The sequence below is a fragment of the Chroicocephalus ridibundus genome, chromosome 2 (assembly GCF_963924245.1).
Source record: "Chroicocephalus ridibundus chromosome 2, bChrRid1.1, whole genome shotgun sequence".
Taxonomy (NCBI): Eukaryota; Metazoa; Chordata; class Aves; order Charadriiformes; family Laridae; genus Chroicocephalus; species Chroicocephalus ridibundus.
In genome coordinates, this window is record NC_086285.1 from 2,198,606 (window position 1) to 2,486,963 (window position 288,358).

Genomic DNA, 288,358 nt, shown 5'->3' on the forward strand with positions numbered 1-288,358 from the left:
AATTTCTTTAATCCAAATTTAGCTGTTTACAGTGTAGATATCTGTGTCTGAATTCATCTTCCCAGGCTCCCTTCTTATTTGATAGCAAAGGCATTTTTAGCTGAATTCACTTGAACTACTAAACTTCAGTATCAGAGAGATTGCATCCTCGGTCCCACTGACTTCGCTGGCTGGATCATCACTGATGTCCATTTGATGACTGAATGATCATCTGAGATGAAGGTGTCAGAGAAATCAGTGCTTCATTTCTGAAATATGTGCATAACCACCTTACTCTAAATGACTGGAGCAGTAAGTAGAAAATCTAACCCAAATTCTTTAGATACAGTATTGTCTGATTTGTTCCTCCTTTTTCTACTTCTCACTCTCTCTCTCAGCATTGAATTTATTCCTCTAAAATACTTGCTGGTGTCATTTAATTAATTGCAATCATCCTTTCTAAGAGAAATTGAAGTTTGATTATATGAAAATGAACTGTTTGTTCCTTTCTGTAGTAATCACATTTTTTTTGTTCCGTAACAGAATCTAAGTAATGATATTTGCTCTTTTTCCTTTAGCTGACTATTCATTAATTAATGTCTTTTGCTTTTTCAATAATAGCATTATGTTTTTAGAATGGTTACTATTCTTCTTGATATGTTCAGCATGGGAAACCCACTGTGAATAAACTTGGTAACAATTAAAGATTAATTAGCTAGAAAATGAGAAGAAACCTCAAAAGACACACAGAATTTGAATGAACATTTGGACATTTTAGTTACTCATTGCCTTCCTTGTTTATGAACTTTGTTGAGAGACAGGAGTATGCAGAGATGGATGACTTTCGGGCAGGACTAGAAAAGTACCAAAATTTTCAAGGAAGAGCCTGAAAACCTGACCTAGAGTTTCCATGCTGGTAGATCAAAGGCTTCTGGATAAGCATCTGGATTCTTGGGTTTTTCCATCTGAGTCAAACTCTCCTTCTAGTCCTTTTGAGATTCTCCTGTGAGTTGTAAGAATGTCTGCATAAAACCCAGTTTCGTTTCCTCCTCTCTCGCTTTCCTCCCCCACTGAATAAATACAAAGAAAAAGAGGCCTACGGATCCAGCTGCACCTATTTTCAGCTTGGATCAGTGCCGGGGAACTCATCACAACTGGAGCTTGGCAAAAGAGCTCCTAGCTGGCGGACCAAGCATTTGGCAGCTAACACAGCAAGTGAATGACTATGGCTGCCAGCTTTCCTTGGATGGCTGAACCGTCCAGCAGTATAACGTGAACATGGGAAGCAGAAGGTCAGATCACTTTGGACTGTTATTGCCTTGGAGGAGAGTCCATGATCTCGATGATTTGTCAGCCTAAGAGGCTTCACCCATTGCCACTTGCCTTTAGAGGTGTGGACATTAGCTTAGAAGGGAAAAATGACTTTAGGAACCAGGACAGGATGAGCAACATGGATCAGATAACAAGAAAAATAATACAGAAATCTGAAAAATGTTAAGGACATTAGCTTATTAATGGCACAGTTATTACGGCACTAAGCAAGCACCCTTTCTGACCTCCAGCTCTGATGGCTGCATCCCAAAATGCTGAGGAGAGAGCCTGGATTAAGTCAGCAAAATAATTAATTCTGTACGGGGAAACAAAACAATTCAACTTTTTACTTATGTTTGAGACCTTGACAAGAGAAAGGGCATATAGTCATGCCAACAGACATACCCGGTACCATTGCGCACCATGCCAAGATAACAGGCTCTGTACAAGGAGAAGCATTTGTATTCCTGATAAACAAAAGCTTACACATCCACTTGGAGACAATACCAGCAGCCTACAGAAGAACTGCCAAGAATAGCATCCCACCATAGACAGTCAAGATTCTTCTCCTAGAATGACATCTAATCAATTACTTTTAATGATACAACATTTTGTTCTGTGGCAACGTCTACGAGTTTTTGCTCTTATTAATTTTAAATGTGTCTGTCCATCTTTTCATGACATTCAAAATATTATGAACTCTTTGGTGATGTGTGGAGTCTTCTGGGAAGATTGGGAGTTGCCTAAATATAGGCAAAAAATCCTTGCTGCAAATAAAATTAGATGCACTGACAAATCTTCAACCGATACTTGAACGTATATCTGTTCCTCTCACTGTTGTCATTCCTGTATATCTTTTTTCTCGCAGATCAGAAGCAAAAAGTACTGGTGAATATGGAAAGCATGGAGAAATGCATCTCCTTTAATTCTTGCCCAGGCAGTAACTGAAAGAACATTTGGAAATGGACACCTGGGTGTTAAGCTTACATCAACCTTGTAAATTCGTTAAAAGAATAAAAATGCCTTGACTTAGCTGCAAGGCTAATTAGGTAATAACTACAAAATTAACCTTATTAAGGTTTCCTTAGGTATGATACTTCTTTAAACTTTCTGTGCTGCCACTTTATCTCTTTGATACAAGCTATTACAGTGCCTCGTGTTACAGAATAAGCTACCTGAGGCCCTCAGTGAAGATGATTTAATTACCTGGAAATCACTGAATTTTCTAAATCATGGGGTAGCGTCGGTGGCATGTTTTTTCTCCAGCCTCTATTGTACGTCTAGTAACATCCTCTGGGAACAAAATTAAGTCAGGTCCTCTCTTGCTATTGGTCCTACTGTTGTTTCATTCAGGTTAGGATTTGTAGCTTGTCTGCAAATGAGGCAGTGCAAGAGCTGATCTATGCATCCATGGGAACTCTCCAGAACAAAGTTGGAGTGCAAATCCGGGCATAGAACTGCCTTCGTATAAACACTCTGTAGCAGAGGCCCCATTGGTCTTCCACCCGCTCAGCAGAGGAGCAGCTTTCATGGGATGCTGAGTAAAGAATGAGTGAGGTTTTCTAGAGGTCTGGTGGAGCATGAAACTCTTCCCTCTTCCAGAACGTCCCCTGGAGCCAAGGCTGTAGGTCATCCTTCGCTTCCAGGACACTCATTATGGCTTTAGAATAGTGCTCTCCAGATGCCTCCAACAGTTTCCTGACCTCAGCACCCTTTTATAAGGAACATTAAGCAATTTGGCCTGCTTTGCCCCTAAGCACCTGGTCCCGAAGTATGTTCCAAACTGCAAACTCTGGTTAACAGCACTTAGGGGAACGACTGCTTCATGGGAGTGACTAAGATGCACCACTGCATATACTTACTAGGATATAGAGATGCTGAGAAGGGCTGGAATAAGGGAAAGAGACTTCATTGAATGCTTCCACCTTTCCATCCAGCTCCCTGCGATGTGCTACACCAGGTCTCTAGGAACACACAACTTCAAGGGCACAGAGCAGCTCTAACAGTGGTGCAAACCCAGAGTGACAATATTGAAATTGAGCCTTCTGTGAGAATCAACAGACTGACTCACTGTTTCCTCAGACATCACAGAGGTCTTAATTTGTAGCTGTACCTACAAAATGCTCTCCTGAATACACAACCTGTTCCTCATTTCTTTTGGCAGCATGATTCTAATTACCTTCTTCTCAGCCACTAATTTGAGGCTATCATTAGTGCAACAGACTCCAAGTTTGCTTTGAGGCAGGGAAGCTGATGAGTAATTACACACTTCAGCTCATCTTTAGAGAGGAAAAAAAATGATTGCTTGAGGAAAGTGTCTGTGCAATGGTTTGGTTTGTTAAGCACACGCTTCAGCTAGCCTGGTGAGAAAACAGTACTGGGGGAACAATCTCAGCTGCATCCCACCAAACCAGCAACATGGGTATTTCACTCCAATTAGGTGTGGTCTGAGACTTCAGTTTTGTTTATTAATTATGAATTTTATGTGCACCCCCAAGATTGGTAATTTAGGAACGGCAACGGATAATGCATGGCCAGAGAAATAGCCCTCTGGTTTATTATCCTCTTTTGAAATTGCTGATATCAGCTACTTTAGAGGATGGTCCCAGAAATCCTTTAGTTTAACAGCATCCCGCAATTTTAGTGAACAGCCTATTTTGGAGAAAAGCACTTTCCTATTCCCAATCCTTTCACAGAGGAAAGTTTATACGTCTTGAGGAATGGGGATTTACTTGGCCTTCAAAACCAGTTTGTTTTTAATTTACTGTTTTAACTTGACACCTCTCCTCTGTAGACTCAATCATCTTCTGCCTCGTATTGTGGTAGCATTCTACAGCTTAATTTAACATTAAACTGCTTTTTCCCAGCAAATCCACAGGTTAACTATTCACTGTGGGCATTTTATTTTTTCTCATTTCTCATTTTGCTCCTTATTCTGCACTTGTTTCCCTTAACCTTTTTTCTTTTTCTCTCCCTGCACATTCCAACATGTGTATCTCTTGGCTTAAGCAAAAAAGAAAATAAATACATTAGTTAAGTGAGAGAGGAAACTTTTGTGATGCTAATCTCCTAATGACCAGCATGTCATGATGCCAAATCTAAGTAGTAGTGGTGATATTTGAAATAAAATTTAGCTCACGGATGAACACTTAAGTTTGGTGTCTATGTTGGTGCTAGGTGTCCCAGCTTTCACTGCAATAAATGCAGAGCTAGTCATCACAGTCAACAGAATCACAGAATCATAGAATGGGTCGGGTTGGAAGGGACCTTAAAGATCATCTAGTTCCAACGCCCAACGCAGACTGCAATGCAGTTCTTCCTAAAAAAGACAATTATAGGGGTATTCAGTTGACCATATCTAGGCATCTAGTGTCCATATGAGATGCCCTAGGGAATCTAATTTGCCTTCCAGCTGGCACTGCAGGAAAGCGTGGGTCCTCACTTAGCTCATGTATAACATTTAGCAGCCCTGTGTGCATATTGCACATATCCTGAGGTGTTTCAAATACTCCTAGATTTCTAAATTTAGGAAAGTGACTCTCATTCACACTATTTCGTCTTGTTGAATCACCCTCTAAATGCTGTTAACTCAGCTTTCCACTGATGATAGTGTGAACTTGTGCTCCTAACTCATACGCGGACCTCTCCATGTAGCTGCCTCCATTTAGTTATCTTTCTTTATAAGTTGTCTGCTACTCCCTAAGCCAAAAGGCAAACATTCCTTCTATCCTGAAGTGGTGGTTCTCAAATGTGTAACATCGCAAAATCGGAATGGATGAACTCAAGAGCTAGAAATTTCCCCTCTTTTGGGTAAAGAAATCTGGACACCCATTGACGCAAAGCCTGAGATGTGTACTGGGTCTGATCTCTGCTCCGAAAAAGGCTGTGTATGTGTGAGACCTGTCACCTTTGCCATATATGTAGAAGAGGTGTAAGTATTTGATATTCCTACCATAAACGGCTATTCTGTAGTTGTTTCAGGGCTGTCTATGGGCCAAGAAGTTTTGGGATCCCAAATCTGTCTGCATTCCTGCGAGTAGATATGACCTTAGTTCTGCTTCTTCCATTGGGTATTGTCCAGCCAAATAATTTTGCTCTTTGGAATAAGGGTTGTCTCTAAGATTTTATTTGTAAAGCACCCAGCATGTTGGGCTCTGATCTTGGCTGGGGAGTTTAACTGTGGTTTCGTTGAAGTCATCACTATTATTTCATAAACTAAAATATCTGTAGAGGAAAACAGAAGAATTATGATACATCGTTTCTAGCTCTTACTCTCATTGCTTTCTCTCATGGATATTTACATGTATCTATAAATAAATAAATAAGCATCTGTGCTCTTCTACATATTGCATTTATTCCATTTCAATATGAGCACTAAACCAGAGAAAATTTGGAAGAGATGCAATTAGACTCATATTAATGGAAATACAGTAGGATTTTTTGAATTATCCTTTTTTGTAGTGGAAAAGGAGAAGTAAGGAGGGATGATTCAATTACAGACCCCAAATGGTAACATTGTATTAAAAAAAAGAGGGAGGACACACAACCAGGACTGAAACTATTTGTTAAAGTCTGCTGCTCTATGCCTTCTTCCTTAAACAGTTATTGCATGTTGAATTTTTGAGACATGCAAACACTGAACCTGCTGCATGAGATTTTAATGACTATATTATTATATTTTTTTTGTATTAAATTAAAAATTCACTATCAGCTCCACTCTTCATTATGCAGGATTAGTTCAATATTTGGATAATAGCAAGCATGTCATAGAGTAAACAGTATTTGAGCATAATCACTTCCAAATAAGCTTCCTGGATGCATGCCAAAAAAAAGTGCAAGAAAAGCCAGACAACAGAACACAGATTAACTAGCCCTTATGCGTTTTTCTATTGTCCAGATGATTACTTAATTATTCAACAAATTTTGCATGCAAACTGCAGGAGCAGGCCAGAGCGAGGAGTCTAGGGATCAGAATATTCCTGCTGAGAGTCCTAACCTCTTGGATATTGTCCTCTCCTCCTTCCTTGCTCTCCTTCTAGACCTAGGAAAATCTTGTGTGCCTTTGCAGTTAAAGGCACAGCTTCAGCAAGGTGCTGTGTGACTTGTAGCTGTGAAACCCTCTCAGGCAAAGACGGGCACCTAGAAAATATTAAGTAGTAGCAGAGTGAATTAAGTACTTAGTATTGACCTGAATCCTCTTTTGGGTACTTATACGAGCATTTTCCTAATGCACTTCTTAATGGCTTCCTGAGAAAATGAGGTAGGTGTCTATAAACACTACATCTTTCTGCAAATCTGCACCTTTCCTCTCCCTTTCCCAGTTGATCCCACAGGCTAGTTTAGGTCAGCACCCAACTGGGAGGCAAACAGAACCACTTATTCACACCGTATTAGACAACTAATATGATCAGTGATGACCCACACACCCTTCAGATACCGTGCTCTCTCTCTGATGCACACAGCTCTGATGAGATCTGAGAAATGAACCTTAATCCAAGACTTTTCTTTCTCCCAACCGAGCAGGTAGAAATGCTGCTTTATTTTCCACTCTGGTGTTTTGTGCTCCTTTTTAGAAGGGAAGATGGTATTTCAGAGAAGTTTAATGATGAAAAATACCCGGTTACCTGCAATTCCCTCAGACGAAAATGAGAAATCTGGTGTGTCCCCTGACAGCTACTCTTCAGATCAATTTCTTATACTGTTTTCTGTAACAGTTCTCCAAAACAAAAATGACCACTGCAGATTGGATTTATTATCAAAACAGAAGAGCAAAGGATGAGTGACAGATTTCCTCCATTATTTACTGCTGCCATGAAAAGCTATATAAGGACCAGAGAATTTTAGCATGGCACAAGCACCACCTTTTTATGATGGAAATGTGGACCTCTCATAGTGTGTCTATTATGAAGTATATAAGATATTGACAAGTTAACCACCCCCCCCCCCAAAAATACCCCCCAAAAAAAGCAAAAAACAAAGTCCAACAACTGTATATTAAGTCTGTTATTAAATCTTGCAGTTGTTAGCTTCCTTTGTCACTCTCTGTTAAATTTATACCAGAATTGATACCAGAAAAGAAATTCCATTTTTCAGAATGCTGGAAGCACTGGAGAGCTACACGGTTGTCAAGGAGGGGGAAAAAAAGAGAAAGAGCTCTGTTTCAGGTCAGTTGTAGTTAGAAATCATTGCCAGCTGAAGGCTTTTTCCATGGCACAAGTGAAGAGTGACCACAGACGTGTTTCTAGTTCTCAGGTGATCTCCATACAACATTGATCATGAGGTTATGTCAGGCCAACTTGCAGGCCAGCTCAATGAAGACCACTCAGCAGTTGAAGTTGACCTCTTCTTGAAATTAAACCTTGGCACTGCTCACCCCCTTCCCCCTTTGTATGTGAAGCTTTCCCTTCTGGGCTTTCCAAAAATGTGTTCTCCATACATAATTTATTCTCTGCTTGTGCAGTGGGGAAGACAGACTAATGAGTTAGCAATAAGGCTGGACTGTGTGAGATCCGCATACCTCTTCCCACTTTCTCCTCAGACACATCATGTGACTCTGCCAACTCACTTTGGGTGGGATTCATCTCACCCAACTTTGTATGTCTGCAATGCAGACATCTATGGCTTCACTAGTCACACTTGGCTGCTTCCACAGTCAATGGAGACAAATCACATTTTTGAAGTATGGTTCATCTGGCTTGTTTTTGCCATCTACTTTAGGATGATGCCTACAGTTGTCCAGTTAAATTCCACTGCTAAGTCTCATCTCTCTTTAAAATAGGTGCAATATTGTGGCTCTACCCTTCATAGTGTCCCTTCAGAGTGTTAAGGGACACTATGAAAGCTTGGATACTGTATAAGGTGCCATGTGTAGGTAGGGCACATCCCAAAATCTATTGCTTCAGTTCCTAAACTTGGAATGATACACACTGTAGTAATATGTTCTGTACACCCTGGGATAATTGTCCCATTGAACTCTGGCAATTATAAAGTTCCTAGACAGAGGCACTGAAATTTGGAAAAATCAGAGTACTGGCGCCCAGCTGGCAGCTCTTGAGTTTCACCAGTAGCATAAGAAGTTCGAATCCGGTAATAGCTAGGGCCCAGCTGGCACAGGGTACACAAATCCCTGGTTGTGGGGGAAAGAAGCCAGCAAAAGCTGTCATCACTGGGCCATCCTGAAACTTAGTTTCATACCTCACCCTGCTCCACTCCACAAAATACTGGTGCAGACCTGGAGAAGAAGGACCATCTCCCACCTGTGAGAGACTATGCGTGGTTGCCCTCAGTTCAGCTCTCCAGGATGTGTGGCAGAGGTTGAGTGGTTCTTGGCAAATACAGCCTTTAGGCTTATACTGTTGGATTGGCTTTGTACCCAGACCATCCAGGATCAGGGGAAGGTCAGAAAGGACATCTACACCCCTTCCACCCTCATCCATTCTGAGCACTTCTGGAAAGCCCTGAAGATGGTCCAACACGTACATTTTCAAAAGAAAGTTGCCAAGCCAAACAAAACACTCATACCCACATAAATGAATTCCACATGCTTTTTGGAGTGCTACTTTAGGATCCATCCACAGATGGTGTAAATCAGAAGAATACTGCTGATTTTGAAGGAAAAGCATCAGCTGACCTCTGTGAAGGAAATGCCAGATCTACTTGTTGCAGCATAGTTGGCAAAATGCATTTTGCACCAAAACTTTTTTCTTTTTTTTTTTTATTTTTCCTAACAGAGAAGAGAAAAAAGATCTATATAAATAACTATACTGTACTGCTCTGTCTAAAAAGTCAAGGAACATTTTACAAGCTGGACTCCTAGCCAGAATTTGTGACCTGTGTTTTTCAAATGCATCTGCAGATGGAAGCCCTTTATGCAGTAGTTAAAAAATGTGGGAAAATAATAAAATGAGGAATGTCTCAGCTTGGGGAAGGAAAAAAAAAAAAAAAGCAATCCAAACCCTCCAGTTTGTATTCCTGGTTTTTAATGAATTAAGTACAGGGGAAGCATTCTTTAATTTGTGTGTGTTTGGAAGGGAGGGGGGAGGTTCTAAAGCTACCGGAAGGATTTGAGGATTTAATTAAAAGCAGTTGAAAATAATAAAATTGAAAATAAGGTTAAAAAAAAAAGTTAGGTTGAAATACTATCACTATTATTACATTTTGTAACAATCTTTTTCTGCTTGGGATGCAGAATGATGTGTAAACTCTCTTGTCACCATGACCTAGTTCAGAGTGAAGTTGTCAGAAAGAACTTGGTGGGTCTCCGTATTGAACATTGTACAAAGAACTTCTACTCTTGAGCCTGACTTGATTCTTTATGGAGATGGGAGAAATGCACAGTTTTGGATGGGTCAGGTCTTTCAGTGTGAGATTGCAGAAGGCGGCTTGCATCACCTGAGAATGATTTTGGAGCAGCTGTCTTCCCACGAAGTCCATATAAATAACTTGATTCATATCAGGGACACCAAGAGCAGAAACTGTTGCAGTATGTCCACAAAACCAATCAGTCTGCCATATGAAAATATCCCATTTTCTTATCCAAGATTCCCTTTATCTTTAGATCTTTATCTCTCCTACCAGTGATCTGGAGCAGATGTGCAGAGTCTCTGTGTGTCTAGTGTTTGCGTAGTGTGACTCTTTTCAAGGCCAAGGGCTTCCAGCAATCAAGGGTTTGGAGACTTCCACAAATGCAGGTCATGTGCATCCTGTCCAACAGCCAGCAAACTCTATTTCTCCCATGAATATTTCCAATCAATCTTTTAGGACCATATTATATTTTATTCCCCAATGTCCTATGCTAACAGAAGCAATAACTGAATTATTCTTTATATGAAAAGAATTATGTTCTTCACTTGTTTTTAAACAAAATATTTGATAATTTCACAGATGTGATGTCTCCTCACCCTGCATTTCTAATGTAAAGGAGAAAGCAATATGTGCCCTATCCAGCTTCTCAGTACAATTTATGATCTCTTAAATGTCTATTATAACCCATTTCAGTTATATTTCCCCACATTGAAGTGCTGTTGTCAGTTTAGTCTTTGGATGAAAACTGTCCCACCTGTCTCGTCACCTTTTTCTTCCTGAACACTTCATATAATTAGAGGACATTTAGAACTCTTCCTGAATCACTGATACTGTGGAAATATACTTGTCTACTCCAGCTAAGAAAGGTCCCTCTTTTCCTCATTGGAATGGTCCTAATTTATGAGAGCCAAACATCTGTTGTCAAATGCAAGAATGATAGCGTTGTTCATGCTTTGGAGGTATGGTGCTAACCTGAATCTTTTCTTCTTGTGACCATACCTTCTTCCTCCCTCTGTTATTTTCCATGACTGCAACTGATCTATGTCACTCCAATATTTTGTCCTTGGGGACTTCAATTTATTTTTTTTTCCTACTAGCAGCTGGGTTTCAGGCCTACCTAGGCCATAAAAATGCTTCTAATAGCCCTGATCTCTGGATAGGATGGGCTTAATTGATCTGCCTGATCCAGTGACATCCAGCCTGCAGGTCAGAGAAATGTTTTTAGGTGAATTTTTATTGACTGGAATGAAATACATGATTTTACTTTCTTTTGAGGAGGCAGGGTGCTTCCTTCACTATTTATATTTTTAGAATTGGGCAGGAAATGGCTTTCTGGTTCAGTCCTGCAAAAATGTTTTGACGTTTAAAAGAATAATTCTTTGCTGTGAAGTGGGAGTAAACAAAAACTGTGTATTTTAATGGAAAGAAAATGGAACTCAGAATAAATTGCTGAGACTTCCCCAGTTGCCATGGTGACTGGAGTACTCAGTCAGAAGGTTTCATAATTTTGCAGTGTGTAAGCTTTTCCTTAGTTATAGACACAAACACATTTTGCAGTGGAGTTGCAATCCCTGACACAGAGAGTTTAAGTTTATTGACAATGTGCTTGCTTTTTATGGCCTCTTAGAAGTAGCCCCTATATCTCAACAGCTTCATAGAAAAGCCTCCAAGCTAAGTCTAGCTCTTCCTAAGCTGCTTTCCTCAATCTGAGAAAATAGGGCATCTGCTTTCAGTCTCTTCTACTGAAAGTATTCTGTCTTATTGAAAGGACAAAATTATTTGAGTGAGGATTTATAAGTGATTCACTTACAAACTTGAGGAATGTTCTTGCCGTCAACTTACAATCATCTCTCTAAGGCTTTGATTTCATCATGCGAGATAGAAGTAAGGTATTATTAGCAATGAATATTTAGAAGTCTTAAATAATCAATTTATTTTCAAGAAAGTCCCCTTCCAAAGAAACCAACAAATAAAAAAGAAGCAGCTTCTGTCCCAAAGTTCCCTCAGTCTCGAAATGTTCTTACTGAAGGCAGAGCTTCTAATGAAATGAAGATATGGAATGAGCCATACAGTCATATCTTTCTTGATAGTATTATTGTTGTATTGTACCAAATCCAGAGGCCAGAGCCCTGAAACTAATGTGTGTAGAAAACAAAGTCAATGTTGAAGGACTACTTAGTATTCTTTAGGACTTACTGGAGCAATTTCATGTCCTGTGATTGCTTCTGGGCACAAATCAAAATTTAACAAGGTGCAAGGCTGAGAAAAAGGAGTAAATTGAGGTGACATGTACAATACTGGGATTTTTTACTGCTGTTTGGAAAATTAGTTGGGTAATAAAACTTTGAGCTATTTCATAAACGTGTCATGGCAAGATAACATCCTTAGAGCAACAATCAATCTGCAAGCCTGTCAAAATGAAGTTTTCAAAAAGGAGTCCTTTTCCTTTCCAAGCAAACAGCAAAGAGACAAGATTTCCACTCAGGCCAGCAACAAATCATGCGGTTCACTACTCACTTTGGCCTGAGGTTCATAGTCCTGTTGAGCTGTTCAGTGTCTGAGGAGGAAATAGGGTGGCAGCTGTGGTAAAAAAAAGGCAGTGTAGTCTATGAAAGTAAAACTTTCCCTAAAGGCTTGAAAACCCTGCATTTCATTCATGGTTTTCCTTGATTGAGTCACTTCCTTTATTCCAACTTCCCTATCTTTGAAATATTATGATAACCTGTTCCCTGTAAAATTTCCCATTCTCATTAAAAATGTTGATTAAAAGCCTAAATACAGCTTGAACTCAGTTTCATTAAGTTGATCTTTTTGACTTTCTGAAAGCTAGTCAAAACCTAGGAGATCATGTTCTGGTTTCTTTCTTTCTGAGTCCTGGAAAGACATCATCTCTAGACTCTGAAATTAACAAACCTACTTTCCTGAGTATGCATTTGAGATCAAAGGTTCTTTGCAGTTGATAAAAATTGTCAGATAAACTTAGTCTCCAACGTCGAATCTATTCTCTAAATAAACAAGAGAGACCATAGAGTGACAGCCACAAAAGACGCCAAAAGACTTGTCTGAATTGTAGAGGAAATCTGCAGTAAGACCCAGGTCGTCTCCATCACTATATCCTTAGGCATCTCTATATTTTTCTCTCTTTAGGAGAGCTGTAAATATATATACATATATATTTTTTTTTTGGTAAAATCTATCTACAAGTGTATACAAAGAATGAAAGAATTCCTCTGCACAAAGGGCCTTGAGATGATCCCTCCATCAGCCTTTCAACTCATGCCCTTGACCAAAAATGTTCAGTTCCCCAAAACATTAACCTTAGATTTTCTCTTGAGGTGAAGCCTGTTGGGTATGTAGCAGGTGGGAAATAGTTTGCTCATTATGTTATTCTGAAGTTCAAGGAGCCAGCATTTTGGCTGAACACCACAAGGAATTTCTCAGGAAAATTCTCTGCAGAAAATCCCAAAGAGTACATTGCTTATTGAAAGGATGATGCCCTTAGTCATATGGTTTAGTTTTAGGTAGTCCTGTGAGGAGCAGGGAGTTGGACTTGATGACCCCTATGGGACCCTTCCAATTTGAGATATTCTATGATTCTATATACTTTCACAGACTTTGTTGGATTGACACCATCATATAGCTTTGCCCTTCAACGTTATCTGTTGCCAAGGAAATTGAATTCCAAAAATTCACCCCATGACGTCATTCCACAGCAAACAGTTTCACCAGTCTCTTGAGACTCCTGAATGACTTGATTAAACCTTACTAGAACATCTCACCAACACAACAGCTTGAAGCAGATGTGTCCTTTCCTTCTTTTGTAAACATGTTCTGTGGGCGATAGGTATGCTTGTCATTGCGGTCATTTACATTTAGATGCACAGGTAATTACAGCCCAGGGTGCAGTTATCAGAGAGATGGCATAGGCATGCCTGTGGTCTCTTTATTGGTGGGGAATGGTCAGACAAATAAGGTATTTCATTTGTGTAAGTTGTTTAGTGGAGAGATTTTGGCCTGTGATCAGTCTTCATTTATAGCCATAAAGCATCTCAGGGAAAGGGAGCTATTAAAGAGCATCGCTGGCAGCTATGTGTTTGCTAATGAGGGAATCTTTATGGAGCTCCCCGCTGAGTGAACGGGAAAAGGCTGGGTTTTATTTCTCTGTGTAGCCTGCGTTTGGCAGCTACAGCTGAAATTATGACAGTGAGGCAGAAAGATTAGGCATCGTCAGCAAATTGGACGCTGCAGACCATAGAGAGCCAGGAATTTGATGGGAGAGGAAGGGAAAGTGGGGGAATACAGGGGTTCTGGGGAGAGAGGTGAGCCTCAATTCTCTCCAAAAGTTATCAGCAATCCATGTTTCACTTTTTGTCTCTGCTGTGGAGATTTCGGTCTAAAGACCTGAAAACAGTGAGAAAGAAGTTAAAATAGTTACAATATTGTAACCAATAGCTAAAGAAGTTACTTTATCTAAGTGTTAGGGAAAGGCTAGTGGGTGGATAGAAGTAATTTAGGTATAGCTGGATTGTTTTATTATAATTCAGTCAATTGGCTGAGGGGAAGAAAAGCATTTTGGCTGGAGCTTTCAATTTTGACATTTTTTGAAGTGGCACTTTTGATGTTTCTGTTTAAAATAGATTTTTTATAAAGAGTCATATTGGGTTTGCATGGCAAGGTTTTGGTTTGGTTTTTTTTTTGGGGGGGGGGGCAGTGCTACAGAGGTGGCTACTGTAAGAAGCTGCTAGAAGCTTCCGCCATGTCCAATACAGCCAATACTAGCTGGCTCCAAGACACACCTACTGCTGGCCAAGGACGAGCCCATCAGCGATGGTGGTAGCACCTCTGGGATAACATTGTAAAGAAGGGGAAAAAAAACCATGCAACAGCAATTGAAGCAGGAGAGAGGAGTGAGAATTTGGGAGAGCAACAAGACACCCGGGTCAGTGAAGAAGGAGGAGAAGGAGGAGGAGGAGGAGGAGGTGCTCCAGGTGCTGGTGTAGAGATTCCGCTGCAGCCCATGGTGAAGACAATAGTGAAGCAAGCTGTTGCCCTGCAGCCTATGGAGGGCCACGGTGGAGCAGATATTCATCTGCAGTCTGTGGAGGACCCCGCACTGGAGCAGGTGGATGCCTGAAAGAGGCTGTGACCGCGTAGAGAGCCCACACTGGATCAGGCTCCTGGCAGGATCTGTGGCCCTGTGGAGAGAGGACCCCATGCTGGAGTGGGTTTGCTGGCAGGCCTTGTGACCCTGTGGGGGACCCACACTGGAGCAGTCTGTTCCTGAAGGACTGCACCCCATGGAAGGAACCCACACTGGAGCAGTTTGTGAAGAATGGCAGTCCATGGGAAGGAGTCACATTGGAGAGGTTCATGGAGGACTGTCTGCCCTGGGAGGGACACCATGCTGGAGCAGGGGAAGAGTGTGAGGAGTCCTCCCCCTGAGGAGGAAGGAGCGGCAGAGACAATGTGAGACAAACTGACCACAACCCTCATTCCCCATCCCCCTGCACAGTTCAGGGGGAGGAAGTAGAGAAATCAGGAGTGAAGCTGAGCCCAGGAAGAAGGGAGGGGTGGGGGGAAGGTGTTTTAAAATTTTGTTTTATTTCTCATTATCCTACCCTGATTGTATTGGTAATAAATTAAACTAATTTCCCCAAGTCAAGTCTGTTTTGCCTGTAGTGGTAATTGCTGAGTGATTTCCCTGTCCTTATTTTGACCCATGAGCCTTTCGTCATATTTTCTCTCCCCTGTCCAGCTGTCGAGGAGTGTGGTAAAGTGGTTTTGGTGGGTGTCTGGCATCCAGCCAGGGTCAACTCAACACAAGATTTTATTTTTAGAAGCTAAAAGGATAACAAACTGTGTCTTGTAAACACCTGTTATCAGCTTGGCCCAAATCAGCTTTTTGACCTTCTCCTTTTATTTTGCCAAAGTGTCATAGAATCATAGAATTGTTGAGGTTGGAAGGGACCTTTAAGATCATCGAGTCCAACCTTTAGCCTACCCTGACAAGAGCCACTTCTAAACCATGTCCCTCAGTGCCCCATCTACCCTTTTTTTAAACACCTCCAGAGATGGTGAATCCACCACCTCCCTGGGCAGCCTATTCCAATGTTTAATAACCCTTTCAGTGAAAAAATGTTTCCTAATATCTAATCTAAACCTCCCCTGACGTAACTTGAACCCGTTTCCCCTCGTCCTATCACTTGTCACCAGGGAGAAGAGGTCAGCCCCCATCTCTCTACAACCTCCTTTCAGGTAGTTGTAGAGGGTGATAAGGTCTCCCCTCAGCCTCCTCTTCTCCAGACTAAACAAGCCCAGCTCCCTCAGTCATTCTTCATAAAGTTTGTCCTCCAGACCCCTCACCAGCTTTGTAGCCCTTCTCTGGACACGCTCCAACACCTCAATGTCTCTCCTGTAGCGAGGGGCCCAAAACTGAACGCAGTACTCGAGGTGGGGCCTCACCAGTGCCGAGTACAGGGGGATGATCACTTCCCTAGTCCGGCTCACCACACTATTCCTGATACAGGCCAGGATGCTCTTGGCCTTCTTGGCCACCTGGGCACACTGCTGGCTCATATTCAGCCGGCTATCAACCAACACCCCCAGGTCCTTTTGTGCCGGGCTGCGTTCGAGCCACTCCGCCCCAATCCTGTAGCGCTGCATGGGGTTGTTGTGACCCAAGTGCAGGACCCGGCACTTGGCCTTGTTGAACCTCATACCACTGGTCTCAGCCCATCGGTCCAGCCTGTCCAGATCCCTCTGCAGAGCCAACCTACCCTCAAGCAGATCAACACGCACGCCCAGTTTAGCGTCATCTGCGAACTTACTGAGGGTGCATTCGATCCCTTCATCCAGATCATTGATAAAGATATTAAAGAGAACTGGCCCCAGCACCGAGCCCTGGGGGACACCACTTGTGACCGGACACCAACTGGATTTAACTCCATTTACCACCACTCTCTGCGCACGGCCATCCAGCCAGTTTTTTACCCAGCGAAGAGTACACCTGTCCAGTCCATGAGCAGCCAGTTTCTCCAGGAGAATGCTGTGGGAAACAGTGTCAAAAGCCTTGCAAAAATCCAAGTAGATAACATCCACAGCTTTTCCCTCATCCACTAAGTGGGTCACCTTATCATAGAAGGATATTAGGTTTGATAGGCATGACCTGCCCTTCACAAACCCATGCTGACTGGGCCTGATCACCCTGTTCTCCTGCATGTGCCGTGTAATGGCACTGAGGAGGATCTGTTCCATGACCTTCCCAGGCACCGAGGTCAGACTGACTGGCCTGTAGCTCCCCGGATCCTCCTTCCGGCCCTTCTTGTGGATGGGTGTCACATTTGCTAACCTCCAGTCAGCTGGGACCTCCCCGGTTGTCCAGGACTGCTCATAAATGATACCAAGTGGCCTGGCGAGCACCTCCGCCAGCTCTTTCAATACCCTTGAGTGGATCCCATCTGGCCCCATAGATTTGTGCACCTCCAGGTGCTGAAGCAGGTCCCTCACCGTTTCCCTTTGGATTACGGGGGCTTCATTCTGCTCCCCATCCCTGTCTTCTAGTTCAGGGGTCTGGGTGCTCAGGGAACAACTGGTCCTACTGCTGAAGGCTGAGGCAAAGACTTCATTAAGTACCTCAGCCTTTTCCTCATCCTTGGTCACTATGTTGCCGGCCCTATCTACTAGAGGACAGAGATAATCCTTAGTCCTCTTCTTATTGCTAATATATTTATAGAAACTTTTTTTGTTGTCCTTGACAACAGAAGCCAGGTTTAGCTCTAGCTGGGCTTTGGCCCTCCTGATTTTTTCCCTACATAGCTTCACTACCTCCTTGTAGTCCTCTTGAGTGGCCTGCCCTTCCTTCCAGAGGCCATAGATCCTCTTTTTTTCCTTAAGTTGCAACACTAGCTCCCTGTTTAGCCAGGCCGGCCTTTTTCCCCGACGGCTTGTCTTCTGGCACATGGGGACAGCCTGCTCCTGCGCCTTTAAGACTTCCTTCTTGAAAATCATCCAGGCTTCCTGGGCTCCTTTGCCCTGGAGGACTGCCTCCCAGGGGACTTTGTCAACCAGGCTCCTGGAAAGCCCGAAGTCCGCCCTCCGGAAGTCCAAGGTAGCAGTTCTGCTGACCCCTCTCCTTGCTTCTCGCAGAATTGAAAACTCTATCATTTCATGGTCACTGTTCCCAAGACAGCCTCCAACCTTCACATCCCCCACAAGACCTTCCCTATTTACAAACAACAGATCCAGCAGGGCACCTTCCCTAGTTGGCTCTCTCACTAGCTGTGTCAGGAAGTTATCCCCAGTACATTCCAGGAACCTTCTAGACTGTTCCCTCCCTGCTGTATTGTATTCACAGCAGATGTCCAGCAAATTGAAGTCCCCCACGAGGACAAGAGCTCGCGATCTTGAGACTTCCCCCAGCCGTTTATAGAATATTTCATCTGCCTCCTCATCCTGATTGGGTGGTCTATAACAGACTCCTACTACGATATCTGCCTTGTTAGCCCTGCCCCTGATTCTTACCCATAAGACTGTCCATGTAAGACTCTGTTTTGTTTCAACCCAGAACACAGTTCCCTGCTAAAGTTTTGGTTCATGATTCAAACCAAAAAAATAAACTATTATTTACCTGTGTCTAATTTGGAAGAAGATTTTATAAAAATGACATAAATGAGTAATGGAGTAGAATCAGGATAAGAAAAAAATGAAGTAGAATTTCAGTACTAGACCCTTAAAGTTGAGGTTGATTGTTATTAATCTCCCAAGATGAGATACCTATGAAAGGACTAATAAAACAAACTGAGAAACATCACTGATATGAAAATAATAGGAAGAACAATCTAAATCCATCAGTCATCTTTGCTTTCTGCAGATAATATCAAATAAGTTGTGTCATTCTGAGTGTCAAAGGGGTATTATTTGTTAATTTATGGCATAGGTGCAATGCTAGCCTAGCCAATAGGTGACCTTTAATGGTCCCTTACAACCCAAAATATTCTATGATTCTGTGATTCTCTAAGAAACAACAGGTTGAAGGACATGATCCAACAATGCTTTACACTTAATAGATTTACTGAAGCATTTGTCCTCAAATGAGAGCCTCATAGAAAAGCTTATTCTATCTTCTCCATATTGAGCTAGGAATGCCTCTTGGGAGGTTCTGTTTATGTTTTGGTTTTTTCTTTGGTATCCATGGAAAGGTTTCCATGCTGAGTACTCAGTCTGACAGAATAGTTCAGTGCGACTGTTCTTTGACCGCAGTGACATTCAGAAATGATAATAGCTTCAAGGAAGCATCCATGCACTGATGCAGGGTGGCAGCCAACCTCTTCTGCACAAGGGACTCTGCCATTGCTAACTGCCACATCAAATCATTTGTGTGCACAAAACCGAATGCCGACGAGTTTGTTTCACTCTGGAGACTTTGAATACCTGAAGCATCTCCACTGTGACAGCACAGAGATGCCAAACTATGCCTTATAGCCAGATACAGTTTTGTTGAGAACAAACTGCAAGGTAAACCATACCTGAATTTAATCTACCATAAAGGATTATCAAGCAGGTTACAGAAATCTTGCCTTTGGTGGTTTTGGACAGTTTTATACCAGACACAGAAAAATTTGCTGCAGCTGAAAAATTTGATCTCTTTATATATTACCATAAGTCTTTACTTGGTGCAATAAAAGAGATCAATTCATCAAAGAAGGTAATGGCCTGGTCCCTCTAAATCCATTATATGTGGCTTGAAGATTCTTTTTCAGACTCAATTTAGTTTGGTGTCTGGACTAAACGTAACCACCACTCATGTAGTATGAAGATGGCTTAAGGATTAATAACTTGTTCAGACACTTCAGATGGAGGAGATCTCTGTAAGTTGTCAGGTATAAATTCCCCACTCATAGAAGAATCAGCTTAGATCAGGTTGCTGAACTTGGTCTAGTTAAGTTTTTACTATGGCCAGGGATGGAGATTCCCTAACCCAACTTGGTCTGTCTTCCAGTATCCAACTGTCATAGTTTAACTAGGCTGGCCATTAAACAAACAACAGATGCTCTCTTTAACATCTCTCTCCCTTCCCAGAAGAGAAGGCAGAGAAGAATAAGGGAGAGAGACTTATGGGTTGAAAAAAAATGAAACTACTTTAATGAAATATTAATAATAAAAAGAAAATATAATAATATTTAAAAAAATAATTAAATATATATAATATATAGAAAACTGTATCGAGCTCCCAGAATGATGATCACATCACCGGCAGGCATGGGCAAAATCCCAGACTGGACCCAGCAATGGACGGAAGCTGGATTCTGGATCTGGATTCAGGAATGTACATATCGGGATCAAAGGCAGACAAACAGACATAGTGTTCCTCAGATACTAGCCATTGAAAAAAGAAACGCTGTCCCTTTGATCCCTCAGATTTTATACAGAGCATGAGGCGGATGGGATGGAATACCCAGTTGGTCAGTTTGGGGTCCCCTGTCCTGTCTTTTCCTCCCCACAGGTGCAACCCCTCTACGCTTTTCCACTCCTGACCCTCCAACACGGCAAATAACTAAGTTAGCTGCCCTTGGCTGTTAGAGCAATAAGTATAAGCAAGAGCCTCTCTGAATACCATTCCTTGGTACAAACTATAAACAATCAGATCTTATCACTCTGGAAGGAGGCAGTGTCTGAAAAATATGCCGCTAATTTCAGTCATTTAGAAGACGCTTAACTGAAAAATTAATGAACAGAAAATTGGTTCTGTTCTACCTCAAACCAGGACAATGACCATCCTTAGAATTAATTATTTCTTTCACAATATGTAAAGGGCATTTTCCTTCTTTCAACTGGAATCTGTTGCCTTTACCCCTATCACTGTGCACACTCAAGAAGAGCCTGTCTACATCTTCCCCTCACTCCTATTAGGTAGTTGAAGTCAGCAATCATATCTCCCTTTAGGCTTCTCTACTTCTCGCCACGAGTCTTAGGGAGCATATGTTGGGCACTTGCAGTAGAGCTGCCCCTTTGATTTCTTCCCAAAGGATCGCAGTTTGCACACTCCAAGACATCGTACTAAATGAACGAATGGACAATTAATGAGGTGACTTTGGGGTTCAGTACCAAAGTGCACTTCTACTGCAAAACAAAACATTGTGTATACAGTGAATACAGTGTTCAGCCCTGGTCCCAAGCAGAGCTCTCCAGTCCCAGATGTGTCCTGATGCTCTCAAGCAAGCAAAGTATGGTAGCCAGAAACTAAGTTCTTCTATTATTTTTTAGACTAAACATTTTGTGGTTGCAAAATGAAGCATTTTATCCTAAACCGTTTTTGAAGAGAAAAAGGTATATTTTGAGAAGAAGATTTTTTTCGGTGATTTGCTGGTTTACTTTTTATTTTGTTCAAAGCCACTAGTATCTTTTGGATTTCAGTTGCCAGCATCCATTGGCTATAAAACGAAAATGCAAACTGTTGGCCGCCAAAAGCCAGAGATTCTTTTTTAAATCCTCTAATCCTCTTTTTTTTTTCATCCCCCCCCCGGCCCCACCCCTGCATTTTTACATTCTTTTTTTAATGAAAGCCAGAAATTTACTTCAGGGGGGACAGCAGGGAGAAATTTTCTATCCATTCCATTTAATATTTCTACAAATACATACTTTTGCTTGCTAATAACAGAAGGTGTATCTTCCAGTGTCTCTAGCACTGCTAGGAAAGGCTGTTTAATTAGTGCAGAAGGATTTAGTGAGAGTAGAGTACTCAGTCATCTTGAGGTGGAGATTGTAGGAGGAAGGGATGTGATGTTTTCACACTGAAAGTGAGGAAAAATTAACTTGCATCGTTTTTCATTATTTATTTTAAGCATCACCATCTGGCTTGTAAATCTTCCTCTTGGCTGTTAGGGAATGGAGCCTTTCTTGCTAGAGATTTAAAAGCGGTGGGAGGAGAAATATAGCTAAGAATGTAATTTGAATCCAAATACAGATGTCTATTGAATCTAAATACACTCTCAGCTCTCCAGAGGAATTGTCTGGATGTTTCCGCAGACCTTTTGCTCTAATGAAACTTGTGAATCATTTGTGCTGAGGGCCTGGATTAACATTAGGGTTAGCATAACAGTGGTGGCCAAGATGCAGCTTGACATCAATAGGTGACTTTGCTTTGACTAGCGTGAAGCAAGAGACCAAAAACACATGCCTTGTAAATGGCTTCCAGCACAAAACTGATTCATTCATAAATTAACCGACATCTTTTCCACTGGCCTGGGATCAGAAAATGAAGCTTTTTATTCACTCTTCCTGCTTCTTATTTGATCTCCATTTTTAAAGACTGTCCCCTTGAAGTTTAGTTGGCAAAAGATGTGGTGACATGAAGGATGGAGGACAGCATCCAGCTGATCATCCCATCACTGCTTGGTGTGGGGGAAGCAGCAGTGACATACAAGGGAGGTGGAGATGCCAGTTTTCCTAGAACTTCTTTGCTGAATGGTATTGTATTTTGAGGGTAAATGTTGCCTTTGCTTATAACGAGGGAAACCTTGTAGACTTCACTGATAGGAGACATTTTAGGCCCAAAAAACCCCAAAGTTTTTTAATAACTTAAAAAATCAGAAGAAATTTCAGGATAACTCCAGAGATTTTGCTGTTATCTCTGGAGCACAGGAAATAATAATAAGGCACAACTTTATAAAAGCAGCAGGTGCCTAACCAAATTCAGGCACTGACACAGTGAGCAGGCAGCTGGGCACTTAGAATAAGAGGCAGAAATGTGGACACACAAGAAAGAAATGGTTTCCCTTTAAACAGCAAAAAAGTTTGGTCATGCTAGCCCCATAAGAAACTATTCAAGTTCTCTTTTTCCCACAGAACCTGTACTTTCTGCTATGTATTTGCTGATCTCTCTTCTTAATTTTTTACACTCACAAAAATACACTTGGGCTGAATTTAGTCCTATTTTGAAAATCAGATTGTATTTACTGGGGAAGAGTTTAAAAAGGGGGTTACATGACTAGTTTATCTTAGTCAGGTGCAGAGCCCCTGCTGTATACTGTGATGGAAAAGCAGCCCCCTTTCCATATAGACCCTGCCCTAGCTGCTAAGGCAACCTTAAGCTATAATGTTAATAAAAGTCTAGATCTCCTATTCTTTGCAGCAAGAGGTGTGGGGGGAGCTACTGTTTTGAGTTACTTGTGCTTTTCATTTACTTTCCATGAGTATAAATGGGTAGATTAAGTTCAGATACATGTGGACTCAATTTTATTTTTTTTTTAATAATAGAATAACCAGATTAAAATGATTACAGTAGATATAAAATATCTGGTCTATACAGCATGTAAGACTATGTCTCATGAAGTCATTCTTGCCACATAAATTAAAATCAGACTCTCTGTGAGCAGATGCATAGCCCGATCATTAACTGAAATGCTGAAAACAAAGAACAGAGGGCAGTGAATCATGCCTAATATTACATGGCATTGCGGGGAAGCAGTTTAGTCGAATATCCACGTGGATCAGTGTTAGTTAACATCCTCATTCATGATCTGGCAGAGAAAGGAACACAAGCATGAATGAAATCCACAGATCTTACTCAAGTGGGAAGTGCCAAGAACATCCAGGAGGACAGAGGATTTGTGGTAAGGGGCCAAAAGAGGTAAGGAGTATGGGCAGCCAGTAGCAATCCAAAATGATGATCAGTGAAAAAGAGAGCTGGGAATTGCCCATGCCAAAAGAGATGTAAGGGAGATCAAATTAAATGGAGCTACAAAGTGTGAAAATGTCTGTGTAGATGTACAGTGGAAAAGAAAAGCAACAGCACTTTTGTGGCTCTATTTCAGCTTAAAAGGTGAAAAGAATCCCTAGAATTTAAATATATATGGGACACACAAAGGTGGCTATAGAGTCTATTCAGCAGCTGTGTGTAGAAGGGATTCCTAGCATTTTCCATCCCAAAAGGCGAGTAAAACACTGGGAAGTGTGTCATAAATATATGAAAAAATCAAGACATCGTAAGTTACACATTTGGAGGGAGAAAAAATGAAGTGCTGCCTGATGAGAGAGTCTGAAAGGTCTTTGACAGCCATTGCATAGGGTAAGCATGGGTCTGAATGCCACTGGGGTCATCCTGTCCTCGTCTGCAGGCAGAAAGTCTTCTGTGAGTGCTAGTGGACACTTCTGTTCAATGATACACAGGCTCCTGAATTTATTGCTCCTGGAAAGCTGCCATCAAAGTTAGAGGAAGATAAGAAAGAGGAAACAGCATGCTGGAAGGTTGAACAGAGAAACAGGAGGATTATTAATAACAATTTCCATGAAATCCCCTTGGGACTTGGTGCTGGCTCCTAAGTGGAAGCTACTCATCAGCAAGGAAATGAAAAAAAATAGACCAGGTTTTGTCAACCAAAGGGCCGCTTTCCACCCTCCAATTCCCTGGCAACTCACCACGTGTTAATATCGTGTAGAAATGTGCCAATAAAGGTGTACTGTTCGGTTCTTACTCTCCCAGACTTATCAACTCATTAATTACAGTAAGCAATCAATGAGTTTGACACATAGAGGGCAGCAGGAATAGACCAAGGAGAAGGCAAAGGGCTGGAAAGAAAAGACTAAAGAAGTTGGATAAAAGGGATGGACTGAGAGAGGAAGTGGAGCATTGCTCATTTTGGTATTTTCTTAGACTAACTTTTAAGAGCAATGTTCTCATTAACGAGTTTAGACAAGCACAATAAAAAGTCAATCTTGCTGGACAACCGTTAAGGCTGGCTTTCAATACTGTAATGCCAGAAAATTAAAAAGAAAACATATTTATCCCTTGGTTTGGTGCAGTCTGTGGAGACTAGCTCTTCATGCTTTGATCCTTTGGCTCTGAAAGAACAAATGAGCACAGAAGCATATTAACAATAAAAGGTGGCAGAGACAAACAGAAAGTTTCCCGTCTGTGACAGATTTGCAAGAGAATACTGCATTGAGACGTGGGGCATAAATCTGGCTTTAAAATTCAAGATTTTTTATGCTTGAAGTAAGATCAGAGCCTGGCCTGGCTTCTGCAAAGATTTTGATTTGGGGCAGGGAAGGAAAGCATTTCCAAAGAAATGGGTGATTTGGAGGGAGAAAAGCAGTTTTTGGAGCCCAGACTTAAATAGCTTTTAGTAATGCATAGGTTTGGCTTTTTCGAAATCAGATTTCTTTTAGTATAATTCAAGCAGAGCTAAAGCAAAGTCACCCCAAATCACTATCATTAACGTCAGCTCTCCATGCTCAGAGATCACAAATATGGGTCTTTCTTCATAAGACATGGTTCAGTCTCAGGCCTCCCTCTACAATAACTTTGTCTAAGAGGGGCATTACACCTGACTTTTATGACATTACGTTCTTAAAATCACTCCTGAACACACATGTGAAAATTATCTTTTCCCCGGCTGCTTGCATAGTCTTCCTAGGGGTAAGCAGACACTTAGCCTTACTTTGTCTCCCATGTCCAGCTCAGCTCTCTGCCTGCCCCTCCGCTTCTCAGTGCTTCAGTACTTGGTGTCTTCTCCTTAGTTACTTCTTACCAACTTCATAGAAGATACAGGTTGAATGAAAACTGTGGCAGAGTTTCCTGATCGCCCCAACTTCACCTCTTCTTGCAGCGCAGCAATCCAAGTGAGTCAAAATGGCATTGAGATCTGGTTCTGAAAACAAGCACAACCACCAAAAAAAAGTTATCAAAGCTCTCATTTGGCTGAAATTTTCCAACATTACTGTTTTCCAATGCAAAATTTAATTTTTGATTAAATGTTCTGTTTTGTAGAAAAATGCAGTTTCCTGGTGTGTGAATATTTCTATGTACATGGATTTTAGCAGTCATTTCCTTGCCAAGAGATAATATAGAGAAATAGATAGATACAGATAGAGATCTATTAATGACCGTAGTGTTGTTGTCAATGCTTGTGGGAAGAGAAAGTAGAACAAGTTTTTTCACACAGTGTAACCTAAATTTCTTTCCACTAGATAAAGGCTGCCTTAGCCATGCTAAGCTGTGCTTAATGTAGCCACTCTGTTTCCTTGGCAGTCTGTCACATTGAGTTTACCTCAGATCCCAAGTCTCCTGCTCCAAATTCTCTCATTATGAAAATGATAGGGTACATCTTGGCCTTCTTTGCCCAACCTGAATGGATGTTATTCCCTTCCTCAAACACCCAGTTATGAAATACCCTCCTCCCTTAACACATACACTCACACACACATATTACTCGACAAGACTCTATTTTAAATGCTAATAAATGTCTATGGCTAATTTTGTTTGCTTTTCTGGTTAACCATCTTTACTACTCCACCTCATCATCTCTTTTTCCAGGAAGAATGTTCCATGTTGACCCCACAATTAAATTCCAGACAGCCAGTGAATTCAGCACTAGGGGAGTTCTTGGGAGATTTCAGCTATTATGAAAGATAGACGAAAAAATAACAACCATTGGTCGCTTCCAAGGTGCACAAACTATATTTGACCACCCAAACACAGGGCAATGTTCCTTCCAGTTATAGGAAAAAATACAAAAATAAAAAAAAACAGCTCAGACACTGTGGGAGTCTCTTTTTTTGGAAAGGCAAAGGCTTTTAGTACAAACCAAAACCAGAGGAGTTCAACCCAAACTATGAATGCAAGAAAAGAAGCATATGTGGTTTGTTACTTTTAAAAAGCTCCCACCTGATCCCAAAAGACTTGTTTATATTTTAACTACATATGGGACATAGGATCTCTATCACAGAACAGTAATTTGCAAATTAGGACATCTACTTTGAGGAAATTAAAACTGGATTTAGCTGAAGCATAATCATGCCACTGTCTTTTCTCAAGGCCTTCTTTATTCTTCATTGGACTCACCTCCACAGTCCACTGCTAAGCCAAAGTATCATTTTGAAACTCCAGATGGGGGTAGGACAGCAACGCTGAAATTACCTTCCACCTTAATGTCCTTTCATTTAGAGCTACTGTACCAGAATTGCTTGCTTGAAAGTATGGGGCAAAGGGACTTTCACTTTGTTGGGAGACCAAAGTTAGGACAGTCCTGTCATAGGAAGAAGCCCCACCAGGGTGGAGAGTTATGAGGAAAGGAGACAGAAGTCAAAAGCATCTGCATTTTGGACAAGCTGCCCCAGCTGCCTGAGCAGATTCCTCACTTTGACTCAGCACAGATACAGTCCTACCATTGCAAATCCCAACAGCAGCACCTTTGGTCCATGAGGCTTCATTAGGAAAAAAAAGGGGTTGATAGTGCGTCTGTAATGTTGCAATCAGCTGACAGGCCAACGTGTTTTGGTCCTGAATTTCTTGATCATTTGGTCCAACACCCTGGCTCAGAACAAGGTCATCAAAAGCAGTGTGCCCAGGGTCATGTCCAGCTGGGTTTTGAATTTCTCCAGAGATGGAGACTCCATAAATTCTCTGGGCAATCACTTCCAAGTTTTGTCTACCTCACAGTAAAGAAATTTTTTCCTCTGTTGAAGCAGAATATTCTGTATTTAATTTTTTTTTCACATTGCTTCTTGCCCTGTCACTGGGCACCACTGAGAGGAGTCTGTCTCATTCTTCTTCACTCCCCCCATCAGGTAATTCTACAAATGCACCTTCTACAAATGGACCTTCTTTTCTTCAGGCTGAACAGTCATGGCTCTCTGAGCCTTTCCTCATAGGAGACATATTCAAGTCCCTTAAACAAACTTTCTGGCCCTTCACTGGATTTACTCCAATAGGTCCCTGTGTCTCTTATACTGAGGAGCCCAACACTGGACCACCTGGTGAGATGTGTCTCACCAGTGCTGAGCAGAGGGGAAAGATCAACTCCCTCACCTGGCTGGCAACACTCTGCCTAATGCAGACCATGATGCTGTTGGCCTTCTCTGCCATAATGGCACATTGTTGGTTAATAGAATCTTAGAATCATAGAATGGTTTGGATTGGAAGGGACCTTAAAGATCATCTAGTTCCAACCCCCTGCCCTGGTCAGGGACACCTCCCACCAGACCAGGTTGCTCAAAGCCCCGTCCCGCCTGGCCTTGAACACCTCCAGGGATGGGGCAGCCACAGCTTCTCTGGGCAACCTGGGCCAGTGTCTCACCACCTTCACATCAAAGAATTTCTTCTTAATAACTAATCTAAATCTCTCCTCTTTCAGTTTAAAACCATTCCCCTCATCCTATTGCTATAGTCCCTGATCAACAATCTATCAGGTCTCCCTGGAGCCTTCTCTTCTCCAGGCTGAACAACTCCAACTCTCTCAGCCTGCCTTCATAGCAGAGGTGCTCCAGCCCTCTGATCATCTTCATGGCCTCCTCTGGACTCACTCCAACAGGTCCACGTCCTTCTTATGTTGAGGGCCCCAAAGCTGAGCTTAGCATTCCCAGTGGGATCTCACAAGAGCAATCTCACATGGACCTGCTGGCCATGCTTCTTTTGATGCAGCCCAGGATCCAGTTGGCTTTCTCGTCTGCGAGCGCACATTGCCAGCTCTTGTCCAGCTCCTCCCCACCAGTACCCTCAAGTCCTTCTCGGCAGGACTGCTCTCAGTCCCTTTATCCCCCAGCCTGTATTGATACTGGGGTTTGCCCAGACCCAGGTGCAGGACCCTGCTTTTGGTGTTCTTGAACCTCATGAGGTTCTCATGGGCCCACTTCTTGAACTTATCCGTGTCGCTCTGGATGGCATCCCATCCCTCAGGCATGTCAACCGTACCGCTCAGCTTGGTGCAGACTGGAAGAGACTAGTATTTGGAAGATGAACATCCTCAGATATGAAAGTGATGGGCATACTTATCAAAGAGATAGGTAGGTAGGTAAGTAGGTAGAAAGAAAGAAAGAAAGAAAGAAAGAAAGAAAGAAAGAAAGAAAGAAAGAAAGAAAGAAAGAAAGAAAGAAAGAAAGAAAGAAAGAAAGAAAGAAGAGAGAGAGAGAGAAAGAAAGAGAAGGATGAAAAAAGAAATACAAACTTTTGTTCTAGTCTGACTAGATATCCTACAAGTATAGTGCTGAAGATTGTCATAATTTCCACACCACCATCTGATCGGAACCAGGAAGACCAGCATCACAGAGAAGACTAAAACCAAACTGACTTTTAAAAGCAGGGAAATATTAGCTCCACTTCATTTAAAACTTCAAAAGAGGACATTACAAGTTTAGGCTAAAAACTTGGCAAGGATTCAGCTTGTGCCGTATGCTGTCCAAATGTATTCAACCCTCCTCGACCCTGAGTGTGCAAGACAGCTGGAAGGAGAGCAGTCACAGCATGGAAGGAATAAGAATCTCATGGTTAAGCCATTAGACAACGCCCCAGGAGATCTGTTCTCATTTTTCAGTTTGTCCACAGACTCCCCACATGAATGTAGGCAAGTGGTTTAATCTCTCTGGGCCTCCCTTCACTTCTGTGATGAAAACATACCAGTGATCCAAATAGCTCGAAGCCAAAAGGAGCTGACACGAGTGGCCACTGAGTCCAGTTCTGCTCAATGCAAACACTAACTCTTTTATTAAACTCAGCCTCTTTCTTGCCTTGCCTATTAAGAACAGTCTTCTCCATGGCAGGGCTTTCTCTTACTGCTCATACATAAAAGCCCAGAATCATCCATTTGGCTGTAGGCACTAAAATGACATGTCTAAATTAGGACCTTACACAGTCAAGACTCTTTCTGGTTATTGGAGAAAGTCAGTCAGGGAGTAAGTCAGACCTCCAAAGGGCTGAACCATCTTCAGGAGCTACCTGTTATTCTCCAAAGCCTAGAGAGAGAGTCTGTGGTGATTGCACTCCAAACACACAAATCTTGGTTGAATGTGGAATACATCCAGGATGACGTGTCTAGCATACTGCAACCTTGATGTTTCTGTAGTACAAACATTGATGTACACAGACATTATATATGCAATCCATGGAGACAGACAGAAGTTGCAAAATTTGGATGAAGTTACAGTACATCATGAAGTCAATAGACATCTTTGGATCTAGGATTTCTTTTCCACCACGAACGAAAGTAGAAGAATATGTGGTAAATTCAGAGTGTGATATATCAAATTAATACATATTTTTAATCAAGTTTTAAATTATTTATCTTGACTGTGAATAGGTGAGAGCTGTACTAAGCCCATAGCCTGTGGAGCTCGCTCTCTCTGTGAATCTCTAATTAGAGCGCACCAGTAAGGTCTTTGTCATTATGAGGTCTTTAGGCAGGGGCCATGTATTGCATAATCATACAATTAAGTCCTGCTGGACAATTAAGTCCCATGGCTAGAGCTGATAGGCACAACTGCTTCAGGCAGACTACTTGGGCACCTGGATTTATGAAAGGGAAAAGGAATGGCGGTCTCCAACTCCAAAGCTCTGAGAACTGATTGCACCATTGGGTAGGGCAGCAAAGACTCACTCAATCCCATCTTGGGACTTGGAAACCCATCTGTTTCCAAAATAACACAGTCTATTCACAAATTCTATAGCAAACACATGGCAGAAGATTTCTTAACAGGGCCCTATGGAAAAAATGACTAACAATGTTGACTATTATGGGAGCTTTTAAAGTCGTATCTTCAGCAACAATAGATGAAAAAGCACACTTTCCTTTAGCTTGTCTTTCATCTCCAGACTCTAAGCCCTCTCCACACTGAAGAAAATATTTGCCAAGGCCGTGGCATTTGGTTACAGTGGCTTTTTTACTCGCTTCTAGCTCTAAGAACTGCCACATTTTAGTATAAAAAGGCAGATTTCTCAAAGAGGACCTGTAGCAGTTTTGCAGTGGACACAAAGTGGTATGTGCAGCCCATTGGGACCAGAAGGTAACATGTCTACACTGATGTCCTCCATCACTGTAATTGCTCTCTGCTAATGACCTCCGGCTGATTCCAGGGTGTTTCTTTTTGATAAGTTATCAGGCTTCCGGCTTTCTTTAAACATGTAAACAGGCTGAAGTTTGCTCTCTTATTCTCTGAGTGACAAAGCAGCCATCCTAAGTCTTCATGCTGTTCAAGGAGAGGAAGAGGTAATGTTATTAAGTGGAAAATGCACCAAGTGTTCCCCTACCCATGGCAAAAGTCAGCTCTCAGTATTCCCTTGCTGATGGCAGGTTAAAACACTGGTTCTCCCCTAACCACAGAAATGTCAGGCAGGAACACAGTGGAAATAGTGAGTTTATTGCTCTGCTCCAAGTTGCACTGATCAGATGCAGAATTTCTGCTGCACAGGGACTGCTAAACAGCCCTGTTCCCATGATTTGCTTCACACCACACTATATTCCCTTTTTTACCCTTTTCTCCTCTAAAGTTTTCCCATTATAATCTCCAAGCCTTCCTGTATGAACAGTACTCCTTTGTTTGCATCTTCCCTGTTGTCTCTGCCTTTGTTAAATTTATATCTTTATTTAGTATTTATTATACTGTTCTGCTGTTAAATTTGCTCTTTTTCGTCAATTCTGTTAAACGAGTATTTCCCTCCCGTTTTTCATTTCTATCTATAGGATACAGATAGAGATATATAGATATAGATAGAATCATAGAATCATTGAATCTTAGAATCATAGAATCATAGAATGTTTCGGGTTGGAAGAGACCTTAAAGATCATCCAGTTCCAGCCCCCCTGGCTTGGGCAGGGATACCTCTCACTAGACCAGGTTGCTCAAAGCCCCATCCAGCCTGGTCTTGAATATATATATTTTTTCTATCTTCTTTCTATCACCCTGCATACATCAGGGTGAGCCATCTGCATATATATGACTGTTCTTTTGTTATTTGTTACATCCTGAAATTTCCTTAAGGTGTTGCCTTGTTAACTGCCCCCTTGGTCAGGATTTGACATCTGCATTCCCTAATTACACTTCAGGCAAGAACAAGCTAACCAGTTGCAGCTTCACCTTGTGTCCTCACACACAGAGGTCAAAGCTGATGCTCCTCTTTGACCATGCGGTCCAGAAGCAGCTTGTCAGCTCAAGATGTGCTTTGTTAGCTGGGTCTTGCAGAGATGAAGGTGATACGGTGGAGGAGAAGTCATGGAGCAGTGGTGCAAATGAGCAGTGAGTCACCTAGGAAGATTGTGCTCTCAGAGGACCCAGCCAGGATTTCTCCCAGGTTCATTCTTTTGCCATAACAGACTTGAAAAGACACAATAAGTGTTCCAATGTGTCTGTTCTGCTTTCATACAACTGACATCCTGGACACAGCATCCCTGCCGCATGGAGCTTTGCAAATATAGGAATGAAGATGCTTCTGAGGCCTGGTAAAGAGGAGTGACATTGGTTGTCACACAGATATTGCTACAGAAGGACAAAAAAAGCATAGAAAAATATACGCTTTTCTGTTGACAAATCCTGAAAGAAAAAGGTAAATACTCCAGAGCAGCACTGCTGGGGCAGGTTCAGGGAAACCTTTCTTTTCGTTGGCTTTCGCTAGGTGACAGACTGGGACAGGGAAGGGTTGAGTCACTGGAAGTGCGGGAAGCCGTCGCTGGCTGGATGAAAGAAAACACAGGGCTGCCATCAGCGGAAACAGAAGGTGCACAGTGGTGGTTAGGAGCATAGATGTATGGTTGTCATGGCAATCAGTCCTCCTCTTTTATTAAATGTTTGCCTGCATAGGAATAGTCCCAACATAGATAATGCTTCATGACCCTTTTATTGTACACAACTCATTTCAGTCTCTTTATGCTGATATTGACACTGAACAGTCTGCACAGAAAGAACCTATGAAGGGGTTTAGCTTCTTTATTTAAATAGAAAAAGTGAACTTGATCCAGCAATTTCCACAAATAAGGTAAGGGAAAATATTTCACTTTGCCCAAGTTTGAAAAAAAAGAGAAAAAAAAAAAGAAAAATTGGAATTTGGAGTCATGTCTCTTTCTAAAATAAAATTCACACACATTTGGCAGAAATAGAAGCCTTTGAAAATCATCGTTTGCATGAGAGGTTTGCAACTACCATGTAACTCCTTCATTTCTACTCAGCACTCTATATCCTTACCAGACACTTTCGTGGTCAGCCATCTGTGGAATCCATCTTCACAAGATATGTTTGCAGCCTCATGGTGACTTTTTGGGAAACTTGGTGCGTCTTATAGGCTGGGGGCTAAATGAATACATCTGAACCTTCTTTCTTTCATTCACCTGTGCTGCTATGCACTGAGCATGGTTTCAGAAGACTTTCCCTCTGTTTTGCTCCTTTGAGATCACAGAGACACCCAGCTGTGGGAGGAATGGGAAGGAAATCTTTCAGTGACTGGATGGTATACCTAGGTGAGCTGGAGGAGAAGAGCACCAAACCTCAGAGATTAGGACAAATGTCAAGGGAAGAGAAGGTGGCAGGGAAAAGCTGTGGAGGGAGGCAAAGCAGTAGGATGAAGAGCCCAATCAAGATGAAGATCAAGACCAGATCACATCAAAAACACATCTTTGATATAGGAAACTACTATGAGGAGTAGTCATCCAAGCAAATGTACAAATTAGGCTTCTGTGTCTGGTCTCCCTTTATGGTTTATGAGTACTCAAGAGGGGAATTCATCTCCTCTTCTCCCCTTGTAGTTATGCAGATTTTCCTTTTCTTTTGGAGATACCTTATACACTAAAAGCAGCAGGGAAGAAAGCGGGTTAATCTCTGCTGGCTTAACTAGTGTTGAACTGCACATCTCCATTGGGAATGTCTACACCTACACATTCCTGTTAGGCTATTTGTGGAGCAGCTGGTCATTCAAATCATGACTTTTTATTACCTCTACAGTTTTCTGTGGGGTATTGACCTGGTTAGACAACACCTGACAGGCTGCTTCCAGTGGATGCTTCAGCCAGAGGGATCACTGAATAAATTTGGCTGGTGCTTGCAGCTCCAGTCAGGCTGGTCTGATCATAGAGTTGTTGATAAGGTTCAGTGAATATTCACTGAAAAGGGAGTAGGATTCACCTTCTCCTACAGCAGACATTTAAAGTAGGGCTGATGTAAGATACCCCCAAAATGTCTCTTTCTCAACATTGATTGCAAAGAAGAGACTAATGAACTCAGCTGGAGACATCTACATTATCAACAGCAAAAGCTAGCTGAGATGATGCTTGCTTTTGACAAGACCTTCTGCAGTTTGCTTACCGCCTGATCATAAGCGCATTCACATTTCATTCCTTTTCCCTGGGACAAACTTCTGAAATGCCAGAAATGTAACCTTTTCTGACATTGCCCTTTGAAAACCCCCAATATATCTGCTTGAAGCAACACCAAGAGCTTGCCGGTGGTGTTTTCTCTGTAGATTTACTTCCCTCTGTTAAGTCCAAGACAGGGTCAACCAGTTAATAATATTAACAAGGGTGAGATTTGCAGTGGCTGTTTAACACGAAAGACATAAGTGTCACGCAAGCAGGGACGAGACCCTAGGACTCAGGTCAATACTCCCATTGCCTGAGCTGGTGAACCAGCACAATTTTGCCCCTTTGCTCACCGTTTCCATTGGGTTCACATTCCTGGTCAGCAAGCGGGGCAGCTCTGGCAGGAACCAAGGGAACAAGGCAGTCCGTAGCACGGTGCCTTGCCAGGTGGGGTGTAGTGAATGTGTTTAGCAATTGCTAGAGGCAGTTCAGGCAGAAATCAACACATTCCCTCTTTCTTTTGAAAAACTTTTTGCAGACATGAATTTGCATGGCAATTTTTCTTTTTCCCTTGAAGCAACCTATCTTTTAACCAGTACTAATTTGGCCTAAGCTCTTTTTAATTACTATATAAAGGCTCCCAAAGCCCTATGGCATGAAATTATTAGAGACCAGCTGTGACTAATTACATTTTTCAACTTCACAGGACACAGCTCCAGTAAGACTGTTTATTGTTACTCTCTTTGTTTTTTAAAGCCAAGTTGAATTTCAATCTGGCCTTGGAAGAGGTCAACTCTCTTACTTTTCCCATGTCAGAAAAGTGAATCCCATACTTTTCTTTCCAAATAAAAGCTTAGTTTTAGTCATACTGCCTTCCTCTAAACTCCGTGCTACAGAATGATACAGAAACTTTCCAATATTTCGCCAGTAAAACATCTTTTCCTGTCAATGGATTGGCCTGGGCTCCAAAACCCACAGCATTTGACTACCTGGACAAGCCTTTCCAGGATGGTGTACTCAGGTAAAGGGGTTTTGCACTGTTTTCCCCGACTTGTCCCCAGCTGGTAACTGGTAATACTATTCACATCCTCATAAGTGCTGGGAGTAGAGCAGGAAAATCACATTGTTGCCTCCCACTGATCTCCATTTCATGTGATTACGTCTCATTGCTCTTTGTTGCAGTGTGATCTGGTTCTAACAGCGCAAGAGTTATTTTCACCAGTCTATCATGATCCAGCTGTGACTTTAGCTCTCTGTGTGACAGATGTATCTGGTAGTCCTGTTCTGAAGAAAATTCACTTATGTTACTTGTTGATGGGGTACTTGAGGGGAAGAGATGGTAAAAAGAGTACCGCTCACTCAAAATGATGCTAATTAGCCAGTCTAGCATCACTGCCCAGTACATCATACAACTTCCTTTACATCCTCCAGGGCACAGGACACACGATGGTAAAATCATAAGCATTGGTCCCCCATACAAAATGATTTATTGACAGTTGATAACTGTTAATCATATGGTTATGATTAACAGTATATCATATGATCCACATGCTAGCATTCCAGTGGCTCAAAATTTCTGGGTTTTACCACTTTCTGTATTGATGTGTTGCTATCTCGCTGGGTCTGGACATTTGATATCAACAGTTGGAACCGACTGGTGAGCACTGAAATTCTCTCTTTTTCCCCTAAAAAGTGACACTGAAGGGGTTAATCAAGCCAGGCAGATGGAGCAGACATGCTACTAACTTGTTCCCTTTAATTACTTTGCAGGGCATGGGGGAAGAAATATTGCCTCTAGGACTAGAGCGCTTTATGGCAGGGCAAGTGGAATAAAGCAGGAAAGCGGCATCACTAATTAACTTGCAGTGAGCTGCAGCACAACCCGTGACTTTGTGAGGAGGAACTAAAATAGCTGCTGAATTGCTCTCATGACCTTGTTTTCTGGTGCTACAGCACCAATGGAGGACATGGGAAAAGGAAAAGCTGCTCCAATGTGAGCAAAACAACAGATCAACCATGGCACCATTAATCTGCATGGGCTTTCAAACATAGTTTTCACATATTTTGTATAACACCTCAAATAAACAGGACTCGGTTTTACTTACAGTGCAGACCATTCAAGGAGAAAGTTATCTAGGTAACGATCAGTGGTGGGTATCAATTAGCGGCCCAGTAGAACAGTGTATAAACTGATTTGGGTCCCTGAACAGATGAGCAGTCTAAGTAAACATGCCCATGCAGAGCTCCATGTTATGGGAGCTAACTGGCTCCTGCAACCTCAGTTAGTTTACAGTAAGATGGTATGGGTATGGGTACCCGGGTGGAATTCATCCCAGCCAGCTTAGATGTTTTCCGCTGAGCTGTTGCCTAGGCCCCTTTTGTACCCCTGAAGACAAATAGGAACTTACAAGGCAAAATTAATTTGCCCCATTTTACTTATATTCTTTTTGATGGGATGAATCAAAATGTCAACATCTTGAATGAAATTTAGTTGCCCAGATATAAACACTTGGTACCACTTCAAATATCAGATGAAACCCTCAGAGGTCTGGCTTCCAGCTGCTGAAAGTCCTCTGTTACATCTGCCAGCCCTGTATGGATGTCTCAGTTCCCTCTAACATCTAAAATGGCATTAAGAAACTGAACCCTGCCTTCTCCATTTAGATAACAGGTCGTGACCCATCACTATGTAGATTCAGCTGTTTTCCTGTGATAGGAGCTCGTGTAACCATATCTGAGCTAGCTTCAAAACAGCTACCACAAAACCTGCCAACCAGATAGCCCTGAGTTTGTGGAACATCTTTCTCTTTATTCAGATGGGTTTTGCTTCCTTCCAGAGTTACATCAACAACAGGGCTTGATCTAGATGAGTTAAAATATTTGAGTGTGCCTGCCTGATGAAGTGTTACAATTCTGATGTCAAGGTAGACCTCCTCTGTTATAGAAAGGGTTAATTTGTTAGTCCTAACTCTACACGACAAGCAGCATGTAAATGGGCTGAGGTAGGCATTTTGAGCTGGCTTGGACTGAGAAAGAGAACACCCATGTGGGGATCTTATATATATAAGAGGGTGTTTGAAGAAGAAAGGAATAATCTGTTCTCCAAGACCCATGGAGAACAGAATAGGAAGTAAAGTTCTTAACTTGAGTAAAGAAATTAAGATTAGGCTTTAAGAAGCCTCCCATCTCTAATAGAGTGAAAAATGAAGCACTGGAAACAAGTGTGTGGGTATGAGTGGGGAATCTCCCTTACCAAATATCTTTAACAGTAGCTTTGACAAACATCTGTCAGAAATCATGTCACTAGGAAGAAGGGACTAACTAGTCATCTGGAGGGTTTTCTTCAGTTCTGTGGTTCTGCGATTCTGCTCTGGAAAAGGGCCAAGAACACAACAAATCCCAAAGTGGGTATTTAGGTGGATAGCAAGAGTATTCATCATAATCATATTTAATGCTACTCTGAATTCTGGAAGGATTATTAAGCCTTCTGATTCAGGATTTACTTTTACTGGGCTGGTTTACAGCTAGATCTCAGTTGCGGACAGATTATTTTACATATACTGAACGTGAATATTACAGAGCTTAATATAAGATTTTTAATGAAGTGCTGGAAACCAGTCCAAAGAAAACTTTCTTATTGCTTGAGCTCTGCCCTACAGAGAAAGAGGGAAGCCGAGGTCATAAGATCAACCTAGCTTCAAAGATGAACTCTTCTCCTAACAGAAGATTTCTGTATAGCTGGGAGTACTGAAGAAAAGAGAATAGAGGCGGAGGAAGTAAGGAAGTTAAACTTTATGTAACCATAGATGGTTCTTTCATCCTTGCCATGGGCAAGCTATGTTTGCTTGACAGACCTCTGCTTTTTCTTGCCTTGATGTTCCATGTCTGCCTATCTGTGGCTCAGAAAAAGTGAAGCATTTTGCTACGTGTGACAATGCTATTAATAGTGTGCAGGAGCTGAATATTTATTTAGAAGGAGATCTAAGTGGTTTCGCTCATAGCTTATTTTGAATATTCTGCATCCCAACAGTCTTTGACTTCATTGCAATTAACTAGCGCTACCTATGCTTATGTTCAGAATTGGTTGAGGCAATAACGTGCTTAAGCTGGCATATTACAGAGCCACTGTAATTTCTACTACCATTTCGGTGAACCAATAAAAGCTGCAACAAGGTACTTACTTTGTTAAGACCACAATTAAGAATGATTCAGTAGATCAATGCAATTGAAACAGTCAAAGTAACACAGTAGATAATGAATTCCAATTATGAGACTAAAACGAGTGCCATGCTGGATCATAGAAGATTTTGAAAGGGTATGTAGTGCATGTCTATGTCCTTAGGCAGGAACAACACTATAAGCCATCCTTGCCTGACACCTACCCTATCCTTAAAGATGACCAGTGGAGGCAACTGCTGCTTCAAGCAATCAATTTTATTGCACTACTACCCTTTCCGTTATAACATTTGTCCTAATCACTAATCTGAACCTCTTTTTGGTAATTTATGTCCAAGGCTCCCTGACCTAGCCACGATGGACACAGGGAACAGACTGTTGTCTTCCACTATGAAGTAATTTCTGAGACACTCCAAATCTCTATCTCTCCTGGCCTTTCTTCTCCAAACTAGGAAAACCCAAATTCTTTCAGCCTGTTCCCTTATATCCTGTCTTGTATTGGGACAATTAAAAGAGCAACCTGTTTCCTGTCAGCTAAAAGGCTTGGGCATTGTCATTAACATTACTATAGGAGTATTCGTTCTTATATACAATAGCAGAGCAGGCACTTCTCATTCCTTCTCAGCATTTACTAATTAGACACAAGAAGTGACAAGGCCACAGTCCCTCCCATAAGGCAATCCTTGTGCTCTAGGTGAAGGTGAAAATGCATAATAAAATTAAGTCTTACATCTAATCTTCTGGACCACAATCTGTACCTCACAAAGCGGAAGAAAAAAAAAAAAAAACAACAAACCAAAACCAGATTCTTCAAGGTCTGAGCTTGGAGTCAAATTTAGTGTTTTGGATGAGGGAATGGGCTTATAACCACATCCATCAGGTCATATTGTTTATACAAATATGCAATAAACCAGCCAATATTATCTGGCCTCTCTTATCACATACTTACTAAGACAATTGTTTCTGCCTTCTTATTGCTTATCAAAACACCCTGCGTTTTGTACTGACAAAGGGATAGAGAACTCGGATGAAGTCATAACTGCCCTTTTATCTCTTGACCAGTGTAATTCTTTTTCTTTTTACATTTTTATCACAACACATACTACCCACAATGAACCAATTTGATTTTTACTAGAACTTGTTAAATCTAAGCTTGTGCATATCACAAGAAATAGTTTTCAATTTGGAATTAATTTGAAAATCTGTTCTCTGTGTGATTTTAAAGTCAAATTTCTAGTCCTATAGAGTTTTCCAGACTTCCTCTTCAGGCATTGCAATGACAGTTGCATCTCCAGAAACTAGTGGAAGGTGTCCCTGGCAATGGCAGGGGAGTTGGAACTAGATGATCTCTAAGGTCCCTTCTAACCCAAATCATTCTATGCTTCTACTGAGTGGGAGATGTCTAAGAAAGGCAGTGAGAATCACACTTGGAAACCAATATCTCTCCATGGTCTTCAGAGTCTCGCTTACTTGCTTCAACTACTTGGTTCCCTTTTGACTATGGTGACTTTCACCTCTATAGAGGTGAATACATGTGTCAGGATGAGCTCAAGTGTGTGCTAATCATTACTCCACCGACTACAAGGAGTGTCTAGACTCATTATCTTGAGCGTTTTTCTGCACAGCAGTTAGGTAATCTTAGATAAAAATAGTCCCATGGTAAGTATTTATCTGCATGTTCATTGTTTCATATGATGGATCCCCATCTCCACATTATTTCCTAGCAAGGATAACAGAGATGGAAGTAGGTTTTGTACCAAGGTAGAGTCTGTCTCTTTTTCTCTCAGCTTCTCTGTCATCCAAGCCTAGAAGTGTTCAAGGCCAGGTTGGATGGGGCTTTGAGCAACCTGGTCTGGTGGAAGGTGTCCCTGTCCATGGCAGGGGGTTGGAACTGGATGATCTTAAAGGTGCCTTCCAACTCTAACTGTTCTATGATTCTGTGATGCAAGTTCTGTTTGAGAGATAACAATCGCAGATAGCAGGCAAGGGTAAAGTGCTGGAGGCATGAATATCTTCAAATACTATATCTAGGTTTGCCATAGTTAATCTCCTAAAGTCCACACTTGTTTTGTTTTAAACTTGCCACCCACTAGTTTTTATGCTATTTCTAGTGTTTCTTATTCTTGTATTGAGAGAAACAGTAAACAAGAGTATCGTACTCACTTTCTGTGGTCAATTCATGCCTTCTGTCACATCCTCCACTGTCATTTCTTTTCCAGGAAAGAGTGATTCAGTATGTTTGAGCGTTTCTTATGCAAAAGCAGTTTGACAACTTTACTCATTCTTCTCACCCATCCTTGCAGGCAGCCCTGGCTACAGTTTTCCTTAGCCTCTGTCAGCAGGAAAGTTACCTTATGGATAAAAGAAATGTTTTATCCAAGAGTAGAGACTGTGAGGGTGAGAAAGGGGTCAGTTTTCTGGAGGAAGATTGTCAAATATACTTGAAGCATATGACAAGTGTCTTACAAGTTAGCCTCAGTCTCTCATCAGCCATTGTTTTTTAACCCCCTGCTATTGTAGTAGTACTTATTCACTCTGGTTTTGATCGGAGATCGCAGCCTCTACTTGAGAAGAGACTTGCTGCAGCTGGGAAGGTGCAATGAAAAATTTCCATTTTGAGCTATCAGCCCTTCTGGATGAAAAAAAACCAAAGAATAAAAACCCCACCCATCCAACCAAAAAAACCAAAAACTCAACTGAAAACAAAACAAGTCATCACAGCAGCAACCTGCCTGCTCACCTCGAGCCCTGTAGTCAGCCTTTGGGGACAATGATAAATGCAATCCCTCCCATACTTGGAAAGGGCTTCCTGAGCTTTTGCAGGGTTTTGATGAGATCATGCTAAATGTGATCTCTACTGTGGTTTTGATAATGGGCTGTAAAAAAGAGCAGGAGGAGGGAGGAAAAAAAAACCAACCCAAACACCACAACCGGCTGGCTTCCACAAACAAACACTGCCCATGACATTTGTAAATACTCAGAGGTGAAGTGAGGCAGAGAACAAACTTCATAATTTCCTGAGCACTTGTCAGAAGCAATCTTGGCTCGGAGCAGATGAGCAGGACGGGGCTGATGGTCTAACTAGTCTGAGATCCGGCCTCCAGATACTCTACGTGAAGGGAAGAGATGCCCCCTAATGGGTGATCATAGAATAATCTTGTTTCTGAAATGCCCTTTTCCCCAATCTTAAAGGCTTATGTGTTCACTAAAAGGTAAGTCTATGTTTCTCAATACCCCTCTTTGGGGTCTAGTAAGGAAAAAACAACCACAGGGTATCATTGCTCAGTCAGACCTTCTTCCAATTTTCTGGGCTCAGGTTCCCCTTCCCTTTTCCTTTCTACCTCTCTTCTGGGAAAATTGGTCAAAGCTTCTTTTGAAGGAAAAATAAGAGAAAGATTGGTTCTGTGGAATAATCAACCTCTTGTGAGACACAGGAAAAATCATTTCCCTTTAATATGCCTGACAGATGAGTGTGGATGCATATCGAGGCATGTGATGGAGAGGAGTCATGGTATGAAGCTGCAGCAGGTGTCTGATTTTTCAGGAGGGGCTATCGTCGTGTGGGTTCCCCCCATAGCAGACATGGCTCGCCAGCTCTTCCCAAATTTGGTACAACTGATAATGGTGACATAAGAAAGAGCCTTTGCATGTGGATGTCAGAAATGGGAGGTGTGAACCTGCTTATGGATACTTGAGATTTGAGAAGCCTTTCTGGGACATCCTCAAAAAGAAGAGATTTCTATAGCTTTAATATTTTGCATTACAAGGAAATATGAAGGTGATTCATGGTCTGACAGGGTTTGGCCTTAAAAAAAAAGTCTTTGGATCTGTGCATTCACACAGAATTATTACAGTACCTGCATTCTGGCCTTCACTGAATATCAAGCCAACACTCCAGACTACCTAGCAAGGATTCAGACACTTAACAGAAGCCTTTCCTGATCTTGCATTCAACTGAAAATTGATTTTTTTTTCCCTAATTTTTTTCCTCCAAGTTGCCCTGTTGTTTTCACATTGTTGAATACTATTAAACATTTTCCATTACATGCTTTTCTGATTTTCTCTTCTTTCCTGTTGTTGTCTCACAATGCTTTATGGTGCTTAAGCAAGGAAGCTAGAGTTTATGTTTTTATCTAAATAATCTAGTGAAAACTGTGCTTTTGACCTCTTCTGAGCAGGACCTGCACACCTGCCTGCTGCCTTACTCTAACTGCCTCTACTAGTACTGTTTAATACAGAAAAACAGAAGCAAACAGACTCTTATAGTCTCACTGAATCCGTACAATATGTCTGATGGCATACACGTTAATATGCTTCTGATAATTTCTTTTTAAGGTTATGCTTTCCATAATCATCAACACAAACAAACAAAGGCAGATTAGATGAGCCAGGTAGATTTGTCTCTGTTTCAAGAGAAACTGTACAGGAAAAACTAATTGGCTATGATTTTTATTTTTTTTTAACTGCACTGTGGGCAGATATCCCAAGTGAGATAGTCCTTCCCTTCCCTTTCCCTTCTTTCCGTTCCTTTAATGCTCAGAAGCATGAAAAATTTGAAAGAGGAAAATTATGAACAGACAAGTCTTTTAGGTTTTGTCACATCTCAAGGACATATCTCTAAGACATTTAGTATCAACGCAGGGAAAAGGATTACAGGTTTTAGTCTTGCATATCATGCCTTATCATGCGCTGAGTTAATCCAGACAGCAGGCACCGTGACTCTGTGCACAAATTAAGTAATCAAAGTGTAGGTAATTGTTTCTGTGCATTTTGGGCATCCAGTCTCCACTACAATCAATGGAGATGCAAAGGTGAGCTGAGATGCCCATGCATGAGGCTAAGACTGTTTGAGTTGATCTCATGCACTCATTCTGGCCTTCAGTTGTCAGCGCAGGACGCAAAGGCGTTCATAGGTCCTGTGCCATATTCGATGGTTCCCTATGAAAATCTCACCCTACGGTGTCTAAAATGTCACCAGAGCAACAGACTCATAGTTCCTATTTCATAAACCATGGAGCCTAGAGAGCAGTTTAGCATTTAATTGGCTGAGTTGCTCTACAGGCTTCATTGACCATTTCAAGCCAAACTCTATTGACTATAATGGGAACTGACCGACCCAGCGCATGTGGTAACACCAATGTTTAGACATGTATCTTAATTTGTGAGCTGATGCCCACGTTAGGTGACATGATAACATCAAACATATATTTTCCATCTCCCTTTCTAGCCTCACAGGAAATTTCTGACAGATTTTTCCCAATGGTCTCCTCCAAACAGAGAACAAATATATGCAAAGTATCTGAAAATCACAACTCATAGGGGCTTGTGTTTGGGTGTCAGTGCAGGCCAGAGAACATTCCCAATAGGCAATTTGGACATGGACACCTCATTTGGGAGGATAAGAGAATTTACACATGTGGATGTGACCAGGTCCTGCCTCCTGGCATTAGGACAAGACAATGTGACCTGACCCTGTTTAGTTTATTATCATAGGTGTCACCATTTTGTTCAGATGACAGTGGCAACAATGTCTGCAACATCCTTCCAGAGTCTGAGCTTGGGTGGTGTGAAATTTTATAGTTGGCAAGGACTTGCACTGTGCTGGCTCTGGGGTCAGAAAGAAAGGCAGGGCACAAGGAAATGCTATTTATTCTGAGACAGCGTAGCTCAATGCCTGTGAGAAATACATGGTAGTGGCTCTTTGCCATGCTAACTTTCACTTGAAAACACTACCAAGAGTGACGCACCCCTATTTAGGAGTTGAGCCCAGGATGTGGCTGTGTCTATACCAACAAATTAAATCATGCCAGGTCATGTTACACAGCCTTGATCACTTATATTTTAAAATTCTTAACATTGGTGCATGGCATGCTTTTGACCTCTGCCAAGTAGCGCTCACCTTGGCAATTTCTGGGCTTGGTTTGGGTGTCAGTGCAGGCCAGAGAGCATTCCCAATAGGTAATTTGGACATGGACACCTCACTTCAGACGATAAGAGAATTTAAACATGTGGATGTGGCCAGGTCCTGCCTCTTGACATTAGGACAAGACAATGTGACCTGACTCTGTTTAGTTTGTTATTATAGATGTCACCATTTTGTTCAGATGACATAAGGAGGATGCCGAGACTGGTTTTGAGTGGTTGCCCAACCTTCCTGAAGGACTGGAAATCAAGCGCTGGATTCTGCTTTAGAAGAACTGGAGAATTTCTCTGCATGGGCAAAAGGCAGGGTTCAAGAGCAGATGATGCTTTTGAAAAGACAGAGCTTTTACTGCTCTGCCTCCACAAGCCTACTGGTTCCTCACATTGTTTCTTCACACCAGTCAAAGAGTGACCTTTGTGAATTCCTGAGATATTACTTCGGGGTAATAGTTGGGTACCAGCAGTGATTTGAGCAATATAGAAGGTTTGCAAACTTTCTTTTACCTGGATCAGTTTTTCAGAGGCTCCATGTTGGAGAGAAGTAGATATTTGTAGCGTCCTTGTATTATTTCACCAGAGTGAAATCACCAGAGTGAAATAATTTCACTTAAAGAGTGTCTCTAATTTTGTGCTGCATTTAGGGACCCTGGAAAATAATATAGGACTTGTGTAGGCATCAGATCTCTTGAGCAATCTGTGATTATGGGCTTGATAATAATCCATGCATTTTATATCTGTCTAATAATAGGGTACATTCGGAAGGAAGATTATATGTAATTTTGTTGGAGTTATTCTTATTTTTCTCCTAAATTTAGGATATCAAGAATGATCAGAGAGGAAGACCACACTCAGTCATCAGAGGAACTAATCCAGATTCACATTGAAGGAAGAAAGAGCGATGCCAAAAAAAGCTAACATTTTGCATCTCACTTTGTTTGTCTCTGAAGTTAGAACATTCCTCATCCATTTGTCACTCTGTGGCCACTATTTCTGTTTACATAAGAAGTCAATTCAATTTTCTGATCCACAACAAAAACAGCCTCAAAGGTGTTCATCCATAGAAGTGGAGTCATGACACATCTTCAGGGTTTTCTCCTTGTTTTCCTCCTGTTGAACTGAAAGAAATAAAGATATATTAAAAAAATAAAAAATAAAAAAAAAAGAAAAGACACAGAGTAACCAATCAATTTTCTCTAAGTAATGTTATCCAGGAGATGCTATTAACTTACTGTTAGGTAGTTTTCACAATAACTCATGAGAATAAGCCATATGTTCTGTCTCACAGAACTGGAGATTATAAAGGTATGGACCCCACAAGGAACCCCTCAAGAGGGTTCCTGTGGCATGGATGACACCAGGAAGGAGACAAACCATGGCTAAACCTCAAACTGCTTCTCAGTTGGGTGTGCAACTTGTTCTGGTGTGTTCCAGTCCTCCAGCTTCCCATCCTTACTCTTCTCTTCTGTTTCTGGTTTCCTGATTTTTGACCTGCCTTCTGGTCATGATCCCAGTCTTTGCTCCTTAGTCTATATATTTTATCACACTTCCACTTGGAAATCTAAACTGTAAGGGAAAATGATCATTTTGATCATCATTGAATCGAGCTCCATTTATTTAAAGCTCTTCATTTTCCTTAGATAAAAGAAACTCCAGGAAAGGCTGGCCCAAGATCCAGTGAGTTTTGCAAGCCAGTTGGGATTGAATCAGAAGAGAAAGTTGGTTTGTCAAATCTACCACAAGTCAGCTACGGGAAAAAAAAAGACGTGGCATTTTCCCAACTATCTGAAAGGATATTTTCCACAAAATGTTAGTCTGTCAGCATTCAAGCTCTGTAGCAGTGGTTTGATGTATGCATAGGAGCAGATCTTGGACTTAAAGCTAACCTTGTGTAGAACATGTAGAATGACGTTGCCAGTGAATGTCACAGCAACTTCTATCCCATAGAAAATATGGCCAAAATTTTCATTCTCTGGGGAAGGAGAAGGGAATGAAACCAAAATATTTTCTTGATCAGCAAAACCCCCTTGAATTTGCTGTCTCTCCTACAAGCCTTTAATTGGGCAGGTTTTTATTTTTGCAAAGTCTCTCCTTATTTTCCCCTAAAGGTGGCAAATTTTGGAGAAACCTCCATCTCTGAATATTTGTTCTTCTTGGCTTTGCACGTCTGGTTAGAAGACAGCAGTGGAGTCCGGATACTGATGAAGCCAGGAAAACAAAGAGAGCTGTGATAGATATCCATGAAACCTGTCAGGAAATAAGTGAGGAGCAAAGGTACCAGGCCCTCGTCCACTGTGGAAACAAGGCAATAGTTTCATACCATCCCTTCTGCCTGGAGAGCTGGAAAGTTGGCAGCCTGAACCTTGGGTTGGACATTACATAGGTCTCTGTGATGCCAGAACGCCTGGGAAGGTGGGCTGGCAGGAGACCAGCAGACTAACCTGATTGCCTGCTTTCCACTGACAGTCTTGAAGAGGTCATCACATTCCTGCAGAACATCGCAGCACTGCACAGACAGCATTTTCCAATGGAAAACTCCTGCCTGAGAAACTTGGATCAACTCTACAACAGTGAGAGCAGACTAAATTCTTGTAGGGCTGGTACTGTATTGAGTTTGAAGTCTTAGCACTTGCCTGTGTAACTGTGTAGTGTCAAGAAAACACTAGCCAAAGGCTTCTGATAACTTGTATGGGAAGGGAAGAAGGTGGCTAGCTGTAGAAGAGACAAAAGCTACGGAGAGAAGTGGAAAGAGAGGGAAGTGAAGGATGAATAAACACTAGGTACAAAGGTATGGCTGGAAAGGTTCTCCATTTATCATCTGAAATGGAGGTAGACAGAAATGCCAGTGAGCGCAGGGTTAGTTGTCCTTGCAGAGGACTATCTTTTCCATGCCCTGCCCAAGCGATGCCCTCTCCTGCACATCATGGGAAAAGGCTGAGCAGCTCCATTGACACTAGGACTCCTGCATCAAGTGCTAAATGCAAACCAACCTTTAAGTCTGAGGTCTGAGTATTTTTATTCTGACCTACAGTGAAGGAAGGAGACAGATAAAATTACCTGGCCTAGCAGGTAACACCAGGTCATCCAGCAGCTCAGATGTATGAGCCAGTTAGTAGGTTTTGGTGGACCATCTGCCACCTGCACTCCATGTTGCTATTCCTGTGCAGAATTGTTGAAGCACTTAACAACCTGAGTGGTATTCTTCAATTAGAGCTTCTGGAAGGCAGCGACTTGTAAAGGTGGGATTCATCAGTTGGTGGGAAATGCTCTGGTGTGCAGCTGTATTTTATAGCACCACCTTATAATATTTACATTGTTTAAGGTGCATTCTGGACAGTGCCAAATTAAGCTTCCAGCTGTGATTGTAGCTAATTCCTCATGTGTTTGTGGCTTAGACACTGAACGGAAGAGAGGGTTCTAACAACTTTCTACTTAAAGAGAAAGTTTGAATTGTAGCATGATATTAAACAGATGAATGTTACAAGAAAAACAATGTTGCTTTTATGTATAGTTCAACAAAAACAAGTCCAAAATTTAGCTAGGGTGAAAATAACAGATCAGGAGACTGACATAATAAGAGTGAAGTGAATTTAATGGCTTGCTTTCTTTTAGCTAAAAAGTGCTTTTGTGATGCTGTTGGTACTAACATATACAAATTTGGATTACCCACTTATCCATTGCTTCATCAAAATATCTCTTTTACAAATGAAAACTTTTTGTCAAGAACAGATGCTGACAGTGCTGAACACTGTTCAACTGTATGAAGTGCAGTATTTGAGCTCTGCTTTGTGTGCCGATTTCCTGATCCCACACCAGAGAGGCAGTTGGCCTGACCAAGCAATGGTCAAGCTGACCAGGTGAACAGAGAGGATGAATCGTATTGCAAGGAAGACCACACCTCTGTGCAGCTCGCACATAATACAGTGCTTTTAAATGCTTAAATGGTAAGATGCATGGCAACGCAAAGTTAAGAAACAAGTGTGTGTCTTATATGAAATGCTTTTTTGGTGTTTAGCTGAAGAGGTGGGTAAAAGGCTCCTGTTCCTATCAACTAATATAGATGGCATGCTGGCCTTAGTCGAAGGGTTTGGTACGGGAGCAGCATTAAAAGGCCTTCATTTGAAATCTGCTTGAACAATCACTCTGGAAGCTGTTATGTTCTCAGAACAATGTGGTTTTGTCTGTAGCTGCTCAAAACAGGAAGCAGAATGAGGCAACTTAGAAAACGTGATAAAGGTCGTCTCTGCCTTTGGTCTCACCATACAAGCTGGGGATGGGCGGTGGGCGGAATAGCTTTTTCCGCCTTCCCATGCAGAAATGTAAGCATCTTAAGATGAGTGCATCTGATAGCTGCTGCCGCTGACCACATCCTTCACGTTCCCTGCATCATCACCTACAGACTGCACTTGGGGTTTCCTGTGCCACTGCTGACAAGCCAGCAGAGAGGCAACCAGCCGCCTGCCCTGCTGCTCCCCTGCACAAGGATGCTACAGACACACTTGGTGGGGCCAACACGTTAGTGGGGTGCCCCTGATACCTACTAGGTCCACATAGCAAAGAAAAAACAGCAGCCTTCAACTGTTACAGCAAGTGCAGTGTGAATCTTACAATGCCAGATTTATAATGTATTTGACAGAGGTTTATCTGGGGTTTAAGCAAAGGAGGAGTTGTAAGACAGAGTATCAGCCCTGTGGTCCCATGAGCCCTGAATACTGCATCTGACAATAGTGGTTACACAAAAATCATAGAATCATAGAATCACCCAGGTTGGAAAGGACCTTTAAAATCATCAAGTCCAACCATTAACCTAACTCTGCCAAGTCTATCACTAAACCATGTCCCTCAGCACCATGTCTACACGTTTCGTTCAATACCTCCAGGGATGGTGTTTCTACCACCTCCCCGGGCAGCCTATTCCAATGTTTAATAACACTTTCTGTGAAGAAATCTTTCCTAATATCCATCCTCTCCTGGTGCAACTTAAGGCCATTTCCTCTTTCCTATCACTTGTTACTTGGGAGAAGAGACCAACCCCCACCTCGCTACAACCTCCTTTCGGGTAGTTATAGATGACAATTATTAAAGTAGGCAGCAGAGATACAGCGCGGAATCCCCCCAAAACCTTGCATCCAGTATTTACTTTTAGCATTGGTCTTTGGAAGACCTATTACTTTACAAATGACGGAAAGGATCCAGACATGGTTAAGGCTCTGGGTTGGAGTGAGGTCTCTGAGGTCTCTCATCAGCCTGAAGCCAATGGTGAAGAGTCCCTTGATCAGGCCTTGGCATTATGGAGATGTCAGAGGACTCTCTCACACATTATCTTAAAATGAATGACTTCACACTTTTGACCTTGGCCACCTCAGTTTTTGGGTTTCCAATTTTAGGTTTTTCTGTGCCTTGCAGGAATCCCACAAGATACCCCAGCATCAGTTTCTGTCCTTCTGAGCTTCTTAATGAGCAAGAAGCTCTGAATGGCTATGGACAGGAACGTTTCCACAGTTAACTCATAAAAAAGACGATGTTTACCAACGCTCTTCAATGCACCTTTCTTGTCCAGACTTGAGTTAAAATTAATCTTAGAAGAAATATCACCTGTTAATTGTTTTTTGGAAACAGCCCATACAACTCATTTCCCAGGACTGGCCTTGCTGAGCTGACTTGAAATAAAAAAATGATATATTGGTGAGAGTACGATCAATACAGCATGGCTGGAGGCAAAAGTACAGATTGGATACTTTCCTTCCCACATAATATATGCATAGCATTATCAGAAATAGCATATTTCCCAGCTGACTGCAAAGGGTGTGAAGAGGAGATAATTTTCTCTGGGGGCACTATTTCCTTGGTAGTATCTATCAACTGCTACTGCATAGGAAATAGCCAATTAACTGGCAGGTGTAAATAGCTCTCAAATATCTTGCCTGTCAGTGTTTTTTGACTTATGCTAAATTCAGTGACTCAGTTTTCAGCCTTGAAGAACATAAAGACGGCAGTATGGAGGGAAGGTGTTCTGGAAAGTAGACCATGTCTCTTCCACTCTTCAGTAAGCAATGACTACTGATCACCTAAACATCTAAGTCTGGGATCAACAAGTCTGAGTTCACCGGGAAGGAACTAAGAGGGATGAAAATAACTTAAGTAGTTGTGGATAGAGCAAAACCAGAGCATAGCGCCTGCTATCCCACAATTTGGGAAACCTAGCTAACTGGCTGAAGCTGGAAATCAAAAATCAATTCAGCATCAAAGACGTTCTCTGAAGGTGCTTGGCCAAACCTTGACCACGAGAAAGAACTAGGGTTTTTATTGGTCTTTTTTTGTCTTGCATAAGATGAGGCATGCTGAGGTGCTGGCTCACCTTGACCTGGAAGGTAAGAGGTATCGAAAGTCAAGAAGGAAAGGGAAGTAGTTTAAAAGGTTAGTAAGCACCAAGATAGGTTACTTAAAGACTGTTTCTAGAGATGGTATCATCCTGAAAAAAAGCAGTGTTAAGAGTCACAATGAATCACCAAGAATCACAAACGTCATCTGCTATGCAGATTTCAATCCCAGGACCTTTGGTAAGTGAAAGAATGGTTTGGGTATTTTTACACTTTAGATAGTCAGATCTCTTTGGAAGACATAGAACAAAACCTTACTGCAAAGGGAAAAGGAGAAAACTTCTTTGGCTAGGAGGTTGCTGTAAAGCCTTTTTTTTTTTACATTATATAATGTTTATTCCCTTCTAGAACACTTGTCTTCTGTTCTTCTTGTGTTTAAGAAAAACACTCGGACTTTTTTTCTCCAGGGAATTATCTTTCTGACCTATCCAGGACATAACACATTAAAAAACAAAGCAAAAGGAACGGTTTTTTTAGCATTTCAAAATATGCTGCATCACACAAGAGAATACTCAAGCAGCCCCGTTGACACTACGTGCTTGAAATAGTATGGTTAAGCTGAAGATATCGGTGAAGTCATCATACCATGCTTACATGTGTTTTAAGACTACTATACATATTCAGTGTCCCTGGATTCAGTGCCATTGATTTACACTGTTTTTGCAGGCACAGTGATTACCTGGCCTTGGAAAGCACACAAGCTGGAGAAAACATAGCACAGGAAGAGAAAAATGCGCAGAACTGGAGAGGGAAACATAGAGCAAGGAAGATGCCGCAGGAAATGAAGACAAATATTGCTACTTGTTTGAAATGAGCTGGTTATCTGAAGGTTTCACAAAGATTGTGTTTGGGGATCAGAAAGACATCACATGCCAGAGATGATGGAGTATCTACATTGAATCCTGCTCACCCAGGAGAAATCCCAGGTCTGGTGTTGCCCCTGGAATTGGAAATGCATCTGCCAACATGGACCTACAGCCCTGTAAGATTTTTCTTGCAGTTATCTCAGTTGCTCTGTCACCAACCCTCATCACTGCTGAGACCCTGTGTGCCCCCAGTACAACATGCTGTCAAGATGTTCCAGTCCTGCCAGTGCTGCCTGAAGACCCTGTCTTCTGCTATGGTCCCATGTGCCCTTACTATCCATATCAGTGTGGTTATCTCCAGAAAAGCATGAAGAGGTCATAGAATCATAGAATGGTTAGAGTTGGAAAGGACCTTAAAGACCATCTAGTTCCAACCCCCAGCCCTGGGCAGGGACACCTCCCACTAGACCTTGTTGCTCAAAGCCCCATCCAACCTGGCCTTGAATACCTCCAGGGATGGGGCATCCACAACTTCTCTGGGCAACCTGTTCCTGTACCTCACCACCCTCATAGTGAAAAATTTCTTCCTCAAATCTAATCTAAACCTACCCTCTTCCAGTAGTACCGGTAGTGCTCTTTTGCAGTATTCCCAGTCTGAACTTTTGTCCTTTGGTCCCATCATGCCTCCCTTTCCAAAAGGAGGTAGGATCCAGGCAAACAATTTGATTTTTGTCTTTCTGGTGTCACAGCCCACAGTGTTCCCATTAACTGACTTGTCTTATCATCAGGAGGGCCAGTCAACTACTTTTATTAACAGGAAAAATAGTGGAGACTTTCCCCCTCATCATTCAGCCATTCATCTATTCAAGAAGTGGAACAGGCTGCCCAGGGAAGTGGTTGAGTCGCCATCCCTGAAGGTATTTAAAAGATGTGTACTTGTAGTGCTGAGGGACATGGTTTAGTAGTAACTTGGCAGTGCTGGGTTAATGGTTGGACTTGATGATCTTAAAGGTGTCTTCCAACCATAACAATTCTATGATTCTATGATTCTATGATTCTGTGATTCAGATCCAAGAGCAAGGACCGTAAGGAGAGCCCTGATACCACAATACCTTCTTCCCTCAGGGTTGAATTAAGACGCTCAGCTTTTCTTTTTCCCTTTTCAATCTTTCCTGCCATTTTTAATCAGAGACTTGATTTTTCATGCATTGCCCTTAACCTCAAGTGGCCATGCAACAGCTCCTTCATGTGCAGCCTGATGAGCATAGGAAGTCTGTCTAACTCCACATTATTATTCATGAGGATTGTGAACTAAGGCAGCACTAAAAGGCTCATCTGCTTATGGAAAAGACAAATGACTCTCCAAGGCTGGAGAGGTGGAAGCTCCAGAGCATCGTTCAGAACTGGTGAGCAATATCTGAAAGATTCATTTATGTCAAGCAAAGATTAGATGTCTCTTGCTGTTTACTTCTTGCAAGTGAATCCTGCTAATCTCTCTTGAGATAGCATATTTGTGCCAGAAAATGGATAACTGATTAACATCTGTAGAAAGTGGGCCCTGGAGAGAGCAAAAAGTCTTCACTATTAATCTTTCCATCAGCTGTAAAAGCTGGAGGATTGTCCAGAACCCTTGCAGTTAAAGATGAAGCAGAGCAGTAGGACATGAGTCCAGGTCGGTGATGACCATACAGGCTTTTTTAAGAGGAACACCTCTCCTACATTCACAGCACCATCTGTCACAGGAGATAGTTGGTTGTTGAGGACTGAGGTCTCTGCCTCCTGTACCAGGGAGCTCTGAGCCTCCTGTTGTGGTGCTGCAGGAAGAAAATGTTGGTAAGTTATACTCAGACAGACTACTTAGTCTTCAATTAAATCCACCTCAAGAAATTTTTGAAAGAGTTTTCTCAAATATTCTAGTGATTTTTTCCCATTTCTCAGTTCACCCATCCAAATGCTTCTTGGGAATTTGTGAGTAATTCACTCCCTAGATGGGCTACTATCCTCAGAGAAGCAATTCTCACACATATTCTGACTGAGGTCATCTTCAGCACCAAAAAGGAGGACAATGAATCACGTTACCTTGATCAGTTTTCAATGCAGATTTTGGTTTACTATTACAGTTTTATACAGTACTATAAAGCAATGACACCCATCTCCCATGGTGCCCAGAGCTTTAATGATTCTGTATGACCTTGTCCTACTTGCCACAAAGACAAGGAAGTTTTGGCTACCAGGCTGTCTGTCTGTCAGAATTGCCTGTCTTTTCAAAACCACTGTGAGTTGATTTCAAACCTCAGAGGAAGACCTAGAAATCAGTGGTCCCTAATTCTGTTGTTTAGGGGAGCATTGGAAAACTTTGATTCTCTGCTCAGGGCTCTGAGAGATGATGAGGGAATTCTGGTGGTTTAGGACTATCTTAGGAAACCAGCTGTGAGGAGCATTGATGGTGTAATTGGTGCTAGCTGAAGGGAGAGAAATAGAGTGGATGACTGCCAAGGTCCCTTCAAACCCTCTTCTTCAAGCCCTTGCTGTGTGAGCATAAGATGTGTTCAACCCTGGTGACTGTAAACCCTGCAGGCTGTGTACGGTCTGTACCAGCACTTAGAAAGCTCTTTAAGTATTCTTTCTTTACAGACACCTTGTATTAAATTTTTAAATTTTTGTAAATTGGCTAATTAACAAGTGTTTTGTATCTGATCCAAATTCCATTAAAGTCAGGGGAAAACTTTCCTCTCAACTTCAGTGAGCTTTCAAACGGTCTTTCTATGTTTTCCTGTGATAAATATACCGACAGCATATGCCTGACGCTAGCAAAATTGCAATGTTCCAGTCTCTTTGTGGAAAAACTACAAATGTTTCCTTTATAAATATGATACAGAATCAGCTTTTCTAACTCATTACAGCACTAATGATTTGTGTATGGATAGTCACTTCTGTGTTCTTTTTTCTTGCCTTCCAGAATTCACTTAGCGTGGCTTTCATCGTTGTGATTGCAGATTATTCCTAACCACCTTCAAGCCATAAAAAGAAACAAATCATTAAAACACTTTGTGTGAGTGTAACAAGAAGCCAAGTGGGAAATGTTCTGCCTCTTACAAGTGCAGGACCCAAAGGAAGATGTTTTAAAGCAGTGAAGCCTCTCATAACAACAAGAACAACAGAAAATGTGAAATCTTGTGTGATACAGAGCAAAGCTATCGATTCCAAACCTCCTGGCACGTCAAGGAGGTCTGATCAGCATGGAAAATACAAAACCTGAGGGGAAAAAGATTAGAGGGAATTCTTGGATACCAGACTATGGTTTAAAATCAGCTGCAAAACCAAGTCTGGGCATATTTCCCATTTGAGCTAACAGTGATAGGTGTGAGTCAACCTGAACACCACCCCCAGCCGCCTTCTGAGGTCATTGTCTTACTCCGATTCACCCACACACAGGAAAATGCTTAAGGTTATGTAAAAGCATGCTCTTCCATAGGAGATGAGGCTGCAAGTCATTTCTGCCCTGCTTGTTTTAGCTTTCTGCTCCATCTGACATGCGGGGATCATGCATGGATCAGCCAAGCTTTGTCTTTCGGAGTGATAAAGACATCTTTGTTCTCTTTTGGCGCAGGACTCTTGCGCAGGAGTCAATAAACAAGTGGATAAACTCACTTGTTTGGTATTCCAGGCCCACCACATGGAGCTGTAAACCACCAGTTGCCCAAATTAGAAGAGGATAAACTTTGTTTGCCTCCGTTCACCCTTGGCTACACTTCTGGAGACAGATAAATCCTCAGCGGGTGCCAAGCATTACAGCTTCCTGAATTGTAATGAAACAAGATGTAAAGCCTCTGTAATCAGTTATGCCTCCTGAGAATCAGCCTTTCAGAGGCATATTTGCTTTGAAAGAAAGACTGTAAAGCTATTTACTCTGGCTTTTCATAGGGCAGAAGCAGAGTCAGAACATCTGTGCGCTCTTCTGCCTGAGGGACTTATCCGCACTGAGGTAGGCCACTGGAGGAATTCCTTGCTCAAGGTGAAAATAGAAATATCCATCCTACTTTTGGAGAGCCTCTGATTGATGACCCTGTGTGATGAATCTCCTTCGCTCCACGCTGTGGCACACATGCATGAAAATGCATCAAGGAGTAACACTGAATGGGGTAGAAAACACCGTTTGTTGCAATTGTGTCTTTCTTTTTATTTTTTTTTTTTCATAAGAAATGTTCTGTAAGTCATGCAGTTAACTGGCCACTACTGCAATTAATAGAATTTAGATATCTAAATCAATCAATACCAAGAAAAAACAAAAAATAGAAACAGTCCTGCCCCCCCTCCCAAACCTTGATAGTCCTTTAAAGTTACAGTAGAGTTCTGAACTCCTGCAAACAACAGAGATTGGAGGAACTCAAAACAACCAAAATTAATCTCAATTTAATAATCCACATTGTATACAAATTTATCTAAAAATAAAGAGTTGAAGTTAAAACCAAAAGAATATTTTCAGTAAATATTACCAGCTATTCCCAGTTTGTGCAAAGAAGGTGAAGCTACAAAAGAGAAGATGGTTTGGGCATTTTTAAAGTTGTTTTTTTTTCAGCCAAGAGAACAGTATTCTGTATTCTATCTTGCCATTAGCAAATTCCTCTTTCCTTGCATCACTTAGAATCAGCAAGAACCAGTCCTAGCAAGCGATTCTTCCCATCTATCACACACTGTATCCCTTGGACGAAATTACTGTCTGAGACATGATACCTACAGCTAAGATGATTCCTAGCCCATTTTAGCTCATATTTGTGACTACGAGTTCTCATGATTCTGTGCTTTTGATTAGTTTCTTAAACACCAATTAAACCTTTACAATCCTCATGAAAAAAAAAAAAAAAACAAAGCCAAAACACCTAAACGAACAGAAGTCTGAAATATCTTTGTACATGTGTTTGTCATTTATCAGTACAACTGGTATTTTACAATCAAAGTTTAAGGTCCATAAGAATATGTTGATGCACGATTTAATTATACATCTATAACTCCCAGCAAAATAAGCAGAGGCTTGCCGGTTGGCTTGTTGGTTTTTTTTTCCTTAAATTTGCTATTTTTGTTGCTGTAATGATGGCAACAGTCTTCTCTGGGTAATTATGCCTATGCTGCGGAATGCTGTTTCTCATTCACAGTTCATGCCCAGCCACTAGGTTTGTGCTGCTACCTGCTATTACTGCAAAACTTTGCAAAACCACGTAGATGTTCCATTTCCCATGATTACTCATTAAAACAAGGAAAAACTTTGACATTTGTCAGAAAGGGAACTGTATGTTGGCTCCAAGTTTTGTGAGGAGTTTGTGAAATTTGCTCTTAGTCAATTTTTTTTTGGTAACAAGAAAAACAAGCAACTGATCGAAATGTCATTATCTGGGTTTGAGAGGGGATAAGTTTGTAGGGAGGAATAGAATTTTAGGCTAGCGGCAATTGCAGATTAAGACTGACTTCATCCCTCTCTATCATATTCTTTCCTCCCTTTGTGTGGAAACACCAAGTTCTGTATTTCTGCAGGGATTTTTACTCATACAAGTGCAGGACGGGGAATGTCTGGTTAAGGTCTAGAGGGCAACACGGACCCCAAGCTCCCCAGATATCTGCAATGTCACAGATGCACAAAATTTGATGTTGCACTAAGACACTTTTTAGATCTCTTAGGCATAAGGAATATCTGTAAGACCCATGGCAGTGTCCTTCAATTCTGCTCAGCGCTGGGTATGGCCCCAGGTGTGGGGCCAAAAGATGCAGCAGCAGGAAAAGTTACATAGACATCTGAAAGCACAACCAGGAAGTGGGGTGGCTCAGTGTAGAGATACAACCCTGAAAATACAAGGGTGCATGCCCCCAGTGGCAGTCAGATAAATCACTACTAGTGTTAATGAATCTGAGAAACCTCCAGTCCCAGGAATCCTGCATCATTCCTTGGTCTTTATCTTAGACCTCCTCCTCTCCAATGATTAGGAATTTAAATCTAAAATCTGAAATACTTTTACCTGCAATTTTAGCATCTTCCATGATAATTCTCTTTAAATGAACAAAAGGTGATTCTTCTTAGTGATGGAAACATCTCAATTCTATATCCCAAAGAATGAAGATGGATTTTTTCTCCAGCTTTCTCAGGTTTCAAGAAAATGTTACTTCTTTTTTTTCTTTTTTTTTTTAAGACTACAATATCTCTTCTTTTAGCCCATAGTGCAATCAGTCAAGCCCTAAAAGTGCTCACAATATAAAAGACAAAGGTTTTGGGGAAAAAATATGTTTCTAGAGGAAGAAAGTAAAAGCTCCTCAGAGTTTTAGGTGACCAGGCATCATTCTTTGTGCCACTGAATTAATATACTTTACTAATTTATATTAGGAAAAATTTCTTCACTGAATGGGTTGTCAAGCATTGGAACAGGCTGCCCAGGGAAGTGGTGGAGTCATCATCCCTGGAGGTATTTAAAAGATGTGTAGATGTGATCCTGAAGGACATGGTTAAGTGGTGGACTTGGCAGTCCTGGGTTAGTGGTTGGACTTGCTGATCTTAAAGGTCTTTTCAAACCTAAACTATTCTATGATTCTAATTTTAAGATGTAACTTCTCTTTCACTGAAAGTTTATATCTGGCAGCTTTGGAAGAAAACACTACTGTCTCTAAGAATGTTTTAAAACAGTGGCACAGAGAAATTAAGAGTGGGAACCATCATGTAAACTAGGACACCTAATTTATACAATGGAATGTGTTTTGAGTAATTAATCTGCCATTAGAATTGATGAAGGATTGATCAATCTGGGAAAAGATCTGATTGCTCATTTGAAGGCATATAATGCCATTGGAATTGCTCAAGAGGATCACTTCTGATCACTGGTTGCTGGTTGAAGAGGGTACAAACCACTGATGTTTAGCTAATTGAATAAAACCATCTGTGTCTATAGGAAAATGCAGCTCTTCCGAGCTGTGAAGGCAGCTTGTCATTGCTGTACCATCCCAAGGCTCCACCCCATTTCCTCTCTAAATGACCCGGTCCTGGCAAAGATTTTCTGTTGCTCACTTTCAGGCACAAAAAGTTGCTAATGCATCACCCTCCTGTGCTTTAAATGTATATAATCTATTAATTTCTCTAGCTCCCTTTCTTATTAGACCCATGTTGTTACTGATTCTTTGTGCAAACAAAAATGCAGATGTACTTGTTTTAATTTATGTTCCCCATCCTGGGTAGCTCTTGTCTTTATGATTTAATGGCTTTTTTAAATGAACCCACTTTGCATTGGGGCTGAAAGGTAATGTACATCCAACAGGCGCTGTGCATGGCTATGTAATGAGATTACGAGATTCATTTCAAGCACCTCGTGTGCTGTGCATTAACTGAAATGGCTCCAGTGGATTCATAAAATCAAGACTGCCCGTGTAAGTAACTTCTCAGCAATTTGTATGGCATTTTGCATATTAAACTCTGGGCCTTGTTTTACTGGCACTGCTGGTATGCTCATACTGATACCACAGGTGGTGGAACATGTTTTGTGGTGGGTATTCAGCTCACAACTTGCAAAGACAAAAGCACAAACTGATCTTGAACTATGCCTATGTTTTGCACTAGACAACTGTTAACACCCAAAATCTCTGAAAACATCCCAGCAGGGATCACCCATCAGTCTTCGCTGAGCTACAAATGCCTCTTAATTTCTCTTTCTCAAAGATCTATTGCATTCGTAAGAGAAGATTCAACAGGAAAGACAAAGGGTCCCTTTGATCAAAGCATTTTCTGTCCTGCTAGTTAGGAGGTGGATTTGACAAAGCCTAGATTTCTAGGTTCCCTGCACTGGGAAGTGCTTTCACCTGGAAGCTCTTAAAGAGCAAGAGGACAGTCCCCCCTCTTCGGCCTGGGTTTTGATCTGAGCTCCATGCCCTCTGGGCTTTCCCAGAGTGAATAAGGTCTCCAAGGTGAAAATGAGCGTGAACTCCTCTGAGTGGCTTTGATGAGAAATAGCCAGAAATAGTCATTTAGCTGTGTCAGTTCAGCCAAGACTGCAGACCTCAAGAGCATGCACAGGGCAGAACATGAGGTACGTAAAAATGTGCCAGGAACAGGATATACCCATGTACATTTAGATGTTTAAAGTGGTTGTCGGGTTTGCCTTCTTCCACAAAAGCCTCAAATTCTCTACTCCTGACTGTGAGGCACGAGGAGCATTTGGGGTCTCAGATGTGTACCTGCTTTCCTCTTTTCATGGCCAAGAATCACAGTAACACCAACAGATGTGATATATGGCTATTTTTCACAGATCTTTCTTGCTCTCTATCCAGTTTTTATTGCAAAGAACTATTCTGGCAAGCAAAGACAAGAGATGCATTCATTAAAAAAAGGCAGACATTTCACTTAAGACATCTGAAAAGTTTCCCATGTAAAAGCAAACTTAAAAGCTTAAACTCTAAGTCTTGCCTGTCAGAATAATCTCCCCAAGTTTTAACAGCTATCAGACCCCATTCATTCAATGCTTTCAAAACAGCAGTCACACGCCCTGCCTTTCTTAAACCTTTTAGATACTGGTGTTATTTTTATTGAACAAACAACAAATGAGTATCAGAAGTGAGATAAAGTAGCTCATTAATAAAAGAGCTTTAAGCTTTTATATAAATTTTCATGCGTGAACCTCATAGAAAACTCTGAACATCTGTTAACTAGGTGTCAATACATCTCACTAGCTTCCTTAGGACAAATGTCGTCCAGCTCCAGCCATGTTTTGGTATCTCAGGATCCTCGGATGACTTAAAAGCTACTAAAGCCAATGGCAATCTTTCTCTTGCCCCTTCCAGACTTTGGATCAGGATGTGTATTCAATACTATCTTGTAGCTGTGATGATTTAAAGATATAAAAAAGACCACTTTTACTTAGTATGAGGATGGCTGCTTCTATTTCAGTCCTGAAGAAGGCGTTCAGTTTCTGGAAGCTCCTTTGTTATTTCCAGTTGTATCAGCTGGTCTAAAAAAAAATATCAGCCCTTACTACAAAATCTGTTTTCTGTAGACCAAGCAGACAGATTTTTTATATGTCCTGAGAGATAACTAAGGCTACAAAGCTCTTCTGAGGGGGCAGTTCCTTTCTGGTTGTGTTCTCAGAGCAAAACAGAGATAAGATTAGGCATTGACATAGTAGCCTCCGTGCAATGCAGAGAACAAGAGGAATGGAGTGAGATAGCAGCAGGAGTTCAGAAAGGCTCCAAAAGGACTCAGAGCTCCTCAAGAGTTTAAGCATGCACTCAGGAACAGACCCTGAGAGATGGCCAGTGGCTTGGCTCACTTGTTGCAGCCAGTGCTGTAGAGAACTGCTTTTAGCAGGCACTGCAGTGTCTGTCACCTTTGCCAGCTCTGTCTAGATATATCCATATCTAGATATATCCATAAAGGCAACATCTTTCCTGGGTGGAAGAGGCAACTGAGACAAGCCTTATAAGGAGCGGCTGAGGGAGCTGGGATTGTTTAGCCTACAGAAAAGGAGGCTGAGGGGAGACCTTCTCGCTCTCTCCTACTCCCTGAAAGAAGGTTGGTGAGAGGTGGGGGTTGGTCCCTTCTCCCAGGTAACAGGCGATAGAACAAGATCAAGTTGCACCAGGGGAGGTTTAGGATGGATATTAGGAAAAATTTTTACACTGAAAGGGTTATGAAGCATTGAAACAGGCTGCCGAGGGAAGTGGTTGAGGCACCATCCTGGAGGTTTTTAAAAGATGGGTAGACTTTGTGCTTAGAGATATGGATTAGTGATGGGTTTTGTCAATGTTAGCTTGATGGTTGGACTAGACGATTTGAAAGGTCCCTTCCAACCTAGGCAATTATATGATTCTATGATTCTATGATCTCTATCCTCCACACACACAGCCTCACACATTGTCCCAGGGAGCAGTCGAGATCTGCTTGAAGGACCATGCTGCAAATCCTTCTGTGGAAACTATGTGCATTGAAAATAACTTTCCAAGGTGAAGAACAAAGGTTTCATAAAAGCCCAGATCCTCTCCCTCACTACGTTATAATAGTACTTATAAGGCTGGCATTCCACAAAACACTAAATCAGCATTTCTCTGTTTGAAAATAATTGGATTATTTATTTTACTCTTTTTAAACACCTACCCAATCACAGGAAGGATCAGCTTTCTGAATCTGATTCTAGGGGGTGCCTCAAGTGACCTGCCCAGAGTTAGATTTCTGGCACCTAGATGACTACCATTAGCCAAGAAAAACCTCGTATGTATTGTCAGACACGTGATTTGTCAAGCTGTAGCAGAATTCTGTTTGAAAGGGCATCACAAAGTGTTAACATTCTTATTGCACAGAGGACTTAAGAATGAAAAGGAATGAACAGGAAAAAGAATTTTTTTTTTTAATCTCCTGAAATAAAAGTGGACTTGTGAAACAATGAGTTGTCTCATAAAGGCATTTGAACAGTTTAAGCAGCTGCCAGGCAAGCAAGAGAGAGGAAGATTTCCAGCTATCAGCAGAATGGTAATGGGATTTTTTTTTTTTAAAGATAATTCTTCATTTTTGAATCCAGACAGGCAAAATGCATGTTTCATTTTAACTCAGTCAGACCACTTTGCCTAGCAACTCAGGCTCTCTGTTCATTGCTGTTTCATCAATTTTGGAATGACCTCCAGGATTTCAAATTGTGAAGATTCTACCACAGGTATTCCTAGAAAAATCAGATAGCTGCAGGGAAGCACGAAGAGCCAAGCCTGGATTTAAACAACACATGACAAGATAGAGAGGAAGGTCTCTAAGCAAATTTAAAGAAATAAACATATATATCTGCTCACAACATAGGGATGTCTTTTTCTATGTCACCTCCCAATGCTCATTTTCCATTTCCCAAAACTGAGCGTGCAGCTTCAGTAGGAAGAAGTTACCTTCAGTCAGACTCTCCATGGCTGTTGTCCATGGAGAAGTTCTTAAAAGGCAGTGGTTCAAGGAAATTCAAGGTACCTATTCCAACAGAAAAGACGACTATGGTTCCTCATAGAGTGTTCAGTACCCTGGTGGGTTACAATACAGGGTGGAAAGCTGTGGAACAAGGGACAGATCTCCAAAGTGAGTGGCCCAACGACTCATTTTAATTTTTTTAAACTTCTCGCAATCTGGCTAGTAGCACAGATTCCTGAACAGTGAGCTGTTTCTTCATGAGACTTCAACATGATTGAAGAGCTACCCTTCAAGTGCCTTGAAAAATGTTGTGCAAGACACTGGAATACATGAATATGTGTTGCATAGAATAGCACAAACAATCTAAAACAAGCAAAAGTGTATAATTAGTCTTTTTCACTTCTGTGTCAACTTGTAAAACACTCAAAATTTAATAAAGTTAAGAAAGTTCATAAGGATTTTTTTTTCAGGGATTTATCCTTTCAACCTTAATTTGTCTCACAGAAAAGATACAGCATGATTCTTGTTGCTCAGTGCCCAGATGAGTTGCCCTATATTGAGTCGTGAGTTTAGACCCCAAAGAAATCTCATCAGTCTTGTGCACTCACTCCTAAGGAGATGCCTGTGGATTGAAAAGAGTTACGTTATTTTGCCTTACATATTTCATTACAATACAGTTCCTTATGCTTCAAATGGAAAAGGAACTGAAACAGTACTGTGAGGAAGATCCTTCTCATAACAGTGGCAGCTGGAGGAGAAATAGGAGGCACTAAAGTAGGAAGATCTGAACATCAGAGGTTCAGACCCAAGTGATTGGGTCTATCATCTTTTGGCTGCCCAACAAACAGCTACTTTATTGCTGGTGTCCTGAAGACAACAAAAGTAGAACTGTTGGTTATGAGAACAAGTCTGTTTCTACATTTCCTATTGGTGAATACACTTAGCCAAGCCAAAAATCACTATAGACTGCCCTAAAAGGCAATGCATAGAGAAAGAGTGGAAGAGTGGAATGTAGAGAGTGATCCTGTGTCTGGAATAATTTCCCAGGATCTGAAACTGCAAAGCTCAGAAGTTTCCTGAGCTGGAAGTTGAATCCAGACCCTTGAATTTAATAATCCCACGAGATTGATCCTCCACGGTTTTGTCTTTATTTTATGAGCCTATCTATATATTTGGATTCCAAGGCTTCCTGTGACAATGCGTTAGAGGATATGAGTTTGGCAAAAAAAGGCTTCCTCTCATTTATGTTTTTGAAGTGTGCTACTCCAAAAATTCATTGTGTGCTCCATTTAATTGGTGTAGATCCCTGTTCACTTTCTCCCACCTCATCACCCTTCAGGAATTGACAGACCTATTTCACAAGCCAAAGAGCAGGGGGTCTTTTTTCCAATGTGGCCATTTCCATTTCGTTGTCTCTGTCACCCTTCTCTGAACCTTTTCTGGTCCCAATGTGTCCTTTCCTGGGAGGAGGGGAGGAGAAGTAAAATTGCCATCAGCATTCAAGATGTGGGTGCACTATTTAGTTCTGTGATGTTTTTGTCTTCTTGTAACACAGAGATATTTCTGTTGTCTTCTCTTCCACTCAATGTTTTTATAGTCATTGCTAATATTTATTATCTCCTTGAGCACCGAGCTCATTTACAGAGGACTCAACACAAAGATCACTTAACCTCTGTGCCTCAGCCTATTTAAAAATAAAATAAAAAAATCCCTTGCCCTGTAAAATGTGCTGAGTTAATAAGAGAAAAGAAATTCAAGAGCAATTTGACTGAAGCAAATGGTATTACACAGAGCATAATTCAGCTCAGAATCTTATATTAACAGTGCTATCAGGGTTCATATCTCCAAAAGATGTATTAATTCAGAAAAAGAGTCATTAAAGCAAGTAAAGTGAACTTCCTACTACATGACCCTGAAGCTGCTGGGGGGCAAGTGGCCATGGGTTCAGCTGGCACTGATGCAAAAGCATTAAAGACGAAGGAATTTACTAATTAAAATGCATTACATCAATAATAAAGATAAAGTCTGGGACTGAAGATGATGGGGACAGGTCTGCAAGCCTGAACCAGAGAAAAAAACAGCTTTTCAGTTCAGCTGGGGCTCTGAAAAGAGACTTGAAGCCCAAGAGAGATTGAATGAAGAAAGTAGTTCCAAGCTACACATCTGCCTTTGGGTTACCCTCTCTACTGAAAATAAATGCACACACACTTTACCTTGATTTCCTCTGGAACTCCACAGCTTCTGCAGTGCAAGGTCTGCTGGCTCACATCCCCCGTGCAAAATGGGAAGAGGGTATGGATACAGAACAGAGGGTTGCATTAGACTTACAGTCTAAATGACTCTGGTGTCCCATCTCTAACAATGAACCGCAGAAACTGTTTCACAAGAAAGTGAGAGAACTCTGTACAAGAGAGCTAGGGCATCATCCACCCTAGACATGACTTGTTTTGGGCACTTGCTACTTCAATATGACTACTAGTAACTGCTCGGCCCTAAATTCTCAAAGTGTTTCAAGCTAGTGAGCCAGTTTGGCTCACATGTTTTGTAGGTTTAGCTCCATCACTCTCTGTATCTGGCTTTGTTCGACAAGTTGACTTGCTCCAGATAAGAGCCAATGAAGAAGACCATCAGGAAGAGCAGGACTATAAACTTGTTCCACACACACACCCCAATATAGACACACTAATATAATCATAGACAATTGACCAACTAAAACAGAAAGCACGACCCTCAGGATCCATGCCCAGATTTTCTCATTTAACAATAACGACCTTACGTAGTCAGGGTAGGAGTAAACACAGCCAACTTATTTAATTTAAGCTCTAGGACTAAAAAACTTCTTGCCCTTGTCCTCAGTCCTGAACGTCCTAAATACAGAGGTCATGAAAAAGTTCTGTAATTACTGAGTAATAAATTGGGGTTATTCCACGTTACTGTAGCTATCTAAGAATTAAGTATCTTGTCTAATCAGTGATGCCTGACATTTTCTCTACAATTAACAGAGAGAGAGAACAATACTGCTGGTTTTCTTTTTATTTTTTTTCCTATGGCAATCAAGGCAAATTCACAAATACTTTGACTGAAACATGACCTGCCCTAAATATCCCGTCCACCAGTTTTATATAAGTTGCTTGAATAAACTTTTTCCTATCCCAAGGTAAACTCTTTCCTTGTGTGTGCACTGCACAGACAATTAATGGAAAATTTGGGATAAAACTCAGGGGTATATCCAACCACCAGACTCTGTGTTGCATTAATGTCCATATTACTTGCAAAAGCGCTTTTACCCCTGAGCTGCTTCATGTTTCCAAGTGAGGGAATTTGCAGAAAGTCCAGTATGAAATAGTCTGAAAAATGGCAATCACTGATAAAGTTATAGCACTGCAGATAATCTTATAGCCAAGCCAGCTGTTAGACAGCACCAAAATGTTGCACTAGGCATGTTTATACTGTCATTGAAAACTAGGCATGTTTATACTGTCATTGAAACCCAAATGAGATTCCACTCTTAAGACCAGACCTATCACAAACCCACTTTGTAAACCTTCAAGACTGTTTCAGGTCCATAGCGAAAGCTTTTAAGGAGGAGACCCTCTACTTGAGGCAAGTATTTGAATTCTGCTGGGGCTGAACGTGTTGCATGTTAATGCAGCCCAATGCATATCTTAAATTCATCTCTTTTGAACACATTTGGGTGCTTCCAATGTAGCCAACAGTAAGGCTACATCCCACAGAAGAGGGACTTCTCTGCCCTGTCCACCACTCATCTCTGAACACAGACCCAATCCCTACAGATGTGCACTTGAAAGTGAAGATGTCTTTATCAGGGAGTGGAGCAATAGGATGAGGGGTAATGGTTTTAAACTGAAAGAGGGGAGGTTTAGATTAGATATTAGGAATAAATTCTTTCTTGTGAGGCTGGTGAGGCACTGGAAGAGGTTGCCTAGAGAAGTTGTGGATGCCTCGTCCCTGGAAGTGTTCAAGACCAGGCTGGATGGGGCTTTGAGCAACCTGTTCTAGTGGGAGGTGTCACTGGTCACGGCAGGGGGATTGGAACTAGATGATCTTTAACGTCTGTTCTAACCCAAACCATTCTATGATTCCATGTTTCCTGTCTGCCTATTTATTTTTTTTGCCATCCTGTTTAGATTTGTAGCTACTCAGGGCAGAATCTAATTGTTAGTAAAAGTTTATGCAACATCACATTGTAGGTCCCAGATCCTGTTGGAGGCCCCTACATGTTGCTGTGGTACACATTCTTATTTTTATTTGCTACATGAAGTTACTGCATGATAAATGAGTCTGGAGTAGACTCAAACGCCAAAGCGTGCACACACACACACACACAGATAAAAGGAAATTGTTTGGATTAGCTCTGCAAAACTCACTGAGTAAGTGTCATTGCTGCTCTTCAGCCAAAAACTGCTGGATGCTTAAACTTTTTACAATGGTTTTCAAAACATAATTTCGATTATCTGCAATTTGCCCTTTTTAAACGAAAAATAAGGAGGTGGTGTCAGAATAGGGGGCACATTATCACTGTAGTCACATATGAAAGAAGTGATGTCTCAGACAATTTCTTGTCATCCCTTTGGACACTGCAAATATTAACATCTAGATGTGTCTCTACAGTAATGTAGCCCACTAATGCACTTAGAAACATTAAGAAGCTAAACACCAATTCTGCACTCTACTGCACTCTGATCCTTCTGGAATAGCATGACTCACTTGCCAGTGAAGTGGATACAACCAGAGATGCAGTGATCACATACCAGGTTTTGAGTATAGGTTTTTGGTGAAAACATTCCCCATGCCACCACTGAGAGGAAATCATGTTGCAGCCAAGCTCGCCACAAAGGACCCTGAAAGAGAACAATCACGTAGAGACATCTTTCCCACCTCTTCCTAATTACCCAATGGATCTGTGATGAGATTGAACTTTTACAAGCACTGGAGGAACAGCAAGGGGCAAGCTGCTGCCTCAAGGTCAGGAAAGGGCCTCTTGTATCACCACCTTCTCCGTTGCAGATCTCCATGTCCAAGCAATATGAATGTCCTCCTTAGTGTATAATTCCTTTTAAAGCAGGGTAGAAATACACCAAGGGAAGAATAAGAAGGTGGTGGCAGCCTCTTTGATAAGCACCACCAAATACAGCAACCATTTTGCAAAAAGCAATAGACAGCAACTACAAAACTATTCCTCAATTCTGGGTGGCTGACAGTTCCCTAAACCTCCAGCCTCACCTAAGTCTTCAGTAGTCCATACCTTTAACCACACTGGCTAACACACACTCAGAATATATTTTTTCTTCCAATAGAGAAACAGTCTTCTGTCCTTCCACTCTCTCAATGGAGGCAAGGACTTACAAAAATTCAAACCATGCCCCAACCCTGATTGTTTTTAATTTTTTTTTTTAATTTGCATTTTAGTCGGGATCAACATTTTCTGTAGAGAAAAAAAAAATCTTGTTGACAGAATACTCGGTTGCCTGCTCCAAGTCTTCAAAGGCCTTTTGGAGGTCTGAACCTTTGGACTCTTGACTGTCTGTAATAAGATACATAAGATTTTTGTATACAGCTTTGAGAGCTGGTATGGTTATAGTTAGGAAAGTGATTCTCTAGGAACATAAGCCTCTTTCCCCAAAGATCTGTTTCATTGTGTCTTTGAGTCATAGTGGATTCTTTAGCAAGCAAAACTAATATTTTACTCCTGTCGGTTCTGCAGAGCCAAAGCCGTTAATGGAAAAATCATCTCCATTTGGTTCCAGCTCATGCATCATCAACAAAATGGTTGGCCAAATTCCAGTGGCAGGACTTTTGGGGAGGGCTTAAGAGGCACACACAAAAGGTTTTCATCCAAAACTGAATTTGTGTCCCTGGTAATTAGGGGAGGGGGGAGCACGTCTTTCATTTTGTAAATCAAATGGTTGCAATCTGGAAGCCATTGAGCAAAACCAGAGAGGGGGAGAGAATTTCAAATTTCACCATTTTTATCAAGCTGATTTTCTGATGAATGGCTAGACTTTCATGTGAATGTTTTTTTGTTCTGGCCTGTGAAAGGCTGCTGGATGTGGAATGAAGGATGTGGAAATGCATCTGTGCCCAGAGATCGATGATATTCATGGCTATTTTCATTTTGTTAAGGTTGCAGAATGGTGACATTAAAGAACACAGCTGGGCCACTTAAAGTTTAAAGGTTGGATATAAAAGCCTGGTGTTTCACTTAAATGAAAAGGCAATGCTTGTTTTTTTGGAAAAGAATACAGTCTATATCGTTCTTCAAAGGCTTGCGTTAAAAGCCATCCCCCACAGCAAAAGTTGTGATTCTTTTTGTGGTGCATAAAGTTTATGAAGTACTCACAAGTTCTGGGTCCTTTGAGGTTGTTTCCTTCTCAGACCAAGCCAGAGCCAGAGAAGAACACAGGAAGGTCTGTAAGTCCATTAATTCCCTTGTTAAACCCTTTCTAGGGCAGGGAAAGTCCCATGTTCTCTAAACAGGCAGTCAGGGTTTTAGAGGGAGGCGAGTTCTCAATGGACTCTTTGGATCACCATGTCATCGATGACTGAGAATGCAACCCTGGCAACTTGATGGTGGAGGTTTTCTTCTATTTTCCTTTCTTTCTCACATCATTGTCTTTTAGCAATGGGTGTTTTATCACCAACCCCTCAGGTTTAAAACCCATTTTATGTTTCCCAGCTTTTCCTCACAGCTTTCTAGGACGTCTCAGGGAGGACCACAGTTCCAGGATTCCCTGTATTGTTGCTATCCAAATGTGTAACGCTGAGATGAGCATCTCAGAGCTCTGCGGCATCTCAGAGCATCAGGGCTTTCTGCTGTGCCAGACCTTGCCACCCTTCTCTGCTCTGCAGTAGAACACCATGTGGAAAGAGAAACCACAAATGCCTTTAGATGTCTACAGAGCACCATACACCTCTGGTCTAGTGACCCTGGGCTCCTTTTGTAGTCAATAGAAAGAACTAGTGCCTTTTAGGGAGCAATTATTTTGATCTAGTGTCTACTTTAGAATGAGAGGAGCAGTGCCTGAGGAGCATTTATTTCTTTTAGCAAGCTATAAAAGAAGCCTGGGCCGCCTTCACCAGCAGTAGACATCGGCAACTCCAATGTCTGCACTTAGTTACAGAACTCCTGTTCTTCTGTCACAGTGTAGGCAGCACCAGGAATCCAGAGACCCTAGAAAGCAATGGAAACTCAATCAGTGCGTTTTTTTTCTGTCTCAAAATTGAATTGATTACAAGAGCCAGCTTCACTCAGAACAAAGCATTTGTATAGCTGGCACTCCTGCTAATGAGGTTGAGAGCAGCACCAGGTTAATGTTGGTTGATGTGCTTGAAAGTTCTGGAATATTTGTCCATTGGTTTCAGTAGTCTCATCGTTACCAACAGTTTTCCAGACATGTGCATCACATTGATTTAAATCCAGGCAAGATTTAATGTTGCCTTCCAAAAAGCTGAAATTCTCCTTAAAATGCATTATTTACTTATTATAGAGGCCTTACCTTATACTCTACAGAACAGCTTTCTCCTTATCTACTTAGAGTGTTTACTTACCAGGTTCTGAGGTGTTCAAGGCATCCCCATGATGTTGGCAGACCATATGGGAGACTCAAAAGTACCTTATGACACAGTTGCTCTTTCGTGGTCCTCTTCTTCGATCTCTCCTACTTGCCTTTTTTCCCATTAGCCTCTCTCCATAGTGTGCCCTGGGATGAAATCCCATATCTGAGAAAGCTATGTATGTTTTCCCAGAAAAGAAATGTCAAATGCCTTTTGCAAAATCCTGCTGAAAGAGAAAAGAGAAAAAGAAACCTAGGAACAATGGCAACAATCAAAACACCCTGCACCTCTTGAAAAAAAAGAGGTTTTTAAAAAGAGTGAAAAGTAGATAGGAGAGGTAAATGGACACCACTGCAGATGGACTGGGGTTGGTAGCAGCTTTAAATCACTTTGATGTCAGTCTCCACTTGAGGTTAAATTCTCTAACAAGTGACGCTGTATTTCATCATTCTTATTTTGCCAGCATTTTATCCTTGAATCAGACAGTTTCACAAAGCATACATGTCAACTGTATCTTCTAAGGTTTCCTGATTCACTTGGCAACTTCCTTCGATGTTGCTTTAATAAGTAGTGTCTCCGTTAAAGGTCTTAAGAGATCTATTCAGTGCCTAGTCAACTCTAACAGAGCATTTCCACTTTATACTTGCCTTTGAATTTCAAGGTTATGCAAAAAAACTCCCCTTCTCCCTGACTCTGTTGTGTAGTAGTCTTCAGAATATCTGTTTCCAAGATAGTGAGTTTAGTGTCTGACATATACAACATATCTGACGTTTGTAAAACATTTATCACTGTGTTGTTTGTGTGCCTAGTATCAATGATTAATTTGGAAGAACAAAAGTCTGACAGCAATAAAATAAAACCTTCTACATATATTAAAAGAATGGGAACCACTAAATTATGCTGAGTCTATAAATATTGGATCTGGCTTGTTCCTTGGAAGCACTCCAATGGTTTCATGGGCTGTATCTACACTCATAAAACAAAAAGGAAGTTGGAGAGTGAGCCAAGGCAGGAGACTTCCATGTTCTCCATTCACATTCTTTGGTATGAACCTGACTCTGGATATAGATACATCTGAATCCATGAGTAAAATGGGTCAGGGTCTTTCCGTTAATCCTGAGGCCAACTGGCACAGCACAGCCTACAACCCTGCAGCTGACTTCTTCTACTACTTTTAGGTCATGACAACCTGAAACAGGATATCTTCATGTACTGCATATTAGAAATAGTCCTTGGCCTGTGCAAACCTCAAAAAAGGGCCAGGCAATTGCTGGAAGGATGCTAATTGGTATTGACCAGGGTCAAAAGAAATTAACTATATGAATGACACAGTTCTTACACTGGGAGAAGTTCCTTGATATTCTTTAACTTATTTGAAACAAACCCTTTGGAAGGAGGGAGAAGTTCTTGGTTTATTCTTTTAGAAATTCCACGTGTTTCTATACAGTAAAGGTGAGTTTCTTGGCTACCTGATTGGCTTTAGGTTTTCTTATTTAGCAAAGTATGTCACTCACAACAAATACACCTTTTCAGGACTCTACAGGAAGAACTTCTAGAGCTCCCTTGCTGCTATTACAACTATGCCAAGAGCCTGCTTTAAAGTGTCTTATGTCCTCAGGTATTCTGCCCCTACCTCAAGGATGATACTGTGCTTGAGCAGTGACCATGGTTGAGGGAGTAGAGTGATGATGCAGCTGGGTTGGGTGAAGGATGGGCATGGAGGGAACAGTGATTCTGAAGAAGCCTGTCTGGGAGCTTTCAAAGGTTTGAGGAGTCCTTCAGTTTCCCTGGGGACACCCTGGGAAAAGCTGGTCTAGGAAGGAGGACTCTTACCCTTGTCAGGGGGAGTCCAACCCATAGATGTAAAAAAATGGGTACACAGGATATACGTGCATAAGTCCATTTACCCTTATGTTTTTAAAGATACCTCTTGGTTATAGGCCAGGCTGGTCAGGTGTTGAGTTCTAGCTCTTTTTTTTTTTTTTTATCTCTTAGCTTTGCAACATGGGACATCCTAAACCAGCCTCTAACAGGTGGCGATGAAGAGGGTTGGGAAATGATTCAACAAGAACACAATATTTATGGCTATAAAGGCAAAATGAATTCTGGGAAGCAGGAGAATGTGAATTATTTTTAGGAAAGAAAGGACAATGAAGTCTTGTCTATGCTGTGAATTTTCCTTAGCTTCCAAGCTGGCCTGGAAGCTGTCTGAAGTCACTGTGTAAACAAATTCCCAGCTGCCAGAATCAATGTTGCCGCCCCTTTAATTTTAAACAGATTTCATGGGTTTACCAGCTCTGTTTGTCAACAAGACTGCACCCCTGAGTTGTAATGCATCGCTCCTCACAAACAGCCTCTTGAAATAGGGCAGAGCTCTTTCTTTCCCCTCTACAGAGTTCGCAGTCACAACATAGAGAAGAGAAATTAATTATTTAAGGCCAAACATGAAGCACATGACAGAACAGGGTCTCAATCCCAAGATTTGAGCTAACCCTCTATTGCACTACCTTGTTCTAACTGTGCCTCAGATCTTTGAAAAACTACTGAATTTTTGGAAGGATAGATCACTTGTATAAAGAAGATATTTTTCTCCACAAAGACGACGACTTGTAGATTTCAAATCAACTTCGAAAGCATTATTTTTCCTTTTTTTTTTTTTGTATTGGAAGAACAAGGCCTGGAAATATGGAGTAAGAAGCTCTGAAAGCAGAAAGTCCTAGGATAAAAGGGCATCCCCAAACCCATATTTTTTAAAAAATATCTAAACAATTCTTAAGACTTCTAGTCTGAACTGGAAATATGGCACATCTTCTATGTACAAAACTACCACCTTTCTATTCAAGACATTGTCCAGCTCCATGTCACAGCCCCAATAATGAATCATCTCCACCTAAACCAACCATGATAAAATAGGCAAGCTGATAAAATATGGGTATGTTGGCCTGACAATTCAGTGGATAAAGAACTGGCTTGACGGCCGCACCCGAAGAGTGGCTGTCAATGGGCCCATGTCCAAGCGGAGGCCAGTGACAAGTGGAGTCCCTCAAGGATGAGTACTGGGACCGGTCTTGTTTAACATCTTTGTCAGTGACATGGACAGTGGCATAGAGTGCACCCTCAGCAAGTTTGCTGACGACACCAAGCTGTGTGGGGCGGCTGACATGCTGGAGGGAAGGGATGCCATCCAGAGGGACCTTGACAGGCTGGAGAGGTGGCCCCATGCCAACCTCATGAAGTTCAACAAGACCCAGTGCAAGGTCCTCCATCTGGGTTGGGGCAATCCCAAGCACCGATATGGGCTGGGCAGCGACTGGCTTGAGAGCAGCCCTGAAGAAAACGACTTGGGGGTGCTGGTAGACGAGAGGCTCAACATGAGCCATCAGTGTGCACTAGCAGCCCAGAAAGCCAATCGTCTCCTGGGCTGCATCAGGAGAAGCGTGGCCAGCAGGTCGAGGGAGGAGATTCTCCCCCTCTACTCCACTCTCGTGACACCCCACCTGGAGTACTGCGTCCAATTCTGGAGTCATAGAATCATAGAATCATTTAGGTTGGAAAAGACCCTTGGGATCATCGAGTCCAACCATCAACTCCACTCTACAAAGTTCTTACACCATATCCCTTAACACCACATCTAAACGAGTCTTAAACACATCCAGGGATGGTGACTCCACCACCTCCCTGGGCAGCCTATTCCAGTGTCTGACCACTTTCTGTGAAGAATTTTTTCCTAACGTCCAGCCTAAACTTACCCTGCTGCAGCTTGAACCCATTCCCTCTTGTTCTATCGCTAATTACCTGTGAGAAGAGACCAGCACCAACCTCTCTACAATGTCCTTTCAAGCAGTTGTAGAAAGTGATGAGGTCTCCCCTCAGCCTCCTCTTCCTCAAACTAAACAGTCCCAGCTCCTTCAATCGCTCCTCATCAGATTTATTCTGCAGGCCCTTCACCAGCTTCATTGCCCTCCTCTGCACTCACTCCAGCACCTCAATATCTCTCTCATTGAGGTGCCCAGAACTGGACACAATACTCAAGGTGTGGCCTCACCAGTGCTGAGAGTCCCTACTACAAGAAAGATATGGACATACAACGTGTCCAGAGAAGGGCCACGAAGATGATCAGAGGGCTGGAGCACCTCTCCTATGAGGACAGACTGAGAGAGTTGGGGTTGTTCAGTCTGGAGAAGAGAAGGCTCCAAGGAGACCTTATAGTGGCCTACCAGTATCTTAAGGGGGCCTACAAGAAAGCTGGTGAGGGACTTTTTAGGATGTCGGGTCATGGTAGGACTAGAGGGAATGGATTAAAACTAGAGATGGGTCGATTCAGACTGAACGTTAGGAAGAAGTTCTTCACCATGAGGGTGGTGAGGCACTGGAACAGGTTGCCCAGAGGGGTGGTGGAAGACCCATCCCTGGAAGTTTTTAAGGCCAGGCTGGATGGGGCTCTGAGCAACCTGATCTAGTGGGAGATGTCCCTGCCCATGGCAGGGGGGTTGGAACCAGGTGATCTTTAAGGTCCCTTGCAACTGTAACAATTCTATGATTCTATGATTCTATGATTTACATCTAACCTGTTCTTAAAATCCTAAAATTAAGGTGGTGTGCCAGCAACTAGGACCACATAGCCGCTCGTTCACTATCCTTCCCCTCCCTCTGGTAGGGTAGAGAGAATAGGGAGAAAAGGAATGGGAAAAAGACTCAGTAGTTGAAATAAAGACAGGTTAATTAACCCTCATTTACATGCTGAGCATGACGTCTATGGTATGGAATACCCCTTTGGCCAGCTTGTTCTGTCTATGTTCCCACTCAGGTTTTATGGGAAACTGCAAAAGTCTTTGGCTAATGTAAACGTCACTTAGCAACAACTAAAACAATACGTGTTATCAGCATTATTCACTACTCATTCCAAAACACAGCAGCTACTAGAAAGAAAATTAAGTCTATCCCAGCTGAAACAGGACAGAAGGAGGTTTTGATACTTCATTACTCTCATCATTTGGAGTCTGTTCTTCACCGGCCCTATATATCTATTTCCATAATTAAGTTCATTTTCACTTGTTCTGTCCACAGTAGACCAGGAAAACACAATATTTCTTTGATCTAGTTAGTGATCTTTGAGGTTTTTGAAAACTATTTCCAGGCATTTCCTTGGCATTCTCAGCATTCTCTACAGTAAAAAATTTGTTTCAGTTTTTTTGCAGACCATTATTACCGCTTCTCTGATGCTTCTTCTCACCTCGGTCTGGACCACTTTGACCTTCACTATGGTCTCCAAATGCAGTGTAGGACATAGCAACCTTCTTAGTTATTCACAGTATTTTTTTCTGTGTTTCATCATTCATTAAACCCTTTCCCATCATTTTCCTTATTTTCCACTCTTTTACAACAAAGGCATTCAGCCACTCCTTTCCTATTCACAAATGTGTGAATGTTGAAACAGTGTTTGGAAAAGTGTGTTTCAGTTGAACTGAAGGAAAAGAACCAAATAAAATAAAGGTTTAATTTTCTTCAAATCTTCTTTAGTCCCTCTTAGCCATTAGCTTCCTGCGCCACTGAAATGCTTTTCTGAAAGTCCTCAGATTGAACTGTTGTGTATGCGCTCAGTAAGTAGAATAAAATGGACTCTTCTTTCTGTTTGTGTCTCTCCAGTACATAACAGGATAAAATATTCAGTTTGGGGAATTTGTCTGAAAAGGTTTGGCAGCCTTCTGAGATTTTTTTTGCCAGTGGGACAATCTGATTTGGCAAACTAGCTAAGAAGTTGTTGAAAGAATTAAACTGTATTATTGGATCAGACGTGATATGGCTGTTTTGCCAGAACTGTGTTTTGGAAGTCTCATTTCCACTGGTGGGTATTTTTCAAATTATACAGGCAAGGTGGCTTTCTTATACATGTGTAGTTAAGAACGTCCTCGGATCCCCCACACAATAAATATGTTAGTCTGAAATGAAAACAAAATCATTTTTAAGCATTCTTTTCTTTTCTCAGAAGTTCATACTCGGTCTCGAAGTCATTGGATGCCTAAGTCATTAGGCCTAAATACTATTGTAAATTTACAGTTTATTTTATGGGTAAAACCCCAGCAGACAGCAGGCCAGTGCTTACATAAGTCGCATGTCCTTTATTCTTGCCAGTTCTTGTGCTTGGTTGAGTTTTTCAAATCTGCAGAGAATTGTTGCTGTTTGAAAGGCTCAGATCAGATACTTTCACTTACCCCTTTTTCACGGACAGAAAACTGCTTCTCCTTGAGGATTTTCCATGAGGAATGTGTCCCTCAAATCACTTTCATGCTTGCGAGAGTCCTAACTGAAAAAAAAAAAAAAGAGAGAGTGCTGTTCGGAAAATGTAGGGCATCAATTGCAGCTTATATTGGACAACAAAGCCACACTGAGACTTTTACAGGCAGCAGGGGGACAGTGAGTTCTTTAAGAAAATCTGAAGTCCACCTTCTGAAAGGTTGTTCTGGTAACCTGGCATTGAACCTATTGTCATAGAATCATAGAATCATAGAATCATAGAATCATAGAATCATGGAATTGTTGAGGTTGGAAGGGACCTTTAAGATCATCAAGTCCAACCTTTAACCTACCCTGACAAAAGCCACTTCTAAACCATGTCCCTAAGTGCCCCATCTACCCTTTTTTTAAACACCTCCAGGGATGGTGAATCCACCACCTCCCTGGGCAGCCTATTCCAGTGTTTAATAACCCTTTCAGTGAAAAAATGTTTCCTAATATCCAATCTAAACCTCCCCTGACGTAACTTGAACCCTTTTCCTCTCGTCCTATCACTTGTCACCAGGGAGAAGAGGTCAGCCCCCATCTCTCTACAACCTCCTTTCAGGTAGTTATAGAGGGTGATGAGGTCTCCCCTCAGCCTCCTCTTCTCCAGACTAAACAAGCCCAGCTCCCTCAGTCATTCTTCATAAAGTTTGTCCTCCAGACCCCTCACCAGCTTTGTAGCCCTTCTCTGGACACGCTCCAACACCTCAATGTCCCTCTTGTAGCGAGGGGCCCAAAACTGAACGCAGTACTCGAGGTGGGGCCTCACCAGTGCCGAGTACAGGGGGATGATCACTTCCCTAGTCCGGCTCACCACACTATTCCTGATACAGGCCAGGATGCTCTTGGCCTTCTTGGCCACCTGGGCACACTGCTGGCTCATATTCAGCCGGCTGTCAACCAACACTCCCAAGTCCTTTTCTGTCGGGCTGCTTTCGAGCCACTCCGCCCCAATCCTGTAGCGCTGCATGGGGTTGTTGTGACCCAAGTGCAGGACCCGGCACTTGGCCTTGTTGAACCTCATACCACTGGTCTCAGCCCATCGGTCCAGCCTGTCCAGATCCCTCTGCAGAGCCAACCTACCCTCAAGCAGATCAACACGCACGCCCAGTTTAGCGTCATCTGCGAACTTACTGAGGGTGCATTCGATCCCTTCATCCAGATCATTGATAAAGATATTAAAGAGAACCGGCCCCAGCACCGAGCCCTGGGGGACACCACTTGTGACTGGACACCAACTGGATTTAACTCCATTTACCACCACTCTCTGGGCACGGCCATCCAGCCAGTTTTTTACCCAGCGAAGAGTACACCTGTCCAGGCCATGAGCAGCCAGTTTCTCCAGGAGAATGCTGTGGGAAACAGTGTCAAAAGCCTTGCAAAAATCCAAGTAGATAACATCCACAGCTTTTCCCTCATCCACTAAGTGGGTCACCTTATCATAGAAGGATATTAGGTTTGATAGGCATGACCTGCCCTTCACAAACCCATGCTGACTGGGCCTGATCACCCTGTTCTCCTGCATGTGCCGCGTAATGGCACTGAGGAGGATCTGTTCCATGACCTTCCCAGGCACCGAGGTCAGACTGACTGGCCTGTAGTTCCCCGGACCCTTCCTCTGGCCCTTCTTGTGGACGGGTGTCACATTTGCTAACCTCACCGTTTCCTTTTGCATTACAGGGGCTTCATTCTGCTCCCCATCCCTGTCTTCTAGCTCAGGGGTCTGGGTACTCAGGGAACAACTGGTCCTACTGCTGAAGACTGAGGCAAAGACTGCATTAAGTACCTCAGCCTTTTCCTCATCCTTGGTCACTATGTTGCGGGCCCCATCTACTAGTTAAATATCGAAGATATTTGTCTTCGATAAATGCAGGAGCTCTCACGTACTAGCTAAAATGTTCAGAGATTATTGCTCTTTTAATTCAGGTCTGAACACCCCAAGAAGAGAAAAGGCCACCTTTTATCCCAATATGGTTGCATCACATTCAGCCTTGGTTTCTATTTAGTCTTTGAGCTAATGCTTCATCTTTAATTAACATCCAGGTTTCATATGTGCCAGAATTACCTAAGAACATACATTCACAGAAAATCCAGTGGTTTTATATATCTTTTTTTGTTAGTTAGCCCTGTTTAACAAGATTAACCTGGAAATGTATGTAAAGGCCACCTGTGATAGGTGGGTATTACCACAGATGTGCCACCAATCCAGTCTTCCATTCACTAGTCCACTGGCTGATTTCTGGCAAATTTATCTCTTTTGCTTTCGATTATGCAGCCTTGGAAATGGGTTATCACCTGCCCCACCGTTTCATATCACTAGAAATGAGAAGAGTGAAATGTGGCCGACCTTCTGCATCATTCTGATGATCTCCCAAATATTAGGTGTAAAACCAAACCTTAGAAATGCACGGTCATTGCAACACCAGTGCCATGGACCTGGTTCATCTCAGTGGCATGCTAAATATCCCAGCAGAGCCGATTCTGAGTGTCCTCTTTCTACAGATCTTCCTTGTGCATTGAACTATGCCCCTTGAAAACTGGTAAACCAAAATATAGGTCATCTTCTTATATCTTCCCTGAATGCCCTGCAATTACCCAGCTTTGTTGCCCCGGGGATTGTACCTGAGGCTGGTGCCCAAAAACCCTCCTCAAATCTGTGTGCAGGGATGAGAAACACAGCAATTTATTCAAGCTCCACTGTCTTAACCATCTCTTTCACATCAAAGAAAGAAGAACCGCAGCAGCCTTTTCTTTCCTCTATAACAAAGCTAATAATACTCTGAAAGTGAAAATAAAGCTTTTCAACACAGGAACAGATCGAGAAATGCCTTAGATAGGCAATTTTTTTAATATCCAAAGGTGGTACATGACAATTCTGTGGCAATCAAGGAAATTAATGAGTCACTATCTCCAATAACTAGAGGACGTGAGGTCTCAGAATCTCTTGAGTTTCTTTCCAATCAGATATTGACAAATCATTCCATTGAAATAACTTCCCACTTGTCCTCAAAAAACCCAAAATGTATTGCTGTTGAGAAGATATTTCTTTTTTTTCCAATTGTTTAGAAAAAAATCTGGATGGAAATTTTAAATTAAATAGAATCCCCTTCTTTACCTTGAGGTTCTGTTTTACAGTTGCTTGTCTCAGGATGCCACCACTGGCCTGTCAGGATCGACCTTATGGGCAACAGAAATCACCCATAGGGCACTTGGACACAGAGATGAGTAAAAATTGGGAATTAAACCCAGGATGCTTCTGTGAAGAAAGGAAAAGGAGGAGAGGAAAGCAAGGCAGTTGATTTATACTTGAAAGGCAGAAATTTGTAGCGTGGGCATATCTCTGAAAGGTGGTGGGGAACCTTAACAGAGCTAAGGCAGAATTGACGTTACATTGCTCTGCGGGAAATGGTGTAAAGCACTGTACAAAAAGCAAAGGTTTTGTCCCAAACTATCAGGGAACAGCATACCTAACAAGCCCACAAAAGAAGAGACAACCCCACGTATGTGGGGTCTGCCATCAACTGCAACTTCCATCAGCAGTTGCTGGAACTATTATTATTTACTGTCTTTATACCAGCAACTCAACAAGATCAGGAGGTGGGCCAAACATTTTTCTAATACCACCTATGCTGTTAATTTTTTACCTCAGTGTCTAGCATGGTTTTGGCCCAGGTTAAATAATATATTCCAAAAAAATTCCTGGGTATTGTCCAGGCATTATCACAAGCCAGGAATCCTTCCAACTGCGCAACTGGGATGCAACCAGACCGTTTCAGATTTCAGCTATGTGGATGGACGCCCTGGTGGGGCAGAAGGCTTCCGGGGCAGGGAATGGGTGCTGGTCTCATTTCTTTACCAGAGTAGGTGCATCCTCTGAGTGCAATGAGAACAGGATTTGTGCCTGGAGCTGACAAGTGTCTACCGTAAACTGGACTGCATTCATTGTGTTATGGCCATAACAGCTGGACTGTGAGAACCAAGCTGTTGGATGTGTACATCCATGCTTCTACTATTACCATATGTCTGGGTCTTTTTTTTTTTTTGCCTAGAAATTTTTTCCATATGTATATGTCAGGCTGCTTACTATCTCCTTCCTTGGATCAGTTGACTTCTTTGCCCTTTCAGAGCTGTCTGGCGTAGTGCACACTGTTGCTTTTGAAGACAAAGCTGCAGGTCCGCTCCCTCTAGTTCTGTATTTCTAGCTTTTTCCCTACTGTCTAGCTCTGAATTTCTAGCTTTTTCCCTATTGCTGTCCAGTTCTGTGGGAGGTTTTTTTTCCCCTGCAGCTACACAGCTGTCTCACCTGCTGTCCCTTCTCCACTCTACACACCTCAGGAAAGAGCCAGGCTAAGACAACTAGGATCGAAAACAAGATTTAGAGGTGCATACTCTCATCTGAGCACAGTTTTGGGCTCCTTGCTACAGGAAAGACATTGAGGTGCTGGAGCGTGTCCAGAGAAGGGCATGAAGCTGGTGGAGGGTCTGGAGCAAAAGCCTAATGAGGAGCAGCTGAGGGAGCTGGGGTTGTTCAGTCTGGAGAAAAGGAGGCTGAAGGGGAGACCTTATTGCTCTCTACAGCTACCTGAAAGGAGGTTGTAGCAAGGTGGGGGGGGGGGGTCAGTCTCTTCTCCCAGGTAGCAAGTGATAGGACAAGAGAAAATGGCCTCAAGTTGCACCAGGGAAAAATTCTTCACAGAAAAGGTTGTCATCAACCTTGGAACAGGCTGGCCAGGGAAGTGGATGAGTCACCATCCCTGGAGGTATGTAACAGACACATAGGATGTGGCACTTAAGGTCATGGTTTAGTGATGGACTTGCAGTGTTTTGTTAATGGTTAGACTTGATGATCTTAAAGGTCTTTTCCAACCTAAATTATTCTATGATTCTATGAAAAGCAAATATAACTGTTTAACAAAATGAAAAAGCTTTATTTGCCCTTCTTGATCGCATCACACCTAAACTTGATCAAATCAGGGCTCTGAACTCTTCCTCCCTGTCCCTCATACCCTCCCTCAGTAAATCAGGCTCTGTCCCATGCTTCTCACCCATTCACGAGCTCCCCTCCCCATGAAACCAAAGTCCTACCCCCTTCCCCATGTCATATCCACTGTGGACATCTCCCTTCTAGTGTTTTCAGGTGCAGAATCCAGCACAGCCACCACAAACTGCTGGTTTGTTGTTAGGAATGGAAGCTTGGATGGGTCACGTCTTTCCAGCCCTGCAAATTATAGGGCCCCAGACAATTGCTTGTACCTAAAGCAAGTTCTGGCCCAGGTCCTGGTGGTTCAGGGAACCCTCTCCGGAAGGCGGCTTGTTTGCAGGCTGGACTCCTACGCTCCACATCTGCCTTTGGGAATCTGCATTCACAGCCTCCTCATCCAGCTCATTTCCTCACAGCCGGCTGTTAAAACAACCCCTCATGGGCTGATAAGGACCATTCTTGCGAAGAGGTCAGCTTGCTTCTACCCCTGCAGTGTCCATACTGACTTGTGTCTGTTCCTTCCTCTCCTGCCCCTTGGAGCTCAAAGGCTACATGGCCTGAAACTCACTTATCCATCATGCAATTCATCCTGCTCAGGGAAGATGCGATTTCAGAAGGACCTCGGGGTGTACACCTAGAGGTGTGGGAGAACTTGTGATTCAGGCCTGGTATGGATGGCAGGCAGTAGAAAGCTTGTAAGACTCTGGTGTTTATCACAACAGAGACAGCATTAAAAAACTATTCTTTTGGACTCTATCTTTCAACCTTATGTCTTCAGTGTGGTAATGGATAGCAACAAATGCCTGCTATATTTCTAAACATGCATCTGAGATGGTTGGTTTTGATCCCCCCAAAAAAGGTCTGGGACAACCACATCCATGCCTGTTTCTTGCACACAATGAAGATGTTCCCATGGAGAACACAGATCTCCTGGAAAGTGTTTCATGCAGCTGAAGGGCTTATACTCCTCAGATTCTGTTTGCTGTTGCCTTATGGTCTGTATTCCCCAGGAGAGAGGTTCCCCAGGTTTCCCAACAACACTGCCATGGACAGCATCTGCCTGGTATCTCTCCTTCTCAATGACATGCCACCACCCAGTGGGTCATCTCAGCCCAGCTTTCCACCCCTCTGACTAAAAGAGAAAATGAAAAGGGGAAATGTGTGTTAAGCCCTTTCATTAATAACCAGAAACATACAACACAAGTGACCCTCAGTGAACGTGTCCTCCCCCTTGTCCATGTATCTGCCGTCCCCAACAGCTCGCCCCTGACTGCACATTCCAGCCAGGATAGGACTTATGCCCTACACAGCAGTTCTGTCCCTCTCCCAGCTCGGCGACTCATCAGACAGAAAGCCACAGAAATTAAACGATTAGTCTTTATTTCTGTACACATGGGGCATTGATCCCAGGGTCTGTTTTATGGGCTGGGGAGGGGGGAAATGGGATGGGGACAGGGTGGGGGAGAGCATGAGTGTGTTTCATTTATAAAGTCAAGCCCTGTTCTAGTGAAAATCGAAGTTCCTGTTTCTTTCCCTCTGTATTAGACTCCCTGTCCTCTTACAGGAAGTCTTAATAAAGTCTCCAGGGATGTTTAAAAGGAATTTTAAAAAATCATAATCCCCATATGGAAGCATTGGCATCAGTAAGATACACCACTGTGTGATAGCATGGAGCCAGGGAATATTTGAAAGCCTGTAAAATAAACTCATTAAATTGGTATTCTGAATGCATTGCCTATGAAGAAAGCCCCCCATAAGCTACTTTCTATCTCTTGAGCAAAGAAAAAGATGTGACTGAGTTTCAGGGCTGAGCAGTTTGAGGCTGGAGTGGAGGGAGAGCAGCACTGCATTACATAGGAGGGACAAATAGCAAGGGACAGACCCTTACTACAGAGCACAGAGTTGACTTTCTGCTTCAAGGAGTTTTGTTTCAAAGCCATCCCTCTTCACACCAAGGCACAAACAGTCCGGAGCTCCTATGGTCAGCCACAGACAGACTTTTTGTATGCAAGGGGATGGCAAGAAGTCTTTGAATGCTAGAAATGGAATCAGGTAGAGCTCACCACAATGGGTTTCAGTTTTTTAGAGACAGGAAGGCAGGACCAACCACCAAAGTGCTTGGAAGTGATGGCCCCAAATGGCTGCAGACCCCAGGCAGCAAACAAGACACACTACAGAGGATCATAAGAACAGCCTATCTATCCAAAGGCCACCAAAATCCGGTATCCCATCAGCATTAGACTAGCCAAAGATCCCTGCAGCCCTGCCTCTTGTCCTGGATGGTAGCGCAAAAATGCCCAGAAAAGAAAAAAAGAACAAATCAAGTATGGACTGAAGATTTTCTGGAGGACTCTCCCTGTCTAGAGGTAAAGGAGACTTTCTTCTCTAGAATCACAGACTCAAGAGAGCTGTGAGTAAGACCCCAAGGAAAGGCAAATTACCAAAGTCTTTGTGTCTTGTTTTCCTTTTTCCCTTCACTCTTCTCAAAGCAAAATGAGTTCCTCCAGTGCATTGTATCACCTCTTCAGTTTCTCTACAGCAGATTTTGAAAGTGAACATGCAGTTCTATTGTGTCTTGAATAGGAGAATTTCTATTGTGTCCTATGACCTCCCTGCAAATAACTTTGCTTTGACAGGCAGTTTTATGGTAAGAGAAGATAGTGAAGTTCAGGGAGGCTTCACCACTATTATTTTAGATCAAATCCCTGGAGCATCTTAAGAAGGAAATATGCACAAAGCCCTCTTTCACAAGATCAGTGCTCAGGTCTCATCTATTGTCCCCTATTTTGTTTCTGACATTAAGCAGATTGCTTTTTGTGTCCCAGTTACCCTGCATGACACTTCTCAGTCTGCAGGAGTCCAGACTTAGGGACTCAGTTCATCATGGACTCAGCAAACCAGAAAAGATTAGGACCATAAAAGTGTTTTGGGTCTATGTGTAAAAATGAGGGGAGTGCCATGCAAAATGCCATGTGAAATTAGGAACAGTAGAGAGCCAGAGTTGTCTCACAGTTGTCTGATACATCTCTGTGATACCTTAGGGAGTTATACTTCATGAGAGCGTTTAGCTGGCTGGTGTTTTTGCAGAAACATGCTCGAAGGACCCCACTTTCTCCCTCCACTCTCCTCCCCCACAAAAAAAAAAAAAAAAAAAAAAAAGAAAGGAAAATTTTCACAGCTCTTTATTTCTGAAAAGTACCCTTTTATTTAAGCCTACAAAACCCTAACTCTTTGAAAATGGCCATCCATGTCAGTAACATAAAGACCAGCCTCACCTACAGATTAAAAGCTTCATCTCCAGTCCTGGAAATATTTGGGGGTTGATCCTTCTCTTTTTTTGGCCACTGGAAGGCAAAACCCCATGGTTTTAACAGCTCTGCCTCATGTTGGGACTCCACACGTCACCTGGTGGAACGGGGAATCTCCCAGTCCCAGTGAAGACTTCGTTTGTTCTCCATGGGTCTAACCAGGTGATCAGGACAGCACAGGTGATCTATATTTCTTCTTTGCTGCCTCTCAAAAGGGAGATGGGTATAAGGAGTTTACTTTCTGAAGGCAGAGCCAAGACACTTCTAATATTCAGATCTGTGTAATGAAATCAATAAGAGACAGCAGTTCTTATTCAGAGTCCCACTGTGTAAGAAAGTACACAGATAGAGATCAAAAAGACTTTTTTTTTTTTTTTCCTTGAGAGCCTCTGGGACAGCTGTAATTACTCCGGAGGATTTAATCCTTTGGAGAAAGCTACAATTTAATGGTGAAAAGGTATCATGAAATTTCCTAGCAATAGATGCACCTAGTATGTGGTATCTCCTGGCGGATCAGGTCAGAACCTATAGAACCTATGCTTAGTTTTTCACTGCTTTTCATTAACACTAAAAGCAAAACCAACAAGGAAAAGTCAGCAGGAGGAAAATAATGAGGACAACTTTTCCATGGGCTTCTTTCCCAAAGAAACCAGGAATTAAATTAAAAAACTTCAGCTTCCCCTCTGCTCTATCAACCTGCCCGTCCAGATTTATGATCCTCACCTCAGTCCCAGGGGACACCTAGCCAGGGGGACTTAAGTTTTATCCACCAAAGTCGATGATTATTTTCTTGATGTCTCTTACATCAACCGTGTCCTTGGGGTATTAAGCTACCGTCAGCTGAACTCTTACCTCTATTAACCAGTGGAAGAACAATACTGGAAGAAGATATGATGGCCCAGGTAGATAAACCAATGCCATGAAAGTCTTCTTTAGACCAAGGAAGAGATGCTACTAAAGCCAAGCTTGATTTAACACCAGAAATAAGGCAAAACATATCCAGAACAAATTACCTTTAAAACTGTCTCCAGATATTACAGAGCAAGTACAAGGTCCCCTCTAGTGGAAAGCTACGGAATACGTCAAGAAGGAGATCGTGCAAGTCCTTCCTCATCCTGGCTCTGTAGTATCTCGGTTTGTTTTCTCCACACCACCCTTGCCATACACAAACCATCAGGCTAATCTAATGACAACAGAGCTACTGTCATTACTACCTGGCTTTCTGAGCCTTGGGTCTTAAATTGTGCTTTTGGCCTCTGGGATTTGTTGTCTCACTTATGTTTTTGGAGAAATCAGCGTATCTCCAATCTTGTCATTAATGATTCATTTTACAAAGCTCCAGCAGCTGTGGATATAATTTTTCAAATACAATTTCTCCATCTGGTGGTGTAAAAAGCAGCTCCCAAGTGCTGGTGGTCAGTGTGCTCCGCTCCAGCAGCACAATTTTACACCCACCGTGGCTTCCAAATTCCACCTGACCACTGTAACATGAACTAGGGGAAAACACGCACCAGTTTTGGACCATGCCTGTAAATTTACTTCCTCCCATGCCCACTTCAGACATCATAAGTTTTGTTAGGCAGAACGTCTCCCTGAAAGTCACAGCCCCCGGTAATGTATTCCCTTTATCCCATCTGTGCACCGTCACTCTGACAATGTAGAAACAACTTGATAAATCCCCTCAGATGACCCAGGGCTGGTCCTTCTCAGAGGAGATACATTGTTTTTTTTTAACAAAACATAATTTTTTTCAGTAAGACATGACTACAAACTATTGTGATCTGATACATAAGAATTTGAATGTATTTGCTGCCTGATCTTGGCAGAAACATATTAAGATGAATTGCAAAGGCTGTGGCAGTCCTGATGCAGTGGTTTTTATTCGATTTTTTCTTTTGGTGTGAGAGAGTGAGTGGTTGTATTGAGGAGGAGGGGGTTAAGGAAAGAGCTATTTTACTCTGTGACAGTGAGCTTAATGACAAAGTGAAGGGGCATATTTTATTCATTGAAACTTTTGGATCAGGAATAGATCTCCTCCTCTTCCTTCTCACCAAATAGGTACAGGCTGAGTCAGTATCCTCATTCTGCACATCCTAAAGAGCATTAAAAGCAGGATTAACGCAACCACACCCTGTTTCCAGCTGCAGGACAGGGCTAGAGTCTTTTCTGCCCAAATCACAGCTGCATCCCATCCCACAGATGCTTTACCCATGAACTGAAGTTTAGAAGACATGAGCATCCATTCAGGCCCCATATAATACACAGTGAGCTCATGCAACCTTGTGCAGGTCCCAAGGAGTGACATCTCTGCACACAGGCAAAGAATATGGCCTGAATGCAATTTTAAAAGTCTTTCTTACTTTATTTTCTTTGTGGCTCCTTAAGAAAGAAATCAATTAAACTGGGAGAGAACAGCAGAAAGCAGGTAATTGGAATATAGCGATTGACACCCATCATGTTTCTGTGTGTTGGAATCAATGTGCTTCCATTAACTCTGGCACTAGGAGCCTCTGCAGGTCCCTGAGTGAAGGCGTGTTAATATGAACTGATCCCTCATCAGGTGATGCACATGAATGTACATACACAGACTAGATTACAGACCTGTGCTCCTGCAGGGTAGCCTCCTCCCCACCTGGCTGTATGACTCTTAGATTCCCTTTTCTTCCATCTGAAAAAGTGGTTAAAAATCCTTTTCCTGCTCTTACTTGCAGCCCAGTAGCTGTCCTGAACCATAAACTTGGACAGCTGAGACCTCTCAGCTGAGAAGGGAATCGAAACCAGGTCCTCTGCTCCTGCGTGGAAGTGACAATCCCCACACATCTTCAGCCTTTGAAAAATTAGGGGTGGGACTGAGATTCAGACTTAAACACAGATGTCTATTACGTACCTATCCACACCCATCATTGGATATCATTGCAGCAGATAGAGATTAAGGGCTCCAACCACTTGTCTGCATACATGGGGCAGAATTTCTGACCCTGACTTCTCTCTATACTCCTCTAGCACTGCAGATCACACCTGGAGGCAGTGAACTGTCACCGTTCATGGTCTTAGTAAATATTTCTGTGGTTGTAGACATCTATCCCATCTTTGCTCCTCTAGTCTTACACCAATTCAGTTGCTCTGGTCTTTTTATGAGCTGACTGACCTCGTTAACACAGCAGAACATGCTCTTCTTTTTGCTGGGTTCATTTTCTACCAGGATGGGTTGGGGAGGAGAGGAGAGAGGGGGAAAAGAAAGGGGGGAGAAATGAGAAATGTCTTTACAGTGATAGATCAACTCTCTGTGTTGAAAACTCAGGGTAAATAGAAAGCAGTTGGATTAGTGTAAGTCTAACTCATGGGGCCTCAGTTGAATAAATTACTGGAGATCATAGAATCATAGAATCATAGGGTTGGAAGGGACCTCTGGAGATCATCTAGTCCAACCCCCCTGCCAGAGCAGGGTCACCTAGAGCAGGTTACACAGGAACACGTCCAGGTGGGTTTTGAATGTCTCCAGAGATGGAGACTCCACCACCTCTCTGGGCAGCCTGTTCCAGTGCTCTGCCACCCTCAGGGTAAAGAAGTTCCTCCTCATGTTTAGGTGGAACTTCCTATGTTCCAGTTTGTGCCCATTGCCTCTTGTCCTGTCCCCGGGCACCACTGAAAAGAGCCTGGCCCCATCCTCCTGACACCCACCCTTTAAGTATTTATAAGCGTTGATAAGGTCACCCCTCAGTCGTCTTTTTTCCAGACTGAAGAGACCCAAATCCCTCAGCCTTTCCTCATAAGAGAGGTGTTCCAGTCCCCTAATCATCCTCGTAGCCCTCCGCTGCACCCTTTCCAGCAGTTCCCTGTCCCTCTTGAACCGGGGAGCCCAGAACTGGACACAGTACTCCAGGTGCGGTCTCACCAAGGCAGAGTAGAGGGGGAGGATGACCTCCCTTGACCTGCTGGCCATAACTCCCTCCTTGCCCCATGGAGTAGACAAATCCATGCCAGTGTATATACTCAGCGTTGGTGTATCCAGCAGGGACAATAGGTAGAGCTTTAGTCATCAGAATAGCTTGCAAACTATCCCCCATTTAGCTTTTTAGCTAAATACCCTATGGCTGTTAATCTTAAGGCATAAATTGCTGAGATATTTACAAAACACACTAGGATAAAAGCTGCTCCTGATAAAACTACTTTCCAAGATATTTCCAGGTGAGATAAACAGCAGCCACATGAAAATATTGCGAAATCCCTGTTTTCAAAACTGCTTAGGGAGAGAGCAAAGACATGAATGCATTCAGCCCTGCTCCCCTGAGACCCCGAGTTTCTGCTGCAACATGCTGAGCATCTCCAGTCCCCGTCATCCCAGTGGGCTCTTGTCATCTTCTGCCTTTCCTGAAGAGATGATGAACTGAGGACAGCTACTGCCTACGGCAGCACAGATGCAGTCTGCTTTTTTTTTATTCTGTGCACATCTTCCTACAGCCTGATTTATATGTCTTTCATCAGAAAAGAGGAAAAGGTGGATAAATCTTCTGGGAGATACACAGTTCTTTGTGTTTTCTTCAGCAGCCCAGAGAAAGAGGCATCTGAGAAGGAAGGAAAGCTTTCTCCCATGTGCCCAAGCCACGTCTCAGAAAATACGTGAGCTACAGTGTTGAAAACTCCATTCTTTGGGTTTCAGCATTCAGAATTTACTTAATCCCTAAAATTACACACATGCAAATCCCATTTAGGAGGAGTACAAACTCCTTAAGGTCCTCAAGAAGAACAAATTTTAAATTAATCATGTCCTCATGTCTTCATCTCTGCATTGCCATGTATATTCAAAGCCCTGATCCTCACTCCAGGTTGCAGTTTGATTCCAGTTGTTGTTATCATGTAGCTCTGCACCATGCATTTTATTTACAAGATACTGTGTATCCAAATGGCCAGGTTTTCGTTTGGTGGACAAAAAAAAACCCAGTGGCTTGGTCTTAAAGAGGTAATAAATCTGTACATTCAGTGGCACTCAACAGCCTGAGTATATGGAGACAACACATCCTGTCTGCTCCCAGAGCTCTACCCACAGCAATTTGACAGTGTCCTCCCTGACAGCCAGCCAGCACTGTCTTTCAGCAAGGTCACTTCTTCTTTGCTGGGGCTTTGGCATTCCCACCAGCCTTGCCATTAGTTTTGCTGCTTCCTCCTGATTTTACTGCTTCACCTTCTTTTTCACCTTTCTTCCCACCACCTTGTTTCTTGTCAGTAGTGTCCTTTCCTCCCTTTTCTCCCTTCTCTCCTTTTTCTCCCTTTTCTCCTTCTTTCTTTTTCACCCCATCCTTCCCTTCTTTCTTGGATCCTTCCTTCTGGTCCTTTTCACCATCCTTCTTCTTGGAGTCTTTGGATCCATCTTTCTTACCCTGAGCCTTGTCCACTTTTCCAGATACAGTGGGAACTTCTTCTTTTTTTTCTTCTGCAACCTGAGCTGTATGCAAGGACAGAAAAAGAAAACAGGAAAGCAGTTAACTGGGGTTGACACTAACCAGGAAGAGGGCAAAAATCCTGCTCTCTGCTGGCAAATCTTGGACAAAGGGAAAATACTTCTGCTGGGGCTTTGTCCATACAACTGTTTTCCTCACTGACTACCAGCTTTTCATATCTTTGTTTTGAGAAGACAGACAAAGAGGGTAAAGCAGAACTAGTAATTTCAAGAGCTGAGTTGTGGATCTATTGGAGGAAATGGCCTCTGTTGGTAGGAGCTGATCCATGAACATTATAAGCATGGATCATAAGCATTTCCAAATAGACATTCATGTGGAGTTGTCTCCTTCTACAAGAAGCAACAGAAACAGTTCTCATACAATTCAGTACAGACCTGGCTTGGTTTCGGTTTTTTTGTTGTTTGTTTGTTTGTTTGTTTGTTTGGGGTTTTTTGTTGTTGTTGTTGGTTGGCTTTTCTAATTCTTGGCTTTCCTTTATGGGGTATGTTTCCTGCAGCTTGAGAGTGGAGAGTAGGGATTCTGCTGGGGATGCTTACTCTCAGAGTCAGACAAGCAGAAGATGGCTTGCTCAGCACAGGACTACAAATCATAGAATCGTAGAATGTGTTGAGTTGTAAGGGACCCTTAAAGGTCATCTAGTCCAACCTCCCTGCAGTAAGCAGGGACATCTTTAACCAGATCAGATTGCTCAGAGCCTCATCAAAAGTAGGCTTAGCTTATGTCCTGTCCACATCCAGTTACCATGAGACTGGTTTCCTACCTGCACCACTATAATTAATGGCAGAAATATACCACAGGCGTATAGCAATTAGCTTGAGTGCATACTAAGCTCTGTTTTGGTATGTTTTAGCACACAAGCCATATTAGTTATAGGAAGCTTATAATATCTTTACTTATGAAATATTATTACTTAAGAATATCTTGGATTCAGTGTCCACATTTCAGGTAAGAAGACTTAACCATTGTGTCTACAGACTTTTAGTTATTCTGACACAGAATTTGGTAGCAGAAAACTTTTCCTCATCTTTCTTGTTTTTCTTCTACTAGAAGTGGTTAATTTTCTCAAAAGTATTTCTGACCTCAGACCTTGATGCACTGAACTCTCACCTCAAGATGCAACTTGACGCTTTAACACAGATCATATTTCTTATATTTCTTATGGAAAGTTTTTCCTTTGCTCAAGACCGGTAGAGTACAAAGTTTTGCAAAAACAAGTAAAAATGTATTAAGTTTCCCATTACTTCCTCTGAAAATCCCCAGTAGGACTCAGAAATGTAAGTAGATAACCATGTTAACACAACTTAATAACTAAAATTGGTCAAGATGTAGCAATCACCTGGGAGTGACCTCAGCAAATGGAAGATGATTGGTCACTGTTTGGCTTTCTTCAGCTGGCACCTAGGTTAAGTCAAATTATTTCATGTTTTTCACAGGGAGTGACTTAGGAGGTAATTTGGCATGAGCCTTTGGTGAGATGTCTCAACCCTTACCTGGCCATTGGATTCCAATCTGTTTAAGTAGGCTCAAATGTCCCATTGCTATGGATGTCTCTAGTCTCACTTCCAAATTGCAGCAATGAATTACAGGTGCAAATCAAACCTGGATTTGTTACTTTTACCTAAAATATTGCTTCGGCATGCACACTGAAATAAAATATCATCCTTTGTCCTCGGGAACTGGCAATTTATTTGTACATACAAATGGGAGTAGAACAATACAGACTCTTACATCAGGGGAAGTCCTGACATTTCATAAAAAAAAAAAAAAAAAAAAAAGGAGAGGGAAGAATTAAAAAAAAAAAACAACCACATTGTCTGCTTCCTGGACAAATATGGCAGGAACCAGGTGAACTCTGAAAAACGTCAGCTGGACCAGAATACTTGAAGATCTCCCAGGCCATGGACCCAGACAGGACATCTCCACCTAGAGCAAAGGCCAAGTCCTGCTTGTACTTATCCCACAGACTGGGAGACAGAGCACAAATGACTCAATTTGTATATAACATTTTATACACTGAACCCTAAAGTCCATTTTATTTATGTGCAATAAAAGGGCTTGCCATATATGATACTCAAAAAAGTACATGGAGAACCATTTGGCAGTAAGAATATTCCATCAAAGTAAATGTGAAGTTGGGTAAAACAATGCCAAGAAAGGAGAGCATTTAAGCATTGTAATATATTCATGATTAATAGCATTTGGCACTTACAGAAATTTTTAAAGCATTTAATGGCCACTCAGTAACTGAAATCACTCAAGTCATCTCTCTGGCCTTGACTGGGTCTACCAGGGATTGTCACAGTAGAAGTATATAAATAGTTGTCAAACACATACATTATATTTCATGACTGCATAAATCAAGGTGGGTTGCCAAATGTCAGGGGCAGAGCATCACACTCTGTACAGATGAAACTAACAGCACAGAGATGAAGCCCAAAGCTTTGCATACTTTCCATTGTAATGCCTAAATCATGTAGTGAAACTTTTTTTGGGGACAGGATGCACAGTAATCTCAGAAGGAGGACAAGCCAGGGGGTTTGGTCACACAGTTTTTGCTTCTAACACTTCAGGCACTGACAGCTGAGTCAGTCCTTTTGGGTTCCCAAGACTGGAGACATACAGGCATTTTTAAGGCACAATTTACCTCTTCCAGTTTAGCACCCCCCACCCTACCATGAAAGGAATCACATCCTTTTTATTTTCCACTGTGGATAAAGGGATAAATTTGGGACAACTATTGCTGATGTAGGTTTCTCCGTAGATGTGGATAATCTACTTGTGGTTAGATGACTCCCACCCCAGTACCAGGTCCTTCAGGTCAACGTGGGCAGATGTGTATCTGACCTTAGAGGACCTGGAGCTTCAGAGCACACGGATTCATAAACCATTACCAGACATCAGCAGCCACTCAGCAATATGTTATCCACCAGCCTCCTGCCCTGCACCTTGTCAGGACCGTAATTCTGGGATTCTCAAAAGGTCAAAGGTTGGTCAACTATTCAACTTACACATTTAGCTGAATTAAAGTTTGGGTAGTCTTTATGGCGCAGCTGACTTCCCATAAATAGCTTTCTTGAGGAGATTTATTCATGAGTTCATGCTGCATTTAGCATGGTCTGATTAAATCTACCCCAAAACAGCCAGCCTTTGGATGGAGCACAAGTACATGTTTGTGGGTTGTAAAGTTGCTTACAGGAGATGAAAATTTATTTGCATTGCCCAAATACCCTCCATCTCTTCTGGATATTCTCATCCTTATTTTATTGGTTTTCCAGAAGTAACAGCTGGGCAGGAAGAAGATGCAGAAGTAAAAGAGTGAATTTGGCTTTCTGCTCTCTACAGGCATGATCCTTCACACCCTCTGGGATCTACTGATAGCTGGTCCTTAGAGAGCCCGGAAATTGAAGGATACAACACTAAGCACTTCCATGTGTGATTGCTCATAAATGCAAGTGCATTAACTAGACTTTCGGATGACTTCTGACTTTAAATTAGGTTAAGAGAATTTAAGTGTGTGGACAAGGGCTTATCCATGCCTATTGGGTTCAGCTCCAGAGTGTGATCTCAGCATCCTCTGTTTATAGTGTAGGCATAGTCAGAAGTCTGAACACCTCTGAAATACTGAGGTATGTGCAAGTTCCTACTGTTAAGCACTTAGTTCTGTATTTTGCTGATGTAGGACTACATTTCTACAATTATGTTATCTTGTTATCTGCCTCTTTCACCAGTTTAGTGGGCTGGAGCATCACATTTTGAGTCAAGGAAATTCTCAGTTTCTATGAAGCTACAGACCACAGTGCTTGCAGAGACACAAGAAAGAGGAAAAAAAAAATCATAAAAAGATATTGAGAAAACAGAGGCAGAATGCAGAAAGGGAACTGAGAAGCAGGGAGTCCAAGGTATGATGGATCTCATCAGAAAAGAGAAGCCATAGACAGACAAACAGGAAGGCAGTCCCCTAATTTCCTTGCAGGGCCATTTCATCTTCTTCTTTCACCACAGGCAGAGAGTTGAGTGGTCTGGACTGGACATGACCAGAGAGAGTAAGGAGAGTTTCAGTAGAGCCTAGGGTACAGAATCAGGAAAGATGAGTGAGAGGAGAGGAGAGCAGTGACAGAAATACTCTTGGCCATCCAAATGGGGCAAGAGATTTATGGGTAATGTGAAACTCTAACAACTCTTTTTTTTTCCTACTGACACCATCACCACACCCCAACCCAGGAACTGGTCCTTAAAATGAATCAGACTCTGGAAATTTTAAACCCGAACTTCAAAGGAATGACCCTGACTTGTACCATTGGAGAAACTGTCCCTTTCATCTAAATGACCATGCCTGCTTCCACAAATGCTGTAGGTTTAGTACATGCAAATGGGAGGTGTTTACCATGTCATGGCAATATCTTAATGGTTGTGCCCAAGGAGCCACACTGATTTACACTAAGGGAGGACCTATCCCTTTGCATTCATGCATATAGAAAACCACCCCAATAAAAGAGATGGGTCTCATGTGTAGGGGTAGGTATGGGAAGTACCTCCAGGAATCTCTGTCAGCTCGTTGAGTGGTGGCACAGTGTCCAGTTTATCTGCGTATGTCTTGGCTGCTTGTCGTTGAGCATACCGTGCCTCAATCTCTTTCTTTGTCCGGGGAATCCGGCACTTGAAGATACAGCACAGTGTGATAACTGAGAAAGGAGAGAGGGAAACAAGAGCATTCAGTTTAGTCAGCAGATCTCTTTCTAGTACAGGCTGACCCATTTGCAGTAGGGAGACAGCAGGAAGAAAAATTAATTTCAGAAGAGCTTCTTCCAGTAGGAACCCGTAGCCATTTACATCAGTGGAAGTACCTGCCTGAGGGATATGGTCACACAGTCTAAAACAATTGAATTGCCTGAAAATAAAGAATTACCACTCTTCAACTGAGCACGTCCTTCCTACTAACGGAAAACCGTTACCTTAAACCATATACACCAATGGTTGTTATCTCTACCAATTCTTTGGAAATGACAGCAGCAATTAAGATGTACTGTCACCCTTCAACACCGTGTTATTGCTAGAGGTTCCTGACAATGAGTCTTAGCAATTCTTTTTTTGTGGTAGGTAGATACTGGGGCTGTGGACTTCCCGCTGAAGAAAGCAATGAGAAGTTTGTCATGGAACCCTTCAAAATAGATCCAGAACAAGAGCTCAATACATGCCTTAATTGACTTTCATCCAAATCCATTTAGGGCAGGCTAAGAATTGAACCCAGATCTCCTAAATCCCCCCATCATGCACTTATTATTCCATCATGCTTCTTCCTATGAGCTAGGCTTCTTTACATGACTTAAGGATGCAGATGATGCTTTTACTCCTAGTAAGATATATATTCCCTTCATGCTTAAACCTATACGTTACTTCAGAATTTCCATCTGAAAATCTAATCATGATTCAGACAATTCACTGTAATGAAATCACTGCTGGTTGGTTTGCTACATTAGAAATTCACAGACTTGATTAGATCATCCATGTACTACCTCTGACAACAACAAAGCAACTTAAGGGAAAAGGTCAGTGAGACACAGAAACTGATAATTGTAAAATTAGTTGGCCCACAGGCCATAAACACAAGTCAAGAAGCATGAGATCTCATGGTGTCTATGAACTTTTGAGTTGCTTTTTTGTGGGCATCCTTAAAATAGTTTGAGGGATTCTTCTATTCTAAATAAAAGCTCAACATTCCAGCCTACCTAAATTCTTAACCTTGTTTATATACATTATGGAAAAGGGTTCTGCAGGCAGGCAGAGCCTTGTGTTTGGAAAATTGTTGTTTTGCAAGCTCTGTCTCCTATTTTAACTGGAGCTGCCCAGTCACCATGAGCAACGTATTAGACCTTTGAGACTAACCCAAGGAAATGAGAGAAATATTCTGTATGTTTGGTTCCAAGTGTGAGTATTTCTCATTCACCAGGAGTAAAAAAAAAATTTTGCAAACTGCATTCACAGCACCAGCACATAGAGCATTTGCTGGTGTAAATTTTACTGCCTAAAAGTTTGTCCTGTACCTGTCCATCCTCTCCTAAGTAAAAAGTGATCACGTTAACCAAGAACAAGCTCTGCATGACCTCTTTGTATAACGAAAGAGAAAAAGAAAGTAGTAAAATACCTTTCTCAGCATTTTGAGGTTGGTGTAAAGTTACCAAGCAAAGTGTAGCAGCTCCTCTACCCCTTTGCTGAATTTTGCTGCCAAAAATATCACTCCCCTTAAAGAGTTTGCTGCAGAGGTGTTGTAGTGGAATCACACTCAGGGCCATCTAAATGTCACAACAGGACAAAACAACTGAAGCTGAACTGAATTGCCTAAAACACCATGAAATTGTAATAACCTGTAATTGGGGAAGCAATCAAGATGCTTTTATCCTTGCTCTTCCACGAGGGTCAGCACAAGCTGAGGGTAATTGAGCTTTTCCTTATCTTACAAAAGGAAAACAAGGCACCCATGTGGTGTTGTTGGCAGCACAACACGGGCAGCTTGCAGGTGTGTAATGTACCACATCTGGAAAGCACACAGCTGGGTCTGTGCCGGTGTTCGCGGCAGCAGAATTTCACCATGCACCTGCCCACAGAACCTGCTACAGCTACACCACAACCAATGGATGGCACAGACCTTTTCAGGCTAGCAGACAAAAAAATACCCAGTATCTGGGTGAGGACTCAAGGCAAGGTCAGACTAGATATAAATATGCATTTTTAACAGTGATGGCAACCATAGAGATAATTTACTGGGGGGAATGGGGTACGTGTTTTTTCTCTAACCACTTTTAAATCAAGATCTATTGTTTTCCTAAAAGCACTCTGGAATTCAGCTAAGCCAGGAATCCTCTACTCATATTACAGAAAAATTTGCCAGGAAAATTAGCACCTGGAGATTGATAAACGATAAGACTGTCGGCTTTCGAGTAAAGCACAAAGAGATTGGTCAATGCCCTTGAAAGTCAAGGATAAAATGCCTGTCAATATCACAGTAGCTGGCTTAGCCCTACAGGAAGGAGTAGGGGTTGTTGTATCTCTCACAGTTCCACTTCTTTACAATTACTGAGGACAAAAATGGTAGTTGCTACATGACAATCATGAGCTGGGCTCTCTGTTTAACTTTCTAATGGAGAAGAAGTGTTACACTGAGGTACGTGTTGTCTTGGGATGTGAAATGATTCATAACCAGCCACTGGAGCAAGAGATTTATGTGAAAATAATGCAACACTATTCCTAATCTACATCCCCCTTGTAAATTGTGCTTAGTCATGCAGGGAGCTAAGTATTGAAGTAAACGCCATTATATCTTTAAAAGGACAGGCCAGCAAATAAGATTTTAGCACAGGGGCCTTAGGAAACTGAAACTGATGCCAGGAATGATCCTTTTATTGCTAGTGGGAAGTTATTGCCTGCTTGATATCTTTACTTTTCCCTCCAGGTCAGACACGGGAGAGAGTTGGTGGAATTCATCTGCTCTGGTTTGTGTGTCCCAAAGGAAGGGATTACAGTCTCAGACAGTCACTCCAGGCTCCCTTTATCACTGATGGAGAGAAAGAAGCATCTCTACAGGGTGATTAATCTCATCTTAAGACAGAAATTTAGGGTATGCCAAATAAATTGTTCTCTGCAGCTGCCTTCTCTCCATTAACCACAAAAAGAGCTTGGAGTGACCCAGGACCCTGGAAGAGCTGTGACACCCCCTGTAGTGATAGTCAAAGGCTAGACAAAGTGCCTGAGAGCTTCCCAAACAGTGTCAGAGATCTACATTTAGGCATGTGAATTGTTCCCTCAGAAGTGGATCTCATACTTTGGAAGTTAATAGTGAAACGTTTGTCGCGTATTAGAAGTCTGGAGCTATCTTAGCATCCTTTCTGTTGTGCTTGGTAGATATTTGAAGTTTTGTCATGCTTCAAAACAGTGAGATTATATTTGCTCCACTGACAATTTATCCATCAAGTAAACCCAAAACAATATAACCTGTAATATTTCTTGGTCTTTTGTTGATGCCAAGATTAACATTATTTTCCACTGGAAAAGCAGAAATTTTTTCATTCTGAAGACAACCTGGGAAACTGAACTTGCCTGTAAGGGGCCTGAGAACATCCTCATCACCATTACCCTTCCTGGGGTTTGACTGCCTAGGTTCAGAGCCAGATGACGAGTAATCATAGAATCATAGAATGGTCAGAGTTGGAAAGGACCTTAAAGATCATATAGTTCCAACCCCTCTGCCATGGGCAGGGACACTTCCCATTGGACCTGGTTGCTCAAAGCCCTGTCCAACCTGGCCTTGAACACCTCCAGGGATGAGGCAGCCACAACTTCTCTGGGCAACCTGTTCCAATGCCTCACCACCCTCACAGTAAAGAATTTCTTCCTGATATCCAATCTAAATCTACCCTCTTTCAGTTTGAATCCGTTACCCCGTGTCCTATCATTGCACTGCCTGCTAAAGAGTCCCTTTCCACCTTTTTAATGCAGCTGGTGACCTTCAAAGGAAGAGTTAGAAGAAGCCTGAGTGGAGGCTCCCCTTTTCTTCACTTGGAATGACTCTTAAGCTGATGTTTTCATGCTTGGCCCACCCCAGAGATCCGCTGCAGTGGATGTTGTAGAGTTGCCTGTGCCTGGTCATGTGTCCTATTGATGCAGACTCTGACTCATGGACATGACTTTCTGTCTTCACCTCAGACCTCGTCATCACTACCAATTTGGCTGTGTCTGACGCCAGTTACAATTAGCCATCATGTGAAGATGGTTGGTAATGAGGATTGCTGTTTAAAAATAGCCATTCGTATACAATATCAGATCAAGAATTGGACTGTAGTCTCTTCCATGAGAGTTAAACATCAAAGCAAGACTCTTACAAAAGCTTAGTATGTGACATGGCATCAGCTGAGCACAATAACTGATAGGCCCATGTTCTCAGGGTAGAAGAATTGCAACATAAAAAAAACCCCAACATTAAAAACCTGCATGAGGGTCATATGTACAAAGAAAGTAGCTGAATCTAAAAGTATTTGTTTGGGATATGAATATATGCAGGAATATTAATTGCAACTCCGTTGACTAGTAATAACTTGATCACTTTCGATTCTGGGTCCATAGGATGAAGTATTTGGGGAACCATTTAGCTTGGATCTAACTTGAGAATTTGTTATTATGCTTTTCTTCTAGCTGGCAGATGACCTGATTTCAAGCCTTGAATGCCTGTTTTATGTTAAACATTCACCAATTCTCTTATTCCCCAGGAGAGTGCTCTAATCACACTGTTATCAAACAATGTTCCCTCTCATTCTTTCATGTTGTGTCTCTCCTTTTCCTTTCCAGGATTTCAGCTTTCATTTTAATTGTTGAGAAGGCTTCCAAAATGCAGCCTGAGTAAACTATTACCTTAATGCCTGGTGAGCTTGAAGCAATCTCCCTAAGATGTATCAGTGCCCCATTAACACCATAGAAGGTCTATGAAAATATCAAGGTTTGAAATGGTGACATTATTTAATGGTTTCTCCGCTATCAAACTACATAAAGCAGAAGAACAGACACTTTGCATGGCAAAACGTGGTGTCATAATTTTCATTTCTCTCCCTTTTCTCAGCTTTTCTGTGTTAATTATATATAGCCTTGTGATGCTGTGATAATCAGCATCTTCTGTGACCTGCACAATTAAAATCCAGGCTTTTTCCTTTTCGATAACGTGCTGTGGATCACTTTGTTGTTTGGCTTCAAAAAATCATTTTCTCACCTATGTTTTTTTTTTTCCTTGTCAGCTACCTGATGTACATGGTTGAATTCAGCCACCTATTCTGAAAGAACATTTCTGTTTTAAATTGAAAAGTCAGGCCTGATCCTGCACATGGTGTTCTCTTTCCACACTGAAGATTCAAGCTGACGATGTATCAGATAATTTTTCATTGTTTCTGCCAGGCTGAGCATGTGAAATGTAATTTTTCAAGAAGGAAACAAATACTTGGTGGTCCGTTATGAAATGGGTATTTTAAAGGAGTCAACTTTTTGCTATCTATCATGACAAGAGGTATTATAAGTGATGTATTTTCATTCTTCAGCATATACTAAAAAACCCTGACTTGGAAATAATAAAGGACTCTGAAACTTGTTCCTTTCTGGATTTTTAGCATGTTTTCATTATTTTCACAGGAGGCAATGTTTTCCTTTTATTCATATCCAATACTATTCAGGTTGGAGGAGCTGAGAAATGGCCCCCAAAAAACCGTCATCTGAAGTACAGTCATGGAGCAAAGGTTAAACGCATAATTTCCACCATAAACAATTAGATGCTTGTGACAAAATAACGGCTGTGTGTTTACTCCCACTGGCTTAAACTAAAATATTTTGTTTCATAATTGAAGCATGCTAAGAGCATACAAAAGCCTGTGAAGGGAGCTGTGTTGGCTTAAACTAAATATCTGTGTTGTGTGGCCGAGTTACCCTGCTCATGGTCTCTTTTTTGTTTTCACTTAAGTGAATTTAGCTCATCAACAGTAACATAGTTGCTTCTAGTTTAGCTGGGCAGTATATTAAAAAAAAAAAAAAAAAGAACAAACCAAACGAAAAACTTAAAAAGAGAAAGAAACAATTTGGTTCTCCTAGGAGCTGGGAAAGATGTAAATTAAATATCTCCTCCAGAGACTGCTTGGTGTAATATTTCAGCAGAGCTATGATTGAGAACTGAACAGTTTCATAAATTGCATGGAAATTGGCTGCAATACACAGTAGGTTTGCTCCCTTTGAAGCTGAAAAAATACAGTCTGCCAATGAAGCATTTAATTAACATTTAGCAAAGTAGCCTGTGCTGCTCTGAGTTAATTAGGCAGCCATTCCATTGTTAATAGTGCAAGCAATTAATGCAGATGTATTCAATGGCAAGTTAACTGCAGCACTTGTGTTTAAATGCTCTTTGAGAAGCCTGGAAAGTTGCCTACTATATGACTACAATGATGCTTTAAGGAACGAGGTAGCATATTTTGGCTGTTCAAGCTACTCATGGCAATGTTAATTACTGGCTAATTGTGATAATGCAATGATCAGTGAGGGCAACTAAAGGCTTAAGAAAATTAGTTAGTGGTTGGGTCGCTTTTCATAGGACTGGTCCACCCTGAGTGTTCAGGTGACGCTGCTGGTGCCTGAACCATCTCATTTAAAGGTGCCACAGCTGCTACTAGAGCTATAGCTGAGATACTAGAGCCTCAGAAGACATCCCTGGACTGGGCTTCAGAAGAAAGGGGCTTTACCTCTAAAGGGTGTGCAACCACCTACAGGGCATGTAACTACATCCTGGCTATGGCTCAGACTGTGGCAATGGGGACTCAGGATCTGCTTTCTTCTGGAAAAGAGAGACACATGGATGGTAAAAATATCAAATTTAAAGTACGGGTTGAATATTGATTGAATGCTACCTCAAAACCTTTCTTATCCCTGTATTTTATCCTACTCTATGCCTGTTCCTTCATGGAAAATCTAGTGCTTGGATTAACGTACTACTTTCCTAGCAGGCAAAAATAGGAGCCAAAGAATTAAGAGATCTAGATTGCAGTCCCAGTAGCTGTGCCATTATGACTTCAAGAAAAATGTGTTTTTAAATATATCCCCCTTTGTACAGCACCTTAAGGATATGCTGAAAGAACTGCTGCAAGGGGTCAGGGCTGCTCCAATATTTGCTCAGCCATTGAGCTTAACTACTCCTTCACATGTGATATTTTCCTGGTGTCTGGAATTGAGGGTCTGTCCACACCATTAGATCACATCATCTGACCTCCCTGCACATCACAGGTTATTAAGTTTAATTACTGCCTGAGTGAAACAACTTGAGTTGGATTGAATCCCACCTTACTCTAGGGAGAGGTGTTAAGGGGTGGAGAGTGCAGCAATGTTTAATCACCCTCCCTGCCACATTTATTTCTCAAATTCTTATTTGAGTTGACCTGGTTTTAATTTCCAGACTCTGCGCTTGCCTCTATCCACTAGACTAAAAAGATCTTAATACCTTTTTTTTTCTTTTCTTTCTGAAGTCCTTCAATGCTGCAATCAAGTGGCCTTTTTGATCTTCTTTCCAACAAGCTAAACCAAGTGAGTTCAGTGAGACTCTTGTTTGAAGACCCTTCTCCAGGCATGGAACAGAGTTTAGGATTTTGGGGCTTTTAGTTCCTGCAAGCCTTTGCTTTTTCAGCATTTGTTTTCATACATAAGCCCAAGCATCTCACCAAGACAGCATACAGAGTGAGAGGTAGGAAGGTTTTTTGACCTAACCCACACTAGTAACATTCAAATAACTCCTTACTGTAGCATTACCCTGAGCTGTGTTGCTCAACTGATTAATTTGCTCTGATAATATTTACTAAATTTTATTAATTATCATTGAGTCACTGAATACTTGCTTATTCTGTAGATGATGTCTATATTTTTTTCTCCCAACCTGCTTCTACTGTCATTCACTGCATTTTGCTTGAACAAATTTAACCAACTCCCTGCATTGCTCCTTCTACCTCTTTTTTTTTTTTTTTTTTTTTTTTTTTAAATTATTATTCTTCTGTCTACTGGTAAGGAGGACAGCTTTAACAGCAACTGTTTTGTATTTATTCTGAGCTCACCAGTGAAAAACACGCTTTAGGGTTGGACCTGTCACCACACCAAGTGTTTCCTTAGGAAATTTTGACCTAAGCAAAGTTGGATTTCTGAGCTAGGATACATTGTGTGGGACAAAAAGGAGTAGGTAGTCAGTGGGAGCTCCCTGGAGATCCAGACAAGGTAGCCAGGGCACTTGAGGACACAGGTCATCTCATGCTTAGGTAGATATCTAAAGCAAACAGATTAATTATTCCCACTTGTTCTCTCACCTGGTCACCTCTAGATGTCTACCCTGGAAGCATCGCTAGATAGGTGAGATGAACCGTAGTGACAAAGTCCATATTAAAGGTTTAGGCTGGAATTTTGAGCTATTAATTAACACAAGCCCTAATTTAAAAAAAAAAAACAAACCCTCCTAATTGCTTATGCTTTCTGTCTCTTTCTTGGGGTCTTTTATGCCTGGTGCAATATCTCCTGAAGCTAGGGTGGAGCTCTCTAACCTTCTTTCCTCATGATCCCATCTTAAAGGCTGGGAGCAGGGGTGGGATTTATCAACCCAGGGTTGAGAGATTTGGGCCTGAACCTTCTCCATTGCCTCCATGCAAGGAGAGGAGCTGTCACAAGGAGGAGCCAACACCACAGCTATGAGAGGCAAGATCTAAGGGTGATTGTTTAATAACAAGGAAAAATACCTCTTATCAGGCAATTATTCAAAAAATAGTCAATAAGCTGGGCTTGTCTTTTCTATCAAACTAGAGCTAGCAATGAAATCCAGGATCCCAACACCCACATTTAAAACTGTGATTTAGGAAGATCAAAACCAGATTTGGACCTAATCTGTGCTGTCACAGAATCATAGAATGGTCTAGGTTGGAAGGGACCTTTAAGGTCATCGAGTCCAACCATTAAACTAATACTGACAAAACCACCACTAAACGATGTTCCTCAGCACCATGTCTACCCATCTTTTAAATACCTCCAGGGATGGTGATTCAGCCACATCCCTGGACATCCTGTTCCAATGCATGACAAGCCGTTTGGTGAAGAACTTTTTCCTAATATCCAAGCTAAACCTCTCCTGGTGCAACTTGAGGTGTAGCCTCTCCTCTCAGCTCCCACCTCTGATGCCAGAGTCCACCTGTGCACAAATCTGCACTCCATCTTCCCTTTTCCTTGACCATGAATGGTCACTGAGTGAGAAGGTGTCAAAAGGGAAGATGAAGATGCAGGTTAGGCATCCATCTGGTGAGGACACCCACAGAGGAGCTGTTTTGGAGCCCCACTATGATCCCACACCCCAGTTCTTCCCCTTGCAGACTCCAGACACAGCCCCCTATATGTGACCTGATAGCTGTCACATTTAACAGAAGCCAGCCTCAGATAACAGCATCTCCAATGCTTTTTAGCTGATAGGGGTCACAACTACTTTTGCAGTAGTCTTGGGTGTGTGTGCCTTTGTGTACATCACGCATAACAATGGAAGTTTAAGATAAGAGTATTGTATAAAACAAGAACAGCACAGGTTATTTGTCATCAGACTAAGTGGCAAGAAAGAATAGCTACTTGTTATTAATTGGAGTACATAAAAAATGGTCCTTCTATTGTAAAAGACACTTATCTTTCTCTTTAGCACCCCTTCTTGTGCACAGCTTGAGCTACTTATGCTGGTGCCAATAAATTTGGGGGTTTGTAGACACACAAGTGCAGGACAGCTCTAAAATGGAAGGAAATATCTGACTTGTGGTAAGAGGTTTCCATGTGAGAACTTGGGCTAAGGGCAAAAGAGGGGCTTACCCTATTGTCCCCATGTAAGAGCCATCATCAGCCGTCATAGAATCATAGAATGGTTCAGGTTGGAAGGGACCTTAAAGATCATCTGGTTCCAACACCCTGCCCTGGGCAGGGACACCTCCCGCTAAACCAGGTTGCTCAAAGCCCCTTCCAACCTGGCCTTGAACACCTCCGGGGATGGGACAGCCACAGCTTCTCTGGGCAACCTGGGCCAGTGTCTCACCACCATCACCGCAAAGAATTTCTTCCTGAGATCTCATCTAAATCTCCCCTCTTCCAGTTTAAAATCATTCCCTCTCGTCCTATCGCTCCACTCCCTGATCAAGAGTCCCCCCCCCCAGCTTTCCTGTAGGTCCTCTTTAGGTACTGGAAGCCTGCTGTAGGGTCTCCCTGGAGCCTTCTCTTCTCCAGGCTGAACACACCCAACTCTCAGCCTGTCCTCATAGCATAGGTGCTCCAGGCCTCTGATCATCTTTGTGGCCCTCTGCTGGACGTGTTCCTTCTTGTGCTGAGGACTCCAGAGCTGCACGCAGTCCCAAGTGATGTTCTCTGTGATAGAGGACAGTACTCGCCTGGCTTGATCCATCTCTGCATATATTATTCTGTGCACCCTGCTGAGTGTTTCTCATACACTGGGCTGCTGGTGATGCAGTGTTTGAAGACAGACGGCTAAAGCCTCTGTCAGAAAGGACCATGTGAAGCATCCCTGAGCCAGCCTAAATTATCCGTGCCTCACTGGAAATCCTTCACATTAATGGAAACATCTGTGTAGTTTTGCCATCCAAAAAGTAATGGTTATTTAATAGTGTAAATCTTTTGCCTGGCATTTATACTTCAACACCCGCAGCAAGTTGGTAAATAAAACCTCTAACACTTCAAATTAAACTGTGCTCAGTTAATTGCATTCAAGATGTTTAACAGTTTTGTTGGTGCTCATTAAATAATACTTGATTCCTGGGAACATGTTTATTCAGTGTGAACCTCCCTCCTTTGTACTCTCACACTATTTTGTACTCCTCTTGAACCTTTGACAGATTCAAGGGAAAGACTCCCAGTTTATGCAGGCAGATAAGCAAAAGCTTTGCATTTGTGACTCCCAAGCATCCCATGACAGACCTGCTTCTTCAAGATTTTTTCTTGAAGTGACTTGAAGATAAGTCTGTGGCTATGGGCCAGGTGAGAAATTACTGATGCTCGTGTCTGGGGCTACATGTTACCATTTGACTGGCATGGGTGGGAATGGGAAAGCATCTCTGGTAGGTCTTGCAGAAGGGCACAAAGATAGGCATTGTGTTTTAACCCCAGCCAGCAATTAGGACCACACAGCTGTTTATTGAATCCCATCCCCTGTGCCTCCTCCAAGTAGGGTAGGGAGAAGGGGGGATAGGGAGAAGTGGGGGGGAGGGGGAAACCTCGTGGGTTGAGATAAAGAGAGTCTAATAGAAAAGTAACAGAAGAGGAAAATAATAACAATGGTAAAAGAATATACAAAATAATATAATAGGACACAAGTCACTCTCACGACCCTATGGTTGGTTGCCCAGTCCATCCCAAACAGCGATCATGGGTTGGTGCCCCCCAGCCAACCCCCATTTATATGCTGAGCATGATGTTTGTGATATAGAATATCCCTTTGGCCAGCTTGTTCTGTCTATGCTCCCTCTCAGCTTCTATGGGAAGCTGAAAAATTCCTTGACTAATGTAAACATCACTTAGCAACAACTAAAACAATATATGTTAACAACATTATTCTTATACTAAATCCAAAACACAGCAGCTACTATAAAGAAAATTAACTCTAACCCAGCTGAAACCAGGACAATAGGGAAAAAGAGATCAGAACTGAACCTCCTACTTTTGCAATCAGCTTCTGCTTTAGCCCACCACTTTGCCACTCCTCATTCAGGTAAGCCCTATTTCCCAGTAGTACTAGACCTTGTGTGAACTACACATAAGGATGTACAGTGAGAAAACCTGTTTCCATGGTCCCCGAGCTGTTCTGGTGCTGCTAAAATACCAGCGCTGAATAATATCAACGAATTAAAGGTCTGCCACTCATGGACACAAGGAGGTCTAAAGTCCACCACCAGCTTAGGCAGTTCCCTGGCATGAAAACTGGGTACCATCCAAAGCCAGCTTGGTCTTCAGTTTGAGTTGAACAGAAGGCATGAGGTCATGTCTGGAACACAGCAGTGGGATGCAGTAACAGATCTGCTGCCACCCCACCCGATGTGGGAACCTTCTGCTACAGTTCCACCCTACCTTTTTCATTCAACGGAGTACAGACTCAAATCAGGATGATAAGGAAAGGGGTGTCTCCCTGCCTGTGGTACCTGAAATATGGCTGATTGATGCTCTATATTGAGCTGCCATGGTACAGAACGCGATGGGTTCTGAGCACAAGATGAGAGGCATTGCTTCCTTTTCACAGCACTGTCCTTGCTTCTATCACCCTCTTCATACCCTCTTCCCTCTATTTGTGTCTTTCATTCCAGAGGGGTACACCTCCAAAGGTATTTTACCCTGCACCCAGCCCCAATTGTTGGATTGCCTCTGCAGAAATCAGTGGGGCATTACTCGAAGAGCTGCTGCCTGCATCCTCCCTGGTGGGCTGCTGTCACCAGACCTGGGAGTGTACGTAAACAAGGAAACCAGCAGACCTTGAAACCCAAAGTAACATCCAGAGAGAAAATTAAACAGCTTAAAAATGTTGATGGTGTTTGTGATGCCAAAGGAAAGGATGAGTCAATGGAGAGCACACTGGGCAAGCCTTGGCCTTGGGCTAGCTGCTGGCTCTCCCAAGGACAGATCAGGACCACCCCTTCCTCCATCAAAGCACTGAAGTTTGCAAAGGACAATGCTTTTCGTGCAAAGTCCTTCTTCTTTGTGGATGAAACAGGCTGTGCAAGATTCCAAGGTTATGACTCAATCCCATCCTATCAGGGCAATAGTGTTGGGCCTCAGATCCCCATTTATAGCTTTCACAGGACCAAAAAAAAAAAAAAAAATGGCAAGACCAAGAAAGCAGATAGCAGTGCTCCTGAGTGAATCAAATCCCCCTGGCAGCTAATCTCATTTTAGCTGTCTGTTGTTGTCTCATCAAAGTCTCCTCAAGAAAGAGAGAGGCAGCTGAAACCGTTGTCTCTGCTCCTGCCTGCAAGGTGTCTCTTTTCTTATCAACCAGCACTCAGAGGAGCAATCCAGAGCAGCTGAATTATACTGGGTGCTGAGAGGTAGCCCTGATAAGGATTTAAAGGCACACTGTCAGGACAGTCACCAGCCTGCCTCGTTCTACCTGATTCAAATATCCAAAAGGGAAGATTTCCTTTAACCAAGGACAAAATGACTGAGCTAAAATCTTGGGGGCAGAGGAGCGACAGTAAGTTGACCTGCTGTGTGTGGTACCCAAGAAACTTTCTTTTTCATCCCTTTCTTTACATTTTTTTTTCCCTGTAGAGGTTGTGTTTGCTTTAAAAATGAGCTCTCATGTGCCTTCTCCAGTTGTAGCAAAAAGATTTGACATTCATGATATTTTAGTAGATGAATAATACACATATCCACATGAGTTTGCCTCTAGCATGAGCTAAGTGATTCTCTGCATGTTCTACAAAGTTGTATTTTCTTTTGTGGGCTGGTTTACTTCCCAAAGTTTTGTTTTTCTTGTGACTTATCCTATCACAGAGCAGAAACAAAGGAAAAAGATAAAGATGGATAGGTCTGACAGAGACTTGCTTTCATAGGTATCTGAGAAAGGGGGCTATCAGTTGCTGCGGGAGAGGCAGAAATGCCTTCTGCTCACGGGTGTGCAAACTTTTCATCTTTTCTGGTCTCTGCTGAGTAGAGTTGGGAGGAATCTCATTTGGTTTGTAACCCACCCAAAAAACCTTTTTATGAGTTTGAAGATCTCCCCAGAGACTTTTTGCCCATTTCAGGGGTGTGTGTTTGTATATAAGATTTCTTTATGTGTGGTTTTGCTTTGTTTTGTTTTGTTGTTTTTTTTTTTTAATCTCTTCGTTAAATAAGGAAATGTAAGAGTTTCGATTTGGCCATTTTTTCTGCCTTTTATTATGCGATGATGCCATCTTGTGGAAGTCGCTAAGAGCAAGAGTTGGAAACCACACCTAGAACATATATATATTTGCAAGTCCTGTCACTCAGCAGGAGCAGGTTTGTCGGGTGGAAGAACCTGGAGGATCTGCCATCTACACTCACTGTGTTTCAGAAGTGCTCTAGTTTGGTCCTGTGGCTGCCCTTAGCAATTATCCTGCATATCTGAGACCATACCTTTACTGGAACAACTATCTCCTATTTCCATTTCAGCTGAGAGGAATCCAGTTCAAGTGCTCCTCAATCACCCACAGGGAAGTAACTGGAGGCATTAACTTTAAAAACATCTCAATTCCTCTCCTCATCCTCGTTTAGTCCTCACCTAGATTCACATGACAAAGTAGGCACACCCTTAAAGCCTTGATAAGAAGGTGAGATAGCAAGCCAATGGGATTTTGTGGAGGCTCTGAGAAACTCTGGAAAGGATGCTCTTCTCTTGGTTAGTGTTGTTAGAGGATTGTGCTGCCCTCTTGTTCTGACTGGCAAGCTCCTCCTGGAGCCAGGAACAGGAAGCCACATTAAAGTTTTTCTCCATCTCTTGTCCCATTAGAAAAGTAGAACATTGCCTAGTTTACTAGACTGATACCAAGGCAGCCTCCAAGAGCTCGCTCACAGAAAAACCTGTGTCTGGTCCTGAGAGTTGAAACAAGGCTGATAAAGCTGGGGAACCGCCAGTGCTTTGGAGATCACAAAGCAAAAGAGGAGGAAGATGTTGCTGGAGCAAGATACAAGAAATGGGTGAGAATTGAATGCATGATTCAGTTATTCTAATGTTGTTAAGATTGAACCTATCCTGTTTTGACTTGGATCACAGACTTGGTTAATAGTTGCTGCTTCCCCAAATACTTGTTTTCGTAAAAAAAATGATTAAGCTGGTTCAGTAGCTTTCAAATGCCTTCTGCTCACTGAAAGAATACCTCTTCAAACGAAAAGGCTGTAATAGAGCAGTAAAGCCCTAAACTGACCCCATTTTATGTCGTTATGTACTGAATTTATTTATTACTCTGAGATTCAGCAAGCCAAAACCTTGTGATCTCCTAGTAAATACTATCCTACTCTTCTATTAATATATATCTGAGCAGGTCGACATATTAGTCTGATTTTGTTGAACTGCCTGTGTTTTTTAGTGGGAACTCAAACCTTAAAGCAAGATGTTACTTTATTGAATTGCACACAACCTATTTGCTTGTCTAAACAAAGATGCTTAAAAGTATTTTAGGTTCTCATCATTCACTGCTTTCAGCACTTTCAATACCTAGGCAGTAAATTCGTCTGTTGTTTTCTATAACATGTTTCACTTCTGGCCTGTCACTAGGTGAGTAAACTTTCATGGGTGTTTGCTTCTTGCTACTAATATTTTTAGGTAACAAAAAAACCCTTAGTTTCTTTTCTGCAAGCAGTGCATGGTCCGATGTGTTGATTTGCTAACATGGGAGATTTTCTGTGCTTCTAACCCTAAATAACCTGGTGATGCCAAAGGCAATTTTTAACAAACAACAAAACAATCAGACTTACTGGACAAAAATTTCTTTATGGTTTGATTCCCTCGAACCAAGAAAAATAGCTAAATAAACTCCTTTACCTGGCTACTTGCATTCTAAAACTCCTGCTGTTAATTTTGATGCGTGTTTCACGTGGTGTGTGGAGTCACTAGAGTTAACTTTGCCCTGTGGAGTTTCTTGTGATTGTTGGCAAAGGGTGTTGCGGCATGTGAGGATTTAGCATAAGCTTCATTGATTGAGATCAGACAAGTTGTGGGAGTAGTTATCTCTCAGACTTTGGGTGTAGGCTGTGGTGTTTGACCAGAAAGGGCAATGAGGGGGAAAGAAAAGAAGAAAAATGCTTGTACTTGCTTTCAAAATGTAAATATCTAGTTTAAACAGAGTATGGGAATGTAACAGGAAGGTTATCAGGGAAGGACTGATACAGGCTACCTACAGCAGCCAAAGAGGCTACTGCGGCAACAAGAAGTGGCTTGATTTACCCAATACCAGTAGAGTCAACACACAGACTGCTATGCTCTTTGATTAGATTAGGGCTGTGTCTAGATGCAAGTTCTAGCAGCAAATGGAAAAGTAACAGGGAGTGGTAGAAATAATTTGTCTGCAATACAATGGTTTTACAGCTGGCCCAGCAAACCCATATTCTCCTAAACAGGTTGCTTCTAGGTCAGGGTTGGCATTGCCTGTGGCTGTTCCCCACCAGGAGCTTGCATGTGGTCACTCTGTTTTGGAGAGTGCTCATCGCTTATGAGGAATGAGAGCAGTGATGAGAATGTGATGCAGAAAGCTAAGGCACTCAAAACCTTCCTTCAGTCACTTTAAAATGCTTCATTGTTCCACTTACGAAACTTAATTTAACAAGCAATTAGGGCCACAAGCCAGAATGAGAAGAGAATGGTAAAAAATGCCTGGAAGATGTAAATGTATCTCGGTCCGTAAGGCTGGATGTTGTCCTTCCTGGAGTGGGTAAGGATTTGAGGTGATCTCTGAGTTCATGGGATTTACCTTAATGGACTGGGGACAGGCTCTGTCCCTCTGCTCACTGGTCCCTAACAGGAAAAGAAGGAGGTTCAAGGGGATTGTAGATGAGTCAGTGTAACTTTGTTTGCTGGAAGAAATGAATTTGCTATATACTTTGCAAAAGTCTAGAGAGTAAGAAGATGGGAAAGAAACAGATTTATCATGTTTGACTTGTATCAAACTGATCTATTTTTTCTGTATGAAGTTATAGTTGACTGAAGGAGAGAGCAGAAGATCCTTCACTTGAATTTTGATGGGGTTATGATGGTGTCCTAAGTGATACTCTTATAAAGGAAGCTCATGATCATAGTCTGCAATGTACAGTGAAGCTGGCTTACACTCCTCACAGAGTTTGAGTTGCAAGGGGGTGAAGCTGGATGGAGAAACTCAGGTGGGGAATCAGCCATACCCAGACAGGCCCTTAAAGTGTGCTGTGTGAGTGTCTGATCCCATCTCACTGCAGTCACGAGGTCTGAACCAGTGGCTTCTTAGTGCTTGGGTAACAAAAAAAAAAAAAAAAAGTGGGGGGTAGATCCTGAAAGCCCTGCTAAAATCAAATTGAAAGTCTTGGCACCCGGAATTGGAGTTAGGGACCTTAATGCCAGAACTGGTTGTGACTGCAGACCTCTTGAGTTTTCTTATCTCTAGTGTGGGACAGCACCACAAGGGGTCACGTGTGGTTTGTATGGTTATATGACAGGGCAGGACCATGGCTATAATGTGTTTGGGCCTGAATGTGGTACTGCAGCTGAAAACAGTCCCAGCTGTGGCACAGCTCTATACTCTCTCATCTGCTCTGTGGTGCTACCAGCTAGGACCTGTTGATAAGTATGTTGCAGATGAAGCCATGGTGGCCCACCTGTTATTCCTTCAAAGACCCCCACCTGCCTCTCCTTGCCTCAAAAACCCCTTGGTGTGTAACCCTGTGATGCCAGAGACCAAAAAGCCTCAGCCTGCAACCTCCATGGCCAACTGGTCTGTAGTCCTCCAGGAACAAGTCCTACTTGGGGTGGTGCTGTGGTTGGTGCAAGGCAGAGAATTACCACTTACTGACTGCCAGGACAAAGATGGCAAAGATACCAATCACCTGCCAGAGGCGCAGCCCCCAGATCACCACCGTCTCCGAAGTGACAGGGTCCGGTTTCTTTTTTGGGGGTTCTGTGGTGGCCTGGGAAAGAGGGAGAACAAAAAGAGAAAAACGTGGTTTAGGATTTTCAAGGCTCTCTAAAACAGTCAGAAGGATGCCAGTAGCATAGGAGATGGTGGACCCCAGTTTACTGGCCCCGCAGTTTGAAAATCTTTGAGGAATACAGACTTCACTGAAGAGCTTATATCTAAAGCTTTTTCTATTTTGAAATTTATCTGAAATATTGCCAGTTTTCATGTCTACAAAGCAAATCTTTTTGCTGTTATTTCTTAAAGTCTCAACTTTTTAGAAAAAGTCCATCACCTGGGGTCAAGAGGAAACTTCTTAAATTTTGCTTTCCTATCTTTAAAATGTATTTATAAGACTCAGCTGCAAAGTTAAACATGGCTTTTTTTTTTTTTTCTTTTTTGAAGAGACTTCTCCACAGGTTTCATTGCAGTGCTATCTGCTCTGCTAGGGCTAGATAAGATGGGAAGGAGGCAAAGAGTTAAATGTTGGGGTGCAGTGAGAGCCAGCTGCTCTCTAAAATTGGGGACCTGAGGGGGACAACAAACAGCAGGGCAGGGGTCTCACCAGCAAGACCCCATCCCACCATGCCCAAACAAGGGGAGAGGGACAAGCCCAGGGTAGCAGTCAGGGTGAGCAGAGAGCCCAGGTCACCAGACATGCCCATAGTGATGGGGCAGGTTCAAGGGTCAGCAGAGCCCACGGCCAGACTGTAGTTCAGGCAGGGGGCAATCCCTGGAGCCTTGGCTTAATGCAGCTTCCACTGGACAGGGGTCAGCCCTTGTCTCACAGTTGGCCCCAGCAGCTCAACCTCCAGGAGAGTGATTTTCTGCCTTTCTCCTGAACCCTTGAGAAACATTGCAGAACAACTGCTAGATCAAACAGGACAGAAGTTCCTGCGTGTGAGACAGCAGTCAATGCTGACCTTTAAGGTTGGTCATTTCTTTTGATTTTTTTCATCATTCTATATTATGAACCTGCCAGTGGAACAGGGGAGCTGCTTCCCTGGATCAGGCTGGGATTTTGGTGTTGAAAGATACTGGGTCTGTTCCCCTTCTTGGTGCACATTCCCTTCCTGACCCCACACGGGTCCCTTTCTCTCTGCTTAAACTTCACAGGGTCTGAGAGGAGGGCTAGTGCATAGTTTGCACTTGGTTCCTTCTCTACCCGCCTTCTTTAAACGTGTGGTAACTGCCACAGCCTACAGCTACCCCACTGTCTGAAGAAGCCATGCAGGAAGGGACCAGATAACTTGTCTACTCTGTCTTGGCCCCACTATAGCAGTTATATGGGTAAAGGACTTGTCTGTTGGGCAGAGATAGCCCTGGACAACACCTGTCCTGCAGGCAGGGATGACTCTGGGTCTGCTACCAAAAAAGATGTGGATCTTATCTCCAGCTGTCCTGCTGTGGAGCTCCTCCAGGCATGTACCTCTCTATGGCCTCGTGTTCAAGCTCTGAACATCCTTAACTTCCCTTTCTGCAGAGGCAATGCTCCTCTGGAGGGGGGAGGACTTCTAAAATTGAGTAATATGCAGTTCTGTAGTGGTGTTTCTTGTTCCTTGGCTTTAAAGATGTGAGTGGGGGTAGGATTCAACCTTTTAAATGCAGGCATCTAGTCTTGTCTGAGGTGCTGTGGAGTATCCTTCATCTACCTACCCAGCAGGGCACAGATCTTGCATTGTGTCATATGTGCCAGGTCCCATACCCGTGTCGGATATTGTAGGACATGTCAAGTGGCACTAGACTTCATAGAAATTTCATAGCAGTGTCCTCATCACCTATAGGTATGAGAAAAAAATCAGGAAATCTCATATCTACACCTTGCACTGTGTAGAGCGCCCAGTGTCTCAGTTTCCCAACTGGTAGCACAGGAACATTGCCGCTTCTTTACTTTTGCCTTGAGATATTTTGAAGGGAAATACCATGTGGATTTGATACAGGGACAGATACAGGGGCCTGTAAGGTCAAAAAGGACACTTGATTTAAGTCCCGTTGTCACCAGGGAATGAGGAGTTGATGGACCCTAGCACAATATGCAGGTAGTAATTCCCAAACAACATATTTGCTAGTTGTCAAAACAGCAAAGATGAATTTGAGATGGCTATTTAAATTGCATTTAAGCACTGGGGATTCAATCCCATTGCTTTAACTCTGTAAAGTCAGTGTCACAAAGCACACATGGCAGATTTCATGAAATACAAGGAAAAATGGTTCAAAATGGGTCACTCTGGTCTAGAGGCTCCAATTTTGTAGCCAGAGCTCTGATTCCTACAGCTCCAACAGTATGAGAGATTCAGAGCAGAAAGCAGAATATACTGTAGGGAGGCTAAACAATGCAGACAACATCAATGAGTTGAAATGAAAGCTTAGACCAGGGATCTGATTGGTTTTTTTATATATATATATATATAAAAATAACAGTAATGACCAAACAGATCTTTGCAATAAAGAATTTGGGTAACCTGTATTTCCTGAGAGCCCTTGTGTTCCTTGAGAACACATTAAATGCATAGAGACAATCCAGTTGTGCTGGGAGTCCAGGAGGAAAGTCCTGGCTTTTCTCACTTTTGCCTTCACAAGAATAAACCACAAGGCTGCCTGCCATTTCATTTCTTTTTATGTTGTACCTTGCAAGGTCCTTTTGTATTTTCATGCATATATGCATACATCTATAGTGAACTCGAAAATAATTTAAGTAGGAGACATGATGCCAAATGCTTATGTTCCTTAAAATACCCTTATTTTTACAGTTAAGTGCACTTTTCCTAGCTATAAGTGTACTTTTTCTTTCAATTTGTATTTGGTTTGGGGAAGTAAATTTTTTTAGTGGTGTTCTCCATTAAACAGAAGTCTTGAAATTAATTAGTAAGTAATTGAAATGAAAAATAAAAAAAGAACTGAGAGAGTTCTGGTATTTTTCTTCATTTGCTAATAGTACCTTTTCTAAGCAGTCTTGCTTCTGTATTTTGAGTCACTAATGACAAGTTTGACTAAAGAAACCTGCTCTTAAATTCTTTTGTAGAGGTTGTATTAAGCCTGACTGTCATGCAGGATAACTTAACTTAATCAGTTAAGTTATTCAGGCTAGCAAGAAGGTCTTTGAATTAAATTCTGTGGCTTGTACTGTACCAAAGGTCAGAAAAGATGTGATAATGTCCTGTGTAGTGCATGCCTACAAATAAAGTGGATTCGGGTAAAGAGGGGAGTGTGTCTCATGAACACAAACAGCGCTCTCGTTTCCAGATCCTGAGAAGGTTCAAAAAAAGAAGCGTAAGGGGGGGATTAGAAAACAGGTGAAAAAATTGAATAATAATGATGAGAGCCTTATCTTGTGAAGATGACGTGAGCATTCCTTATGTGGTTTAGCGGTGATTTGGTGACTACTACAATGAGGTGAATTGTAACCTCAACTCCTTTGGCTATTGAGTAGATCTTCAATATCTATGGCAGAGTCTGGATCAAATAGCCTTATAGATACCTGCCTTTGGTAGAAGTAACTTCTCTGGAGTGACCATTTAGATGGAAACAGGACAAGGACCTCATGGCTAAATGTTGGACAAATAAGGAACCTAAGTCTCGTTGTGGAGTCAGTCCTTAGTTCTTGTTCACCTCAGTTCCCCATCTCTGAAATGGGGTTGAACATGTTTCACAGGTGTTTTAGGAGGACAAACATTAGTCATGAAACAGGTTGTCTGGACCAACTCCTATGGCCCCAGTGCAGTGACAATATGGTAGGGTCATATACACCAACAAGCAGCATTTATTCTCTTGGCTTATGGCTTAGAAAATTAGAGGTTAACAATCCCTCACTGCTAATGAACTTCACATTATGATGGGTTGTGGTGCAGAAAATCAGAGTTAAAACCTGTCAGTGACCTTTCAGAAGGACTGTTAGCAAAACATCTTCATTGCCTTGTATCTGAATGTAGGACCTGATCTGCATTGGCAATAGCCTTTTGATAGAAGCTGAATACACTTCATTTCTAAAAGAAATATCTCCTAAACAGGCACATATGATTCCCTGCAGTGCCTTTCCCTTCTCAGCCCATGAAAGTGCTGTTAAAACCCAGCTGTAATGGATACCAAAGAGTGAATTGGAGCTGGAGCTGCTTTCCAATTACTTGCCTATTTGTGCAATACAAACCATATTTTAGTCTCTTCCTAATGAAGGATGCTTCCCGCCGTGTCTGGAGTGCTTTGTCTCCCAGGGGCACCCTATTCAGAATCCATCTGTGGTGAATAGCATCGTTGTCTGAGTTGGTTGCTTCCAATGTGTCTTGGCTACTCAGTACCACCCGGCCACAGCTCATTGCAATTTGTGATGGCCACCTTTCTCCCCTAGAGCAGGGACTGGCCATGGGGCACCCAGTGCTCAAACCCCAGAATTGCTACAGGTGAACTAAGGGAGAAAGAAAGTCTGGTCAGAGTGGTGCGGTCTTGTGGAGGCATCTGGGACAATCAAAGAGGTACGAATCTGTGACACTGCACCAAAAGATCTCCCTTTTCTACTCCTTACGAAGCATCCATTGACAAAGAAAAGAAATTGAAGAAGCTGCAGTAGACAGCAGCCCTACTGTCAGGGGAGGCATCAGGGCACCGTTTTAAGTTCAGAAAACTTTGTCTAGTTAGAGGTGCTGACCCCAGAATTCTAAGTTTACTTCCTGCCTTGGATTCAGCTTTCTTTCCTTGCTACCTATACTGGAGTTAACTTCTAGGGTATCTCAATCTGATTCACAGGAGACACTTCATTTGCAGTAGTTGGCAAGACTTTACCATTTTGTGAAGCTCAGCTTTACAAAGGATGAATCTTTTCCTCCAGACTTGCCTCTGATGGGCAACAAAGAAAGGGAGACAAATATAAAGATGAAAACTGGCGAGAAAAGGAAATTGTGGGGCTTCTGCTGGGACTCTGCATATCTGGGTAAGCCTTAAGTGCACAAGAAGAAGGGAAAAGAGATGAACAGGGACATGATTGGTATTAGTCCTGCTATGGTTATATCGGATGGAAGTAGAGGTGAAGGGTTAGCTCTGTAGATGGCTGGAGGTTTAAGGCTGACTGTAGCTGTTGCTCTAGATTGTTTTAGAAGGAAGTCCTCAAAGGACCTAATGATGTGCAGGGAAGGGAGTTGCATCTCTGGAGGTTATCATGCATGTACAGCCTGCTCAGCTGAGCCTTGCACATTGCCAATGGTTGGTCCTTCCATCTGCCTCACTGCAGCATTTGCAGGCCTGTGTTGCACACAGCAACACAACACTCCATGCTTTCTTGACTATGGTGGGACACTCGGCCTCAGTGGTGGTCTGCTGCAAAAAGTCCCAAGACAAGAGAGGGGCTGTAGCATTACTTTACATCCAAGAAGTGTGTTTTCTCATGTGCTCAGAAGAGACACGTGCTTGTGGGCATATTGCCCATCTACAGCTGTGGAGAGAAACCCCTTGTGGGTCGTGTAACCTGGTTCCCTGTCTCATGACTAGCTCATGCACCAGAACCTGATGATCTTCAGCAGGTTGTTTTACGTTACCATTAATAACTAATCAGCAATAATCATAAATAACATCCTCAAAGAATCCAGAATAAAATAAAGTAAAAGAGAATGCAAATTGCAGATATGAAGGTGAGGGAAAAAGAACCCACCTTCGGATGGTTGGAAGTGATGCTACTGGTTTTCTACAGCACACGCAGAGTTACCAGAGATCCTTGCTGCTTTTGCCTGCTGAAATTTCCAGTGTTAGTCTCTTTGCTCTGGGGATCTCAAAGCACTTGATGCATCATCTTTGTTCAACAGAAGTAATATTCCCAGTACAGAGTGGAGTAGTTGAGAAGAGCAATTAAAAAATATTCTCAAGATCACAGCATTCTCAAGATCAATCAATAGGTCTGGAATGGATTGTAGGATCCTCCTCTAACTGCTGCACAATTTATGTAGAAACCTTCACAGAGATGGAACAAGTAGCAGGCGTTATTTTGATGTTTAAATGTTCTCCAGTTTAAGTCATGAAGGAATGATAAACAAGCTCATTGACTAGTGAAAGATGGGGAAGATAAAAATAGGCAGAAAGGTAAGGGATGTGCTGACATACTGGGTGCTACAGCAATTGTTGCCTCAATAGGAGGACAGCCTGAGACTCTGCATCACTGTGGATGCATGTGCTCACGGTCAGTAGCAGGACGTAGTGATTGGAATGTTTGCTACCAGTTTATGGACAATTCTGGAGTAATTTCTGGATGAAGAGCAGCATAACCTTAAACAAGGCTGAACTTAAATTGGAGGGAAGAAACAACAAGGTTAAAGACCTCTTCCACTTGGTTTCACAAAAGCTCTTGATGTGAACCAGTATGTAAAGTAGCAAAATATATTGCATATTTAAGACAAGAGTGCAAAGGGAAAAAGCATGAAGTAAGACTGCTGCAGAATCATGACCATTCATATGGATAGTTTGATTTAGTCACTGTAACTTTTCTTCATATTCTTAGAGTGAGTGTTCAATGCTAGGGCTGAAGTATGCAGGGAAATTACTGTGGTGTAATGGTCAAGCTACCAGAGCTTAGCAAACTATCACATATAAGCTGATCTATGGCTGTGTATGCGCACTGGGATGCGTTAGCAGACGTCTAAGTTTGCATTACTCCACATGCTGACCAGACAATGTGTCCAAACTTCACAGGGTGAAAGGTGCAACGCTAGCCCACATCTGGTCCTGTTAGTTAGCTTTTGGAGATGACATGTACGGTGGTGGTGGGAAAAAACATCTTAATGAAACTAATTCTTAGTAGCTTCAAGAAATTGTAACTGCTGATTTGTGCTCAGCAATAAATGTCAAGGTTTGGAGCTGTTGATTTCTACATGGGAATAAATGTCAAGATTTGGAGTTACTGATTTGTGCTTGGCAATAAATGTCAAGATAACAGAATGACTGGATCGGGGACAAAAGGAAAAGATGCAAGGAGGTGAAATGCAGCAAAGATTAAACTGGGACAAGGCGATTCTTATGCGGCCTTGGGTGGGGGGGAACCCAAGTAGTTCCATCAAGGGTGAACTTGTGCCCTTGGCCACCAGTGGGGTCCAGAAGTGCAAGATGGACAGATGAATGAAGAGGTTGTGTTTGGTATAAAGACTAACAGCATTACTTTATCTATGCAAAGCAGTTGTGCTAAACAAAAGACTCCAGAAGACTGGAGGCAGTGAAGAAGACTTCTGCAAAAGATATCGGGCTTCAGAGGAGTCACCTTTAGATGAAGGAAGCTGTTAAGAACACAGAAAATGTAAGCAAGAAGCAGCATTAGCAACACTCGGGTAATAATTCAACAGGAAAAGACTCTTGAAGGCAAGCAGATGAGAAAATATCAAGAAAAAGTTGCAAAGACACCTGAGGTTATCCTCACAACAATGTTGCTACCACTTAGTTGTCTGGGCAGTGCCTATAGGTATATGAAGAAGTTGGGCCTCCAGGAGGAAACAGAACTAATCAGAAAGGAATAATCAGGAGGCTCTGGGCTGAAAGATTGTATAATCATGTTATATAAAAGAGGAACTTATGGCTTAGTTTAGTAGCCTAAACTTAAATTTAAAGGCGATGATGTAGGTCTTGGTAAATTGTCCATGTAATGTTTATGGAAGACCTGCACCCTCTGGAGCAGCAGCTGGAAAACAGGCGGAGTACAGCACAGTGCCTCAAATAAGATTAGCCTGCTATGTTTAGGAAAATGAATCCAACTCCTAGCCAATACCAATAATGAATATTGTCAGCAAAGGTGGAGTGCTGACTGGGGTATCTCTTGCAGGCCAGTGGAATAGATCCTTAGCCTCTAACTGCACTGACTACATCTCCCATGGAAGCTGAGGCGTGCAGATCACTTGTTGATACAACTACTGTAGAAATGTTTTTGTATCTTAAACTTCAGGCTAAATCTCTCCCTCTAAAGAAAATGCATCTATCCTTACTTAGGTGCTTAAATAATGTGTGGTACAAGTAATTAAGCCTAAGCTAGTTATTCCAGGGTTATTTATGTCCGAGAGAAAGCGGCAGTTACTCAGGGCTACTCATCCCATTGAGGGAACTAATCTAGCGCTGATGAATACATGATTATTTCTCTTCAGTGATTATTAGTGGAGCCTACAGTGACTAGCTCAGATCTGGGTTTCCAGGTTCTAGATACCCAATTTAGAGCAGGTAAATCCTGCCCTTGACATCCAATTCTTTGCTTGATCTCTGGGAGTAGGAGCAGCGAGGAGAGACAAGGGGATTTTTGGGGTGTCCTAGGGATCAAGTGGTTCCCTGGCAGGAGCCTGGAACAGGGGCTCGTGGCCCATTACTGTCCCACGCTTTGGGTTTCCAATGCCTCAGACCCTGGAGAGCTGGTTTTGAGGGGCGGATCTAAAGTAGGAGCCAAGGCTGGACTATGTTGATGATACCCTGGCTTCTCTTTTGCTGTATTACCCACCATGGCAGGCTCTCCTACCTGAGGAGGCACAACATCTGCTTCCAGTGAAGACAGAACTATGTCAAAGACTTGGTCCCCAAGCCCTCTTAGATGGCATGTCCCAGGTGTGGTAGAGCCCAGGCAGGTGTCCCCCATCCCAGCAAGTCTCAGAGTTTCACTGTGTGCACCCTTGCAGCTTCTCCAATTGTCCAGCAAGGGCTGGGAGGAGGAAAAACTACTCCGTAAGGAGCTGGATCTGAGCTTACATTGGACACTCAGGGCTGTAAAACATCTACTAAACCCCAAAATACTAAATAATTTCCAGGCGAGTTGCATTTTTGGGTCAGAACAGTTTGACACTGGTTCTTCTAACTAAAATAAATAAATAAATCATGATTGCTTTGTTTCTGATTCATTTCAGGCAGGCAGAAACTGTCAGTGGTGCTTGTGGGGGAAGCAGAGGTATTATCCCCAGTGGAAAAGGAGATAGCTGCTAGAAACAGGAGTGTTATGCACTTCATTAAGCAACAAAGAAGAAAAATTGTAAAAGGCACTGCTTTTCAAGGTCTCCCCTTTCTTTTTTCTTTTTTTTTTTTTTTTTTTTTTTAAAAATGCCCCTTCTAATTAGGCTTGACTGGTGTTTTGCCTGCAGCATGGCTGGGCCTTGAAAAACTAACAATGTTTATTCCTAATTGCATTTGATTACACATATCTAAAGGCCACAGATGGTTTAGGCGGACTGAGCTTCAAATAAATGCACCTGTGCACTCTCTCCCTTCCCCTCCTTCCAAGTAACAAGGAGGATATGGACAATCTGACAATGGACCCCCATGCAGGAAAAACTTATCTAGTGAGGCCATCAAAATCCTCTGCAGTGGCAGTGAAACCCTGGCAGAGTCCAGATGCAGCACTTAAAATACAGTAACGATAATTGATCTGTGGCTTCACAGGTCAAGGGCCAATGTAATAGGATTATGCATTTAGGAAAAAAAAAAAGACCGATCATAATGACTGAATTTATGTTTGATAGCTGCTAAATCTAGTAATTAACATTAAATTATGATGTAGATATAACTGGTCGTGAGCTTGCTTGTGTCAGGGCTGCTCCTGGGCTGGCCAAAGGGAGCCTCTCGTGGTCTCAGACGTCCAGCCTCCCTAGTTCCCAATGGGAAGCTCTTTTTTTTTTTTTTTTTTTTTTTCCTACCTGGACCAGTTCATGGTCCTGTGAACAACAGTTTCAGTTTGAACCCTGATGCCTCTTTTCATCTGAGAATGGCAGCAGTCACACAACAGCCTCTTTAGCATAGCTGTAGCATTTAGGATAATTGTTTATTAGCAATTTATTAGGTGTTTATAGATGCAATCTCTCTGCAAATAATGAAAATGCTCTGAGAGCATGTCTAAATTTTTCCTTAACATTTGTGTGGGTTTGTGTCTGGGAGGGTCCAGTGACTTTGTATGCTGTATAGTCTCTGACCCTCTCTTGAGCCTCTCTCCTCAGACAGACCATGACAAGGAATTTTACAGAAAATGGATTTTGTAATTTTCTTTAATATTTTGAATACAGCTGACCCAAAATACTGGTATCTTCCTTAAAGATGCCATTCTTGAAGCTAACACTTACCTGAAACGATCGTGTGTGTCGCTTGTGTATGTCCTCCTGAACTATTGTTTTCTTGATTGTTCTTTTTATTGTCAGCTATTGAGTTAAATCTATGCATCCACATGGGAAATCAACCTCAGGAGAACACTATAACTACTCAGTAATTTTACCTGCCTTCATTTAAACTACAGTCACACATGAGTATTTTTAGATTATTGCATACAGCACCTCATCCATCACATTCACTTGGAGGCTACAAAAGAGGGTTACAGTCCCTTGAGCTCATCTATATAGAGTTAAGTGTGGTATAATCTGAGCTCCACTTAACACCCTGCGCAGCAAATATATCATTTGTCTATGTGGCAATTTGAAAGTGGAAGCTCTTGTAAAACATCTGAAAGCCTTTAATTAACCCTCTTTTTTTTTTTTTTTTTTTTTTTTTTTTAAATGGCCTTCAATTTATCTTGCAGGGATCTTCTCATCCTACTCCATCAGGACCTGCCTTTGGTCCACTGAAGCTTTTCATAACTAGTAAAAAACAATAGCAGTTTTGTGTTGTTTTTTTTTTTCCTTACTCTAAAATCTGTTCAGCTTTTCCAAGGAGTCCAAGATAGAATTGGCAGGAGACCAGAAGCATCTTTATTTTAATTTCTATCTTAGGAGAGAGAAGTGGCACATCTTTCTGGTCTGATAAAGCTTCTGAAGAGTTTTTTCATGTGCCTTCCTAGGACAGAGTTTAATCTCCTGAATAGGAAGCTCCAAACTCCAATCCAGAGACCAAGAGCTTAATAAAGGTCTGACAGATGCATAATTGACTCAAGGGGAGCATTGACTAACCACATGCTACTTCCCAAACACCTGATTCCTTCCCATCCCAGGATCCAACTTCATACCTGGTCTAAGTCTTTTAAGAGCTGACCTGATGCACGTTATCCTGATGAGGTCATCCTGATTGTTTTCTCCATGAGGAATGCAACATATCTGGGGCCAGAGCACCCTGTGATAACCCATGACACTGATGGGCCTGAATTCTGCCAAAACAAGGTGGACCTTTCCTGTAAAACCGTGTTGTCCAGTTTTCAGACTATTTATTTTTTTATATTTGTTTTTGTCTAGCCTGATTCTCTCCTTTAGGTACCTGCAGATAGACATAAAGGTTTATAACAAAGGAGAAAACCCAGGTAAATCAAATGAGGGCTGAGAAAACCTTGGGATAGGAATGAGAAGATAATTACATCAATATGGAACTCAATAATGAACCATATGACTGGCAAAATGTAGTCTATTCCAGCTGGTTTATCAGTCCTTAGTATCAATAAAGTGGGTCAAATAAGCATAGAGATTTCCCTGTGCTTTCCTAAAGCAAAGTCCTAATGGATTTTCTGTTATGCTGCAGAGTAGACTATTCCTTAAGCTGATTATGAAATAGTCATAAAATATTATGGTGCTAACTTTCAGCCCTCGCCCAAAAGAGGGACAAATCTAAGAAGCGATGGGGTTTATATTGACCTTTAGAAGAGCTTATTTCTGATCTAGAGGCACTGCAAATGTTGATATTCCTCCCTCCCTAACTTGTCCTATTTCCAGAGCACCCCTTGGGCATGTCGAAGATCTGATGGGCAAAAGCAGCAGCAGTGCCATGAACTGTGCCATCGCCTTGTCCCTCCTTCCCTGTGTAAACTACCTGCTTCTTGAAATGCATTCTTTATCCTAACTGGGGCTCTTGCAGAAATTATGGGGAAGGTGTAAAGCTGAGGAAAGAGCCAGTGTTATATGTATCTCATGTAATGGGTATATCTTATTGGAGCTGAATGTGTTGTCCGAGCAATCCTGTGCAAGGAGGGTAAAAAAGCCAAAGCCGTGCTCTCTTGTTCTTCAGTCTTCTTGGTGTTAGAGCATTGGTGTGATGCTGGAAAAGAGCCTTTTCCCATTCTTCTAGGCTTTTATCCAGCACCTACTGATGTCTGAGCACATGAGTGCGTTTTAAGTGTTGGAGGCACTGAGGGTGCCTAGGCTATGTGGGTGTGTATCTTCACAAACTTGTACAAATTACAGTTGAATTTGGGCAAGGGGCTCCTGGGAAAGAATCCACACCTCCAGGTGAAGTGCAAGATATCCCTCTGCAAATGCACCTTCCAGGAGGGCTCCTGGTGCATTGAATAGGGCAGTGCCCAGGGCAGCCCATGGAGCTAATTCCGGGTTTACCCAGTGCCAGTGTAGCTTGCTCATCCTTGGACAGTTAATTTTCAACCTGAGGGACTGAGAATTCTTCCAAAAGGCCTATGAGAGAGGAATGCTTTTTGTCAAAGCAATTAAACTCAATATTCAGCAGCTTTTAGTGCCTCTTTGCTCCCAAGTGGAAAGTGCACAAGAATCTGCACATTTGAAAACACTTAAACATCATTAAACAAGAATATCGTCTCGTTTCTTTACTTCTCCTTACTGTGTGGGGTTTTTTTTTGGTTTTTGGTGGGTGGTTTTTGGGCGTTTTTTTTGAGCTCATTGAAATGCTCTGATGTCCAGCCCCTTTGACCTTCTCTCTATTTGCTTAGGTGGGCTGGCTTAGCATAAATTGAATTATTGAGGATAACTGCATTGTATAATTACTTGAAGTAAAAAGTCCTTGCAGAGCTTTGGAGCAGCCTGTAATTCATGCGCTTTTAGGAATACAGAAACTGACTGTTCTTCTAATCTTGTTTTTGGATAACTGGTAGTTAAACTGCCATAGAGCTTGTGTTTCTAGATGAGATTTGTTCCATCTGATGTGCTATAAGAAGTAGACAAGTTTTTGAGAAAGTCTGGTATAAGTAAAGCAGACCATGAAATTACACCTGTTTTATAAAAATTTTTGTAGTTTTGCCATTTATCTTCATTTTGCTTTGGCATGAGGACAATTCCCGTAAAGTGTGCATCTACAAAACATAATGAAAGGGAATGTCTTCCTGGTGGGGTGGATGCTGTGTCTGCATGTTGCCCTGGCTTCAGCAAAGCGTGCTTTGTGAAATGTGCTCTGTAAGAGAAAGTTCTGCCTCACTTGTCACCTTGAGAGATGCTGTAGGCTGAAGAGCTTGGAAAAATGTGAAAAATGTCTACAGCAGAGCTGGTGTGAATTGTAAAGGAGTTTAAGGTTCCTGTTTGCCTTGCTGGGGCTGTTACATCCTGGTGAGATAGGATGGGTCGGAAGACCCATTTGAAAAATACTGAATTAAGTAGCTTTAAAATGAGACAACCAGAGGGTTGGGGCAGAAGATGGACCACAGGGCCCTTATGAACTCAGTATGGTTGTCACTGTCTCTGATGTGTTGGTGATGAACTGCTAAAATCTGCAGACCAAAGGCTGTGGAGATCAGACCTGGCTTGGTGCGAGGCCAGGTGAGGGTCAGGGCAGCCAGGGATGCAAAGTTTTAAAATGTTGAAAATAAAATCCTTCCTTATCCTAGTCCATCAGAACCCTTAACACAGCCATGCCTGCACAGATGTATTTTCGAGCTAAACCCATAAATCTGAGCAAAGCAAGCTCTGCTGCAGGAACACGTTGGTACTGTACCTCTGGGGCTCCGACCCTGGACCAACGCAGCAGCTGCCTCTAATGTGGCTCAGACCTTAGGAAAAGTGATGAAGAGGTTGAAAATGGCTGGGCTGACATATTTTTGGCAGCTGTAATTCTGGGGGGCTGTCATTCCACATAGGATTCTCACTTCTGAAACTGCTGTTAATAAGTTTTAACTGCTTCCAAACGCAGTCTTGGGTTGTGAAGCTGCTCTTCCCTCCCAGTTCATCCCAGCCTTGCTGTAGGGAGCTGGGGCCATAGAAGCACGCAGTCATCCTCAGGGGAAAGCTCTGAAACTGAGTTGTGTGTGAGGAACCTCACCTTAAAAATTAACATTTTGGCTGAACTAGAGGAAATGAGGGAAAGCAGAAGAAAAACGCAGCCAGATGATAAACTTGGGCAGGTACATGCAGGTACAGGATCCACCTGGGTCATGCTTGGTCCTTGTCTTCTTTCCCTGAGCCTCTGCTGTGGGGCACTTGTTGGACATGCAATACCGGGCTAGAAAATGCCGTGCTGTCACTTTGGCCCTTTGCACTGTGTCAAGCCCTCTTTGGGGGCTTAAAGCAGCCCTTAAGTGCTGACTGTCCTTAGCAGTAACTATCAGCATTTTAAAAGCTCTTTCCTTCTAGGGCTGGGCCTGCAGAAAGCAACTAGCATCTCCCAAAGAAGCCTCTAACTCCTTGGAGCCACCTTAAATCCTCTGCTCTCTGCCTTACCTGTCCTCTTTGGGTAACATGCATGGAAAAATCCATGATTTCTGGATACCCTCGGCCCCCCAGCCAGTAAAGCAAGTTGCTCCTTACCTCAATTAACTGTGCCATGGCAGCTCTTGAGCAGGACAACAACAGGGAGGAAGACCTTGCCCAGGAGAGAGGATGCTGCAAGGGTGGATCCCACGCCATCTTCTCTTCCCAGTATCTCTCCGACTTCTGCGCTGTAGCCCAAAGCAGGGGAGGTTATGAATAACCCAGCCAGCTCTCAGCAGCGGTCAGCATTTACCAGAAGCAGTCGCGTGCTGTCCTGGCCCTTCTTTACTGCCTTCCTTTTCGAACCCAGCAGCCACAGAGCTGACGCCGGGGAGTCATTAATTAATTAGACTGGTGTCGCTTACAGAGTGCTCTGCTGCTCCTCAAGCTGGGCTTTGTGAAGGGGGGGGATGCAGGGAGCAAAGTAGCGCTCAGAGCTTTCGCCGCTCCCCCAGAGGAAGGAGATTCACTTATTAAGACACTGGCTTTTTCTTTTTCTTTTTCTTTTTTTTTTTTTTTTTTTTAACAGCTGCCTGACTGATTCCAGTTCTTGTTCTTGTTTTTCTCCTGGCCTGTTGAGAGAATTCTCTTCCTCTAATGAAAAAGGGCGGTAAGCCAAGCTGATGCATCATCAGCATCAGAGCTATCCTATGCTAGCTGACTCCAGTGTTACCAGAGATAAGTGTTGGACATCTGGGGATGTTAAAAGCATCTTTCATCCCTGAAAGATGTTGTGGATGCGTTGCTACAGTCTGCAACTTCACCCAAACTTGGTCTCTGAAGGGAGATGAAGGCAACTGGGAAAAGCATAGGAGGCTGTAGAAGCTAAAGCTGCAGGGCCACCATCTCCAGCTCAGCTATGCTCAAGGGGCTCAAGGAAATTACTGGAATCTCACGGGTAGGGAACGCACATCTTGAGGGGTTTGTGGGAGCATTGGACACTAATCTGGGCTGTCCTTCCACCAAGGAGCAAAGAAAATCTTTGGTCGCAGGGCAGAAAAAGAGGGTCAGGAAGAGAGTGACTGGACAAACCAGGTTTACTATATTCTCCTGTACTCAAAGTAATTTCTTGTAGTATTCTTTACTGGGAGAAGGCTAGGATTTAGGCCATTGGTATGAGGTTCAACAAGGCCAAGTGCCAGGTCCTGCACTTGGGTCACAACAACCCCATGTGGTGTTACAAGCTTGGAGAAGAGTGGCTGGAGAGCTGCCTGGCAGAAAAGGACTTGGAGGTGTTGGTCGACTGACAGCTGAATATAAGCCAGCAGTGTGTCCAGGTGGCCAAGGCAGCCAACAGTGTCCTGGCCCATATCAGGAACAGTGTGGTGAGTAGGACTAGGGAAGTGATCATCCCCCTGTAATTGGCACTGGTGAAGCCCCACCTTGAGTGCTGTGTTCAGTTTTGGGCCCCATACCACATAAAGTACGTTATGGTGCTGGAGCGGGTCCAGAGAAGGTCAAGGGAGCTGGTGAGGGGTCTGGAGCACAAGTCTCGTGAGGAGCAGCTGAGGGAGCTGGGGGTGTTCAGCCTGGAGAAAAGGAGGCTGAGGGGAGACCTTATTGCTCTCTACAACTGCCTGAAAGGAGAGTGTAGAGAGGTGGGGGTCAGCCTCTTCTCCCAGGTAACAGGTGATAAGACAAGAGGAGACGGCCTCAAGTTGCACCAGGGGAGGTTTAGATAAGATATTAGGAAAAATTTTTACACTGAAAGGGTTGTCAAACATTGGAACAGGCTGCCCAGGGAAGTGGTGAAGTCAGCATCCCTGGAGGTATGTAACAGACATGGGTAGACATAGACGTTAGAGATACGGTTTAGTGATGGTTTTTGTCAGTGTTAGGTTGATGGTTGGACTAGGTGATGTGAAAGGTCCCTTCCAACCTAGGCAATTCTATGATCCTATGATTTTAGGCAAGAAAACAAGCAATGAGATCTAAGAGGATCTAGTCACTTCTGCTACTGTGTTCTAGCATTTTTCGAGAACTAAGCACAGTTTCAGGAAAAATAGCTCCATAGCAAATGAATCTTTTACAAGCTCAAATAGGCAGGCTAGCTTTAAGGTTTGCATTACTGATTAGATTATGAGGATTGGAGGAGGGTGGAAGGATGCCAACGTGTACATTGCTTTGGAGGAAAAGCAGCTATTTGGCTATCTGCTGCTTCTGTGCTTGCTGCAGGCTTGTATGGTGACTGTTTGCTGCATGAGATGATGGGAAACTGTCCCCTCAGAAAATCGGTATAAGAACAGGGTGCGGTGGAAAAAGAACACAGTGTACTGTGTTAGGAGGTCTCATCAACAGAAAACAGACGGTGGCAGCATCGAGGCAGGGAATCATGCATCTGCCTCAGAAGTTGTGCAGCTTGGTCCTCCTTTCCACGATGAAAATCCAGTCCTGGGCTCTTGAGATCCCAAGCAGTGGTTCTCTGAGCTGGTTTTAACGTTTTTCAGCTTGATTTCTTAAGGAAATGGGGCTTTTGGATATGATACTTTGCTTGCCCTTCTCCTCCTCCCTTCTCTCCTCTGGACTTCTAAAACTTTGCTGGTTTAATTCAGTTGAAATTGGACAAGGGATAAAAGTCTGGGAGATACTGAATTTCTGGGCATTTTGTTTTAAAAGTATGCCATTGGGTAAAAACTTAAGTCGGTTGTGGTCCCCGCGGAAGGAAGAAGGACAGTATGTGGACAGTTCTTGCTGGACACACTGGGCAGAGACGTTATGACCAGCCAAGCCACAGGGAGCTTTGGTTTGTGCCTGCATCTTGCTAGACATCAGCGGATGCAGCCATGGGGCATAAATCCACGGCAAACTGGGCTTCCAGTCGCACTACTTATGGGACTCTCTCCTTTCAGAAAACGTTGTCAAAGCATGAGGAGAAACTTGTGGAAATGCACCTACTGTGCCCTGGGTCAAACACAGCATGAGGTCCCAAAGTCTCTGGGTTGCTCTTTTCAGAGTGCAGTTTATTATTAGTGCCTTGCCCATGGGCTGGAAATCCAAGCAATGAGATCCAAGAGGATCTAGTCACTTCTGCTACTGTGTTCTAGCATTTTTTGAGAACTAAGCACAGTTTCAGGAAAAATAGCTCCATAGCAAATGAATCATTTACAAGCTCAAATAGGCAGGCCAGCTTAAGGTTTGCTCAACATTGCTCCCATCCTTCTATTTGCAGGTTCTCAAGAATTGTATGTGTTTTGGTGTTTTATTTCAGTTTTTAATGCACCGAGCAATTTAGACTGTGACTTTCCTGCAGCTGATGGGGGATCTATCTCCTCTCCGTGTGCTTGCAAACCAGGCCTGCCATGGCATCAAACCATGGCCGGAAAACATTTGTGCCAAGAGCTAGGCAAAAATAGCACAAACAAACCTGATTTTTTTTTTTTTTTCCCAACCTCCAGATTTCTAATTCTATATATGGGTCACTGAAGTGGAATGCCTCCTTTAGTTTTCAGGGGAAAAAAAAAAAAGTAGATTTCTCAGACTCCAGACTTTTCAGCACTTCATAACTTCATTTCAGCTTCTTTCCTTGAGATAATTTAAAAATACCTGGAGGAGTAGGTCAGACCAGAATGTCCTGCTGGGATTTTAAATTGTAAGATTTCATGTTATTGCTTTGAGCTTCCAGAGTTGGAATAAATAAATAAATTTACTTATTTATTTAATATTTTTTCATTTTCTTTCATGACAAGGAGGATGAACAAACTCTTTATATGCAAACACTTACTTCTAATTTGATGACCTGACTCCTTGAGCTGGATATTTTGTAAAGAGGAAAAAAAAGTGTTTCAAAACCTGAATTTAGCAACAATGAGGAAGTGGGCTTTGTAGAGAGAGGGGAAATAGTTGCCTTTTTGCCCTATACAGCCCTACCAGCAATGACCCCTCACTGGATAAGGTTACTCTCAGCCCACATTGCACACGCTGTTATGTACTCACCAATTAGTGGATGACCACCAATCTATTAGCGAAACCACAGGCGCTGTTAAACTTGTCAGCTTCCTATTTATAGCTCAGGCCTTTTGCATCCTCTTGGGAAATAAATGAAATGCAGCTCTTGCTAAACATGTCACCTCGCCAAACACTGCAGCACTGGCCTTGTTGCTATGCAAAAGCATGACAATACAGTTTGGGAGAACATTTGGGAGAACATCTTGAACTGCGAGGGAGTTTGCTCAGTGCCCCAGGGGTCAAACCACTGAAAGGGGATGTGGGTCTTGCCTGTTTCATCTTTTCCCTCACCCGGGGGCTTCTTTGCTATCTGCTTGCATTTGGAATGATGGACAAATGGACTAAGAGCTGTGGAGGACTTGAGGTCTGGTCTCCCTGGAAATGCAGCGAGCACATAAGGAAAGAGCAGGGAAGGGAGTTGCCTTGTTATATTGATGTCTTCCAAGTGTCTAGGATTTCTTAACAGAGATTTCTAATGCAAACGTCTTTTGTGAGAAGGCTCCTGAAGAGAGAAGCTGTGTGTCCCACATGTTCTCGTGCTCTTATGTGCGATACGTGTTGCAAAACTCTTTGCAGGCACTGCTGGTGGAAATCTGAGACTGGACTGGCGGGTAATTTTTGTGCATGTCACGGCTCTGTTAACACTGCTCATTTTACTGGGTGCACATTGATTCTTTTAGTCAATGTGCTTTGAAATACCTTGAAGCCGCAGTGATGGGCACTGTGCAGGGTTAGATTGTTTAGAGGGAAATGCCCCGTTATCATGCAGAATGCTGTTCCTGAATGAGTGGGAAGAAGGCATTTAGGGGAAGCTGGAGGGTCTCCTTTCATGCCTAAGTGGGATCACCTCTGCCCAACCACCCCCGAAGTCCCCATGCCCTCCAGCAATCAGTTCCAGACCTTCTCTACTCTCCTTGCACTTCCCCCAGAGCAGTGAGGTCCCAAGCCCACTGCTTCCCTGCTCTCCCGGGTGTTTGGAGATCTCCAGCCTCCCAGTTTCCCATCGGTCTTCAGCCCAATCATGAGCAAAGAGAAGGCAGCCTCCGGGCAAGAAAGGAAAGTTGGGAGCCAGGAGAGGGGAAAAGCCAGGAGAAGGAAGGAATAGACTTTCTTAAATGCCTTTAGCTGCAGTTTAATCCCCAGAGCATCACAAAACATTTTTCCCTTCATCTTCACAGCTCCCTTTTAGGTATTTGAAGGTTGCCCTCGGTCCCTGCAGACTGTGGCTAGGAAACCTCATTTGTAGAAGTGTGGAGGCTGCATTTGTTTTCAGCTGGCTCAGTCATAACTTGCCTGCTTTGTGCACCACAGAAGCACGACCAGCTTCCTCACAGAGATGAAGGCAAACTCGGGAACACCCCTAATGCTTGCCTACGGGGAGCGGCAGCCACATCGCCTGTCCGTGGCTGCCGTTTCCCTTTAAATTCTCTAAAAGCCATTCAAGTATTGAGTTGCTTGCTGAAACCTTAATGTGGAGACTGGCCAAGTGATGGCAGCCTGCCAGGGGTTTCCATGTCTACCAAGAATGTTTTGCAGTGCACCTTGGGAGGGGAGCATTACTTCCTCGATTTTTTTTTTTTTTTTTCTTTTTTTTCCCCTCCCCTTAAAGTGAGTAAATAAGCAGCTGAAAAGTTAGAGCAGGCAGCTTTCATCACCAGCTCTTTCCATTCACATGGCTACGTACCGTGGCTGGCAGCTCAACTCATGGTAAGAGGGACTTTTTGCTCAGGTGGCGTTCGGCTGCCAGGAGATGCTACTAAACTGCTGTTGAAGTGGTCTTGTGGGAGATTGTGGTCCTATTGGAAAAGAATTGGCTCTGTGCAATGATGAAGATCAAGGGGTTACAGCTTTGAAAATGGGGTGATATTCAGTGCATGACAGTGTCTCTCTCCAAAGGTTATTGCTCGGGTGTTTTGTAGGGTTAGAAAAGGATGCACCCACGTTTAAAACGCAAGTTTGGGGAGGCTGTGAATTCAGCAAAATCCTACCATCTCTGCCTCCATAAAAAAGGAATGCTGCTCATTTCCTACTCGCGTCGAGGCAAATATTCACAAAATCCCTCCCAGTGCTAATAGGGCGTGTGCCGCGGGAGCAGGATATAATGGTGCGATTCACCAGAACTCTGTGGGACAAGGTGCCTTTGTTTCTCCAGCACCATGCTTCTGGGCGGTTGGACCTGTTATGTAGCCAATGTGCCTCATGGTTGTGGGTGGCTTCCAGCCCAGTGGGACAGGACCTTGCTGTCCCCACTTAGCTGCTGAAGAGAGAGATTGGATAGGGCCAAGGTGGTGCTGTGGGAAGGTTGGTCAAAGGCAAGGAGAAGGACGCTGGTCTCATGTGGCTGCAGAAGGAATGTCACCTCCTCCTGGTTTGCTCTGTCTCCAGGGACAGTGTTGCAGTGACTTGTCCTTGCTCTTACAGCAAAGGTATGTTGCTGGTGGCCTGTCTGGTCTATGCTGCTATCTCAAAGGGGGATTTGGGAACTGGGAGGCACAGGAATGGGGGTAAGACTGGGCCAAGACTTGCTCTACTCTTCAGAGTTGCTCATGTTCTGGCTGGCCCTTATCTTCTCCCACACTGCCTGTGGTTAAGGAGAGCCTTTCCCAGCCCTCTCAAATCAAATGGTGGCTTTTTCAGAAGGTACCCATAAAACCCATCTGGGTGATGGGGAGGGACTGGTCTTGGTCACACAAATATCTTGTGCATTAAGAAAGAAAATCTAGTTGTTTTCTGTTCTCCATACTCCTTCAGTGAGTCTCTTGTCTATCTGTAGCTCTGCACCTTTACTTCTCTTTCATGTCTCCACGTGCCATATGCCTCTGGCTATCGGATTCCTCTGATCCACCACCTGGATGCATCTGACATAGCTTGTGAAGGAGTGGGAAGAAGGCTCCAGCATTGCGGCTGGGGTTCTGCCACCGTGCTCAGAGCATTTGGAAGAGCCCTGGTAAAAGTCACTGTCCTCCTGCAGTCAAGCACTTAGACCTCTGTGCCATTCCCTGGCTGGGCTGTTCTGCAGTACAAAAGACTCATGCAGTTAAGTACTTGCTTATCTCACTGGTACCACTTCTCTGCTCCAATGTAGACAAATTTTCATGTCATTTTCAGGGCCAGAAGGGTTGCAGTCATTCTGCTACAATGAAAGAGCAATACAATATTTTTTATTATTATTACACTGTTTTCTAGAAACTTATCCATCCAACCAACTACGGAAAGGCTCGTGGATTCCGATAACTTTGCAGAGAAAAAGAAGCTGTTCTGAGCTGAAAGATGACAGCTTGGTGCTGACATACGAAAGTGGGGGTTTTTTTGGTCTGTTTTCCTGTTTTGTGGCTATCTGCATGCATAACAGCTCCTATGGAATTAGGTGTAACTGCCAGAGGCTAGTGTTTATTTTCCTCTTTAGCAAGGCCTTTAGTTAGACAAGCTACCACAGAGCCATAAACAGTTTGCAATCATGAGTCACGTTTCATTCTTGTAACTAAGTAGGCATCATGGGTTTATTTAAAAAAGACTTCCTTTTGTATGTTACAGAAAAGTGATTCTCAAATAGAGTCCCTGTGCCTCTCTTGGTCTGGCTATCTGTCACTGTCAAAGGTAGCTGCTCTAAGGATTGGTATTGCTATGTGTTTTGTTCTGTGGAATAAGAATTAGAATTGCTTTACTGAACAGTAAACACATTAGTTGTGTAATGCCATGTGCCCCAAGTGAGCTTGTGCCTTTGGATATGATGTGGGGTTGGGTGTTATTGCAGAGGTGCCTGGTATCTTCCCAAAGTGTCAGTAAATTATCATGGCTTTCCAAAGTTTTGAAAGCCATGTAGCTCCCTGACCTTTGGAGGGCGCTATGGCCAGATGGATGGGCTTCCTGATTGGCTCCTCTGCCCTTAGGGTAGAGGCAAGTACCACAGGTCACATGGAAGGTGGCATGAAGGTGGCACACCTTGAGATGGTGACCATGCCCCCCACGACCACCTAGTTCTCCTGCCTTGGCAGCCTAATCTTCTGTGCTGTGTGGGACAGGGGGACGATGGGACCAGTTGGTGCAGCTCATGATGCACAGTTTCAGCACCACCTCGTTGTAGCTGGAGTTTGTCCAACGGGCTAAGGAACTGGTACAGCTTGACTAACAGGCACATGAAGACATGTTACTCGGGTAGTTTTTGGTCCTTGGATCAGGACCAATGTTTTGTCCCTCATGCTGATGGCCAGCATGCCCACTGTTTGGTTTTTCCCCTTTCCACCTCTACCTGGAGAACCAGATACTACCTGGTGAAGGTCATCAGCCAACAGCTACTGTCTGTGCAGGGTCTTGTCAATGCCTTTTGAAGGACCTTGTGCTTCTACCAGTCAAAGAACTTGTAGAGAGTTCCTGCTGGTGGTGGACCTTCAGCAATGTTAGTGCTAAGAACTGGGTCTGCCATAGACCTGGCACTGTGTGGACATGTAATTAGAGACAGATCCAGGACCAACTGTCATCTAATAGATCACAGCACAGGTTGGGGTGGACTTACCAAAGGTCACGTAAACAGCTAGGGAAATGGTATTTAGGTCATCTGGCTATTCAACTAAGGCTGAAATGTCTAGATTGTGTACATTTCAGGGATTAACTCTTGGCTCTTCATGCTGAGAGCCTGTGTGGGATCAATACTGTGACATTTAGTTTGCATCTGAGCTTTCTGTGTAGCAGACACTGAGACTGGAGGTTGTGGGAAGAGTCAGTCTCTTAATTTTATATGGGGCTTCCCTACGTAAGGAAATGAGTGTGGTAAGGAAAGATGTTGAGTACATGGTACTAACTTTTCCATGTCTCCTCTCCTTATGCTTGTTTTCTGCCTGTCCCACCTCCTGGCCAGTCCTGTGTTGCAGTCTGTCCCTGGTCTTGTCTGATTGTCACCTCTGTCTCTCATGGACAGGAATATAGATGCAGACACAGGACTGTTTGCAGCGCATGTTACCTGAATTCTTCTGTGCATCGTGACATGAGTCTGGAGAATTTCTAGAAGTGTTTGATTTCTATAGTGGTTTACTGCTCAATGGTTGCTCGGATGTAGAAAACACTCTGTACCCACTGTTGATCCCAGTTTCTTGTTCCTTGTTTTCTAATCACTCCTGCCTTGCATGCCTCTCTTAGCCTTTAGGGAAAAGGCTTGTGTTGCCTCAGTGAAAAGAACCAGGACAAGTTTAATTATCAAGAAGGTTGTGAAACTTCTTTTGCATGAGATATGAATAATTGCACACTTAGCTCCTGTTTCCATGCATAGTTTCCCAATGGTATGCACAAATACCGTGCTTCTGGGCTTGCGAGGCACAAGTTAAAGAGTATGTGCTTGGATCAGACATCCATTTCTACTTCACAGTCCCCTGCATGAGTGTGAATCTGAGTATTTCAGCTTGTTGCTGCTGTCTGGGGTGGGTGCTGTGTCAGAACCTTAGCTGTCTAAAGCATAATAGCTCCAATGAGGTGCAAGAGCTATGATTGCCCTATTCCCTGCCAAGGCCTTGGATGGTCTGTGGCAAGTCCGTAGCAAGGCAGCAGAAATATCAAGCTGGTGCTCACTAGGATTATGGGCCTGGTGTCATCTTCGATTTGCATTGCCTCCTCCATCTCCCAACTCGGTCCTCTTTTACTTGACACCGATGCGCATCCAAAACTTTTGGGATGTCTTGAGGGGTAAGGTAAATGAAGCTGCCGATTTTTAAAAATAGCTTTTGGGAAGGAAAATAAAGCTATATGATGCTATGATTTATGCTAGGAGGAACTATCTTTTGTTGGAGAGGGGAAAAGAATAGTTTATTTTTCTCACATCTTCAAACACTCTCTACCTAGGGGTGAGCAGGAGCCGAGGTTTTATCGAGTGACGCTGTGGGAATGGGAGGCTGCAAGCTGTTTGCCACTGCTCTGGGGCATGCTTCAGTAACCCGGTATTGGAGCTGGTATAGTTAAGGATATTCTTGTAACTGAGTGAGTCATAAAGCAGCTATTTCCAGAATGGTTGGTTCTCGTAACATGGGGTGGTATTGCCCTGGTGATAGAAAGATGTGCTGGCCAACGGAGCTGACTCAGCATCACTGGCCCCAGAACACAAGAATTTGCCTGGGACATAGTTTCAGCAGAGGAACCTGGACTATAAATAGGCTTTGGTTCAAAAAAAAAAAAAAAAAAACAAAAAAAACCAAAAAAAACAAAAAAAAAAAAAAAAACAAAAACAAACAAACAAACAAAAAACAAAACAAAAAACCCCAAAAAACCAAAATGAAACAAACTTATTGATGGAAAAGACAACTTGTTTCAGGGAAGCTGTATTTTTAGGAAATTATGAGACACTGGCATAGGTTGCCCAGAGGAATTGTAGATGCCTCATCATTAAAGTGTTCAAACTCTTGTTGCATGGGGCTTTAAGCAACCTGATCTAGCAAAAGATGTCCCTGCCCATGGCGAGGAGGCTGGACTAGGTGATCTTTAAAGATCCCTTCCAACCCACACCATTCTATGATTCTATGAAAGGAGACGTTTTCTCATGAGGTACAAGTTGGGGTGAGATTTGATGGAGTTTTCTGTTCTCATGGCCAAAAACCCTAAGCAGGAGGAGCAAGGTGAACTCCTCTTAGAGTTTTCTTGATCAAACCTAGTTTGGTGTTTCTAGAGGGGTAAATGCTTTTAACTGGCAAAGGTAGTTAAACGCCAATGTTTTGTGCCATCTATTTAAGGCCAGACCCCTTGGAGACGTCATGTTCATTGGTGCCACTGCACTGTAACTGCCTCTCCCTGATCCCTTGAGTGGATGTTTCTAGTAATGGTGTTAAGCCTGGCTTTAAACTATGTTCCCCAAAGTGACACGTGCAAGCATAGGAAACAAAGTTTTAAAACTGTAGGATTTAAAAAGACTTAAAAAGCAGGAGAGCAAAATATGAAGCCTGAACCACCTGATATTGCTTTCTGTAGACAAATGAGTGCCAGTAGCATCCCCTAAGCTCCTGGCTAGAAATGATATTATGTGCTCTATGTTTAAGATCTGTGGCTGCAGATAGCCAGCAACAATTTCATTAATAACGATCTGGTCGGATAATGGGAGAGAGACCTAGAGCTGATAGGGAGGATTTCTAAAGACTTCCGTAGAAAGCCACTGTGTTTATTTAATAAAAACTGTTAGTGGAAGAAGCTTAGTTCTGACAAAACTCCAGGCATAGATACCTTTTTTCAAAAAGAAAAGCTCCATCTGTCAATGCGTGCCTGATTTTTTGTTTTGTTTTATTTCTTTTTTACAATTGAAAGTCTGTTGTGTCTACTTTCTCTTTTTTTTTTTTTTCCTCCCAAGATCAGAACGAGACTCTTTGTTTTCATGTTGATCAGGACTAAAACTTACCTATTTGCAAAACATGTCTATAGGTATGTTTTTTTCCCCCTCCCCCCCCAAATCAAAGCAGGATGGGGAAGCAATTGCAGTATTACATTTTCGAGATGAGAAGCATGTCTCATACACAGCCTCATACACAGATGTTCTCGAAACATCTCTGTCCTCATCACTGTCCAGTCTGCTGCAGAAATGTCCTGGACAGTCTTTATCTTAAGCTCTATCAGTCTTTATCTTAAGGAAATACTGCCTATACGATATAGGTGATGGACCATGTTGTGTCTCACCCTCCATATTCAACCCAAACTTAATCTGGTTTTAAAGGCTGGATGTAAAGATGTCCACAATGCTGAAGGTTCCCAATGTGGATGCGGAGGAACTGGAGTGGTCCTAGCTTTAGGATAGCTTGGTGGTTGCTCAAGTAGTCATTTTTCGCCCAGTGTTTTAAGGCAAAGCAACAAGAATTCATGCTCTGACCTGTGGCAATCTGGTAGCTGCTGTACAATCATCTGAGTTGTCCATGCATTGGGGACAGGTTAGATGATGGTGGGAAATATGGAAGCTGAAGGTCTTACCTCTGATGAGGACAGCACGTAGGGGGCAGGAATGTGAAGCTGGAGGTCTCACACCGAACATGACATTTGTGCAAATTCTGAACATTTCAGGAAAACTAACTGAGTGACTGGAAACAGATTTCTGCTGAGGAAGCACAACCAAAAGTAAAAGATGTGTCCCGAACCAAACTGTTACACCCTTCTGTGTCATCACAGTTTCACCACAGCTTTACTGGACTAGAGTTAAAAAGAATAATGGGGGAAAAGCATGAGTCCAATGCATGCACAACAAAGCCACTTGACCAAAACTGTACAGCAACAAGCCACAAAGCTGAGCTTGAGGCCCAGACCCAACTGCACTCAGTGGGTTGAACCAGCAGACCTTAGATGTAAGGTGGGCTTTCCAGTGTCTGTCTGCCCCAGAAGAGCAGAGCTCCTGGGCCTTTCACACAATGCCACAGAGGAGCTGGAGATCCCCAAACTTGTGTGCTCAACAGGGAAATGCTCAGCACTGGGACCTCTGAAAGCCTCTCACCTTTCTGGGGCGCAGGCACTTTCATAAGCTATGCCAGGGAGCAGTCTCCGTCCATATAGGGTCTGGAGGCTGGGAACTCCTCCTGGGCTCAAGCACCCACGCAAAGACTTTGAAAGGACTTGAGGTGTCTGTCTGCCATGTAGTCCCTTGTGGGTGAGCACTTCCTCGGGATGTGGAAAATATGATTTCATTCCAAATTTTGGACTGAAAGAAAAAAGGTCTGTAATTGCGCCAAAGTCTTGATCACCAGCTCTTTGACTTCGCAGCTTGCAGAGCAGGTAGGAGGCCGGCGGTGAGCTCATTGCTCACTCATCCTTTCCATTCCCAGTCTGCTGTCCTTCCTTGGTATTGTTCCCCACTGTGTATGAGGATTGCTGCTTTAAGGGCTGCTGCTCTGCCTGCTTGTGTGGTTTAAACCATTGTGTTGAGGCAGACAGTGAGTTATGGGCACGTTCTGCTCTGAAAAGACCCCAGGAGTCTGGGAAAATGGGAAGGAAATCAACACAATAGAAGAACCTTTCTGAACAAAAGGTGATTGAGGCATTTCTTGTCTCCTGTTACACCCTGAGCATCCTCGCTGTAGAAACCGACTTGTCCTGATCTCTCAGCCCACAGTAAGTTCCAGTAGTTTGTAAAAATCCTTGAAATCCTATAGCTGGGGAGGAGGCAAGCCACTGAGTCGTAACATGTTGGAGCGCCTGGGAAAGAATGGGGCTTTGTTAGGGCTCTTCAGCAGGCTCTGAAGCAGAAGGGGAGGGCACGGGGCTTTTGTAAGGCAGTGTATCTACTCTTTCTGATGTGGAGAGCAAGTACATGGTGGCAGCGGCTGCTTCAACAAAATGCTTGTGGGGATTTGCTGTAATTGTGGATCAACTGGAAAAAAATGCTATTATGCTTTAGGAGGTGGGATAGTGGCTGAGGCCAAAAAGATGGGCTGGAGAGGACTCTGGGTCCTCCTTATAGATGGACTTGGGGGCTTGGGGTTTGTTTTTAGGTTGGGTTTTTTTTTGTTGGTTTTTTTTTTTGAAGGAGGGGAAATAGTTACTGCTGGCTGAGGTGTAGCAGAGGACAGACCTTGCATGCATCACGTGCAGGCTGTCACACGCTCTCCCCAGGCTCTGAATAGCAGGAAACATCCAGTTTCCCAGGGTTTTCCGTCTGTGAGCTACAGCAAGCACAGAGGTCGCGCGAGGGGAGAGAGTGGCAGAACAAGGGGAAAAAGCACAGGAGCTTCATTTGGCAAACTGCTGTGGGAATGCTCTGTAGGTGAAAAGGGATTAGAGCTAAGAAATGCTGTTGCACAAAGTAAAACACATCCTGTCTTTTTCCCTTTCAGTTTCCCCAACATGTATGCTGCAAGAGCACAGATCCCAAAATTTCTTGTCCTTTTAAAAAAGGCAAATAACAAGCAATTGCTGTAGAAACCCTACGTGCATGGGTTTCGTAACTGTCTCTCTGGGCTCTGTGGGTGTCTCATCTAATGAACAGGCCCAGATCTGTGTTTCAGCAAACGAGGCGGCTGGACGTGGGAGGGAGAGGTGGGAGGGGAGAGCGGCGGTACTGGGAGCACCGGGTATTTCAGGAGTCGGAAGCTCAGAGGAGCTGCTGCCGTAGCATTTACCACGGGGGAATTTTAATTGGCCACCTTATGCGAGGTACGTTGCTCTACGCGCTGGTTATTTTTGGGTTTCGTGACCAGTGTTCGTTAGTTGGTTGTTTTCCCGTTGCTCCTGAGGCTCAGTTTTGTGTTTAGACATGTACCATAGGAAGGGTGTTAAGACGAGCCTTAGCGGGCTGAAGGGACTGTTGAAGGTTATGTGCTGTAAGTAAAAGTCCTGGGGCAGAGTAAAGTTTGGGAATGTTTTCTACAGGTAGGAATTTTACCTGTGCAAGGGACCAAAGTAGAGTATAAAATGCACTTGCGTGCACCCCTGTGCTTCATCTTGACAGCACATAAAGAAGGTACATTGTCTGTAAGCTGTTTAATTCCCTGTATGGTCCGGCCTTGTGGCATTAAACCCTCTGCGTGCTCTCACCTTGTGTTTTCCAGAAAGGGATGCTGGAGAAGCCTGTGCACGCGCGGTCCCTCTCCTGCGGGCAGCTATCTGATACTGTCTGTGTTGGGGCTTGCTCCTGTTTTGCAGGAGGGATTTTCCACCCATGCCAGGCGAGCAGGCAGCCTCACCTGGCAACACAAGCCTGATGAAGTAAGGCTGGAAACCGCGCGTTCACGCTGAGGTTGCACAGCTTGCCTGGCAGAGTAAAGAAACCAATACCCAACTAATTAGTCAGGGCAAGAGAGGTTGATAAGCTTGCCTGGGTTTTTGCAAGGGAGGGAAGCAGTCAAGAGCTTGCAGGTGTCTTAGGTGTTAAGTGAAAAGTCTGGGTCAAAGGCCCGGTTATAGGGGAACAGTAACCCACTCAAGACTCTTTAAAACTAACAAACAACTATGTGTTTAGAGCCAGAAGAGGAGGAGCTGCAGTTCACAGGAGGGACTGTTTTTAAACTTTAGCTTAGTTTAATTTGGACCCGAACCAAGGCCCTGTCTCTTTGTCTGTGGAAATTTCCTATGGCCTGGAAGCTTCCTAGACCTTGTAGCTTCTCCCTGAACTTGGTAGTTTCATTACTGTTGCTGCAACGACTTTAATTCCCAATGAGCTGCAAGACAAGATTTTTGAGGATCTGCAAGGAAACCAGGCAGAATTGTCCTTCAGGATCCTGCCTGCAATTTAGTAATGCATTTTGGAAGGAAACAATATCAGCAACTTCAAGAGGGATGAGATAAATTCAAGGACAACAGGTCCATAGGCAGATACTAGGAACAGGGTTGCACCTTTAGAGATCCCTAATGCAACAGTTAGTTGTTGAGGAAATACAAGAGGAATGAACCTCAGAAAGTGGCCAAGCTTCTGTTTGTTCTCTAAATAATAGCTCTTATTCTTACTGCTAGACTAGCTGGACCACTGGCCTGAGCTGGTCGGCTAATGTTTACATTCCTGTTGAATTGGAAAGGGCTCATGCAAAGCACTTTGGGCACAACAAACAGGAATTTTCTTGTGAAACAGTTTTGTCAGAGCTTCTGACCAGCTCTTCAGGTCATCAAAAGACCTGGGTTTTGGCACTCAAAGCATTTCAGTGAACTGTGGCGTCTCAAAATGATGATCAGAGGTTAAGAAGCGCTGGTGACTCTTTGCACGTCTGTCCTGCCTTCAGTGGCTTGTAATTTGTCCTCCAAGAGCACCTGAAGGGAATGATGAAACACTAGAAGCTTCCTACTACACTCAGCCTTTGGTAAAGGCCTTGGGCATGAGAGGAAGAAAAATTTGGTGGTTCTTCAGCTGGGATTGTTGTTAATGTACCTAGCCATGAGTGTGTTTTAAGAGACTCACACAGAAAGTGGAGAAAAGCTGAGTGTAGAGATTAAAGTAATCCAACAAAGTCTTCCCCCCCCCACCACCTCCATTCCTGTTCCTTTGTACGGACTTCAGCCCTGCCCATTTTCTGGCAGGTATTGGGGATGCTGTGAAGTGCTTAGACTTTGCCTGGGTCACTTGGTAGGGCAGATCTGGGAGGCTTTGTAAGTGGCATTTTGGAGTGATACGTCGTTAGCTTTTGGACATTGCCTCTAGCATAAGCAAACACCTGTGAGATGGGAGGAGAGGCAAGTAGTGGTGTCAAAAGCCAGGGCAACTAGAGGATGGATCCAGGGCCTCACTTATGAATATTCAGCGGAACCAGCCATCTCAAAGGTGGCTATTCTCACGGTTTTATGATGATTTTCTGTCTTTTTAGCACAAAGGAAGTGAAATCCCTTCTGGTCCTACTCAGGTTCTGGAAGTGCTGAGTGGAAAGGGTGGTTCAGAGGGCTGACATTGCTGTACATTGAATTCCATCTCATCTGTGAAGCAGTTCTGCTATCAGTTCTCCCATTGTCCCAAGGAACGCTCCTCTGATATTGTTTGTGCCTCTGGGTTTCCAGGTTTCCAGGCTGTAATTCGGACTCTGCTTATCAGAGTCTAACTCAAAACTCCTTCAATGTAAATGATAACACATATTCTAAACCCCAGATGTGTAGCAGTCTCTCATTTTTCATGCTTTTTGAGGCTGTGCTGAAATCCCATTTGCTTTGGAAAAGCAGAGTAGGCATATTGGGAGCACGAGGCCAAGGGAGAGGAACACCTGCTCCCGAAGCTGATACAAGAGCTGTGACACAAAAATTGTCCCTAGCTGTTATCTTCTATCTTTCCCATATTTCCACTCCAATGGAGAATTATTTAGTCCCCTTTTCTCACGATCTTTCCTTTGCTGCCTCCAAGACAACCTGTAGTTATTTCAGATTTGGCTTGGAGTTTCATCCAGTAATCCCAAGTCATTCTGTGTTGCATATGAGTCGCTGGGTCAAAATAGTTATGCTTCTGCATGCATAAGCTGCTTGTAAGTGATAACCATAATGATAATGGGAACTACAAGGCCAAGGGGGATTAAACCACGAAGTAAACATCTCACCTGCAGGCCTTGTCGTACTCGTCTTGTTATTTGCAAAGGCTGAATGATATCCTTAATTGTGTTGACAGTGACCTTCTCTAGCCTTAGTTGTCAACAAGTAAAGGGTTTTATCTGAGCTGTTTAATTCGGTAGCTAGTGGAGAGAGACCAGGTATGCCCTAAGGTCTGCTCATGTCACTAAGGCTGGGTGAAATTGAGCTTTTCACGTGCCTCTTTAGTTACAAAGGGAGTCTGCGGTGGGTAGTTCAGCCTTCAGACACCCAGAAAGGGCAAATGGCTTTTGTCCTTTTGCTGTCAACTAGAGGTTTATGGTTGTTTTCATTAGGCTCAGGAGTGAACTTCCTAAAAGGAAAACGAGCTTCAAATTTGGGTTTGAGGAAGCATGAAAAAAAGTTGGGTCAGATAAGGCTTGTGTAAAGCTTTTGTGTTCCCTGTTTCGGGGGGGGGGGGGGGGGGAGAGAGAAAAACACACTCCCTTCCCCCACACATAGCTTCCTGTTTTTCTGTGTCAAAGATGGAAGAAAATAAAAGTCTGGGGGCAAAAAAAAAAAAAAAAAGGTTCTCCTTGGGCTGAAAAATCAATTATACAGCCTTGGTGCTTTCTGAAGAGAGTAGTGAATGCTCGTTTGACCCTTCATAAGCTCCTTGACACACACTGCTATCCTAAATTTGTTGAGATTTTAATGTGGTTGATATTTTGGCAACCTTGCACGGTGTCTTCTTTCAGTGCTTGTGTCCTGCCATGGTGGTGACCACAAACAATTTTATGACTGATATAGAAAATCAGCTATACCAAGCCAGGATATCTCACCTCTCATAATGTAGAAGAACATGCCTGGAGAACACCACCACAAAAACTGGGACAGGTTGTAGTAATACTTCTTCCATATGTGCTTCTTGCCTCCTCAGGGACTTCCTGAGCTGGAGTTGATGCTTTTGTTTTTATTAGCTTTTAATTGACTTTTTTTTTTTTCCACCATAGACTTATCCAGCTGCATTTGAAAGCACATATGGTATTCTCATAGCAATGACAGCCTCTTGTGACAGTGAGTTCCATGGCTTAATTAGGCATTGTGGGGTCAAATGTCCTGCTGTTTGTTGTGACCTGGCCTCACAACTTGAGGGTAGAGGTGGTTGTGCTGTGCCCCAAACGTTTGCTGTGTGGCCTTGTCTGTGTATGAACCTGGACCAACTGAAAGCCTGAGGGTCTTACATTCGGGGTGAGAGTTCTGATGGGTTTGTTAATTTTCTTGTGTTTTTAAATTACGTGGTGCACTGTGCCTACCTACTTTCATTGCTGCCCTACTCCGCAATTTTCCCTGGTAAAGATAATGTTGAATGAGATCTTGCCTACTTCCTTCACATGGCTGGCATTGGCATGTTCCCTGTACCCCATGCTAAAGTCTGATCCAAGTAATTGTCACCTCTTTTCCTCTCTTTCTCCTTTTTATGCTGCTAAGGGCTGTCTTGGGATTCGGGATTTTATTGTCTTTCTGCCCCTTTTATTCCCGATTACCTCTTAACTCCCACATTGTGTCTTTCTATCTGCTTATGAGATGGCTCTGGTAAGTTGAACATTAATTCATCCCAAGTCATGATGATCTGAAGCTTGACAAGAGCAGAGTCTGAATGGAAGAAGTGGTTCCAGCATGTTGGTGTTGGTTAAACAAAGCCTGGAATTGTTTTTCCACATGACAGAATGGTCTTTGTGCCAGCCTGAATGCAGACTCAGTCGGAGCGTGACACGTGAGGGGGGGGATGTCCTTTGGAAACACAATTAAGATGCATGAGGATACTTGACCCCTAGAGAAAAGCAGCAAAGTTAGGGACAGAAAGAGGAGCAACATCTCTTCATTGGCCACCAGAGTTTGCCCCCATGGCCTAAGAAGCTCTGGAGTTTATGGACTCTGAGCTGGCACTACTAATTGAATGACAAGATCCCACCCTGCTCGTGGGCATGTTTATGTTGATGGTACGTTAAACTATGCTGGGAACAGGTTTAGGTTAAAAAATAATCTGGAAAAGAAGGCTACAGTCCATGGTCCAAGCTCAAAAAAAATCTTTCCTCTCCCCCGTCCACCTCTTAAGAGCAACTCTTAAAGCTAATCCATTTTTTCCCCCAAACCCCACTATTTTTGGTCATATTAATCGTGATAATACAGATGTTGAGGTGACCAAGGGGAGGAAAATAAATAGTTAGGTCTATGTTCATTCTGGTTTAAGGTCCTAAGATTTGTCCATTACGTCACACACTGTGATGTGATGTAAAGTGCTGACCTATATTAATTCAGTCTAAGAAAAAAACTTTTAATAAGCTTATCTGCTAATTTCTGAGGGAGAAACTCCTTAATGGCAGGTTTTGTGCAGAGATGTATATTATTCCACCCTGTAAAGTGCAAGCTTTAGAGCTATACGCTGCTTGGGGAAAGACACAATGCTCATGCGAAGGGTGAGTGAGTGGTTCACAGCAAGGGAGGACTTGTGTGTCCATCTGGGCATCTAGAAGACTGTCTGGCAAGAGAAGAGTTTTATATTTCAAATGCTTTAGGTTGCATCTTCCTGCAAAGTGGAGGGGAATTTACCAGTCCAAGTGTAAGTGCTCTATGTTGCATTCTTAGACAGTTTTAGGTGTTTTAGTTAGAAGCAGAACCATTACCAGCATGAGAGCAAGTGTCCTAGAGAGCAAAAAGCAATATCTGAGGAGGAGTTTCAGGTTTACTCTGACAGAGAAGTATCTTTAAGTACTGCTTGGCTTCAATTTGGAACACTTGTATTTACTTCTGAACTAGAGCTTGAATTAAAGCAGCTTTATCCCTGTCTCTGCAAAGATGATGTACTCACTTGATATGGGCTGTAGGAGGAAGGTATCTCTTCAGCTGCACGGCAGCAATAATTTGGTTCCCTCTAAAAGGGCAGGGAAGGGAAAACTTGGTCTGTTTGAGGACTGTATGTGGCAGGGTGATAGACTGGACTCATTTCTGAAGCAATTGATAGTAAAAAGATCATGAATTGCAAGGATGGATGAGATTGGAAGGGCTGCAAAGGCGTGATGCCCTTTAGGTACGGCTGATACAGGGAAAGGGAAGAGTTTTAAGGAGGGAAGGGGCTACAGCAAAAGTGGTCGCGGCATTTACATCCCAGGTGGTTGAGTATTATAATGCCCTAAGCGATTCCTAAATCTGGCATTGTACATGACTGGTTTCTCCCATCTGAGAGGTGTTTTTGTTGACTGATGTTCTTAACTTGAGCACAGAGGGGGATTCACAAGAGGAAGATGGAAAATGAATAGTCCTTCTGTGGATGCCCGGTTTCTTCCTTAATATACAGGAGCTGATAAGGTTGACTAGATGTGTGTTTCCATGAGGAACTTTGTGTCTCATCTGAAATCTATGGGGTTTTCCAGACATTTTCCTTGTGGAAGAGCTGCCTCAGAGCTAGAGACTCTGATGTAGAAAGGGGTTCTATGCAAAGCTGACAATGAGGCCCAGCATTTCACCAAAATGTCTCTTTGCTTGGTTTCCTATCTCTTCCACCCACTCTTCTGGCAATTGCCTGAAAATGGATGTAATGACCTGTTGTGCCTCCTCAAGACATGTATTTTCTTGCTGAAATGTGCATTTAGCAGCTTTGGACAGACACTATTGAGGCTAAATGCTCCTCCAGATGACCCAGGCTGCTCCCATCTATTGGATGCTGAGCAGCCTCTTAGGCTGGTATTAGCTGCTGCATCTCCCTTTTTTTCTGCCCATGCTGTCACGCTCAGCGGACAGACGGCCAAGACCATGATGAGCCACAGAGATCCAATGACTCCTACAGAAGTTGTTTCTCAAGGTCTTTTTCCTGTTTCTACATGAATACTATTATGTGTCCCTTCTCTAATTACAGACCTGTGCTGTATGGCTTCCTTGTACCTTCATTTAAGGAGAATTAAACAGATATGTCTCATACTGTGGAAAATGTTCTCCAAGGGAGATCTCATCATTCCTCATGGGAGCCTGAAGCAGGCTGGTGGCTCTTTTGTTTTGCCAGTGGAAGTTTCCATCCTCAAGGGCCGTAGACTTTCTGATTTTGCATATAAAACCAGGCGCAGTCATGCTACATGCAGCTACTGGATCCTTCCTTGGAGGTGCACCTCCTTCGATTCTGGCCATCAAGAGTGCACCATCTTCAAAGGTCTTGACTCCCTAGCAGCAGAGCCATCCATGTAGAACCAGCTAAAACCTCATGAACAGGCTTCAGAGTAGCTCTGCTCAAGCTTGCCTTGCCCTTCACAAAGCAAACACAGAATTACAAACCCACTGAGTCACGTGAATGCTGTGTCCAAGCTGGGGGAAGACAACAGGTGACAACCCCAGGTTTCTGCTCGGTGGTCCCATCACCCAGCGGCACTGCAGTTTGCATTCAGTTTTTCACATGTGTGAATGTACAACACGACCTCTGTGTGCCCTTGGGCAGTCCCCATTGTTAACTTTGCCTTCTGTGGCTGAGCCAGCGTTGGTTTTGTTCATGAAATGACAAACTTCAAATCTTCTCTGCCTGACTGGGCTAGAATAAGCGCGCAAACGCTGTTCTCACAGAACTCATGGGGAAAGCCTGGAAGGGGTGGCTGAAACTCACGCTTACCTTATTGGGTGATGTGATGTGATGTGGCAACTTTAGTCTTTTTGTGGTGCCGGAAGGGCTGTTTTGAAAGCTGACTGGTGCTGCTTGCCCATTCAGCAAATGATCCTTGACTGTCGTGTTCAGGCTGGAAGTAGCTCACAAATTTTCCCAGGAAGGATGAGAACACGACTGCTAAAAAGAAAAAAAAAAAAAAAAACAAACAAACGAAAAAACCCAACACTAAACACACAACAAAACACTGTGTTAAATCTGTATCAGGTTATAATGGAAAAGAGTATCCAAATGCTTCTATTTTTTGCAGAGTTAGCTTGGGTGTCTGTACAGTGTTGCTATTGCAAGGGTTTCTCAATGCACGTACTGCACCATGGGGATGCTTTCGCGTCATCCCCATAAGGTCTGAGCTGAGGTCTTCGTGGGTGATAGATCCTCAACAAACCAGGACTGCAGCCGGGCAGGAGGCAGAGTGCAGGGACCAGCTGATGGTTGGAAGGGGTGATGCTGCATCCAGGTCAGAGGGTTCACCTTAGACATACATAGTTTTTCTTCCAAGTGACCATTACAGAAGTAACCAAATAACACTTAGGCTGGGGCAGTTATGTTCCTGTGCTGTTGTGCATGTGTTCTTTGGCCCTGAAGAGGCTCCTCAGCCTCCTGTATCTATTCGTGGACTGTCTTGGTCCCATGGAGCAAAGCTGTGGGTATCTGCACCCTTGGTTTGAGTCATTCAGTTTACATTGAGCCAGCTGTATGTAATGAATGGGTGGATTCTCTGTTGTTTTGATAAAAGAACAGTTTGGGGAAGACTTTCTGAGTTTGGCGTCTAGCACCCATTCTTTTTGTCTTGCACAGGATGAAATGTTTTCTTGCAGAATTAAATAAGGACCAGGCAGACAAGCAGCCCTTCCCATATCACAGCAATCTCAAACAATGGAATCGTCTTCCCTTCTCCAAAAATAGGCAAAATAGTCAGGCTTAAAAAATATACGTAAAAACCAGCAGACTGTTACTCAGTGAGCCTAATATGACCCCACTAACTACATGCTGTTCCGCTGAAGCATTTGAAAAGGAAATGCTGTCACATATCCAGCCTGACTTTACTCACTGATTAAGCAAGCCTACTTATGCTTAGACATTTCTAACAAGCCTGAGTGCTTTCTAGGACCTGTGAGAAACAACTTTATCTTTGTGTCTACAAGACAGGGGATTAAGTGGTGGCAAAAAAATAAAATTTTAGATCTGTCCTGTCCTCTTAGTGCTCTGGGGTGAGAGCTGGCTGGCTGCTGGTTTGTTTTGCTTTTTTCTTGGCTCAGTTGCCTTTACTGGGAGGGGCCAGGAGGAGTTTGGATTCCAGCTTTTTGACCTGTTTGCATGCCTAGAGCTTTCCTCTGGGACACATCACCAGTGCTCCTGCAAAAAATAGCCTTATGGTCATGCAGACCTTGATGTATGAAAACTTGCAAACTAATGAGATTATGGAATTTTTTAATGCTTCCCATTTTTCAGACAAGTGAAATTTAAAAGGCAGTAGTAACTAAGAGGCAAACATTGTCATTTGTCTGTGCAGTCAGTTGTGTCTGGATCGAAACAACCACCTAAAAGCAGGCCAGCTAACTATTCAAACTGCAAAGTGTCCCTTGTTCTATGACACCATTTCATCCCAAGTTCCAGGATGACCTGGAAAGGGAGTTTCTAAGCAGAGTTTGGTGACTTTAGGAAGTTCAAACTCTTATTTAGCAAAGAATCCACCCCCGTCTGAAGCTTACAAATGAGACATTCCCACCTAACTTAGTCACCCCACCCAGATGTCCTTTTTATGGTCCATGCTATGGTCTGTGTTGTAGAGAGGTGGGCCTTGGTCTCTTCTCCCAGGTAACAGGCGATAGGACAAGAGGAAATGGCCTCAAGTTGCACCAAGGGAGGTTTAGACTGGATATTAGGAAAAATCGTTACACTGAAAGGGTTATTAAGCATTGGAACAGGCTGCCCAGGGAAGTGGTTGAGGCACCATCCCTGGAGGTATTTAAAAGATGGGTAGACATAGTGCTTACAGATATGGTTTAGTGATGTTTTTTTGTCAGTGTTAGGCTGATGGTTGGACTAAATGATCTGAAAGGTCCTTTCCAACCTAGGCAATTCTACGATTCTGTGCTGAGATGCTCAGGGTATTTCTTCCTATGAAGTATAAAGTAGATTTAGGCTTCTACACCTAACTTCCTGACATCTCAACACAAGAAGAATGAATGTCACCAATTATTTGTAGCAACAGGGTAGAAGCTCAAGAAGTCTTAGAGGATGCCACCAGCAGATAGCATGAGTTCAGCTCTTCCTGGAAACAGTGCAAAGACTCTAGTTATGTCTCCATTAGTAAATAAATTAGGTCTAGCCCCATAGCCAAGTGGTTATTGCATATCTTATACATAGCTAATTTCTCCTTACCTCCCAAAATGGCACAACTATGTGCAAGCTACCCATTTCAAATGGTGCCTGGGCCATGCCTGAGAATTGTCTCGGAGAGGTACTCGTTGACACACATCAAAAGTGTGACAAAGTCTTTGCCACCAATTTAGCAATGTAAAACTTTGCAGCATAATGCCATATCCTCATTTGCCTACTGTTGTGAACATAGCCTTTGAGCATGCAATACAACCAGGCTAAGGTTAAATATGGACAGACCATATTCAGTCCCTTGAGTATGCTGTTTTATAAAGTTAAAAGAATCTCAGATTTTTGTATTTTTATCACCATTAGTAATATCAGCTGACTCTACCTATAGTATCTTCACCATCTGTCTTTTTTCCAGAGTAGTCTCTCATGACATGCTACTAGCTGGCTGTGTTCACTTCCTCTGATACATTTCTTTTGGGAGGTAATGCTGGAAGGAGGAAGCTGCTGGAGTTTGCTCACATGGGTGTGCTGCCCACTTCCACTTTAGGCAAGCTTTCCTTGGTGACGCAGCAGTTGTGACATATAACCAGCAGTGCAGTGTCCTACTCAGGAAGGAGTGACACCAGACCTCTGTTCCTCTGGAGAGTTGGATGTTTGAGCATGGCTAGCGTGGCTCTGCAGCTCCATACAATAGCTTTTAATGCCAAAAGGTGCAGACTGAGGCATCCGGGCAGAAAACTGGTGAGAGATATGAGAAGAGATGCTCTCCTTCATCCTTTGCTGCCTTGTACTTCAGGGATTTTCTTCTGGGAGAATGAATCTGACACTAAACAGGATTAAGATATATCAAGAAGTTTAGGGACTTTCCAGTCATGTGAAAAGAGGTATCGTGGCCCACCTGAGAAGATCTTGAATGGGAGCATCAGGAAAATGGGCTATAGCCTCGGTGGTCTTCTGAGATACCAGCTTATGTTGAGCTGTCGGTTTCCATTTCCTCTTGTAACATTTTCAAATGCTTTTTGGCAACAGCAATTACACCTGTGTGGGCTGCCAAGAGCAGGAAAGGCTGATTGTTTGCAATGAGCACTGAAACCTTGGTAGATGGATACTCTTGCAAGGGAATTTATGTGTACCTTCTGTGTTGTCTCCAGGACATGTGCGCAGCTGAAGCAACTGCATCTCTTCTCCAAGTAGAAGAAACCTTCTCAGCATGCCTGGCACGGATAGATGCCCTCATCCTCAAGCCTCTGCTCCAGGCAGGTAGGTCAAAGACCACTTTTTAGTCTGTAGCTCTAGCCTCGAGTCACTGGCACACCTACGAAGGGAATTATAATTGAAACTTCATGGCTGAGGACTTGTTGGAGGCTGGTTTGCTTGAGTAAGTGATATGTAGAGCTGTTTCACTTAAGATAGTGAGCTCTTAAGGATGCCTGTGGCCTTCCATTCAAGCCTAGGACTGTGGTTCCTATTGTTTTTAGAGGTTATCCAGATTCTAACCAATGTCAGTGCTCCGAGGCTTGTTTCCAGCATGGTGCATGGAAATCCAAAATGCATCTCACACATACGCAGCCCCTAAATGGTGCCCATTCTGCCTCCCTACTCTCGACCCATGGTCATGCCCATCTTTGAAGGTAAAACTTGAGGGTGCAAGTTCTGAGCTGGCATTAAATCAGAGAAGCTCCACTGAAATAACAAATCCATATAAATATTCACAAGCCTGTCTGGCCAAAAGTGGAATGACTGGATTAGACCCGTAGGGTGGCTCCTTCTCATGTCACCACCTTTTCAGTCTAGCCTCCAAGGAGACCGGGAACAGCCCTTTGGGGCAGGGACAGAACATTTTCCTCTGGTGCCTGTGCCTAAGCTGGGGCTGAGCCTCACAGGTGGCCCTGACCCCATGCCCCACAAGAATGGGAAGGACAAAGCCTTAGCATGGATTGTCCCTGCAATAACTCACAGGGACTCAACCCTAAATCATCATCTCCTTCCTCTTTGGCATTGTTTTTCTGTAAGAACGCATGTGCTTCACGCTCAAAAATTGAGCTAAGTATTAAATATAGGCAATGTTTTCCACAATCTTTCTTGGAATCAAGGTTTTCTGATACCCTTTTTTCCCCTCATCTTTCCTCAAAGAGCCTAGTGACCAGAAAGGAAAGGAGAACTTTAAGCTCTTCCTGCTCCTGAATGATCGTTTTCAAGCTCTCTGGAACCTCACAGACGAAAATTACCGGATACTGAAACAAAAATGCAGCACCTCTGAGTCGTTCTGTATCCAGGACATTTACATTGTCTGGAAAGGAGACCTGTTTTTAAGCCTCTACATCCAGTAAGTACAGAAGCATTTCGGAGTAGTGTAAGTAACTGGTAGGTCGGTGCAATTAATGTGTGTATTTAATTTGGTCAGTCCTGTGTACTAGTGTTCGGTTATTAGGTCAGGGAAGTGATTGCATTCAGTGTTCAGGACAAGTGCTACGGAATATAAACAGCATAATAAACAGCAGGGTGGGTTTTTTTGTTGTTGTTTTTTGTTTTGTTTTGTAGCTGTGAGTATGCTTATAAGAGGCAGAATTTCTTTCTTGCAAGTACAGTGTTTTTTATGCATTTTAAAAATAGGAAGAGGACAGGGGGAGCATCTGTGCCTGGGGAATTTATAAGAGCAAAGCTTGGGCTGTCATCAGGAACAGAAACAAATGCACAAGCAGGTTTAAAGGCCTCATAGGGATGAGGAGAGGAAGATGTTACCAGACACGGTTCATGTTACGTGTTTGTGCCACATTTTTATGCTTTTGGCAAGGGATATGATAGCAAGTGATGGATGTGAAAAACATAATGCCCTATTGCTGTTTCTGTAATTAATTATGTCTGCTCCCCATCTGTCTGCAATGCAAAATAAAATGTTTACCTAAATCACTGTAGCGTGTGTAACCTGTATATTGATGTCCGAGCATGAAAAATGGCTCATGGACATCTGAGATGACATCAGGATCAGCCAGTGTTCAATCATTCATTCATCACGTTGGCCACAAATGTGGCCAAGCCCTTGCCAGATGGGCTTGTACCATCTGTGCAGTTTGGCACCCACATAGGAACAGGAGATGGGCTCACTGGCTCCTGGACATTGCTGTCCATCTGGTCTTGGGTTTTGTGGTTTTAATGCGTGTGGAGGGAGGAGGAAGGGCGGGCTACTTTTTTTGTTTTGTTATTACTTGGCCAGTATCATTTCAGAAAGTGATGCACAACCAACTTTGCCTTCATGTGAATGGAGTTTAGAGGATGTGTGATGTTCATTCAGTGAATTAAAATGGGTTTGCCTTAAAAGGGCATATAAAAGATGAAAACTTGTGCTAAGGTTTCAGATGACACAAAGGAGAAGTTTATCGTAAGATCTAATTTCCCCTCGTTTGGAAATTAAAACCTGTTTCTGTTGGGCGTCACGGAAGGAAAAAAAAAAAAAAAGCTGGTTCCTATCCACCTCTGCTGACTCACTGTGTGCAGTCCTGATCCTACAACGTCTCACAGTTATTGGAGCGATACAGGAGGAAGCAAAGCTGCCGTTTAGGGTCCTGAAAATCAACAGTAAACACATGTCCTTGAAAGATGTAATAAATGACAATTAGTTTGGACATTGTACATGACTTATCTGAAAACACTACTGGAAGAAAGTGTGGTGTTTGTTGACAAAATATGGCTCGATCTCCCTCTAGTGTGAGATGAGGTACATTGACACTGGGACACCTTGACTTGAGTTTACCATCAGTAATACAGACTTTCAGTTTAATCAGCAGGAATTCAGACATCCAAAGCTGAAATCTTAAGCTCAGCCTTTGTAGATTTGCTTTCCAGGACAGTTGTGCAAGTTTACTTCTGCTTATACCAAATGCCAGGATGATTTAAACTTCCTGTAACGATACTAGGGCAGAAGTCAACACAACAGTTAAACCAAGGAGCTGGCAAAGGGGACAAAAAGGGAGTGACCCAAGGTGAGAAGTCCAGTAGCTACTCCTTTTCTCTCCTGTGGAAAGGTGGACCTGACATGACATTTTCAAATGAGCTTCTTCCCTCTATTGCTTAAACCTTGTGGCTAACGTGCATCTCTAACACATCTCATGCTTGTGTGTATTTGTGGTTTTTTTTTTTTTTTTTCTTGCCAACAGATATTTTGTCACTTTTGCAAACTATGTCGTGGTCCACGGCTTCGAACATGCCACAAAGAGCAAAAGGTCAGTGGGCTGAAAAACATTCCTTTGAAGGGGCTGATAGGAACACAATGATATTATATGGATTAAGACACTAAACTGGGGTGAGCAGCACTGAGCACTGTACCTTGCAGTGATTTCTATTTCATGGTCCAGCTGCTTGGCCATACTGGCTGCTCCTGCCATCTTCCGAGACCACGGCAGCAGCTCTTGAAAGGTTTCCTCTACAAATCTCTCTCCATCTCCTCCTAGCCACGCGCAACTCCTTTTGTAGGAGAGGAAGCCTTTAACTTTGGAATTTGGGGGTTCAGGTAAAGGGTGGGACTTGAGAAAGGGTGATGTGGGAATCTGGCAGGAAATTTCCACTGCTTGTCCCAGATGTCTCAAGGAAATAACAAATGAAAGCATGAGCACGAGACATGAGCAGATTCACAGCCACTTTATCTGAGTCACCCTTTTGGTGTGCAAACTATCGTGAAAGTCATGCTATATTCCCTATGGCTGTGGGTGTGGTTCCTATTTGCAAAGACCTCTGGGCCAGAGGCAGGAGGGATGGAGCTCTTCTTTGAGCTCCATCACTTACCTTAGAAGCAATCACTTGCCTTATTTCTCTGTGTTTGGTGCGCAAAGGTATTTGCACTATGTTATCTTCTGCTCTTTCAAGTGTCTGTGAGCGAGGTAGCATAAAAAGTTTGGAAGGCAGAGGAGTGGCAGTTTTCAGAAAAAAGTAATTAATGAACCTTTGTCTTAATTCACCATCTTGCAGTGAAGCCTGGAAGCACCATAAGACAGTGCTGAAACAATTCCTCACGGACTTCACCTCTGAGACCTCCATGTCACTGGCCTTGTACACTGTTCTTCACAAACCTATCCGAGATCATATCGAGCAATATATACTGCTCCTTACCAAGCTGAAGGAGGTTCTCAAGGAGGTAAGAAACTTTGTGTGACGTTACTTGACTGGCTTATGCTAGCAGCTTATGCAGGCCTTGCGGGGCTTTGTAGTGGTGTCAGTGAATCCAAAGCAGGCCGGGAGGAAAATGATTTCCAGTGCACAGGTGGGGTGGTAGTAACCAGCACTAGTGGAGTGCAGCCCACCTGAAGGTCTCAAAGCAATGAACAGCAGCCATTTCAGTGTAGTAGGAGCTACTGATAGAATCATAGAATGGTTAGATTTGGAAGGAACCTTAAAGATCATCTAGATCCAACCCCCTGGCGTGGGCAGGGACACCTCCCACTGGACCAGGTTGCTCAAAGCCCCATCCAACCAGGCCTTGAACACTTCCAGGGATGGAACGTCTACCACCTCTCTGGGGAGTGTGGCGCAGTGTCTGGCCACCCTCAAAGTGAAAAATTTCTTCTTGATATCTAATCTAAAGCAACGCTCTTCCACGTTGAAGCCATTACCCCTCATCCTATCACTACTTGCCTTTGTAAAAAGTGCCTCTCCAGCTTTCTTGTAGGCCCCCTTCAGGTACTGGAAGGGACTCTAAGGTCTCCCTGGAGCCTTCTCCAGGCTGAAGAACCCCAACTCTCTCAGCCTGTCTTCATATGAGAGGTGCTCCAGCCCCGTATACACTCATTACATAGAGAAGCTGCAAACGGCCAAGTGACTGGCCTAAGGTTGCATGCTTCTGCAGATGGCGGAAGTAATGCTAGAGTTGGGAGGCTTTCCTTGCAAAGGGGGTTGGAGGGTTAACTCTCATTAACCCTTTGGATTCAGAACTGCTGAAGCCTTTTCCTGCAGCTGTAGCCCAGAGTAGATGTGCTGCAAAGGCATGCCTGAAGTGTTTCTTAAGCCCTGCCTTCTTTTATTAGGGGACTGAAAAGGATGTGGTTACCACTGCCATCAAGGAATACGTTAAGTTGGAGTCTTTCATCAGCCAAGTCCTGGATGAAGCTTGTTTCACCAAGTCCTTATGGAAATCCTTGGGCTACAAATTCACAGTGAGTCACGGATGTAGAAAGTGGCTTGATGGGGAGCTCTTTTGGAGGTCTTACACTTCTGCTTACACATGGAAGAAATTTAATGTGGATCAAGAATTTGAGGCTTGGCTTGGAAGCCAGCAGAGCAGGGCAATGTGGAAGCCCTGGAGAAACCATATGGACAATGGGTATTTTAGAAGTTTCACCCTGTGTCCAGTTCTGCTGTCACTGTCAGCTTGTGCCACAAGTCAGACAGTCTCCGGAACTGTTGGCTTGAGTTGTATGTCCTCTCCCAAATCCTGATCTTTCTTGATGCTTTTGGTTCACCCTCTTGACCTCTGTGGTTCCCTCTGCAGGACATGCTCTGTGTACCTGAAAGGAGGCTGCTGGAAGATAGCAAAAATCTTCCCATCTCTGCCAGCACGAATCGATCAGACCGGATCTTGCTCTTCGATGATGTCCTTGTGCTAATTCAAGTGAGCCTTCAGTCTTCCAGAGGGATTGGAAGGGCAACACAGACAAATGACAGTAAAATTCAGGTTCCTTTAATGTTGAAAATGCAGCAAAGCTTGGCTGTTGGCAAAACGTTGTCTCAGATCCACGCACCTGTGGTTTGTACTGGAGAATAAAAGAAACCCTAACGCAGAAGGAACAGGGTAGTCTCCACATAACTTTTCCCAGTAAATGTGTACTGTGCTATCACCACAGGCACCTTTCTAGTAACCTAATCCCATGCCTGCATATGAATCTGTTGGTTTCTATCCTTGTTTATTCGAAAGGGGCCTGATGGGTCAAAGATATTATACTGGAAGCACTCATGCATAGAACTAAATATGATCTTTCATGGTTGACTCTGCTAGTAGCATGGCAGCAGAAGTTGCAGGTGTTCTTGAGGTTATTTCAAGGATTTAGGGCCTGGGTGTGGGGCAGACAGGGAGTGTCTACAGCCATGGATAGCTAGATGAATACGATGTGTTCAAAGCTGTTTTGCAGCATGTTAACTAAGTCCAGCTTGGCTTGCTCTGACTGACAGTACCTGTAATCTAGCACGGCTCTCTTCATGTGCACCTCTTTAGTCATGTGCCAGCCCCTCAGGTGGCCAAACACATGACTGCCTTGTGAGCTGACAGATCTTACGGGCTCTTCCAAACATGATCCTTTATGATAAGGCTGGGCAGTCCTACGCAGCTTGCAGGGTCTAGGCCTGAGGACATCGTGTGGTGATTATCTCATCCAACTTTACCTTGCAGATTTCTCAGTGCTGTAGTGATCTTGCTGTGAGCAAGTGCCCCCAGGCTCCCTTTATAGTCAGGGAAGAGAAACATGCGCTGTCTAGGTGTGGTTCATCTGACCTATTTTAGATGCCAAAATTAATATGAGTTGAATCACGTCCTCAACTCCATTGACTCCAGGACAAGAGCACAGGATAACCAGCTCATGCGGAGATATCTACATTGTAGACATCTCTGTTCAGTCAAAGGTTCCCACCCGCTATGTCTCATCTGCTGCTGTGACTGTTATTGAGGCTTGGAGAGACATAACTGAACTGGGATTGGACTGGTTAGATTGCGCTGCTAGCAGGAATCTGCTGATGAGGGTTCTGGTGCTGGGAATCTGAACCTCCCTCCCCCCCAATTCCCCCAAATCTGGTAGATACATCAGTGATTAACTCACGGTGAGCTCCACAGTGCTAGTATCTGACCTTGGTCAACCACATCATTGCAGATAGCAGCTCTGTAGTGTGGGCACCTGGACTTTCGACAGGGAAGGAAGATGTAATATTAAACGTGGTCTTTACCTAATATTTCAACCATTTCTGTTTCTTCTGTTTGGTGTGCTATTGATTAAAATAGTGACTCCGATGTGGTTGTGTCATCTGGAGTCCAGCTCCTAGATATATCATAAGCAAAACTAGGTGATGCTGCGCATCGAGGATGGTTTGGGAGTGTTGCCATGGAACAGGGAAGAAACTCTTGTAGAGATATAGTGACAGACCTTCTTAGATGGCACTTTAGTTGTAGCCATGGCATTACAGGCCACCACTTAAGTGATAAATTAAGAATTTTCTTCCTAATCCTACATTTCTTCAGTCTCCAAGGTCTACCATTGTAGTGTGGGATAGATGTGTAGACCACCAAAGAGTCTCACTGCCAGTCTTGCTCGGCTGTTCAGTGGATTGACAGAGTGGGGGCGAAGTGTGATGTTTACGTCAATAACAGGAACATCTTCTTCCTTTTGTTCCAGGGAAACAGCTTTCAGAGTTTTGATCTGAAGCTTGTGTGGCTAGATGAAAACTGCAGGGAGAAATCAGCTCCAGGAATGTAAGTGAAAAACTTCCAGTTGGAGGTAAAAAAAAAAAAAAAAAAGGGAAAAAAATTAAAAAAAAGAAGCTTTCAACTTGATTGTGAAACCGATAAAACAATTCACAATTCAAAACTTTGTTCCACCTCTGTTCTACCCAATGGGGCTGGTTCTGGGCCACGGGTAATTGCAAAACCTCTCAGATGGAATCCACAGCACCTTGGATTTGCACTGCTTGCATTTGTTAGCATCTCGAAATCAATCAATAGTAAAATAGTTTTTGCTGCAGACCTAGAGAACAAAGATGAATTGACTATTTGAGTGCCTCTTCAGGAGGAAAAACTGACCGCAAAAAGCACCATTAGCTTTTGAAGAGGAATGGGAAGAGCAGGAACTGCTATTTGATGGAGAAATGTGAATTTTTTTTTTTTTTTCATAGTCTCTGTAATGTCTTTTGCTTCACAGGTATGTATTCCGCGTTATAACCCCAGAAGAAACGTTCTTTCTCTCTGCCAAGGACCCACAGATGAAGGTTAGCAGTGCGCAGGGTGTTTCTGTCCCACCTGAAATACTGTGCACTGAGTTTTGAAATGGGGGAATGGCATAGAGGGGATGGCACCTCTGTAGCGGAGGCAAAACATTGACTACTGAACAGAAGTTGAAATCCCATTAAGCAACAGGATTTTCGCTTCCTGAACAGAAGACAGATTAGTGGGCTTTGCACCTCCTTAAATGCAGCTGAGGCTTTTCCTCTGTGATTTTTTTTTTTTTGGCTATTTTTTATTATTTAAAGCAGAATAATAAGCAGTGTGGGTTTTTTTTTCTCTACCCCTCTGTAGAGCTAATACTGTGTCAGATGGCCAGAGGTGGCTTAGACAATTGATGGTAGATCAAAAATATCCAGATGCTGGAAGTGGTCTGCCCTGGGCGGTAGTATATGTTGCAGAGCTTGGGACAATATAGTCCCATCAGCATGGTCCTGTGCTGTCGTGGTGGTGAGAGTTAGGCTTAAATGACATGGAAGCATTGTGGATTGGTGCAGTATCCAACTTGCAGGACCCCAGATAACACCTCCTATTGATGCTGTAGAGGAGCCATAACTCCCCAGCCCAGCCAGCTTGGATGGCATGGAATTGAAGGGAACCCAACATCTTCTTGCTGCTTCTCCTGAAGTATCTCTTCTTGGGAGCTATTTTGCTTTCTTCACTCATTAGTTCAGCACTCCTCTTCCCCTTCTTTACTTTGAGGGTGCCAGAGCCCTGGAACAGGCTGCCCAGAGAGGTTACAGAGTCTCCTTCTCTGGAGATATTAAAAACCCACCTGGCTGCGTTCCTGTCCAGAGAGCTCTAGGTAACCCTTCTTTGGCAGGGGGGCTGGACTAGATGATGTCTGAAGGTCCCTTCCAACCCGTACCATTCTGTGATTCTCTGCCCCCAGGCTGTTTGGCAATGGAAGCTGAACCAGGCTGTCCGCCAGGCTCTGAATGGGAAGCGAGATTTCCCATTGTGGGGCAAGACTGGTGAAGGCACCGAGCCCCCATCCTGCCGCTTCTTCACCTACGTCTTCAGGCTGGAGGGCAAGTTCAAGAGCGCATCCTACGAGGGCGAGTGGCACTGGGGAAAGCCGCATGGCAAGTAAGGCGCCTTTTTTGCCCCTTTCCTGAGCAAGAACATGGAAGGATGATCCTGCTGTCTTTGTGTAGCACTGTCTGGGTCCAGTGGATGCACAGGTGGAGGTATAGCTACCAGAGAGTGACTGTGGAAATGAGGTGATCCATCCCATGATGAGGGCCTGGACCACAGACTCTGGGGAGGTGATCTCCCAGGGTGTGTCAGACTCCCTGGTTCCTTCCTCACTTGTTTCCAGAGGGAAATCTAGTATTGAGGACCGATTCAGGGGGCAATTGGGACATGTTTGCTTGCTTTCAGGGCTTGGTCAAAACATGAGTCCTGCCACATGATCCATTGTATTGTAGATGTCTCGCTAGTGATACTGGTTAATGCAGTAAATTGTAGAGGCTGACCCTAATAATGTGGTAATGATCATATTAAAGGCACTGCATTGGCTTATGCCTGTAATTAGGGCTTAGACTTGAGCTAATGTTTATTTGCAAGATCTCAGCCTGAGGCATAAAATCTTACTATCACGATGACAAAAACACACAACAATAAAAAGCCTTTGCTTGTGAATGAGAGAAAAGTTTTATCCTGTGCTGCCAAAATCTATTTTAATACCCAAACTCTTATCAAAGGAATTAAAAAGAAAAAAAATACAGAAAAGGCTCGAATGTGTTTCTTGAGAACATGAGAGCTGTTCACTAAATCCAACTGAAGTTTAAGAGTGAGCTCTGCCAAAAGGGGATGACCTGTAAATTAAGGGTTAAATGGTCCCAAGCAAAGTCTCTTTGACAGAGGATAACTCACAGACTCTGTGAATAAACGTGAAAGACTGCCAACCTCCTCGGACACCAAAACAGGGTGATTTGTAAGTTTTATAGTTCCTGAGTTAACGCAGTTTGTTTACAGTTGCTATTGAAGCAAAAAGTATGTAGAAACATGGCCTGAAAGAGCCTTAAAAATAATGAGAATATCCAAAATCAAAAGCTTAATCCTGAACTTTCTGTGGAAGAGATTGTGCCTTGCCCCAGAATAGCATTAAACAGGTGTTTGGAGTAGAGCTATGCCCAAGGCAGTCCTTGACATCATCCCCACCTTCCCCAGCACCTGCACTCAAGCCAGAGATCTGGAAACCACTGTGTGTGCAGAGACAGAGGGACAAGCACCTCTCCTTCCTTTTTGTTTTCTCCTCTCCTAGGGTTGGAGAAATAAGATGAATACCTCTGGCTGCTTCAGATTAAATGAGGTTGAGGCATCCCAAGAAATTTGTGGCAGAAATAAGTGACTTCAGGTGCTTTTAATGCCCAGACTTTTAGTTGCATAGTTACTAGGCTGTCCTTCCCACTCCTGAAATTGCTTTTCTGTGTGACTTGCTACTAATACAAGATTGCAGGGCAGCAAAGTTGGACTTGATGGCTTGTCCACATCTGAAGGAGAGACTGGCATGGCAAAGCACATGAGCAGAAAGTTGCAGCAGTGTGAACGAGGGTTCTTCAGCAAAAATATCTGCTTTCTTCACTGTTCTGTCCCAGTACTCCTGGTGACTTGGTGTGGGGGAAGGAGATACTCCCTCTGAGAAGCAGCTCGAACCGTGCCCATGGCTGGAGCAGGCATTCTCACTGGCTTGCTTTCCTTTGCTAGCATTCATACTAGCAAAGCAAAAGGAGACGTATTTTAAATCCCTTTAAAATTAGTCTGACCACTTCCCTGTAAATACCAGAAAAAGAGCCTGTCTCATGTAGGTGTTTAAAGCAACAACCTTGCTGAAAGTCAAACAAATGTGTCATGGTTTTGATAGGGCACCATATTCTGTCTCTGGTCAGGGAATGTGTAGGGAGCTGGTTGTGTCTGGGATGATGCAAGAATTAAAACAGTGAGAGGGTGTGGGTGGAGTGGGAGACCGAGAGGGAAGGAAATGCATCCACATCTGGGCATGGCCGTGCAGTAGTTCGACCATCGCACTGACAGTTCCAGTCTCATTGTTGCATTGTTAACTTGTGTAATCATTTCTAACCACCACCACCCTCCCCCCCGCACCCCCCCCCCCCAAAAAAAAAAAAAAAAACAGATGGAAAGATATGATCCCTTCAGGCCAGCGCTTGTCTCACTTGTTTTCATAGTGCCTGCACAATGAAGTTCTGGACTGTGGTGTCATTACGTTGTCTATAGGGATGTGCCATGCTGGAACTTCAGCTGGCTTAATCACATGCTGCGCTGCAATTACAAAAGGATCATGTGCAAGGTCCTAAATGGATGACCCAGCAACTCTACAAAATGTTTTTGAGATTAGGGAACCTGGAAGAGGATTCCTGCTGTTCATTCCAGGGCACAACAACATTATGGTATTAAATCCTTATATTGCCAACCAACTTCCCAGAGGTGCCTGGAGAACTTCTGTGTCTCTGCTCCTTGAGGAAATGTTTTGATGTTAGCCATTTCGAGGTTGTGCTTTGATGCTTTGTGTTGTAGCTGTGAATGTTGCTGGTGATGTCCCTTGTGTAATGCTTACTTTGAATTGCAGGGGCACACTGAAGTGGCGTGACGGACGCAACCATGTCGGAGATTTCAAAGAGGGCTTGGAGCATGGGTAAGCCTTAAAAAACAGAGTCTTGCAAAATAAACTTGGAATGGTACCTCCCAGGGGTACAGAGACTCTGGCATCTTATAGAGGGACTCTATTCACTGTTACAGCCCAATTCACCTGACCTATTTTAGATACTTGGCTTAGTAAACTGTAACCTAGAGTGAGTGGATAGGGAGTGTGCGCAGATGACCAGTTCCGATGCAAACGTCTCTTCAGTTGGATGAATCTGACCCCCGATCTCTAAATCCAGGAGTATTTATTCATGTGAAATACCTTGAAAAAGTTCCTTTTAGAAATATTTAAAAACCTCTCTTAAATGAGTTTTCAGGGGAAAGTAACCATATTATGAGATTCAAACCTTATTTTTCTATTATTTTTGAAAATAAGACATTTAGATCTCTCGTTTCTACATGAGTTCCAGAATAGGGAAAAAGTGTCTCCAATACTTTGTTTTGGGATTAAGAGAACATTTAGTTTGGACCAAAGCAAATACTTTGGCAGTCCAACTCAGCTCCTAAACTGGGGAAGGGGGAGAGACAGCAAAAAACAACAACACTGAAAGTAGCTTTGTAGAAGAAGGAATGAAAAACTGTGACTGCAGTTCACAAGGAGACGAGCTCTTCCTTGGAGCAAGTCCGTCGACACCTGGAAATGGTGTCAGGTGTAGAGCTGACCCCAACCATGCAAATCAGCTTGGAGGTCTGGAAGCTTTTTAAACTTCAACCAGTAGAACTGAGTCACCTTTTACCATGCTGATCTCTGCCATGTCCACCTTGTAGGTTTGGAATATGCCTTGTCCCACGCCGATCTGAAGACCGGTATGACTGCTATAAGTGCCACTGGTACGAGGGCAAGATGAGAGGCTATGGAATCTGTGAGTAAGTAAAACACAAAGACAGACTCTGGGGGGGAAAAAAGGGGACTCCACATATTTAATGTTCCCACCTCACTGTGGAAGGGTCAGTCACAGTGTAAAACCAAGCGCAATTCAGGTGCCAGGAGATTTTGCTTTGGAGACTGGCAGTATGGTTTCTTCACAAGCCCTGAGTCTCCTGAGCATTAGAATGATAAGAGCTTCTCTGCAAGCTATGACCATTGTAACTACCTGACTAGGCATCCTCTGTGTCTTGTAGGTGAGGATATAATTTTGCATTTGTGCTTGTGGTTGCAGAGCAGAGAGCACTTGGTGTGCCACCAGCCCTGGACAGGCTTGGTGGAGCACACAGTGTTCTCTGTCTCCCCTGGCCAGGCTGTCTGGACTAAATCTTGTAGAGATTAATTCCTTAATGATGGATGGGATTGTTGCTTTGGGAGTCATAACTGTTATCCTGAACTGCTGAAGGGGGCTGGTTCCCCCAGTCGGCTTTATTTGCTCATTCAGATTCTGAGCTTAAACCTAGAGCTTAATTGTAGAAATGGAGTCTGAGTTTTTTCTTATTTACTCATCAAACTACTTCTGGAAACAGTCATTTATGTGCCTGTGTCTCAAAGCACTGCTGGGAATTTGGATGGAGCCTGGTCTGTAAGGCACTGTATTGTGGGCACATGGTGATGATGTCCCAGACTTACCTACTGTCTACCTTCCATTTAGAAAGCCAGAAATGGCAGTGTAGGCCTGCTTAGTAGGTTGTAGATATAAAGCGCTTTCATTTGCAGCCTACAGAGCTAAGCGGACAGGGCCAGCTCGCTTTGTTTATGTAGCAGTGAGTGTAACAGCATCCTCATCTTTGCTTAGGTCACACGTGGCTTGTAGCCAAATGGGCTGGCCAACGTAATGACTGGACTGCCCGTTGTTACCAGGCATGCTTACCCTTGCTTTCACAGAGCCAAGTGTGGCAGAGGAAAGTACACAGACCACCTTTCCAGCTGCTTACTATGGGATAGGCCATCTTCCTTCTTACAGCCTGCTTGTTTTGCTCCTTATTTATGAATCAAACTCAAAGTACAGGACATGCAGAAATCTCTAGGGAACGTGGAGCCAACTAAGCAGTGCTGCGCTAGTGGCTCTGGTGTCAAATGTGAAGGCATTTTGATAATTATAAATTAGCTCTGCTTAGCATAAGTGCTTTCTCTGTTGTAGAAGTGAAGATCTGCTGGCCAACATGGACAGAGTGAAGAGGAACTCTTCTCAGGGGGATGAGCCTGGGAGAAGGGATGGTTGGCAAGCGTAGAAAGGTGGAGGGAGATCTGGCTTCCTGCTTGATCTTATCTACTCCCACTCTGGATTAAACAGTGGTCACTGCAACCTGGCTGGTGAGAGGTCAAGGACTGTGTGGCCGCTCCCAGAACAATCGCAAGCCTAAGTGTTGTGTCCTTAGATAATGTTATCTATATAGATATATAAAATAATAATGGAAAACTATCTGTGGAGTGACTAGCTTGGGTGATGCATGTTCCTAATAGCAAACAACTACCAGCTCCAGAGGTACCAGTCAAATATTTGGAGTATTTAGCAGGCAGATGAGCCCAATCTACTCAGTCTCTTGGCTTCCTACTCCGATAGCAGCTATCAAATAGGCACAGTCTTAAATTCTGTCTATCTCTCTCCCTGCAGGTATGGGAATGATATGGTCTACAAAGGTTACTTCAAAGACAACATGCGTCAAGGGTTTGGGATACTAGAGAACCTCTCAGCTGAGCATCCGTTTAAATACACAGGACAGTGGGAAAATGACAAGAAGAATGGATATGGAGTTTGGGAAGACAAAGATAGGTAAAGGTGGTACAGATGAGAGCTGGCTTTAGATGTCTGAGAGTTTTGTCCTTCTACTGGCAGGGGTAAAGCCTCATGTTGTGATGGGGTGACTTGGGAATGAAGAGGGGGATGTGTTCAACCTCTGCTATAAAGCTTGAACTCCTTGGGGAAACATTTTATGAATTGAATTTATGCAGTACATCTGGCACTGGTGCTGCATGGAGCATTATATCAGCTAAAACTAGCCTCAGTAGGCGATACATCAAATTGATTAAGATCTAATAAAACAGGGGGAAAAAAAACCCTAATTGTGTTCTATTGCTTTCCAGAGGGGAGAGATACATAGGGACATGGCTTGATGATCACAAACACGGACAAGGCATTGTAGTAACCCAGTCGGGTGTCTGCTATCAAAGGACATTTCACGCTGATAAAATGGTGGTGAGTACCCATTTTCAGTGGATTCTCTAGATCGATAAGACATGGAAATCCTCATCAAGGGCAAAATTAAGATTTCACCTCATAATCTTTGAGGGAAAATAGAAAGTAAGGAAATGTAAGCACTGATATTTTACCATAGTAATGTTTTTGAAGAACAAGGCCTAGATTAAGTCTTGTTTCTTATCATCTTCCTGAGTTGCGGGTAGGAACTAGATGTGAGACTGTCACTTTTCCTTGCTTATGTTAAGACACCTTATAGGTCTGTCTGTTTGACCATCAGGTCACAATTATATACCAGAACTCATATGTAAAGTTGTACAGTTTTATATGATATTAAATCTATCTTAGAGATCATTAAGCCTTTACCTTTCCAGTGTGAGCCTACCTATGACAAGTTGGCTGTCCAGTTCATTGGAAGCTTAGATGTTGATGTGGAAAGCGAAAGGGACTGGCATCACTAGGACTAGCTTGGAAATAAAAGCATTTCTTCTCATTAAAAAATATGTGCTTAAAAAAACAAACAACCCCTTCCCCACTCACCAAATTAGGACAAAATGTTTAGCATGGAAACTTTGTCAGAAGGGCTTTCCATAAAAACTCCATCTGTGGGGAACCAAAATAAAGCTCTCTTTTAGTTTGCCAGCTGCCAAAGGCTCCTTTAACTTCACAAGGCTTCCGGGTGGGGAGTAGTCGCTTCAGCTTTCCTAGTGGAAAATTGGTACAGCCAAGAAACTTCCCTTGGAAACCTTTTATTTTTGCCAGAAAGGGCGCTTTCCACCAAGAAAACCATTCCAGCGGAAAATGTGTTACAGCTCTAAAAGTGATCACATTTTCTGGCTGGTATGGGTATATATAAACCTTCGGGCCCAAACCATGGGCTAAGCCCTAGCAAGAAGAATCTTCCCCCATTGGTATAAATTAGTCTGTGTCTGTTCTGCGTCTTCGTGCTCTTTCCCTGAAATCTGTGCTACTGTAAGCAGCTGTGGGAGTTGGGAGGTCATGGAACGAGATATTTTACAAATGCTTAGGAGCAGCTCATTAAAGCCGCGTTTACTACACAGTAAGGCACAAAACTAATTCTACATAGCAGCTGCCTTCCTCTTTTCCCTTAACTGTCTTTCAAAGAATGACACAACTGGCTACAATCACCAGGTCATAGGACTGGGAGGACCACGAGTTTGACCTGTACGGCAATTCTTGGTGACAGTTATTAGAACAGGAGCCTGCCTTTTAGAATCTTAGAATGGTTAGAGTTGGAAGGCATATTTAAGATCATCTAGTTCCAACACCCTGCCCTGGGCAGGGACACCTCCCACTAGACAAGGTTGCTCAAAGCCCCATCCAGCCTGGCCTTGAACACTTCCAGGGATGGGGCATCCACAGCTCCTCTGGATAACCTTTTGTTCCTTGTTCTAGGGAAATTAATGCAATAGTACTGTTGTTTAATGAAGTCTCCTGCCTACCCAGTACTTCTCTGTGCAGTGACGCCTAATGGGTTTTCTCTAGAGAACCTCCTTCCTTTTCTCTTGAGCATTGCAATGCTATGTTGGGCTTTCAGAAAGGTTCTCGGAATTGGCAGCCCATAAATAATCCAAGCCAGTGGCTGTTTCTAGATGAGCTTGAGCAGGTAGGAAGTTAATGTCATCAATTCACTACTCTGCTTTCAAATGAAGGGTTCTGGGATTCTGCTTTTGGAAGATGACTCTGTCTATGAAGGGAACTTCACGGAAGATCTAACATTTGTTGGAAAGGTGAGCACTTCGTTCATCTCAGCCTTTCTGTACAGTTGCTTACTTTCCAGCAGGCCCAATGGATTAATGTTCAAAGTTCATGCCCTCCTGCTCTACTTCACCCAGTCACCTAGAAAATAACATTTTCCTGGTTTGGGTTTTTTTGGGTTTTTTATTTTCTTCTATTATCAGTCTCATTCACAGAGGGAAGGCTGCAGCTGAGAGACTTCAAGTAGTTGGGGTTTTGTCAATTGTTTTGGTTTTTACTGTTTTGTTTACAATAAGGGTTTGGGATTTTTTGTTGTCTGTGGGACATTTTTGGCTGTGCTTCACAGCTGCAGTTGGGATGCTTTTGTGTTCTTAGAACAAATGGGTTAGCTTTGTAGTGGTCGCGAACACAGGAAACGATGTATAATCCAAACAGAGTTGCAGTACCAGCACTACGCTAATGTAACCGAGATGTTAGCAGAGATGAGGGATCTTGGAAGCTTAATTTTGCAATCTGGACACTGCACTGACACGTTCAACATTTTGTGGTTGATCTTTAACTGAAATATCTGGTCAAAGTGTTCACAAAGTGCCCCGTTGCAGGGAAAACTAGTCCTTCGGCTTGTTACAGAAATCTATGATGAGTCTGACAGGAAGTATGTGGTTATATCAGAGGGAATGGATGTCAAAATACTTGGTAACAATTGCAAATGAGCCCTGTCATTTACTGACATGTCATGGGAGGATGAGTTTGTCATCATCATCTTCAGGCAGAAGACCTGGGGTGGATTTTGCAGAGACTGATTATAGTGCTAAGATACTGCTTCCTCCAAAATTAATGGTTAGTTTTAGTGGTTAATCTAGAAAAATCCGTTCTTTATCTGAAGATGGAGTGCCTCCTGCTATTAGCGATGAGGATTTCAGGCTCGTATTCAAAGCCAGACGAGTTACGATATTGTTTGGATTTGATTTAATTAAAATTTCTAAGTTTGAGTCCAGCTACTGCATGTCTTCTGTATTTGCCTCAGAGAATTTAACGTTTTTCTTGGTAGCAGCGAACATTTTCAAAGTGTTTATGGTGAATATCATGTGATTCCCCCTACCTGTGAGGCCAAACTTGCCTTGTGGTTTTAACAAGCAGAGGAGGAAAAACAGAGGAGAAACTGAAGTTTCATGTGTTCACTCTAGGTTAGAAATAACTATTGTCAAATTTAGCCAGAATACTTTATAACTCAAAGATCATATTCAGTATTTTTAAAGCATAATGTAAATATTTTAGTCTGTGATTGTGGCAGTCTTTCCCCTCCAGAACCCTACCTGTGTCATTCAATAGCAAGGAGATGTTTTCTCCAGTGACTGACACCTTAATGACACTATTGCTTTGAATGTTGAAAATGTGCTCCTCTGTGCTGGAAGTGGTTCTTAGTTGCCGTTTCAGGAGCTGGCTCTGTTGAAAAGAGAATTTGAGATCTCAGTCCAGCTTGTTTCCTCTCACTAATGAGATCTTGGCAGAATGACCCTTTATTTCTCCATTGCAGGGAAAGTTGTCCTTTGCCAATGGCTTCATTTTGGAGGGAACATTTACTAACAAATCGGGCCAAGGCCTTCAGACGCATGGCATCCTGAACACGTCGAACGAGCTGCTGGATGACAGGATAACCAAAGCGTGAGCAACATGGGTCGTGGCTTGTATTTTGACTCTACCTAGAGGAGTACTGGACCAATCCCTACAGGCATCAAGGCAGTCCTTGCTGAAAGAGTTGGTCTAAAAACTGCTTTATATGCAAGGAGGAAAGGAGAGAAAAGTTTGACATTTAATCTTTATGCCTCATGGGAAGCAGAAAACAGATGTTCTACTCCCATCCTGCCACCATCCACCCAGAGATATTCCCATCCTCAGACTGGAGACAGTTTTGGAGGCTTAACTTTTTCAGTGATGTGTGCGTGTGTGATGTGTGCGCACATGCATTTCTGTGTGTACAGACAGACAGGTCTGAAGCTATACAGGCAAAGATAAGCTGCTAAAATGCATCACTTGCTCCTTTCAGGTCTCTCTGTGCTATTACATGAATATCACCAGCTGATATTGTAGAGGTAGGAAAAGCTGCCAAAAATCAAGAAGTGCGAAGCACAGCACAAGAAGCTCCAAAGAGTTTGAATTGGGTAGTGCTCTATGTGGAGGAAGGCTGCAGAGCCAGGGTCAGAGCTTCACAGGGTGCTGATGCTTCTTTGGCAGGGAATGGTGCGAATGCAGGGCAGGAGTGACCGAGCTGAAGTTATCAGGCCACATCCTTTGATATAGACTCTTATCCTCAGGCCTGAACCCTGCAAAGGGTTGCCAGGCTGGAGGGCCTGGGTTCAGACAGTTTAACCCAAATGAAGGAGTCCCAGTGGGAAAGACAGCCGCCTGTCCCCTGAGCCGAATTGCTCTCACAAAACCCAGTTCAATTTCCTCTTTCCTCCTCAAAACATTTCCAGTCCATCAGAGTATCGATACTGCGGAAACAGCTCCTGTTTCCTGTGCTTTTCAGACAGCAATAACTACTGGTGATGGTTGCTCAACTGTCTTCTTGCTGTCAGTGTTTTCTGCAGGCTTTCAGTTTAAATAAATAGTCTATATTCAGAAATATCCATAAGTGGAGCAGAAAGCCTGTGATTGGTTCACCAGCAAAGATTCAGATCGCTGATGTTCCACGCACCAGGAATTTTCCTTCGGCCGAAGTACTTCATTGTCAAGACAATAGGCTTGAGTTGCTTTTCATTGAATTACCAGATAGGCTCTGCCATCTTTCTCTGCTCCCATAGTTCTGATTCTGGAGAACCTTCCATACTTGAAGGTGAAGTCTGAAATAATTAAGGAGGGACGCAGAAAAACCTAATGCCATATTATGTTTTGCAGTCAGCTGGGCCTCGAGGAGTTCCCAGTGGAGAAGAGATGGAAGGGAATCTATGACCAGTTCCTGGAGTTCATCCATTCTGGCTGCAAAGAAGAAACAGAGGAGTCTTTCACAGGGTTCCACATACAAACTAGCAAGGAGCTGCGGAAATCTCAGGAGTACCTCTTCTGCCAAAGGTATGAGTATCATATACCCTCATTGCAACAGAGAAGCCTATTTGTGCAGAGAGGATACTGGTTTACATTAGGGTCTGCCGCATCTTAAAGTTATGAACCCAAGCATTCTCCAGTTGTTCCTGCTCATGAGACAGGAGGATGAATTTTAAGCATGAATTTAAGGTTGTGCTGTTGAGACTGATTCTTATAAGTGAAAACTTGGATGGGATTCACTTGATTGAATGTAAGCATCTGCACATGACCCAGTCATTGCTGGCTCCTCTAGTATTTGAGGGGAACGATCATCAGCTGCTGCAGAGCAAACTCATCTCCCTTTAAGAAAATACCAGAAGTAGATAAGATGAGCATGGGCAGGATGCAACCCAGGCTGGTTGTAGGGGGAGCTGAAGGTGATGAATTTAGATAATCATAGGTGTTTTAAGTCAGTGGGGCAGTTCCACTGAAAAGGGTAGAGAAAAATCCATTTGTTCTAATAGTCTTATTGTCCTCCTGGTATCCACCTGCAACACCACTTGGGATTTATCCCAGCACTTCACTGTGTGGTTTTCCTCCCTCACCTCCCATCTTTTCAGGGGGACTGAGGATGTATCCTGGAAGATAGAAGATATTCTTGAAGAGCTTGTCCAGCACCAAGGACTGGAATCACTACAGAGTTATTTAGAGAAGGTAAAGTTTAAAACCATAATGATCCACGTCTGTCCGCTAGACATGGACACAGATTATAGCAACTTTCGGTTAGCACATATAACGTTGTCGGTGACTTCAAGAGTCTTCTCTAAATTCTGGGTGAATACCTACGCTTGTGAAGAAGAGAATTATCCTTCATGCTTTTTGGACATTAGTTTTGTGTACACCTATACAGGCCAGGAGTGATGATAAAGCTTCGCTCCTGGTTCTCAAACTGTGTCAGGGAATAACCAGCTGCTGGAAATGATTAATAAACTTCCATGCACTCTTGGTGGTTGTTTTTCACTTGGCCAACCTTTCCTTGAAGCACCCTTTGCTCTCCCTTGAATACCACAGCAAATCTCATCAGAACAGCAATTCTACTAATTATATTTCTTGCCTGATAATGGGAGGAGAATGGGCTTGTGGCAGCAAAACCAGACCAAAATTATAGTTGATTACCTCTAGGCTTGTTTTCCTTTGTTGATAAGAGAAGGTTGGGTGGCCTTTCAGTGTTATCTTCTACTAATGGCAAGGGCTGACTTTTAAAATTTAATTTTGCTCTATCATGCAGGCATTGAAGTCTTCCCTACACCCACTAGGAAAGCTGCTGAAGGCCTTGATGATAGCTTTTCAGGCAACGTATTCTGGGATTGGGGCCAACAGACACTTGCTGACTATGGCACAAGAGGAAGTCAAGTACTACGCAAAGAAAATATGGGAGTTTTACCAGTAAGTCAAACACGCTGAGTCCTTGCAATGGCTATGAGCGCGGAGGGCTTGTGGAGTAGAACGTTGGGGTCATTTTTTCAGGTGACAGGGCTGCTTTATTTTACAGCATATTTATTGGGAGTGTTGCTTCAGAATGGTGCTAAAGAGTTATTTGCAATAACCGAGGTCATATGGACCTAGAAAACCTTTATTATGCTCATTGGTCAGTGCATGACCCAGGAGCTTTACTGTGATTCAGTCTCATGGAGTTATGGCAGCTCAATGAGCTGTTGCCCATAATAGGACTTTATTTAGACAAGCACAAATATGAGCAAGAAACCTCACTAAGAAATGAGGACAGCAAAGCACATGAGAGCACACAACAGTTCGATATCTGTGTTTGAATGAAAAATAGCTTAAGCTTAACATGCCTCAACAGGAGTTAAGAACATGCAGTGTAAGCACGTTGTTGAGGCTCAGCTGATGTGGGTAGTGACTCTAAAATGAGGTTGTTCTGTTGTGTGGTTGTGGCCATGGGTAATTAAGGACTGCATCAAAGGCATGATCGGGGTCCTGTTGCTGTTTGAATATCTTTTAGGAGAAGATAGAAGAAATGCCACAGTAGGCAGAGGTGGAGAACTCTGCCTCTAGCTGCACTCAGGGTGATATTGCTTTAGAAATTAAAGCTTGGATAAAAGCTCTGTTGTTATCCGTGTAGCCTTATGTGCTTGAGGAAGACTGCCAGCTCTGTGATGAAGGGTTGTCTGTCCCTGAGCAGTTTGGGAAGAGCAGCATAGCTGACAGGAACAAGTCAGATTTGATTCAGTTCATCTGAGCTGTGTTCATGAACAGGACAACAGGGCTGACAACCTGAGCCTCGGTTCAGGTGAAGGCACTTCTGAGCTTGGAAAGCTTGCTTCATGTCTCAAGACCTTTCAGATGCAGTGTGGGGAGGAAGAAACACCTCACTCTGCTGTGCCCCAGCTGGGTTTCCTAGGCTGATATTTCTATACCAAAAAAAGGCAACCTCTCCTTAATCCGTGTTTTAAGATTATGAAGTTTTGGCTTGGAAATATCAAGACAAACCTAAGCTACTTTTTCAAAGTGTGAACATCCTCTGATATTCCTAGATGGATTAGAAAATTGGTTGGTATGACAGGTCATAGAATCATAGAATAGTTTGGGTCGGAAGGGGCCTTTACAGGCCATCTAGTCCAACCCCCCTGCCATGAGCAGGGACATCTTCAACTAGATCAGGTTGCTCAGAGCCCTGTCCAGCCTGACTTGGAATGTTTCCAGGGATGGGGCATCTCTCACCTCCCTGGGTAGCCTGGACCAGGGTTTCACCACCCTCATGGTAAAAAATTTTCTTCCTTATATCTAGTCTAAATCTACCTTCTTTTAGTTTAAGAACATGACTACTTGTCCTATTGCTACAGGAGCCCCCTTTAGGTACTGTAAGTCCACAATAATGTCCCCCCAGAGCCTTATCTTCTCCAAGCTGAAACTAGGTCCTGAAATCTCGTGTCCCTTGAATGCGAATACAAGGAGATGGTGCTCAATGCAGACCACAGTTACGATCTCCAGAGTGACCACCCTACTCTCCAGAAGCTATGAGGATTTTTGAAACATTCCTGGTGGCTTCTGCTGGTGATGGATAAAGCCCTCAAATACTGAAACGTGAATGTTGAAGCAACACAAGGATTACAGAGAACTTTAATAATAGTCCTCTTGACACTGGGACTGCTGAGCTCCTCACTTGTGAATATCAAACTACCCTTAAAAAAAAAAAAAGGGAGGGAGCTAAACCTTGTTTCTCTTCTTTTAGGGGTTTGCTCCATCTGGCGCTGGAACAGAAAGGCCAACTGCCCGCAAAGTGTGTGGATGGAGATACAAGGTATGTGTTACCACTGGTTGTTTAATTTTAAGGTGCTTAGACATATGGGGTGTCTTTTAAAATGCATTAAGTGCTGAACTGATTGTCTTTGCCCATTTGAGTCAGCTTTAGTGCCCACACCTCTCTGAGTGCAAAGCTTTCAGTAGTTCCGCTTGAAGAGCGAGAGCAACTTCTAATCATGGTCTGTAGCAGAATAGAGTGGCGAGTTGGAGGTATGGGTGGCACACAGCCTTGCAAAACTACTCACACCGGCTACTGTGCAGTTGTGTGTGAGATGGTAGTCCCAGCACCACCATGTGCTTTGCATTAGTCACAGGAACTTGTTCATTGTGGGGCTTGTGACTTCCATACCAGCACAGAGAGAAAGGTAGTCCTGGAAATAAGGATTACAGTGTGGAAAACGTGGCAGAGGAGGTAGATGACATGATGTTCCTAGAATAAGAATGTAGAAATAATTGTGGGAGACCCAGGTTTAGGGGTTTTGTGGGTGGGAAGAAGCATTTTTGTTCATCTGTCCCCGTTTGGTCTGGATTTCTCTTTGCTGTTATCTGCAGCCATCCCAACATTGGCTGAATGAAGCCAAGAGGTTGGTGGAGTGATAAGCAGCTGGAAAAGGGCTTTATCTGAATGAATTTGGTCTTTATCCCTTAAGAAATAACAAGTGCTGTACTGAAACAGCTCAGAAAGAACAGCTGGAGATAGGTCTCTAGTGCTCCAGATTTCTCACAGAGACGAAGGAGATCCTGTGGAGAAACAGTACCCTGTCCTGTCCTACACCATAAGATGAACTTGCATCCTCAGCTTGTGGGCACACGCATGAGAGTGTTATAATGGTTACTACTGTCCGCCTGTGACATTGAACTCAAAGGTGGAGGACGGAGGGGAGGACAAGGGGAACACCTTGCAGGTCAGAAGCTGCCTCTTCCATTGCGTGCTGTGGGGCTTTTGGTAATATCAAGGTGTTATAGGTCTCACTGTAGGACTCTGCTCTGCTTTTCTCTGCCATAGTGACCAGAAGGCATGCAGTGTGGTCCTACCACTGATCTTGCCCTGCTTCTACCCCGAGCTTTTCATGCTCTACATGCTCTACCATGAAAGAGAAGATGACCTCTACTGCCAAGGGATCGTGGACCTCAGTCTATTTCCTGACATTAAGCTCCTAGAGTTTCTGGATGTGCAGAAGTAAGTGACACTTTTTCATCACAGGATGTAACCCCACAATACCAGCTGGGAAGGTCGCAGCCAGGGAAATCTCTGATGGCACAGGAGGAGAGGACATATAACCTGTTCCTGGGTCCATCATTGGTTGTAGCACCGAAGTTTTCCCTAGTCTGTCAGAGGAAGTCCTATCACAGAGTGCCTGCAATGCTGTCTGGAACAATATAGGCTAGTGGAAAGCTGCTATTATCTATACTAATTTTCACTTTCCTTTAGCAAAAAATCTTCTTTTCTACCTCATCAAACAAATGGTTTGCTCCAACACAGAAATAATCAGATATAGTTTATAAAATATGTCTTAGAAAGAGTTATAGTCCAACAAATGGTACTTCCTGTAACAGTGTGGGGATGTAGTCTTGACACAGGGGAAAGGCTATGGAGCCAGATATTTCCTTCACCCATTCCTGCAGCTGGATCCATCTTTGGAAGTGAAGTGTGAGGACTAATGGCTCAGACTCAAAGAGGTGTTGTGAGCTTTTCTAACACAGCATCATCTGCAGCTCAAGGGCTTAAGCAGAGTAGCAGAAGACCCAAAGTCTAAATTTGATTTGATTCAGTCTAGACTCAGTGAGAAGAATTGAATCTGAAAATGCCAAAACTCTCCACTGATTATTACAGGAGCATCTGTGAATGAAATGAACCCTACACTCAGGTCATTGAGTCTAAGCTATTAATTCTTCCTGTAGCAGTGTAACAAGAGGAGCAAACTTGGCCTCATGCACCTACAAGATTTTGCATCAGCTTGAACAAGGAGATAAAAACCACCACGACTGACTTAGGGTGGAGTTAAGACATGGACTTCTAAATCTTCTCTCTGTAATCTCCTTTCAGACACCTCTGGCCTCTGAAAGATCTCACCTTGACAACCAACCAGGTAAAAAAAATTAACACTAAGCGGTAACTTTGGTGTGTTAATGAGATGGCATTGGGGCTACATGTTGCTGCTGGCTAATGATGGAGCTTCACCCAAATAACCACAGGGCAGACCGTGCTCAGAAATTGGAGCTACGTGACATGGGTAAATCTTCCCTCTTTAAACTGAAAGAGGGGAGATTTAGATGAGATATCAGGAAGAAATTCTTTACTCTGAGGGTTGTGAGCCCCTGGCCCATGTTGCCCAGAGAAGCTGTGGCTGCCCCATCCCTGGAGGGGTTCAAGGACAGGTTGGATGGGGCTTGGAGCAACCTGGTCTGGTGGGAGGTGTCCCTGCCGAGGGCAGGGGGTTGGAACTAGGTGATCTTTAAGGTCCCTTCCAACTCTAACCATTCTATGATTAGTCATGATCTGTAGCTGCTGCATATGAATTTCCATGGATGGGAATATGAGCTCTGTGTAGGATTGCTTTGCAATGCTCTGCTCGCTGATGTTTCAAAGACATATGTGTTCACAGTGGCACTGACGACATCTAAGTGTGTTCAGAGTGGCACTGTCTACAACAGCTTTATTTTTGCCCTCCATTATGGGCAGCAAACATGCTTATTTTGAGTCCAGAGTTAAGGAACCGTGTGGTGGGTCTCGGAGAGATGCTCTTACAGAGGCACAACTCTTTCTCTCTCTTCCAGAGACGGTCCCTTATCAAAGACAAGTGTTTCCTGTCTGCCACAGAGTGTTTGCAGAAGCTGATGTAAGTCACTGTCCATAAGGTCTGACTGACAACCAGGGATTTTCAGTTTTCTGGGAAATGCCATAAATTTACACCTGTTTACAAAAGCATTTCTGGGTCAACCTGCAAGATATTTAAGAAAAAGCTGTTTCTGATATTACTTCTGTTTATAAAAAAAAGTAACTTCTATAGAATTCTTTTTTTCCCCCCCAAAAAAAAATATCAAGACAATATTGATGATGTTTAAATGCAACAGTCCCCTGGATAATATCTTCCCTTCCCTTAATTTTGCAGAGACATTCCTACACAAAATCTGACTTTGATGAAATAGAAATCACTCTTATCAGTGTGCATAAAAAATTGGGCCTGGCTGTGGGTACCTGGTCATGCTAGAGCCCATTTCTCTGGACACATGGAGCTACGTGAAGGTTATCCATTCAGTGTGGCATCTCAAGATGTTAATGTAGCAAAGCAGAGCTCAATTTAAGAAGCTCAGCTTGATTTATTGTCTTGAAGCCCAGCCTAGGGAATGGTGCTGCAGTAATAAATGGGAAGGAAGATAAAGGGGAGAGTGGAAGTGTTGTGGGATCCATCAGACAGGAGGTGTCAGCTCCCTAAATACACTAGTCCTGGTGAGAGCCTCCCTATGAAAGCCAATGTGACTTCTCTTCTGGGGAAGGAAGCACAGGCTATGTGTACCTTGGCAGGGCTTTATGGGCAGAAAAAACCCACCTTATAGGTGTGACAACTGGATTAGTCCCTCACAAGAGCAATACCTTGATAGAACCACAGAAGTCGTTCATCTCATACTGTTTAGTTTTTATTTGAGGGACCGTGGCTCAGGTTAGTCCTGTCTAAAATGAAAGACTGACACTAGGGTGAGCAGGTCATACTCAGGACTTGAGAAAACTCAAGGTCCACCTGGATGATGTTACACCCTGGTGATGCCTCCTGGCAAAACCTTGTCGATCCCGTTTTAGTGCAGCCATTTGAGATGATTGATGGACTTTTTTTTGTAGCATGACGGTCTGCTCTGAGTTTTTTTTTAGTTCTGCTGCTTTATCTTCTTAGCTGTGTAGCGGAAGCATTTTTGACATGGCTGTTTTCACACTGACAGCACCACGGTGGATCCCCGGGAAAAGCTGGTGATCCTCCAGAAGACATATGAGGAGATTGAAAGCACAGTATCCCGGGTGGTGGAGAAGGACTACAAGCTCCCCATGGATGACCTGTTGCCCCTACTGATGTACGTTGTATCCCGAGCAAAGTAAGTGGATGGACCTCCATTTCCTAGTCCCGTTGTTGTGTGATACCTCAATTGGAGAAAGGACAGACACGTTGCCAGGCCAAATAGTTTAAATGAAAAACATGGGCTTGTGTTTTAACATGCTTTTTCCTGAGATGTGTTTGGGTTTCTGTGTGCTACTGTCTGGCAGCTGTGATGTGCTGGTGTTGGCCATGATATAAAGTGGTCAGAGACTTGATGAGTGTCCATCTCTTACCCAAGAAGATAATTTAGGGTTGTCATGGAAATGCGGTCTTACCTGCATCTCAGATTACTGTAGAAAACAGGAATTGTTGGTGCCTTCAAGGCATCATCTACATATCTTACATCTTCTATTTTCCATTCTCAGTGGGGTGCTGTGATTCAATTTGGAGACGAGGAAGGTCTTGAACACCGACCACCTAGTAATTACACATTTCCTGTGTAGAAATGACTGTGGATGTAACACATTCTGCCAAAGAGGCTCTGTCTGTGCTGCTTTCACTGGAACTGCAAGAACCTGCTTATGTCCAGTAGAATGAAAGTGCTTTTTTTTTTTTTTCTGGCAAATTTGAGTCAAAGTCCTTGAGTGACTTTCTGGATGTGTTTGGTCTCCAACAAAGGGTGAAATGTTCAAACTGGGGTTGTTCAGTCTGGAGAAGGCTGCAAGAGGGGAGAATTAGATGAGATATCAGGAAGAAATTCTTTGCTGTGAGGGGGGTGAGCCCCTGGCCCAGGCTGCCCAGAGAAGCTGTGGGCGCCTTGTCCCTGGAGGGGTTCAAGGTTATGTTGGACGGGGCTTGGAGCAACCTGGTCTGGTCGGAGGTGTCCCTGCCCAGGGCAGGGGGTTGGAACTAGATGATCTTTAAGGTCCCTTCCCATTCAATGATTCAGATTCATGACTCCCTCTCTGCATACTCTGATTTCAAACATCCACCCACAAACACCGCTGCCCAGGGATTTGTTCTAGTTGTGATGTGTGTTGGTTTTAGTTTGTTTGTGGTTTTGTTTTTTTTTTAAACTAGAATACAGCACCTGGGAGCTGAAATCCATCTGATCAGAGACTTGATGGACCCTACCAATGAAGGAGGACTGTACGACTTTCTGTTAACAGCGCTGGAGGTAAGGAAATGTCTTCACCAGTGGCAGTTGCAAGCTGCAGTAGCCTTTCTGGAGTAGCAGAGACACTGATGTGTTATATTCTCATTTAATTTTATATGCCTAGCACAGGTTATTTTCCTTCTAGTCTAGAGAATACGCTTATCTTTAATTTATGATGTGCAGATCTAATCTCTTGTCTAGCCCATGGGCCAGCATGGCTTCCCGTTGTGTGCAAGAGACCAGATTTTAACCCAAAGTTCCAAACCTTCTCCTTAATGGGTTGTTCTCTTCCTTGCCCAGTCGTGCTACGAACACATACAGAGGATGAGACTCCACCAGAGAGAGAACTGCCAGGTGCCTCACAGTTCCTGAGGGACCTGAAGGGAGCCTCCTCCCTGCCGCACTTCCTTGACCAAACACTGTTGGGTGAAGAAACAATCAACTCACTGCTGTTCCGGCTGCCTTTATAAAGGGAAGAACGGTTAATTTATCAGATGAGGGTTTCTTGCTGGGTTTTCTCCTTGACTAGCTGTGGTTGTAAAGCACAGAGATACAGGTGCTCTGAGCTAAAAGCCTTCAATACGCAACCTCAGCTCGTGTTTGGGAGTTTCTCTGCGGAAAGTGGCCAAGGTTTCTTTTTGCCCTGTAGTTTTTATTTCACTTTCCTGCAAGTAGCAATCTGCCTTGAAACCTCCTTGAACTGTTCTCTCGGACGCTGCATTCATTTTGCACTGGTGAACTGACATAAGGGAGGTGGTTTTATAGAAAGCCGTTAAATGAAACCACAAGAACTCGTTTTGGTGGGACTATTTCTGGTCGTGGCGTGGCCAGGAGAGGCCATCTCCATGCTCCTCAACCTGTTCCTGGAGTGAGGTGCCTTGTCCTGTATCCCCAAGAGGAAGGTTTTTCCGTTCCTCTTCCCCCACCCCCAGGCCAAACTCAGTACCTCTCCATTGTATTGTAAAGCTGCTATTGAACTAATTTCCTTCTTTTATGATACTTTACAAGTGTATATTTATCCCCTGCAGCCTCCTGTTCAATCTCAGGGATATCACACTCGCACCTTGACCACGCTAGTGCTGCTTTGTCATTCTGCAGGGGGGCGGGTGTGCCTAATAGGAAGGACATACGTTGTCCCGGGCTGAGAAATCTCAAATCCTCGTGAGAGAAAACATAAATGCACCTGGATTTCTGCACTGATAGAGCTGTAAAAAACACTGGTTTTTGCTGCCTTTATAAAAGGCAAATGGATATTTGGTATCCTGTTACCATCAGACAAAAATAGTAACGTCTGAGCTGCATATTATTTAGAGCAAAAGCTCTTTTTGAACTACATTTTAACCTGCTTTTTTTTTTTTTTTTTTTTTTTTTTTTTTTACAGTTTAACTTTAAATTGTCCAGGTCTATGACTTAAGAAAAACAAAACAAAACTCTACAGGCTGTTTCCTCCTTTTTCTGACAAGTATTATGCTTTAATAAATAGTACACTGATTACAATAGTTAATATATTGGTATGAGAGTATCCTAGTGTATGTTTTACAGTAACTTTGTATTTAAATAAAGCTATTTTAATTCTTAAGAGAGATTGCAGGCTCGCATACTTCTTATTCCAATCTTGTTGCTGTCTTCAGGCATTTGGGAATTTGCTTTCCTCTATTAAACTCAAGAAAATGGGTGGCTTCCTCACCATCGTTCATAGGAATGGAGAATTTGAACGACAAACAGTTTCCTAATGTAATTGTAAGAGAGCCTGACTCAATAAAACCAATTTTTGTGCTTCTGTTCCTTGCTGAATCAGCAAGGAGAACATGGCTTAAACTTTTAAGATCATTTCCTGCAATTAAACTACTATTTTTTTACCTTGTTGTCTCGCCCTGATCACATGGAGCCTTAGCAGGCCTTACGAAGGACGGCTCTTGGACATTTTCAGAGCTGAAGATGCTGTGGTGCAGAGACAGCTGAGGTGAGAAAAAAATGAGTATTTGAGACCCACCTTCCTTTACTTGAACATCTCTTCAGCCACCCCACCGTGCGGGTAAGGAAGAAGAGGCATCTTCTTTCTTACCAGCCTTGCATAGGGAAGAGGAACTAACTGTAGAAATGATAGCTCTTCCCCCAAAACTGCTGCCTGAATTTTTGCATTGTAACAAACTCATGCCATCCATCCAAAGGAAGATGCGGTCTGCTGGACAGTACAGCATCTAAACTCGTCCCCGGTATGTCGAGATACTGGGTTCTCAGCGTAAATCTAGACTTGTAGTTTTGCTGTTTTCACACAGCCCTTCCAGCTTCACGAGGCATGAAATGAAAAGTACTGTTTATCTAAGCAAACCCTTTATAAAATTGCAGCGTTTAAAGCTGTTGGTGCCAAAACCAGTTCCACAAGCATGTGGTGAGACCGGGGAATACAAACTCAAACCGATGCTGTCCTCGCAGTATGCTGCTTGTCAACTTTAAACCATCGTTCCTCACCTCTCTGAAATCTCACCTTATTCATATAAGGAAAAAAGTTCCAGCTGCCTGTAAACAGCCGTAAGTAACAGCTGTGAAATTTTAATTTTCAGAGTTGCCTAAAACCTGGCAGTTTTCCAGTCTAAAGAAACACCCTGCCAGAAGGTTGAATCACTGAGATGTAGTCACAGCTGTTTAAAAAAAAAAAAACCAAAAAAAAGTAGTTTGTTTTCTCCATACTGTATTCTTCCATGCTCTGGGTATTGATTTGAATTTCAGGTACCTAGTCAAAAATGCAGAACTTCTACTAGAAAATAGGACATGCAAAATGCATGCATGTACGAACTCCACAGGACTATCTAGAAAACGATGTGATTTTTTTTCAGCCTACTGAAGATTTCTACTATTGCATTTTCTAAACGTAGGGTTATTAGTGGCTCTTACTGGTCATCTGGTTGAAAACAGAGGAAGTTCTTGAGCAATAATTCAAGTGAGCCCGAAAAGGGCCAAATAAGGTAACAGTGTGCAGCCATTTGTGCTTCTAGGCTTTCTCACCAACCAGTAAAAGCAAGAGGGATACTTCACTGGAAAACACCCTTTTGGACCAAGAGTAGCAATCGGGTTGCAAATTGTGCTATGTAACCATGCCGTAGTGCTATTTGGTGAGTTAACAGCATGGCTTTCTTTTAGGAGATAACACGAGGCTACTGGCTAGCTTCCCTGATTAATCAAATCTCTGCTTGATTAAAATACTGTGCCTTGAAAGAGTGTAGAAATGTGAGAGTACATTCAAGTTCTTCCTTTTGAGCTTGGGTGGATCACATGCTTAAATTATTACTAGCAGATTTGCTACCAGGACTCCAGCTTCCTGATACGTTAAATGTAATCCTGAAGACCCTGGAGCAGCGTGAAGGCTGATTCTAGCTGAGACTTTCAGCTTTAGAGAGATGCCACTGTACAGGAAAATAGTAGAGTCAGCTCTTCCACATCCAGGCTACAGCTGCTGAGCCAGCTCAGGCTTCAAGGGAAGCTAATTAAATAGGATCCTCTAATATTTAAAAAAAAGAAAAAGAAAGGCTGAGCTGCACCTGGAAGCAGGACAGGTCTTAAAACAATTTAGGTGTGACCAGAGAAAGCAGAGCTTGACTGCTGGAGCTTGCAGTGCAGGTTTGCTGTCAGAAGCAGAGGGCATATGGTGCAGACCTCTGAAAGTTCAGTGTTTAGCCCTGACAGACCTAAGCTCAACCCACAGAGAATTTCTGTTCCCCTTCCCTGAATGCATACTCACCAGCAGGGCTCATAATACAATGCTAACATGATTTGGGTTTTTCCTTTATCTGAGATTTTTGGTTTTCCTGTGTAATTACTCTAGACACTCAAATGGTGTCTACTTAAAAAGTATTCAGTCTTGTTATGAATGTACTCTCTCCCCACTCTATATTAAGGCTCTTTGTACTTAAACTGCTATTAAACAGGGAGGAGTCAGTCTTCTACAAACACCCATTTTGCAAAAGGTTCATTTTACAAAGAACATAATAAATAGGAAGTTAGAGTAGCGCTGTATCTATTGCTGCTTTCAAGTGGTGGAGTAATGCCTCCGGAGGTGGAGAAAGTGACGTCAGGTCTAGTTTCTTGAAATCTTCATTAGCACTCAATGATGTTAACACCTTCACAGTCCTCTTTAAATCAAACACTGCATGGAGCATGCCCAAGGTGGAAATGGCAGCTTTGGGAGTGTTCTTTGCCGAAGCTTCGTCATCGAGGCCGTTTTCCAAGACAGAAATCCTGTTCTCTGCAATAACTTTGAGGAAGTTGTAGAACTCCTTGTAGTCTATACCTGTGCAAGACTTCATGATCAACTAGGGGGAAAAAAAACCAGCAATGAAATGGGAACAACTCTCTTTGATGTACAGTAAGAATTACAATAACATACTTTATCAAGCTAATAACTATCTGGAATCATAAGTAACAATTTTTAATTTTTTTTTTTTGTAATTCCCCCACGGCATTAAAATTCTTTACCTTACTTGAAATGCCACTAGCCCAAAAAGCAGCAGTCTATTTCTTCTAAGTACTAAATGACTGGGTTTTTTGAAACTATTTTTGAAGGCTATCAACCAAGCAGCAGTAACAGCCTCCAGAAACAAACTTTGCATTTTTTTCATGCTTAAGATTTTGGAAGCATACAAGACGTAACATTGCTCAATATAGTTATGTGGTCTGAAAGCATCACCTTGCAGACACAGAAACCTGCTGCCACCTTCACCTTAATTTTGCTTGTTTCAGATTCACTGTTTCATCATGAATGGTCTTCAAATCAGTTCTTCTGCATGGGGTTTGTCTTACCAGTTCTGTTCATGTTAAAAAGCACTTATATTTATAAAGGGGGATGTAAATACTCCATAAAGGATTGATCTTGATGCTAATACTAGCAGTTGAGGCATTAGTTTTTCAGACAACATCCTAACCTCCTTGACATAGCAAATATGCACTGGCACAAGCCTTTCCCTGTGTCACTAAAGCAATGTTTGATTTCCTGCAAAATGAAGTTGTCACCAGGTCCTACTTCCGTATCAAACACGTACTAATTCCAGGTATGAGGTTAAGGACTTGTGTGTCTTAGACCTCATACGGTGGAGCGATGCACCCCAGAAATATATGATCCTCTAACAGAGAGTTAGGCCGCCAGCATCGTGTTGTTGTACCTGGCATTGTAGGTGCCAATCGTCTATAGGGTCCTTCCATTCATTGATTTCCCGTTGGACAGCTGCTAATTCATCCTGCAGGAAGCACCACATTATAGCCACATTGCAGCCATTCACCCAGTTGTGGTTAATGGAAATGGTATCCTCCTGAAGGAATAATTTAAATGGTTACTAGGCTCTGCATAGGAAAGTGGGAGAAAACAGCTGTAACGCCACCAATGCTGCAAAAAGTAAAATCATACTCCTCAGCAACAGAACTGCTTCTTTGGCACCAATACCAGCACTGTGTGGAACGACTGTCTCTTTCTAAGTTCCCTGAATAATCAAATCTTGTTCCACTCTGTCTGAGCATACCTTTCAAGGGCACAAAGGTGGGAGAAAGTGGTGGGGAGAAAGGATCAAGGCTGTTAATTTGTCATAACGAAGACCAATTTGTTAGCATTTTTCCATTATTAAATTATGATTTACAGTTAGAAACCAAGATTAACAGCCTCATCATAAGTCCATCTCACCTAGCATCCTGTTTCTTGGTGACTAGTGGCATCTAATGAGGAAAAGCATAAGAAAAGAGGGTTCAGAGAGCTTCTAGTGGTCAATGAGCCAAGGAGCTTATGAGTTCAGGCTTGTTTTTAGCCATCATCTTGAGCAGCTACTGATAGACCTTTCCTCTGTGAACCTTCTAAACCTTTTCGCAGCCCAGTTAAAGACTTCTGGCATCCACAACATGCTGTAGCAATAAAAGTTTGAGGTGATTTAAGCCTGATTATCTCTCTAGGTTATGAAAAGGTTGGTATCAGTCACATTACCAGATTGTAAACTTGATGATGCCATCCACTGGGGATGAAGACTATCTCCCCTGCTTCCTGCACAATTTCAACAGGGGGTTGACTTTGGTTGTAGCGAGGGTAAACACTCCTGTCCTGAAGATTAGGTGCAGTCACGTCGAAGGGCAAGTTGCCATGGCAGTCTTTGAGGTATTCCTCCTGTCCTGCAGGGTACAACAACCATTTCTTTCTCCCGCATATATTGGCTGACCAGCTATAAGAACGGAAGACATCGGCATGGAACGGAGTCCTGTGGGGTAAATCAGAGGTTAAAGTAAAGTAAAGACAACACTTAAAAGCTGTAAGATGAATTAAAGTCTCTGAGACTCAGACATACACACAGAAATCAACCTTCACTATGCAAACCTGATCCCAAACTGTACCCTCTTCATTTAATTTTGACTGCTTTAAGTATTAAAAGGCCACTATATCTACATAGTATAGCAGTGTTTTATAGCCTCTGCCCTTCTCCATCAGTTAGTTTTGAATCTGTCCCACAAATACCTCAACGACAGGAGATTCTGTGATGTGAACTGATGAGAATACTGTAAATGCAACTTTACCACCAATGCTGGACTTAATTTTTCGCCTGCAAAATATGTGACCAACTCATCCGCGCCCCTCCAAGGCTTCTGTTGACTCTGCAAATCATAAAAGGCGGATGATCCCCAGAGACTTTCTGCTCTAAAACCTTATATAAGCTAGCTGACATCTTTTGCAGATTTTGTGTGCACAATCCAGGGCTTTTTGAAGTGCAAAAGCACTTTAGCTGACTGAATAGGATGGCTCACATCCAGAACCAAATGAACTGCTTGAGAAACAAACAAGACTGGCTAGGTTCAGGTACAACACTGTACCGTATGGCCACACACTGCCTCTGCAGCATCGTGCTATCCTGAAGGCCAATGTGATAATCCCCTGTAATGTTAATCTTAAAAAAAGAGTATGTAAGAATGACAGAAACTATACTGCCTTACCATGAACCTTTAGGTCCCATGTAGACAAACCGGTAATCATCCACAGCTATAGCATCCCAGTATTCATTCAGCCAGTCGGATGAGAAATACACAGGGGTTGTATAAACATCTTGCTCAGGGAAAGCTCTTAAAAAGATAACGTGTTGGAAGTCTGTCTCAGAAAAATGCAGCATTGCTCCTTCTGCTTCAGTTCCCAAACCCCAGATAAAGAGACCAACCAGGTCTCTAACAGGCCATTAATACTTTGCTGGCATCTCCTTCATATCATCAATAACTCTGAGTTGCACGCAAAACGCACACAATAGTGTTTTCTCTCTCCCAGGAAAGCTGTGAATGTTAACTACTATTTGGGAGACTCCTTTTAATTATGGCAAAGACAGTTGCTAATAAACACATTCTCTTTAGATGAGACGCCTGCAAAACTGGTTGGTCCAACTGGATGACAGGTTGGGGGTGTGAGGGTTAGGAGGGAAGCCAGGCTGTGGGGTTTTGACAAGTGTGTGGCCTCCTCCCGTGGGATACGCTGCCCCTTCCCCATCCTAGGCTGCATCTGCAGACTTTCTGTAGGCAAGCCACAGCAGCGGTGTCTGGGAAAGCAGACAAACAGGGAGTCAGAGACTGACAAACGTCCTCTATTGTAAGTCACCGGCACACTCAAAAATGAAAAGAGGTGATCACAAGATAAATTAAGAGCAGGATACATTTAAGGAAGAAGAGATTTGAGCGAAAAGACTTAAAAGTCCTACGCAGAAATGGGGAATGGACAATGCATCCACCTCGCAAGCAGCGGGCTGGAGGAGAAGGAAAGCCAGTACAGGGTGAAGAGAACTTTACCGACAGGGAAGGTTAATATTAAAACAAAAGGATAGTAAAGGATTATAACTCACACACAGTCACTGAATTAAACATAATTAGAAACATCCCCCTTCTTCTTAAGAAGTAAGGTTTGCATTGTAGCAGTCAAATAAAAGCCAAACGTTTCAGCCACACGGTCTCCACAGGGATAACATACCGTCATTTAAAACATAGATGAAAAGGAAAGTGCTCAAGAATGTCAGCATCTTCAAGAACAAATGATTTGTTTAAAGATCTCACCGTGTGAAGTATGCCAAGAACTGTGCAGCACATGACTGATATTTTGGTGGGCAAGTGCTAACAAAAAGCAGTGCTGGAATTTAAACACTGGGGCATTAAAAGCTGAGTGTTAAGGTTCCACGGCAGCTCTCTGCTCTGCAGGGAATTCCACAGTGTTCTCTTACCTGCTCAGGTGCCAGTCCTTTAGATAAAGACACCCTCGGGATGAACGGTAGCCATTTTTAATGTACTCTTTCCAGTACTTTATATACTCCTTGAAGGGAAGCTGCTCCTTCGGGTTGGAATTGTACTCCTTGACGTCACAGTTGGCAACAGGTACTACAGCCTCTCCTGAAATATAAACTCTTTGAGCCCACGTGGGGACAGAATAACTGATGCTGAAACTAAGTTTCCTTAACCTTATCCCCTGCAGCAGCCTCTAATACCTAGGCCCTATCATGCCAAGCACAGTACAAACACATAAAGCAACAATGCCTAGCCCAGCTTTCCCTCCCAACACCATCATTCTAGGCAAACATAATTCAGACCAGAAATTATTTATTTAACGTGACCTGAATTTTCCTCTTAAACTACACTAGGAGTGGGGTATTGATTCTTATTAATACACTAATATTTTACAGCCTGAAGAAATATTTCAGTGTAACTACAGGATATTTTCACCTTGCCTGGCGAAAGTGTCAGGCCACTCCTGTGGTTAAAGTTGAGCAGGTAAATAAATTGGTATGGTTAAATTATACAACACTTTTTATTTTATTTCATTATGGGAATAAATTCAAGATTGGAATCTGCAAAACATAAAGTGTGAGTAAGTATAGGAAATGAATGTATTAACTAAGAAAAAAGTATGGAGAATTGTTTGGTTTTGTCTAGCAGTTCTATTTCTAAGATTAAAAAAAAAAAAAAAGCTTTGTCATTTAACATACAGGTTTTAATTAGGTATCAAAAATGACATGACTTACCAAACTTCTGCAGCAGATGATCAAAGTTAGGCTTTCCATCCCAAGTAACCCAATTTCTCCTGCTGCCCCAGTCTTCAGTGAATTTAGCTGAGAAAATACAGGGATGGTTGGGAATCAAATAATCCCGGAAAAAGTCTGAGTAAGTGAATGATTCTACTTTTTCAATAAAGTCAACGTGTCCTCCTGGGAGGCAGAATGCGCCCTGAGATGAACTGTTGTAGTCACGAAAAAAGGCAGTGGAACAGGCGAATGTTGCCCTGTCCATGCAGGCTGGATACTCTTCCTGGCTTAGCCAAGGCAGCGTTGACCAGATACAAAAAAAACCAGCTTTAAAACGTGACTTGAGTCTCTAAATCCATAACTCACAGGAAAATATAAACCACCAGAGGTAAAAGAAGCAGTCGTGCAGGAACATCCCACCACATTGGGCTAATTAGGATCTTTCATAGTTTATAATGTTTCATGCCGGTGGGATATCTGACAATAAAGTCACCCTATGGATGGTGAAGATGTTGCTTTTCCCTCGTCACCTTCTTGCCAGGGTGACAACGCTCTCTTGAGGGCAACCAGCAAAGGCTGGTTCCTTCCTAAAACAGCAGAAACATTAATTTCAGTGGGATATCCCTGCTAAATGAATTAATTGCTGGGGTGGAGGGAAGGAAAATCCCTAAATATTTGGGAGCCTGGGAAACCACTGCAGACCAGCAACTCTATGGGGGCTCACCCCTTTGTCAGGAGAAGATAGAGGCCCTGGCACCCCCCACCCTCGTCAGACCTTTCTCTAGGGCACAGGCAGCAATAATTAAAAAGATTAAAGAGGAAAAGATTAAAAAGACGAAAATAACAGTGAATAAAAGGGAGGTGTCCGGGGAAGCGGGGATGGGAGCAAGCACAAAGCAGGAGGGACAAGGCCCGAGGGCAAGTGAGGCCACATACCCTGCAGGGGTGGGCTTCAGGAGAGGGGAAACACCAGGGGTGAAGAGGGGACCAGGGTGCTCAGGAGGGAAAAGGGGCCGCCATGAGGGGGTTCCCCCCCTCAGGGAGCTCCCGGAGCTGGTCGGGGGGGGGGGACCCGGGGGACCCGGACGCCACAGGGCGTCGCACACGCCATCCCTGCGTTGGGTTCTCGGTCCACCCCCGCGCGTCCGCGACCCGCGGGAGCGGAGAGGGCAACGGAGGAGGGATACTCACCCCCGCCCCGCCGCGGGGCAGGACCCCGGGCCGAGTGGCGGCGGCGGCGGCGGCGGAGGGGACTGGCTGCCGCTGCCGCGACCGCTCCCGGAACCTCGGCGCTCGGCGGGCGACGCCCGGGGGGGGCCGAGAAGGGGGAGCGCAGCGGAGAGCGGCTCAGCCAATAGGAGCGGGCGGTGGGCGCATGCGCAGAGCGTGGATGCGGGGGCCGGCCGGCTGCGCTGCGCTGGGAGAGGTGGGTGCGGGGCCGGGCCTGGAGCGGCGCCGGGGAAAGGGGGAGGCGGTCTAGCCGAGCTTTGAGGGGAAGGCGAAGGTTGGTAGTATCTGATTAAGGGTGGTTTGGCCTAAGGCTGAGGGGAGAATGAGAGTGGAGGTTAGCCTAGGGGAAGGAATGGGGGTCTGGCCTAGATTGGGGCGGGGGGCATTGCGGAAACAGGGGTTTGACTTACAGAGAGTGAACGGTTGAGGTGGGGGTCGGTCTCTTCCCTCTAGCAACAAGCGATAGGACAAGAGGAAACAGCCTCAAATTGTTCCAGGGGAGGTTTAGGATGGCTATTAGGAGAAAATTCTTCACAGGAGGGGTTATCACACATTGGAACAGGCTGCCCAGGGAAGTGGTGGAATCACCAACCCTGGAAGTATTTAAAAAACGGGTGGACGCAGTGCTGAGGGACATGGTTTAGTGGTGGTTTTGTCAGTGTTAGGTTAATGGTTGGACTTGGATGATCTTAAAGGTCCCTTCCAACCGAGACAATTCTATGATTCTATTCTATGATTCTGTGAAGGCTGAGAGAAAGATGAGGGTGGAGATTGGCCTAGGGGAAGGAATGGGGGTCCGGCCTGGAATTGGGGGGAGCTGTGGGAATGGAGGTTTGAATATCTAACTCTATAAGAGTAGGGTGGACATGAAGGGAGAGGTAGGTCTGGCTGTGGGGAAGCCTTGGGTCTTAGCCTGGAGAAAAGGAGGCTGAGAGAAGACCTTATCGCTCTCTACAACTACCTGAAAGGAAGGTGTAGCGAGGTGAGGGTCAGTCTCTTCTCTCAAGCAACGAGTGGTAGGACAAGAATAAACAGCCTCAGGTTGCACCAGGGGAGGTTTAGATTGGATATTAGGAAAAATTTCTTCATTGAATGGGTTATCAAACATTGGAACAGGCTTCCCAGGGAAGTAGTGGAGTCGCCATCCCTGCGGGTATTTAAAAGACGAGTAGATATGGTGCTGAGGGACATGAGGTGCTGAGGGACATGAGGTGCTGAGGGACATGAGGTGCTGAGGGACACCACACGAGTGGTGGTTTTGGCAGTGTTCGGTTGATGGTTGGACTTGATGACCTTAAAGGTCTCTTCCAACATAGACAATTCTATGATTCTGTAAAGCATGGGGGTTTGATGTGAGTTAAAGGATGGGAACTGCAGCAGTTCCATATTTAAATGTATTTGGGAGAGGTTGGTGGGACTTCTGTCTTCTATAAAGTTGCTTTGTATTAGAAATGGAGTGGAATCAAAATGTTTTTTCCATAGAAGGATGAAAACATGTTGATGTGGGGAAGCCCCTCGGTCTAGAGTCATTCTTTAGTGGAGATTTGTTGATCTTTTAAGACAAAGGGGGCTGAATTTCTCTGTGTGCCATAGTAGAGAGATATTGTGTGTCTTTGCCTGCTGCACCTCTTGGAGAGTCACCCCTGAGTATTTCGTAGTATCATTTGGAGAATCATAGAGTTAGAAAGCTGGTGGAACTGCATCTCATGCCTTTACTTAAAAAAGAGGGGAAAGTCACTTGATAGGCCTTATAAACATTTTCATTATGGGGGTTGTTGGGCTTGCAGGACTCTTAAACTCATCACTTGCCTGATGGTAGCTTTGGGAACAAACCACCAAAGATAATGACCCAATGGAAACTTCAGCCGTGAAGGAGGAGAAAAAGTAAACAAACACCAACACATTAGAAATGGGTGCAGAAATGATGATGAGAAGAATCTGTGACTAAGTTTTGGAGGCTCTGAGGTAGACATTGCGAAGGGATGGTGGTCTGTTCATGAGCTGACAGCACCTTCTCCTGGTGTATGAAGCATCTTCTCACACCTGGGGTAATTAGTAGTGCTTGCATTTCATTGAATGATCTCAAAGCACTTCACAAGAGGAGGTGAGTCACCTCCTTTTTATAGAAACATCCCTGAGTTATGTGTTAACTAAAGAATTTGTACAATGTTGTGGTGACGCGGACGGAAATATAATCCACAAGTCTCTGCTGCTAATCCTCGTTCTTGCTCTGTGTTGCTGTGTGTAGCTGTGTATGGTACTATGCTCGGTTTCGAGAGGCAGATGTGTCAAAAGACAAACTATTTACCAAAAAAAGAGGTGATTTACAGGATGTGGATAATGTTTTGGGGAGCCCAGACTGGGAGAGACTGCTTGTGTCATCTGGTCTGTTGACAAACATGTAGGCCAACATGTTTTTCTTTAAAAAATATGTAGGAATTTATTGTGAAATCCTTTAGATATCTCTTCCTCTTCCATTGCATACAGGGAAGTGGTTTAAGGACTGTAACCCTCTCAAGTTCATAAACTTATTCTTGGCTGTGTTTACAAGTAATTTAAAGCCTTTTTTTGTGTGTGTGTGTTTTTTTTTTTTTTCCTTTGCATGGCATTCTAAAGGACTTGCATCTGTTTGTTGTTGCATTGGTTTTTTTTGTTTGTTGTGGTTTTTTTTTCCCATTGGCTTTTTTTTTCAGTGTATTTTACAAAACTATGAATATTCCATATCTTGTAATATAAGGAATTTCTAATCATGTTTTAGGAGTAGTAGAATGGTGAATGACATAATGGTCAACCTCAGGTGGTGGGGTCAAAGTAAAGTGATAGGAAGAGGAGAGGAGAGAAATTCTGAATTTTGAGTAATAGTTCCTCATAGTAAACGAGCTGTGTAAATGGAAGAAGGCCTAGGTCTCTGCATTTCTGAAATGGGATTGTCAAAGGTTTAGGAAATATGGGGGGGGGGAAATATTAATTTTGAAGGACAGTAGCTGAGCTATTTGGTCTTTAGCGGTGAGTTCACTGTTTACATCAGAAGTGAAGTTGGTGTATTTAACATTGCTTTTCATTTCACAGCTCAAGTGCAGTGAGGCATCCTCCGTGTAGCTGCCGTACAAACTAATCAGAGAGAGAAGCAGAGACAAGGTTCTGTTTTATAAAAGGCAAAGTTCTGCCAGTAGATAAAGAAGTTTCTTTAATATTGACTCGAGGAGAGTTACAAAAGTAATAGGATAATACTGATTTTTAGCTGCTCAAAAACCGTAATCACAGGTTAATGCCCAACATTATACAACACAATGCACCATTGTCATAGGTGAAGTACATATTTAATGACTTTTTCAGCTAACTTCAAATAGTTGTGATGGTTTCTTCTTTTTTTTTTTTTTGTTTAACATTGGTAAAATTTCTCATGTGTTTTAATCTGATTCCTGGAAGTCTTGTGTTGTAGTATGCTATATACTATATTGGGGAAAAATGTGCTGAAACAATGAATGGATTTGATTACCAAATAAGTTTTTGCTTGGCGATTCTGGCCTCAGGCACAGAACGGAGCTGACTGTCAGGCAAAGCCTTTAAGCTCTCAGGTGAGTCAAAAATCATATGACTCAAGGCATGTACACATATATATACACAGGTCAAGTGACTGCTTCATTTTTTTTCCCGGACTGAGAGGACTTGTTTTACTGCTAGATCCAGGGTTAAATATACATCCTCTGTTGTTTATATATTTTTCCTTTTGGTAACGGGCATAGTAGGATTTTTGCTTTAGCTTCAGGGTTTTTTACCTGCTCTTTTGGACTTTGAAGAGAAAGAAATACTCAGGAAAAAAAATTCTACCTACAGATGGACAGCTCTGTAAGGGCAGCAGCCCCCAAAAGGCTGCCTGTGAGTTCTGCGTCTACAGATAGAGGTAAGGAGCTTGAGATACGGTTTAGGAAGATCTTTTTTTATGGCACAGTTGTGAGACTGCATCAGACATTAATATTTTCACAGTCTAAAGATAGAGAGCAGGCTTGAGAGAAAATACTGTCCTGATGGGGAGGTAGTGGTGGTTGAAGAGAGTGTGTAGAACTCTTAGACGTGAAAGTGGGCTCTAGGCTGAGATTTTACAGAAGTTTGAGAGTCATTTGCTTGTTTACAGTTTCTTTTTGCCTCCCTAGTATGGCTGTGCCTGGTGGAAGGTGGCTGTTGCTGTTAGCACGGCCTAGGAGTTGTTTTTCAGATAACATTATGTTCTGCGACGCCTGTCCCAGCAGTGAGCATTGAGAAACCTGCACTTGGTTCCAGGTTTCCCTTGTGATCCTCTGCAAGGCGTATAATCTTTCAGTGTCTTGGTTTTATCGTTATTTATATACCTTATTTATGAAATAACATCTCAGGGTAACAGCTTGCTGTGAACAGCATGCTGATATTTATGAGATTTTCAGAAAGTAGTGGAGGTAGCGAAGACTTGTGCAGAGTGGTGAAGGGGATGTCGGCTACTTTGTATGGACTGGGATCTGCTGGTTTGATAAATTGGGAGGCTGCTGATTAATTTTTTTTTTTTTTTTCTGGGTCTGGTGGGAGCTCTTCAGTAGATTTCATTTGCTTCTGCAATACATTTAGGCTAGGAGGAGCTTGAGGGCATAATACAAGATGTTTATTGTTTGCTATAGTATTTACTTCATATCTAGGCAGTGTCAAACAGTTAAGCTCAATTATGATTAGTAATTTGTAAATCCTGATTAATAAAGCTATAACAGGATTTAGGTTCAAGTGTCACTAAGGTAATTTATGTTGTTTAAACTGACAGAGTTGTCTGTTATAGTAATAAAAAGTATACTGTTATCAGCACATAATTGCGTATCCATATTAGAAACATTTTCCACTTAAAGTATCCTGTAAAAGGATACTTTTCTGTTTATGGCTGTTTTGGAATCCCACTGCTGCTGTTTGTTTCTTTGCATTCACATCTGACTGTTAGTTAAAAAGTATTTTTCTTGTTCCTGTTTCTTTGTGTATGGCAGAAAGAAAATAACCTTTAAATAGAAATTATAATAATTGGCTTCTCGCAAAGCCCAGTCAGGCTGGAAAAATAAAAAATTCTCGCCATCAGATCTGGGTAATCTAACCTTGCTATATTAGAGGAACTACCTTCTTTTTCTAGATAGAGGAATTGAGGCCAGAGCTTTTAGGTTTTTCTCCAAATTACGAAATTATGTAGCAAAGGATTGAGAAAGAAATAATATTTCCTAGAACGTTTCATTGTTTTGTTGGCTATAGCTACTCACTTAAATCAGATTTCTGTGGGTTTTTTCACCCTCTCTTTGGCCCATAGTACGGTGCGAAGTTGTCTCTCTAGGACTTTGGTTTTATTAGCCCAAAAACAGATTGAGAATTTTCACTTTAAACTCTCGCTGTTTTGTAAACTTATGGCTTATTTTTTTTTCCATTTGCATCACTAAAATTCATAATGCCATGGAGATAAGGTATGAAAACCAAAGTAAAGATTTTTGTGGAATATGGCATTCTGTGAGTAGTCCTTATCCAGTAATAATGAAGTTTTGAATACATTTAATAAAAGACGTCATTGGAACTGGACTCAGATTTAGAGTGCTCTTTTTAAGCGTGAAAGCACTAGATCTTCAACGTGTGCTGTAGGAATTCGCACCAGTGAATTTTCACCTGAAAAAGGACCTTTTTAAAGGACATTTTAAAATTTGCATTAGGATTCCTAGACATTTCCTTAAGGGGAACAAATGTATGGAAGTAAAAAGCTGTAATTAGTGTCAGTGTCAACCTAAGTGGGGATTTTGTGGTGGGGCTCTTCTCATTTATTGCGCTATTCAAGTAGCAGAACACCTTGAGATAATGTTATGGTGCTAATCTGTAAATTGGGCCATGATACATCAAAGGCTTTGAGAAGATAATGAATATGTGAGTGATTAAATCATCATTACATAATGGGTGTTCACAAAGAAGTTACTTGTGGAACGTAATTGGTCTTCACTGAAGTGCTGAAAGCTGTAGGATTATGAAGGAGATGTTACAGGAAACAATCTGACCCTTGGATACAAGAAGCCTCTTCAGAAGTGTGGAGAGATGCCGCTCCAGATACATTTAATTTAATTTACCGTTCCAAATTTGAGCTTGTTTTGATGTAAGCAAGCCAGGCCTGAGACATATGACAGCTCCATGTTTTCGTGCTGGGATTCCAGATAGCGATGAGCACGTCTTATAGCATTAATATTATGTCATCAAATAGCATCATGGGCTCCCAGGAAAACATGGCCTGTCACAGAGGTGCGATGAAATCACCATTGCCTTGAATGTTGTGTCCATTCACACTGCGTGAGTAGAGTCAGCTCTTCTGGCTCTTCTAAGCCTCTGCTGGTTCTGCTGCTGCTTGCTCTGCTGTCGTGTCTGGAATGGCTCTGCATGACAGGCCAGCAGCACCTCTTCCAGTACCACAGTGGCATCTTTTTCATCTTAAGTTCCACTTGGGTCCATCAGGGTTTTCCCACTTAGCATTGCTAAGTGGTTTGCAGTTCTTTCCAAACTCCTATTTCCAAACATCTTTGGTAGAAATGGATATTTCACAGAACAAATACTGCAGATTTGTGGGGGGTTATTTTGGCTGCATTGTTCTACCAGAAGTTCTGTTATCGACTTGAGTTTTATAAGGTAGATATTTTTGCAAGTCTCCTGAGACCAAGAGTGGTGGTCTGAGATAATGATGATTTCTGAAGAATATTTGTGGCTGTGTGTTGCTGTTTTTTTAGTGACTATGAGTTCTGGTCAGTGGAGATTTTGATTTCACCTGCGCTGTTGAATATGTTGGATAAACAGTCTGGGTGTGTTCCTAACATACCTGAATGTTGAGATATCAGAGTGGAATTGGAAGGACAATTTATTTATTGTGATTGTTGTAGATATACATCAATGAGCTTATGTTTTGGTCTATTCTGGGTTTTCTTCAGTACCTCTTGGTCCGTGGGAAGCTGCTTCTGATGATGAGGTGGGGAATGGAAAACTTCTTAAATGATCATTTTCCAGTAAAAAGGGGTATGTGAAAGACTCAGAAAAGTCAGTAAATGTTTTTCATGATTCTGGTTTTGGTAGGTTCCCCTCCACTCAAAAATATGAACATACACATGTGAACGTATAGACTAATCTAATTATAAAGCACCTCTGCTGTTCAAAACCACACAGCAGGTATTAAATACCCAGGAGATTAATGCAATAGTCATTTGAAGTTTGTGCTGTTGTAAATCAAGTGCTGGAATATGATGAGAACATTATAAAAAGGGGTGGCAGTGCTCTTATGGAGTGGGCAATAATATAGATGGTCCTCTTCAGAAAGAGCGAGCCTTTCTGAAGGAGATATTGGGATGGTTAGGAATGATTATCAAGTTTTGTAACCCATCCGTACCTATTTCCAAATCTCTTAGGTGTGCACCTGAAAGGTTACAGTGAAAGTACTGGAAGCCAGCTGTGGATGGGATTAATTACTTATGAGTGTTTGTAACATCATCTTTTATACGTTGCTAAGGATTGTTGCATTTTTTTTATTCTAGTTTCTCCTTCTGGCTTTGAGAGCGTTGCTCTTGTAGAAGAGGATCTGAACGGCGAGCTGATGAACGAAGACATACGTATCCATAGCTGGCCTTGTTCGTACTATTTGGACACCAGCAAACAATGGGTCTCTGGCAGACTATCTCTGACTCCTGTTGCGATCAAATTTATAGCTGACAAGACTGGGGAGCTTTTGGTCAACTTCCATCTTTCTAGTATCAGTGAGATCAAGAAGGAATCTTCAAATTTAATCTTCAGCTCTCTTACCATCTTAGAGAAGAGCACCAAGCACTGGTTCAGTTCTCTGCAACCCAGCAGAAATGTGGTGTTCAACATCCTTGAGCACTTCTGGAGGGAGCAATTGCTGTCAAGTGAAGGGGCAGGAGCAGAAGCAGCAGCTTTGCAGTCAACAAAGGGAAAAGAACTGACCGGGTTATTGACTGGATCGCAGAAGCGACTGGAGGACACAGCAAAAGTGCTGCATTACCAGGGCGAGCAGTTTGATAACATCATGAGAGGACTCAACAGGATCGAAGGGGATATGGATGTGGCAGATAGGTACGGTACTGGAGCATCCTCTGAGCTAAGCAGAGGGTGTGGGACTGTATTGTTTATGCCTGAAATTTATGGGGCAGATCCACAGAGGTCTTTAGGAAATTAAACTGTTGACTTTTAGTGAAACTCTAAGCTTGTGATCGCCTTTTGTGTATCTAGTTCTTGTTATAAGATGTTTCTGTCTTTCTCTCCTCCCTTCTGTGCGACATTTTTTCACCCTGGTGAAGCTGTTTGTCTATATATACCTGTCCTCTTTCCTTCAAATAACTTTTCAAGCCCTTATAAGTTTCAGCCACAACTGTCAGAAATAGTAGAGATCGCCAAAATATTAACAACCTATAAGTTTTGAGAGAATTGGCAACCAGTTAGGGGAAAGAGGTGTAAATTAACATCCCCACTGAAGGACAAGATATGTCATTTACATTTCTATTAGGTGTCCTAGAATATGCATAAATAAAAAAATACTGGAAGTTGGGTTTGGTTAATTTTGCCAGTCCTGGACCATCCTGTTTTGCTGTTCGCAGCAAATGCAACCACAGTTTGGCTTTTCTGGTTTTTATCAAAGGAAATGTTGAATATGGCAGATGGGCTGCTGACTTGGAGACAGTTTCCCAGAGTTATCAGGGGACAAAGGCCAATTAATCTTTAGTTCAAGTAGATTGTACTCCTTTCTCTGTGCATGGAAGTCAGCTCTTGAGGCTGCTTTTTGCATGCAAAATGTGTGTAGTTTTATTTGCCCTTTCCTTCACAAGTACTTGCTTCCCAGCTACGCACAAGAGCGAGGGTTGGGTCTGCGGTGTGGATGTAGTCAGGAAAATGGCTGTAGAAACAGTGCTCCTTTATTTGTGCTGTAAAACTACACTGCATTGAGCCTTACATGGAATACTCCCTGCCTTTAGGTCTAGGTGGAATAAATACATTTTGAGAAGAAAATGAGCAGTGTTGAGCAGCACTGAACTGAGCTTTGCAGAGTCTGGGGGTGCAAGAAGTGGAGAGACAATGCTAGACTATTTGTGGTAATCTCAATAAATTACTCAAAATTCAAAAAAAAATTAGCCACCACGTGCTTTAGGCAAATAAAATAAAAGATTTGGAGTACATTTGAGATGTTGCTTAACTTTAGCTGTTGCAGAACTCGATGTGAATAGTAAATGGTTGGTGTCTTGATCAGAACGTTGTGACTTTACTATTTAATGATTAACACTCAAAGTGAATTATTCTCTTCTTTGGTATGCTGCAAGTTGGATTCGATAGCAATCCAAAATAGACAGTAAAGTTAGGAGTAGTACTGTAATGTTTGAAGATATATAGCTCTGAGTGTCTTTGTGGAAGCTCCAACACCTGCATGAAGAAACAAGCACAATGAAGTTCAAACTAGTTGTTTTTGGAAGAAGCCTCTGTTTTTAGACGGATATCATGTCTAAAAGAAGGTGTTGATTTCACAATGATTCTGGTGATATTCTCCATACCCTTTAATGAAAAGCCAAGACAACTGAAAGCTTCAGCAATAGCTTTTAAAGTTCTGTGGCAATAAACAATGAGTAGGAAAACAAATACCTGCTCATTGTTTTTGGAAGAGAGTTTTGTTTTGGGTTAAGATGCACTGGGAGGTATTATTTGTCCTCATGAATCTGAAGAGCTTGATGCTTTGATTTTAAAAATGGAAAAATAAAGGAAGGCATTGACCGAACGTTAGCTGGGATTCTGTTTTATATACAGTATGAAGAGTTTGGCCAGCTTGCTCAGAGGCTGAAATGCAGCTCAGAGTCCATTAGCCAAACTGTGTTGTAATTGCATTATGCTTTTGGGGGAATTTTAACACCTGGTTTATTCGCATAGTTTTTGTGTGTGTGGTTTTTTTTTTTTTTTTTTTCTAAAAAAGCTGCTTTCCCCACTCCCTCCCACCCACAAGGTCTTCTCTTAACCTGAGGGCATTTTTCTTCATGTCCCTAACCGGTGTAGAAACCTGGGAGACCGTGACTGAAGCTCATTTGGTTGTTGCATATGAGGAAATTCAGACTATTAGCATAGATAAATATGCCTGTTAAGGCTCTTTGACTCTTGCTTTCTTTAGAAACTTGATGAGAAGTAATTACATGCGGGACCATTTTGCATGCAGAGCAGATTTTGTGCAGAAGGAAATGAACTTTTGCGTCCGTTAGTTCGAGGTTGTATAAGCGACACCAGTTTGATGGCTGTGTCTTTTATAAAAAGAACCAGGGCCCTTTATCTACTTTCATATGTTTAAAACTGTGATTAATTTTATCTTGCCTGTATGTGTGGGGTTTTTTCGGATTATTAATTCTGTTCTTATGTATGCTTGGGTATATACAGCTGCTTTGAGTGGAACTGTGTGCAGATAAGCAGAGCTGAGCCTGACGTGCTAGCAGATGTTCGAAGACCAAAAATAAACAGAAAGCCAGATTCACTGGTTCCTTTTTAATATATTACTATCAGAGGACAGGGTAGTCTAGTTGCAAATTTTCATTTGTATATAAGGACTGGTCATACAGTTTGTTGATACAGAGGGATGACTCCTCCGTGGAAGGCCAGAGGAGTTGGCTGGAGCCTTTGTTGGGGCTGTGCAACAGAAAAATCTTGACTGTAAATTAGGCATTGCCCAGCCGGGATGTCAGTCCCTGGGGAAAGGGGAAAGGAGACGGGTGAAGGCACAAAGTGATAAAAATTAAGCTATCCAGAATAAGTTTAGACAGTTTAGACTTGTCACATTGCAGCTGCTTTTCAGTAAGTGAACGCACATGCCTTTCTCACGGTGAATGTGATGAGCGAACGCATACTGGGGTAGGAATTCAATGACTTTTCAAAGGTTGACACAGGCATAGGCTGTTGTTGCCCTGAAGTACCTTGTAGCTCTTTCATACATCAAGAGGACAGAAAACGTGCTTTGTGCTCTGTAGAAATGAGATCAGGTCATTTGTTTCTGTTCAGTTACAGCAGGTAGGTTAGAGCATGGCTTTTAATTTGGAAGATGGTGTGTGCTAGCGGAGCCTAGGGCTTTTTCAGTCGTACTCTGTGTTGAACTTAAGTTGAACCTCATAGTTTCAGAATTCAGCCCTAAATCTATGATACCGTGCCATTACAAATTCTGTTATTGTACAACTTTCTGTTACATCTCCTTTGGTCTGTCTTCCCCCCTCCTTTTTAGGGGAGTGTTGCAGCATTTTCAGAGGGCAGCGGAGAGCTCCAGACCCATTACTCATCTTGCGTGCTATCTACATAAATATCTGATGTTCCTGCTTTAGATGGGAGTAGGTTCTTGGAACCATTCATTCTGCCTCTGCTATCCATGAATTCAGTGGTTGGCACCCAATATGACTTTTTCTGCTCTTTGTAGCAGATGAATTTCTTTAAGTAGGTCTGTTTTGTAGCCAGTGCAGAACTTTGATAGCTAGTAAACAAAGCGTGTTCAGTTAGAGCTTCCTCTTTCAGATTAGACTTTGTATACAGACAAAGTAAACAGGATTTTAAAATTGCAAAGTCTTCTGTAGACACTCTCTGATTCTCTCATGGAAAATAAATCATTACAAAAAGTATCTTGAGTGGAGCACTGCTGTATGCATATTTTATCAGGCGCTACTTTTATAAAAAGCCATATAAAAAAACCCCTGACTCTCCAAAATAGCAGTGAAGCAGTAGTGCTTTGTATTTTGGTCTGATAAGGCTTGCCTCTGTAGAATTTAAGTTAATATAATAGTATTTTGTAGCATCAGTAAGATCACAGTGTTTCATTACAGATTTTATTACATGTGGTCTGGCTTATTTAGAAGCACCTAATGCAACTGCTGTGCCAGTGGCACGTGCCTAATCACTGGATAGTCTTTAAGGTATTTATGGAGCACGCGGGACACTATTCTGGTCTGAGTTGAGCTTCCTTAGAGCTTTTATTTTTTTTTTTTTGGTTTGGTTTAAACAGAACCTCTTCCCTCCCGTTAGTTAATTGAGAAGCTGTTTGTGCCTCCAGAGGTGGTTCTCCTGTTCTGCTCAGTGACTGACGGGTAGGCTGAGAAATCTCCATTTCAAAACATCCTGCTCAGGCTAGTGGCCTGCAGACTGGTTTGGTTTGTGGGATGTTCCAGCCAGCTCACCGCTGTTTTCCAGTGGTGTAGGATTGTTTGAGCAGTGGATGCATCCCAGAGGGTTGACTTGCCTCTTCCTATGCCTACCTGTAACTGGAGATGAACCATTTTGGCTCAGATGCGAGGTGGGTACCAGAGGCTGCTGGTGGGTGAGAGAGGACATGGCTGGTTGAGCAGTGGGAGGGATCTGAAGTTACTGTTGACTGCGTGGGGAGATGTAGTTGGCCCCAAAATTTCTTTCCGGCCACTGAGGCTCAAGTCATCCTGAAATACAGGATCCTCTGCTAGCAGGGTGGGTTTGGGTGACAGGGGGTGAGAGGAGTGTTGGCAACGGTACATCATTGGTGCTGACTGTGGCTCTGCCTCCAATTCTTGTCTAGACCTGGAAAGGGATGCTAACAGATAGGCAGCACAGCACATGGAAAATCAAACCAAAACTACCACCTTTCCTCTGATTCCCCTTTTTTTTTTTGGCGGAAAGAGTACTGATGAGGCTTAGACCCAAAGAGATCGATGATTGTGATGGAGAGGAGCCCAGAAAAGGGGAATGAGCTATACTGATAGCAAATAGAACAGAATGATCGTGTCCTCCATATCCTTGATTCTTCCTAACTGCATGTTACATCCTTTTTGCCCACAGCTGATAAACTTAGGTACCTACTTAGGTGCCTACTTATCTTCTTGCTTAGAAATAAGAGGCTGTGTTAGTTCTGGCTATACAATGGTCTTCCTTGGAAGCAGTTGCTTAATTAATTCATGGAGTCTGGTTATCTCTAAGCTAAGGCAACAGTTTGCCACCCAGGAGGCCTCTCCCCTTCAGGATTTACCCCAAACCGATGGTGAGGCAGATGCTGGACCCCAGCGGGCAGTCGCTGCTGGGCTTTTCAGCCTCAACCTTGCACTGTTAGTGTTTTAACTGGCAATGGGAATTTGGGAGTGGGGACAAAGCAAAAGGTGGCATCGGACTGTGGGGCTGAGGTATAAAGAAGCAAAAAAAGGCAGTGGTGGTGATGGCCGAGTGTGGAAACATTGAGGTAAAAGGCAGTGTTAGCTGAAGAACCAGATGGGTGTAAATTGGCCTGAATAAATCCAGTTGGAAGTTGGATTTCTTACATCAGAACAGTGAGATTCTGGGACCGCTTTCCAAAGTGTTAGGAAATGAAGAAAAGCTGGTGTTTAAAACGGATGGATCCTGGTGAGCTGTGAATAGGTTTGAGAAGCGAAATAACAGAGGGCTGGATTCAGTATTAAGAAATCATTGTGTCTGCAGTAATTTGCTTTGAACTGGTGGGGTAGCACGACCCTGCTACTGGCTTTCACTCTTCTAACACTCTCTTGTCTCCGCTAGGTTGTTGACTGAGCTCGAATCTCCTTCTTGGTGGCCATTTAGCAGCAGGCTCTGGAAAGCGCCATTGGAAACCAAGCCAAAGGAAACTGCCACAGTTTCCGATTCGAAGAACCAGGAAGGAATCATAATTAGAATTCCAGTTATTATCACCCACAGAACAGACTCAAATGTCAAGCCAGGAAAACTCACGCTCTTCGCTTCTGGCCTGGAAATCAGTGACTGCAATTCTCAGGTCATTCACCGGTTTGAATCAAAGGATGTGGATGATATCAGAGTTCATACGCCATATGAAATCAGTGTCCGACAGAGATTTATTGGGAAGCCCGACACCTCTTACCGGCTCTTGTCAGCAAAGATGCCAGAAGCAATCCCCATCTTGGAGATGCAGTTTAGCAAGAAGATACAGTTTTTAGAAGATGCCCTAGGATTTGTTGGTGCCAGGAAGTCTCCACAGGTAGATTTGGGGACGTCCATTTGGCAAGCAGGTATGTGGCAGGCAAAGCAATCCCATCCGTCAGCAGTAACACAAGCACCAAATGTTTCCAAGTGGTTTTCAAACTCAAAATACTGTATAATATTTACAAGGCAAATCCTCTCCCACCTGCCCCAACGATGAGACCGTGTTGATGATAAAACGCAAAAAATAACTGCTGGGCGACTTTAGACCATCTTGCCAAGAGGGAGAGGGTAGAGATGACAGAATCGTGTGGCCCTGTTTGAGTTTAGTTGGATTTACCTTCTACTTACCCCAACTACATTACCCAAACCTGTGCCTGTGGATGCTGGAGGTGTGTGTCCCTTGGGGGCCTGGCAGCTGGAACACGCCAGGCCCTCTTTAACGTAGTGCTCTCAGCTGGTGTTGTCACTAGCTCCACACCGCTTTGTGAAAGGATTAGCTTAATTTGAGTTTCAGCTACTGGCCTGGGTTTTAACTACAATGTCATTCTTTTTCGGGTGGTCACCAATTCAATATTGTGCCACTCTGGGGGGGGGGGGTCATTAGAAATCCATTCTTCTCTCCTCACTGCGTGCTTTGGAGTCCTCTATCTTTGCTATTTTTCCTTTGGCAGTTCATAGCTGGAAGCATATTTATATTAAATCTGTCATCTGGTTAATTGTAGAAAGTTCAAAACAAATTTCCAGTCCAGCAGGTTTTTAAATAACTTACGGGATAAACATCATGCTAATTTTCGTATCTTAAAAAATAGAATTTTGTTACTTGAGAGGTTCAAGTGTTTGGATTTAGGAGATTTTAGGTCTCAGATTAGGTGGATGCATAGTTTAGTCTTTTTAAGAAAACGCAGAGAAGACTGCATTCCCTTTCACAACAATAAGAATGACATTCCTTACTACTATTACTTCTAAAATTCCGGGCAGGGTTGGTTTTTTGTTTTTGTAATTCAACCCTGGATTCATTTGGATAGCTGGTGAATTTTTGCCTGTTAGGAATTTATTTCTCTCAACACGCCTGAATTCTCTGTTGTTCCTAATTGTTAGTGACAAAAGAGCAAATTGGTGGATGGATTTATTGCCAGCATATTAAAAACAAGTAGAAAAATGATACAGTAAAACAATAGATGAATCTATTTCTGTGCACCAAGCTAAAACTGGACTTCAGCAGGGAGGATAATGTCGTCTTGTTGTCAAGGGCCATAGCTTGGAAAAGCTTGTTAATTTTTAAGGAAGTAAGTCTTGGACATCTGGCACTAAAATGTCAGCACAACAACTTAGAGGAAAAACAACCTGCTGGTTTCTTAAGCACTGAGTTATTCCAACAAATTGGTGTTCAGTTCCTGATGGTCTTAAGGCTGGTTACATAAAATAATTGGATATACAGCCCTACTGTGCTTAATTTCCCACTGCTCTGCTCTGTTTGCATCTGAGTCAGTGAGTCAAGGATATTGCTCTCCTACCCCCACCTGCATTTCGACTGTTTAGTTTGGAAATGTCAGTAAAGAAAACTGGAGGTTATGGAAATCCTGACTTCGCCAGCTCCACCAAAACCCTTGTTTGTTCCTTGCCCGGAGTCTGTCGCCTTCTGTCTTCTGTCGCAAGATGGCAGTCACGGACTGCGTTTTAACCTCTGGGTTTTTTCCATGGCTGCTCACATGGTGGAAATACTGATTTTTAATTTTTTTTTTCTTCTTCTTTTTTTTTCCTAAAGCGGGGAGGGGGGGAAGTCTGTGTTATGCATGCCCGCCTCTGTGTAGACATAAAATATATGTGTCTATTTTCAGATAGCGAATGTTGATTCAGAGATTTATAGGAGAAATATCCTTGCAGCGGAGGTACATCTGTCTCGGTGCACTATTCTTTGCCCTCGGTGGTGCAGCTCCAAGATGTGAACATTTCCACAACTGTCACAGTCTCATCTGGATCCTGTCTGTTTATACTAATCCTGCCTTAAAGCTGGGCATATTGCACATTTGTATAACTAAATACTGAAAAAACCCTCATCTTTCCTAAGAGATTTGGCTTGATTCCACCTAGGAGAGGAATTTGTGAAGAGTTTTATACACACTAGATTATCTGAAAGTATTTTTAGCTGCTTTGCATGTCTTTTCTGACTGTATTTTTGGACCAAGCTGCACGGGTGTTTAAATGCTCAGGACGGAGCAGGGAGGTTTGTTTTGTAACAGAGGTTCTTCTGTGCTGAATCAAGATTTCCTAGACAATAACCTCCTCAATAATGGCTGATAACAGCTACCTGGGATTAAAAGGCACAAGAAATCCTACAGTGCATCTGCAGTATAACAATCTGGGGCAGTGCTGTCTTAATCCTGTAGCTGAAGACTGGCATTCACAGGTTTTTGGTTTTTTTATCCCTTTTGAGGCTGCTGAATTTTTCCTGCTTACCCCTGCGACCGAATGTTCTCAAAGTGTTTCCAGCACTTTGTCCAGAGGTTTGGTACCTTCTTATCCTCACGTGGTGGCAGCGGGTCTCCCCGTCCAACTGGGTGTAACAAAAACAAACCAAAATTGCTTTTTAAATGTTTCTGCCTTTCTATTCTGTTCTCTCCCTTTTTTTAAATTAGAAAATTGCTGGGAAATGCCAGATCTCCTTCCTCATCCCATTCTTTTTGTGCGCTGTTGTCATATCCCCCTCCTCTTCTTGTCCTCACCGAGATTAATGGAGTGAAATGGATAGATTTCTTGGTTTTAATGAAATAATTAGCATATAGTGACACTCAGCTGATAAGAAACACAAAGAATCTCATCTGGCTATTTGCTGCCATAGGAAGGTCTGTCGTTCCCTCCCTGCTTTGGGGGAGATCACGACAGTAATTTACCATAAGCAGCGTTTTTCAGTGCCTGGTTCTTAGCCCCCCTGAATAGAAGGAGCATTTGCACGGGGTAACACTAGCACAGTGAATGACTTGCTTGTCTTAAATCTTGACGGTGTCTGAGTTCAGTGACTCTCAGGCTGATAACCGAATAATTCCAGGGATTATGAGTTTGCAGTAATTACTCGAGAGGGATTTAGGGTTTGGTGCTTTCGGTTTAGCTTTTGTCTCCCTTTTCACGGGGAAGTAATGCTATCCAAAGCGGTCGGGTGTACACCGTCAGTTGGCCAGCCAGCTGGGCACCAGCTCTTCGACCTGGCAGGATGCTCTGGCATTCAACATGCTTTCTGTGCTGATGTACATAAGAGCTGCTGTCATTGCCCTGTCCTGGGTCAGGCCACGTGCTCGCAGGTGGCAGCAGTAGCATGAGCTTCCTTCTTGGTACCTCGCTAAGTGGGAAAGCTTTGGAGATGTTTGAAGTGCCTCTAGGCACTATGCCTCTAGCGTCTCAGGTGTTTAGCACCCATCTGCATCAGAAATAACAACCTTTCCTTGCAGCACGTCCCTGCTACCCTACTGGGTAGTATCACATCCTGCAATAAGAGCTGATGCTTTAAATAAAGCACAGCTGGCATGTTACGCGAGGGATTGTGTCCACATTGCTTAGCTGGGGGTGGCTGTTAGCGTCAGTGTTGCCCTTCTGTTTCAGGGATTTGCTGCCTTGACTCTTGGGCTCTGTCCCTGATTCATCACTTTTAAATTCTTTAATTAAAAAAGATTAAAGAAAGAAGAAGCAGCAGGTGGAGAATCATCATTTATCCGATTGGGAATCTGTTGCTGCTTCTACGCTCTCTGTTCAGATCATGGAATCATAGAATGGTTTGGGTTGGAAGGGACTTTAAAGATCATCTCATTCCAACCCCCCTGCCATGGGCAGGGACACCTCCCACCAGCCCAGGTTGCTCCAAGCCCCGTCCAACCTGGCCTTGAACCCCTCCAGGGATGGGGCAGCCACAGCTTCTCTGGGCAGCCTGGGCCACTGTCTCACCACCCTCACAGCCAAGAATTTCCTCCTAATATCTCATCTAAATCTGTCCTCTTTCAGTTTAAAAATGTTACCCCTTGTCCTATTGCTGCAATCCCTGATCAAGAGTCCCTCTCCAGCTTTCCTGGAGCCCCTTGAGGGACTGGAAGGGGCTCCAAGGTCTCCCCGGAGCCTTCTCTTCTCCAGGCTGAACCCCCACAACTCTCTCAGCCTGTCCTCACAGCAGAGGGGCTCCAGCCCTCGGAGCATCTTTGAGATGAATCTCCACAGCCCAAAGTGAGCCCATTCTCCAGTTGTTGCCTTTAATAATGCCATCTCTTGTCAATCTGGTCACCTCCAGGTTATGTATTGTACAAAATACAGCTTGAGTCCTTTCTACAGGAACACAGTTTAATGGGAAAGTTGGATTAGGCATCTCTGAGTGTACTTGTCCCCTCGCAAACTGCTACGGAGCAATGCAAAGGTCAACCAGTTCGATGGTAGCGGTAGTTCTCTCCATCGGTACAGGAGATGGCAGTCTGACCATGGGAATTTCTCTTGCAGCCACAGGACTCCTGGGAGGAGTGGTGCAGCCCAGCTCTCCGGTGGGAGACAGAGGAGGGATTGACGATGACCAGGTTCAGCTACAGAAGCAAGAGAAAATCTCCCAGGAAGAAGCAAAAGAGCTTAAACAGGTATAAGTTGAGATCACATTGATATAAGAATTGTTTCACTCCCTCTTCTTCCTTAATAACGTGCGTTTTTATCATCAGAAATATAGTCCTTGTCCTTAACAAAATATTTCTCTCCCTAAATTTAGATGGGCATATTTAAAAAAATAGTTAATCAAGCCTGTGATTAAAATACACTGATAACTTCGTATTTGTTTTTAACTATTTTGAACAAATCAGGGATTATAGTAATATATATTAAGTGATAGGATTATGACACAAGGAAAATCCTTAACTGTAACCTGTTTTTTTCTGAAGATTAAGAAGTTTAACAGTTAAATCATTTTCAGCTTTTTTGTGTTTTTCCTGTGCTGTCTTATCCTTTTTAGTGAGGAGTAGCGGTTCTATTTCAGAAATATCCACAAAGCTGAACAAAGACTAATGTGCTCTAGGCAATCCTGCTTTAGCAGGGGAGTTGGACTAGATGATCTCTAGAGGTCCCTTCCAACTCTGAAAATTCCGTGATTGCGTGAAGTGTTTTATAGACACACAGAGAGAATTGTAGCTAGGAAATGAGTATGCAGTCCAGCAAATTCATAAAGGGGAAATAGGTTGGAGATTTTACAAGAAAAAGATATTTATTTAAATTAATCCAGTCTGATATTGTTACTCGAAATGGCTCTTTAATGAGTTTCTCTCATAGCTGATGTTCAGAGTTTTAGCGAAAAATCCCTCTTTGCTTGATCTGAAACAGTGAACTAACTGGGAAAGCAAAGGATTATGGTTTTAGTGTTTTTTCCGTTAAAATAGTTTACTGGTGATGATCACAGCCACATCAGAAGATGTGGTTGGAGATTAAACTGTATATATATATATTTTTTTTTTCCCTGTAGCATTTTATTCTCCTTAATATTCCATCTGTAGTTTGGTGATAGCATCATATGAATTTTCTGCTAATTCTGTTGCCTCTTAGCCAAACCTGCAGTTTTCTAGACCTGTTCTTTTATTTTATAATTGAGAATTAGAACACAGTTGAGAGTCATGAGCTCTTAGTAGTGACTCGAGTGGCTAAAAATGAAAACTGCTTGCAGGAAAAAAATCTATTTATTAAAATTAACTAAAAGACAGTTGGGTAAGTGAGAGTTTAACCTTTGCAGAAGGGTCATTTCAGAAATTTCTGAAATTCTCTGTGCTGGATAGTGGACTAGAAACAGTGTTAAATGGCCAGTGTTATTTAAAACAAAACAAAACACTTTCAAGATTAACTAGAGCTCAAAAGACAATTCTGGTATTTTTTTATATCGCTCCAAGCCAAGAATTTTTAAGCCAATTAATGATTTGGGGTGAGCTTGTGGGGTGGTGTGAGTGGGGAGAGGATCTGAAAGCCAAACTGATGGGCCATGAATTGGCCTGATTTTTTTTCCCAATCATTGCTGAGCACCTGTTCCCAGAGAGTGAGACCTCTTTAATCATTATTCCAGTCATTAATAATTTTAAAGTACGTGCTGTAATTCCTATAAAACTCCTGTTCCTTTCCCACATAAATACACAGTTTTAGACCCAAACTAGGCTCTGTGACCAAAATATGATCAAGATCTTTTGACTGAAATATCTTATTTGGGCTTTTTCAGAACCAAAATGGGCATTCACCATTGAATCATTCTCCCTTCTTCTCATGTTTTAAAGAGCTTCTCTCCGCGATCTGTCGTTTTATCAAAAACCAAGCATTTCTGAAGCAGCACTGACCTTTTGGAAGATTTTAAGGGAGAGTATTTCTCAATAGTAGTTGTACAAATAACAGCAATCTATTATTCCTGTGTGCATGCACTTTGTACAGCTGTTATGTATTCAGAGGGGCTAGTTGTTCCTTCCTTAAATGTCAGCTTTTCAGCACTATAATTCTGATTTGTAGCCAGACCCAAAAAACCCTAAGTACTTTATAAAGGACTGTTGATCAGGGACTACTATTGAAGACACATTTTGCTACACCTTGCAAACAAAAGAAAAGGCTCTCTACGAATTGCTTCCTCAGGGCCAGTTCTTGACAGGTGAACACCAAGCTTTGTTGATGCTTGATCTTACCAGAGCAGTTGGCTGTGACTGGAGAAGCAGAGGAAACACAGGATGAGGAGTTCAGCATCTTCCAACAGGTTTTGTGAACTGGGAATGGAGCCTCTCGTCTTGTATAGACGGGTGTCTCTCCAGCTGCTCCCAGGCATTGTGCAAGCACTGCTTTTTCTCATTGCTCTGAAGCCCCGAGCAGAGTGAAATAACTCAGGATCTTTCAGTTCTGGTAGGAGAGAACGCGGTGAGGTTTAGAGGGGAAGTGTAAAGATGTGGAAGTGAAGGAAAGTGTGATTGAAGTCAGGAGCTCCTGACAGTAAAAGCGGATTTGAAAGGTATGGAGTTTGGGGATGTATTCTGATGGGGTTCAAGGGCAGCATCATGGTAAACACCATACGAAGCCTTTTGGGTATTGAAGTGAAGATTTTGAGGTGAAGATCTTGAAATTACATCTAAGCAGGACATTTAATGCTTATCTAAGTTATGTCAAGGCTTTATCTAAGGTTATATTTGCCATATTCACTCATTTGATAGTTGAGAAGTGGGTTAAGTCCATGAATAGAAAGCAGGGCAGGGAACCAGGAGCTTTGTCTCATTTCCAGCTGTGTGGCTTTAAGCAGTCAGACATGAACTAGGTTTTAGGGTGCTCCTTGCTGAGGTGTTGCTCTCTGAGAGCTTCTTTGCACTGCTTCAGTTCAGCTCCCACACTGGGAATGAGCAGGATAGTGGTTAATCATGCTTTGGGAATGAGCACGATGATGGTTAATCAAGTTTGAAAAGCGTTTAGAGAGCGAAGGGGGAAAATGGTTACAAGTGCAAGGCATTAACGTGCATTGAAGACAATGACATTTGTGGCATCAGACTTCCATGAATGAATTAAGGGTATTCGAGGTCTTTCTGTTGGTAACTATAGTGTTTGCCTGAGCAGTTTCCTGTCTTGAGGTTTATTATGTTTTATTCTTTGATTATCTGTAGTCCAAGCACTTGTTTTTTTAAAAAAACAACAAAGTCACAAAGCCCGGAAGAGCTCAGCTCTGTCACCCTCATTACTTATGATGCGGGTAAGTCTAGCAGACCTTTTGAAGTTGGAGAAGTAAGAGTAAGTTGTGATAAACAGACTAATAGCTGTCACTCGTCCTCTCTCCTCAAAAACAAAGTACTTGTAGTAATTATAATAGATGTTTTGCCACAGGAATTGTTGAATGTTACTAAATTCCTTCCATTAGAGCTGGAAGCCCTGAGCGGTCGGCAGTTGTGATTGGGTGCCAGAGTAAAGAACCTCACTGGGACTTCATGGAGGGACGTTTATGTCAAAAACCACAGAGTTTGTGGCAGTGGGAGCTGTGTTCCTTAGCTGTGCTATAGAGGTGGAGAAAGAAGCCTACAAAGTTTCTGTGGTCTCTGGCGGAGCTTCCGCCTCCTGCCTCTCTGTGGCTGACATGATGGCACTGGGGGAGGGAGGGGATAGGATAACATTAGCTTAAGGGCTGTGGTCGCGGGGGGTGGGGGGAGGAGTTCACTGAATTTGAATTTATTTTGCCAAACCAGTGCTTTCTAATTTTCGAAACCATTCCTGCTAGAGAACTGGTGCCCTGATATTTACTGTCTGCAGATCGCGTATGCCATGGAGACAGAGACAGTATTAAAGAATTTAATTCCGTTACATCTGGGAAAAAAACCCCGTATCCCAGTGCATATCTTTGCGACATTTTCTTCCTCGATGTCTTCTCGGGTCTAGATGGTTCCATTTCAGCCCTTTACTACTTTCACAGTCTCTTCAGTGTTTATTTACCCTTTTATTGTGGCCTCATCTCAGGAAATCACAACCGTTACGTCAGAGAAAAAGAGTTTTGTGGAGGAATCGTTCATTCCAAGTTCTAAATACCAAATTTGCTCATGGGATGGCCTTGTTCCATGGCCTATAGCGATCAGCAGACAACCGATCTTAACAGACACGTGTAATGACCATGCCCCGGATTTATTTTTTTGGAAGGCACAATACGTGGAGGGAACAGAGGTCCTCACAACAAACGCTTTGTATTTACTTGTGTGTAACTGAAGTATTTAGTGGTACCAAAATAAAAGGTGGTAGTTAAGCCTGTGGAGCTGCTTGAGTATTTTTTTCCAGACAAGGTCAGTGGTGTGTTAGTGGCACCATGAGTCCTTAGTCCTCCCTGAGAAAGTAAATAAAATCAGACTTCTGCATCAGTCCAAGAAGAAATAATGGGGGAAATCATCCACTAAGAATAAGATAGTAAACACTGACCCTTCCACGCTGTCTGAATAGCCACTGGCTCAAAAGAGCTGATGCTTTAAAATTTGTCAGCTTCAAATACAAGGGACCTGCTGTCCTGTCAGACTTCCCTGTTCCAGGGTTTTCTGTGCTCAGAAGTTTTGTGCGACAAGAGGCAGCCTGATTTTTCTAGAGCAGGCGGAAGCGCTTTTGCTAGTGGCTGGTGTAGAGCTCCAGTATTCCTACACCAAAGGCAACCCTGGATCAAGCAGAAGGAATGTCTGCTTTGCTACAGGCAAGCGCTGATAGCAGCAATCCCAAACACGAAGTGTCTTAAAACAGCGTAAATCCATAGATTTTTGTTGTGGCAAGCTACAACTGGCAATGCTTCCTGGACAATGACACTTTCTGTATCTTATTTTTACTGCTGGATACTCAGTGTACTGAGACGGTAGATCATATTTCACAAGCTTTAGCTAAATAGCACGTCTGTGATGGCATCTCAGGACCCGAACTAAACTCACGTCTCCATTGTGAGATCTTTAGGGTATAATCTCTGTTTGTACAATGCCTGACACTTTGGGTTTAGGTCTTCAGGTGGCGTGGCAAAGTGATGAAATAATAGGGCTAAGTACTGAGCAGATTCACAGGCTTGGAGTCCTCTCACGTCATTCCATCTGTGTCTACATTGTGATGGCCTCCAGCTAAAGCTGGTCACCTCAGCTCCTACTTGAGCCAAAGCAGAGAGAAATGGGAAGCGCTTGAACTCCTCCGTAAGCAGGTACATAAAATAGAAGAGATGAAGCATGACCTAAACCGCACTGCGTTGTCTAGGTCCTCATAGTCTGTACAAGAACTTGGGGTAGGTAGCTTGGGTGGACACCTTCTCCCAGAAAGGCCCAAGTCTGCTGTAGTTGAGCACTTGACACAGGGTGGATTTGGAGAGCCGTGACAAATTTGCTTCCTTGTTTTTGACAGCGAGAGCTCTGTGCGTGGGAATATTAGGTTAACTTGCCTGAAGTCGCACAGAAAATCTGTGGCGGAGCCATGGGCCTAAGTCAGACTTTCCAATTCATAATCCGGTGGAATAAATCTGAGGCTGTCTCAATGTGAGATTGCCCAGTGCCTGAGGAAATGTGCCTTTAAAACGTGTCTTTGATGGGCTCATACCTGCTGTTTGGCTTTGTGTAACAGATAGAGTTTCACGCTGAGTTTTCATGTCTTGGTTCACCGTCCAAATGACGTGCTGGCACAGAAGACAGTGCTGGTCTGAGCAGCTGACAGAACTGGAGCAGTGATAACAAGACATCTTGCCATCATTTCGCTTTGCGAAAACAGTGGCCAGCTTTGGCCAGACTTCAGATTCCAGTAAGTCTCTCCGGCAAGCTCTGTGAGCTGTGCTGGAAAAGCATCTTAACAATTTCAGGTCCCATTGGATTGAGTAGCAGCGCTCAGTTTGAACAGTTGAAGATGCTGACAGACAAAGGGTTAAGGGATTTATTACCAGACTCTCTTAGGCAAAGAGAATTAACAGATGAAAGTGAGCCGCTTGCCTTTTATTTTTTGTGTGTGAGTAACCACATCATCATCGCCCACTGCTTTTCAAGGCAGAGCCTAATTGGCAGGTGAAGCGAGCAGAGCCCTGTAGCCGAGTTTCCATTTTACTGCTTTCGTATTTTAAAAGCTTTTCTGTTCTCAACAATTGTGTCTTTTTCTGTATTTTAAATGTTAAGCGTGTTCTGATGAACGCGAAGCCTATCAAAAATAATCTGGTTTGAAACTAAAAATAAACTCTTTTTCATAGCAAACCTGGGCCTTTTTGGGCACAATTTTGATTTACAAATAAATTGGGTGCCTCTTGGAGAGGTGGGGAAGGAGGAGTGTCCCTGCTTCCTTTCTGCATCCTCTGGTGCCAGTCCCTTCTTTGCTGTGTAGCTCTCTTGGACACTTGCACTGCCGGTCACCACATTTATGTGCTCACCTCAGTGGGTTTCATGAACTGAGATGTGTTGGGTGAGGACACAGCTCGGGAAAGCTGAGTTTGCCGCACTGCTAAGGGTGCTTGGTGATAAACTTCCAAAAGTATTCTCTGGAGTACTGCATCTAGCTTTGGAGTCCTCACCACAAGAAGGACATGGACCTGTTGGAGCTGGTCCAGAGGAGGCGATGGAGATGCTGTGAGGGCTGGAACCCCTCTGCTGTGACGACAGGCTGAGAGAGTTGGGGGGGTTCAGCCTGGAGAAGAGAAGGCTCCAGGAAGACCTTATAGCAGCTTCCAGTATCTGAAGGGGGCCTACAAGAAAGCCAGAGAGCAACTTTTTATAAGGGCATGTAGTGATAGAATGACGGGTAATGGGCTAAAACTGTAAGAGAGGAGATTTAGATGAGATATCAGGAAGAAATTTTTCATTATGAGTGTGCTGAGACACTGACACAGATTGCCCAGGGAAGCTGTAGATGCCCCATCCTTGGAGGTGTTCAAGGCCAGGCTGGACGGGGCTTTGGACAACCTGGTCTAGTGGAAGGTGTCCCTGTCCAGGGCAGGGAGTTGGAACTAGATGATCTTTAAGGTCCCTTCCAACCCAAACCATTCTATGATTCTAAGTGTGTGCCTTGCTGCAGCAGAAGGTGCTGAATGGCTGGAGGGACCGTTCTGGAGCATGTGTCAAGCCGTGATCTAGAAAGAATTGGCAGACACTGCTGCTTCTGTTCTGCAGCGCTGGAAAACAAATTTTTGGATGCTCTTGTATAAAGCTTTCTAGTAAACTTGCTGAAAAAGGGTCAGCATGGACCATCTTTAAATCATCTGCAAATGATGAAACACATGTCTTTCACTGCCATCCTTTAGGATATACTGAAGGAGTGAGGTCTCTTCTCTCTTAAACTGGTATAAAGAATTAAAAGTTTATTGGACTGGAGGCTGAAACCGTGTAATCTTCTCTCAGCTGAACATTGAAGCTGGCCTTGCTCTCAGTTGGGTGGAGTGGACCAGAAGACCCTTATATGTCTTTTCTAATCTTAATTATACTGTGACTTGATGAATGGTAGGAATCATTTCATATAGCGCTGGCTATTTATTTTGTGTGTTTTTATATATATTACATAAAATCTATGCAGAAGAAGTTTAAAGGAAGAGCTGAGGGAGAGCCACCTCTGAACTTCCCATTTCCAAGTAGTAAAGTTACTTTCTCAGGAGAGGCAAGACCTTACTTCAGACCCATGTCCTCAATCATACGCATGATAGATCTGATCATGTCATTTTTCTTTTTGATGCGTATCCTACACACATCTACCGCCTCCAGTTTGGGGAATTCAGCCTGACTTTCCCGTTACAGTGAAAGAACATGAAGCGTTTCATTTGGGATAGAAACAGAGGATTTTTTAGCTTGTAGTTTTGGTAAGAACAGAAAAAGGTAGGTTAAGCTTGATCCATGGTTTATTTTGTATTTTTGCTTTGGCAGCCAAATTGCAGAACCAGTTATTCACACAGCCGTATTTCTAACTGCTTGTGATTTATGGAAAGAACTGAGAGATATTTTATGAGATAAATCTCACTACTGTGGCTGACGTCCAGCTTCAGTCAAAGCATTTTCTCTGCGTAAAATTCCTGTGCCATTCCAGCTAGATACAATATTCCTCACTGCTTTCCTCAAACCGGTAATTTGCCTAGCTGCAAACGATGGGACTGCTGGGGAATTCAGCCCCACATGTGGATAATGGGGCTGGTGATGTTTCACAGCAGCTTTCTGGGGCCTGATTATATATATTCTAAAAGGAAAACAAGAGTTCACCAGTTGTAATGAAAACAAAATTAAATTAAACATGTGTAGAGTACAGTTCTTTTCCCCTATTTTACCAAAAGACACAGACTTATTTTGTTAGATGGGCTGCAGGTATCTTCCGTAGCATTACCTGGATGCTCATGTACCACAGCAGTTGATGTTGTGGGATAGTGATGGGATAATTTGCTTTCTTGGAGACTTTTATTGCAATTGGTTGAATAAACTGCTTTTATTAAGCAGGCAGTGAGAGGATATCCTCCTCAAGGACTCACCTGTGGATGCCTAAGGAAGCAGATCACGCTCTTGGGAGACCCCAGCTGGAGTACTGTGTCCAGCTCTGGGGTCCTCAACATAAGAAGGACATGGAGCTGTTGGAGCGGGGCCAGAGGAGTCCACGGAGATGCTGGGAGGGCTGGAGGCCCTCTGCTGTGAGGACAGGCTGAGAGAGTTGTGGGGGTTCAGCCTGGAGAAGAGAAGGCTCCGGGGAGACCTTGGAGCCCCTTCCAGTCCCTAAAAGGGCTCCAGGAAAGCTGGGGAGGAACTCCTGATCAGGGAGTGGAGCCATGGGAAGAGGGGGAATGGTTTTAAACTGAAAGAGGGGAGATTTAGATGAGATATTAGGAGGAAATTCTTGGCTGTGAGGGTGGTGAGACAGTGGCCCAGGTTGCCCAGAGAAGCTGTGGCTGCCCCATCCCTGGAGGGGTTCAAGGCCAGGTTGGACGGGGCTTGGAGCAACCTGGTCTGGTGAGAGGTATCCCTGCCCAGGGCAGAGGGTTGGAACTGGATGATTTTTAAGGTCCCTTCCAACCTAAACCATTGTAGGATTCTATCCTGTAGGCCAGCACTGACAACCTTTTTATGATCTGAATTGACTGAGAAGCTGGATTTCCAGTCTGTATGATACGATGCTTCCAAATCTCCCTCCGATACATCCGAGGGAAGGCAGCTGAGGTTTGCCTGTCAGGCAGGTGCTTTCAGTTCATGCAGCCGGGCTTATTAAGGGAGTAGCCACAAGAGGGAAGAAAAGGCAATGATATAACTCATGCCTTGAACTGCTGCTAAAAATGAGCCAGTGTTATAGGGTAAGGAATTAAGACAGATTTTTCTTGTGTTGTTTGGATCTCTGCTCTTGGACTTGGTTGTGTGAACTGATGAAAATTAAAGTTGAGTAAGACCCATAAGTCAGTGCACGGTATCATTATGGATGTCTCCTGGCTTTAAGAATGCATCAGCCTAGCTTTCTTTTTTCACTTTAGAGCCTTCTGCCCTGTTTGGACCAGTATCAATAGGTTTTTTCAGACAACAGGGTTTCCACACAATCTTGGAGCAGCTCAGGGTGTTTGCTTACAGCCCCACACATGAACCGTAATTTGCTAAGCATAGTGTAAAGTGGTTGATGTTTAATATAATGCTTGCAGCCTGGAATTGAGCTATAGCCAGTGCATCTGTTGTTTCTCATCTCGGGTACAGCCTGAGCCTCTTGGCCGCCTTGACGTCCGCTCATACCACACCACCCTCCAGTCCCTTGAAAATTATTTGTTTTGTTGCCCAAGTCTCACTTTTTCCCTTCTGCTCTGTCTAGTGACACTTCTTTCTTTAGTGGATTGCAGTAAAACAGCATTTTCTGCCCTTTGACCTGGTCCCTGCCTAACCTTGCTACGCCTTCGGCCACGTGGTCGCCTTTTTTGGCCGCGTTCTCTGTCTGCGTTGGCTCTCAACGTGTGCAACCTGTCAGGACAAGCCACTGCTCCGAGATGCAGACGTACCAAGGAGATAACAACAGAGCCAGCATAAAGCTGATGTTTACATTGATTTTTACTTCTAATTTATTCCTTTCCTCGTATAACCCTAACATTTGAGATTCGATTTTTCTGGTCTTTAGTTCATTGTTTAGTTCATCTCCATGCAGCTTATCCGAGCAAGACCTGTGTCTTTTCACCAGCGCACTCCAGGGCAGAGTCAGGCAAATGATTTGCTCATTTAAAGCAATGAAATAAAAAATTGCCATGTGGTCTGTTACATTTCTCAAAGAACTGGCTGGTCGATCGCTGAAAGCTCTCAGTCTTTTCTTCTGACAGATACTAAAGAAACTGAAAGGCCTTGCCTTGGAGACGGAAGCTGAACTGGAGAGACAGGACGAAGCTCTCGATTCCATCACTACCTCCGTAGATCGCGCGACGCTGAATATCGACAAGCAAAACCGCAGAATCAAGAAACTAACGTAGCGCCCGCGTGAGACGGTGGGGATGGTGTCATGAGGAAGAGGAGGGTCGGAGAACTGAATTTCTCAAGACTGTTTCTTTAATAGACGCTTTGATTGCACGGGAGGTGTTTGCAGTATTGCCTGGAATACGATGCTGCTGTTGTCGGGTTCCTGAGGGTTTTGAAAATGTTTCCAGACTTGGACGATGTTTGAAGGCTGGTTTAGGATTAAAAAGGCCAAGAATTTTAATTACGGTGAAAAAATGATAGTGGATTCTTTACTACAGAAAATCTGTAAATATGAAGGGATGTGATATAATCTGAATCAACTTTTACGTGCTTTTTTTATGTTGCTGCTTTGGAATTTTATTTTTTTTTTTTTTTGTTGCAACAAAGAAGTGAAGGAAAAACGAACAGCATATGAGACTACTTTATATGATTACAGCCTATTAATTCTCTCTCAAGGTCTTTCTTTAAAATACTTAATAGCCGAACTAAGGGCCAGATGTCCAACTGCAAGTCATTGAGGCATTTTTTTTTGGAAGTTAATGCTGAGGTGAGCAAATGATGGTGATAAAACCTTGTGTTCCCTGAGCAAATAGTTTTAATAGGTTTCAATCATGGTTTCAATATACCCAGAAATTTTATAAGAGTAGTGAAGACTTAGTGGCCACAGCTGTCTGATGCCATGTCCTGGGAAATCAAGAGAAGAAGGTTAGTTAATGTGCATGTATCAGTACAGGCACCTACTTATTGAGCAGATTTTTGGGTTTTTGCTATTTGATAAATGTTTTACTGACTTAAGTCACTTATAAAAAATAAGTGTCAAAATTGAATACATGCTTCTACTTTCCAAAAAGGGACTGCTGATCTTCAGTGATCATCTGCATGTTTTTGTGTGGTTTCTTTTTCCTTTTTAAACTGCACACCTAGGGTAGGAATTGATTTTTGGAGTGGAGAAAGCGATTTTCTTCACGGGCAAATTTATTCAGTTCTTGGAGTTTGCTGTTTGCATCCCTGTGCACACAGTGGATTTATATTTTGGGTAATTGTCTGACATGGGATGCGGCGTCTTCAAAGCATCAAGAACATAGTATTCACTAAGTGTGGTGCCTAAATGTTGGATCTGGGCTGCCACATCTCTGATGGATATCTCTTGTCTCTTTGCTTCTCTGTCTTTCATATTCCAAGGATCTCCTATTGTTTGTCTCCGACTCTCTAAATAGGAATTTCATGAGTTGTGTGGAGCATCATGTGGTTTTTGTGTGTCTCCTCCAGATTCACAGGCCATGGGGCCTATGGTCGGAGCTGTAGGCCTCTGTGTGGCATTTGATAGTCGTGGTACATGCACCTATGTGTCTTTTATTTAATTTTTGTGATTAGGTTTTGTGCTGGGAGTATGCTATAGACCACCCAACCAGGATGAGGAGACAGATGAAGTATTCTATAAGCGGCTGGCTGAAGTCTCGCAATCGCCAGCCCTTGTTCTGGTTGGGGACTTCAACCTGACGGGTATCTGCTGGAAATATAGCACAGCAGAGAGCAGACAGGCTAGGAGGTTCCTTGGGTGCATGGAAGATAACTTCCTGACACAACTGGTAAGGTGAGCCTGTTCAGGACACTGGTTGAGAGAGTCCCTTGGGAGATAGTCCTGAAGGGCAAAGGGGTCCAGGAGGACTGGACGCTTTTCAAGAAGGAAATCTTAAAGGCCCAGGAGCAGGCTGTCCCCAAGTGTGGCAAGTCTAAAGGGCGGGGGAAATGGCCAGCCTGGATGAACAAGGAACTTCTGATGGAACTTAGGAATAAAAGGAGGGTTTACCACCTTTGGAAGGAGGGACAGGCAACTCAGGAGGAGTACAGAGATCTCGTTAGGTTATACAAAGAGAAAATTAGGAAGAACATTGTAAGTGAAGATCAGGTTCGTGACCATCTGATGAACCTGAAAAGCGAACAAGTCCATGGGACCTGATTTGATACAGGTACTGAAGGAACCACAGGTACTGAAGGAACTGGCGGATGAGGTTGCTAAACCGCTCTCTGTTATATTCCAAAAGTCACGGCAGTCTGGTGAGGTCCCCACTGACTGGAAAAGGGGAAACATAATCCCCATTTTCAAAAAGGGAAAGAAGGAGGAACCAGGGAACTATAGGCCAGTCAGTCTCACGTCCATGCCTGGTAAGATTATGGAGCAGATCCTCCTGGAGGCACAGCTGAGGCAGAAGAATAACGAAGAGGTGATTGGGTACAATCAACACTGCTTCACCAAGGGCAAATCGTGCCTGACAAACCTGGTGGCCTTCTATGAGAAGGTCACAACATCAATAGACAAGGGGAGAGCAACTGACGTCATTTACCTGGGCCCGAGCAAAGCCTTTGACACTGTCCCACATCACATCCTGGTCTCCAAGCTGGTAAAATATGGGTTTGATGGGTTTGATTCAGTGGATAAAGAACTGGCTTGACGGCCGCACCCAAAGAGTGGCTGTCAATGGGTCCATGTCCAAGTGGAGGCCAGTGACGAATGGAGTCCCTCAAGGACCAGTACTGGGACCGGTCTTGTTTAACATCTTTGTCAGTGACATGGACAGTGGCATAGAGTGCACCGTCAGCAAGTTTGCTGACGACACCAAGCTGTGTGGGGCGGCTGACACACTGGAGGGAAGGGATGCCATCCAGAGGGACCTTGACAGGCTGGAGAGGTGGCCCCATGCCAACCTCATGAAGTTCAACAAGACCAAGTGCCAGGTCCTCCATCTGGGTTGGGGCAATCCCAAGCACCGATATAGGCTGGGCAGGAACTGGCTTGAGAGCAGCCCTGAAGAAAAGGACTTGGGGGTGCTGGTGGACGAGAGGCTCAACATGAGCCATCAGTGTGCACTAGCAGCCCAGAAAGCCAATCATATCCTAGGCTGCATCAGGAGAAGCGTGGCCAGCAGGTCGAGGGAGGTGATTCTCCCCCTCTACTCCTCTCTCGTGAGACCCCACCTGGAGTACTGCATCCAGTTCTGGAGTCCCTACTACAAGAAAGCTATGGATGTCCTGGAATGTGTCCAGAGAAGGGCCACGAGGATGATCAGAGGGCTGGAGGACCTTTCCTATGAGGACAGACTGAGAGAGCTGGGGTTGTTCAGTCTGGAGAAAAGAAGGCTCTGAGGAGACCTTCTAGTGGCCTACCAGTATCTTAAGGGGACCTCCAAGAAAGCTGGGGAGGGACTTTTTAGGATGTTGGGTAGTGGTAGGACTAGAGGGAATGGATTAAAACTAGAGATGGGTTGATTCAGACTGAACGTTAGGAAGAAGTTCTTCACCATGAGGGTGGTGAGACACTGGCCCAGGTGACCCAGAGAGGTGGTGGAAGCCCCATCCCTGGAAGTTTTTAAGGCCAGGCTGGACGGGGCTCTGAGCAACCTGATCTAGTGGGAGGTGTCCCTGCCCGTGGCAGGGGGGTTGGAACTAGGTGATCTTTAAGGTCCCTTGCAACCGTAACAATTCTATGATTCTATGAAATGGTCTGAAGTTGCAGCAGGTGAGGTTTAGATTAGATATTAGGAAGAATTATTGTACAGAAAGAGTGGTCAGGCACTGGAACAGCCTGCCCAGAGAGGTGGTTGAGTCACCATCCCTAGAGGTATTTAAGAAACATATAGATTTGGCACTTCAGGGCATGCGCTAGTGGCAGAGATTGTAGGGTTTTTATGTGTGTGTGTGTATGGTTGGACTCAGTGATCTCAAAGGTTCTTTCCAACCATGAAGATTATATTCTGTGATTCTATTTGCACTAACTGGTGGTGAAGCATTTCAAGACTTCTTGTAGACCTGTATTTCTAAAATAAAAGGGAATACCATCAATTATCTAGTTGGTTTTGTTGAGTTTACAGTTGGCTTCATCAAGACTACAGGAGAGTGGGGACCTTTTCCCCTCCTAACTTACTTAATATTACATAGGAGAGGTTCCAGGTAATCCATATATCCATCGCCTGTGGCAGAGAACTCACATTTCATCAATTCCTACAGTTTACCAGCTATTTTAGTTCAAAAGTAGCTGTTGTAATGTGTCTTTTTTTTTTTTTAAAGTGTTTTTATATTAAAAATTCTTCTTGTATTGCTTTCAAATACAACACTTTTGGTGCAATATTTTTAACTAGTGAAGCTTTGAACTGTTTATTCCATTGATAGCAGCTGTAAAATGTTTCCTGTTTCAGAGAAATTCAGCCCTGCCTTTTAAAGAAAGACACAGTAAATCACGTAGAGGATGTTGTTTTCAAGATCTTACTCTACCTTGTTTTGTATTACTTCATATTAGTTTGTTAGTATTGGAGTAAAATGTACTTCTGCACTTCAAAGTCTTAATTTACAGTCCAAGTTGTTACTGGCATGCACTTTACCTACTTGCTGAATATGGTGATTATATATACATACACTATGTACTGTGAAATAAAATATTGTCTGGAGTTCTCTCGTTTGTTTCTGATACCCAAATCGCTGTCGTTTTACTGTGAAAGGAAGATACGTTTACACAACTAATTATTTCATGAATTTGAAAGTGTACTTTGCACAGAATGGTGTGTTAACTGAACCTGGTGCTGACTGGGAACCAATCTCTGAACTGAATTCGTGCGAACCAGGATTGCCAAAAGTAACTACTAGTTACACGTCATTTAATTTAACATTTTTTGTGCCATATTTTTATTATTGTGGGTTTTAGCACAAGCTGTTGCATCTGATTCAGTATTTTGTGGTTTGTGTAGTCTGACATGTCCATGCTAAAGCAAAAAAAATAAATAAATTGTAATATTGTTTGTAAGAAGTGACCCGTTCTAGAGCTGTGCATTGGCTGAATTTCATGTGCCCAGAGGACTTTCAATCTGTAATTTCTTCTTATTAAATATCTTGGAATAGCGATCTTCTCTCTTGTATTTACTTGGCCGAGAAGTTGCAGTAAAAAATCCTCTATGCCATCCCCTCGTCATACTATGGAACAGAATTTAATGTCATGCTTAGAACCTCCCATGTTTCCTTCTACCTTCAACCCAAATGCTGCTGTTATCCAAATAATGTCGCAGATCTGGACCGATGCTCCGTGGGGGACGATGCTACAGGTAACACCTGCCAAACAATATTCTTGTGCTCCATTCTTCGCTGACATTATCTACATGGGGCTGAGAGACATACTTTTAGGCTAACTTTTGCCTTTTAGATGCACAGTTTGTTAGGTCTTTGCAGGTCTTTTACTATAACATGACAGGTGGGAGGCTTTGTCTTTAAGAGACATAAGAAAATAACCAATAAAAAAAAAATTCTAAGCTAAAAAAGAAAAAGGTTTTAATTGGGAAAGCTTTTCAGCTTCTGCAAAACAGAACTAGATTGTGCTGTATGGTATGGTAGGTGTGTGTCCGTGGCAGTGATGAGTGAGTCTGAAAGGGCTGGAGCTTAAATGTATTTCTGTATGGCAGTTTGAATGGAATGTCTCCTGTGGAACCAGTGAAACACTGGTAATAAACGTGGCACTTTGCAATCCTCAGCCAAGTGTTGTAAGGAGCTTTTTTTTTCAGGCCGTTAATTAATTTAACCCAAGCCTCATAATAGCTGGCTGTGTTTCCGAAGCCAGTGCTTTGAAACCGCTGCTGTGCTCTTCACCGAAGGAAACGGAGCAAAGCTGCTTGTGAGTGTTTCAGCCCGCCTCCGAGAAGAGTGTTTGGGAGAGAAATTTGCTGTATTTATTTTTAATACTTTTTAATACGACAAACCATGGCAGCAGTATCCCTTCTTTCTGCTTGCTGTGCGTGTGAGCAATGTCAAACCTCAGCCTGGTGGAGGGAAAAATAATTTTGTAATGGTCCTAGTCATATGTTTAAGAGCTGGGCTTTGCAGAGTAAACAGCATTTGACTCACCTACCGCCCTGGGCTCATGGGTTTGCGACTTGCAGCTTGGCACCAGGCTCCTAATGGGGCAGCTTTGGGCTGTCCATCATGGACCTGGTGGGAAACATGCTGGCTCGGGCTTTGCCCACCAGTCACGCGCTTGCTCATCCCAGCCCAGCGAGCCCGAGCTGTTGCTGGTGAGGATTTTGCCTCCTCATGGTAATTACAGCTGTGTGCGAGCCAGGGCACGCCGAAGACAAAACAAGCCCCCTGGATTCAAGCTGCCCCCTGTTTGAAGTGGAAAAGTGTTTGCTTAATGGTGTAAAAGTCCAACTTGGCTTCTGTCATGTGGTTTAATTTTAAACCAGTGGCTTTTAACTCTTTTAGAGTTTGGCAGCAGAGGGGTTAACACCAAAATGAAGGAATTCAAGATTATGGCATTTTTTGATTGTTTCCTAAGAGGTTAATTAGATCCTGGATCATTCAGGCTGGGGGGAATAAGAAGTGAAGAGAGCCAAACGGATGATGGTATCAGAAACTATTGGCTTGTAGCAGGTGGTGCAACTTCACTATACCGGCCTGATGCAGCTCCTGCTATGTAGAATCATAGAATGGTTTAGATTGGAAGGGACCTTAAAGGCCATCTAGTTCCAACGCCCCTGCCCTGGGCAGGGACACCTCCCACTAGACCAGGTTGCTCAGAGCCCCATCCAGCCTGGTTTTGAACCCCTCCAGGGATGGGGCAGCCACAGCTTCTCTGGGCAATGTGTTCCTGCATCTCACTAAGACATGACTAAGCCACAAACTGCACTTAAGCCTTTGAAGCATAGGGTTGGGAGCAGGACCATCTTCTAACACTCGGTGAGGCTCATAAGGCTTTTCATCATTGTGTAGTGTTTATCGTAGGCTTGTAAAGTGCTTGCTGCTTCCCATTTTGCTTCTAGTTCAGACAACGAGCTTGTATTTCAGTTACGCTTGAGTGCAGAACATCTGCAAGGACTACTTTAGTTCTTTTGAGAAAGACAGACCTGCTCGGAAACGTTCTGATTTCTTCCATACTGCACATGGTTTTTTGTGCGGCAGCGAATGTTGTTTACAGCCGTTAAGGACGCAAAGAGAGACGGGAGAGGGTAATGGCAGGGATGCAGCAATGCCAAGGGCTCCCTTCCATGACGGCATCTCCATTCAGCCCTTCCTCTACTGCCAAGCTGCTCAATGCCGGAGGCTGGGAAAGGAATTTGTGTTCGATTAAATGGTTTCCAGGTCTTGAATTCTCCTTTAGGAAATGAACCTCTTGGGCTGGCCTCCATTCTTTTCCTTGTAAATTCTGCGTAAGAAGCAAACCACACCACAGGCTTGCACTTTTTTCCCTAATACACTGTATTAATCATGTGGATTTAACACAGGGTTTGGGCTGAGTTTTTGACTGGGCTTGGTGGATATGTAGCATGGTGAATACCGGAGGCTGTATCAGCTTTAAGTCATCTCACAGCATTCAGAAAGTTGTGTAAAAATCACTCCCTGCATTGTACAGAGGTGGTAACAGGTATAGAAATTGGTATGTACCACAGTAAGGCCTCAAAATTCATATTTGAAATAGACGGCATGACTTCTAGTATGACTGTTTTCCAAGCTTTTAGCTAAAACAATTCTGAACTGGAAATGATCATAGAATCATAGAATGGTTTGGGTTGGAAGGGACTTTAAAGATCATCTAGTTCCAGCCCCCCTGCCCTGGGAGGGCGCCTTTTTGTGCAACTAGACCAGGTTGCTCCAAGCCCCGTCCAACCTGGCCTTGAACACCTCCAGGGATGGGGCATCCACAACTTCCCTGGGCAACCTGGGCCAGTGTCTCACCACCCTCACAGCAAAGAATTTCATCCTGATATCTAATCTAAAACTTGCCTCTTTCAGTTTAAAACTATTGCCCTTTATTCTGTCTCTACACTCCCTGATCAAGCGTCCCTCCCCATCTCTCCTATAGGCCCCTTTAGGTACTGGAAGGCCTCTATAAGGTCTCCCTGGAGCCTTCTCTTCTCCAGGCTGAACAACCCCAACTCTCTCAGCCTGTCTTCACCCCTCTGATCATCTTCATGGCCCTCCTCTGGACTTGTTCCAACAGGTCTGTGTCGTTCCTGTGCTGAGATCTCCAAAGCTGGACACAGTACTCCAGGTGGGGTCTCACAAGAGCTAAGTAGAGGGTCAGAATCCCCTCCCTTGCCCTGCTGGCCATGCTTCTTTTGATGCAGCCCAGGATGTGGTTGGCTTTCTGGGCTGTGAGCACACGTTGCGGGCTCACGTTGAGCTTCTCATCCACCAACACCCTCAAGTCTTTCTCCTCAGGGATGCTCAGATGTTTTATAGGAAGAGACAATCGAGATATCAAAGTGTCATCAAGTGATGATGGATGCATCAAACCTCTTGGTCACCTTTTCTCCTGTCTGTGGTTTCAGAGGACTTGCAGGAATGAGAGGTTTCACATGAAGCTGCCTAACTCTGGTTGCTCTTGGCCAAGCCAGTATTTCCATCTCTCTCATTGGTAATCCTCCAGCGTATCAATGCCAACCAGAAGTGGAGCATCATCATCCTGGTCAGAAAACCCATATCCCACCCCATAGACCACAAGAACTGTTCTTCTGTTCCTTGGTCGTGCTAGACTGACTTTAAATGTAATAGATCTCTTACTACTTGCTAATCAGCGTGCTGTCTGAATGCAAGCTTTTCAGGAGACTGCATTTATAATGAATGTATCTCTACGCTTTCCTAACTGCGAGAAGTGATATTTTGAATTTTTTTTTTCCATACACATCAAGTGTTCAGCTTGACAACTGGATCCAGTTCAATTGTGAACTACTTGATAGGTTCCAGCCTTTTCCTGCTGCGCTGTGGCTGGAAATAAATGACAATCGGACCCCAGGTTTCATGCCACATTTTTCTGTCTAGTTTCCCCTTCTTCCTCCTGAAAGGAAAGAGACAGATCTTGCAGCCTGGTGGTAAAGCAAGGCAAGGAGCTCGCTGGGGGTGTTACGCTGTGAGCTCTCAACAGGTCACCTGCTCTCATCGTCCATTTTTATATTCTTACCCTGTGGTAAATGTTGTTTTTACATTTATGCCTCTTGATGAAGACTAAAACATTTGCATTTGATGGGATAAGCAAGGACGTACAACTACCTTGGAGCTGCATGTCAAAGAATCATAGAATGGTTTAGGTTGGAAGGGACTTTAAAGATCATCTACTTCCACCCCCCCTGCCCTGGGCAGGGACACCTCCCACTAGACCAGGTTGCTCAAAGCCCCGTCCAACCTGGCCTTGAACACCTCCAGGGATGGGGCAACCACAACAACACATTTATAGAAATATTTTGTTTTATTTTATTTTATTTTATTTTATTTTATTTTATTTTATTTTATTTTATTTTATTTTATTTTATTTTATTTTATTTTATTTTATTTTATTTTATTTTTCTTTGTTTTATTTTTCTTTGTTTTATTTTTCTTTGTTTTATTTTGTTTTATTTTACGTTATTATATGTTATTTTCCATTGGTTTACGTTGTTTTACATTGTTTTACGTTGTTTTATGTTGTTTTATGTTACAGAAATGGAGCATTTCCATCTTGAAACCTAGAATGAAGCATTTTAGAAAGAGCAAACTGCTACATCCTCTGTGTGAGGCAGGGTGCGAAGTCAACCTGCTGTCTCCATAGCCCTCCCTAAGTAATGGCACCGTCAAATGCTTCCATGCGTTTATTTATTGAATTTCTTTCTTTTTTGAGACACACACATATATAAAAGTGGGCCAAAATTTAATGTAAAAATTCCTCTTTTGCTTTCATTTCTTCAGCTGTTCAGGGCAACTCTTCTTATTGGGTGTAAAGGTGAATTTGCATTAAAGCACTTCAATTTAACTTGTTGCCACCTTTATCATTAAAGGCCAGGGGTTTTTTTAATGCTTTGGGGTCAAACCCTTCACACTGATTTACACGACCAGACCCTGGTTGCCTGATTTCATTGTAGGGAATTGCTCAGGATCTCAAAAACAAATACGAGTTCAAACAGATATTCAAATGAATGGATTAAAAAACCTAAAGCAACAAAATAAAATCAGTCTTTGACTGATGTGCCAGAGCCTGGACTGCCCTTTCCCAGATGATAAATTCTGGAAGATTGTGGAGTGCTCAGGTATTTTGTTCAGTGGAACTCACATCCTTATATAAGTACACCGAGATATTTGGTTTATGCATTCATAAAAATATAAATTAAAGCAGCATGCTGTTCGAATGAAAGCATAAAATGGATCAACTCACAATACAGACTATTTTAGAAATAATCCTTAGCAAGAACAGACGTTTTAGAAGTTATTATCAGCAAGAGACTTCTACACCATCCAACTGTAAAATTTTTCAGGCTGTGCGAGTTACTGTGTTCTCAAATCTGTCAATTTTACCACAAATGTGTTGTGGTTGCCCAATGCCTGGAGGTGTTCCAGGCCAGGCTGGATGGGGCTTTGAGCAACCTGGTCTAGTGGAAAGTGTCCCTGCCCATGGCAGGGGGGTTGGAATGAGATGATCTTTAAAGTCCCTTCCAACCCAAACCATTCTATGATTTTATGATTCTAAATACCATGCAATTTAATTTTTCCCTTCAAACTTCAGCTCCCAAATTTTGGTCATTAAGTGAGAATCTGATTTTTTTTGCAATTTTTGAGGTTGCGGAGAAGCTTGGCTTCAGAAGACCATTACAAACTTTTCAAGACCAAAAAGGCAAGTTTTAGGCATTGATTTCTTTTAAAATTAGGATTTTTCTGCTACTTCTGTAACTCCAAGAGCTTCTCAAAGTTAGGAAGCTGATGGTCCTGTGCTCCTCCCATAATAAAATGATGGGGAGCACCTCCTCCAAAGAACTCAGAGCCTCCTTTAAAGCTTAGAGGACTTTTTACCTGTCTGAGGTTGGCTTTCTCCTTGCTCTTTGGGGTCAGCCCTGACTATTGCAGCAGGAGGAGTTGTACTTGCCCTGTCCTTTAGTGGTGGAATCACCATCCCTGGAGGTATTTAAAAGACGGGTAGACGTGGTGCTGCGGGATCTGGTTTAGTGGTGGTTTTGGCAGCGTTAGGTCAATGATTGGACTTGATGATCTTAAAGGTCTCTTCCAACCTAAATGATTCTGTGATTCTATGAAGATCTCCCTGCTGAGGAGGACAGCGGTGATTTTAGGATTGGACTACAGGTGGGCACTTCAGAGCCAAGTCCCTGCTGCAGAGCATCTGGGCAATGAAATACAGCTTTGTTCCAGGTTGCACTTCGTTAACGTAAAAGCATGAAGTGCAATAGGTGACCCAGGAGCGTGTTACCACTGATCAGCAATTCCTCTCGCTTCAGCACAACACTTAATCAGGCATTTGAGTCCCAACGCACTTTAGGCTTACCCTAAATCTTAAGCACATGTTTAAGTGTTTTGCTGTCTGAGGGTGAGATTTAATAACAATGTCTGGCTTTTATATAGCACTTTCCATAAATGTCACATCATGGAGTTTTTAGAGCAAGTAAATGGGCTGGATGAGAAGACAGTGAGGTGGACTGAAAACTGGCTGAAAGGCCAGGCCCAGAAGGTGGTCATCAGTGGCATAAAATCTAGTAGAAGGCCAGTGACTAGCAGTGTACCCCATGGGTCAATACTGGGTCCAGTCCTATTTAAAATCTTCATTGATCGTCGAGATGCTGGGGCAGAGCATACCCTCAGCAAGCCTGCAGATGACACCAAACTGGCAGGAGTGGCTGATAATCCAGAGAGTCATGTTGCCACCCAGAGGGACCTCAATAGCCTGGAGGGTTGACAGGAACCTCATAGAATCATCTAATGGTTTGGGTTGGAAGGGACGTTAAAGATCATCTAGTTCCAAACCCCCTGCCATGGGCAGGGACACCTCCCACTAGACCAGGTTGCTGCAAGCCCCATCCAGCCTGATCTTGAACACTTCCATGGATGGGGCATCTACAGGTTCTCTTCAACAAGGAGAAGTGCAAAGTCCTCCCCCTGGGGAGGAACAACCCCAGGCACCAGGACATGCTGGGGGATGCCCAGCTGGAAAGCAGCTTGGCAGAAAAAGACCTGGGGGTCCTGGTGGACTCCGAGATGAACGTGAGCCAGCAATGTGCCCTTGTGGCAAAGAAGGTGAATGGTATCCTCAGCTGTGTTAGGCAGAGCATTGCCAGCAGGTCGAGGGAGTTGATCTTTTACTCAGTGCTGGTGAGGGCATAGCTGGACTGCTGTGTCCAGTTCTGGGCTCCTCGGTGCCAGAGACATGGACATACTGGAGAAAGTCCAGTAAGGGACTACAAAGATTTTGAAAGGACCGGGGAGATCTTACTAATATATATAAATACCTGAAGGGAGGGTGCAGAGGACAAAGCCAGGCTCTTTTTTAGAGGTGCCCAGTGACAGGACCAGGGACAATGGGCATAAACTGAAAGACAGAAGGTTCCTTCTGAATATCAGGAAACAATTTTTCACTGTGGGGGTGACCAAGCACTTGGCACAGGTTGTCCAGGAAGGTTGTGGAGTCTCCATCCTTGGAGATACTCAAAAGCCATCTGGCCATGGTCCTGGGCAACTGGCTCTAGGTGGCTGTGCTGAGCAGGGGGCTTGAACCAGGTGACCTTCATTGGTCCCTTCCAACCTCAACCATTCTGTGATTCTGAGCAATATCAGTCAATGAATTCTAAATGGAAAACTGAGGTTGGGACGAGGTGGTACAATGGCTTGTGTAGCAGCATACAGCAGTGTCGTGGCTGGACCAAACATGAATTCCTTGCTTCCATCCCAGTGGATTAGTCACTATGCCAGGTGACTAACCTAAGTGTACAGGCGTGCTTACACGGTCCCCAGAGGTAGTTCAGCCCTGGACCCCCCTTCCTGCTGTCTGGGACTGGCTCAGGGACATGTGTGTAGTGCTCAGGACTAGAAATACACACCAAAATCTTGGTACCACTTGGTGCCGCTGCTCTCCCCATTGCACGATACAGAGGCAGCAGCTGTGGCCAGAATTTGCCTGCCAACAAATCCTACCAGCCCTTGGGGCAGGATCCGAGGAAAAGATCCCAGGACCTTTTGTCTGCTTAATACCAGCCACCCAGTTTTTCTTCAAGGGCATTGGAGGCAGGGAGAAGCTACAAGACCAGCTGAGAAAGGATCACTTTTTCTTTGTGTTACCTATTCTGCTTGTTTGCTGCACAGATAACGCACGGGATGGCAACCTGCAGCCTGGGTAGTTTTTACAGTGATGCCACTGATCTTGAAGTCCCAGCTGAAGAGCACAACCAAAGGCACCATTGATGCTTTTTTTAACCTCTGATTACCTGATTGATTTTAGGAGTCTTTCTTGAACGCTTCCCTTTCACAGCCTCCGTCATCCAGCAGAAACAGGCGTGGGAACCTGAGATAGGGGCTGCTTTGGGTGCTCTACATCTGCATAAGAGATAGTCCAAGTTTGGGAATTAAATAGCAAAAACAAGGAGAAGAAAAAATAACAGGGCACGTGAAATAAATTTGTGGGGGTGATCCAGCATGGCTGTGCAGAAGAACTCTTCTTGCAGAACCGCACTGTGCCCGAGTACACACTGCATCAGGCTGAGAGACACGAATTTGCTCTGCTTTCTTGATTATTTGCCTTCAGAAGGGCTTCGGGAGGACTTCAGAGATGCAGGCTGTATTTCCAGCTTTGCTGGACAACCCGCAGCCAGTATTGTGTGCCTCAGTTTCCCCACACATCACATGGAGCTAACGTCATTGACCTTCAGAATTGGCTTTAAGGCTTGTGGTTGACATGGGACATGATAAGATCTTGATATGATGATTTATTGTTGTATTTATGTTCTTAGCTTGCTGGTGCTATCCAAAGACTACATTAATCTCTTTTCTTTTGCATCAAGCTTTGCTTTCCCTATAGTGGATGAATTGCCCTGATAAGTGATTTTCTAGCCTGCTTCAATGTATCTGTAGGAATACAAACTGTTGCAGTTTTTGCTCAGGAAATGAAACCATTCCATCATTTTCCACACTAGGCGGGAAAGGCAAACTGGTCAGCTGGCCCAGCATCCCCAGGTGCCTCCTTGGCGCTGGCTGATGGCAGGGCCTGAAACAGCATCCACGCAGGCCACAGTGGAAAGCCATTTAATGAAGTTTACAGTGTCTTTTCAACAGACGGCTCAAGTGCTCGGCAGAAAATGAAGGGGTTTTGACTTTCTGCCCGTGGCAGGTGGAAGGAATTTGCACTCAGATGTTAGTAACAGATGCCATTCTCCCCTATGATTCTCTTTGCAAGCTCAGGAAGGTGTTTTCAGCTAATGTTTGGTATGTTGTCCCCTTGGGATTCCAGTTACTTTTATTATAATAGGATTTTAATTTTAGCTAGTAATATGAAATTATGCTGGTCTCCAGGTACATGAGAAAATAATTTCCACACCAGCTTTCTTCCATCACTTCATAACCGTGGGCTGCAGCTGGGCGGGATGGGGGGAGATGGGAGGCCAAGAGCATGGAGCCAGAGGTGAAAAAGTGCAAGAGGTGAAATGCCTGGCTGATGGTGCTTCAGCATCACTTTCTGAGACTTCCAGGTGTATTCATTCATGCTCTTAGTAAAAGTGTTCGCTCTTCCTGCAAGCCTGAAGGGTTCTTACTGGGCCAGGTTCTGCAGAAAGGGCAACCATCCTTGACATTGTGAATGGCTGTGCCGTACACCTGAGTTCATCCCACCTCGCTGTATGCCACATATTTGAGGCATCTACATGATAGCTGTGGTCACGTTAGAGTTATTCCATAGTCAGCGGATAGAGATCAGCAGCTCCAGAGGACAATTCAGCCTTCCTTGTAGAGGGAAGACTTGCCCTCTGGTCACAGCTGTCTCTCCCCATTGACTACAGAAGAATAGAATCATAGAATCATAGAATCATAGAATCGTAGAATCATAGAATGTGTTGGGTTGGAAGGGACATTTAAAGGTCATCTAGTCCAAACCCCCTGCAGTAAGCAGGGACATCTTTATCTAGATCAGATTGCTCAGAGCTTCATCAAGCCTGGCCTTGGATGTCTCCAGGGATGGGGCCTCCACCACCTCTCTGGGCAACCTGTTCCAGTGTCTCATCACCTTCACAGGAAAGAACTTCTTCCTAACGTCTAATCTAAACCTCCCCTGCTCTAGTTTAAAATTATTGCCCCTCATCCTATCACTACATGCCCTTGCAAACAGTCCCTCCCCATCTCCCCCGTAGGCCCCCTTCAGGTACTGGAAAGCCGCTATGAGGTCTCCCTGGAGCCTTCTCTTCTGCAGGCTGAACACCCCCAACTCTCCCAGCCTGACCTCACAGAAGAGGTGCTCCAACCCTCTGAGCATCTTCGTGGCCTCCTCTGGACCTGTTCCATGTCCTTCTTGTGCTGAGGGTTCCAGAGCTGGACATAGTCGTAGAGGTTGCCTACAGCCCTAAACCTAGATCTTAGATGAGATAACCAGACCCTGAACATCTAAATACTACAGAGCCAGATTTTGGAACTAAAACGGAGGAGCTCAGCATCGCTGCAGAAAGGATAGATGGTGCAAATGTCCCCCAAAGGATCGAGATCTAGTCAAAGTTCAGTGCACTTGGCATTTCAAGGGCTTGGCCTCAAAGTCAAAAGGGAGCTCAGAATTCTGAAAAATTAATATTTCAGGCTGATGTAATACACTCAGACTAATTCCCAGCTATTATTGCAAACACAATGTACATTTACACTCACTTTTAAATTTCTCACTCTTATTAAAAACATAAAAACTATGGGTTTACAGAAATACTAAAACTACATCAAATGGGTTGAAGCTGGTCCTTACTATTGTTTACACTGGACAAAAAAATCACTTCTGATGCTTTGAATGAATCCAGCAAAGCTGCAAAGGATTGTATATGCTCAGATTGATCAGAATAAACGCTGTAATAGAGCAAGTCACAGAGTGACGGAGAGCTCAACAGGACATAAAACCAGACTGTTCAGTTATTTCAGTGTAACTAACGCATAATTATCCTGATCATTTGATTTTGTTCTCTCCTGACAGTCAAATGTGTGACCTGAAAATAAATGTACAACTGTGCTATCAGAACATTCATTATAAATGAGTTTCCAAAAAAAATCCAGAATGATTTTCCAAATATTGGGTGGCATTTGGGTTTTGGTACTCTTTTCAAAGACTTCATTCACCCAAAGTTGACCTGTTCAACAGTGATGAAACACAACTCTGTGTTTCTTGTAGTATTTTAAGAAGCACTTTCATAGTACTGGTTGGTTGAGGTTTTCTGTTAAGGAAAATAGATATATTTCAGTAACAATTTTCAGACTGGGGAATTTTAAATAAAAAACAGTCATTCAGGAAACATGTCCTGTGGTGTCATACTCCCAGTCTGTGTAATCCTAATTTCAAAGGTCCTAGATCTGTAGGTTCCAGTCCAAAATTATACTGTTTTTCTCCTGACCTTGTCTTTTTAAGATACTGGGAAGGGAAAGCAATGCATCCCCTTATTATGCTGCTTCATGGACACCTGCAGGTCTGTAGGCTTGTTTGGTTCTGTCTTCCAGACATTGCTGGGCGTTGAGGTTCTTCAGATATCATTTTGGAGGTCATGGAGTCATCATATTCCAGACAGGCAAATTTAGGAGTTAAAGACATATTTGCCCAGGATCTTCCAGGTAACCTGGACTAACTTCAAATCTATTGTATGTACTAAGATCTGTCTCCTCCCATCTTTTTAAATTTATTTTATTTTATTTTATTTTATTTTATTTTATTTTATTTTATTTTATTTTATTTTATTTTATTTTATTTTATTTTATTTTATTTTATTTTAAATTCCCAAAGCAAGAATGGGTACCGTCTCCCCCCGTGGCATTCTTTGAACGCCACTCCTATCAGCCACAGATCTCTGTGTCTGTGTTTGACCTGCATTCCTTATGCATCCCATGAATTTTGATATATTTAAAGTAACTTGGCTTGACGTGAGCTGGAACATGCATCTTAACCAGAATGTTTCAATCATCCTGCGGTTTGGAGCTGGCTGGTTTAATGTTATAACTGAGGGCGCAATATGGAATCCATTGAAAAGCCCATAATAATGTTTGAGCTAAACAGATGAGAATATCATTATATTTGTCTGAATGACCAAAAAAACAAAAATGCAAAATTTAATCTCACCTAATTCAGCTTGAATCAAGGGGAGGCCACTCCCCGAATAGTCTGGTGTCCAGTTCAGCCAGGGTGGTGGAGGTGCTGGAGGAGGATAGGCTGAATAGGTGGTGCCACCTTGGCAGATGGCACCAAGAGGTCCTGTGCTCCAACTGCCCTTCAACAGATGTAAGGTGGGGGTAAAGAAAGGAGACTGGTCCAAAACGGGCCAACAGACAATGAAGCATTTTTCTTGTCATGCCTCAATTATACAAGGATTTGAGCTCCTTCACACCATGTCCTACCATCCCTGTTTTCTCCCTGCAGTGTGTGCATTGCTCGCGGCTTCCACACGGAGCCACCATCCCAAGTGGTCCCTGCTGAAGGTTGTTGCGTCCACATTGCAGCTCTGCTGCAAATCCACCCACTTTACTTCTGTTTGCTCCTTTAAACATATCATTTGACCCACCTGAAGCCACAAAATGCTTTGTACTTTGGCAGTTGGTTTGCTGTGACAGTCTCGGTGCTGTGCTGGATGGTTCTGTGCACACACACCCCCCTCAAATCTGCTTATCTGCAACCCAGCTGGTGTGTGTCTTGAGGCACAGTTTGGCAAGAGGGTTTAAGGGATTGCATCTGTCCTGCTTGTAAAATCAGTGGTCTTCCTCTCCCTCTGCAGCTCCCAACCACTGCTCTTTGCTCAGTTGTGGGAGGGAACTGACCCCACTGCAACCTTCGCCAAGAAAAATAAAAAAAATTAAAAAATCTCTCCCATCCACATCAAGGATCTGATCCAGAGCATCCTTCAACCACCTGAGTGATAGTGCTGGCAAGGGGAAGCCGCTAGAATTAAGAGGGGAAAAGGGAAAGAAGCATCCCCATGGTCTTAGACCATTTAAACCATTGTGCAACCAGAGGTTTCACGTCCCACCTAATTTGGCAGTGGAGGGAATGGTCTGCTCCTTCCCACCCGCAGCCCCAGCCACATGGTCCCTCTCTCTCTCCCTTGTGCTGGACCTACTAATTGCACAGCCAAGAGGTGAATGCGACCGATGAACTGATCTGATGTGAACTGCCTCGGTTTTCTGTCTGATCCGCCAGTTTCTCTGATTTACCATGTGGCTCCACGACTGCTGGAGTATCAAAACTGAGAGTATCAAAACCACGTAACCGGAGAAGAAGGGAGATGGTCACTGCTCACAGGAGCCATTTACACCAGATTCAGTGTAACATCAACCCACATCCCACGCTGCGGCCACAAGAACGGGAAATGTATATCAGCTGGCTCAGGCAGTGATGGAGCAAGGCAGCTTGACAGCACAGAGCTCACCATGGGCAGAAAAGTCAGACCCAGAAAAGTCAGAAGCTAAGGCTGGGGTTCCGGTTGCTACCAGTGGATCTCTCATGGCCAGGTGCCTGAGCAGTACGATGCTGATCCAGGTTATGAAATACCTATTGACCTGGGTTAGGTGGTTCCTAACCTGGGCCATTGCACCATTACATTAGCAATCAGCTGCGACCTACAGCCTGCTCTGCCTCTTGGCCCTTGGGTCACTTCTCCACTCCAAAGTGCCAGAAAAAAGGAAGAATGAGCCTGTGTAGAGTTAACCCACCCAAATATGTTTGATCCAGGCCAGTTCACTTGTATTGATTTGGTGCTTTGTGCCACGGGGCTGTGGTGGTTTAGAATCACCAGGGACGCTGCTGCCTTCCACCATCAAACCATGGCTCAGCGCATTAGCCCGTGTTTTATTGGGTGCTGCAGCAAGATCAACTATGCAGCTCATCAGTTCAAAGCTATCGGTGTAGCTTGGCACTCTGACTGTGCTTTTGGTGTCTTTTAGCAGATTTACATTTTTATACATCATCTTGCACAGATGTTCCATGAAAAGAGTCTCCATGCTCTGCAGTTAGGACACTCCATTCCTAACCCATCTGGGGACATCCAGGACAATTCATCCATCCTGAACCCCACTCTCAACAACAGTCTTTCTCAAGGTCATTGTGATAACAAGCTGTGGGCTGGATGGGTCCTTTTGGAGATGGGAGCATTTTGTGTTCAGCTTCCATAGTGCTTGCTGATGCCACGGCCTCTCCCTTGGGTTTGGGATTACCTGGATCATGAAATGGCTTCTGAAGTCCTTGGGAAAGATGATAGCTACAAGCAGCCACCATTTGACTCAACTCTGACGTGCTGATTCACGGTTTGTCCTTGGGAAAGACGGTGAACAGGAACAGCTGAACGAATCATGCTGGCAGTGTGGACTGCAGCAAAATACACATTTCTGGAGATCCCTTGGGACTGGGAGGATGTTTCTTGGGGAAATGTGCAATGCACTCAACTGGCATACACACAGAAATTGCAATGCTTCTGCAAAGCATTTGGTCCACCATGCATGAGGTGTCCAGAGGTCCACGTCTTGGGAGCATGTCCTGTAGTAAAAGAAGAAGTAGACGGAGTATTGTGTCCAGGTTTGGAATCCTCGGTACAGGAAGGACATGAACCTGTTGGAACAGGTCCAGAGGAGGGCCATGAAGATAATCAGACAGATAGAACACCTCTCCTATGAAGACAGGCTGAGAGAGTTGGGGTTGTTCAGCCTAGAGAAGAGAAGGCTGCGGGGAGGTGTTATAGCAGCCTTTCAGTACCTAAAGGGGGCCTACAGGAGAGATGGGGAGGGACTCTTTATGAGGGAGTGGAGCAATAGGACAAGGGATAATGGTTTTAAACTGAAAGAGGGGACATTTAGGTTAGATATTAGGAAGAAATTCTTTGCTGTGAGGGTGGTGAGGCACTGGCCCAGGTTGCCCAGAGAAGCTGTGGCTGCCCCATCCCTGGAGGTTTTCAAAGCCAGGCGGGACGGGGCTTTGAGCAACCTGGTCTAGTGGGAGGTGTCCCTGCCCAGGGCAGGGGGTTGGAAGTAGATGATCTTTGAGATCCCTTCCAATCCAAACCATTCTATGATTTTATGATTCTATGATTCTAAGAAAAGGTACAAACCAAGGTACCGCCCAAAGAGTCAGCAATGTGACACTTAATAGCAGAAAGACTCTTGACCCTTTCACTATTTTGCTTTCTGGTATATCCCCAAAGAGCTGAACCCATGGGCAGCAAGACACGAGAGAACTAGAGGTGCTCCCCATAGCTGCAGCAAAACCAGAGTGGGAGGGGTGTGCTAAGCTGATTTACTGTGATGCAGCAGGCTACATAGCCAACTAGGAGACTTTCCATGTCAGCTCCAGGTCCTGTGTGTAACCGTACAGTTTATGGCTGGGATTCCCTGTATCAGGACGGGGCTCAAAATGCCTGTGTTATATTCCCAGATATTCCCCATCCTGGGTAATGACAGACAAATAATTTGGCTTCACCAGAAATTGGACTAGGCTCTACACTTCCCTATGCTTCAATTTCCTCATCTGCAAACTGGGGATAATATTACTTCATTATGGGGTTGGGATCATATAGCATTATTCCATCTGTAAATCCCTCACTGATCCATCTGTTCTCAGTACATTACAAGCAGCCATATGGCTATTCGTTGTGTTGGACTCAGCCCCTCGTCTCCCATTCATCTCCTCTAATGCTATAGAAATTGTCACTTGGGGGTCCCTTTATGGTCGATGGGGAGGAATAGGAACTTTTAGGGCATGATTCATCTGACCCTTGTTTATACGGTTGCTACTGGATAAGGGGAAGTCCACAACTCATCGTACGAATCCCACCCTTGGTATCACCGTGGGTGGAGTTCGAGCAGGTCACGGCCGCTAACGAATGGGGTAAAGCTGGAACGAGGAAAGACACGCGCCTTTCTGTCTGTGCATGGAGCTGGTTTTCATTTTTGCTAATAACTCCTCCTGTTTAAGAAAATACATGATTTTACATATCCTGACAATGCTATTCATCAGGACAATGTTGGTTAGAGACATGTTTGCTCAGATTTTCTGGCTGATTGCCTCCCTTGATTGAAATTACTGTAGAACTGAGTAGGCCAAAAGTGAGATTTTTTATTAAAATTACTGAAAGAGATTAATGTTTTTTTTCTTTTTCTTCTATTTTTTCTTTTTTTTTCTTTTTCACAGAAAATTCTAAAATATTTTTCTTTCCAAATACTCAACCCTTTTATTACAGTGTCAGAAGTCTGGTGTTGGCTGTCTTGTATTATTTCTTTCCAGAATAAAGGGGAAAAGGCAGTGTGTTGGGGGGGTGGGGGAAACATTTTTTCCTTCTTTTTGTCATTTAAAATGTGAAAAAAATCAACAAATAAAATGTCATTTAAAATAGCTTTTCACAAAAACTTTAATAATATAGCTTCAGAAAATATTTTATGTTGCAGAAAAGATTTATATAAATTTTGACCCTGCTAATTGTAGATTACAGTCATCCAAAAAAGCCCCATACTTTATAATCTCAAATATTTGTGTCCAAATAAAATGATTGATTATACCACCTCAAAATCCTATTTAATTTATGGGTGGAGACCTGACTGAACAAGGCATGCAGTGTCCTGTTTCTGAGTTAAATTCATCTAGAATATCCCTTCTACAAAAAGGAATGACCTGAACATGACTAAGTAGTGTGGTATCCTCATCTAATTTTAGACATATAAAGTTAGATCTCTAACTCTAGGGTTAGACTCAGAACTTTTAGGTTCTGGGGCACTATGACAGAGTTATTTCTCACCATTGACTATACAGAAGCCCAGGTAATTATTTCTGAATTTGAAGATGAATCCCACCTTCTGTCTAATTGAGACATAACTTACAAAAAAATGCGTGTTTTGACAAAGATATGTTTAATGAAATTGTGTATAACAGCATTACCAAATCATCAAGATATAGTGTATTGACATGTACCATATTCTTGACTCCTAAAGCTGACATAGAGAAAACCAGTCAAAGAAAGATTGGAGACACATTGTACCTAGAGAAAACCAATCATGCAAAATCAGAGAAAAACTGTCCTATTGATTTAACCAATATCTTGGTATTGTTTCTGATCTGTCTTTTATATGGGCATCTCCATAAGAAGGCTGACTGGTGCCTGTACAGCAATTTGCAGAAGAGGACATCTGAAATCCAGGTCCATGCTTCCAGTCCTATCTGTCTGCCTATATGTCTGTCTGTCTGTCTATCTATCTATCTATCTATCTATCTATCTACTTACCTATCTACCTGTCTATCTAATCTGGCCATATCCATACACAGCTTTCAACAGCCGCCTTTTCTTTTTTTTTTTTTTTTTTTTTAAGTAATTTGGCTGAAGGTATTTCTTTGTAAGTTTGAATAGAAATCTTTTTTTTTTTCTATGATCTTCATATGTTTAAAAAGAGGTGAAAAAAACCACCAGTAGTCAAAGCCAAAGGGAGAGGGGGAGAAAAATCACCCACTTCTCAATGGGTGTTTATTAGCTCAGGTTCTCTCCACCATTTGTTTTTATGGCAAGGTGAAAAATGATGCATTTCAGAAGCTTTGCGCCTTTTCTCCTGGCCCCCCTTCAGCCCACTGCCCCCCTCTACTTGGACTGCTTTCCCTAATGGCTCTCAGAAATAATAACCCGTGGGCATTTGCTGTAATAAAGTACAAAGACCTTGTTCCAAATGAGTCCAACTGCAAGAGAGGAGCCAAAACCAACTCAAAATGAGATTTTTCTCACTCTGTGAATTTGCTATACTTGGAACTGGCAAATAATAAATTGAACAGTATGTGGAAAAACATGTAGCCCTAAGGATATAGGAGAATGGCTGGCATTGGGTGGGGTGATAGGACTTTTATTCTCTAGGTTACAAAACACTGTGGCTCCCAGCCCCAATCTGTTTCCTCTCCTTTTGGGTTGTGTTTTGCAAGCTTCACTCACCCTGAGAAGTTCTCACCCACCTCAGAGGGGTGGAAGGGCTTTGGAGAGAATGTGTGGAGGCTAAATGGAAGGAGGAGATACATTTTTCCTGAATTCAGGACTCTCTAGGCTCCCTGTATAAGCCATGGTCAAAGACAGGTTGTTAGAGAGGGCAGGGCAGCTCCCCTGTGTCAGGACCTGAACTGGAGTGTCCCCTGAGGAGACCAAGTAGCCCTGCGCCTTACTTCTACATTAGTCCAACTGGGACACTGAATTGCCTTTTGGCCAGCAATGAACCCTTCAAACCCAGCACGACAGGGAAAATCTGAGGCTCCCTTGTGAAGTTTCTACACATGTCTGAGTAGATGTCTCAGCCTGGTGTGGGGTTCACCTGCTCTGTGATTCCTGTCTACAAAGTTAAACATCTACAGGCAATGAAGAGAAACTGGGCGATGACAGCGCGTGATTCACCTCATCTTAAAAGAGGTTTCAGAGGCATATAGCATGATTTGTCCCCTGGGAGAGTAAGCATCTCTGTTTGTACTTCAGGGAAGGTCTGTGCTGTTAAAGAGTCTGTCCACTTTATCTGGAGATGGCTGAAGCTGGATGAGATGGATCCCACCGGCGATATCCCATCTGTGGTTGCATCAGCAGTAGGCCCAGGGATGTTACAGAGATTGCTCTGTGCTGGGTGTCAAAGCAGGAGCCCACCAGCCCACATTGTAAAGGAGGGGCTTTGACAGTAGGTTGATGGGGAAGGAGTTTGTCATCTATAAGAGCTTTCGTCAGGGTAGAAGTCCCTATAGCACAGAGCAGACTAATTCCCATTTTCTTTCTCAAGTCCTGTTGAGATAGGATCTACCTGGTGAGAGACAGTCACTATTTCAGAGCAAGTGTACCCTAAGTAGACATCATAAGCACAGGAAGAAATCGACTTCCTCACCAGACATCACAAGCACAGGAAGACATCATCTTCCTTACATTGCAATTGGGAACCAAGGCAAAGCATCATAAAAAGACCACCGTTTAGGTGCCCAAATCCACATTGTACTTCTAATCCTCATGGAAGTCAGTTCAGATTGGGTATCCCAACAGTGGAGAGTGGTTTAGACACCTTCAACCATCAAGAGCAGTGAGATTAAATGAGTTGGCCAAGAGTGCATGAGGACAGGCAGTAGCTCAGACCCAGAAATGAAGCCAGGTTGGCTGTGAGCGCTTTCTCTCTGCAGAGGTTTCCTGAGCTTTTCAATTCATTGCCTACAAGCACAAAATACACTTTCCTTTGCACTGAATATTTCTCCCCACTGAGGGAAACTGGCCCACCCTGGGGGCAGTCTATAAAAGCATGAGATGTGCTTTCATGCAAGCTGGTAGATGCCTGTATTGTGGTGAGGACACAAACCAGACTGTTCAAGTCCAGCTGATCCTACTGATGCCTTCCCGTCTCTCCCCTGTGAGCCCAGATGGACAGATCCATTCTCCAAGGTGAGGAGGTTGTGTGACAGTCCCTGGCAGTGGTGGTTTTGTACACCACCACCAAAGCTAAGTATTTCATGTCCCAGGACTGTAGTACTAGATGTAGTGAAGGTGCTTGAGGAAATGAAACCTGCTGAGACAGTGCTGGGTGACACTGTGAGCTGAAGGAAGGCAAACGTGGTTTGATCTTGTCCAAACTGCTTATGAGGAGGGATCCCTGCAGCCAAATATTCCCAGCAAGCACTCAGATTTAATCTCAAAATGAGTAAATCATCTTTTTCTCCAAGAGACCTGGGGACAAGCTGACACCTATGCACACTGGACAATTAGGGGAGCAAAACCTGGGAGTAAGCTGGGGATCTAAGCTATTTGGCCAGTTATCCCTACCTTTAGATTCTCTAGTGGGATGTGATTAATTCTTTGTGGATTTTCCTCTCTTTGTAAGTCTGGAAGGAGCGCAGGTGACTCACCTGGCCAGGTGAAGTGACTAGAAATTCTGCACTAGTAGCTAAATGCAGGTTTGAGTCCATCAACTGACACCGTCCACATGGTGTCACTGACATATGCAAACTTCAACAAAAGCCTTGGAGGCCTCCACTGTGGGAGGATTTGCAAGACCATGGCATTAACTTATGCTGGAAACTTTGTTCCTGTGAAAAATTTGGGCAGGATAACCCAATCCATCTGAAGACATTCTCGTGATGGTGCTGTGGATGCTTTCAGCCCCAGATAAAACAGTTAGCAGTGTCAAAAACCCCTTCCTTTGAATTTTGAGGAAGTTCCCACCATAAGCACAAAGAGGGGAATTTTGAAGGAAAAAAAAATCAGGAAAGGCAATGTGTAATATTCCAACAGATGGTGTCACTGAACAGAATCGCAAGCTATTTAACATCAGATCTCTCTTCTGTATGTGGACAGTCCTGAGCATAAAAAGTGTCTGTAAGCTCTACCTTATTTTAGTTTAGGACCTTCCAATTAGTCTCCTGGGAATCCCAGAAGGACTGAGAACTTTCCACAGTTCCCTGACACAGTATGGGAGGGTGGCTGCTGTGCACAGAAGCACAGTGCACTAGTTATCTACATCAAATCCGATGAAGGATCTTATGCCTCATTGTATTTTCTTATAATTTACAAATAAATAAGTCCTGGGTAAGGGTAAAGTAGAGGCTCCAGTTCAGTTTAGTAGAGGACTCAGTAACCAGTGGGCTAACCAGTGATGCCGTGTGAACCCAGGATGTTGGGAAATTGCTGTTAATCAGCATGTTCTTGGATTTAGCTCCGGTGCCTTGGGATACTCCAACCCCAAGGACTCCAGCAAATATAGTGGCTGCACTGCCAGTAGAGGGAGTGTGGCACCACAGACAAACGTCACAAAGACTAAAGAGTCTCACTTCATTTATTCATGCCCTTATTGTTTGGGCTTTTTCCAGCTTCATCACTTTTCCTGCTCTGAAGTGAAGCGTAGCTGTGCCCTTGATGGGCAGCCCTTCGATTCCTTCCCCAACATGTGTGTGTTTTGGGAAGTGGCAGCTGGGCTCCATTTAGGAGGAATTCTCCTTTTTATGATGTGATAATCGGGTGGAGTTGGGTCAGCAGATGTGTAGCTGATGCCCAGGGTAATCACTTCATGGCAGCACCATATTAAAGGCACTCTTCTAAGAAGCATTAAAGAAGAAAGAAAGAAAGATAAAGAAAATAAAGGTGGTTACCTTGTTTTGGGTATTTTTGTACTGAGAGCATCACTCCTGCCAGTGCAAAGTGGAGGGACCAAGGTGAAGTTGGTATAGAGATATAGTCTAAAGCAACTGAAAAGGCAAAGTCACACCAATATTTCATGGTTTTAAGAAGTTATGGAAAAAAGGTGGATCTCTGCCCATGTCCTCTCTTCTTCTTTTTCTGCAGGTGATCTATTCTTTCCTCCCTCCCTCTCTTTGTCTTGTACCCCTCCAGACACCGGACTGGCAAGCAGTTTTGGGTGTCTACGCTCTTCATCCATCGTTTGTCCCTGTGGTTGTCTCAGAGATGAACAAGTAGGATTCTTACAGACTGTTTCTGTCACTCATTGCCCTCTGGCAAAAATGAGATTCCCAGACCTGTAGACATGCCTGATATACCTCATCTGGGATCTGCAAACTTGACACAATTAATAAGCAATTTTTCACAACCTCAGTGCTTCTACTATATTAGTGAACTCAAGAAGTCAAGAAAAGTGAAGGTGTTTTATGAGCAAGATGACAGTACATTTTTCACAATAGAGATATGCACAGCACCAAATGCAGACGGATCAGAATCCATCGTGTTGCAGCAATGATGACCTCCAGCTGTGTATGACTTGCAAAGGAGAAGAACAAGGGGAAAGATTCAGAATAGTCGCAGCTCCTTGGTTAGTCTTGCTCCCATATTTAGCACTGAACTACCTAAAGGAGAAATTGCTGTAACTGCTCAGCGAGAAAGGCATCAGATCTGGTGCAAAAAGTGTGCGTAACATGGTGTTAAGAAATACTTGGTGTCAACCAGTAGCACTGGTCAATGTTTATCTAAAGAAAAATGCTCCCACTCTAAAATATATTTTCTTCAAAATAGCAAGCTATTTGGAAAAGGGCAATTTTGGTGTTTCTTTTAAAAGTATTTTCTATTGAGGAAAATTGAAAGGAATAGATGGTTTTTGAACTGTTCTTGACTTAAAACATTAAAAAAAAATTCAGCTAATGACATTATCAGCTAAAATCTTAATTAGATGGGAAAACGTTTCTGTGATTAGATATTATGAAGCAAGTTTTGTTTTCAACAAACCAGAAACATTGTGTTTTTTCTCTTTCAAAATTTTCAGTAGATGTTTTGTGTTTTCTTTCTCAGTTCAGGAAAATAAAATAGTAAAAAATCTCTGCCCAGGCACTTCCTAGAAATTATGGGTACCTAAATCAGGGCTCTGCATCCCACTCTGGGCCCAGATGTCCCAACCTCGGGCATCACAACTCAGTGATGCATGAACGACATGCTCATATGAATATAGCTGGAGTGGTTTGACAACCAAACAGGGAGGGAACAGACCAACTGAGCACTCTTAAATCTGCTTAAGTGCAAAGTTACTTGACTTAATTTGAGCTATCGGGCATGGTAGTTTGCAACAATAACCTTCAAAAGAACCGTGGCCAGCAGATCGAGAGAAGTGATTCTCCCTCTCTACTCTGCTCTCGTGAGACCCCACCTGGAGTACTGTGTCCAGCTCTGGAGCCCTCAGCACAAGAAGGACACGGACCTGTTGGAGCGGGTCCAGAGGAGGCCACAAAGATGATCAGAGGGGTGAAGCACCTCTCCTATGAAGACAGGCTGAGAGAGCTGGGGTTGTTCAGCCTGGAGAAGAGAAGGCTCCAGGGAGACATAATAGCAGCCTTCCAGAACCTGAAGGGGGCCTACAGGGGAGATGGGGAGGGGCTGTTTGCAAGGGCATGTAGTGATAGGATGAGGGGCAATAATTTTAAACTAGAGCAGGGGATGTTTAGATTAGACGTTAGGAAGAGGTTCTTTCCTGTGAAGGTGATGAGACACTGGAACAGGTTGCCCAGAGAGGTGGTGGAGGCCCCATCCCTGGAGACATCCAAGGCCAGGCTTGATGAAGCTCTGAGCAATCTGATCTAGATAAAGATGTCCCTGCTTACTGCAGGGGGTTTGGACTAGATGACCTTTAAAGGTCCCTTCACACCAAACACATTCTATGATTCTATGGTTCTATGATTCTATTCACACCTAGATGAAATAGCTTTTAAAACTGGTGCAGCTAGATTTGCAAGAGGTTTTCTTACTATCCCCTAAATCCATACATAGCTTTTCCCATATAATCTTCTGGTTCACGAAAAATTGTCCTTAGTTTCTTGGGAGCAGATTTGCAACCATCATTGCTCTTGAAAACAGAGAGGCTTTATCACAGGGAAGAGTCTTTTATTGCTCAACAGAAGTAAATTTTCTTACTGAACATAGAACATGGTCAAATATACTGTTTGCAAATGGTGAAAATGCACAATCCAACAGAAAGGATAATTTCCAAAAAAGCTCCTGGGCCAAAACCATCCCAGCCATAGAACTCCAGCACTTTGAAGCTCTGTGCCCCACAAAATTGCCCCATAAAAAATGTCAAGCAATTTGCAGAAGCAACTTGGGAGGTTTACGTCCCATTTGATTGTAAACACCCGCTAATATTTTTATTATTTTTCCTTCCATTAGTATTCCTTCTCTTTCTTTTCTCTTTCTCTGTCTTTTTAATTTTGTTTCTTTATTCTTTTCTGGCAGCCTCAAAAGGGTGACAGAAAAAATAAACACTAAGAAAGTAAGAGAACCTTGGGTAGACCGCGGGAGATGTTAAAAGCTGCAAAGTGGTCATTTGCTGCATGTAAGAATTTTATTGCTCCTATATAACTCTAGTGTACTCCTTAAGTCTCACCCACTGGAACCCCAGCTATTAATAACAGCTTCCCTGTGTGGATAACTAACTACTAGGAACTTCCTAAAGCCAAAATAATTTTGAAAAAAAGTGTGATATGATGTTCTAAGGAGACAATCCCACGAACATTGCTAAACTGGACCTACTTCAAAAAGGTCCTGAGATATCTACCATATTGTTCCTTCGGAACGTGGACTAGAATGGTTTTCTTCACGTGTCCCCACCCCATCCTGTGCAGTCATTTTGTACAAACCTTTCCATAAATTGGTCCCATTTCAGCTCAGAATGGTGCTGGAATAAGCTACAGTGCCTTTTTCACCATTCCTGTTTACCATGTAGGCCTTTTGCAGCCCCTGAGACCACAGATGCGTATTCTCTCAAAGGGCTGTGATCTTGCCCGTCAGTCTCCTGTAGTCTATTTGGTATTGCACAATTTCAAGTGGGCTGAGCTTCACACCCATCTTCCCCTCCCTGTTTGCACCACCTCACTGTTCTGCTAGTGACTTCAGTCTGCTGGTGTCCTCAGGCTTTTGCTCACCTACTCAAATTTCTTCTGACTCTCCAATATGAAACTTCTCTAGGTCATCTAGGTTAATCTCATCAATATGAGATTATAAATCATTTTTTTAGGGTGTAGTGCCAGGGCAAGCTCCCTTCCTCCCTGTTATACCTTTTTGTCCGTCTGTGTATGCCCTAGTTTCAATTCATTCACGGCTGCTTGCTCCCTTATGGGCACCAAGAGAAGATGTCTGCTCAAGCTCCTGTCTGGCACTGCCTTATCAAACTCCTCTGCAGAGCATTGACACTTTTTGTCTGGTACAGGCTCCTTCTCAAAATCAGTCACCCAGAGCTTAACTCTTGCTTGAGACTTCTAAGAGAAAATGATGGATGAATTAAATGTAACCAAAGATTAGACATGACCTGGTCTTTTCAACCTTCTACCAAGTGAGTGTTGGGATCTCATGAGGCTGTATGTTCTCCACAGCAGAAAGCTGGTGTTCAAGGCCAGGTTGGATGGGACTTTGAGCAACCTGGTCTAGTGGGATGATCTTTAAGCTCCCTTCCAATGCAAACCATTCTGCGATTCTATGATTCTTTACATAGGTTGCCCTGTTGTTGGCTTCTGTCAATTAACCATTAATTAGTCACTCATTCCAAACATATTGCTGTTCCAAGCTATGGAAGATACATTCATTTCATTATTGCCAGATCTTATATCTGCCAAACTTGTGACTTTTCCTTTAGAAATGAAATCCACTTCTATTCGTGCATAGCTTAGACCTCTCCTGATAATAGAGAGTAAACTCTAGTCGTACTTTCTCTGTGAAAGGTGGCCAATCCTGATATACAGGAGCTGTTTAACTGTATGCTACACCTCTTCCATCCTCTGTTGCATTCCCACAAGTCTCTCAGACAACTTGTACCCGAGCACAGACACAACTGTGACCTTGTGGACAAATGTCATGCATCAATTAAACTCAGAATATTTCCATTCACAGCAGGTTGGACCATCTCCTCTCCTTGTGCTGCTGCATCCAATGCAGTAGTGTGATTTCTCCATGATACTGCTCTGTAGCTGGGCTGCACAGCCCCTGCCATGACCCCAGGAGAACTAAAGGGGTTGCTCTCCTTCAAAGTACACAGCAAGTTGTTCCTTTTCAGCAGTTCTTCGTTGCTTTGTTTTAAAAGCTGCTTGATTCTTCTTACAGTCACTGTCTTGGTGGATGACTGACTAATGCCACCGTGGGTCATATACTGGCTGTTAGGTAAAGTCAGGAGAAGATCATCTGGAGCAGTTTTTATCCTACCTACACGCATACTGAAAGCCAACCACAAAGTTCTTTGCAACTTCTATCCACTTTCTCTCATAATTTTAATGCCTTTTAGCATGATTTTCTCCCAGATTTCTCATTGTGCTTCTGTAATGAACTCATGGTGACTCTCCTCCCCTTTTTACCCAGGTTAAAACTAGCACTGTACTTTGCATCCCTCATTTGGCCCAGCACGATCTGAAATCATGATAGGATATGATGATGTGTATATAATTCCTTGGTTGCCTGAAGCTGAAGTAGATTGCTACTCTGACCTGATCTGGCAAGTCACAACTCCCTCAGGCTGTGCACCGAAGTTTTAAAATATTTTAAAGGCAGAGATTCAAAGTTCATCACCAAATCAAATATGTCACTAAAGTTTAGCACTGGTAAAAGCCAGAATCTTGATCCAGCCTCATATCTCCCTATCCATTGAGGTTACTAAGTAAAATATGAAAAATTTAGATTTTTTTTGTGTGTGCCCCCCCCCTCTATTCCACTAATACTAGAGATCAGATATGGTTTCATAGCTGACAAAGAAATTCCCTTCCATTTCATTCATCTCTGGTCTTTTGAAACTTACCACTTTGTTCTACATAGCTTTAAATTACATTGTTTTCTGTTCTTGACCTTGAGCTGTCATTCCACTTAACTGTGAACAGGAAAGAATAAAGAAGGTCACCACGGGATTTTTGGCAGAACACAGGAAGGGGAAAAAAAAAAGTGATTTTTTAAGAGTCCTTTGCATGAGTCAGAATTTCATCTTAAAGAACATAATTGCTCCATTGCTCAATTGTGGCTTAGGGTCTTATTAGCAGAGGAAAAAAATGTGCTTCTTCACTAGTCAGCGCTCCTCCAGACTGCAGCAGCCATGCCAACTTCTTGAGGATACATCTGCAGAAGGGAACATTAATTCCATGGTGCCTGTTTGTTATTAACACCCTGCTCTGATTGTGTACTGTGCTGGAGGAGAGTGTTCAAGGCCGGGTTGGATGGGGATTTGAGCGACCTGGTCTAGTGGAAGGTGTCCCTGCCCATGGCAGGAGGGTTGGAATGAGATGATCTTTAGGGTCCCTTCCAACCTAAACCATTCTATGATTCTACAAGCTGCATTTATGTCTCCATGGCCAGGGCAGAAGTGGAAGGCAGGAGAGGGAAACAAGGGACAGGCATGCTTGAGAAAATTCACTGGAGCAAGTAGAACCAGACCACTGTTTAAACACAGCAGTTCTCAGTACTTAATACATACCAAAGCTGCTGATTTTAACAAAAGCCCCTTGAAGAATTACATTCGCTCCTGCTACCTTCTCCAATGTGGCCCTAGAAGATCAAAATCTGAAAGCCAGTGGTCAAACGCTGCATCCCTTCATTACTCTTCTATGGGTTGAAATGTTTGCTGAGCAAATAACATACTGTGAGACGTATCATAGTTTTGCTCTAGATTTGGTCACTGAAGTGATGCCTCATTGTAGCCTAATTATTCTGTGTGGGTAACATATTCCCCATAGGCTCTGAGCTGAGACCCAGGGTGCTGGGAGCAGTGTTACATGAATGAAAGTGGTATTGATTTTCTTCTTTTTTGCCCTTTTTCTGATCCTTCCCTTTCCCAGATTACAGTTTTGTCCAAATCAGAACATATTGTGATAACCGCTTGGGTCAGAACCAACAGATCTTTTTGGTGTGAAGTGAAAAAAAAAAAAAAAAAAGAGAGAAAAACCTGAGCGAATCTTGAAAAAAGAGATTTATTTGAGCATTTCTAAAATGAAATGTTTTGACTGCGGGGCTAGAGACAGGAAGAAACTTGCATGGTGTTTGCGAAAATAAAACCCCAACTGCCTTATCTATACCTTAAATCATCAGGACACTTGTCAAAGAGGCAGCAGCAATGCTACAATGCGGTGTGCTGACATCAGCTTGTTCATCTTTCGAGGCACAGCAGAGGGTCTACCAGAGGTGGAAGTTCATGCTGTAGAGGATCTACCGCAGGACGTGCTTGAACTCTTCTGCTCTTGAATGAGTTGAACTTTCTTTCTCTGTCCCAGTGGATATTTAAACATGACACAAAGTGTAATAGTTTTTATAAGGGAGAACCCACACTTAGCAGATAAGATGTGTTCCTTGGTAGCAAAATAACAGGAATTTAGATCAGGCAAAGGAGTTTTCCACAGCCAAAGCAAATATATAAAACACCCAGCTATAAGAGGTTTCATGCTGGCCGTCTGTCTTTTGCCTGGTTAGGGTTGAACACTCAGGGCTCAATTCAGCTGCTTGTGCATCAGGATTTGGGGCCATTTCGGGAGCTGTGGGGCTGTGGCTGCTGTTCCAGGAGGTCACCGCAGTGTCCCATAGGTCCTGTCTCTCATCTGCCTGTCCTGTGTCAACCTCTCAAATACCCCAAAAGCCCTAGACATTTGGTGTGAGTAACCACACTGAGGCTCGATATAGTAAGCAGAGTCCAAGGTGTGGTCCCGTTGTCTCAATACAGATGTACAGAGCCACCTGAAGCATCAAGGGCTGTCTGACATACCCACACAAGCTGTATGGCAGAGACACGCTCCTGTCTAGAGGCAGTGGGAGAGCCGGTGGAATATCCCAGGGCACCTCAAGCAGGCACCTGGGTTCAAACAACTGACCTGATCCATACCGTGTTGGCTGAGCAGCTCTTCTCTGATCCCTAGATCTTTTCAAAATCTTCTTCAACTTTAGCCCCACAGCTCTACTACCAATTATATGAAGGAACTCCTTTAGGTCACAGCAAAGATATTGGTTCATGAAAACATACCTTTTTTTTAATTTATTTTAGTTTTCTGAAAACCAGAACAAAATCACCAGAATTAAAACGATCTCCTCAGCCAGTGCGCAACAGAATTGGGATATATGGCTTGTAAAGGTGTTTCTTGCCCCACAGAAAAAGCAGTCTTCGTAAAGAAGGCAGAACCAGTAAACTCATTTTATAAAGGAAAGGTTTTGTCTGTGTGTGTGTGTATCTGCAAGATCTGGAATGAGGCAGTGTTAATAGTAAGTGATATGAGTTGTTCAATGTCCAGCAAAAAAATATGTAGCAGAGCAAAATTTCCTAATAACCGTATTCCCACTCCAGAATTTTAATAATAAGGCTATCTTTCCTTTTATTCTTATCTAATTCTGACAGATTTATACCGGTGTATACTGGTATACTGGAGTAAATCACACTTGTACAGAAGTGAGAATGCTTTTGGGTCATTCCTGTGACTATAAGCTCTCTCCTAGGGGGAAAATATTTTGTTCTGAAGTGAAGGAGCTAACATGGTTTTATTTATGTCATCTTTGTTAGTAGGACCCGCATTATTCTGTAGCACGCCATGCTAACGTGAGTGATCGATTTTAGACCTTATACATGGCAGCTCTCCTTTCCCCTCCCCCTGTATAAACAGCTCCATTTCCAGACATGCAAAGACGCCAAGTTCACTCCCTTCTGTAGACAGCTGGACTTGCCAATTTTGCTGTCATTGCACTTTCTGGCCCCAAAGGTCATGATTTTCAAACAGGGGCGGGAGAGCAAATTTGGATGATGGAAGAGCCAATCCACTTCGTCACTCTGGCTTGGAATCAACCAGATGGAATATTTCTGGAGGTGTGGAAGTACCCGGGTCATCTCCCCACCAATTCTCACCCATCACTGAGACCTTCTGAAGTCCAGTCTATAGTAAGAGGGATGGGCAACCTTACGCAGAGAGTTAAGACTGGGTTGAAGCACCTCTTCAGGCAGCACGGTTCGCCTCTTGGTTGACCTCTGTCTGAGAGACTGATTTCATCAGTTTCCCTGGTGGGAAGAGAAGATGAGGGACCACATCTCTTTGTTCCTCTGAAATGGGAGATGGAGGCCAGCTGGGTATCTGAGGGCAATTGCTCTACCCACCTGTGCTTTCCCAGCTGAATTTTACTGTGGATATCTACCTTGTCTGGGCTGGGAGCTAAGACACCCAGTGCTTACTGATACCTGCATGGAGGCATCTACATTTACATATTGTATCCTATAGCTGGATTCTAGCCCTTCTAACATCATCTCATGTAAAAGGTGGAGGCTGAGTCTTCTTCTGTAGCTAATATGCTTTTTCTCATTAAGGGGTGTCAATAAGGGCAGCAGCATTTTAAAAGTAGTGCAGGAGACACTGGGATTTGCAGAATGTTTCTTTCCGTTTCTAAAACCTTTCACAGAAACCTGTTCACACCAAGGTAGAACAAAATAGGTCTTTAATGACACACAGCGACAGTGTTGCCCTCAGACAAGGAATGACACGGGCTGACATTCCGAGTAGGCAAAGGCATTATGGATGATGCAGGCTGCTGCTGGGAAAGACCCTTGGACCTTCAAGCCCAGCTGTGTAAGCCATGACTACTAGGACCTTTGCAACTTGTAGCACATACCCATCTCTTTGTAGGGATGTCCACTCACCCCTTTTCATCCTTGTCCTTCAGCTCAATAGTGGGGCCCAGGCTGTGCTTGTTATTTGTCAGCTGGGTCAGGGACCGATCTGCTCTTGGTGCTCAAAATTCCCGTGGCATCTCCTAACGAAGAAGCCTACAGACCTGTGACTCTTCAGCTTCAGCATTGAATAAGAACATGTGCGTTCGCGCTACCATGGCTCGTGTGTTTAGAAAACATGGAAGACCTCACTTTGCTGACATGAATAACAGAGGTCCATCAGGAAACTAATGCCTACAACCCTGCGCTTGAAATGCAGGCTGGAGAGCAGAGCGTTGTGTACTCTGCTGCTCCCGGGAGGAAATGGAGAGGAAGAAAAGAGGAGGGAGGAGTGTTTGGTTCTTGTTCTTATCTCTCTGTTCTCCCACTTTCTCTTATCTCCAGGCCCTGTTTGTTTTTCCCAGGTGCATGCAGGTAGCTCCTCCAGTTTGTTGTTTTTCCTACTAGGCTCTTCAGATGTGAATGGAAAATGTAAGCACTCTGATGAATGCACTGGCAAAAAGGAAGCAACGAGGGGAGCTTATCTCAATCTTGCAAAAGCTTTTTCAACTGTTCCTCATTATACTTGTGTGATGTGATTAGTTGAGGGCTTTGTCCGGCTCTCAGGGTTGCTTTTCCTTTGGTTTTAGAGGTCCAGAAGGAGATCTCAGCTACCCATCTGGGTCAGTAACCAGGGCCATGACCAGGGCAGTGGCAAGGCAAGGGCAAGTTTTGACTTTTTGCTCAAGTTCAAAATGTTGGAGATGACAAACGTCCATGGTCATAGGAAGCAGGTCATCATCAAAGTTGTTTGAAGTGTCAAATCTGCACTGGAGAAGTTCCTGCGATTAGGAAAAACATTCTAGACAATCCAGTGCAAGTCCATTGCGTGGATGCTCTTAACTCCTCTTTCATACCTTTGCTTAATTTGGTCACTTCTACCAGTTCCCACAAAGTCTCCAACGGGACAGTCACCATTCAGTTGATTTGACCCTGATTTTGTCAGCAACCTTTTTGATCCAGATAAAACTTCTACTTGATGAACTCCAAAGAGGAAATGACAGTGAAATTTAAAGATGAGTTGTTCTTCTTCCACCCTGTCATTCTTTCCTACCAGTGCTTCCACTATTATGATACTTGCATCACTGTTGTCATTATAAAGTTCTATTTCTTTTTAGTTCCTGAAATCTCACCAGTCCTTGGAGAAGATTAATCTGAGCTTTGCTAACCTGGGCACTCACTCACCTTATAAAAAGCAGAGAGCCAAAGGTTCCCTTTGGCTTCTTGAGATGTGACCAAGCCCAAGCCCTGGAGATCTGAAATGCTGTCCCAAGCAGGATCAGATATGCAGGCTGGAAGTGAAAATCTTGAGTGGATGCAGTAGGGTATCTTTTGGGGCAGATTGGGGAGATCACTCCTTTAGCCCTTTTAGTTCCTTTTATCGTGCCACTTATTTCATGGCTATGGCCAGGAGAGGCCACGACAGGGCTGAGAGCAGCTGCAGAGAGAAATCCTACCCCCATCAAAAGGGTAAAGATTTGAAGAAAGACTAACACCCCTGAGAGAGGAATCTTCATCTGGCTTTTCAGGATCATTGGACAAGCTGTGTGCTGTTCTGAGTGCTTTACTCCGATTTCCCCTCTCCTTTCCGAGCCCAAAGGGAGCTTTCATGTCACTGCCTCTCCCCTGGGCTGCAAAGCACAGTGATGAAAAGTATCTCTGTGCAAGAGCTACCTTCCTTTTGCACACAAGCAGGCTGAGGTGAAGTACCATGTCCTCGCCCTGGCAATTATTTGCTCTGTCCTCCTCATGAGATTAACCTTTCCACTCCACAGGCAAGTGCTTCCCCCTTGAGCTTTAATGTCCCTCCTTCCCTCGGTACAGGGACCTGTCACTGGGCCAGCACTGCCTGCAATGGGCAGTGAGTGTGGAGCACAGAAAGGTGATACAACAGCCATTCAGCTGTCCTTTGGGGTACAGACACCCCTGAGAATCAAGGTACAGGTCCTCTGCTCTGTGCTCACTCTTGCCCCTTGAACAGAGCCAGGAAAAGCACAAAGGGCTTTTTAATAGTGTGTGTTTTAGGGCTCCTTGAAGTGATGCCAGGTAGGGAGGGCGTCTTGAAACCCAGCTGTTTCTATTTCCTGGCTCTTCTGGTTTTCTATGGCCTTAGTCTGCTCTTGAAATCTCATCACTTGAGATCCGATGGGCTTTTCTCAGGGGAACATTCCCAATCATCCAACAAGCCATTGCTGTACTCCATGATACCAGCCTGGCAGAAAGGAGCTAAAGGACTCCCTGTTTCAAGGCCAAGGTTTGCCTCCTCTTCTACACACAACCTGCTAAGGAACATCTCCTAATGCAATGCACTTTGTTGGTAAAATTAGAAGAGAAATAGACAGGTAGCTTGAATCGAGGAGAGTAAGCAGCAGAGTTTGGGCAGCATTAGCTCTGCAGGGTGAAGCCTGCTGAAGACCTGGGCAGTAGGAAGTGTGAGATAAGGCAACCTTGATAGAGACAAACCCTATCCTGGAGTCAGTCAAGGCTAGTCTGAGGTCATGTAGAACAGGAGGCTCTGTTAGAAGGACAGAAGGACTGACCAGGTTGAAGAACCAGAAAGAAAAAAAAGGAGGATGGCTGGAGCAGGGTGACACTGCAGCTTACTTCCAGGCACCTTTGTGATAGGAAAGTTCAGAAAAAGACAGGGTAGTTCATCTATTCCTTCCTGTATTACACAGCCTACAGCCATTCTCTCATGTCCTTTTAAAAAGTCTATTGAGACTGGATCCATTTATGCTGCTCTGTGTTGTTGTGGGGACTATTATTGAGGGCACCGTCTACTGTTTTCTTTGGATCATAAACAGCTCTTTTTCTTTTGAATTTGTCTGGAAACGAGAGTCTGTTTACTTTTCCTGCAAGAGCATAGATTACTGCTATATTAGCAAATTAAGGAGGCAAGGGGTCGTTTATCTCTAAGTCCTGTGACACCTCATCCTTTCCGTCCACATGCCCAAACAGGAAAGCCACATCCATATGGTCTGTTAGGAACAACTCTTGGCTCAGGATAGCATGTCTTTGTGAGAGTGCTGGTTGGCATGGGCAGAAGAGGGACTGTGATACTCTGTGGGAGAGCTGAAACACAAAGGCAAAATGTCCTGCGCAAGGTTGGAGAGCAAAGTACTGAACAGAGAGCTGCTAAGCTGCAGGTCTTGAGTTTGAGACTGAGCAGAATCCTCCTTTCTCTCCTATAATGAAACAGTAATAAGATTGTCTTAAACCCTCCTAAGATCTTCTTTAATAAGTTTGAGGTGCTCTTAGTTGCTCTCTGGTTTCAGAGCTTTTAGAGTTCGTGATTTCAAGTGTTACTCCGTGACCATCTGGACCAGGGCACCTCTCCTTTTTTCAACAGGAGCTGGGATTCCCACATCATCGTGTGATTTCACGCAGTATTACCAATCCTGCACAGAATCATGTAATCATAGCATGGTTGTAAGGTACCTTAAAGATCATCTAGTTCCAACCCCCTACCATGGGCAGGGACACCTCCTACTAGACCAGGTTGATCAAAGCCTCATCCAACCTAACCTTGTATACTTCCAGGGATGGGGCATCCTCAGCTTCTCTGGGCAACCTGGGACAGTGTCTCACCATCCTCAGAATAAAGAATTTCTTCTTAATATCTAATCTAAATCTACCCTCTTTCAGTTTACATCACTGAGAGCTTCCAACCCCTTAAGGCTGAGCCCATCCTCGAAGCAGTTTATTAAACTGAGACACAAAGTGTTATCCTGGTCACTCTTTAAGCACAAGGGACCAAGTGTCAGGTGTTGCCTGGACTGCGACTCTCTTTGGGACCCAGAAAGGTGCATATTTAAACAGAGAACAGGAGGAAAAATCAGCCAATTCCCAGCTTCTGCAGTGCCAAGGAGTTTGGCACTAAGCAGCTTTTTGCCGCGTGGTGTCTGGCAGTGCTGGGTCTTATTTTCAACAAGCCCCGTTAAAGGATTACAAGAGCCTAGTTAAAATAATGCCCTTCGAGCTTATTCATTATTGGAAAGAAAACAAGAATAAACAGAAAGGGTTCTATCTTCCACAGTGTTATTGCTTGTAGTGCTTTGAAAGAAGAAAAAAGAGCAAAACTGGCAAGTATTAGAGAAACATATAAACACACACACACTTGTCTACGAATATAAAGTAAGTTTTGTTTCATTTCTGGTTTATAGCTCTCAAAAAAAAATTCAACAGCTCCCCCCCCACTTAATCTAATTACTCCTGATATTTTGCCATTGCGTTAAAAGTTTTACCTCTAAGAAATAATCAATTAAAAAAGAAAAGAAGAGGAAGAAATTCCAAAAGGGAGTTGCTATATTTACCCTTTTAATAGACTTTATTAAACCTGCATTGTAAAGCCAAGGAGTTTCACATCAGCCGGAACAACAACAACAAAAAGTTAAATCGTAAATACTGTTTGCCACAAGTGGTCACGTTTTCCAAATAAAACAGCCTTGTATGGAAGGCTGGGCGGCTCAATGGAGAGCTAATGGGGTAGGGAGCCTCTCCTCTTAAGGCTGCCGAGATGAACCTCATCCAGACTGGGACAACAGCAAACACGAAAGGTCCCAGTTTGCTGTTCACACGCCTCAGATGCTGCTTGAGGTCTCCTGTGCTTTTGAGCAGATAAGACACACTCTATCCCTTCTGCAGATGGAGAAATTGAGGACTTCAAGTGAATGGGAACTAAGCGAGGTTCTTCGAGAAGCCACCCCAAGACAGCAGCTCAGAAGACTGTGGAGATCTTGATAACTTCAGCTTTGATTCATTGCCACATCCCTTCATCTCCAGAGCAGGGATAACATCGTGCCAGGCCACATATCAGCAGTGATGCATCTGGTGCAGTGGGTCACTTAACAGGGAAAGGCCTTCACAGTGATGAGGGCAGGAGTGGTGATGGGTTTGGTGGAAATGCCATGCTGAGCTACAATGAGGTGGGCTCCTTTGAGGGAGGACCCTGCTTAATGATATATCATCAGCAGCATTTCACTTACCAGGTCGGTTGCTAGAATAGGTTTACCTCCCCAAATCCATGCCTGACCACAGGAGTGGCCACACTGGTCCAGCACAAAGACGCACCTTGCCTAGGACATCAGCTGATTCCTTACAGAGAGGAATGTAAAAACAGGGCAATTATGAGATGCTCTTCTCCCGGGTAATGCCTCAGCTTCCAATAATTCATGGCTAGAGGTAGTATCCTGGTTTAAAAGCCATAGATAAATCTGCTTTTTGAATCATGCTGGCTGTAGGCATCCACAGATTCCTGCAGCAAGGAGTTCTGAAGTTTATTCAAATGCTGGACATGCCACATGCTGATTTAATTTGATCCCCTCTGGTTCTTGCAGTGGATTAAAACAGGAACAGCCAATCCCTTTTCACTTTTTCTTTTCCCCTCACAACTTTATAGCCCTCTATCATCTCCCAACAATACATGCTGAATAGTTCTATTCTTTTTAATGATTCCTCACAAGCAGAACTTTCTTTCCTCTTGATCTTTCACATTGCCTTTATCCAAAAGTATATTTTAATCTAGTTTATTGAGGTTTTCAGATCTCATTTAGCTTTGGGTCCTGCATTTCAGTCACAACAACCCCAAGCAACACTACAGGCTTGGGGAAAAGTGGCTGGAAAGCTGCCCGGCAGAAAAGGACCTGGGGGTGCTGGTGGACGGCCAGCTTAACATGAGCCAGCAGTGTGCCCAGGTGGCCAAGAAGGCCAACAGCATTCTGGCTTGTATCAGGAATAGCGTGGCCAGCAGGAGTAGGGAAGTGATGCTGCCTCTGCACTCGGCACTGGTGAGGCCTCACCTTGAGTACTGTGTTCAGTTCTGGGCCCTGCTGTACAAGAGGGACGTTGAGGTGCTGGAGTGTGTCCGGAGGAGAGCTACCAGGCTGGTGAGGGGTCTGGAGACCAAGTCATATGAGGAGAGGCTGAGGGAGCTGGGCATGTTTAGCTTGGAGAAGAGGAGGCTGAAGGGAGACCTCATTGCCCTCTACAACTCCCTGAAAGGAGGTTGTAGAGAGGTGGGTGTTGGCCTCTTCTCCCAAGGGAATAATGACAGGACCAGAGGAAATGGGCTGAAGTTGTGGCAGGGGAGGTTTAGATTAGATATTAGGAAGAATTCCTTTACTGAAAGAGTGGTCAGGCACTGGAACAGCCTGCCCAGGGAGGTCGTTGAGTCACCATCCCTAGAGGTATTTAAGAAACGTCTAGATGTGGCACTTCAGGGCATGCTCTAGTGGCAGAGATTGTAGGTTGTTTGGTTGGACTCGATGATCTTAAAGGTCCTTTCCAACCTATGACCTTTCTATGACTCTATGATTCTATGATTTATGACCCTCAATGAGCAGAAATGCTTGGCAGAAATGTTTTCTTCAGTCCAGTGGTCTGTTCCAATGTGTCTGCATCACACAGTCACACCTGCACTGGCATCTATTCCCACCAATTTCAGCAGCCAACTTTAATCAGATTAACAGAACAGGAAGAAAGTCTCATCCCTTAATTAAATTATGGATATTATATTCTGATCAGGTCCATTGTTTTCTTTGCTGTACACAAGCCCAGATCCTCTGGAGACAAGAGTTCTGCCATGACAATCCCAGCCAGGCTCCAAGGTCTGCCCTCTGGCCCTGAGGCCATGGTATAAAAAGTTCCACATTTGTACTATTAAGCTCTTTTACCTCCAGAAGAGGGTAATCACATCTCAGTTGCCTTTGGGTTCAGTCCCTGTAACATTCAAATTCCCAAAGAGTATTCAAGAATGGTTTGAGAAAGTGATAGTTCACCAAGACTAAAACTGTGCCAGCGACTGTTCTAATTTACTGGTATTTAGTGAGGGTTGATTGCCTGGGAACATTTTTGGCACAATCAATTTACTAAAATTGGTGCAACCATTCAACCTTGTGGCTGAAGATGGAAGAGATCAGGCTCCTCTTCAGACCCATCAAGTTTCATTTTGTGAGTATGAGAAACACAGCTGTTCTTTCCTCAAGCTACAGCTAGATTGTGAGCCCTTGGAGAAGGGGAAAAAGCCCCAAAAGGCTAATATTTGAGATTTAATTTGATATAATCTCAGATGCAGCCAGCCAGAGGAGACTTTGTTCTGCTCATCACCTATAACTTATTTCCTTTTCCAACTTTGTGGCTGCAGAGTGGATCTCTGGGCATGTAGAGGTTAGGTTCCAAATTTGATTGTGTTTACACATTAAATTTCCTCCATACCTGAGAACTTCCTCTCATTTTCATTCTTGTTGCATAACTTCCTAAATACCTGAGGACACACTTTCTTTCTTATCCTGCCAGAATATGCTAAACCAGAGTCCCTTGTGTGAAGAAGATGCAATAAGGCATCTCTGTTCTTCTATCCTTTTGTCCGACATGGGGAGAGGTAGGAACACGTAGGACATAACATGGAAAATGCTGGAGGCGCATCATCACCAAGAGTGGAGTTCACCAGGCATATGTATACCACACCTGAAACAGCAGCCCAATCCTTTTCATTATTCAGAATGGAAGAAAGCAGCCTTTTACAAGCAATATACAACGCTGTTAAATTTATAAGCAACAGTATATCATTCACCAAAAGACCTTTCAGTTGCTTGCAGTTAAAGGAGAAAAAATCTGCAGGCCAAGCAAACCATTGTATAAGGGAAGGACAATATTTCTGAAAAGATGGTCTTTGGCTTAGTGCCAAATTCCTGCTTTGCATATTCAACAGGCATCCAAAGTCAATCCGTTCACAAGTAGGACTGAAAAATGAACAAGCTCCTGAAATCTTGAACTGCAAAGATGTCGGGGTGGCTGTGTCCAGTAATATTGATTTTGCAACTTCACCAGCTAGTGGAAACATGATTGTCCCCAAGGATTGTGCCTAATCCAAACCCTTCTGCAGCCAGTTGAAAGGGGACTGTTATTTCTGGGAGATTTTTTGCATCAACTTCCTTAGAAAAAAAAAGTGGGAAGGATGCTCCTGAAGTCAGGACGCTCCTGAAAGCAGGACTCTATCTATAAAAATTCCTGAAGTTTAACCTTGTCAAAAATAAAAAGAAAGAAATAAACAAATAAAAAGTGAGCAAAAATAGGACAAAAGCAGAAAGAAAATTTTCTTGCAATTTGGCAGAGGAAAAAGAGAATAGAAAGTGGAAAATGCTAATAAAATGTTTAGTTTCAATGGACATGTGGGTGATGTGGAGTGGATGGTTCTGCAGTCTTTTTTAGACAGCAGAATTTATACTGAAGTTTTTTCTTTTATCTTTGTGCCAACAAAGCATTTCTAAGCATGTGCGTATAACTTTGCAAGTGCATCGGTATTCTCATAGAAATCAGTGGTACCATATGTTCCAAGATAAGCAAGTGTTTAAGCACTTCAAACATTCAGGATTCAAAACAGATCAGAGACAACAAAGCAAGTATTCAATAAACACAAGTGCTCCCTCCTAAAAAGAAGTTTTGAAATATTTTGTTTCTTTTTGTTCTTTTTCTTTTCTGAGAAAAATCCCAACTCTTGGAGTCTGACGATTTGGGGAAAACCTCACATTTCATTGGGAGCCAGAAGCTATACCTAGCTCGTGTAATTACCGCACAAGCCTCTAAAAGGCTACTATCAAAGTCCAGAGTCTTGACTTATGTTTGATGAAAATGCAAATGGTTTTAAAGACAATCTTATGACTTTGTAACCCTGAGGGGTAAAAGAGTGTAACTGCACAACACAGAAAACTACATTTTTGCAGCAGCAAAGCACAGTGTGTTTCTTCTAATTAAGGCAATAAAGGAAAAGGAGAGATGAGAGAGAGAGCAGGACCTCCAGATTTTAGCAGTATGGATCTCTCAGGCTCAGACATTTGATCTACTGACTAAAATATGTCAGTCATTGTCATAGGATTTAGGCTTAAAATATTTTTCGAGAAGCGTACCAATCTTTTAGGGTAAATGTGAAAGAATATCCATTAAATTTCTTTATAGAATAAAGTATGGATTTATCAGAGCCTACTTGTCAAGCTGGAAGTTTAGCTACAGCTATGGTAGGGTTTTCTTGGGTCTAATTATAAGTGGAGGTGCGTATTCAGGCATGCCAAGGAGACAGAGAAAGACCCCATGCTGATCATACAAACTTGGGAAAAAAATCTAAATCAGAGAACATTTTTGCTATCTAGAAAGAGATTTTGAACTGTGAGAAAAGAACCTTTTGCTGCCATGTTCTGGGAAATGGAATCTTAGCTGCAGTCACTGTAAATTCACAGATCTCATCCTTGCAATACCTGATGCTCATTTCTCCAAATCCTAAATATTGGCTAATTTCTCAGCATGAAAAATGTCAAAGTTAGCACTGCCAGGGGGTTCTACTGTCCAAAAAGGGAAACCATGCCTTGTTCTTCAAGGAGGAAATAATGGTGTGGCTCACAGAGTGTGAAAACATCCAAGACTTTATAAAAGACGATTTAAAACTACAAGACAAAGAGCCTTGAGCTTTGCGGAAAGAAAAGCAATTACAACATGAGCCAGCTAGGAAGAACCAAGAAAAAAAATACATATTTAGCCTGCAAATTGAAGGAGCTTGAAAATAATAAAAACTTAACAAAAGCATTTCTGTTAATGTCTGGGAATATTCAGAAAACCAACTACCAGAAGAAGACTTTTTTTTAAAAAAAATCAAAGCTTGCCAAGACTGACCAGCTGTGTCTAGTGTGTTTATGCAAAAGCACTCACGCAGTTTGGGAAAAAGACGTATATATAAACTGAAAAAAAGGATAGATGGAAAAGTTGCAGCCAAAAGTTTGGAGGACCAAGGGTTAACTGCATCTTCTTATTTTGGCTTGAGCATAGAAGTCAATATTGAGGGAACGCGGGCTACTCAATATTTAATGGACATGTGAAAGGGCAGGTAAGCATTGATATTGGCTTCAATCTGGCAAACTTTGGAACAGGCAGAGAACTCATGGAGTCACAAAATTGAACCTCCTGATTTATCGCTAATGGAGATAGTCACTGGGGAACGCGTACAACTCCAGAAGTGGGAAAAACTGAGTCTGAAAGTTAGACGGTTGCAATACGAGATAGTCCAGTGAGGTGGTGAGCTCATAATCAGTCTGGATTTGCAGATGGCTAATAACCTTGTGATTGGTGCCCAGAAAAGCTGTGGAAATTCCTTTCAGAGATGTGGTCCATTTGAAGCCAATGATTTGTAGGCGATCTCTTAGCAATACATAAGTGCTCTTGCTGCCAGAAGGAGAAACTGTTACACCAGGCATGTTCAGGGATAGTTGTCCAGGAGAGCTGGGAAATGCCAGAAGACCTCAGATTTTGGATTTTCAACTGTTAAAATTCTTGGTGGCTGGAGGCAAGTGGAAAGTCCTGTCTCCTGTTTCCATCCAAATGACCTGTGGATGGCACTGGTCATGTTAGCCCATCTTTATCTGCTCCAAATAAGTGAGCAAAGGCTAGCTGCATAAATGAACCCAATTAATTTTGACTGAAAAAAGTTAGAAAATCATTCCACAAGGACCTAAATTGGCACTTTCAAGAACAAAAATATATTTCAGCCATGATAGCTGGAGGAGGTAGACTGTGAAGTGTTTGCAAACAATTCCTGACTCAGAGAAGCTATATAGGCTCCTGGCTGCTTCACACCACCTAATTTTTCTTCCCCGAGTTGCTTAATTTATATGAGGTAAATGTTAATTAAAGATTAGGTAAAATTAATGAAGTCCTAATTAATTTTCACAATCCACCATCTTCTGAAGAATATGAGTAGCCCCAATTTGCAGTGAGAGACACTGAGGCACAGAGAAAGGACATGAGTTGCTCCAGCTCGTACAGTAAGCCACTGTTAGGACCTGTCAGGGGACTCATTGCATGTAGAGCTCATCCCAGCCTTGGGTTTCATACCTGGATCACCACAGACCAGATCGGTATTTTGGTACCGTATGAACACCTGGACTTCTTTCCTCTCTGAAACACTCAGATATATACAGAAAGGAAAGAAAATAGCTGTAGACAAGCTCAGGGATTTTAGATATGAAACTCCAGGCTCTGCTCTGAGAGGTGTAAATCCCTGGAAACCTGTGTAGTTCCTCAAGGTTCATACCAAAGCTATTTGGACCAGCAGTTGACTTTTGAGCCTTCCCATCACTGCACATAATTCCTGCATGAAAATGGGTAGTTTCACCCATTTCAGGAGGCTCAGATTGCTCAGGTCCTGGAGCAAGGATCCCCCTCCTCTTCTTTTGATGTCATGAAGAGATTAAAGCAAGGCTGCTGGCTGAATACACTCGCATCACCGCTGCCTGTAATGGGGAGATTTACAGCTCTCATTACATACCAGAGGAGTTAAAGGCCATGCACCTCATCAGGACCTGTTCCCAGTTTATAGCTGCCGCCCACCAGCCTCACTAATGATCCCAGATAATCACTCCTTGAATGTTCCCAGTCACCTTGACTTACTGCTCTCTCCCTGTGAGTCATGCTATGAGTCTACAACATGGTATGCAGGAAAAAAAAATGCTTTCTTGCATCTGGATTTAATTACCTTCATTTTTAATTAAATTCTGTGGTTTTAATATCAATAACCCTGGCCTGGAAAGACTTGCTTTGCTTGGATGTTTGTTCTCCATACAGGCAAATATTGCTGGTCACTTATCCCATCCCGTCCCCTGTAACCTCTGAGGGTCTTCATCAAATGCTACTGGAATTCAGAGGTCCCGGAGGACATGGATCATAGAGACTGGACCGGCCAGTTCAGTATCCTCTTATTCACCTTGAGGCAGCTGCAAAGTCCTCTCTCTGTCTCTGACTTTTGATTTCAGTGGGTGGTAATTCCTGATGTGGTCAAAAATATCAATTGGAGCTAATGGTCTTAATGGATTTGAGGGCCGAAGGGGACAGCTGGAGTAATGAGTGAGCTCTCTTGGCAAAGACCATATTTTGGCCTGGATGTGTATACGTACACACCACTAGCACTTTGACCCATGGCAAAGACACCTTGTGATACAGTCAGCATAAATAAAAAGATGGGGAAATTAAAACCTCATAAAAGGAAATGCTTTTCCACACGCCGTGGAAGTAGACTATGGAGAACACTAACACAGGAATGTAACAAGATTCAAGGACCAGACTTTTACCTGGCTATCAAAAACAGGCACTCCATCAAGAAATATAAAGGGATTTAAAGGTTTTATTAAACCTCAAGTTAGAGGCAGTCTGTGAGAGACCTGGGACAAGCCTTAGCAAGTCACAGGTTTTCCCAAAATCTCCTCTACAAGAGCTGGCACTGCTCACAGTACGAGAGGGAGTGCAAGCCAGGACCAGACTCTTATGCCCCTACATAGTTTGTTTTCAAGAGGGACAATGAAACAGAGTAGACATGTCAAAGCTGGGCTCTTAAAGCTGTTGAAGTGTAAAGAATCATCTAAGCTATGACTGAGAATTTACATAGCACTTGGAAACTTACTGTTCATTATACTGGAGTGCAAATATCACGTTGTTCTTCAAGCTCAGGGGACACTTTAATTTTCAGACGTCCTTCTCACACTTCGTAGTGTTATGTTAACGGTTGGAGTAGATGATCTTAAGGGTCTTTTCCAACCTAAATGATTCTATGATTCTAGTAGCCAGGCCTGTAAAGTCGGATCTGCAAAGATACTGCATCTCTCCTAAAAATCCCTACTTAGATTTGCATCCTACATGTTTCAAGGCCATGAAAATGCACCAATGGACCTTAATCACCCTGACCATCTGTACTTCTTCCACCCATTAGCCCAGGAGCTGGATATAAGCTCAAGCTCAGGTCAGCCTGATCTGGGGTGCTTGTCCTAAATGTGGCTTGTAATGACAATTAATAGCCATTGGTGTGGCCAGGGCCCTGATGACATGCGCACAAACCCCAGAGCATCCCCCAATCACATCCCAGTTCAGGCTGTCCTGGTGACTGGCACATGTTGTGAACAGAAAAAGACATAATGGAGCACATGGTCCCAGCTGGCCAGTTTCGTTTTGGGAGGTGCCAAATGTTAGCGCTGCTGATACCAAACTATGGGAAGGTGCTCCAACATGAATATGCTGAGGAAAACACAGCACCTTACTGAAGGGATTGTCAGCAGATTGACATGTTACCTCTTAATTAGCAGATTGCCTGTTGGGGCTGTACCCTGAAGCTACAATCAGGATGGTTTTCCAACCATCTGAAACCTTCTACAAATGCCTGGGAGGGTTGCAGTGCCCTGTGTTACCTGAAGAAGGGAAACAATGGCTCAGGGTACCAGGGAATAAATAAATAACATGGGCATATCACTGTACTGCACAGTGCAACACTCCATCCAAACAAAAGACAAGCACATCTATTTACTATAATATTGTAATTGTATTATTTAAGGATCTGTATTTATACTTTGGTGCAACTCTGGGTGATGGAGATGCAATTATGCACAGATCTCAAAAGTTGCAAGGAATAAAGTATCAGCATGCTAAAGGGACTGATCATTTTAATAGAAACACCTGTGACTTTGGGGTTATGACCAATGCTGAGCACCAGGAAAAGGGCTGAAATATTAGGGAAGAAGAGAAGGGAGAAGATGGAGGATGATACAGTGTTAAAAAGGTTGAGAAAACCTCACAGAACTTAAAAATAAGCATGAGATATGTGAGGAAAATGTAACATTAGTCTGCAATCCTTTGTGACTCAGCCAGCAAGCAGAAAGCGTCTTTAAGGGAGCATCTCAAGAAAAATCATTGAAAATGTTTAGCAGCCAATGCCAAGACTTTGCTGCCCAAAATGCCCCTGGGGAAATTCCAGGGCACAATGCTTGGTTTCAGGTTCCCTGAGTGGCTGCATTTCGGCTTCCCAGAAGAGGTCAGTCTTTCCCAAGGATTTGTGGTAGGTTGCCCAACTCTTCCAAAGGAAAGCACTAGACAGAAAAACGTCTGGGTGGATAAAAATAGGGAATAGCAAGGGCTTGCCCAGACCCCAGCTGCAGCCTCAGGTGAAAGCGAGCTCATTGCAAGTGTGAACTCACCTGGGTAATTTGACAAACAATTGACCTAATGTTCCCAGGATGTCGGAATTAGCACTGCCTCGGAGCAAGCTGGGGTACAAGATGGGAACAATATGCTCAGAAAAATGCTCAAAATTCACACCTTCTTTCAGCAAAATCTACTCTCACGTGCCTGCATGGTGAAAATCCTTTCGCTTCCTTTAATGCTCTGGCCTTGACCTGTAAGAGTCTTACTCTGACAGCAAAGAGGCGTCTTCAGAAAATATAACAAAGCCATGCTCCCCACGCAGCAGTTGTGAAATTACTAAATCTGAATTACACATTGAATCCAGGGAAAAGTTCTAGCATCCTTCAGCTGTAAAAACACAAGGTCCTTCCACCTGCACTATCAGGTAACACCTTTACCTTGTCCCATTTATGTGTTTCTAGTCCTCCTAGGGCTGAGCTTTCACTGTTGGCTGTCAGAAGTCCTGTAGAGTAGATCCATCCTTTTGGGTTTATATTTTTATAGTCTGTGGCTGTTGTGATAAACTTCTCAACAAAGTGAATCTGTGATGATTGCCTGAATTTGAAAAGACCCTGAAACCTTTTATCTGAAAGATCACCGCTCATCTTTTTCACTCATGTCCTATCCAAATTTTAGCTTGAAAGCCCTGGATAGTCACACTGGTGTTTACTCAACACTGGTGATTTTGGTAGATTTAATGGCTGTAAAGATGGACACGAAACCTGTGTGGACCTTGGTCTTACTGCAAAGAGGGAGATATAACAAGAAGGTCCAATATAAGAGAAAAAGAAGAGAAGAGACGAGAATGAAGAAACAACCAATACCCAAGGGGTACTTTGGTCACAGCAAGAACAAAATTTTTTGCTGCATGCTGCACTGAGCTATAAATCACCAGGTAAATAATAGTTAAGAGCCATATTTGAAAAGATATTTCAGTCCTTAAACGCTGGTACTAAATATTTCACCTCATAAAGGCTAATGCTTTTTCCTTGATCTCCAAATCTCCCGTTGACTCTGGATTCATTGCAGAATAGAGCCCTTATTTGTACCCAAACCCATTTCGAATGCAGGATCCTGCCTGCTTCCTTGTATGGGTTGGCATTGCCAGGCAACCCGACACTCACGTCACAACATGAGCTTGTCAAAATCTTTCAAATCAGGTCAAAATGTTCCATTAGGATATTTACAAAAAAAAAGAGGGAAACTATTTCCTTTCATTTTAATGCTGTTCTCTTTTCTTCACATGTCAAAATGGCAGTCAAGAAAAGAAAACGATTCAAATCATGTTTTGGCTATTTTTTCTCCCTTGTTATTCAAGCACATTTTTTTTTCTGTCAGAAGGACAATATCTTGGTTTTCAAAGCTATATATTTTGTTATCATAACTGCATGAGCAAGGGCGGTAGCTGTGTGATTTATGACTCTGGGCTGATCATGTCTTCTTTTCTATTGCTCTCTGTGTATCTTATGACTGTCTTAAGTAGATCTTCTCTGTGTGCAACCATGAAGATCAGGCTTCTGATACCATAAAATGCACCTGATTAGATACATCTGCACTGATAAGCTGTTTCCTTCCATATCAATGGAGCTCCAGGACGAGTTAAGAGTCCATGGATGTGGCCCATCCCATCCTAAAATAGGAATAGGAACTGGATGAAAAAAGAAATCATAGAATCATAAAATCATAGAATGGTTTGGATTGGAAGGGACCTTAAAAATCATCTAGTTCCCACCCCCTGCCCTGGGCAGGGACACCTCCCACCAGTCCAGGTTGCTCAAAGCCCCATCCAACCTGGCCTTGAACACCTCCAGGGATAAGGCAGCCACAGCTTCTCTGGGCAACCTGGGCCAGGGGCTCACTGCCCTCACAGCCAAGAATTCCTTCCTAATACCTAATCTAAACTTCCTCTCTTTCAGTTTAAAACCATTACCCCTTGTCCTATCATTTTTTTACTCATTACTTGTTGCTTGTTTGTCATTGTAGGTTATTAAGGGAATCTACAAGCACCTGAATTTAAAGTTAGATGAGATTCATCAAATGTTCACCAAAGCTCCATCATTAGCAGGAAGTCCAGACTAAACAGTAATGATCGGAACAGCACTGTTGCAATAACCTGGAGAAAGTTTTATTTATATGGAACTTGTCCGGGACAAAAAACGATACAACTCTCTGAAATGTCCCTAATTCCTTTCTTACAGAAATTTTCTTACACTTCTTACTTCCAACTTGGGGTGAAAGAGAGATGGCTATTCCCCATAAATGTTCATCCCTGTCTTCTATGTGGTGTGCATCTTTTGACTAAAAGGTTGACCTTTCAGCTTGGACCTGCTTTTCCAATTATATTTCTCCTAATCTGAAATAGATATGTCTCCTGTCTCTTCCACAAACTTTCTCATAGGGAAAAAAATTGGTTGTCTCATGTTTTCATTTTCCCTGTCAAATGGGAAGGTAACAAGACTCCTTTTGTCTGTTTGAAGAATAACATTTTACTTATATATATAGTATCCTGTTCTGATTTGAATGGCTAGGTACGAGACTGAGAGAAATCACAAACTCAACCGTGCATATTTCAGATTGGGAGAAAGAAAATTCAATGAGTGAGATCCATCTCATCACATTTTAGATATCTATTGTGTCAAGGTCTCCATCTGAGCTAGTTACCCCTGGTTCACTTTGTAGCCAGTGAAAAGAATTATTCCACTTGTAGGTTGCAATTAATTTATTAGGCCTATTTTTAGATATCCACTTTTGAATGAGATGGAATGCTCCCCTCAGATACCTGTCTTATTCCGCTTAGGAACATTGTTCAGATGGCAACATCTACATTGCAGGAATCTATATCTGGTCAGAGAAACCCCTTCAGCAACAGGTGGACAGAGAAGAGGGATTGGAGCGTGGGCAGGAGTTCTTCATATAAAACAAAGCTAAAAAATATGTTTAGAGTTTGAAAGTAATGAGAATACAATGACGGAGAGGAGAGTTTGTTGGGGGAAGAATTTAACAGGTAGCTTGGGAAACAGCTGTGATTTACCCATATATTGCACATTGCCTCCAAGGTTGTTGTGGGTATTTTCCAATAAATTAAATAGTGATTAAGGCAGTGATCAAGTATGCTGAACAATGCAAGATAACAAGGAGGTGAATTTCAGGCCCAGCTGGGAAAGGGAGCAAACTTGAACTGTAAGACTGAGAAGAAAAGAAAGGAAAAGAAAATAATCTTTTTGTGTGTGTGTTGAGAAAGGACTGTATGAACTAGTGGTCTGTTACTCTGAGGTTCCGTGTTTAAGTCCTAACTTTCTCTAGGACCTTCTTTGTGGCCCTTGGCACATAATTTCATCACTCAGTCTCTCCTCATCTGCAAAAATGCTGTAATAGTGTTGTTTATTTGTTTTTGGTTTTGTTTTGGTTTTTTTTTTTAATCAGCCTTTTCCACTTTGAGTATAAGCTTCATTTTTCCCGAGAATGACCCAAGGGAAAGAGAAAACAAGAGCACACATGACTTTTGGAAGACTCACCAGGTTGGTTGAAGGGGGCATGTGATGGTCTTCAGCTGCTTCCACTGAGCATGTGCCCTCTGACAGGGTCCTCTTGAGCCCCCAGTCCCTTTTGGAGACACAGTCCAGAACTCTAACACAGTACTGAGGCTCTGCTTAGATTTTGTTGCCCCATGGGCCACTTGTGACCACTGTGGTGGGTTGACCTTGGCTGGCTGCCAGGTGCCCACCCAGCCACTCTCTCACTCCCCTCCTCAGCAGGGTAGGGGGAGAAAATAAGATCAAAAACTCATGGGTCAAGATAAAGGCAATTTAATAAAGAAAAGCAAAGGCAACACGTAGAAGTAAAGAAAGGCAAAAATATTTATTCTTTCATTCCCGTCAGCAGGTGATGTCCAGCCCTGGGAAGCAGGGCTCAGTTCGGGAAGTGGTTGCTTTGGAAGACAAATGTCTTGATAGCGAAAGTTCCCCATCCTCCTCTTTTCTCTTAACTTTTATTGCTGAGTACATCATGTGGTGTGGAATATCCCTTTGGTCAGCTTGGGTCAGCTGTCTCATGCCTCTGTCCCTTCCCAGCTCTTGCTTCCTGTCCTTTGGTGGGTGGGTTGGAGAGACAGCCTTGATGCTGTTTGAGCACTGCCCAGCAGTAACCAAAACACTGGGGTGTTATCAACACTTTTCTAACTACAAATGCAAAACACAGCACTATGAGAGCTACTATGGGGAATGTTAACTCCATACCAGCCAGATCCAATACAGCCATAATCTACTTAGAGAAATCCAGCAGAAGATGCCAGTGCTGTGGCAGCTTACACAGGCTGCAGCAGGCAGCAGCTATGAAGCTTGGGAAAAACAGCTAGTGGTAAATTCAAACTGTTGCTTTCAGCAGTAGTCCTCATGGCCAAGAAATGAGAGTCATACAGGGCAGGGTTTGACTCACCTCACTTTAAATCTCTACGGTTGAATTATCCTGGGGCGACAAATGTTTAGTGTGTGATGTTTTTTACCTGTTTAAGCTATCAGCTTTGGGTTGATGAACTACATTTAGGTACCACTGGTGTCTAACACAGTAGAATCATAGAATCGCCTAGGTTGGAAGGGACCTTTCAGATCATCTAGACCAACCATCAACCTAACTCTTGACAAAACCGGTCACTAATCCATATCTCTAAGCACTATGTCTACCTGTCTTTTAAATACGTTCAGGGATGGCGCCTCAACCACTTCCCTCGGCAGCCTGTTCCAATGCTTAGTGACCCTTTCAGTGAAGAAATTTTTCCTAATATCCAGTCTAAACCTCCCCTGGAGCAACTTCCCTCTTGTCCTATCGCCTGTTACTTGGGAGAAGCGACTGACCCCCACCTCTCTACAACCTGCTTTCAGGTAGTTGTAGAGAGCGATAAGGTCTCCCCTCAGCCTCCTTTTCTCTAGGCTAAACAATTCCAGCTCCCTCAACCGCTCCTCACAAGACGTGTTCTCCAGACCCCTCACTAGCTTTGTTGCCCTTCTCTTGACCCACTTCAGCACCTCTAGTGTGGGATTTCTGTCCAGATTCCTAAACAGGACTTGAGAGAGTAGAAAAGCTCAGTGAGAAGTTTCCAATGCACTTAAACAGAATATTTTGATGGAGCTAACTCACAGCTCAGTGGATCTTACTGCCATGTAACACTCTCCCTCTGCAGGTGGCTTTTAGGAATGGGTGGTGCAAGTCCTGAAGGCCTGATCATCTCACTTGGTTTTGAAGGTCATCCGTCTCATGACTGGTGACATGCATGGGGAATGACTCAGTTTAGTCTCAGCTGTGGATGACCCTCAGATAAGTCTTCATTATCCATCAAAACCCAGGTAAATACTGAGAGGCAAGAGTGTTCAGACAGATTTCTGAAGTTTTTCTCAGACAAGCAGTTACGCTCACAAGCAGTTTGGTTTTCTAGTCAAGTTAAAGCCAAAGTGGTTTGTTTCCACTCCAGCTTAGCTCTCCATGCCAGCCACAGAGGCACTTGGCGCCTAGTTTTCAAGAAGAGGAAGAAACACTTTGGTTGTGTTCTCAAGGTTGTCTGATGCTAAGTCTATGTCAGAGGCCAAAGAGCTCTGTGTAATATTCCCACAAGCCAGGTGTGCCATGCATGTGGTGAACCCTGGCTCCATATCTTCCTTTCCCCTTTATTTTGTCCTTGCCACAGCTCATGCCCTTCCCCTTCAGGGTAGCTGGTGCCTCGCTCCCCCCCAGATGCAGCTTGGAAGGAGGATTTTAACTCTTTCTTTCTGGTCCTTCCTCACCCCCAATTTGTATTTTTCCATTTTCCCAGCACCAGGAGCAGGCTTCTCTTTTCTTTTTCTCTTCCTTCATGAAGAAAGGAATTGATTAGAAATTTAAATAGCGTGAGTCACTCCCCTTTCCCCCTTCCCCCATCCTGCTCTCCCTTCCCCCACCATCCCAACTCCTGGAGTATAAATCATTTTCTGTGGTCTGCAACTCAGCTGGAAAAACTAACAAAATGGGTCTATAATGTCACCAGCATCTAATTTGGTGGATTTATGGGGTCTGGCCTTAAGCACTTGCTGCTTTACAGCGTGTGAGTTCACTCCTGCAGGAACTCCCTCCAGACTGCAGCTTTTTATCCTTGACTGCGGCTGTCCGCAGCCTCTGGAGCTTTGCAATGGGCAGATCCCTCTCCCTTGGAAAATGGGATCTCTCCTTTCTGCCCCACCCATTACTCCTCCCTGATGGGCCCTAAACAGGATCACAAAACATTCCTGCAGCCAGGAAGGGCTTAGCATTGGTGATGTGCTGGTTGCAGCAGGAAAATGTAGTAGTAATTAGTAGTAGTAATTAACCAAGGCAGACCTGGTGAAGTTCACATATTGAGGAGTCTCACGGATGGCTCTCTCTTTGGGCTCCCTCACACACAGACTTGTCCTTCAGTTTTTTTATTTTAATCCGTTTTGGTGCCTGGCATTGTCAGATATAGGAGAACCACCAAGCAGGAGCAAGTGTTTTACTGAGGGCATGCTGGTTTATGAAGCCCTGCTTTCAAAGGAGCCTGGCTGGAAGGTGTCACTCCCTGTTGCGTAGCTTGACCTAGGCAGAGGAAGCACAAGCTGTTGTGGAACCAGCTGGTGGCAAACATCCCTCAGCTGAAACCCTTCTGGCTGCAGCAGCATTGTGACCACCTTCCAGAAGCAACCTGTCCCCTGGAAGACCCAGTGCTGGTGAGCATGAGCTCTAACAGTCCATTAACACCCTGGCATTTGCCTCAGAGGAACGAGCTTAAAGTTCATATGAGCCAATCCATGTATCCAAGCCAGCTGCTGTTCAATGACAAGCCCACGTTTAGGTTCCCCCACTTTGTTATTGAACACAGATGCCAAGTACATGGGACAGAGACCCACAGCCTGCAAACTCAGTATCAGGCCCTACCTGAAAATAGCAGGTTTTTTAACTCCTGTTAGGTCCACAACCTGGGACTCCTCCTGGGATAACAGCTCTCAGAACCCAAAGCACTGATATACTGGTGCAGACCAGGGATCCCAGCACAGTTTGCCTGGAGCCAAATGTCAGAATTTCAGTGACACATGGAGTATGGACACCCGGATAGCTTTGAAGGAGCTCAGCTCAAAGTGGCAATGGTGCAGTACTGGGAGTTAAATTTGCTGGTTCTGCCGCGGTGAAAGCTCTGGAGGGGCACCTCTGTGATGTTCATGATGCTTGAAAGGTAGGACTGAAACCAAACTGGCTCTGGCAGCAGAATAGCCATCTTCTCAATGTTCTCAGCCATCTTCTCGCATCTGTGACCGTACAAGTATGTATGTGTGTGTGTATTTGTACTCACATATGTAGGTATTTACATCCCATGTATAAAACGTAGGATAATTCAGATACCAGGGTCTGAAGTGAAGAAGTGTTGGCTCTCTTTCCTATGATTTCACTTATATATTTGCAATCTGGACATATATCTGTTTTCCAGTATAAACATACTTTCGGACAGATGTATGTGCTGCAGCGCAGGTCAGGAAAGGGATGACAGCTCTGATTTACATGCCATTTCCCTCACCTCAGCATATTAAGCAGGTTTCTTCTCTGGGGCATCACATCTCACTGAAACTAGTGATGCTTTGTGGAAAGCTGGGGAGAAGGCCCTCTTTGGGGAACAATCCGTCTTGTACCTAAACTATGAGTGGCATGTTTCTACCTCGAGTCCCTGTGTGTATAACTGCAAGGATGTTTGGTTCAGTCTCTTGCTTTAGAAACTGATAAGATGTGGGCTTAATACACAGCTTTTCTCATCAAATAATGTAGATGCAGGTCCTCATGTAGCCTTGATCTATCAAGTCTAGGTGAAACACAACCCTCAAAGGATGGAGAAACTGAGGAATGGCTTGTGGATGGGAACCTTTCCAAAATTGCACCACAAATGCCTGGGAGAGCCAGAAGGAAAAGCCAGATCTGTGGACTCCCACCAGTTTACGTATGTGTGCAAACCACAGAGACCATCCAGACTCACTTCAGAAACCCACAAAATGCCCACAACTCCTGTTGCTGTGCCAACACCATTCTGAAAAATTTTATTGGTGCTGTTTGCCTTTCCTATCATGGTCATTCCTGAGGGGAAAGATGGTCTTATGGTGAGGGCACTGATCTAGGATTAAGAAGGAAAACTGCATTTGAAAACATTCTTTGTTTCGGTGACAATTTTTGGTAGAGCTAAGAAAGTGCTTGTCAATGTTAATTTTTATTTAATATGAAACATTTTAATATTCTAGTCTTTGAAAAATGCCACTAGAATACTGAATTCTTTAATCCTATTTAATTTTTGACAACTATAAATTAAAAAAATTTTCTATTTACAGGATGAAATATTTTGAGTTTTTTTCTCATCAACTTCTCTCCCAATAAAAAATATGTTGGAATTATATGCAAAAAATTTCCATTGACAAATAAACATATTTTCCTTTCCCTCCAAACTGTTAGTAACTCAGTACAAATAGGTTTTATTACTCGGGTCCTCACTAGACCCATTCTCATCACGGAGCGGTTGCTCAGACAAATCAACCCATTTAGAGGAGCTATCACCACAATTTTTACAATAGTAAAGGACCTTCCCATCAGCCCCGTGATTTCTGTGTTCATCAGTTCTTAATAAGTCAAAAGAAATAACACCGTTTCTCCAGGGTGATACGGGCAGCAAATGGTTCAATTTGTGACTGGTAATACTGATGTCATTTAAACAGCTGCCTCTACAGAAGCCAAGCCCTCGCTATTAAATAACCTTTCTGTCATTCCTTAGCAGCTCTGGAAAGCCTTTTAGAGTAGTAAAGAGCAAAATTATTGCACCAGTCATGTCTAGATAATACGTTGCCATTAAAGTCTCTCGTCTTGGGGTCTCAGACTGTTTAACATAGCTGAATTCTGCCAAAACCTGAAAGTAAGTCATTGCTTTTGAGTACACGGAAAAAGGGCATTGGAATAATGGAGTGGGATTCATATTGCTTAAGGCCAGTTGTCTAAGAAGTCCAAGGTAAATCTGAGCTCTCAGTAGTCAAAGGACACAGGCATCTCTGGGAGATGATTTGCCTCATCTGTATTAAGATGCATCAAAACTCTGGGGGTCTCTTTTTGACTCCCTAGACTGTGCAGGGAGCCAAAAGGACTGGCCTAGACTGTCTGCCTAGCTTTAGTTGGCTAAAGGTGGCAAGATAAATCCAGTCCAAGGTGTCAAGGAAATAAGGAGTATGTTGAACGCATTACCTAGCCTCAGTTAATCGCTTATTTCTTAGGACTTTTTTCTTTTCCTTATGTCCTGCTCCTTTTAGAGGGAAGATGCTGCAGGTGGGTTCTTCATTAGTGGCCAGTAGTTGACCTTAGGGCTGAAGTGAAGTTATGGCATGGAGCGATGTGCACCAGCAATAAGACCCAGTTTAATGTGGTCAGCTACACAGAATTACACTCGCTGAGGCTCATGGCATTCATTTGACAGATCTGAACTGCTCTAGAGCTTGTGGAGGTGACTTCTGACATTGCTGAGTCTGTGGGGTCTCAAGAGATGAACTCGCTCTTTCAGACCCTTTTTTATGGCTCTGTGATGATCAGGAGGCAGGAAGGAAAGACCTCAGAAGTGAAATTGTCGCAACAAATCCCTCAGAGACATCCTACTCCCTTAGCAGTCCTTGCAGCAGTGGAGCGCTGGCATGCATTTTCCTGTCAACACCCTCAGAGAGAAATCTGAGCCCCGGTGTTTAAAGCCAGATGCTCAGCTTCCTTCCCTGCCTGCACACATGCCAATCTGTTAGGCTGGCCTCCTGCCTGTTCCCAGGTGGTGTGCCAGGATCAACAAGCCCCAGATACCAAGGAAAGAGAAGTGGCCTGGGAGAGCCTCTCAAAAACCTCGTACTGACATACCCCCTGAAAGAGGATCCTCACAGTGATGACTTAGAGCAAATGGCTGCCCCATCCTTCACAGGAAGGAACATGAGCTGTCTGGCCTGCTTTGCTATTTTTGTACCTACCAAGGGCCCGAGTTACTGGAGGGGGAGACCAGGCTCTTTGCCATATTTGGAAAAACAAAGCCCTGGGAGCAGATACTGTGCTACTGGACGATATTATGATCAAATGGCTTTTTTCAACTCATGCAGTGGTGTGCCCAGTGGAGACACTCACCTGGGACTAATGAACATGGGTTGTCTTGTTCCTCTAGCACTGCAGTGCTCTTTGACCTTGACCAGGACTCTTTGTTGTGCTCTTTTTCATGCCATTTGTCTTTTTAGACAGGGTGGCAGATGTTAGATGCTTTTTATCTCTACAGATGCTCTTTTTATCTCTATATTAACTCATCCAGTAAGACCTGGATCTCAGTTGCGTCTCTGATGGGCTTCTATAGCAGCCCATAGAAACACAAGTGTTGGAAGACTTTCCATTATGAAGGAGTCCTAGCCCCAGCTAACCAAAACCACTGACTTCTGCAGACACTCCAGACATAAATACAGGAGAATGGAGGTCCATATAGCCTAGTAACCTGTTTCTCAGAGCCGTCAGCAATAAAAAGCTAGGAAGGGTTGAATTACAGGAATCTTATTCCTGGTTCATGTTTTGAAAATTAAAGTTTAGGGACTTGCTGATATTATTATATTTGCTACCCCTCATGGACTTAACTCCTGGGTGTTTGTCTATGCTTCTTAGAGATTTTTATTTTTTTTCTGGCCTTCACAAAGTCCTGTGTTTACAAGTGCCACAGTTTTCACAGAGCTGTAGATAGCCCTGTATGAGATGAATGTGGAATAACCTACCTTCAAGGCGATTTTTCATCTTGTAGACAGAGTAGTTCATGCTAAAAGTAGGAATCCCCATAAGCTAGGCTAGAGCTTCCTACCTAAAACCTAGGGATTATGATACTCAGACTCATATTTGCTTCAGGAAAGACACTGCATGTGAGATAAAATTCTGATAAAGATGATTGTATTGGATTACCAAGAGGTTATCCATGACAATGCCGGATTTAAACATCAAAATAGAATGGGAGGGGTATAACTGGCATTCATGCTGTGCCAAAACCAAAAGAAGAGAAAGCTCCATGGTGATCTGAAAATGAGAAAGAGCCCGGTCTGTTAGGTTTTCTCTAGTCTTCTCATTGGGGCACACTAAGGAACTACACCTTTCAGTATATTGGCTTTACAGTAGACCTAAAAATTAAGTAGCAATATCTGTAGAGAGGGAAAGGACGGCAGAATAAAGCACTTACAGGACTGCTATGTTACTTCTTCCAAGCTGGAAAATGTCATGAGCTGAAGTATCTTGCTGAATCAGCAGCTGCTTCTTTCTGTGTAAGATACATCTCACCTAACTTCAGCCGAATGAAATAGGTTTTCTCTAAGTAGTTGTGCAGTCCTTCCCTGTGTTTAATAGAGAATGACACCTCCAGAAGGCAATATCTTCACCAGGCTCAAATACATCTCAGAAGATGGGATGGACCAGCTCTCATCATCTGAACTGACCTTATAGGCTTTCAGGCTATGATACCTGTGATGTGATTATCTTAAGAACGTGTCCAGGACAAGACAATTGACTTTCTCCCTGGACATCCAGGAGAGAGAGCTCCTCCAGGGAGCTTATTTCTCTCCAGTGCTCACTAAGGGAACCTGGGGTGATTAGTTCATCCACATTGTAGATAACTCTATCATGAATCTCACCCTCTTACATTTCACTTCTGCATCAGTAGGAAGGGAGTCTCAGAGACAGACTCCCTGCGTATAGTGGGCAGCCCTGTGTTGTTCAAAACAGGAGCTCTCTCTCAATGGCTGTGTACCTCCACTGGGGCAATACTGGAAGCTTACTGGGAGTATTAACCTCTGCTCACCTTCTTTTGGAGGATACGAGACCTCTTTCTATTGAACCATTTCTGGATTTCTGATCAGCCTTTTGGGTTTCTGTTTCTCATCAACTGTGCATCACAAATCTGACCAGATAGTTGGCTTCCTTTTTAAAACATTTCCAAGTAAAAACAAAATCTGCAGCTTAATTATACAGTAGTAAATTACCCATTGAAAACTTCTGTTCATGAAAAACAGAGCAATTTCATCTCCCAACACCACCACCTCCACCCTTGGAATAAATCCTGAGAAGTATAAATAGTGAGAAGCCAAAGAATTAGGGGGGATGCTAAACAGTGGGACTCTTGTTCTGTAACACTGAAGTGTGAGAACTGAGGAGGGTGAGTCTGTCTGGGTGAATCATGAGCTGACCATATTTCGCTTACAGCCCATGCCTTAATGCATAGTCTCATTGCCTTTAAATGCTAGACTGTTCCCCTGTAGACAATCCAGCAAGGGGAGAATTCAACGCCTTGGGATTTTCCATGAAAAAATGTAAAATAAAATAAATTGAGCATCTGTTATATATACCAGTTGGAGGGTGAATTTTTAATTACTGCCAGTTCATAATAGTCATGTAGGCCAGGGGAGGGTACCACTGATTGTACCTCTACCAATTGAATATTTACAGGCGTGTTCTCTGCCGCTAAGGCCAGCTGGGCTAAGATAGACTGTATCCACACTGCTAAAAAGTCTTAACTCCCAAATCAGGATGGCCTCATGCAAACAGTCATTGGGAAGTAGTCTCTATCTCACACTAATTTCTAAGCTTAATTTAAAATTAAACTTTTTTTGAATGTTTTTATATGGTGCTGAGCCCACACAGCAAATGGATTAGCTCACTGCTAGCTGAGCTCCAGAGTTGCACCTCCATCTGGCATGGAAAATCAAGCTAGAATATTAGGTATGAGTTCCTGATCTTTGTCTTCATAAAACCTGGGCTTGACTCAACCACCAAAGTATGTTAATTTATTGAAAACACTTATTATAGGATTCATCTTCCTAACATCAACCCCTAAAAGGTGTGTGTCTTGAAGAACCTATATATTTAATCTCCCTTTGTAGTTAATAGAGAAGGGAATCTGCAGATGGTAATTTGTCCCACCAGTGATGATTTTTAAAATGTGTCATCCTCACTTGTGCTTATGTCAAAAAACGAAGCACATTGCAATGGTTTTGGGCTTGGTTTTGGGATTTTGTTTGCGTTGGTTGTTGATCTGATTTAGAACATAGCTAGCAGAGAAAAGGAGCATGGGTCAGTAAACCGAGAAGGAGAACAAAAACTAAAAATGGGTAGGGATATTTTAAATTACTTTTGCCTCGCCAGCCATCACAATATGGTTGATTTGGTAAAATATTGAGTGGTCTAACAATAAATTAGTGAATTTAAATCCTTGAACATACAGAATGGGGATTTTTCTCTGCTACTGTCTGTGTCTCCATCTTAGTAAGTCATCCTGGACTTCCTTTACAGATGATAAACGCTAGGTAGCACAGCCATAGAAATATAGATGTGCTGTTTGGAAGTGATCTCTAGTCCAACCTACCACCCAGAGCAGGAATAGGTAACATTATTGTCAGTATTGTCATTGGGCTTATCATCAAGGTCCAGAACAAAGTTTGGCATGGAAGAATTGCAAGCTTGTGCAGATGGAGCTCATGTGTGACAGTATGTATGTATGATACTCAGATGTAGCCAGTTTACATAAGGGTAAACAAAATCCAAGAGCTCAGGGCTGAAAAATCACACAAACATATTGCACATCAACCGACCGTGCTCCAGAATTTATTTAGTTGCTTCTTAAATCAAGTTGGGATCTTCTCCCCAACCACTGTCACAGAGAGACTATTTCTGAGTGCCCCCCTTTGCCAATTAGAAAACAGAAGCATAAGGAAAAACAAAGCCCATGAGGCACTGCATCTGTACATCTTTACCAAAATATTGCCGTTTTGCACCTAACTCTTACAGTCAGGTTAAAATACTTACTTTTAGTGGTTTTGTGTTTGTTGTTTTTTTTTTTTTTTTTTCTGAAGGAAGTAGGCATATTTCTCAAGTCACAAAACCAAAATCCAAAAGCCCAATTTCCTCTTAGGAGTCATTTTTGATGGAGCATTTTGCTGAGGCCACGTTGACAAAACTGCAGGGCAGAGCGTGGCTGTCCTATTGCAAAGTAACAAGCCCAATAAATAGCAAAGCAAAGAAAAAAAAGACTAAAAGGCCTGAGAAACACTGAGTAGCAGGAGACAAAGAAAGGCAACACATCTGAGTTGCCCTATGCCTGCTCTTGAAGAGGTTTTGTCTAGCCAAAATGCCTGCCTGCCGTCCTTTCCCAGCAGCGCTAAGCAGCCCCGAACAGGCTTTCTCTCTTTTGCCTTTCAAGTTGATGAGAAGGGCACGCCGCCGGTGTTAGCAATCCCTCTGCAGCTCTGGTTTGATGCCTTTGTTGAAGGGCGATAACATTTCACCGTTGAAAGGCAGAGAGGTGATTAGCAGGGATATAATGGAGGTAAGTGTGCGGTAAGGAATGCTTCGGTGTAGTTGGTCACCAATGTCCTCAAAGCCTCTATTGTTGCTTATACTGGAGTTAACAATTTGTCTCTCTGAAGCACAAAGATACCGATCTTTTGCCATCTCTCCAGAGAGCCATCCGATGGATGGGGCTGCTTAAAGAAGGAGATACAGATCAGCCATGGTGACTCCTTCAGCCTGCTGGAACAGCTTCAGAGGGTGTCGGATGTCAAAAGCGGCGTGGAGCCTCCCTACATCACCACATCTTGTCAACTATGGGCTCCAAACAGGGCTCCTGGGGTTCAGTTATGCAGGTACTGGATAAAGACATGAAGCTTCATGTTGCACTGGTATTCCCAGTAATCCCTCCAGGTAGAACTTCCTTTGGGGAATTCCTCATTCTGAGATTTTTCTCCTTTTTAGTGTAAGCTAGGCAAGAGTTTGAAAGTCTAACTCACCATGTGATTGTCCAGGTTTACACTACCTGTCTTGCTAGAACTTGAGCAGAATGAAACCACGGCCAAACTGTAGAACCGGAATGGTCCTTTTGCTGCTCCCCTTTGGTCCAGCAAAGTTTCCAATAAACCTTGGCAGTCCTGCCTGTGTTCACCAGGACAGCAATCTCCAGGGGGACCTCCACACCTGAAATGGCTTGATGCAGCATACACCCAGCACTATTTTTAATGCAGAGAGTGAGATGGAAGTCTAAGCCCCAACTATATTGGTACCAGCTACCCCCAATTTTTACAGGCAGTGGGAGATGCTATCTGGTCCTTGTGCATTTAGAGATTTTGATAGCATAGATCAGCATAGTTTCTGCTGTGCTATGTGTATTTTCACCAGCTCAGGATCAATCCCTAATACTTTTTAAAGACACTAAATTAAATTTTGGCCGCCAAGGGAGGCACTGTCATGGGACTTCGTGTGATTTGACATCTCTCTTCCAAGGCAAGTAACATGAAAAAAAAAAAAAGGAAAAAAAAAAGAGAGAAAAAAGGAAAAAGGACCTGGTAAAGTGGCAAAATCTGAGTTTAAAAACCAGGGAAAACAGATGGAATGAATGGCTTTCCAACATGTCCCACTTCAGAAAGTGAAGGAGGATGTGGTTTGTCCTTGTTTTATTCTCATTGTTCAGTGCTATACGTTTATCCCAGCTTGGAAAGGGGGGATATTAGCTCCACTTGACGCATCAATTGAGGGGGTCAGAAAACTCTTCTGGTACTGTATTCCTTTGAGGGGGGTGTGTGTGTGTGTGGTGGGGTTTTTTTTCCTCAGTGAGAATTTATGACTGGTGTTTCAGAAAGTGAACCGGTGTTTATTTTCCTTTTCCTATGATACTCCACATTGCCTGTGTTCCAGGAAACATGACATAGCTGTTATTGCTAGAAATGAGCTTTCTGCCAGTGGTTTACATTCACAACTGGCTTCTGAAGGAAGGAATTCCTGGCAGTGCTCCTCAAACTGTATAGTTTTGCCCTTTGCAATATTCCTGATTTTTTCTTTTTCTCTCCAGATTTGCAAATCCAAACAGAAGATAATTAACAATTACCATTTGGGACTGGGGATTGGGCGTGTGTCTCCTCTTCTCACTTAGATTAATCTCTCAAACAGCTTAACGCATTCCTCAGTGTTTGTGTTCTGCAAGATCCAGAAGAATTTGCATCCATTTATGGTCATGTGCTACACCCTCAGTGGGGCAAAATGGTATCAAATTCATTGACAATCATGTGGGTAAATTCTGCCTATGCAAGTGGATGCAGCTCCAATACCATTATTAATGTGGACATTAGATCCACAAGAGTTATAAGTCAGTTTTATAACAGTGCTGCTCAGCATCCAATGGTTTTAGGGAAAAATCTGTCTGAAAAGGGAAATTATAACTCGTGCACTTGAAATGACCAATTGTGTTAGGAAACTTGAATTCCCTTTGCGTGTTGGTAGAACAACAAGAGGAGATGACACAGGAAGACTGAAAGCGATGTAGTCACTGGAAGATTCATTAAAAGACAGCTTGTGATGTGTAATTTGTGCTTAAACTGAAGCTCTGAATGGAGACGAAGAAGAAAGATGCAAAGATATTCAAATAAATCTGGATTGTCTTTTGCATTTCCGTGTGTCGACATGAACAAATAAAGTCAATAGGAAGAAGAATCATTTCACGTACCAGCAGAGGTGGACAATGTTTTCTCAATGCTTTTCCTCCCACAGTTCTCATCAAAATCTTGACATTTGCTGGCCTAGAACAGTAATTCACTAAACACCATTTGATTTTGCTGGTTTTGGCTGGCATCAGTCTGCCCCGTGGTGTCTTTCTGGGTCTTAAGGAAATTACAAGCGGTTAACAAATAAAAGCCTAATTGTGCCAGATGTGGGACATTTTGGCAGTCTTTGAGTTCCAACAGTCTGATTACGATTCCTTTATTCATTCATTTCAGGGAACAAAACCTTGTAACAAAGTCTTCTTGGAAACACCACCAAAATTGATGCTTTTAATTAAAAAAACAAAGAAACAGAGCAAATGAAAAGAGTAATTGCAATTGAGGCTTTTTGGTCTGAATTTTCCTACTGGAAAGTTGGAAAAGGTCATTGAAATAAACACTTTTTTGCCTGTGTCTAAACATTTTTATTACAAAGAATCAATGTATTTCCTGGACTATGAAAAGAAAAATACAAGGCAGAGCAGCTTCACTTTCAATGGTAGTATTCTAAGCCAGTTAAAGCAGACGGACATAGTTCTCTGATCTATTTGGAAGAGGTTAACAGGCCATGTAGCTGTGAGTGCAGCCTTTAAACTGGAAATATTTTGTGTCCCACCAGGCAAAGACTTATTCCTACCTAGGACTTTCAGTTTAGAAGTACATCCAGAGCACTGCACAACTGGGGCACTTCTGTTGCACTGCAAATTTGATATGCAGGTGAGGAATGACCTTCTTTTTTTTTGGTTGTTTTTGAGATTTTTAGACCCCCTTCTCTCTCCTCAAAGCTCAGCTGCTGTGATTAAAGCTGAGTAAACAGATTCAAATTTTACCTGACCGAAATCTTCATATACAAGAAGTCAAAACTATGGAAAAAATAAACCTGTGTGATAGTCCTATACTGACCAGGGCTTATGGATGGGGTATTTCTGCTAGTTCCCATGGGTAAAAATGGACTTTAAGGAAGAATCCCCTTTTTATGGATGGGAAAATCGAGGCATGAAGTGAGTTATGCATCTTTCTCCTCTCCAGGAACACTTTTTTGCTTTCCCAACTGCCTTTACTCATGGAAATTTTGCTGCTCTTTACCTTAAATAACTTTCTTATCCTCTGTTCTTATTTCCTCAACGTATTTCTTATTAGCTATTTTATCAATTTTTGGTCTTTAGTCTCCTCAAACCAGCCAGAATCTTCACTCCTGGTGTCCAAATAACCCTTCTCTGCAATTGCTTCAGTTTGAGTCCCAACACTAGATTTGCAGATTATCATTGAGTAGTCAAATTTACACCACTGGAAAAACAACAACAACAAAAACAAAACAAAACACACAAATCCCCCTCTCACACCAAGTAGTCAAGCTTTCACCTATTAAAGGGAAATCACCTAGAAGGGATGATCACAAAATAGGCCAGAGAGAAAAAAATTGTGATTGCTTTTATATTCCAGCAACTAAAGAGTTCATGTGGTGGGCAGGGATGTAGTCCCTGCCTTAACGAGCACTTAATTGTTATTGTTCTATGATTCTGTGATTCTATGATTCTTAATTGTTACACCTAGGAGGAACAGGTTTGATAGCAGATAATGAGGAAAGTCTCTTAGGAGACACAAGGCCACTCTGTGGGAGATGGGGACCCCAGCTTCTTCCCCAAATAAGCATAGAGGGATTTGAACAAAGATTTTCTGTGTTTTGTTGAATAGTTTTGCACTGGACTATAAAACTGGCGTTGTTGTAGTTTCTGCTAATGCTGCTCTGTGAGAGATTATGTGAATTTGCACTTAAAAAATGAGGTTGTGCTACATCTGTGTATTGTGCAGTGTTTTTTGAACACTTTGGCACCCATAATTCAAGGGTTTGTGGGACCTTGGCACCACCAGGGTTAGATGGTATTTGGAGAATCTACCTTGACACAAGCTTAGAAAAGGTATGTCTGTATTATACATTAAACGCACATAGCTGTTCTTAGACTTGGAGGTTAGCTAGCATAGGACAACCCAAACTTACGCTGGCAAACTCACAGGCCTCCAAAACAAGGTGGTTGATGTCTAACAGCAACTTGGTCACCACAGATCCTGCTATGAACTTGCTTACTTGCCAAAATGATGTGTCCCAATCCATACCAGAAATGGGGACTGTTCTCTGACTTGTGCTGATCCTAGACTGCCAAAGAGCTGTTTAGGAGAGTGCTGGTTGACCTACCTCAAAAACGTGCCAGGGAGCATATAGACATTTGCATACCAGTGGTAGTAGTTGATTTAATAGCATGGATGTTGCTAGGTGGCTTTGACGCTGCTTTGAAAAGCCAGACTCAAAGTCAGCCATTACGATGCCAAGAACAAACCATGTAGAAGGAAAATTCCCAATCTAACTCAAGCATTGGAGAAGACATCTCCATTACTCATTTCTCTGTGGGAAATGGGTGGGGAAGGAGGTGCCACTTTGGGCAGGAGAGACATTTCTCTAAGGAACACACCCGAGAAATGGGAAACTTGGACTCAAGTCTCTGCTCAGCTTGAGAAGGTCTAACCTTTGAACACCTCCATCTCAGGTACGTAATTACCTGCTGTGTTAAGGGTTACAGGGTGTGAGATGTCACTTTTTTTTTTTTTATTTTTTTGGTGTGAAAGGCAGGCTTCTGGGATGAAGAGATGGAGCAGAAACCTGTGGCCCAGAGCATGAGAAGGTTTCTTTGGGAGAGGGTGATACGTATTCAAAATACTCAGTATCCCAGTGTTTATGACACCAATGCAAAGATGAAGCTGTCACTTTGAGGGAGTTGTCAATGTCTGAGCTTGTAAAAAGCACCAGGCAGAATTAAGTCTGATGAAGTAGTTGCGAATTCTAATAAAATCCTAATAATAGCACTTATGAACATCATTAGAAAAGAAGCCTTTCAGAGTAGTGATTCTGATGCGATCTGTAATGCTACAAAGTTACCATTTTTGAATGAAAGTCAACCCACAGTTTTTGCAGCATGGTGGAGACCAGTGGTGTTGAATAAAAAATATATATATTTTTTTACTTCACTAAGTGGCCCTAAGGCTATTTGCCATCTGGCTCTTATTTAATAAACAAAGTGAATCAAATTAGACCAGCAGAATAGTCAAGAACTCATTTGACTTTTAGATGGGGTTAAATACACACATCCCTCAACATCCTGAGGAGAAGTATTTTCAACACAAACAGACACTGGAGAAGGCTTTCAATGACAGCTTTCAATATTTATTTCAGTGGAGAATTACAGGGAAAAGAGAAAACAGGCCTTGAATTAATCATGTTCAAAATAACACAGCAGTAAACACAGACAAGTTGAAGTGGATGTCTGATTATTACATAATTATATAATACCTGATGAGAGACATCCAGAAATATAATTACTCTAATTCCAGATTTTAGGGTGAGTATATAAGTAGCTGCATATCGTCTTGTCTAACTCACTGTAAAACACAAATCTTATAATTTCACCCAGTAGTCTCTGCATTAGACCTCATAACTTGTTTTTTTTTTCTTATCTCTGTCTTCCAGAAAGGCACCTCTCTGCACAGATTAATCTATACATTTACTTTTATCAACCAGACTCATTCAATCAAAACACAATATGGTCTCATCTGAAAATATTTTCTTCCCTTCTTTAAAATCATGCTGATTGGCACCAGTGGTAGTATCATATATGAATTCCTTATCTGGTTGACCCTGTACCGTCTCTTCTTTAAGCTTTCCTGAATTAATGCCGGATGAATAAGTGCATAGTTATGCCAGTTATACCCCTTTTCCTTTTTGAGCAAGGAAAGAGATCCAGAAAACCAAATTTCACGTAAAAACCTAAGACTGTCCAGTCTGGGTCCAGTCTGAGGTTTCCCCTCTCACAATATCCTCTTTGCAACTGTGGCCAATAGCAGTAATCTAAGGAAGGCTGTAAGAATAGGGCAAATGTATATTAATGCTTTGCTATGATATTTTCTATATTTTTCTTTTCTGTGATATGACTAGTCATCCCCGTACTCCCTTAGCATAAGCAGCAACCAGAATGGTTTTCCAGGGTTCAGGCCCAGGTAAAAAAAAAGGCAGGAGGGCAGGAGTCTATTTATGACCCCTGAAATTAGTTGCACATGTCTGGGGAATGGCTTGCTTTGCTTAGGAATCTGCCAAAGCTCTAGTCCTGCAGCCAGTCATCTCTCCAGGGAGTTATCTGGGCCTACTGACTTGCAAATATATGACCCTAGGAGATGATATTAAACACCATTTTTCATTACAGGTGGGTTGGAAAGTTGTTTCTCACGATATGAGTCCAGCTTCCTGTGTCTTGCTAACTACAGGACACAAATATGTATTGAATGCCCCACCATCATTCCTCAAAGCTTGATCATCTACGTCTGGAAATGTGCATTTATTTTTATTACAATGTCTGTCTTTTCTAAAAATATTCCAAACAAATTCCTAGGGTCCTGACAGCTGTGGAATGTAGCTTCTCTCATCATATTTCTCCATTTAATGTCTTCAAAATTATTGGCCTCGTGCCTTCATCCCCTTTTCCTCATTAGATTTTAACCTGGATTGTGCAGGAAACAGGGCTGATATGATCACGATGATTTTCCATCTGCCTGCCTGCCTCTCCCTGTTGCTGGTTGAACCCACTAGTTGTATCAGACGAAGGGGTAGAGCTCTCCAAGGAATTAGGTACCTACAAGACTTACGAACGTTGATGAGTGATTAGAAAAGCAAGGAACAGAACACAGGTGGTTATATTTCAATCCCTTGTCTTCTCTGAGATTAAAGCTAAGCAGTCAGCAAGAATGGTCCTTCTGGCTGACTGGTTGGAGCAGCACAT

The 288,358-nt window shown here is 43.1% G+C and overlaps 4 protein-coding genes and 1 long non-coding RNA gene across 18 annotated transcripts; 2 read left to right on the top strand and 3 right to left on the bottom strand.

Annotated features, from left to right (window-relative positions):
• Positions 1–23,483: 23,483 nt before the first annotated feature.
• Positions 23,484–40,436, bottom strand: LOC134510549 (uncharacterized). Its single transcript, XR_010069656.1, has 4 exons — positions 39,984–40,436; positions 32,539–32,759; positions 25,032–25,241; positions 23,484–24,432 (listed from the first exon to the last, which is right to left on the bottom strand). It is a non-coding gene; the product is annotated as an uncharacterized LOC134510549 (long non-coding RNA).
• Positions 40,437–93,388: 52,952 nt separating this feature from the next.
• TMIE (transmembrane inner ear) lies at positions 93,389–126,061 on the bottom strand. The gene is made up of 4 exons (XM_063327793.1): positions 125,978–126,061; positions 111,492–111,609; positions 93,963–94,112; positions 93,389–93,495 (listed from the first exon to the last, which is right to left on the bottom strand). The coding sequence occupies exons 1-4, from the start codon at positions 125,993–125,995 to the stop codon at positions 93,389–93,391; spliced, it is 393 nt and encodes a 130-aa protein (XP_063183863.1). The 5' UTR covers positions 125,996–126,061.
• Positions 126,062–131,550: 5,489 nt separating this feature from the next.
• On the top strand, positions 131,551–180,187 carry ALS2CL (ALS2 C-terminal like). Of its 7 annotated transcripts, XM_063324227.1 has the most exons (27): positions 139,877–139,963; positions 140,359–140,515; positions 150,974–151,082; positions 151,956–152,148; positions 153,977–154,042; positions 154,785–154,950; positions 155,837–155,965; positions 156,301–156,420; positions 158,189–158,265; positions 158,711–158,777; positions 159,683–159,879; positions 162,383–162,448; positions 163,225–163,323; positions 165,000–165,158; positions 165,470–165,581; positions 167,255–167,332; positions 168,838–168,965; positions 170,199–170,372; positions 170,945–171,038; positions 171,613–171,770; positions 173,578–173,646; positions 174,655–174,828; positions 175,696–175,738; positions 176,427–176,488; positions 177,585–177,734; positions 178,757–178,853; positions 179,133–180,187. In XM_063324227.1, the coding sequence occupies exons 3-27, from the start codon at positions 150,977–150,979 to the stop codon at positions 179,202–179,204; spliced, it is 2,856 nt and encodes a 951-aa protein (XP_063180297.1). In that variant the 5' UTR covers positions 139,877–139,963; positions 140,359–140,515; positions 150,974–150,976; the 3' UTR covers positions 179,205–180,187. The 7 variants fall into 7 exon arrangements, with proteins under 7 accessions (XP_063180301.1, XP_063180298.1, XP_063180296.1 ...); XM_063324231.1 differs by lacking the exons at positions 139,877–139,963; positions 140,359–140,515 and adding an exon at positions 131,551–131,572; XM_063324228.1 differs by lacking the exons at positions 139,877–139,963; positions 140,359–140,515 and adding an exon at positions 132,668–132,901.
• Positions 180,188–180,303: 116 nt separating this feature from the next.
• Positions 180,304–189,133, bottom strand: JMJD4 (jumonji domain containing 4). Of its 3 annotated transcripts, none has more exons than XM_063324238.1 (7): positions 189,035–189,133; positions 187,844–188,430; positions 187,049–187,214; positions 185,790–185,915; positions 184,795–185,062; positions 183,989–184,135; positions 180,309–183,142 (listed from the first exon to the last, which is right to left on the bottom strand). In XM_063324238.1, exons 2-7 carry the CDS (start codon positions 188,106–188,108, stop codon positions 182,831–182,833), a joined length of 1,284 nt encoding a protein of 427 aa, XP_063180308.1. In that variant the 5' UTR covers positions 188,109–188,430; positions 189,035–189,133; the 3' UTR covers positions 180,309–182,830. The 3 variants fall into 3 exon arrangements, with proteins under 3 accessions (XP_063180310.1, XP_063180308.1, XP_063180309.1); XM_063324239.1 differs by lacking the exon at positions 189,035–189,133 and adding an exon at positions 188,780–188,951; XM_063324240.1 differs by lacking the exon at positions 185,790–185,915 and having other exon boundaries at positions 180,304–183,142.
• A 37-nt stretch (positions 189,134–189,170) lies between these two features.
• SNAP47 (synaptosome associated protein 47) lies at positions 189,171–222,332 on the top strand. Of its 6 annotated transcripts, none has more exons than XM_063324237.1 (5): positions 189,171–189,269; positions 196,624–197,179; positions 202,622–203,106; positions 207,494–207,624; positions 217,758–222,332. In XM_063324237.1, the coding sequence occupies exons 2-5, from the start codon at positions 196,683–196,685 to the stop codon at positions 217,902–217,904; spliced, it is 1,260 nt and encodes a 419-aa protein (XP_063180307.1). In that variant the 5' UTR covers positions 189,171–189,269; positions 196,624–196,682; the 3' UTR covers positions 217,905–222,332. The 6 variants fall into 6 exon arrangements, with proteins under 6 accessions (XP_063180307.1, XP_063180305.1, XP_063180306.1 ...); XM_063324235.1 differs by lacking the exon at positions 189,171–189,269 and adding an exon at positions 189,297–189,347; XM_063324236.1 differs by lacking the exon at positions 189,171–189,269 and adding an exon at positions 190,035–190,055.
• The last annotated feature ends 66,026 nt before the right edge of the window (positions 222,333–288,358 follow it).

Excerpts from the sequence above, each read along its gene's own strand:
- SNAP47 (XM_063324232.1), top strand. The coding sequence starts at position 192,911 with ATGGACAGCTCTGTAAGGGCAGCAGCCCCCAAAAGGCTGCCTGTGAGT. Across the intron at positions 192,978-196,623 it reads TTCTGCGTCTACAGATAGAG|TTTCTCCTTCTGGCTTTGAG; the intron begins GTAAGGAGCTTG and ends TTTTTATTCTAG. Across the intron at positions 203,107-207,493 it reads GACGTCCATTTGGCAAGCAG|CCACAGGACTCCTGGGAGGA; the intron begins GTATGTGGCAGG and ends TTTCTCTTGCAG.
- ALS2CL (XM_063324224.1), top strand. The coding sequence starts at position 150,483 with ATGGCTAGCGTGGCTCTGCAGCTCCATACAATAGCTTTTAATGCCAAA. Across the intron at positions 162,449-163,224 it reads AAAGAGGGCTTGGAGCATGG|GTTTGGAATATGCCTTGTCC; the intron begins GTAAGCCTTAAA and ends TCCACCTTGTAG. Across the intron at positions 171,039-171,612 it reads TACAGAGTTATTTAGAGAAG|GCATTGAAGTCTTCCCTACA; the intron begins GTAAAGTTTAAA and ends TCTATCATGCAG.
- TMIE (XM_063327793.1), bottom strand. Across the intron at positions 94,113-111,491 it reads CATCTTTGTCCTGGCAGTCA|TTATCACACTGTGCTGTATC; the intron begins GTAAGTGGTAAT and ends CTCCTTTCTCAG. Across the intron at positions 93,496-93,962 it reads GCTGACAGAGATTCCTGGAG|GCTCTACTGAAACTCTCCTT; the intron begins GTACTTCCCATA and ends TCTGTACCCTAG.
- JMJD4 (XM_063324238.1), bottom strand. The coding sequence starts at position 188,108 with ATGGACAGGGCAACATTCGCCTGTTCCACTGCCTTTTTTCGTGACTAC. Across the intron at positions 185,916-187,048 it reads AAGGACTGGCACCTGAGCAG|AGCTTTCCCTGAGCAAGATG; the intron begins GTAAGAGAACAC and ends TATCTTTTTAAG. Across the intron at positions 184,136-184,794 it reads ATCATCAAGTTTACAATCTG|GAGGATACCATTTCCATTAA; the intron begins GTAATGTGACTG and ends TTATTCCTTCAG.